The sequence below is a fragment of the Microtus oregoni genome, unplaced genomic scaffold (assembly GCF_018167655.1).
Source record: "Microtus oregoni isolate MIOR12 unplaced genomic scaffold, Mior012 000002F_ref0000024, whole genome shotgun sequence".
Lineage (NCBI taxonomy): Eukaryota > Metazoa > Chordata > Mammalia > Rodentia > Cricetidae > Microtus > Microtus oregoni.
In genome coordinates, this window is record NW_024543061.1 from 28,809,244 (window position 1) to 29,097,601 (window position 288,358).

Consider the following 288,358-nt stretch of genomic DNA (forward strand, 5'->3'; position numbering starts at 1 on the left):
CCCCAATTTCTCTGCAGTGATAGACTGTGTGCTCTGGAACTGCGAGCCAGAGCAAACCTTCCTCTTTTCAAGTAGCTTGTGTCCTTAGGACTTTATCACAGCAACAAGAGATGGTGTTAAGGCAGTTGGGTTTATTTTTCTCGTCTTCTAGGTGTTTGTTACTACAGGTCTTCCTCATGGCTCCATGGATCTGATTCTCCCCACGTCTGAGCTCTCTGGCCATAGCTAGCTGGTAGTGTGAGAAGCTGAGCTCACACCTAGTAGATTTAAAATATAAAGATTAATATAGGATGCTGATAGAAGCCTTGAACTTGTAGTTTGATTTCAAAGAGTATTTGCTACTGTTCCTATCTTTATCATGAAAATGAATGTCTCACAGGCTAGTCCTCAGCTTTGCTATCATCTTCCTTTGGGGTGTCTGGTCCTCGCTGCTGGAGCTGGGCTGCTCACTGGGGACCCACAGAAGAGGCTCACACTGGCTGCCCTCTCCCCTTCAACAGCATCTCATCCTTGCTGCCAGACGACAGTGGGAAGTTCTATTTGTCTGACACTAGTACTACCACTCAGCTCGGAAATTCTGACCCAGCAGGTCTGTGATGCAGCCCAGCACTTATCTTTTAAAAGATTTTCAGAATGAATTCTAAGGTACAATCAAGTTGAAAATCAGTTTCAATAAATGTAAATTAAAATATATACGTAATAACAATTTAAAAAGTCATGAATTTGAGAGAGCAGGGGCACAGTACATAGAGTTGCAGGGGGGAAGGGAAAAGGGAATCATTATATTAGGAATTTTTCTCTTGCTATGATAAAAACACCATGACTATCTTAGTTAGGGTTCTATTGCTGTGAAGAGACACAATGACCATGGCAATTCTTATAAAGGAAAATATTTAATTGAGGCTGGCTCAGAGTTTCAGAGGTTTAGTCCATTATGATGCTGGAGAAGGAGCTGAGAGTTCTACATCAGCCATCCACAGGCAGCGAAAGGAGACTGCCCACTAGGCCTAGCTTGAGCATGAGATCCCAAAGCCCTCCTCCACAGTCACACACTTCCTCCAACAAGGCCATACCTCCTAACAGTGCCACTCCCTATGGACCAAGCATTCAAACCCATGAATGGGGGGTGGGGGGAAGCATTCCTAGTCAAACCACCACAATGACCAAGGCAACTTATGGAAGGAAGGGTTTATTTGAACTTATGGTCCAGAGGGTAAGAGTCCATCACCACCATAGGAGGGAGCAGGGGAGCAGGCACCCGACCACTCACCTCCAGACCCACTAACAGGAAACAGGAAGCACCCTGGGGATGGCAGGAGGCTTTGGAAATCTCAAAGCCCACCCCTAGCAACAGATCTCCTCCAATAAGACCACACCTTCTCATCTGTCCCAAACAGTTCCACCAACTAAGGACCAAGTATTCAAACATATGAGCCTATGGGGCCATTCTCATTCAACCTATCACAATTATGTAATTATATTTTAATTTTAAGAGAAAATTAAATTTAAATAAATACTAACTACTGTACAAATACTCGTTCCTTGACAATCACATCTTTTAAAATATCCCTTTCCCCTAGTCCCTGTTCCTCATTATCACAATGCAACAAGACAAACACCCCCTCCCCCCCGCTTTCATTATCTCTGAGCTTCTCAGTATACAATCAATGCCTCAGTTTTCTCTCCATCACTGAATCCTGGACTCTCTGCACTCCTGCTTCTGTCCACACTGCACTACTTTCTGGCATGACCCTTAATGTCTCAATAACTTCAAGTCCATTCAAAAAATAGCACATCATACGCCATTGTCTTTCAGGTTCTTAAATACTGGTAGTAGAAGACATGGATAAAAAAATCTCTTTCTAACGGAGCTTACATCCTAACGGAGAAAAGAAAACATAAATTACACACTGTGGAAAGAATCAGTGTTACAGAAAAACTAAGTGTAAGGAGGGAATCAGGAGAGTCAGGTAGTGGGTGCAGAATACTTAGACTGGGTGGCTCGTGAGGGCATCAGGTGTTCAGGAAAATTTGAGGAGGTGAATGAATATCCCAGGAAGCTTGTATACACATCACAACCAGCACCGCTGCATTCTTACTGTACTGTTAGCATCGGAGACAAGGTCTAGAACACAGCACAGCAAAAATTAAGAAGGATATTTATTATACACATTACATCAGGAAGGCATCACCATCACAATCATTATCCCCTTTCTTTATACATGTTTAGAAGTGGAACTTCACAAGTTTGGTGGAGTAGCAGAAAAACTCACTCCCCCGTGAGATTCCTAACCAACAAGGAGAACTTCATCGAGAAGGGCTGGATGCAGCCTGCAGGTGTGCGGCTCCCCCATCATGGTGTAGACTGCACTCTGCAGACTAATGGAAACAAAGGCGCCATCCACTTGTTCTTAGCTTTGCATGGCATTCTGTGCTCACAACCTGTATGTTTCTGTTACAGTAAATGTTTGAAATCACTATCTTTAGAAAAAATCTTGTATGAAGAAAGCCATCTCAAACCCAGAGACAATGTTCTAATACCCAAGTATCCCCCATATTCTCATCTCCAGCTTCCCCAGGTCCTACAAAAATTAAACCTAAGTGACATGCACAGCAAACAACTCTTACTGTGATCAAGGCTGGGACACAGTTTATTACTAATTATTATATCACACAGTGTTATCATTAACACTGTTGGAGAGCATTGGTTCTCAACTGGCATTTTGGACAACTATTTTTTCTTTCTTTTTAGTTTTTTGAGTTTTTGTTTTTAAGAATTAATTGTCTTAGTCTTTCAGTAGTGGTGCACGCCTTTAATTTCAGCACTTAGAAGGCAAAGGCAGGGGGATCTCTGTGAGTTCAAGATCAGCCTGGTATACAGAGCGAGTTCCGAGACAGCCAGGGTTATATAGAAAGATTCAGTCTCAGATAGATGATAGATAGATGATAGATAGATAGATAGATAGATAGATAGATAGATAGATAGATAGATGTAGATAGATAGATAGATAGATAGATAAGTAGGTAGGTAGGCAGGTAGATAAGCCAAGTTTTAAAACATTGCTTTTGAGCTAGGGATGTGGCTCAGCTGGTAGAATATCTGCATAGGACCCAGGATTTAATTCCTAGTCCGTATAAATCAGGTATGATGGGACGTACCTATAAACCCAATACCCATGGAATGAAAAGAAAAAAATGCTATATCCAAGACTCTCAAGAACAAAGAGCCAATGGAAGGTGTGAGTGTTAATCTTAGTTTGTCAACTTGATTGGATCTGGGGTTAGCTAAGGCATGCAATGGTATCTGGGAGAGGAACAGAGACCCTCCCCTCAGGGGGCTGCCACCAAAAGTTACCCACATGGAGAAAGTGATGCTGCTCTGGCACCCACCCATCCCCTGCTGGTGAGCAGGTCAGCCCCTCCTGCCTCTGCAGCAGGCATCCTTTCCCAACACTAGAGCCTCGCTCTTTAGCCTCCCAAAGTGCAATGAGGATCAACAGCTCTCCTGAGTCCTCTAGGCCATGGGTGCCAGATTCGGACTGCTGAGGACCTCACCCAGCCTGTGGACTGGGCAGCTTCTGGTCCTCTGTCTCTCCAGGGTGAAGACAGCCATGTGAACTACTCAACCCTCACCATGACAGCCAATGTAATAAATCCCCCTGAAGCATATTCCTATCCGTTCTGTTCTCCTAAAGAACCAAACACAAAAGGAGAAAACAACTTTGCAAAGAAGTCAAAGGAACTGATAATAGTATAGAGAAATATTTATTTTGTCTTTCTTCAGTTTAAGTAAAATTTCACACTGTATAATTACATGGAGAGAATAAGAAAACATAGTCAACACCTTTTGTTCTAAGAAAAATCAGGTGTGATACCCTTGCATCCCTTCTTTCCTCTTACGGAATGCCAAGGCGCTGCCAACTTGCTGCTTCGTGATCGGATGCACCCAGCTCAGTGCTCAGACTGCACACAGTGAACACTGAGCTCCTAGAAACTCTAAGCTGCCTAAAACAGAGAGTTACTGAGAGCCTGGTTCAAGAACAGGAGTGAGGAGATGAACCTCTTTAACTCGGAGCAAGGGCTTCTTCAGAGGCCAGAACCCTAGCCAGGGGAGAGAATTTTACCCGCCTCTCACTGAGGAGACCGTCTGAGAAAACTGGCTGGAAGCTTCTCTGCATGCTAAGTGTAAAGCTACACAGTGCACGTGAGGTAATCAAGGAAATGCATGACGTGAAGACAACCATAGTTGTGGGATGTGCAAAACAATTCTCTTGCAAGGAGAACGTCCCTTCTCTATACACCAACAGGACCTTTTGCAGTGTCTGTTTCTTAATAATTTCCCCAGGATTCGAAGGACAAAGGCAGTAAATGGAATCACAAAGCCACATCTAATGCATTAGAAAAATAACAGACACTGCTCTGGCTGTCATTTTGTGCAAGTCTAGCTTCGGGAGGGGCTCTTCAGACAGCGGTGTAGGCGACTTTCTCCCAGCATCCTGTAATCACCTAAGCTTGCACAGCGCACTACAAAGAGCAAAGGTCTGTACGACCTATGGCTTTTCTTAGCAGTATGAAAGTACATGAACAATTTCGGGCCCTACCTAAGCTCTTTGCCTGCTTCCTCTGACAGTTGAGTTGAATGGCACCATAACGGGCAATAACACAGAGTCCGCCTATTTCACTGAAGGCTGGTGCTTCAGTGGCGCACGTACAAAGAACTACGGAAAGGAGAGATCAAGGACTGGAGTGCCACTCAGTTTCTGGACGTTTCCCATAAGGAAAGCGCAAGCAGGAGTTTTACATTATTGCAGAAAAGCTATTTTTTCCTCCTCATAAACCTTTTTGCTTCTTTCAAAAGCTCTTCCACGTCTTCCTTCTCTTCCTCGTCCTTTCCTGGCTGCCAGTCAGAATCCTCATCTGTTGGCTCATACTCTTCCTCATCCTCATCCTCTGGGAAGCTGTCGTTCAGGTTGTTCTCACCGGGGTGCCCAGCGTCACCACTATCTTCATCCGGAGCAACTCTGACTGCGAAACAGAACATTGCCAACAACACATCAATCGCTGTTCGACCCGGGGTTAGGGATATCTGTGTAAAATGTCTCCACTGACATACAGCTTACTACTTTAAGTTTCAGAAGGGCACTAAAGTGATCGTTTGCTTATTGTTATTTTCCCCACACTGGAGAGCCCTGGACTAACCTGGTCCATGACATCAAAGCAATGGTCCATAGTAACACCATGCTCTCCAGCCCTTCACCCCAGCTACGCTATGCCCCGCCCCATCCTGATAGGACTGCTCTTCCATCCCCACTACCTGGTCAAAGACAGCACGTGCCACTTGTAAGGAGATGCTTGTAAACCAAAAGCCAGCTGGGAAGCTTTGTCTCTGGAAACCTAGGTGGCAGTGGGAGCCCAGGAAAGTTCTGTCAGACCTGGGTTCCATCCAGACTGTCCCAGGTCCCATCTACCTTTCCCCTGATCCTGGACCCCAACCTGCTATAGGGAAGGTTTTTCTGTCAGATCCACCAAGTGTGTTCTCACTCTTTCTGACTGATCTAACAAAGAAGAGACTAATTTTCTAGGGCAGATCACACTCTCTGAAGAGGATGGCTCAGGGCTTCTGCTGTCTAGATCTTGACTTCTCTTTGCTTGTCAGCTCTTCACTACTCTCCAACCTCTTTGATGCCGGTTATTCTGATCTCCGTGCACACCACTCTGCTCTCTATCCTAAGGCAAGGTCTCACCATGGACACCAGGGCTGGCTGAACTTGCTGTCCAAGTGCTAATCACAGGCGTGCATCTAGTTATTCCACACACAGCGAGCTAGCCTCTGTTCAGTTCTCCAGTCGTGGGGTCCTAGAGGAGTCCAAGCATGGCCGCTGGTAGGCTTTTGAACTCATTTGGTTTTCTCCCTGTTGCAGACCTGACATTAGAGCATGACTTGCATTGTCCTATTGGAAGGGCACCCTTGCCCAGACCCATTATGTGTTCTTAGACAGACTGACTTTTCTTCTCTTTCTGTTAGTGCTATAAGCATAAGACATCATATAATTCATGTATGTTCAGACACACACTAGCCATCATTACAAAACCCCACAAGCGCAGGGCTTTATTTCAGGTGTACTGAGGTAGTGAGTCCTAGTCGTCAGAAGGATTTTATTTTCTTTCTCAAAAAGACTGCTTACATCACTCACATTCTACATTCATATTTTTGTGCTTCTTTACCGGGAGGCCTGGAACCTACCAGAACATCTCCCAGGCACGGTGTGTTACTAATGCTCTGACTGAGGAGCCGTCGCTGCACCACACAAGTGCCCCGTGCTCTGGAGCTCAACACTAACGGTTTGCTAACAGTGCCCCGCAGACACTTTGTTTTCCCCTTGGGAGACAGGATTTTGCTGTGTAGCCCAGGCTGGCCTCAAAAGTGTAATTCTTCTGCTTCAGCCTCCAGAGTGCTTAGGTTACAGACTGGCTAGAAGTGTGTTAACATGGTTTTAAATGGTTTTATGTATTTGTTTGTTTGTTGTGTATGTGTGTGTATGTGTGTGTGTGCGTGTGTGCAATAGGTACAATGGTGTACATGAGAAGGTCAGAGGTCATGGAACAATCATGGGAGCTGGTGTTCTCCCTTACCTCTCTCATCAGGCCCTCATCAGGCAAGCAGCTGTATGTGCTAAACCATCTTGCTGATCCTGACATGTAACTATTGCTATAGAACCAATTAATAAACACTCTAACAATAGATTCAATTAGCAAATTTAAGTATTAAATAATGTAAACATCATTTAGATTGGAGTTTCCTTTGTTTCCATTGTTCTTCAGTGGTTTCTGAAGGTGTTTTCAGAAATGCCTGTTTCTGTCTTTCTGTGTAAATGGGCCTCAGAGGTATTGAAACTTCAGGAATAAGTTATCTCTGCCCATAAAAGTCAAAGTTTATAAGCCAAGAGAATTTAGAGAACACGGCAAGAAGCTCTCTGCTGCACATGTGATTCACGGTGAACTGTGGTGTCTCCATTTAAATGATGAACCAGGAAAGTTTCCATACAGCTTGGGATAAAACTCGCTGCTTGTGAACTGTAGAGAAACTTTCTTATACAAGGGGATTTTCAATTGGAGAATTTGGAAAACTGTCTGGGTCGAACCACAGACTCCATGGCCAGACTCCGCATGGTGCAGAGAATACCCCACCCGTGAAAAGCTCGCACACCAAAGTGACAGGCCCAGCAGTGCATGTCCTGTTTGTAAAATCAGTAACAGCACATGATTCAATAACCTTCAGTTTTCATAGTTATGACCCCCAGCAGGTGTGCACGGGATTCAAGAGCATAACATACTTTAAATTAAGAGCTCACAGTGTTTTCTTGTATTAGATTCAGTTTATTTAAAATATAATTTCTAAGTATACCTGTAAAATCAAAGTGAGCTTGTTTACTACAAAGTAAGGTGAATATAAAAGTTATTATTTTTCTTTTGCAGCTTTCCCCAATAATGCTTACAGGTTTTGGGGTTATTTTTCCACTAGTTACTCTAATTCTTATGGTTGGTCATTCACTCGGTCCCAAAAAAGTCTTGCAAAAATCGGCATGGTTGATGAGAAACAGCAAGTATCGGAGTCGAGACACCTGTGTTGTAAGCAAGTCAATGCTTTCTACTGCTGTGATAAACAGTGACCAAAGCAACCAAGGGAGGGCAGGGTTGATTTCATTTGACCATACAATCTATGGTTGATGAAGTCAGGCTGTTTACTGACTTGCTCCCTGCTTCACACTTAGCTACCGTTTTGTTTTTCCAGTCCAGACTTACATGTCTAGGGATATTACCACCCACACTGGGCTAGGCCCCACTACATCAATTAACAATCAGGAAAACGCCCCACAAACATGCCCACTGCAGGCTGATTTGGATAATTCCTTAATTATGGATTCCTCTTCCCTGGGGACTCAGTTTGTGTCAAGCTGACAATACAACTAACCAAGACAATGATGAATTTTATCTAATGGAATTAAATATTTTTAATCTATAAAGCAATTAAGTTGTCTCAAAGATCCTCTGTAACTCTAAAATATTCATTTTAAAGTCAAAATAGGGCTCGTCAACATCTCTACGGATCAGTGTAACTATGTGAAACTGTGAAAATGGCCTGACAGCTTCGCTGCCTAAAGACAGAACTGGAGAAATAAGCTGTCATTTACTTTTACAAACTGATGGGAAATACTTATCTACCATAGTGATGAAAACAGCTTTTAGAAAAAGCAATAAGTTTGTGGGTTAAAATTCGGGTCTTCTATACGATTCCATTGGTCGACTTCTCTGTTTTTATGCCAGTACCACACTGTTTTCATCACTGTAGCTCTCTAATAGAGTTTGAAGTCAGGGATAGTATGAACACCTCATTTTCAATAAAGGAGCTAAAAGTATACAATGGAAGAAAGCATCTTCAACAAATGGTGCTGGCATAACTGGATGTCAACCTGAAGAAGAATGAAAATAGACCCATATCTATCACCATGCACAAAACTCAAGTCCAAATGGATTAAAGACCTCAATATCAGTCCAAACACACTGAACCTGATAGAAGAGAAAGTGGGAAGTACCCTACAACAGATGGGCACAGGAGATCGCTTCCTACATATAAACCCAGCAGCACAGACATTAAGGGCAACATTGAATAAATGGGACCTACTAAAACTGAGAAGCTTCTGTAAAGCAAAGGACACTGTCACTAAGACAAAAAGGCAACCAACTGACTGGGAGAAGATCTTCACCAACCCCGCAACAGACAAAGGTCTGATCTCCAAAATATATAGAGAACTCAGGAAACTAGACTTTAAAATGCTAATTAACCCAATTAAAAAATGGGGCACTGAACTGAACAGAGAATTCTCAACAGAAGAAGTCAAATGGCCAAAAGACACTTAAGGTCATGTTCAACCTCCTTAGCAATCAGGGAAATGCAAATCAAAACAACTTTGAGATATCATCTTACACCTGTCAGAATGGCTAAAATAAAAAACTCCAATGATAGCCTTTGCTGGAGAGGCTGTGGAGAAAGGGGTACACTCATCCATTGCTGGTGGGAATTCAATCTTGTGCAACCACTTTGGAAAGCAGTGTTTCAGTTTCTCAGGAAATTCGGGATCAACCTACCCCTGGACCCAGCAATACCACTCCTGGGAATATACCCAAGTGATGCCCTATCATATGACAAGAGCATTTGTTCAACTATGTTCATAGCAGTATTATTTGTAATAGCCAGATCCTGGAAACAACCTAGATGCCCTTCAATGGAAGAATGGATGAAGAAAGTGTGGAATATATACACATTAGAGTACTACGCTGCGGTAAAAAACAATGACTTCTCGAAGTTTGCATGCAAATGGATGGAAATAGAAAACACTATACTGAGTGAGGTAACCCAGACCCAAAAAGATGAACATGGGATGTACTCACTCATAATTGGTTTCTAGCCATAAATAAGGGTCACGGAGTCTACAATTGGTGATCCCAAAGAAGCTAAGTAAGAAAGTGAACCCAAGGAAAAGCATATAGTTATCCTCTTGCCTATGGGAAGTAGACAAAATTGCCGGGGAGAAAATTGAGATCTTGGGGGTGGGGTGGGATGGGGGTAAGGGGAGATGGGGAGAGAAAAGGGAGAAGGGGAGGATGGGGGGAACTTGGGGAAAAGGGATGATTGGGATAAAGGAAGGTTGGATAGGGGAGCACGGAAGCACAATTCTTAGTTAAGGGAGCCACCTTAGGGTTGGCAAGAGACTTGAACCTAGAGTGGCTCCCAGGAGCCAAAGGCGATGTCCCCAGCTAGTTCCTTGGGCAGCTGAGGATAGGGAACCTGAAATGACCCTATCCTAGAGCAATACTGACGAATATCTTGCATATCATCATAGAACCTTCATCTGGTGATGGATGGAGATAGAGACAGAGACCCACACTGGAGCACTGGACTGAGCTCCCAAGGTCCCAATGAGGAGCAGAAGGAGGGAGAACATGAGCAAAGAAGTCGGGACCACGAGGGGTGCACCTACCCACTGAGACAGTGGGGCTGATCTATTGGGAGCTCACCAAGGTCAGCTGGACTGTGACTGAAAAAGCATGGGATAAAACCGGACTCTCTGAACATGGCGAACAATGAGGGCTGATGAGACGCAAAGGACAATGGCATGGGGTTTTGATCCTGCTTAATGTGCTGGCTTTGTGGGAGCCTATGCCAGTTTGGATGTTCACCTTCCTAGATATGGACGGAGGAGGGAGGACCTAGGACTTACCACAGGGCAGGGAACCCTGACTGTTCTTTGGACTGGAGAGGGAGGGGGATAGGAGTGGGGGGAGGGGGAGAAGGGTGGGAGGAGGGGGAGAAGGGTGGGAGGAGGGGGAGGGAAATGGGAGGCTGGGAGGAGGCGGAAACTTGTTTTTTTTTTCCTTTTCTCAACAAAAAAAAAAAATCCTTTCAAAAAAAAAAAAAAGAAAGTGGCCATGCTGGCCTTCTCTAACTCTGCAGAGGAAGCTGTAAGACCAGCACAACATAAGAATTATACAACAGCAGAGTAACAGTTCTGGGGCTGGGACACAGCTCTGTAGCAGAGCTCTTGCCTAGCACAAACTACTGCTATATGTGCCTCAGAGCTGATTAGTAGCTTAGCTCTTCAGGTTTTATTTTCCTTTTTCTTTCCATAAATATTATTTGGTATAATATCTCTAGAGAAAGAAAATTTATTATATACTATAATATTTTTAATAATGTTTCATTTTACAACCAAAGTCTAGTTTTTTTCTTTTCTTTTTTGTTTGATTGTTTGTTAGTTTTTGTTTTTTGAGATAGGGTTTCTCTGTGTAACAGTTCTGGCTATCCTGGAACTCGCCGTGTAGACAAGGCTGGTCTCAAACTCACAGAGGTCTTCCTGCCTTTGCCTCCCAAGTGCTGGGATTAAAGGCATGCACCACTACTGCCCAGGTTAGTTTGTTTTGTTTTCTTTTCCTTTTTAATGTACCAAGACGGTAATGGGTTTTCACATGTAGTAAAGCAGCTTGTAAATAAATGTCTGCAGTACTGTATCCCACCACTGCATCAGGTCTCTGACAGCCCACACTCCTACATCAGGTCTCCGACAGCCCACACTCCTGCATCATCAGGTCTTCGACAGCTCACACTCCTGCACCATGAGGGTTCTGACAGCCCACACTCCTGCATCATCAGGTCTCCGACAGCTCACACTCCTGCACCATCAGGGTTCTGACAGCCCACACTCCTGCATCAGGTCCCCGACAGCCCACACTCCTGCATCATCAGGTCTCTGACAGCCCACACTCCTGCATCATCAGGTCTCTGACAGTCCACACTCCTGCATTCTCTCAGCTCTTCCCAGGTAAGTAGCAGCTTGAATCTCAGGTAAGCCCTGTTACTCTTCTTTAATCACTTTTTTATCTAGATAAGAAAGAAAGTGGGTTCTGTCTTGGGGGAAAGGGAGGGTATATCAGTATGTATACACCACTGCAGAAATTTAGAGGCTTTAAAGCAGTTCTCAATGATCCCTCTGAGTTCTTGCAACAGCATCAGTTGCCTGGAAGGATAAATACCACATAGACGGGATGCATAGCTCATAGTAAGGATGATACTGCACAGCAAGGGGCTTGAGAGAACAGCTCCACTAGTCAGAGTGAATGCTGGCGATAGCTGCCTTTAGATGCCATCAAGAGGGCAGACAGCAAGCAAAGTATACGACAAAATATTCCTGGCACTGATTTCTCTTGCATCCACTATCTTGTGCCAAAGCTCTAGCACTGTGAAAATGTGTGGAAAGCTAGCAAGAGCTCACGCTAGCAAGAGAGAGAAGAAACGTGGCAAATGGCAAGAGAGCAAGCAATGCAACCCCTTAGCAGTAACATGTAGAGAACTCTGTGGAGCCTGCATTTCAGGAGGGGCTAAGTGAGAAGTTACACCCAGAGTCCAGTGTGACTGCTTCCTTACTGATGCTGTGCTGTACTGTATTACCTTATGTGGACACGAGTGTCCACCTCAAATGCAACATGTTTACAAAGAAACCGACAAGGGCCTGGTTTTCTCCTTGCTTCTCCTATGTGGGATGTCACCTCCATTCTCCTCATCACCTTCACCACCGTCCAAGGCATTGCTGTTTCCTAGCCCTCGTGCTGGCCTCCGTCCCATGCACATCAGTTGGCAAGCCTATCAATTCTTTCAAGATCTCTTAACTTTGGGGCACTTCTCACATCCCTGTGGCCCTTCCCACACAGAAGACACATGACACAGGAAAAAATGAGTATGTGAGGAAATGAATCTATACATATATAAGGATTTGGGGTGATGGAGGAAGGTCATTGGTTAAATAAAGAAACTGCCTTGGCCCTGATAGGACAGAAAATTAGATAGGCGGAGTAAACAGAACAGAATGCTGGGAAGAAGGGAAGTGAGCTCAGATGACATTTCCTCTCCTCTGTGGGGCAGACGCGATGAAGCAAGCCACCAGGTCAGACATGCTGAATCTTTCCCGGTAAGACTGGTGCTACACAGATTATTAGAGATGGGTTGATCGGGATATCAGAATTAGCCAGTAAGGGCTAGAGCTAATGGGCCAAGCAGTGTTTAAATGAATACAGTTTGTGTGTTGTTATTTTGGGGCATAAGCTAGCCAGGCAGCCGGGAGCTGGGTGGCAGGAATGCAGCCCACAGCTCCTTCAACAGAATGGTACCCAGACATGGATAACTACATCCACAAAAAGCCTGAGAAAGCTTGGGAAAGAATAGAGTAAAGCATGTTTTCCTGGTATCATCAATTTCTCAGGTCTGCTCTGCTTGCTAGAGGTAAGAAAGCACTCTCATCTAAGAGAGGCTTCCTGACTCAGCTTTAGCTGCAAAACTCTGCAGCTCTTTTAAGAGTTCCTGTCATGAAACACTTAAACGGTGTTGATAAAAAGCTGAACACATGCTTGTTTGTTTTCAGCCGTAGCAGGAAAAAAGTTGTGCTGTTTTAAAATGCCAGCTTTCTGGGCCGTCCTGCCAGGGCAAACTCTGACTGTTTGAGGCAGGACTGACTACAGAGAGAGGACTTGAGTGTTGTCTGTTGCAGCTTGCTTGCTGGCAGGGACCTTGAAACACCACAGACTTAGACTTGTGGCAATAAACATGGCTACAGGTGGCACCTCCGCCATGAGGCTGGAAAGCTAAGGAATGGACTGGATCTAGCCAGCAAAGCCATGGCTTTAATCCTACCTATGTTGCTTGGTAATTTAAAGGCTCATGTGGTCAGAAAAAGAGAGAGAGATACAGTAAAGAGAGATTCAAAGACAAAGAAGACCTTTAAATGATTTACAGTGTTAAAAATATATGCAGGCTAAAAGTTAAAGTTCTTTAAAAAAACAAAAAAAAAGGAGGAAAAAAAGTATTTCAGGTGGTAGGACACCTTTGGGAGGCAGAGGGAGATTGACCTCTGTGACTTCAAGGTGTGGTAGCACATGCCTTTAATCCCAATGCCTGGGAGGCAGAGACAGAAGGATCTCTGAGAGTTCAAGGACAGCCTGGTCTACAGAGTTATTCCAGGTCAAAAATATATAGAGAACCTGTCTCAAAAAGTAAAAATAAACAAAATAGAGTTAAAACAAAGCTGCACAAAGATGGAAAATAAACAGAGAATTTTGATACTGTATGCTATTATGCTCTCTTTGAATTGTTTTAATGGTGAAGAAGGAGCAACAGCTGCTAAAAGATATTTGTTTATAAATGCTGCTGAACTAATTCAGCATAGATATTTTGAAAATACCTTGACTTTAAAATTTGGATCTAAGGACATAATGCTTTGGAAAGGAGTTTCTTCTTTTGTTTTCACAGAGGATGAAACCCTGTGGATTGCTTCTATCCCAATATGGTATGATAGACCACGCCCTCCTGAAAGGTTGCTGTGAACACCTTCAGAAAATTACTTCATTTAACTGCCAACTGAGATGAATCTAGCACACAGGTTATATCATGAAAGACCTAAATAACAGCGCCCCCATTCAGCAGGAAGCAGTTTGGAGAGAAAAAACTGTGCCCATGTTCCCAAATATTGTTTATAAATGTTCTTTTACATTTAAAGGAGGATATGATATGGATATGGATAATTTACATTGGTTTAAGTTTCGCTTTGTTGATATAAATTTAAGGTCAATTTTGTTATATGTATATATTTCTGATATTAATTAAGGTATTGTGATTGTATAGTTTAAAAATGTAATGTATACAGGTTGTTAATGGATAATAAAGCTTGTAGTCATGTTAGTTAGATTTTCTAGATATGCATAGATATATTTCAGATAGGTATTCTTCCTATCTTTCAAAGAATACAGAATATAGCATTTTAAATGTTTTAATAACTTAGGGTTTTTCATGACAATGAGACACGTCTGCTCCTGGCAGCACCAATCTACTTCAAGAAGAAGATGGGCATCGAAGAGGCACCTTATGGAGTTTGATAGTCATTTGGGCAAGAAACTGCTCTTGCCTGGAATATTGCATAAACTGGACACAGAGAACCCGCAGAGAGAGGACTGCTGAACTTGCCTAAAGGTGTAATGGTCTTTCGGGGTTCCTGATTCATGAAAGAGTCTACATGACATTCTGCAGGACACAGCAGAAAGTGACTGAACTGTCTTTGGAATTTCCTGCTTCATGCAAATGTCTGCTGGATACTATGGGCCTGTAGGCCAAAGATGGATGCCCCAACGGTACAGAGGAACTTTGGATGACTGTCCAGGCAGCAAAATATCTCTGTCATTTCTAGAGTTTGGAAGTTTCTTACTTCTTGTTTACTTAGGTAATATTATATCCTTCTGGAGTCTTTGATGGAGTAGAAGAATGGTTAGTTATAGTTATAGTTTTCCTTTGTTATGGCAAAAGATAAAGCAGATATAAATATTGTAATTGTAATTCTTGCTTGATAACTGTTTTGCTATATGTGATTTTGCTATGTTAAAGTTAAAGCCTTCCTTTTTGTTTAAACAGAAAAAGGGGAAATGATGGAGGAAGGTCATTGGTTAAATAAAGAAACTGCCTTGGCCCTGATAGGACAGAAATTTAGATAGGCGGAGTAAACAGAACAGAATGCTGGGAAGAAAGGAAGCAAGCTCAGACGCCATTTCCTCTCCTCTGTGGGGCAGATGCGATGAAGCAAGCCACCAGGTCAGACATGCTGAATCTTTCCCGGTAAGACTGGTGCTACACAGATTATTAGAGATGGGTTGATCGGGATATCAGAATTAGCCAGTAAGGGCTAGAGCTAATGGGCCAAGCAGTTTTTAAATGAATATAGTTTGTGTGTTGTTATTTCGGGGCATAAGCTAGCCAGGCAGCCGGGAGCTGGGTGGCAGGAATGCAGCCCACAGCTCCTTCAACACTGGGGAATGATAAACATTAAACATTTGGGAGATGAGAAAAACAACTGTCAGAATTCTGTCTTAGATATCCCTAAATTAGGAAATATGAGACCCTAACATTTAATTTAACATTTAAAGTATTCAGACCTACAAGTTTTAGAGGAGGACAGATGTTCTGATTACATCAGCACACAGAGCGACCCCAGAGCTCACAGAGCTGCTCCTACTACACCGCTCTAGGAGCTCCACTGGGAGCCTGAAGCCAGCTCGCTCCCCCCCCCCCCCCTCTCTCTCTCACAGACACACACACACACACACACACACACACACACCAGGATAAACCCTGTTTGTGACTGGGCAGAGTAGGGGTTAATAGCAACAATAATGAAATAAATGGCAGTAGTTAAAGCTCATGAGCTACCTATTTTGGGACTTTTCTGTTTGCTGTAACTGAACAGTGGGAAGCAGTACTGAGACACTGAAGCTACCTGGTTAAAAATGCTCCATGTATGTGATATCGTGCTGCTAATAAGAAAATGTGATGCCCGTATAAAAAAAATGTTCTTTAAACATTCACTGTTGAATGTTGTAATTATATTGTAATCTCAAAAAATATTTTAAGTTCACAGTTCTAAAGTATATTCTTCATTTAGAAAACACTTCAACAAATCCCAACAAACTTTGTAAAGACTATCCAGATATTTTAAACTATGCTATATGATGCATATTGACAACTTTTAGGTAAATAGCTCCTATTTCTATAAAGATAAACAATGTCTTTATATGGGATAATATGCCTGTATAATTTCCCAATAAAATACATTTAAATAAAACATTGCATTATTGCTAGAAAATCATTAAATCCAACCCAGTAAAAATTCTGTCAAGTAACAGCCCCGAGACCCGGCCATTCAAGACAAAGGGGTCCATTAATGCCTAGAGTACTAAGGCACCCAAGCGGTCATTAAGAAAGCGATTCTTGCTGATCTCTGATTGTGAGTTTTCTTCATGGCTTTGTCTCAGCTTGTTTACACATGCAGATATGGGTACTAGAGAGCACAGCCCAGACAGCCAGTGCCTTATTCTCTCTCTCTCCTCGGGGCAGGGGTGGTATTTACTGATGTGGTCTTTGATTAATACACAACCAAAGAAGCTGAGCTTTACTGAAAGGAAAATTCTTCTTTTTCCTAGGAAAATTCTTAAGGAGCTCAAAAACAGGTAAGAGAAAGATCAACTGGGCAGTTAAAGGTTTACACTATAGGGATGCCCACAGTCCTGGTGGTACTGGATGGTTTACATTATAGGGATGCCCACAGTCCCGGTGGTACTGGATGGTTTACACTATAGGGATGCCCACAGTCCCGGTGGTACTGGATGGCTTACACTATAGGGATGCCCACAGTCCCGGTGGTACTGGATGGCTTACACTATAGGGATGCCCACAGTCCCGGTGGTACTGGATGGTTTACACTATAGGGATGCCCACAGTCACGGTGGTACTGGATGGCTTACACTATAGGGATGCCCACAGTCCCGGTGGTACTGGATGGTTTACACTATAGGGATGCCCACAGTCCCGGTGGTACTGGATGGTTTACACTATAGGGATGCCCACAGTCCCGGTGGTACTGGAAAAGATTTGTTCTCTGGTTCAGAATAATCACAAGCTACAGTGATTGGTCCAAAGGGGAGAATCTGGTCTAGGCTAGGTGAAGGAGGGAAATTCATCCTTTCTAAGAATCGTGAGCCAAAAGTTATTCATTCTTTCCTCAGATGTCAGCACTGATTCTGTCCCAGCTTAATAAGGAAGAGCCCTCTAAGACAGAATGGTGACAGGAAACGGCAAACACTACTTACAGTAATAAGGAGCCAACACAGTAGGCACTGTCCACAGCCAGCCCCCGCTCATGCTTTCCCGCTGTAGTCAATATGCTTTCATCCCTACTCAGCCCACTGTGCCCTTCTGTCCTCACATGCTTAAAAACAAAAGACGCCTGGCAGACGCGGGAAGCCAATGGGCTATGATCGGGAAAGGCATTTGCTATATATACGCTTGTAATTCTTTCATTTATTTGGGATTGGGAATTGCTGTGCTGCCCAGGCTGGCCTCAGACTTGAGGCAATTCTCCTGCCTCAGCCTCCCAAGTGTTGGGATTCCAGGTATGAGTTAACATACTCAGCTTCTAAAAGTTCATTTTTAAAAAACCAACTAAAAACTCATAAAAAAAATAAATAACCTAAGAGAAATTATCCAAAGCAGCAACAATCAAAATTACACACAGGTCTCTGTGGAGTTTGCTGAAGCACAGTTACTCACCCGGAAGTGCACTGTGTCTGTATTCCATCTTGTGCTGGGGGTTCTTCCTGAAACAGAAAAGGAGGCAAAGATAGGACAGAGCTCTCCAGAGACAGGGAAGTGCTATGAGAATAAAGCAGCATGCCCAGTACCCTACAGATAAAGTTAGGCCCAAGAGCATCTTACAAAAGGATGTGTCGCCATCCCCTGCTCCCGCCTCCCTTCTTCCCTCTCCTCTGCTTCCTCCCTCTCCTTCAGTATCAGGCATGTGCTACTCTGCCCAGCAGGATTTGCCTTTCATTACAGTATTTACTGTGTGCATCCCATGCCAGGTTAGCACCTCTGGACTCAAGAAACGACAGTGTAGAGAGAGGGCAGACAAAGTAATAAGCTAGATTTAAGAGCTCCCTAATAATCAGATAATTAAATCTTTTACCTATAAGATATAGCACCAGTGTAAAAATGTTCTTTTCTATCAGCTAAAACCTGTACACTTTGTAAAAATGTTCCATAATAAAGTTATATCTTTAAAGGACTATGATTTTTCTCTTCTGTGCCTCTGAAATAACTAAATAAAATAAATAATTTCTAATTATATGGAACCATCTGATTTACAAACAGTTGTTTCCTGGTTTTTAGCATTACCTGAAAGACCCCCACTCACTAAGCAGCAGTAATGCCATTTTGCAAGGCTTAAACTTTGGAGCAACGCAAGTAATTAGAGCAGGGAAGTTCGACTTGAAAGCAAGGGCGAGAAGCCAGGCGAGATATCTGCGGTCAGCCGGTCAGCCACCTGGCCCCAAGCGATAAGGAACCCGCAGCTGGCCTGCTCTAATGAGAACATCCCGTTTGCTTAGGGAAACGGGGGATGCCTATAGTCAGCACATGTGCCCAACTTAGAATGTCAGTAATTCACTCCCCCTATGAAAGATCCCAGCTTATCTGCTGTAACGTCATTTCACAAAGCTTTTGACGAACGACTGTAAGTGCAGAGTAAGGTCAGGGTCCCTGGCTGCAAAACAGGATCTTTATATCCATAGATTAGGACAGGACATCAATTAACAGGATGTCTGTTCCCATACATCTGTGCTGGGAGAGGAAAAACCACCTGTGCCCCTTGCCCCATTCCAACTGACCACTAACGATGCATTTGCTTCTGTAATCTGCTTCTGCTGCCCTCTTTCCTATAAAAAGACCTTCCCCCAGTCTGCAGGCGCGCGCTTGTCTTCCGAGAGACTAAGCCGCCCCAGGTACCTGTGTATTAAATAAAGCCTCTTGCTATTTGCATCCGAAGAGTGACTCGCTGCTCCTTGGGAGGGTCTCCTCAGCCTGAAAGACTGCCCAGCACTGGGGTCTTTCATTTGGAGGTCCCACCGAGATCTGGAGACCCCTGCCCAGGGATCACCGACCCACCACCGGGAGGTAAGCTGGCCAGCGATTGTTTTCCGTGAATGTCTGTGCTTCGGTGTTTCTGTGTTTGCGCTTGCGACTGACTCTGTACTAGTTGGCTGACTAGATCTGTATCGGGCGGACCGCGGAGGAGCCGACGGGCTCTCACTCCCGACCGCAGCCCTGGGAGACGTCTCAGAGGCATCTGGGGGCCGGATGTGGTGCCTGGCCCATCGGTAACTCTGTGAATCCTTACCGAATAGGATTGTTCGGGGCACCCCCACAGTCCTAAGGGTACGTGATTCTTCTGGGAGACGAGGAATCCGGATCCTCAGAGTCTCCGTCTGAAATTTTGCTTTCGGCATTATGCCGAAACCGCGCCAGCGCATCTGTATTGTCTGTGTATTTTTGTGCTTAATATGTTCTTTGTTTTGTATATCTGTTTGTACTCGAGTCTAAATCTGGTACCATGGGGCAGTAAATAACCATCTCTTGGACCCTAACTCTAGGAAAATCCAAAAGAAATGCAGACAGTCTGCCCTTCCTTTACTTCTCTAGGCTCTGCTGCTGAACTGCCCTGCTTGCTGTCGCGAGGGGGGAGGGAACAGGACTGTGATCTCCTGAGGCACAGCCTGGAGCCAGGCCTAGGCGGGGCAACTGGCTCCAGCTCTGAGCAAACCTCTCAGCAGGACGCAGGGCGGGGCATGGCAGCAACCCTGGCCCGAGTCAGAGAAGGGGGCAGCCGTGGCCCCCCTGAAATCCCTGTGCTGAAAATGACGTCCTCCCTTGCTGACCTGAAGTCCACCAGCACCGCACGGGAGGACTGGGGGAGGAGGGCTGCCTTAGACAGTCCAAGGTGTTCCCTCCCCCTACAGCCAATGCAAAGGCCTTCCCAGCTGCTACTGGCAGTGTGAGGGCTAAGAGGAACTGAGTGGACCAATCCTGACCTCACAAGTTCCCTGGAGGGAATGCCTCCTGGGGCCTCTGGAATCCCATTCAGAGAAAAGCTGCTAGATTGCTGTGAGTATAGAGATGGGATGTGGGAAGCTTGTGCTATACAACTAGGAGCTCACTGTGGACAGAGCTGAGGCTGAAGCCAGGTCCTGGGAGGATCCCCAGTGGGGTTCCCTGTGGAGAAGGCTTGTTTTCCTTAGAAAATAAGGTGCTAGAGACTGAATGGCAGCCCCCCATCTGCAAATGCCATGTAAAACCTTGTACTAAAGATCTGTGGCCCTTGCCCAGGGGAAATAGCTGGTGCTAGCGCCAGGGTCACAGAACTAAGCCTGGGAACCTGCAGTAGGCTATTTCTCTGGGGTCGGATACCCTATTAAAAAGCAAAGGTCCCCTAAAGAACCTGGACCTTTCCATTTTGGCAGTAGGGCAAGAGATTGCAAGTAAATTTCCCTGTGGCTGTTGATAAATGATAAGTGTGGATTCAGGAGTAGTAGCTAATGGAATAAGCTGACATCAAAAGGGCCTACCAGCCCTAATAACATCTGTCTTCTGGGGATGCTCTATACCAGTCATCATGTGCTGCATCCAGGTAAAAGCCTCTGGTTTAAAAATCGGGAAAATTAAATTAAGTCACTTTAAAATAATATGCTTGTGATAAAAAAAAAACTACTATGCAGTGTGTCTAGAAGAAAAGTAAATTCCCAGTTCTGTTTAGATGGATGCAGGACTACACTGTCTTCAAGAACTATTGCTGTAGAAGGCCTGGCACAGGGCCGGGGCCATATGAACAGCCCAGCTGAGCTTCTGAGCCAGCCCATGTTTAGATCTGAATTTAACACTTGTCTGCTCACAATGCTTGTGATAAGGTGGGGGCCCTGAGTTGCCCCACAAGACAAAGATCTGCTAAAGCCTCTCACCCCACTACAATGGCAAAGGGGGTGTTACTAAATGATGAGGTTGAGTTAAAATGGTCCTTTTGACTCTTTATAATGTTTATGGCTATTAAAAAAAAAACATGGCGAAGATTCTCATTTATTATTAATATAAAAAAGGTGCATTTTGAGTTGTTTTCAGATTCTGTCAATGATAATATAAAGGATGTCGCTAAGTTTTTAAGGTAATATGTTATCTAATTTTGAAAGTCCACCATGCTAATGTTCAAAGTAGCTGTAAGCATAAATTGTCAAATGATATTTTTAATCTTGGTCAGTTTTACAAGAATAAGATAAAACCTCAAAATTGTTTAATTTGCATTTCCCTGATGATTAAGGATGTTATATTTAAACAAATTTTAAATATCTTTCAGTCACTTCAAGTTCATTTGTTGAGAATTTACAGTTTTGGTCTGTGACGTAATTGTACTAATGAGGATTAAGTTCCTAAGTTCCTTATATGTCTCATGATACCTCCCCATTCTACAGGTTGATATTACGTTCTGTTGATTATATCCTTTGCTAAAATAAATTTTAAACTTTTTTCCTTCTATAAAAGGTTCGATATTGTTGGTTTTATGTTAAGGTCTTTAATTTGTTTGGATTTCAGTTTTGTGCATAGAGAAAAATATGGATCTATCTTCATTCTTCTAAAGGGAGAAACTGACAGTCAAAATGCTGGGCTCATGGCAAATCTCAGGCGGGGGCTGCAAGGCACCCCACTAATTCGGCCGAGATAAGAGAGGTTCTCCAGGGGCCAGTTAAAATCTGTGTTCCTTAAATGATTAATGAAAGTTTACAGGCATTTTACCCAACCTCTGAAGGTCAGCAGACAGCAGTAGCCACAAAAAAAAGGAGAGAGAGAGAAAGAGAAAGAGAGAAAGAGAGAGAGAGAGAAAGAGAGAGAGAGAAAGAGAAAGAAAAAAAAAAGAGAGAGAGAGAGAGAGAGAGAGAGAGAGGCGGGAAGCAAAAGAAAGATAGGACTCAGACAGATTAGGAGCCTGGGCAACAGAAGATCAAAGACAGATAAAGAGGGACACTGGAACTGAGTAAAGAATACAAACTGGACACCTTACGAACTATAAATTTGGGAAAAAGACAAATAAATGACTCGTTCCTCCCTGGTCACTTCTGAATGTATGACCAAAGCCTTTTGTTGACCAAACGAGGGACTTTTGCTTTCGCTGCTGTTTTCAGTTCTGCAGGAGACACAGGCTGCTTGTCTGCCTCTGTCTCTACCACGCCCTCCTCACCAGGACGACCACCTCTCCCTGCCTTCACCGCTGAAGAAATCCTCATCTCCTAGCAACTGCCTTGATGCTGTGCTTGCTCTAAAGCCTGCATGAGCCCTGACTGCTCACTCTACAGTCTTGCTCCCCTCACCCATGTCAGACTGCGATACAGCAGTCACCATGCTACCACAGGTGCCCTCCTGTGCCAGACTACTGCTCCTGTGCTGGGCTGACGTCGATGGACTATGGATCCTACCAGCATCTGCCTAAAGGACAGGCGAATGGCAAAATGGCAGCCTAAGCTGTGCCAGGCAGAGCCGAAAATGAGGGTGAAGCTTGCCAGGGGTACAAGGCTGGCGGTCCGAGCTAAGCAGGTACAGAAGACCGAAGGTAAGCGGAAGGCGGGGGCAACATTGGTGGACAGGAAGCAAATGATCTGGGCCAGTAGCCTCCCTTCAGGGATGGTGGCCCGACCAGAACGCTGAACTTGTGGCTTTGATACAAGCTCTACAGATGGCAGAGGGAACGTCTATACTAACAGCAGGTATGCTTTTGCCCTCACCTATATATATATATATATAAAGCAATATACAGACAAAAAGGACTGTTGACATCTGCGGAAATTTTGAGCCTCCAGGAGGCCACGCATTTGCCAAAGAAGATAGCCATCATACATTGACCAAGATTGAGACACCCAATGTAATGGCTAAGAAGATCAAAAAAAAAAAATCATCCTAAGGTTTGGGATGGCCAAGATAATCATGTCCCATAATAGGCCTGCCTTTGTTGCCCAGGCAAGTTAGGGTGTGGCCAAGACATTGGGGATCAATTGGAACTTAAGCTTACCAACCTCAAAGCTCAGGTCAGATAGATAGGATAAGTAAGATTCTAAAAAAACAAATTGATATAATTGGCCCTGGAGACCAGCAAAAATGACTGGACAGACCTCCCTCCCTCCTGTCCTGTTCTGGGTTCAAAACACCCCGGCATCGTTGCCACTAGCTCTGTTGCCTGGCTAGTTAGCTGCTGCTCATGTATCTGCTGACAATGGTTGACCTTAATGATGGAATCCTGAGCTCAAGGCTTGCACAGGGCAGGCACATCTGCTGTAAGATGGGCTTACATCACCTTTAAGGCTCTTCTTTCCTAAAGTCAGAAACCCACAGGGCTCTGCTCATTTTTAATGTCTTTTGAAGCATAATATCAGACAGCAGAAGCAAAAGACAATTCTGTTCTGTTCCTCCTTTGTGTGTCTGGGACCTATTGACAGGAATTATTTAGTACAGTTTGAGACTTTTCCAGATCAGACCGTTTTGTGCAGATAACTGCAGAGAGAAGCAAACACACCTAAAGCCTCCTTACCTCTTGACAGGTTTTGTTTTTCTACAGGAAAATCTTGTTTTAATCTATGGGGTTATAAAATGATATGACTTTCAAAAGGTAAACAGATGTAATTTAATATATAATAAAATAGATATCAATGGGATGTTAAAACTTTTTGATGCTGTACTTACAAATGTGAAGCCTGGGTAAGGTCAGTCTCAAAAAGATATTTATGTCCTCATTGGCTGTCCTCTGGCTTTAGGGCTTTCTGTTTTGTTTTAAACATTTGTCATCCTGTATTGCATTTTCTCTCATTGTTTGTTAAAGTTCTCACAATGGACACAACCCTGTACATTTGGATAAAGCTGATGCTACGGGATGCAATGGAAACTCGTAAATGCCATGTGGTGCCAGCTGGACCGAAACTGACTTCTCCGGCACATTCTCTGGAGCTGAGGAACAACACTCCCGGTGTCTACAGCAAAAGAGATTTGTCTTCATAATACTAAACTTGCCTCTTAGGAGAAGGCATCCATGTGTTTCTTAGGGCTGAGTTAAGCTCTTTGTAGTCAATAGACTATTATTGCCACAATGTTGGGTGCTATTCTCGGGTCTACAGTGGTTCACAATGTCTACCATGTAGTTACTTTCAAGCCTCATTCAGATAGTTTTGCTAAGAGCTATTCTGCAAACCCTAGAGATGTTCTACTATCTTCTCAACAAGGATATTTTAAAGGATGGTTTAATAAATCACCATGGTTAAAAGCCTTAATTTCCATTATAGCTGGGCCCCTACTTATTTTACTTCTTATCTTTACAATCGGCCCTTACATTTTAAATCGCCTGGTGCAATTTATAAAAGACAGACTTTCAGTTATCCAAACCATGGTACTCTCCCAGCAATATCAGATATTAAAGCAGAATGACGTAGAGGTCTTTAAACACATAAATTTATGATTAAATCCATGAAAAAAAAAAAGGGGGGAATGAAAGACCCCCACTCACTAAGCAGCAGTAATGCCATTTTGCAAGGCTTAAACTTTGGAGCAACGCAAGTAATTAGAGCAGGGAAGTTCGACTTGAAAGCAAGGGCGAGAAGCCAGGCGAGATATCTGCGGTCAGCCGGTCAGCCACCTGGCCCCAAGCGATAAGGAACCCGCAGCTGGCCTGCTCTAATGAGAACATCCCGTTTGCTTAGGGAAACGGGGGATGCCTATAGTCAGCACATGTGCCCAACTTAGAATGTCAGTAATTCACTCCCCCTATGAAAGATCCCAGCTTATCTGCTGTAACGTCATTTCACAAAGCTTTTGACGAACGACTGTAAGTGCAGAGTAAGGTCAGGGTCCCTGGCTGCAAAACAGGATCTTTATATCCATAGATTAGGACAGGACATCAATTAACAGGATGTCTGTTCCCATACATCTGTGCTGGGAGAGGAAAAACCACCTGTGCCCCTTGCCCCATTCCAACTGACCACTAACGATGCATTTGCTTCTGTAATCTGCTTCTGCTGCCCTCTTTCCTATAAAAAGACCTTCCCCCAGTCTGCAGGCGCGCGCTTGTCTTCCGAGAGACTAAGCCGCCCCAGGTACCTGTGTATTAAATAAAGCCTCTTGCTATTTGCATCCGAAGAGTGACTCGCTGCTCCTTGGGAGGGTCTCCTCAGCCTGAAAGACTGCCCAGCACTGGGGTCTTTCATTACCTAATATTTTATGTTTGTTCCAAGAATTTTCCTTATTCCACACAATTGGAAGTCATTATTAAGTAATGAGATTTAGAAAACTACAATGTCATTGCATGTAAGTTATAATGAGTTCTATTTGATTTTAGGTCACTTAGTTAAATTATAGCTAACTTGACTAGCATATTGAACAACACAAATTAAAAAAAGAAAAAAAACACAGTACCCTGCCCACTCAAGAGCAATTTAAACTCCTACCATAAGACATCCTCTACGGACTTTTAAGAAAAGTAAAAACTCTGTAGACAGGAATGTCACTATTGAAAGGAGGGTAGGGGTTACCACGAGGAACACCCGCTCAGAATCCTGGCCCACACACCCTCTGACCAACTAAGCCTCAGTTTCCCTGTTGAAGAAGACTGACAACAGAGCCCACACCAGTGAGGCTGAGCTTGGTGGGCGGAGAGGCACTGCCGGGATCAGTTCCAGCATCAGGCAGAAGCGTATTCTTCTGCAGGCCAGCCCTGGGCCAGGTGTCTGTGCCATTTCCTTGATGCTAATGCTCCTTTCCACAACCGTTCCTGCAGGCGAGCATTACACAGTGTAAGTGCGTGACTGTACAGCTAATTAGGGTCGAAACTGCACAGGCTTGAGGGCTGGAAACGAGTCTCCCCAAGACCGTAGTTGGGGTAATTACCCTAAAGCTGACCTTCTGCTGGAATGGAAAGTTCAAGCTTGATGAAAGAAGAATGAGACCACTGCCCTGTGCTCCAGGAGCTACACACACAAAGCTTCAGCGGGTCTTCCCCGCTGAGCACGCTGGTGCACGTGACCAACTTGTAGACTCAGTTCTCCTTAGAAGGACAATCAGTGCCGAGCATCAGGGACGAGGAAACAAGGAACGGAAACAAGGGAAACAAGGCACTGACACCAAAGAGCTTCCTCCTTCATCAGGGAAAGAGATTCTGGCAGCTCAGGAGTTCTGTCGGTTTTTATTTTAAAAAAATTCAATCCCACAAAAATAAGAATAAGCCACCGACAAATATTCCTCTCCTCTTTCCTCTCTTATCACCCCCTTCTGTCCCCTCTCTGTCTCCCTCCCTCCCTTCCTTTCTTCTTTTTTAGAAGTACTAGGGATCGAGCCCAGGGACTTGAGCATGCCAGACAAGTACTCTAACCACTGAACTACAACCCTGACTGGTAAGTATTATTTTCTACACGAATCACTTATTATTTTATTATTTTCTGGAGTCACTTGAAACGTAAAGGTTTTTTTTTTTTCTTTTTCCATGAACATGTCCAGTCTTTCTCCCCTCTTAATAACAGTTGAGCAAGATCACTGGAAAGTTAAATATGGTCTTCATTGTTTATCATTTGAGTGTCCTTCAGCGTTCGGCTTAGAAATTCCAAGTATGTAACTGTTAGGCTTTACAACAAATGGTGCAGGTGAACCAAAAGCTACAGGCTGCCTGACACAGGCTGGCAGGCCAAGAGGTGAACAGGACTGCCACTTTCAAATAGAAGGCGAAGATGCAGTGTCTTAAGATGGGTGCAGTGACCAGCACTGTGGTCTGCAATCTCTCCTGCATCTGGTCACTTCCCCCATCCTCCCTTCCCTGGGCCTCTCTACTGATGGCTCTGAGGAGCAGCTTCCGTTTCCTCTCCAACCTGGCTATCTTCAGAGGGCTCTCTGCAGTTATAAGACAAACTTCTTTTCTGGTAGCTTGACCAATGCTGCAGGCCAACACCCAGGGGTTCTGCACTGATTTTTCTAGTGGGTTCCTGGAGACAGGACAGCACAGGGATCCACGACTCCTAAAGCCACAGACTCAAACAGAAACTTTCCAATGACCCTACCCTCTGGGACATGAGTCACTACCAGGGAGACAGTTTCCCCGGCACCTGCATGCTGCATGGGCTCCAAGACCTATGTCTGGTTAAATGAAGGCCGCTCAGTATAAGTCCTCTGTGACCCAAGGATAACATCAAGGTGACTGAGGAAACAAGAAAGGCTGCTCCCTCTCAACTCTCTTGTCCATTTCGTTTGTAACATCTCGGAGCAGTAAAGCAAAGAAAAAAAGGGGACACACATAGGGGAGAAGAAGAAGTCAAACTAGCCCTCTTTGTAAGTGACACGGTCCTCTCTTTAAGAAGCCCTGCACCTCCAGCAGACCCACAGTGGGCAGTTTCAGCAAAGTGGCAGACGTAAGAGGAGCAGCTTTTCTACACACCAAAGCGACCCTGCAGAGAAAGAAGTCGGGAGATAACCCACGCACAGCAGCGGTGAAAAGTGAGGAACAGCCCCAGTGTGGAGAGGCAGACAGCTCTCACTTAACCAGTGTGGAGAGGCAGACAGTTCTAACTTAAATGGACACTTTTAGGGCTTTTCCAGTGAGGAAAGACTTAAGGTTTTAAGACAGAAAAAAACTGACAGGATTAAAGAAAAAAGACAAACATACGAGTTAAGAGATTTAAAAATTCGGAAGAATTTTTGTTACTGAGACAATCTGGACAGCACATCACATGATCTGACAACAGAGGAACTAGCTGGAGCATCTGCAGATGCAAACGAGCCCTGGTGTGTTCAGTAACAATGGGCACAGGCGGCAACTCCAGGGGCCGTGCATTCAGTTAGCAGTCTACACTAAAGCTCGCTGGGTTCGGGATTACTTTCTTCTGTAGTTTGGTTAAATTCAAGTCTACTCACTCATTAAACCAGGTTTTAAAATACCAACAATCTTTTCTGTCAATGTAATATGCTTGCTGCCTGGTTGGGGAGACATTCTGATAAAGGCAGACTGTGGTATGGACAGGTCTGCTCTGGCTGACACAGGGGGAGGGCGACAGTGTGGACGTGCAGAGGGAGGCTCTGCCTGATACAGGGGGAGAAAGACAGTGTGGACATGCAGGGGGAGGCTCTGCCTGACATGGGGGAGAAAGACAGTGTGGACGTTCAGCAGGGAGGCTCTGCCTGACATGGGGAGGGGGAACAGCAATGTGGATGTGCAGAGAGAGGCTCTCATGTTCTTCAGCTGCCACTGAGTTCTGGGCATTGCCAAGAGGGGTGGATTAGTGGGAGTTGAGGAAGCAGACAGAAGCAGAGATAACATCCCCAATCCACTTATATATCACATCTCAGAGTCTTCATAGAGTATGTATTGGAGTATCTTATAAATTAATCTGTGTATTTTAGACAGAAATACAGAAAAGCTTCAGGTACCTATAAAATTGATAACAATTTAGAATTATCGGAAAGAAAATCTGTGTTCTACATAAATTTAATGAAAATTATGCTGCAGGCTTAAGACAGAGAGCCGTTCCAGTCACTCGGTCTCACCTGGCTGAGAAGCGCTGAGGGAGGAGGGAGGAGAGCGACCACAGGCTGTTTCCTTACCTGTAACAAGATGCCCCATAGGGACACTCAGGCCTGTCACCAGCTACACCTCCATCTGTGTCTTGGACATCTCCATAATCACTATCACCAGGGTGGCTGAAGTGTTGAAAATGGAGAGGGTTCTTCCTGTGAGGAGATAAACACACTGTCAGAAGAAAAATCACAGAAGTTATGGGTCTGTAGTCGCTGTAGTGAAACCAAGCAATGCTGGATTATTCCAGAAGGGAACCAAAGCCTATGCCGCTGATGTAAACACAGAAGACACCTCCATGCCATGTGGGTGAGCAACTTGACAGAGTTGTTGGAAAATGATCCAGGAATGAAGTCCTGTGATGAGAATTCTGGGTGCTTGTGAGAAAACCCCAAGAAAACAAGACAAGAGTCTTGTGACTTCCGTTTCTTCAAACACAGAATTGTTCTTGGAATCTGTTTTCAGTTCCTCCCAGGGGAACAGACCGGAGCGAGTCTACTTCAATTTACTCACTATTGCTGCTGCCATTTAATTAGATGTTTACTCTATCCTTTCTATGCCTCTATGAAAACCTGTTTCCATGTGTGGCTTGTCCTTGTATCTGTACACAGCTTGAACGCATGAGAACTTTACTCAGGGACCTTTCTTAACCCCCAGAGTACAGACTGTCTGGGGCTCTGAATAAGGCTGGCTATTGCACGAGACTTTAGGTCACCTCATTTATTGGCTCCGTTCTCCCAGGTCCCACAGCCTCTAGAGTGGTGACAGCTAGTCAGCACAGGACTCCCAGGGAAACATCAGTTCCTAGTGTCACATGACAAGTCGTGTACAACTGCATTTTATGAACATTACATCATTCACATAGGTATACAACAAATACAAATATCTATGGCCTTTGAAGGTTTCTGTAGCCTCTGCTAAGATAAACACATTACCGACACTCCAGAGGGACCTATGTTTCCTTTCTAATCATTAATCTCATTTGACTACATGAAGTATTCTGTTCTGTCTTCTAAGCCGATCTCTTTAGTTCAGGCTTCTCCTCTGCTCTTAGATGCATTACCAAAGTAGGAGAGCCATCTCTTCACGTGTGTTCACCCTGGTAGAAATGTATTTCTAGAGTAGGAGAGCCATCTCTTCACGTGTGTTCACCCTGGTAGAAATGTATTTCTAGAGTAGGAGAGCCATCTCTTCACGTGTGTTCTCCCTGGTAGAAATGTAAAGTGAGAAACCAGAAAAGTACGTTTGTTTATTTAAAATAATAGTAATATACCTTTTCACGTTTTACAAATAACATCGTTTAACAGCTTTTAAAAACTCACCTTTATATTTTTATTTGTGTGGTGTGTGTGTGTGTGTGTGTGTGTGTGTGTGTGTGTGTGTGTGTGTAAACCACAGCACACATGTGGAGCTCAGAGGACAACTTGTGGGAGTTCATTCTTTCCTTTGACTATGTGTGTTTTAGGGATCCAACTCAGGTTATTAGGCTTGGTGGCAAGAGCCTGTGCCCACTGTCTTGGTTAGCTTTCTGTTGCTGTAGCCAACTACTATGATGAAAAGCAACCTGGGGAAAACAGGGTTTGTTCCCACCCACAACACAGGTTACACTCCATCGCTGAGTGAAGCTGGGACAGGGACCTGGAAGCAGAACCTGGATTAGAGGCCATGGAGGACGCTCTTGCTGGCTTGCTCACTCCTCAAGGCTTGCTCAGCCTGCTTTCTTGTACAACTCAAGACCACCTACTCAGGGTTGACACTGCCCACAATGTGCTGGGCCTCCCCACATCAGTCAGTCAAGAAAATGGCCCACAGGCCTGCCTACAGTCCAACCTCATGGAAGTATTTCTTTTTTTCCAATTGAGGTTCCCTACTCTCAGATGATTCTAGCTTGTGCCAAGTTGACAAAATAATAATAATAGTAATAATAATAATAATAATAATCAACCATCCAGCACAGCCACTGATGCTTTTCTTCCTTGCTCTGTATCTGATCAGTAGTAACAACAACGCTCTGTGGTCTCTAGGGAACTCTACTGTATGCTTATGACAATTACATAATCTAAATATCGTAATATTGCAGAAGAATGGATGGAACTGCAAACCATGTTCAGTGAGAGAGCCAGACCCAGAGGAACAAATGCTGCACTTTGTCCTACATTGATCCTAGAGTGGGGGCAGGGAACAAATGCTGCACTTTCTCCTCTGTGCATCCTAGAGTTGGGCAGGGAGAAGGTCATTTGGTCATTTAATGACAAAGGGCAGAAAGCGGGAGATAGATCTTAAAGGAGAAGGGGGAAAAGAGAGACAGTAACTTAATAAACGCGAGAGGAAAGTGAGACACGGGTTGTTTGGGAAGGAAAGGGAATCAGCCAGTTGGGGGAAGGGGTAAAAGAACACAGAGAGCCAGATGGCACACACACACCTTTAATTCCAGCACTCAGGAGACAGAGGCAGGAGGATCTCTGTGAGTTTGAGGGCAGTCTGGTCTACATAGCAAGTTCCAGGACAAGCAGGGCTATTCTATATCTAGGGAGATCCTGTCTCCAAAAACAAAAAAAGTGCATGGAAGACAACAGAAGAGGATAAATTAGAATAAATTATACTAACAGATATGTGAAAATATTATAATAAAACCCATTACTTTGCATATAAATTTTTAAAAATTGAAACACAAAACAAAGAGGAACGTAAAGTTAGAAAATACAGAGACCTGGGATATTATCCACTTGAGAGTAGAGCGGTTGAAGAGGCTGAGGAAGAGCCAGACTTTTGATGATTTTATAGCTATGGATCTGTGTGGCTATGTGGGTTTATCTCAAACTCACCGTGCCATTCTTCCCTCTTCTTTATAAACATAAACATCTCCTCTCTGTTACAAATATATTTTGATTTAAACATTTTTCAGACATTCTTTATTTCAAAATTAATAGTTACTGCCTAAAGCTGAGTGATTACAACTAACATACCATTATAAAGTACAAGTGAATGAATTATTATTTGATAAAAGAGTTACTCCTTTTAATGAAAGGAAAGGACAGTGTTGAATACTGCCATTCATTGAATTGAATTATGTCCCCTTCAAATCTCCTACATTGTACTAATCTCCAATATCCCTGTGAGAGAGATAAGGAAGGTTAAGTGAGGTCATAACGCTGGGCTCTAACACAAACTGACTGGTATCTGCCTAGGTGAGGAAAAGACACCAGGAAAACAACCTGCAGAGAAAAAGCACCAAGAAAACAACCACCTTTGCAGCAAGAAGAGAAGCCAGGCCTGCAGACTCTGAAGTCTAGCACTTCTAGTGTCCAGAATTGAGAGAAGGTAAATCTGTTACTAAAGCAAGCCGTCTGCAGGATTGTGTTATGGCTGCCTTAGCCAACTAACACAGGCACAGAAAAGTGTCTTTCAAAATTCAAAGTAATAGATAGCTTACATTTTGCTGTAGATTTTTATACTGTGTTCTAGGCTTAAGGACATCCCACAGACAATAACATCATGTCTAAATTTAAAACTCAGAGCTGTTGAAACTGAAAAATATCATTACTCTAATGCTAAAATATCGTTACTCTAATGCTAAAATATCGTTATTCTAATGCTAAAATATCATTACTCTAATGCTAAAATATCGTTACTCTAATGCTAAAATATCGTTACTCTAATGCTAAAATATCGTTACTCTAATGCTAAAATATCGTTACTCTAATGCTAAAATGGCAGTGTGTTTTAACGAGGAGTAACCAGAGTGTGAGGTGAACAGAGTGTGCGGTGTGTGCGCTCTGTGCACACAGCATGGGGACGCACTACACAGGCACAGACTGACAAGAGAAATGGCTAACAACAGAAACAGACCGATTAGCAAGTGCTGCTATAAACACATGGTCTAAAACTAAGATTATAATTTAAATGCATGAAATATGAACTCATAAAAATTTCATTTTCCTAATTTTCAAAGTAGAAAATTTTCTACTTTGTGGAAAAATGTAAATAGACATATAACACAATGCCTAAACACAATCTAAAATTATCTGAGTAGATGGGAACAATAACTATTTTAAAATTATCTCTTTAAAATTAAGACATTAAATAAGCAGGTATTTAAGTCTGTGTGATTCAGTTTTTAAGTCTGGATTCCCTGGTATTCAGGCCCTTGCATTAGTCAGCATGTCTACACATAAAACATTTAATTCCCTGTTGTAGATCTTAAAAGCTCCTGGCAGGATTTCCCAGAATGCACAGTGGGAAAGTGCAAGTCGGTAGAACCACACTGAAGTGCCCGACCCTATGGCAAGGGTTTACCAAACTTACACCAGCACTGAAGCACCCACCCTAAGGCAAGGGTTTACCAAACTCTTACACCGGCACTGAAGCACTGGGCTGAAATGACCCTGGAGGTTGCGGTACCTGTAGCAGTTAGCCCCATACATGCAGGACGTCCTCCGGACTTTGCTTTCTTCTGAGCAGCCTATAGAGTCAGCAGCCACGGTGTGCGAAGCACCAGGACTGCCGGGAGCAGAGCTGGACTCAGGATGCAGTCCTGGCGACATCTCAGGGAGTGCCTTCCTCTGGATGCTCGCGTGACTCTCAGGATGGCTCACTGTCTCACCCTCGTCACTGGCTGCTGCTTTGCTGATGGCTTTGTGTCTGGAGACCTCATCAAGTTCCTCTACTGAAATGGCGTTGCTCGGTTCGTTTGTCTTCACAGTATCCGTATCTGTGTCACTTAATGTGACTGAAGACAATGATTCTGGGACTTCCTGTAAAAGAAATCCAGAAAAGGCATCGGTTAAAAAAAGAGAACTTTAAAAAAATATACAAAAATTAATGTTTAAGATGACGAAAACACAAGTTCTAGGATACAAAAAGTTACTGAAGACACCATTTTCTGGTTTTAGTTTAGAAACTTTTTAACAATTTGTAGTTCTTACAGTATCAATTTATAGCTATAAGGATACTCTCTTTCCTGTCACATAATCTAACTCAAAAAGCTCTTAAATGTGATACTTCTCCCTAAATAATGGAACTTTCCACATGGCAGAATGGTCAAGCTGGTTCATGTCTGCTATCACCAATTGAAGAAAGCAAGCAACTTTCCTTTGAGATGGTCTGTTAAGTGTCAGTTTAGCCAAGTAAGCCCTAGAGAGCTGACAACCACCATCTTGTTAAAGGATGAAACAGACAGCCACCCTCTGACACTGATCTTCTACACCCATAGACTGCGCTCTCACCTTTCAGCAAAGCGGCTTCTTTTCACAGAGAACTACAACTGGTCAGAAAGCAGAGAATAAGTGACTGTGGAGAGCCCAACCTTAAACGGGAAAGCTACCACATGGTCCCTGCACCCCAGGCGCAGGAACGCTGCACCCACGGAGAGCTACCACAGGGTCCCTCTGCACACCAGGCGCAGGAACGCTGCACCCACGGAGAGCTACCACACGGTCCCTCTGCACACCAGGCGCAGGAACGCTGCACCCACGGAGAGCTACCACAGGGTCCCTGCACCCCAGGCGCAGGAACGCTGCACCCACGGAGAGCTACCACACGGTCCCTCTGCACACCAGGCGCAGGAATGCTGCGCCAAGGGGATATTCTAATCACTCCCGTATGCCTTTTTAACTTGTACTGGCCACCAGCATGCCGAGTAGGCCTCATCTCAGGAAACAATCACTTAAGTACTCCTCTTCCTGGGGAGTAGAAACATTGCTCATCTGAACTCAAGTGTCCTTGTTAGCCAAGTCACAGATATGAGGAACACAAGCAGACACACATGAATGTTCTCACCTCCATTTCTAAGGAAGGAGGGTCTGTTGGCTGCCATCTGGTGGAAGCTCATTTTAGCACTAATAGATAGCTAATAGTTCAAACTTCTCGACATTTTCACATGACTTCTTTTAGACTAATTATTTAAATGGCTCAATATTTTTAAAAGAAACTGTAACTTGGAAATACTATCCATTCTGGCTAACTATGTTCTCCACGGAATGCGGTCTTACCACAGCCCTGCACACCAGCAGACGGTCTAGGGAAAGCATTCACTTGCTGTCTCTCGTAACTTACACCTGGATGGTGGCGTTTAGGCTACATCCCTCTATACCATACGTTCTGATCCCAAGCTTCTCTACCACATCCCCAATCCCATCCCCTTCCAACAGGACCAACAGGCACAGCCAACACTGGAACTCAGGGACAGGAGCTGAGAAGTCCTGATCCTACCAGCCCACTCGACAGCTCTCCCCAATTTCCTTCATTCCTGTTCAGCAGTGGGTGAGGAGTCTGCCAGCTGAGCGAATAGTCAAAACTGTGTTAGATTATGGTTCCTGTGGTACTTCTAGGCTCTACACGTCATTTTCCATCCTTAGAAAGGAAGGATGTGACTCCTCAGAAACACCACACTTCCCTAGGCCTTAGAAGCTCCCGGCTTCTCAGGTATCTTTGTGCAAAGCCTGGGGGTGAAAAAGCAGATGATTCTCATGCCTTTCAACAAGCCCCACAGGAAAGGGGTATTCTCACTGCTAGGGTTCCTTCAAACATGGGATATTCATAGTATATTGTTCCAGCATCCAGCCACAACAAAGCTTGGGGAAAACAATCCCACTCATTTTATTAGCCAATTTATTTCAGAACAAAGAGATACACTGGAAAGTGATAAAATCAATTAGAACACATCCTTTCTATAAAATATGGAGAGATGTTCACCTGAAAGTGGCATGACTAAGGACTGCTATTAAAGGGGTTTATTTTTATTTATGTAGTGTAGGGGTGGTGCTTGCATATCCACATAGGCATACGCAAAGGTCAGAGCAAGATAGCGGATGTGGTTCTCTCTAGTCTTCACACTAGAGCTCAAAACAGGATCTTCTAGACTAGGCTGGTTGGCCAGAGAACTTTCCAGATCTGCCTGCCTCCTCCCTCCAATGCTGGGGTCACAGGCAAGTGAGGCTGTGTTTGGCTTTTCGTGTGGGTACTGGAGATGTGAACTTAGGTTCTCTGCTTTCATGGTAAGAGTTCTTACCCACTGGGGCTTCCTCCTTGCCCTCTAGGACGTTGTCAACTAAAGAACAACATTCCTCTATGACGACATTTAAAGTTTTGCATATTCTACACCACCTCTTATCAAAGATTTTGAAGCAGATAATGATTATTTCAGAGATCCATAGTCAGTCAAAATGCAGAGAGCAAATGACAGTGGGTGCCCAAACCCCACTCCTAACCTGAAGGCTCAGGGTAAGTCATGGAAGAGGGGGCAGAAAGCCTTTAAGAGTGAGGGGACCAAAACATCTGCTATAAGACAATGTCTTCTAGACATGGCAGGGAGGGTGTACCCACCAAACCTCAACAATGTAGTCTAAATGAGACCTGTATAATGAAAACACCATTTGATAAGCCAACACAGATGAAGGAAATCTAACAAGACCCCACCCGTAGATAAAGAGCTGCCACAATCAACTGCCACTGAGAGAGGGAGACTCCATTTTTTCCAGGATGAGTCCTCTGATAGGTCACCCAGTCCCAAAGGAGAAGCCTAAACACAGGAACACATAAGCAGCATGGGGTGGACTCAGTAGGTTGTGTGTGTGCCTAAGAGTTTAACGAAGAAAATTAAAGAGGAAGGGGTCATAAATTTAAGTGGGAGTAGGGGAAGGGATGGAAATACTTACTCAAGTATTAAACTCTCAAAAAATTTAAATTAAAAATATTCTCTTAGCCAAGGGCGGTCACACACACCTGTCATCCTAGTCCTTGGAGGCTGTGGCAGAGGGACCAAGTTATAAGCCAAGCTAAGTTACAGAGCGAAACCATGTCAGAAACGAATACAACATCTCTATATATGCATGTGTGAGCATTTCCTGGGTAAATCCCGATGAATATTGTGTAAGGCTACAAAAGTCAGTACAACAATAGAACTGAAGGACGAGGCACATGGAAGTCTTCATCTTTAATATATATGCTTCTGGACATTCTATTTTGGTAATAAGCATGTATTATTCTGCTATTTAAAAATGAAAAACTAAAGAGAAATGTATAATATCATAGTTCAACTTTCTGTAGTTCTAAGAAACAAAGAAGAATCTGTTTTACTGAAATGTAAACTTTAGTTCCTCACCAGGAACATGCACACATTCTGATTTAGAGAGAAAAGAACATTAAAATCCCAGGTGTCAATATTGTCAATGAGGGAATTCCAAATAAGACAGATTGCTGGGCATGGTGGCATATACCTTTAATCCTAGCACTTGGGAAGTAGAGGCAGGCAGATCTCTTTGATTTCGAGGCCAGCCTGATCTACATTGTGAGTTATAGGACAGCCAGGGTTATGTAGGGAGACTTGAGATACCCCGTCCCCCCAAAAATCAAATGAGACATGAAAGTTGGAAATCATAATGCTCTTTATGGAGCTCATGCAATATTAATATATAGCAGCCTTGGCATTCAAGAATTTAACATTCTTGGTTTCAATTATTTATAAATGATCCCAAATCCATTACATGCAGTAATTTTTAAGTTTGCTGATACATAAATTTGAAATGTGCCAATTTCAAAGCTCATGGGCTTAAGCAAGACAGTACCTGGGGTGGGGGTGGGGGTAAGGGAACAGGAAAAATGGAAGGTGTGCCTATGGCAAGTAGGAGAATGAGAACTTCGGTTTCACCTCGCATCCCCTGCTGTTCACTAAGATTTGATGGACACGTAAAGAATTAGGCATGGGAGGCTGGAGAGTCATGGTAACAGTAGAAAGATCACCTACAAAGTAGAAGACTATGCGCTTGAGACTGGAGATCCTGGGGCTAGTGGTCCTTTGAGGGAGACAGAATGCACTCTTAAGACTATTATTAAAATAGCTCGGCAACTTGTCTAGTAAGCACTTCCCTGCCCTCGGTCATCTGAAGCTTTAATGTATTTTAAGAGGTAGGATAAAGAACTGCCCTCTAACATAAATCCAGCAGGGTTGAGCTGCTGTTTCCAAGATGCTCTTGGCAGGAATGTCTGTGCTGATAAGGTGCCTGAAAGTCCTGTATCAATCCCATTAACATTTCTGGGAGAATAATGGAAAAACCCCAGCCTCATACCCAAGCCTCAGACTGAGAGTTCAAGCACTAGCGAACTACTGCTTCCTAAGGTCCATTCCCTGAAGCTGAAAACCTAACAACTGAGATCCTACCTGTGAGCTCTCTACCGTACTTTCTCCCTACACATTATCTATCTATCCTGGCTGGAAACAGGAACCTGTCTTTCATGCCTCCTCCTTTCCCCTGATCCAGTGTCCAGACACTGAGCACTGAAGTTCTGCGTCCTAGGTACTTTCCCAATGCAATGTCTCTTGGTCCTTAAGTGGCTCAAAGTCTCTGCATTTCCTAATCTTGTCAATACAATCGTCATTTTACCCTGTCTCTTCCAATCTCTCTCTAGAAAGCTAAAAGGACCTCAGTGGCCAATGCATTTTTAGTTCCTCTTCCTGTGAAGGTCTCTACTGCTGGCTTCAATTTTCAATGAATGCCCTTCCTTGTATCCAAACTTCTGAGGACATTTGTCTGACTGTCCCTTATTCAAAATGTTTAAGACCAGAAATGCTTAAGATTTCTGAGTTTTTGAAGTTTAGAGTATTTGTAAAGATTTACAGTTGAGCATCAATATCTGAAATTATCCAAAGTCCCAAGTGAGTTGAGAATCTTGTCAGTATGGAAAAAAAAAGTTTCAATTTTATTTACTTTGGGATTAGGATTATGTATTTGCTCTCCCTTGCTTTCATACTTAGCCTGTCATCTACCTGGGACCTTGTAATTTTCTATGACCAAAAAGTACAGTAAAAATGACCAATTCTAGCCCTGGGCCTTAAAAGACCAGGCAGCTTTTAATTTTACCCTCTTGGAATTCAGCTGTCGGATAAAGGTATTCAGTCTCAACTCCCTATGGTAACCGGAGGGAGGAAGGCCCAGCCAGCTTCCACATAGTCCGTCAGTCCTTGTAGAGACACCATTCAGGGCAGCAAGGTCACTTGGAATGAACCCACCTTAGCTAATACCAAGAATGTGTCATAAAAGAGGTGTCCCACCAAGCCCAGCCAACTCAGAATTGTGTGAAATAAGAAGTCATTGTGCTAAGTGATTAAGTGTGGGGCTTGCTTTGATTACAGCAAGAGATAACTAATAATTTTATGATAGTATTTTGCAGAAGTTGTTTTGATTGTGCTTCCTTTTGTGACAGTTTTAATTAGATTACATAAAAGAAACACTGTTGTCTCAGTGTCTGTGCTATTGGAACAGAGTATCACAGCCCAGGCCATGTATAAACCACAGAATGTATTCTCTCGGTTTGGAGTACCGGAAGGCCATGGTAAGCTGCGGCATCTGATATGGGAATTCCTACTCTGTCCTCATAGGGCAGAAGAGAAGGGAGGACAAATGTGTTCCGACAAGGCACAGTAGGATGTGCACTTGTGTCCTCTTGTGACAAAAGGGCAGAGAGAGTGTCCCGGCTCCTGTGGGCTTGTCTAGCAATGTGAGTTCACTCACGAGCGTGGAGCCTACTGATCAAGCACCTGCTAATGCAACTGCACGGGGAGAGTGTGATTTTTAGATTTAGGTATCAATATAGAATTTTATAGGAGACATAAGGTCCAAACCATAGCAGTGTCCTTTCATTGACTCAAGATCCCTCACTGTGGCCATAAGCTGGAGAGATGTGCAGCCTGTAAGGATGCAGTAAACCCATGAGGACTGACAAAGTCCTGGACTATAAACAATTAGTGTCGTGAAGAGAGAAGTTCTAGCCACAACACTCGCTCACAGCCCAATGCATACAGCAGGAAAACCCACTGCACACAAAAGCATCCACTTTGGCCACCAGAGCTCCTGAGCAGCGTGACATTGGGCTTCAGTTTCCTCCAGGAGCAGAAGGAAGGCTGATGCATCAACAGCTGTCCTTGAGGGCTTGTTCAAATCGCAGGAGTACACTTAAGGCACTAATTATACACAGGCCATGGACTACATGAGTCAGATCTCAGGAAAGGGGTCAGAAAGGATTTCTGCCCATTCTCTCCACGTCATTTTCCAGCCTTTCTTGGGGAAATGTCTACAGTTCTGGACTGTGATCTTGTAAGGCAGCTCTGCATATTAGACTAGACGGGCCAGCCAACCTTTTGTTTTCTCACGATGAACTTGTCTCCCTGTTCTTTGCTGTGCTAGCCCATCAAGATTGGATGCTCCCCAGCGCTAAGAACTAAGACAGAAACAGGGCACACATAGAGGGTGAGCTTGGCCAAGTCTGGCTTGGGTCTTCAGCTTCAGACTTGTCCTCTGGCTCAACTCTACTAGAGCCCAGCACAGAGGTTATGACAGTTTGGGCCTCTTTTCTACTAAACAAAGAAAGTAAAGCTCCCTCAGGACCCTCACGGGAAGAACAACTGTAGAGCTTAGTCCCTCCTGTATCTATTATGCTCCCTTGATGTCATCAAAACCTCACAAACGCCTTAACTAACTGGGATCTGCTTACTCTTTCTCTCTTACTTATTAGCTAACAAGAAATTTCTTAAGGTTTTCTTATAATTATCAAACTTAGTCAGTATGAAACATATTAAAACATCTCTTTGAAAATAAATATTTCTTGTAAAATAGGCAAAGTGAATTGGTATGATCACTGTTCAAAATATATGAATATTAAAAGTTTATATAAGACAAGCTGCATTTTAGAAGATTTAACAGCAAATATATATGAGCCAGAATTCATCTTGTTTTGATTTCTTACACTTGACTCCGTTAGTAAACAAAGACATTGAGTCTTAGAGAACAGATCCACTTCTCTGGCGGGGAGAGCGGCTAGGGAGAGTCTGCTCTCTCCCTAGGGAAGGTGCTGTATGAGTCTGACCTCTGGGAAGCTGGTGACATTCCCTGACTCAGTGTACCCTCCACCAGGGCAGGACCTGCCTGGCTTCCTGAGACTAAGAGGCCCACAGAAGAGCTCAGTCAGCGGCCTGCAGGGCCATGAAAACTGTCACCTTCAGCTACCACTGAAAAGAAAAAAGGTCTGGGGCCACTGCTATTGATTCTTGTTAAGATGCCTCACTATGCACAAACCCCATGCAAGCTCAGGCTCCACAGAATCCAGCTAGAGGGAACAGGTGAGCATGATTTCCCGCTAACTGAGGTGCTCACAGCATCTGATAACTGCTGGGAAAGGGAGCCGTTTTTGTCAAGGATGTGACCCCTGGCAAATCAGTCACACATCCAGGCAGCCTTCACTCCTGAGACTACACAAAGCGGACCTGATGGGACTGGGGGAGAGAAAACTCAGCTATGTAGGTAGGAGTAGAAGAATGGAGAGTGATTATGGGGGGAGTTGAGGAATACAAAATTCCCAAAGAATAAATAAAATTATTGACTTCTTTTTTAAAAAGTCTGGCTTATGTTAATATGCTACAACTTCCAAGTTAAAAAAAAAATGAAAACTTCATGTAATAAACAGGCCTCATTTCTTTTTAAATATCCACTGTCAAGGAATGTCAGTTCAGCCAAACCATTCTAGAGGATTGGTACAAACGGGAAGAGGAACCAAAGGTCTGCAATCCCTGAAGGGCCACAGCAGAGTGACCACTGTGACACCTGATCCACCATTCACTCTTCTGTCTGCCTCGTTCACAGTGGTTACATGAGGTCCACACACAACAGCAACCAGGCGCTTAGAACAAAGGCCAAACTAAGACCAGAGCCAAGCGGTCTCCACCCATTCTACTCTGAGATTTATTCTACAATGCAAATTCTCCCTCTATATTAACAATTAATTTTAATAAAGCAAAAAAGGGGGTAGGAGAGATGGCTCAGCAGTTAAGAACACTGACTACTTGTTCTTCCAGAGGACCCAGGTTCAACTCCCAGCACCCACATGGCAGCTCACGAGGGTCTGTAACTCCAGTTCCAGGGGAATCTGGTGTCCTCTTTAAAATATAGATAGATAGATAGATAGATAGACAGACAGACAGAGCTAGTTTTTAATCTATATAAGCTCAAAGAAGAGGGCAGCTTAGTTTGGTAAATCAGCACATAATTCATTCCCATCACTTGATCTTATCCAAATGGCTGAAAGGAACTAATTACTGTCTCAAATATCAGACAAAGAAAATAAACAATACACTTTTTAATCACCTCAGATGAAACAACTGGTCCTTCTTGATCAGAACTTTTACATTTTTTCCCGGGATCCTGTTCTGCTGGCACACTTTCTGAATTTCTTGGCGGAATTAATCGCTTTCTCCCATGGCACGTTATGTTTACTGGGGCTTTATCTTTGCATGCTCCTTCTTTTCCACTCCTCTGGGCGGCAGCATCCTTATCTAACACACACAAACAGACACACACAAAGAACAAGAAGAAAATGACTTCCTGTATCTTCACAGGTCAATACTCCATATGACTAAAGAGGATGAAATAGCAATGACTCAGGCTGTGGCTCAGTGGGTGAGATAATTGCTGTGTAAACTAAAGGATCTGAGTTTGGATATCCAGCACCAACATGAGAAAAAGAAAAAACAGGTGGGGGTAAAGTTCTGTGGGCCTGTAACCCCAACACTTGGGGGGCAACAAAGATAAAGATCAGTTGGGATTGATGCTGGCCAGTGGAGCCAAACCCCACCAAGCTCCAGATCTTGTGAGAGAGATCCTATCTTGAGGAGTTACGGCCCAGAATAATAGAGATGGCCACCAGCAAAGTCCAGACTTCATTGCAGTAAAGTCCACTGGGAAATACTTAGTTACACATCTCAGACAGCATTAGGTGGCACAGTGGCCAAGAACTCCAACCCCACAGAGCAGCAGGCTCAGAGGCACTGGGCACTTTAACGGTTCACTCCAACTCTGTCTTTCGTTTGCACCCGCAAAGCAGCAACTGTAAGAACTCATGGAGTCACTAGAAGTAAACGAAATAAGGGAGACCCCAACACATCTGTTACAATTTCTTAAATTCTAGCAATAATTTTCTCTGAGAAAAGCTGACAGAGTAGCCCAATGAATTTTATGTCCTGAAAGCCTACCAGCAAGTTAGAAATCCAGCCTAAATTATTAAGATATATGTAAAAAACTCCAAAACCCCAGAAAGAGAACACCCTCTGTAGACTGTAAAGAAATCTCATAACAATGGGCACTGTATCCCATATATTATCCAAAGTTCAATATAGTTGTTTACCCATATATTATAAACCAGCCTCCTGTTCATCTGTATACAATGACCCTGTCTCCTTGTCCTGTTAAACTATATATATACTACATATATATGCTCAACTGCATATATACATACATATACACGCACGCGTGCGCTCGCGCACACACACACAAAGGCATGCTGAGTTTCCAGGGTGCTGCAGTTTTTCCATCTGAGAGCCCAGTCTACTCAATCTGGGATTTTCTGTGTTTCTGTGTTTCCATGTGTTTATATCTTCTTCATTTCTCCTCACCATCCCAGTCAGGTTCATCCCTGAGGTGTGCAGCATTCAACAACTGTCTACATTATCAACAGAACTATCTATCACACCAAAGCAGGAGTAATACAGAGTTGTCACCTTTCATTCAGTCATTTCCCCGTTTCATTACAGTCAATCATGGAAAGTTCCAGAAATAAAGTTCATCCATTTAAAGTGCATGTTCTTCTAAGTAGTACAATGGATCTCACGATCCTGTTCCTTTTGTAAACATAAGTCTCTAGCACACTCAGACTAGTGTGTCTTCCTCATTAGACCGGCTGCTGTGCTGCAGCGCCTGCAGTCAAGCAAGCGTTATTTATTTCAAACATCTCGAAAGCACAGAATAGAGACACTGGAAAATTGCTGCAAATGGAATGTTTGCAACATCTCAAAATCATTTGTGTGTGTGTGTGTGTGTGTGTGTGTGTGTGTGTGTGTGTGAGAGAGAGAGAGAGAGAGAGAGAATACATAAAGAAGACAGCTATCAGAAGCCACAATGCTGGCAACCTTGGCATTGGATCTGTGAGGAAATAAATATCACATAGGTCATGTAGGCTACAGTACTCTGTTACAGTGGGCAGAACTAGGGTAAACTTTCTCAGATAACAGAGAGACATAAACTTCTCAATGCATTTTACCAGGCCAGCAATTACATTAAAACCCCTCACAACACTTTATACTAAAATAAAATTATAGCTCAACACCACTTAAAACAATCATTTAAAAATCCTTAAAAACTAAAAGGGACATAAAAAGAGAAAAAAATCAGCTGAGGAAGAATTTGTTCAGCAAGTGAGGCCCTAAGTTCGATTCCCAGAATTGAAAAGTAAACAAAAGACCCCAAGAGTCAAAAGGGTTTATTAAGAATGCAAGGCTGATTTAATATCAAATCCTACAATGCACAGGAAAGGCATTTGATATTAAATCCTACGATGTATAGGAAGGCATTTGATATCAAATCCTACTGATGTATAGGAACGACACTTGACTCTTAAAATTTGCTAAAACAAAAACCTTGAGAAAAATCACAGACGGAAAAGAACTAGGCTAGAGCCAAACATGACCAGCAAAAGAAAAAAAAAGTCAATGATTGCTAATGATACTCTGCTATACTCCTAGACTGGAGTGTAGCATAATAGTCATCAGAGAGGCTTCATGCAGCAAACTGATGGGAACAGATGCAGAGGCCCACAGTCAAACATTAGGTGGAGGTCGAGAAATCCTGAGGAAGAGAGGGAGGAAGGATTATAGGAGCCAGAGGGGTCAAGGACACCACAAATAAAATAAAATAAACCCACACACAGAATCACTAACCTGGACTCATAGGGGCTCATAGAAACTGAACTGACAGTCAGGGAGCCTGCATGGGTCTGACCAGGCCCTCTGCATATGTCATGGCTGTGTAGCTTGGTCCTCTTGTGGGGCTCGTACAGTGGAGTGAGAGCTGTCTGACTCTTTTGCCTACTTTTGGGACCCTTTCCTCCTATTGGGTTTTCTCATCCAGCCTTAATATGAGGGGAGGGGCCTAATCTTATTGCAACTTGATATGCCATGTTTGGTTGATAATCCCTGGGAGGCCTGCCCTTTTCTGAAAGGAAACACAGTGGAACTATAGGAGAGGGGAAGTGGAGGGAGGGGGAACTTCAGTAGGGATGTAGTCTATGGGAGAAAAACAGACACACAAATAAACAATGATGAAACAATGGATGCCCAGCAGAAAGACATAAATCACTGAGGTGTCAGCCATGACAGTAAGCTGAGTCAGGACAAGAGCCAAGTGTTCTTGAATCTCGTAGCACACACACTGTGACCATGGCATTATTTTATTTAATTATTTTTAAATATTTTGGTTGTGGTGTTCTTTCATCTCAGATATGACACCAACATGCTCACCTGAGACTATATATATATATATATATATATATATATATATATTAACAGTATTTATAACAATAAGAGGAATATCACATGCTCAACAAGGTATCAATAGATAGAATGCTCTTTGAAAAAAGCCATAAAGCAATAGCTTATGTTCTGAATTATATTCCACACACATCTAAAAGTAAATTTCAGGTTAACGGGCATAGCAGCCCATAACTGCAACCCCAGCACTCAGGAGACTGAGGCAGGGGCATAACAAGTATAAGATCATGTCTCAAAATAAATAGAACAGAATAGAATTTAAAGTCCCAGGTTAACCCATACCATGTGCGACCACCACTCTATACCTATTTGTTCAGAGAAACTTCTTCATTGTCTTTAATGCTTCCTTGAAACTCAGCATCAGCAAAAACAAAAACCTACCTCCACCCTTGACAGGAGCTGCAAGGCTTTGACCACTTAAATCTTCTGCTAACATCCAAGCTGGGAGGATTCTTTTCCTCTGGGCAGGGTGTGGCTGGTGCTCACTGACACCACTCGGAGCATCTGAGGAGGACTAAAAGAATATCCATGAACTAATTCCTAAAGGTGCCATGCATCCTTAGTGAATTTGTAAAATGATTTACTTTGGAGAAAATTATCACTAACAGAGAGACCCACTACTGTAGACTAAATTAGTTAAATTTCCAACAAGAAATTCACTCCTATTGGTTTTTGTCAGCCTAGTGTGACATTCTCTACAGATTTAAAAACAACAAAGCAGATCAATGCCGCAGGTGTTAAAATATGCACGATGTCAGCTGTCTTTCCATGAGATAAAGACCATGTTAGGAAGGGGCTTCTTAAGTTTCTCACCTTAGGCTCTAGGGCAGTACACTTGGTCTTGGGTAGTCCCGGGCTTCCTTGCGGTTGCAAAGCACCAGCTGTCTTATCAGGTGGATTAATCACAGGGGGCTCCTGCACGTCACTCAACACATCCTCTTCATCAAGAGTTTGACTGTTCCTAGAAAATAAAACAGAACTTTGTTTTCTATCATTTACAACACTTCTGGTGGAACCTGAGGCTGGTCAATTCTACACCTCTGAGTTTTTACGAATCGTGCATCAATTTACGGTAGTTTCCTTGAGACAATGTTTAAGAAAATCTCCCCGGGGTGAAACTGTGTGACCTCCTCATCCACAATAAAGTTTAGCCATAAAAACAAGGTCCTACTCCCATGACAGCATCACTCAGTCTGAGACCCAAAGAGCCAACACGCACTCTGCACGCCATACTGGAGACACATCAGGAATGCAAAAGTCACCATGCTCCTGTGTGTATTATTTAACTATTTAAATACAAAACCAGGCATATTTTTCCTCATTTGGATTTCTCTATGGTTTCTCAAAAGAAAAGTGTAAGCATTGGGATTTCTAGCAGAATAATTTCAGAGATAAGTAAAAACAAGTGAAAATGAAAACTTAGAGGTGCTGTGTAGCCACGTGCTCCTACTGTATGCCGTGAGTGACACTATACAGTCCTAAGACACTGAAAAATATGTACAAAAAAGCAGAATGAGAACGGACCAGGGGCTTTGTTTTCTTATTTTAACTGTTATTTTGTTGTTTGGGTTCTTTTCTTAAATATACAATCAATTGAAAGAAAAATATTACGCATTAGAAGCCTTCTAACCACTGCAACAAAGTGCTGTCTGGAGAGGGCCCTCGCCCGTCTCCAGACTACAGCGCTAAGCAGGAAGCAATGAAAGCACACCCTGTCTCCCTGCCTACAAATACTAATACATGCACACTATCCCAATGAGAGCACACCCTGTCTCCCTGTCTACAAATACTAATACATGCACACTATCCCAATGAGAGCACACCCTGTCTCCCTGTCTACAAATACTAATACATGCACACTATCCCAATGAGAGCACACCCTGTCTCCCTGTCTACAAATACTAATACATGTACACTATCCCAATGAGAGCACACCCTGTCTCCCTGTCTACAAATACTAATACATGCACACTATCCCAATGGGAGTACCTTGCATATTTGCTCCAGTTAAAAACAATCAAAGCTCACTCAGCACACAAACTCAAATTTGTTCCCCTCCCTTCCACTCCATCCCTAAATGACTGAATATAATGTCTTTATAACTTCATTATATGAATGCATCCATTATTTGATAGAAATGGTATATACTTTTTATACTTGTAATTTTTATCTCAATATCATAGAGATTTGCCCAGGTTTTAATGAGGCTCTCCCCCCTCTCTCCCTCCCTTATTCCCTCTCCTTCCCTTTCTCTTCCTCCCTCCCTCTCTCTCCATCCCTCTCTCCACTGTCCCTTTCTCTCTCTCCCTCCCTCTACACACTCTCTCTCTCTCCCTCTCTCTCCCTCCCTCTTTCTTCCCATTCTATGACCATTCCAGGTTGATTCTGCCATCCTCCAGGTATGAGGGCAGGCATTCTGGTGCAGTGCTGGGTAGTGGTCTGGAAACAGTGGACTCGGGTCTGGAACCTGGACCTGTGATGTAACACCAGGCAAGACTCAAACCTTCTCTGTCTTCCTTCGACTACAACATGGAGATATTCGTAGTGTGAATCCCTCCCACTCAATGTTACGAAGATCTCATTGCTCAAAAAATGAAGCTTATGCCATAATGAACAGTGGCTACTCCTAGGAGCTGGGTCTGGCAGTTGCATTTACTTCCCTTCCTTTGCTCACTGTTCTACATTCTATACAAACACCTAGATGAGTAACTGCTATACAATCTTTCTTTAAAATCCCGACCATCTGGCAACCCTCAGATAACATTAGAAACATGACATCTCTCCTTATCCTGTGTCTGGAACATCAACTAACACCGAACATGTGAACTGCCAGGGTGGGCAGCCTGCAGAAATAATATGCGCGTCTAAAGGAATTAGCCCTGGGAGCTGCCAGTTTCCAGTTAGAAGAGCAAGACAAAGAAAAGGCCCATGGCTAATGATGAAGATGCTGCCTTAAGACCTGTCCAGCACAGAAGTGCACCTCCTCTTCATCTCTATAAAAGCCCTTCCTGGATCTCTCGGCGCCAGGAGAGACAGCATTGGGGCGAGTTTCTGGCCCCGCGGCGCCAGCCTCGGAAGGGGAGCTCAGAGGTTCCTTGGCCCCCTATCCTTCTTGGGCTCTCTGCAGGGCCTCCACTCCCTGCATACTGCCTCTTTCTTCCTAGCCCACCCAGCTCCCATCCAGAACCCTCCCCACTTCGGCCCCACTGTTCTCTTTCTGCACATAACATCACCGAGCCCAGCCTGTCTGAGCACTGGGTCCGAATCCTAGGGGCACTCAAGCGGGCGGGACTCCCTTTGTTTCTATCGCCTGCCTGCAGCAAGCAGGGTAGGCGCTTTGTTTGCGACCTGCCCACCAGCACGGAGGCCTGATCTCTCAGCGCCAGGAGAGACAGCATTGGGGAGAGCCAACGTTGGGGAGAGCCAGCGTTGGGTAGGCAAGGAGACCTGATCCGGTAAAAGAAGATTCATAACGGAGCATTTGGAAGAAGAGATGGGCAGACGCCAAGGCAAGAATTCGCCCAACAAGCTGAAAAGCAGCATGAAGCCACCAGAAACCAGCGACCTCACAACGGGAGGACATGAACACCTTAATCAAGAAGAAGTAGAAAAGATTGACTTCATGAAAGTGATTGATGCCCTTAAACAGCATGTAAAAAACGCCCTTATAGAAATGGATGAGAAATATAACAGAAAGTTTGAAGAATTGAATAAATCAGTGAATGATACCCTAGAAAACTAAGGAAAAACAATCAAACAGATAATGGAAACAGTTCAAGACTTGAAAACTGAACTGGAGGCAAAGAAGAAAACACAAACAGAGGGCCGGCTGGACATGGAAAATTTAAGTAAACAAACTGAGTCTACAGAAACAAGCATAACCAACAGAATACAAGAGTTAGAAGAAAGAATCTCAGATTCTGAAGATACCATAGAGAAAATAAACACACTGATCAAAGAAAACAGCAAGTCCAACAAACTCTCATCACAAAATATTCAGGAAATATGGGACACAATAAAAAGACCAAACCTAAGAATAATAGGAGTAGAAGAAGAAGTGCAGCTCAATGGTCCAGAAAATATATTTAATAAAATTATAGAAGAAAACTTTCCCAACCTAAAGAAAGATATACCTATGAAGCTGCAAGAAGCATACAGAACACCGAATAGGCTGGATCAAAAAAAAAATCCACTCGCCATATAATTATCAAAACACAAAGCATACAGAATAAGGAAAGAATATTAAGAGCTGCAAAGGAAAAAGGCCAAATTACTTATAAAGGTAAACCTATCAGACTTACACCTGACTTCTCCATGGAAACCATGAAAGCCAGAAGATCCTGGATAGATGTGCTGCAGAAACTAAGAGACCATGGATGCAAGCCCAGATTACTATACCCAGCCAAGCTTTTGTTCACTATAAATGGAGAAAATAAAATTTTCCACGATAAAAACAAATTTAAACAATACGCAGCCACAAATCCAGCCTTACAGAAAGTAATAGAAGGAAAATCACTAACCAAGGAGTCCAACAATGACCACAATAACTCAGACATCTAGAGACCCTTCACAAACACAAATCAAAGAAGGGAAACACACAAACTCTACAACTAAAAAAATAACCGGAGTTAACAACCACTGGTCATTAATATCACTTAATGTCAATGGACTTAACTCACCTATTAAAAGGCACAGGCTAAGAGATTGGATACGAAAACAGGATCCAACATTCTGCTGTTTACAAGAAACACATCTCAACCACAAAGACAGGCACCTACTCAGAGTAAAGGGCTGGGAAAACGCTTATCAAGCAAATGGACCTAAGAAACAAGCAGGTGTGGCCATACTAATCTCTAACAAAGTAGACTTCAAACTTAAATCAATCAGAAGAGATGGAGAGGGGCATTTTATACTCATAACAGGAACAGTTCATCAGGATGAAGTCTCAATCCTGAACATCTATGCCCCTAACAAAAAAGCACCCACGTACATAAAAGAAACATTGCTAAAACTCAAGGCAGCCATCAAACCGCACACACTAACTTCAACACTTAGTTGTTGAAGGACTTCAACACTCCTCTCTCACCAATGGACAGGTCAATCAGACAGAAACCTAACAGAGAAATAAGAGAATTAATGGAGGTAATGAAACAAATGGACTTAACAGACATCTATAGAACTTTCCACCCAAATAGGAAAGAATATACCTTCTTCTCTGCAGCTCATGGAACCTTCTCAAAAATCGACCACATAGTCGGTAACAAAGCAAACATCCATAGTTACAAAAAAAATATTAGTAACCACCTGTGTCTTATCAGATCACCATGGATTAAAGTTAGAATTCAACAACAATGCTACCCCCAGAAAGCCTACAAACTCATGGAAACTGAACAGTCAACTACTGAACCATACCTGGATTAAGGAAGAAAGTAAGAAAGAAATTAAAGTCTTCCTGGAATTCAATGAAAATAAAGAAACCACATACTTAAACTTATGGGACACTATGAAAGCAGTCCTAAGAAGAAAGTTCATAGCACTAAGTGCCCACTTAAAGAAAACAGAGAAAGCTCACATTGGAGACTTAACAGCACACCTGAAAGCTCTAGAAAAAAAAGAAGCAGACTCACCTAGGAGGAGTAGAAGACTGGAAATAATCAAACTGAGGGCTGAAATCAACAAAATAGAAACACAGAAAACAGTACAAAGAATCAATGAAACAAAAAGCTGGTTCCTGGAGAAAAAATCAACAAGATTGAGAAACCCCTATCCAAACTAATCAAACGGCAGAGAATTTGCAAATTAATAAGATCAGAAATGAAAAGGGGGACATAACCACAGACACAGAGGAAATTCAGAGAATCATTAGATCTTACTACAAAAGCCTATATGCCACAAAACTGGAAAATGTAAAGGAAATGGACACTTTTTTAGATAAATACCATATACCAAAGTTAAACCAGGACCACGTGAACAATCTAAATAGACCTGTTAGTCGCAAAGAATTAGAAGCTGTTTTCAAAAACCTCCCTACCAAAAAAAGCACAGGACCAGATGGTTTCAATGCGGAATTCTACCAGAACTTCCAAGAAGAACTAATACTTGTACTCCTTAATGTATTTCACAATATAGAAACAGAAGAGTCATTGCCAAATTCCTTTTATGAAGCTACAGTCACCCTGATACCAAAACCACACAAAGACTCAACCAAGAAAGAGAATTACAGGCCAATCTCAGTCATGAACATCAACGTAAAAATCCTCAACAAAATACTGGCAAACCGTATCCAAGAACACATTAGAAAAATTGTCCATTATGATCAAGTAGGCTTCATCCCAGGGATGCAGGGCTGGTTCAACATACGAAAATCTATCAATGTAATCCAGCATATAAATAAACTGAAAGAAAAAAACCATATGATCATTTCATTAGATGCTGAAAAAGCATTTGACAAAATTCAACATCCCTTTATGATAAAAGTATTGGAGAGATGAGGGACACAAGGGTCATACCTAAATATAATAAAAGCTATATATAGCAAGCTGACAGCTAACATCAAATTAAATGGAGAGAAACTTAAAGCCATCCCACTAAACTCAGGAACACGACAAGGCTGTCCACTCTCGCCATACCTCTTCAATATAGTGCTTGAAGTTCTAGCAATAGCAATAAGACAACATAAGGGGATCAAGGGGATTCGAATTGGAAAGGAAGAAGTTAAACTTTCGTTATTTGCAGATGATATGATAGTGTACATAAGCAAACCCCAAAACTCCACCAAAGAACTTTTACAGCTGATAAACACCTTTAGTAATGTGGCAGGATACAAGATCAACTCCAAAAAATCAGTCGCCCTCTTATACACAAAGGATATGGAAGCAGAGAGGGAAATCAGAGAAGCTTCACCTTTCACGATAGCCACAACAGCATAAAATATCTTGGGGTAACTCTAACCAAGGAAGTGAAAGATCTATTTGACAAGAACTTTAAGGCATTGAAGAAAGAAACTGAGGAGTATACCAGAAAATGGAAGGACCTCCCTTGCTCTTGGATTGGGAGGATCAACATAGTAAAAATGGCAATTCTACCAAAGGCAATTTATAGATTCAATGTAATCCCCATCAAGATCCCATCAAAATTCTTCACAGATCTGGAGAGGACAATAATCAACTTTATATGGAAAAACAAAAAACCCAGGATAGTCAAAACAATCTTATACAATAAAGGATCGTCTGGAGGCATTGCCATCCCTGACTTCAAACTCTATTACAGAGCTACAGTATTGAAAACAGCTTGGTATTGGCATAAAAACAGAGAAGTCGACCAATGGAATCGAATAGAAGACCCTGACATTAACCCATAAACCTATGAACACCTGATTTTCGATAAAGGAGCTAAAAGTATACAATGGAAAAAAGAGAGCATCTTCAACAAATTGTGCTGGCAAAACTGGATGTCAATCTGTAGAAGAATGAAAATAGATCTATGACCATGCACAAAACTCAAGTCCAAATGGATTAAAGACCTCAATATCAGTCCGAACACACTGAACCTGATAGAAGAGAAAGTGGGAAGTACTCTACAGCACATGGGCACAGGAGACCACTTCCTACGTATGACCCCAGCAGCACAGACACTAAGGGCATCATTGAATAAATGGGACCTCCTGAGGCTGAGAAGCTTCTGTAAAGCAAAGGACACTGTCACTAAGACAAAAAGGCAACCCACTGACTGGGAGAAGATCTTCACCAACCCCGCAACTGACAAAGGTTTGATCTCCAAAATATATAAAGAACTCAAGAAACTAGACCGCAAAAAGCTAATCAACCCAATTATAAAATGGGGCACTGAACTGAACAGAGAATTCTCAACAGAAGAACTTCAAATGGCCAAAAGACACTTAAGGTCATGCTCAACTTCCTTAGCAATCAGGGAAATGCAAATCAAGACAACTTTAAGATACCACCTTACACCTGTCAGAATGGCTAAAATAAAAAACACCAATGATAGCCTTTGCTGGAGAGGTTGTGGAGAAAGGGGTACACTCACCCATTGCTGGTGAGAATGCAAACTTGTGCAACCACTCTGGAAAGCAGTGTTTCGGTTTCTCAGGAAATTCGGGATCAACCTACCCCTGGACCCAGCAATACCACTCTTGAGAATATACCCAAGAGAGGCCCTATCATACAACAAAAGTATATATGCTCAACTATGTTCATGGCAGCATTGTTTGTAATAGCCAGAACCTGGAAACAACCTAGATGCCCTTCAACGGAAGAATGGATGAAGAAAGTATGGAATATATACATATTAGAGTATTACTCAGCAGTAAAAAACAAGGACTTCTTGAATTTTGCATACAAATGGATAGAAATAGAAAACACTATCCTGAGTGAGGTAAGCCAGACCCAAAAAGAGAAACATGGGATGTACTCACTCATATTTGGTTTCTAGCCTTAAATAAAGGACATTGAGCTTATAATTCATGTTCCTAGAGAAGCTAAATAAGAAGGTGAATCCAAAGACAAACACATAGGCATCCTCATGAATATTAACCTTCATCAGGCGATGAAAGGAGACAGAGACAGAGACCCACATGGGAGCACCGGACAGAAATCTCAAGGTCCAAATCAGGAGCAGAAGGAGACGGAGCACGAGCAAGGAACTCAGGACCACGAGGGGTGCACCCACACACTAAGACAATGGGGATGTTCTATTGGGAACTCACCAAGGCCAGCTGGCCTAGGTCTGAAAAAGCATGGGATAAATCCGGACTAGTTGAACATAGCGGACAATGAGGAATATTGAGAATTCAAGAACAATTGAAGTGGGTTTTTGATCCTACTGCACGTACTGGCTTTGTGGGAGCCTAGGCAGTTTGGATGCTCACCTTACGAGACCTGGATAGAGGTGGGCAGTCCTTGGGCTTCCCACAGGTCAGGGAACCCTGATTGCTCTTCGAGCAGTTGAGGGAGGGGGACTTGATCGGGGGAGGGGGAGGAAAATGGGAAGCGGTGGCGGGGACGAGGCAGAAATTCTTAATAAATAAATAAATTTAAAAAAAATAATAATCAACTTTATATGGAAAAACAAAAAACCCAGGATAGCCAAAACAATCCTATACAATAAAGGATTATCTGGAGGCATTACCATCCCTGACTTCAAACTCTATTACAGAGCTACAGTGATGAAAACAGTGTGGTACTGGCATAAAAACAGAGAAGTCGACCAGTGGAATCGTATAGAAGACCCGAATTTTAACCCACAAACCTATGAATACCTCATTTTTGATAAAGGAGCCAAAAGTATACAATGGAAGAAAGAAAGCATCTTCAACAAATGGTGCTGGCAAAACTGGATGTCAACCTTGTAGAAGAATGAAAATAGACCCATATCTATCACCATGCACAAAACTCAAGTCCAAATGGATTAAAGACCTTACTATCAGTCAGAACACATTGAACCTGATAGAAGAGAAAGTGGGAAGTACCCTACAGCAGATGGGCACAGGAGATCGCTTCCTATGTGTAACCCCAACAGCACAGACATTAAGGGCAACATTGAATAAATGGGACCTACTAAAACTGAGAAGCTTCTGTAAAGCAAAGGACACTGTCACCAAGACAAAAAGGCAACCTACTGACTGGGAGAAGATCTTCACCAACCCCGCAACAGACAAAGGTCTGATCTCCAAAATATATAGAGAACTCAGGAAACTAGACTTTAAAATGCTAATTAACCCAATTAAAAAATGGGGCACTGAACTGAACAGAGAATTCTCAGCAGAGGAAGTTCAAATGGCCAAAAGACACTTAAGGTCATGCTCAACCTCCTTAGCAATCAGGGAAATGCAAATCAAAACAACTTTGAGATATCATCTTACACCTGTCAGAATGGCTAAAATAAAAAACTCCAATGATAGCCTTTGCTGAAGAGGCTGTGGAGGAAGGGGTACACTCATCCATTGCTGGTGGGAATGCAATCTTGTGCAACCACTTTGGAAATCGGTGTTTCAGTTTCTCAGGAAATTCGGGATCAACCTACCCCTGGACCCAGCAATACCACTCCTGGGAATATACCCAAGAGATGCCCGATCATATGACAAGAGCATTTGTTCAACTATGTTCATAGCAGTATTATTTGTAATAGCCAGAACCTGGAAACAACCTAGATGCCCTTCAATGGAAGAATGGATGAAGAAAGTGTGGAATATCTACACATTAGAGTACTACGCTGCGGTAAAAAACAATGACTTCTCAAATTTTGCATGCAAATGGATGGAAATAGAAAACACTATCCTGAGTGAGGTAACCCAGACCCAAAAAGATGAATATGGGATGTACTCACTCATAATTGGTTTCTAGCCATAAACAAGGGTCACGGAGTCTACAATCGGTGATCCCAAAGAAGCTAAGTAAGAAGGTGAACCAAAGGAAAAACATATAGTTGTCCTCTTGGCTATGGGAAGTAGACAAAATGGCCGGGGAGAAAATTGAGATCTTGGGGGTGGGGTGGGATGGGGGTAAGGGGAGATGGGGAGAGAAAAGGGAGAAGGGGAGAATGGGGGGAACTTGGGGAAAAAGGAGGATTGGGATAAAGGAAGGTTGGATAGGGGAGCACGGAAGCACAATTCTTAGTTAAGGGAGCCACCTTAGAGTTGGCAAGAGACTTGAACCTAGAGTGGCTCCCAGATGCCCAAGCCAAGGTCCCCAGTTAGTTCCTGGGGCAGCTGAGGATAGGGAACCTGAAATGACCCTATCCTATAGCAATAATGACGAATATCTTGCATATCATCATAGAACCTTCATCTGGTGATGGATGGAGATAGAGACAGAGACCCACACTGGAGCACTGGACTAAGCTCCCAAGGTCCCAATGAGGAGCAGAAGGAGGGAGAACATGAGCAAAGAAGTCGGGACCACGAGGGGTGCACCCACCCACTGAGACAGTGGAGCTGATCTAGTGGGAGCTCACCAAGGCCAGCTGGACTGTGACTGAAAAAGCATGGGATAAAACTGGATTCTCTGAGCATGGCGAACAATGAGGGCTGATGAGAAGCCAAGGACAATGGCACGGGGTTTTGAACCTACGTAATGTGCTGGCTTTGTGGGAGCCTAGCCAGTTTGGATGTTCACCTTCCTAGACATGGAGGGAGAGGGGAGGACCTAGGACTTACCACAGGGCAGGGAACCCTGACTGCTCTTTGGACTGGAGAGGGAGGGGGAGAGGAGTGCGGGGAGGGGGAGAAGGGTGGGAGGAGGGGGAGGGAAATGGGAGGCTGGGAGGAGGTGGAAACTTGTTTTTTTTTTCTCCTTTTCTCAATAAAAAGATGGAAAAAAAAAAAAAGCCCTTCCTGCACTTAGCTCCCCAAGATGGTCTTCTGGGGAGAAGAAAGCTCCTCTACTTTTTAGGGTAGCTGCTCGTCTCTACCATGTGCTGGCCTCCAGTGTGAGCAGATGAACACGGCACTAACAACAACCTTAAATTTTTGATGTGATAAACAATGTAAAATGAAGTGGTTCTAAAATACCTAAAAACCTCAATGATATCAAGAACTGTCTAATGTATATGTCAATATCTCCAATTAGTTCTACAGGTCTAATGTTTGAACTCAGCCAGTTAGAGGCAGAAACAAAGCCCAGCAACAGCTGCCTGGCAACTGGCTCAGAAACTGGTTGTGAATGTGAACTCTACCAGATTCAATGCTTTCGTCCTACTATCTAACTTCTTCAGTTCTCCAGCTCTGCACTTCATGATGTCATTATAAGGTAAGTCAGTGAGATAAGTCGGAATACCTTAAAATTTTTAATAAAGTTAAAAATTCAAGAAAACATATAGTTAGTTTTGTCTGGTGGAAACATTAGGAACACAAAGGTAAAGAATGGTGCGTATTGGAGCATACCATGAGGCATATGCCTCCAAAGTCAAATGTTTTCCAGAAACACAAATTATGTGGCTACTGCAGCCCAAATATGACTCAAATCTAGAATGATTTTCAGTGAGGCATTTGTGGAGGTGGCGAAATCAGATTCAAACACCATTACTCACAAACTCACCTTAAAGTGCACTCCAGTTCCTCTTCAGCTTGTGTAGAGAAAACACGGAAAGAGTACTTGTTGAGTAACAAGGAGAAGCTATCCCCAGGATTCAGCCAGCACCACACGTGTGTCTTCATTGGCAAGAGCTGGCTCTCCTCAGAGGAATGACGGAAACACGGATTCGTATGGATCTAATTGATAAGAGAACACAGTGTGCAACAGGAAAAATACAATTAAATATGAAATGATCCCCAATTTTGGTATCAAAACAATCTAGTATAAAATTACTCTTGAAAGTTTAGTAAGCCTGGCACCTAGTACCATAATCATTTGCAAATGAAAAACGGGTTCCCGTGATATTTTGTTTGTGCTTTAACAAATAAAGCTCACCTGAGGATCAGAGTGGGGAGCTAACCACACTAGTTAGCCACAGAGGCCAGGAAGTGGCGACATGCACCTTTAATCCCAGCACTCAAGAGACTGAGGCAGATGGATCTCTGTGAGTTCAAGGCCACCCTGGGCTACAGGAGGTTGAATCAGTCTAAAAAAGAAACAGAGTCAAAGGTGGGAGCTCACACCTTTAATCCCAGCACTAGGGAGGTGGGGTGGTAAGTGATATGACTGGACAGAGAGAGAAATATAAGGTGGGAGAAGACAGGAGCACTGATGTTTTGTAGAGACAGCATTCAGTCTGAGGACTTGTAGAGACAGCATAGCCCATTTGGTCTGAGAATGTCGTAGAGGTAAGAACTAATGGCTGGCTGTTCTGCTTCTCTGATCTTCAGGCAAGCTTTATTTGTTACGGAACAAAGATAATATCACAACAGGTTCTACCTCCCATTCCTAAAGGAATCCAAAATAGCAAGTAAAATCAATTGATTAGTTAAATAAACCGCTCAATGGATAAGAAAGGTGAAAAAATAATTCTCAGTATGGGAATGGTCCCCATTGTTAATACAAAACGCACTTGTCCCCTGGCAACAGCACTTCTTTGCTATTTATTTTTCCTAATAATTTCTGACAAAATTTAAAAATAAAAAACCATGAGGCAGGAGATGTGTTCAAATATCTCAAGGATTACTGCTTTCTTTCTACCTGTGGTGAAGAATAATTCTACTTTTAAATAAAACCCTTCCACGAATATCATTTAGATTGAAATCACAAGTAATTAACACATAAAAAACAAAACTATTACTGCATTAACTATTTTAGATTATATTATTCCACTGACTGCCTCCATATTAGCAAAGATAATTAGTTTTCTCAAGAGTAATTTTTAAAAGACCTATTGAAAGGAACTTGGAAGTTTGCACATATGAGAAGGTTAGCAGTCTTCGCAGGTAAAGATGCCTGCCGCCATGCTTGAGGACCTAAACTCGATCCCCAGAACCCAAATGATGGAAGGAGAGAACCAATTTCAGCAAGATGTCCTCTGCTCTCTCGCTCTCTCTCTCTCTCCACACACACACACACACACACACACACACACACACACACAGAGAGTAATAAAAAAATCTTAAATGTAATCACGGTAAAACTATTTCTCTTATTATTATTATTATTAGGTTTTGAAATAAAGAAGCCTTACTATATAAGAACTTAATATATGATAATGCAAACAAAGCAATATAAAATCTGTGATTTTTTTCAATAGATTCTAATACAGAACAACTCTCCCTGTGGCCTTTCCTCTGTTACATCTACTAAATTATTTTTTCTAGAGAAATCAACAATTTCCCTAGTATACCAACTTAATCACTCAGCATTTTTTATTGATTAGCCATTTAAATATACACATATGACTAAGAATGGAGAATATTATTATTTAGGCAATAACACATCCCAAGGAATTATAAAAGATTGGTTTAAAACATCAAATCATCAAGCAGCTATCAAATCTACCCACAAAAACAGAGAATTAATGTTCCTTGATTAGCAACATGGAGTTGGTGCCCAAATAAAAGTTTCACCCATACTGACTAACATTCATGGTGCTGAAATGTATTTTGCATGCGACCAGAGGAGAAAAATAATGAACAATTTACCTAGTTACAAATCCTGGGGCCTACAGCAAAGACTGGCCAACAAGATAAAGCAGTAAAACGTGGTACAAATGTTATGGAAGAAACCAACCACTTTTTTAAAAAAATAAGATTTAAGGCCTGCTCCATGAGATGAACTCATGCCTGGCACTGCTAAAGCAGACAAGAACCTGACACTAAATAGAGCACGGGCCCAGGGGGAGCCTGCTGCTACTATTCTGCTAAAGCAGTGGTCGTGACGCCTTTGGGGGTTGCAAATCAGATATCTATGTTATGATTTATAACAGTAGCAAAATTACAGCTATGAAGTGGTGACAAAATAATTTTACGGCTGGGGGTCACCACAACATGAGGAACTGCACTAAAGAGTCACAGCGTTAGGAAGTGAGAACCCTGTAGTAAAGGAACACAGCAATGAAATGATTCCTGATGTCATATGCTACAGCCACAGAGCAGAGCATCACTCAGCCCTCACTGGAGAAGCTTCTTCTTGAAGTAGATGATAATTCTCAAAATCCACAGCTGAACCATATGGAGAAAGTGGGAGACTTTGCAGGCTCAGCCCTAAATGGAAACCTTTATCAAACCCCCAAGGCTCTATGCAGAAGAGGAATGGGAAAGAGTCTAAGAGCAAGAGGAATCCCTGCCCCATACACAATACCATCTCTGTCCTAAATCAAAGTTAGATATATGGATCTAAGGTTCTTTATAATCTAAAATTTTATTCAACGAAATCACTAAAACTCTTTAAGGCAAATCGGCAATTTTAGCACCCCCCAAAAAACAACAATTTTAAAGAAAATATCTAACTGTTATAGAATCATAAATCAGAAATGATAAAATGGAGAAAAAATTACTCCATATGATTAAAAGATCTCACACTCTAATTCCTACTTGAAAAGTCACTAACTATATAAGATCATGCCTTTCAAGAACCTTGACACTGCAAGCTGTTAAACACAATGTCAAGTTTCCAAAAACAATACCAAGAATAGAGTAAAAATAAACTTTCCTTTCTCCTGGGTCTAAGGGTCACATTTACTGGAAAATTCCTAAAAATATATATTAAGTAAAATTTAAAAGATAAACATAAGTATAATTATAAATAAAATGCTTTACTATTTTAAACTTGAGTTTCCTATCTATAATCTTTATTTTTCAAAATTTATATCCTGTATGGAGGGGTTTGGACATTGCTACAATATGCATGGAAGTTAGCTCCACTTTGTTTGTGCACAGTGTATTCATGTCTAGGCTGCTCTCATTTTTCTGCAGAAGCATTGAGATTACAGGTGCACATCACTGAACTGTTTACCTACCAAACCAGCTGCCTCCTTGGTCCCAGAGAAGTTTTGTTCTAGTTTCTAGTGTATCTATTACAGGCTAGTGTTCTAAAGGTACTAGTAAGGTCACACACAGTTGCTTTATGATCTGAATACAGTCTAATTAATGACCCAGGGATAGTGAAGTGAGTCTCCAAGGGAAACCATTTTAACCGAATATCAGTGAATCCTTGCAGAAATATAAGTCCTGGAAAAATTTAACTCAAAGAGAAAATTTTTCCAGTAACATATTCTACTTCCATTTGTGCACATTAATATTATCAGTGCCCTTACATAGCCAAAGAAGAAAGAGAACATCTGAGTACTTTTCACCCAACTACAGAGAGAACTAAGCACCTGTAATGAGCTAATTTAGGAAATATCCTAGGGCCAGAGAGATGGCTCAGTGATTAAGAGCATGGGCTGGGTTTGTTGTTGTTGTTTTGTTTTGTTTTTTGCAGAGGACTCAGGTTGAATTCCAAGCACCCGCAAGATGACACATAGAATCTGTAGCTCCAGTCCCAGGGAACCCTTTTCTGGCCACCTTGGAGACTGCATACACATGGTACACAGACATACATGCAGACAAAACTCCATACCCATTGAATAGATAAATAAAAATATTAACTATTCTAGGTTTTAGAATACAAATGTCCTTCATTAACACTGGGAAAATTTAAATAAACTTAACATCTTCATGCATTAGTAAACAGGATGGTCTCCTAACGACCTATTTTTGATACATTAAAATTTAATGGCAACTAAATTTTGTTCAGAGGAGTTTTCAGCATTGAGTAAAAAAATAAAGAGAAAACACGAGATTTATTTAATTTTTTGTAATTATCCTGATCAACTCATTCATAAATAGAAACACTTACTTCATGTTCTGTCACCTAAAAATTTTCAGCTATCATTTGAAGCAAAAGCAAAGATGCACAAACAACGGAGTTATAACAGTAACAAGACTGTGCACTGATCCAGAATGCAAAAGGACAAGACAGCACCCATGGATGAATGGATCCAAAATACAGCTGACGCTGGATCTCACAACACTACTTGGATAGAAGATGTGATTTCTTTTTTTGTTTTTGTTTTTGTTTTTCGAGACAGGGTTTCTCTGTGGTTTTGGAGCCTGTCCTGGAACTAGCTCTTGTAGACCAGGCTGGTCTTGAACTCACAGAGATCCACCTGCCTCTGCCTCCCGAGTGCTGGGACTAAAGGCGTGTGCCACCACCGCCCGGCAGAAGATGTGATTTCTAAAAATTTTAAGAAAAATCAAAAGGTCAGCTTTTTAATTGTGGTAAACAAGATCATCTGAAAAGGCACTGCAGGCAAGGCATTCCGAGAAACAATGTTTCTTCTAGAGATGATCCAAACAGAAAGCCCCAACCTTCTGACGTATGCATAACATATGGCAAAGGACAGCACTGGACTAATGAATGCAGATCAACAAAGTCCTTTAACCTGTCAGAGATCTGCTGCAGATAACATTTAAAATGTTCAAGTTTTCTGCAGTGAACTGTGGCCATTCCCAGCAGTGACCTTTGAGGTTTCCAAGAAGATGATGGGGCCCTGCAATGATGATTCCACCGGGACTGTGGTAACACCACTAAGCTGACAAACATCATCCAAATATCAGCTTTGAATTACAAACTGCTCAGGACAGTGTCAAGGTGGTTAGCTGAAATGGTATGGCCTCACAGACTAGTCCAGCCAGGACTTCAGAGAAGCCCTGCACTTTCCCATCACACTGGGACTGGATAGCAGCTAGCTCTCCCAGGACTTCCATTACCTCAGTTTCTCAGGGTCCTCCAAAGATGCTGTCACACAGACATTCCCCCGCCCCAGACCACAGGAAGTAATTCTAAGAACATGATGCCCACATTCCCAAGAGGTAGGGTGGGTGGTTTTCGGCCATTCAGTGGATTATGGATCTCTGTTTGGGGGGTTGGTTACAAGTTGTTATTGGAAAGGGAGGAAACTAAAGCAAGGAAGTTAAGATTAAGGGATCTCTTTCTAGAAGGTTTTAAAAGGGGGATATAGGAAGATAAAAGGGTAGATTACTGAATCTACTTTTAAATTAATAAACAACTATTAACCATAAATATTTTACACTGGTATGGATTTTGGTATATTAATACAAATTTGTTATTTTGTCACAACATGCTATACTATGCTTCCACTCTTAATGTATTTCTGTATATTGATAGAAATTTAAGGTTATTTTTGTTACAATATACTGTATCTATGTTTCTACTCTTGTTTAAGGTATTATACCAACGCAGCTCAGTTAAAAATGTAGTGTAAAGTTCTAGTCACTGAAAGCTATTATTAGAAACGATTTAGGATGATACAGAAATGCAGTTAGTAGTTAGTTATCCACACCAATCTAACTTATAGTCATATTAAGTATGTTTTCAAGGTCAAACAGAGATATTTTAGACAGATGGTCTTCAAACACTTCAGAGATCTACAGGATATGGCATTTAAGGTGCTTTAATAACCTAAACAAATAACATTCTACAGAAACAGGAACAAACATACCCCTTACTCCTTCCATAGAGGTGCTTCAGGAACAGCAAACTCCTTTATTCTGGGCCATGGTAATTCATTAGAAGGGCATTAGAAATTGGGTACTAAAAATAAGTACTTTTATAAAAACCCATGATATATCCACTTCCAGAAACTCTACAGTATATTTCTCATCACAGCACTGACTCATGCATTCAACTATGCTAAGAACCTGATACAGCATTACAGTAAATACCAGAGACACAAAGTGAGTACATCTCCTCATGTTCAACGAGCTTAAGTGATCTCAACTAAGGAAAATAAGAAAGCGAAGATCCAGAGACGTACAACTGCTGCGCCCCAGAGGGCTGACTGTGACACTGACACATTGTCACAGCACTCAGCACAACATGAGAACACACAAAGCTTTCAATGTTATTTATTCAGGGTTGAGATGGGGTGAATTCAATTCTACTTAAAAGTTTTCCCATTACTAAATTTAAAAGGCTATTATTGCCACAACAGTTCACCATAGAATAATAGAAGGAAATAGTTTTTTTTTTAAACTGTTTAAGTTGAAGCAATGACTTATACAACAACAGTAATACAGAAATCACAGGGATAGGGTATAGCTCAGAAGCAGAGCACAAGCCAGGATGGGGATGAAAATACAAAATGGCTTAAATGTCGTAAGTCAGTGGATTTAATTCCATAATATTTATTTCACCACAAATAAAATACTCCAAAGTAAATGGGGCCTCATACACACAACTCATTCTCCTTTACGATGGAGTTTGCAACTGAAAGAGAATAGTTACAGAGTCTCAGGATCACCCCAGCAAAACACTGATGCTCAGGCTGTAGAGCAAAGGATTAATGCTTCAAATGAAATAGAATAAATTCTACAATTTACAAATACTCACTTCTATACAAGGAACCATAGAAATGTGTTGATAAAAATCCTCTAACACTGAGTGAATTTACTTACTACCTCATCTGTCCCCATAAAACTGTACATTATATAGTTACAGGCATTCTTTGGTTTGGGAGAGGGGAACATTGCACATGTCCCTTGGAGGCAGGAGGAAGACCTCAGGTGTCTTATCACATTTTTCTCTATTCTCTTGAGACAGAGTATCTCACTAGGACTCATGCATTTTTATCTAGGCCAGCTGGCCAGCAAGCAGCGGGTATACTATGGTTATAGACATTCATGATCTCTTAGTTAGGCTTTCTATTGCTGTGAAGGGCCACCATGATCATAACAACTCTTACAAAGGAAAACATTTAACTGAGGTGGCAGCTTACAGTTCAGAGGTTCCATCCATTATCATCATGGTGGGGAGCATGGCAGCATGCAGGCAGACATGGTGCTGGAAAAGGAGCTGCTACATGTTGATATGCAGGCAACAGGAAGTAGACTGAGACACTGAATGGTATCTTGAGCATATATGAGACCTCAAAGCCCACCTATGCAGTGACACACTTCCTCCAAAAAGACTACACCTACTCCAACAAAGCCACACCTCCTAATAGTGCCATTTTAGGGGCCATTTTCTTTCAAACCACCACACATAGCCTTTCAGGTGTGCACTAGGGATCAGAGCTCAGGCTCTCACACAGGAAGTGTTCTTCATTATCCATGTTACAGGATTACAGGAATTACTCGGCATATCCAGTTATGAACAAAAGTACAATTTACACACAGGCACTCATCTTCCATTAACTCTAACCACTCAAATTCAGCTCTGTGCTACAAGAAACACAGTTTACTATTTAGATTCCCTTGCAAGTATGAGACAAATGGGTTCTGACATAAATTCCCTATTTGTAGTATAGAGCTGCAGGCCGCTTACCACTACCCAGCTCCCACATGGCTAGCTTTACCCAAAATAACAACCCACAAATTGTATTCTTTTAAACACTGGTTGGCCCATTAGTTTTAGCCTCTTACTAGCTAACTCTCACATCTTGCTTTAACCCATTTCTAATAATGTATGTAGCACCACGAGGTGGCTTACCAGCGAAGATCTTAACCTGCGTCTGTGTTGAGTGGGAGAATCATGGCGACTGTCTGACTCGGCTTTCTTTCTCCCAGAATTCTGTTCTGTCTACTCCACCCACCTAAGGGCTGGCCTATCAAAGGCCAAGCAGTTTCTTTATTAATTAACCAATGAAAGCAACAGATAGATGACACTCCCACATCACCTATTTCCAAACCTTAAACAGGAATCTCTAACCAGATGTTAGAAGGCAAGAGGCAAAGGGTTAAAATGGATCAATAAACTCACTGGTTTGATTCGAAGCTGATTATCTACCACCTCTAGAATGGCATGTCTTCTGGAAACTCTTTTGTCTGTTATCTACAAGGAAAAACATGTCAAATTTAGCCACCTCCTGAAAAGATAAACAAAACCCTTAGCAACACCTATGAAGTCAGTAAGCTAGATATTAAATATATTATTAACTCAATAACTACTTGTCAGATATCTGCTCTCATTTAACACAAACAGTGAAGAGAAGAAGGGACTTAGCAAAGTCAGGATAGAGTAAATGACTACCAAAAAAGCCTGGAATCTACATATCCCCAAACCCTCACAATTCCTACACATGAAACCTACCTAGAAAGGATTCCTACCAGTAAAATCTAACAAATAAGAAAAATGTACCAGTTAGGAAATATTTCCAACATAAAAATTCAGCTTGTCATAAATGTTAAGTGATAAATGTGAAGGGTGTGGCCACAATTTAGGCAGACACAGGTCGAACAACCTCATTCCTGTTCTGGGGCCATGTGTGGCAGTTAAACAGTAAGAAGGCAGAAGGGAAGCAGCCCAAGCCAAGCATTCACAGTGAAGAAGAGATCTGCATCTATGTCTTCAGTACAATTACTTCCTGTTTGGAGTTAACAGTGGTCAATTTACACTCACAATTATTTACCCACACCAAAGTTCAAAACTGCTTCTATCATAAATGCTCAAATGATCCTCCTTCCCACCTCACTGTAAACATAATAGTTGAGAATAACTTGTTTATCCCTGACTGGTACATGATAAAAACATCCTAAGCAACAACTATACGACATTACGATCAAACGACCTGTCTTACGATTCGTTTACCTACTATCAAATACTTGAGGTCTAGCATTACATACAGCAGGGTCAACATTATCCCTCTGAGCATGCTATAGCAATGTATAGATAAAATTAAACCCACTGAGCCTGCAAAGCCATTGAAACTGTCACCAATCAATACTCATCCTTTAAAATCATGTAGCGCTTCCACGCCGATGACACGACTCTGAACATACAGGGCCACACCACAGTGAGGACAAGCGATTATTCCAGAAAACAGTTCACTTAAAAAACTCTAGGAAAAATATCTCCAAAACCTCATTTAAAATACGGCTATTTCAAAGAAGCAAATATTCTAATTTAAAAAAAAAATAGAAGTTTTCAGACTTTGCCATGGTTTGTGATGTGTTCCTGAGTGGACAGAACCAGCAGCAGTTCAAATGCTAAGCTCCATGCCGAGCTCCACACCGCAGCTCTTATTCACTTTGCATACCTGGATATTGAAAGCCAGGGGCTTTAAGTAACTCAGGCAGTCACGCTCAGAGCATGCAGTGTTCAAAGTCCTTACTCTTACTAATAAAAGTGAGAGAAAAAATGACATATGGCAATACCTAAATAAAATCATTCAGAAGCAGTCACAGCAATGCAAACTACTCCTGTTTTTATTGTGAGGATCAAGATCTCATCGTCACTTCACCACAGATGGACTCTCTAGCTGTAGGGGGAATGTCATGAGAAAACCACAAGGAAGGTTCCTCTAGAAGTCCATCAAGGCGGCTCCTCTTTTTACACTATCCATCAGCAGGAACGGATCGTCCAGACTAAACTCTAGGAAGAATGGGCTGTTTTGAATAATACAAAAGTATAGTGTGACCTCTAGTGGGCACATGGTTTATTCCATTACAAATGTCTCTTGGCTTAAAAGTTTTCTTGGGTACAGAGCTGGATGCCTGTAACCCCAGCTTTTGGGAGTGAGGCAAGAAAATGGTGAGTTTAAGGGCAGGCTGGGCTATGTAGTGAGATCCTGTCTTTAAAAACAAATACATTTGAAATAACCTAAATTCGAAACACATCCTCCAAAAAGTCAAAGAGATCAACAGCTAGGAAAAAAAAAAAAAAAAACATATCAACAACCAGGAAAAACGCTTTAGCTAACATGCTGTAGAAAGACAGCAACAGCCAAATGGTTGAAGAATACTACCAAATACGACTTCATAGTGCAATCTGCAAATGTCTGGTTCCTAATCTTCCCAAAGAGGGTACAGAATATAGAGCTTAGTGGACATTTGTGTGTGTGTGTGTGTGTGTGTGTGTGTGTGTATCAACTTTTAATGACCAGTTTATAGTCCAGCTTTCTCATCTGAACCAGGCTAATAAAAAGCGACTGACTCAAAAGCTTTGAAAGGATTAAATTAGAAATCTCTTCAGCCAATGACTGGTTCGCTACCCAGACTACTTAAGAGTTGGCTACTGATATTACCCAAAGGACTGCTATTATCAGGTAAGGCCAACCAGCCCCGCAGAAGAGGCCAGAGGATAAAAGAATTAACCTGGGATGTGGGGGAGGGGCACTGGATTGACCAACCTTTTCTGTAACGGGCCGGGCCGTACAGCGCTGCAAATACTGTAAGCTTTGTAGGTCAACAAGCCATTGTTAACCCTTAGAGTAACAATTCGCCCTTAAAAGTTAATAGGGTTTTTTTGTTCGTTTGTTTTGGTCTGTTTACATTTTACATCTCATAATCGAACTTAGCTCAGCCTGGATTTGACCCTAGTTTGTCAGCCGGATAGGATGATAATGATGTTAACACACTCAGTATTTTTTTACGGGCACCAAAAAGAAATGTCTGTGAGTTGACTAACGTTGACTGAAAACGCACTGCCCCCAAACTGTAAAATCTTGACAAGCAGAACCAAGCCGTAGAGTGCTCTAGGACAGGAGACAGCCTCAGTAGAGCCAACTGCGGCTGCCCGGGCACCTCGCACACTTACTCCCAGCAGAGGCCCGCGGCCTATCACCGTCTGCCCGGGTCCCACGGGCACTGGGGGACCGCCATCCAGAGGCTGCAGAAAGAAGTCCAAAGACATGGAGGTGAGAGCAGGTTCCTTCGCCAGGAGACGCCTCGCAGCCACCTCCGTCAGACACACGGGGCATGTCCCAGAGGGGTGTGAAACCAGAGGCTCCTTCACTGGTGAGGGTGCTTCCTCTCTTTCCGGAATCACCACTCCACGTGGGCCAGTGACTCCAGCAGGGATTCCGTGTCAGCTCACTGCCAAACTACTTCTTAAAAACTGGGGCTCACATCCACAACTTCCCGGCCCTTCCTCCCACAGGACTCTTGGAATGCTGGGTCTTGTAGTCCCTGACAACTCCCTTCCGCTCCGTTCCGGAGCGCAGACCGCATGGAAAAACTACCAAACCCAGAAGGTAACGCGCGCATCTCTGCGCCTGTGCAGATTCGAGTTGTGGGAAGGATTGGGCTGTGGAGAGGTTCTATCTGAGTGTTTAAATAGCCACAGCGCTGGCCCGGTGGCCCTGTGACCTCCCGACAGGGGGACGTTCTTTTCCCAGTGGAGTGTGGTGTGTGTGTTTCTTCCCCTTCCTTTACGTAAGGAGGAGGCTTGGGCTAGAATAAGGCCTCAGTGGCAAGAGTGTTTTCCATACCCCAAGGAGGATGTCTGAACTAGATTTTAGGGTTCAGCCTCAGGAGGGTCTTGTCTCTGCTGTGCAGAAGCCCCATGCTCAGTAAGAGATCTTCAGCCAGCGGGTCTTCTATTCTTTAAGGCAGAAGCCTGGCTTAGGCGCTTGACCCATGGAGCTGGAGAATCTTCCTTCTCGATAGAGGAGGCCTATTCTCTGGTTGGGATCTGTTCAGTCACTAAAAAGAAACGGGAGAGACCTTACTTGGGGGAAGCGAAATATGGGGGGGTGGGGGGTCTTTCCTATGGAGAAACCATGTGCTATAAGCTCAGGGCTCCCAGCTAGAGGGAACTTTCTCTTTGGAGGAAGTCTGGGCCAGAGTTTGGCATTGCCATGCTAGGATCTTCTCCTTTCTTGAGAGGAAGCAGACTCAGCAAGGCCCTGTGTCAGGAGGGTTTCCCTTCCATATCCCGGCCTGCACTACAGGCAGGGCTCTACCAAAGGAGGTCTCCCTGTCACAGAGTTGGAGTAAGAATGCCCAGTGCATCCCTGAGGCACAAGGTCTTCTCTCTACCTCCTAACCAGCCTGGTAGGGATGAAGATAGTCTAAAGAGACACTTGTGTCTCGGCTTGAGCTATCAGAACAATGGGCCCTAAGAGACTGAAATTTTACCCCAGTAAAATCATGTTGTGTGAAGAAACAGAAAGCACCGGGCAGTGGTGGCGCACGCCTTTAATCCCAGCACTCAGAAGGCAGAGGCAGGTAGATCTTGTGAGTTCGAGGCCACTCTGGTCTACAAGAGCTAGTTCCAGGACAGGCTCCAAAGCTACAGAGAAACCCTGTCTCAAAAAACAAAAGCAAACAAAAAAAAAAAATAAGAAATAGCCTAAAGCCTGGGCTAGCCAGAGGACAGACTTTCCCCCAGAAAAGATTTCACACAGTCCGGTCAACTTGTCAGAACACCTTGCTGGAGCAATTACAAGGTGGGCCATACCTTGACTGGAGACTGCTCAGATATTCATATATCTGGCCCTTTATTTAAACCTTGACCTTGCTATAGAAAACTGAAGATGGACTTGAAGGTCACTGGAGCTCTTTAACCCTCCTCCTAATCAGACATGCAATGAAATTTTTCACAGAACTAGGAAAAACAGTTTAAACATTAATATGGAGACACAAAAGACCTCCAAATGATCAAAGCAACCCTAAAGGAAAGAAAGAAATGGTGTTATCACAGTATCTGATTTTAAATTAAACAACAGAGCTATATTAATAAAAGCAGTATGGCATTGGCACAAAAAGTGCATACATAGAGTCATGGGGTAGAAGAGAGGACCCAGCAGGAAACCTGGAGCGAACCTAACCTTTGGTCTCTGAAACAAATGATGCCTGGAAAACTAATGCCCTGCACATAGAAGAATGAAACTAGATCCATAACTCCTACTTGTATAAAAATCACTATCTGTTTGGCCTGTGGGCATGCATGTGGGACATTTTCTTGATTAATGACTGATTTGGGAAGACCCCCACTGATACGGTACCACCCCTGCACAGGTGGTCATGGTTGTAGAAGAAAGTAGGCTGGGTCACGTGTAGTGGAATTTCCCGGCACTTACAAGGCAGAAGCAGGTGGATCTTTATGAATTTGGGGCCACTCTGGTCTACACCATGAGTTCTAGGACAGCCATAGCTACACATTGAGACCTGTCTCAAAAATCAACAACAAAAAAAAATGGAAGGAAGGCTGAGCAAGCAAGCTGGTGAGTGAGTGGTCCTCCATGCTCTCTGCTTCAGTTCTTGCATCAAGTTCTTGCCCTGACGTGCCTTCATGTGAGGTGTGAGGGATCCACCAGAGAAGACCACTCAGGCACGGGTTCAAGCCAACTGGTGGCCACCTTGGTGATGGGGACCAAGTGCAGTCCCAAGCCATTCTTGGTGGGGGTGATTTTTTAAGCACAAAAAAAAAAACACCTCATATTGAAAAAATAATGACATCTTAAAACTATCGGGCAAATGGATGGATCTAGAAAACATCATATTGAGTAAGGTGACCCAGACCCAGAAAGACAAATACCACATGTACTCACTCATAAGTGGCTTTTAGACAAAGAAAAGAAAAGCCAGCCTGTAGTTCACAATCCCAGAGAAGCAAGACAACAAAGAGGACCCTAAGAGAGACATACATGGATCTAATCTACATGGGAAGTAGAAAAAGACAAGATCTTCTGAGTAAATTGGGAGCATGGGGACCATGGGAGAGAGTAGAAGGGGAGGGGAGAGAAAGGGAGGGGAGCAGGGAAAAATATATAGCTCAATAAAAACAATTTTTAAAAACTCATCCTGGGCTGACATACTTCCATTAGCCTGAATCAGCACTATGGAAGCCAAAAAGCAAGTTTACAATTTCAGGGCTTTCCCACACTATGGACTTAGATAGATGAGGTCTTTGTCCTCACTTTGGCAGGTGTTGCTGCCTACGTGCTGGGCTCCGAGGCCTGAATGGCACTCCATCATGTCATCCGTCGTAATAAGGTCTGGGGGCCTGTTATATGGATTACAGTGGCAAGCTGACATAAACCCTCTCCTGCCCACGTTTCCTTTGGTTGTGGGATTTTATCCCAGCAATAGAAACCTAAAGTAGAACAGAAACTGGTACTAGGTTCTTGGGACGTTGCTGTAACAGACCTGACCATGTTGTTTCTGAGACTTTGGGCTGTGGGGCTGAAAGGGGGCTGAATGCTTTACTGGGGTGTTCTAGGGGAACCTGGGAGACAATGCTGGGAGCACTGAAGCTAATGGGTGCCCGGCTTGCTCAGCTTCAGAGGGAACCAAAGACTGTCATGGCTGTTTGTGTGATATTATTAAGAAGCTGCAGTCTATGGTCAGCTGGAGCCAAACACCAGCTGTGATTAACAGGAGACCACAGCACTAATGGTCTTTGCTTTGCTGGGGCAATCAATGCTGGTTAGCAGGAGCTGAGACATTAGCAGTAAGAAGAGACCAGCATCACCCAGGTGAACTGATGTGGGAGTCCCCTCTGTGTGTTGCTTGTATTGGTTAATGAATTAAGAAACTGCCTTGGCCTGATAGGGCAGAACTTAGGTAGGTGGAGAAGACAGAACTGAATTCTGGGAGGAAGAAAGCAGAGTGAGGAGACACCCATGGATCCGCTGCTGGAGATAGACGTGCTTTGCCAGTAAGCTACTATCATGTGGTGATACACAGATTAATAGAAATGGGTTAAATTCAGATGTAAGACTTAGCCAGTAAGAAGCTAGAGCTAATGGGCCAAGCAGTGTTTTAATGAATACAGTTTCTATGTGATTATTTCGAGGCTAAACTAGCTGGGTGGCTGGGACAAACAAGCAGGCCCTCCTCCTACAGTGAACTCTGGGAGTATTTCCTCAGGGTCAGCGCACAGAAGCTGTGGTCCAGAGGCACCAAGCCTGATTCTCATGCTATCAGCCAGACTGCCGGTCTTGAAGGCATTAAGGTATCACGAAGAGCAACTGAGGCGTAGGCCCAGGATAGCCATTGGTGAAAGGCTAGTGTTAGGGTTACACACACACACACACACACACACACACACACCTGTAGTGCCAATTTCCACAAGATTACTGCAAATTGTCACTCCTCTTACTCCCAAAGGATTCATAATCCTAATACCAATGGCTCCATTAAGACTTTGGGGCTGGAGAGATGGCTCAGAGGTTAAGAGCACTGGCTGCTATTCCAGAGGACTTGAGTTCAAGTCCCAGCGACTACATGGAGGAACACAACAATCTATAATGAAATTTGGTGCCCTCTTCTGTCGTGCAAGCATACACTCAGGCAGAACACTGTATACATAATAAACAGATGCATTTTTTTTAAATAAAAGACTCTGGCATTGACTAGAATGGCCATTAATACTCCTTACCCCTTAGTATCAGCTGATAAAAGTCTATCCCACCAGTCCAAGAGGAAGAACATCCTTACAGTGTGAGATACAGGCCATATTTATCTCTCTGGACCACAGAGCTAGCATCTGCAGAACACTGGGTGTACATGGACACTACAGAAATGTTGAATGGGGATGGGACAATCACAGATGCACTTTGGAAGAAACAAATACATTATATAATGAAATCTGAAAATCTTCAAACTGCTTTTTATACATAACTTATTTAATCTTATTTTACGTGCATTGGTGTTTTGCCTGCATGTAAGTCTACGTGTGTTAGATTCCCTTAAGTTAGGGAGAACTTGAGAACCTGAACCTGAGAGCTACAGACAGTTGTGAGCCACCATATAGGTGCTGGGATTTGAACTTGGGTCCTCTGGGAGAGGAGTCAGAACTCTTAACCACTGAGCTATTTCTCCAGCCAGTCTTCAAGCTTCTAATCTTCCCAAAAAGGGTAGAGAATATACAGTTTAGTAGCTGAAGATATATGGGGTGTGGTGGTGCTGATTTGCAACAGTGTCTATGTAGTCCTGGCTGTCCTGAAACTCACTATGCTGACCAGGCTGACCGCAGACTCAGAAATCTGCCTGTATCCTGAATGCTGCGATTAAAGGCATGTGCCACCACATCCAGCATTTTTATTTTTTAATAGCCAACTTGTAGTCTGATTGTTTTCATGTGAACAAAAATAATAAAGAGTATCTGAGAAAATTTTGCAAGTATTAAATTATACAGCTTCCTTAGGTAAATGATTGGCTTACAACCATTTAAGGATCATACCACAATCATATCATTTAAAGATCAATAAAAAAATCAATGAAAAAGAAAAAACTTTTAATAAAAGTGAATGAGAAAAAAAATTTAAAAAAAAGAAAGGAAACATAGCTGCTGCTAGACATGATGGAGAAGATAGATTGCAGATATGTGGGAGAGTACAGCGAGGGGCAGGGACCTCTGGTCAAGTCCAGCCTGTACATGACCCTGAGCCGTGTGGGGAGAGAGAGGGGGGAAGAGAGAGGAGAACAAGTTGTAGCAGCCAGGAGGCCCAAATGTACAAAAAGACAAAAAGAGTGGGTAACCAAAATCCTTGGATTATATAGGGAAGAGCAGCCCAGTCTCTGGGCTGGAGAGTGTAGGGTCTAGGGCAGATATGCCAGCCAGGAGGATCCCTTTTTTTTTTTTTTTGCCTCTGGACTTTTACCTTTTATTTATTTATTTATTTATTTATTTTTAATTTATTTATTTATTAAAGATTTCTGTCTCTTCCCAGCCACCGCCTCCCATTTCCCTCCCCCTCCCCTAATTAAGTCCCCCCCCCTCAGCCCGAAAAGCAATCAGGGTTCCCTGTCCTGTGGGAAGTCCAAGGAACCCCCCACCTCCATCCAGGTCTAGTAAGTTGAGCATCCAAACTGCCTAGGCTCCCACAAAGCCAGTACGTGCAGTAGGATCAGAAACCCAGTGCCATTGTTCTTGAGTTCTCAGTAGTCCTCATTGTCCGTTATGTTCAGAGAGTCCAGTTTTATCCCAGGCTTTTCCAGACCCAGGCCAGCTGGTCTTGGTGAGTTCCCAGTAGAACATCCCCATTGTCTCAGTGTGTGGGTGCACCCCTCATGGTCCTGAGTTCCTTGCTCGTGCTCTCTCTCCTTCTGCTCCTGATTTGGACCTTGAGAATTCAGTCCTGTGCTCCAATGTGGGTCTCTGTCTCTGTCCAGGAGGATCCCTTAACAGGTAGGGACTGAGGTATACAGAGAGACCCTCAAAGCCAGGTCCACTTTGATATGTTAAATAGGCACCACACCTCAGCCATTTGTCCAGGGTTTGAAACCTAATGATAAGGTTCACTCAGCTCTGCAGAAGAGACTAGAAGAAAATAGTAGGGAGGTAAGATCCCTGGGTTGACCACCTTCTGTAAAGGGCTATTTTGTTTATTTGTAAAGTCAGACTTGGTATGCCAAGGCTGTAGCCCTAGTAATTTGCCATGGAAGCGAATGGTTGTTGTTTAATAACCACTTTTAGGTTATAGTTAACCCACACAAAACCAGCTTGAATTTAGCCCTGCCAAGATGGCAGTGATAATAGTTAGGGCTTTTTAGGAGTAACATAAAGCTGATGTTATCAGCGAACTAAAACTGAAAATGTACTCCTTCAAATAAAAAATCCTGACAGGATCAACTTGGTGAGGAGCCACCTTGGCTTCAAGAGAGCCAGCAGCCACAGCCAATCTTGCCCACCACCAATAGCTTTGGGTTAATCGCCTGCTGTGGCCAATCAGGTTCTCCTGGACTCCAGGACAGAGCTTGAGAACAGGCAGGGAGCCTTTGCCAGGGGATGCCCAACCACCCAGCCCACCTCCAGACCCACTAGTCTCCCACAATCACCTCAGTGAGGATGCTCAGGTGGGTGCTGAGTTCTGCTTCCACCCTGGCCAGAGGCTACATAAAGCCAAATGACTGCCCCAAGGAGGCAGGGTCAGGGAGCACTGGCCTAGGAGTCCTGGGAGCCTTCCTTCTACCCCTCTCAGGAGCTCAGATGAAAGGATCCTAAGTCACCTTTGGACCTGCAGGAGAGCATCTCCTCTTCTCAGTGGAAGCACAGGGACTGGGACCCGTCAGAGCCTGCTTCCAGCAATGGCCCTGAGCACCAGTAGCCTGCACATTTGTGTTTTCTGATGTGGACGGTTCCTGGGAGTAAACCCACCTTGAGCATACCAATATGTAATTGGAAGGGACCGGGTGGGTCGGAGGTGAAGGCTAATGTTAGGAGTTAGAGTTAGGGTTATGGCTAGCTGTTGTTGTGGGATCCCATGTGGTGAGGGGAGACATGAGCAGGCTACTATTCATACCGTATAGGGCATCACTGAGAGACTACAGTGACAATTCCTTTAGACATCACACCATATTGTTGTGACTATGATTGTCACATATGGGGACTCATTTTGTGCACACCAGAAAGAGAAAGAGGCTTGGCCTGAAGGCCTTCAATCCTGCTTTTTCTGTGACTGAGGTAGGGCTGGTGATTATTCTGTTTGTTATAATGCTTTCTGTGTTATGGGCAGATGCTAACCTAGCACATACACTGACTTCCTGTCCCTTCCCATGAAAAAGAGCAAAACCCCACTGGAGCCATTTTTTCATTTTTTATTTTTATTTTTTTGTGCCATAGTCCCCAGCCCTGGGATACATAGCTTCCGAATTTCTACTGATTTATAACATGGAGGGACACTAGTGTCACGGGATATGCTTAGCCTATCTAAAACCTTCTTGAACCTTTTTATCCAAATCCAACATGGAGCCCATGGAGTCAAGTATACACACAGCAGACAATTTGGGTGAGTTGGGGTGTGAAAATCTGCTAGTGACCCAGGGGGCCAAGAATTCCTGGGCAGTTTACAGGCACAAGTTGTACAATTTTTCAGAATGACTTTGTTAGGTATCACACAGCTGAGCCTGCTCCATACACCTTGTGTGGACTGGTCTCCACCCCCATTCCTTTAGGGTCACCTTGTGTGAATGGTCCTCACCCCCATTCCTTTAGGGTCACCTTGTGTGATGGTCCCCACCTGATGGAAGAAGGTCATTGGTTAATTAATAAACTGCTTGGCCTGATAGGTTAGAACATAGGTGGGTGGAGTAAACAGAACAGAATGCTGGGAGGAAGAGGAAGTGAGCTCAGACGCCATGCTGCTCCTCTCCAGGGCAGATGCAATGAAGCTCCGGCCCAAGATGGACGTAGGCTAGAATCCTTCTCCATAAGCTACTGCCTCATGGCGCTACACACATTAATAGAAATGGACCAAGCCGTGTTTAAAAGAATACAATTTATGTGTTGTTATTTAGGGGCATAAGCTAGCCAGGTGGTGTTGTAATAAGAGCGGCGGGGCTGCGTCCCCAGCACCCCGGCCGCCCACATGGCTAGCTCTAGCTTATGCCCCGAAATAATTACACCGAAACTGTATTCTTTTAAACACCGCTTGGCCCATTTCTATCTAGCCTCTTCTAGGCTAGCTCTCGCACCTGGACTAGCCCATTTCTTATAATCTGTGTAGCCCAAGAGCTGGCTTACCAAGAATGATCTTAACCTGCATCTGCCTGGAGTGGGAGAATCATGGCGACTCCTTGACTCAGCTTCTTTCTCCCAGCCTTCTGTTCTGATTACTCCTCCCACCTATGTTTTAACCTATGAGGGCCAAGCAGTTTCTTTATTGCTTAACCAATGAAATCAACAGATTGATATATGACACTCCCACATCAAGGTGGCCAGGAGCCGGGCGGCAGGAATGCAGCCCGCAGCTCCTTATTACACCAACCTCTATTCCTTTAAAGTCACCTGGTGTGGATGGTCCCCATCCCCATTCCTTTAGGGTCACCTGTGTGGATGGTCCCCATCCCTACTCCTTTAGGGTCACTTTGTGTGGATGGTCCCCATCCCTACTCCTTTAGGGTCACGTTGTGTGGATGGTCCCCACCTCCATTCCTTTAGGGTCACCTTGTGTGGATGGTCCCCACCTCCACTCCTTTAGGGTCACGTTGTGTGGATGGTCCCCACCTCCATTCCTTTAGGGTCACCTTGTGTGGATGGTCCCCACCTCCACTCCTTTAGGGTCACCTGTGTGGATGGTCCCCACCTCCACTCCTTTAGGGTCACCTGTGTGGATGGTCCCCACCTCCACTCCTTTAGGGTCACCTGTGTGGATGGTCCCCACCTCCACTCCTTTAGGGTCATCTATTTGTTTTTAGATACTTTTCTAAATCTGTAAACAGCTCTGAGGTTATCTTGATGTAATCTAGCTAATGAAACCTTCCTATAGACCTTTACAAAGCAGGGCCCAAGTTGGGCAGTGGTGGTGCATGCCTTTAATTCCAGGACTCAGGATGCAGAGGTAGGTAGATTTCATGAGTTCGAGGCCAGCCTGGTCTACATAGCAAGTTTCAGGAGAGGGTTCAAAGCTACACAGAGAAACCCTATCTCAAAAAACAAAACAAAACAAGTAAACAAAAGCTGAGCCCAAGGTCACTATCCCATTACAAATAAGAATACCATGAGAAGAACCTTGGGAAAGAACTCTGAAGGCCCATTCTTGACTGTTTCAAGTAAATGTAAATTGGTCTTAGGATCTAGAATCCAAAAGTGTATACAGCATGGAAAGACCCTAATCCTGACGCAGTTGTTCAGTCAAAACAACAATGCTGAACATAGAGGTGTAAGTGGGAGATGCTATCTAGCTCCATAATCCACTGTCATTCTCCAGTGTGGTGAGCCTGCAAGAATAAAGCAAATGCACAGCTGGCAGATCTGTCAGACTAGCTCACGGGAAGTGTGACATCCACATGGAGAAACCTGTCTGGCAGAACTGAGGGAACCCTATCTTCTGGATAAGTCATTGTCAGTTCTGTAATCCTGTGAAATCATGACATTTCTCCCTTCTATAGTCTCCCAGCAGTGTATAAACCTGACTATTCCTGTAGGGCAACCAGAACCTTCCCCCACACAGTGAAGCCCTGGTGTGAAAGCATTCACTCAGCCAAACCTTTCTTCTCACAGCCAAAATCTACGTGAAACTAGGCCCCCTCAACTTTATTAACAGGAGGGAGTATGTCTGCTCTAACAGCAGACTCAGGATGGAGTAATCTGCCGGCCCTTCATTCTACCCAACAAGCTATTAATATTCTGTATTTATCCTTTACCTTGGTTCAATTAACATACAATCATAGCCCAGGAAACTAACTGTCACACTGGAAAAAGGCCCGAGTCACTAAAACTAGCTTCAGAAATAATTCTCACTTGGGTACCCTGCTGAAGTCAAAAGAAAAGTCCCATTCTTAATTGATCCTCCCGATATCCGGTGGGGAGCTTCACATAACGCCCCCTCTGAGACATAAGGCACCTCCTTGTCAGAGTCACTATTTTTTTGTGACTCTGTGGAAATGCATGGTTGATATATTGTTACCGTCTATGGAGTTGCAACTTGTCTGTGTGCCTATATAAGCTGAGAGCTTTGTGGAGAATGGCCCTTCTTCCCTTTTTCCGTTCTTCCCTTCCTTCCCCCAGGGAATAAAAAAACATGCAAGAGGAATGTGCCCGAATCAGTCAGTTTGTTCTTTCCCTCAGATCCCTTTCCCTAGCCAGTTTTTGCCTGCCAAAGAGAATCTTAGCTGGACCCTGTGGGGGTGCTGAGGTTGATACTCAAGGCCCTCAACACTCTAGGGGTTTCCTGGCTTTTGCACAGGCTATACTGGGCTTTTGAAATGGCTTGAAATCTACAAAACATAGAAGTCCACGTAAAGAGGATGGGAGATGAGTCTATACAAGGTGCCTCCAGAAACAATTGTCACATACCCTAACTCTAACCCTAGCCGTAGACACTGACCCTGTCCCCATCCAGCTTCATCCAGGCCACTTACCCATGTATGTGAAGTTCATCTATGGGAGTTGAAGCTGCAGAGTCCAGTGAACACGACTGTGAAGGTTACCAGTGTGCAAGGCTGTCACTGCAAGATGGCTTGTGACAGTCTTCTGGTGTGAGGAAGTGAAGACCCTTACCTTTGCTGACTCCTTGGCACTTTATGCAGCTGCCACAGCCGATGGCACTCTTGAGGTTTGATACTCCCCACCTTACTGGGGAGAGGAAGATTTCTGGGTTCCCATTTCTGCCACTCACAAATGACTGCCCTCACAGTTTGCACTATCAGGTAAAACTCCCCAGTGGTGATGTGTAGGATGTGTCTCAATGATACACCCACCCCTAGAATGTTCTCCCACAGTGGAGAAACATGCTCCCTATACTGTTTGTTGGGATAACTGACCACTCCTAGGATCTGTTTGGTTCTTTTTGCTGTACTGTTTTGTCCACTGTTGCCGCTGTCCCTGACACTTTCGGTAGTTATGAATTAAAGTCCTTTCAAACTCTGTATCCACCAAAGCCCCAAGTATTAATAGGGTGCTAATTAGACTGTACTTCAACATGATGTCCCTGGCCAGTATGGCCCTTACTTGCAGGCAACCTTGGTCACCCTATCAGAGGAACATCTTGGTTGGTTCCCATCCCAGAATATCTCCTTCCCACATAGCCAAGGCTTCACTGGAGATTGACTCTTTCTAGCTTTGGTTTCCTTTATTCATTGGTGAACTTGTTGTTCAAGCCTTAAAACCTTCCAAAGACTCACAAGCACAACATTTGGCTTTTTTATTAATCTTCCCCTAGGAACTCCAACTCAACACAACTATTATATACAATTCCTCAGTGAAATCTGAAATTTTTCCAATTTGTAATCTTCCCAAAGAGGATAGAGAATATAGTTTAGTGGCCATAGGCATACGTATCATTTTTAATAATGAATTTATGGCCCAACTTTCTCATCTGAAGGATAATAATAAAGGCTCAAAACACAACGTTTTCAAAGCATTAAATTATAAAGTGTCCTTGGGCCGGGAGGTGGCTCACGCCTTTAATCCCAGCATTCCGGAGGCAGAGGCAGGCGGATCTCTGTGAGTTCAAGGCCAGCCTGGTCTTGAACTAGAGCTAGTTCCAGGACAGGCACCAAAGCTACACAGAGAAATCCTGTCTCAAAAATAAATAAATAAATAAATAAATAAAGTCTTGGGTCAGTAGCTGGTTCACCACCCACACTACTTAAGGATTAACTACTGATATTGGAAATGCCATTATAAAAACAAGGGCTCACCTAACCCTGGATAAGAGGCTAGAGCATACAAAGAATTAACATATGGAATAAGCTCACCTTGTTGACAAACTTTTTCTACAAAGGGGCATCTACATCTTATCTTAGGCTTGACCCAATGTGTAAAAGTACTCACCCTGAAATCTAATAGATTTACACTTAACATGTCAAAATTGAAGAATCATTCTTAGCTTATGGGCCCACATAAACCACATTTGGTTGGGTTGATAATGGAGATAGCACAGCCTGGGCTTGTAAAGAAATGTGAATTAACCAAAGCTGATGGGAAATGTGCTGTTCTAAACCTGAACATTTTTACAGGAAACCGTCACTGGCTTGTCATGGAGTCAGGATGCCTGGAAGTGTTGGACCCTAGAGTCCAAACATCGAGGAGGAGTCGCCCCAAGAGACCACCTCTCACACCATAGCTGATGTAAAACATGAGGATTTTATTAATTCTGTCATGACAGGGTGTTTCAGCATTAGAGACCAGAAAGACCCCGAATAGCTGGTACAGGCTACTTTTAAAGGAAAAAGCCACAGAAGCAAGGGGGTGTCTGGGGGTTGTTCTTTGACTATTATGATTGGCTTATTCAAAAGGGCTATTACCAATAATTGGCTGGAGAGCAGTTGCCAGGTAAGAGGGAACATCTGAGGGTCACTTTGACCCCTTTCCCAGAGGCTGAGTCAAAGCAAGTCTCCGGGAGGCCTCCCACCTGGCATGTACATCAGGAACTGAGTCAAGATCTTAAAGGTTATCTTGCCCCAATTTCTGAAGAACATTCACAAAGACTAATTGTTAGAAGGTGGGGCACTACTGCCGAGAGGCCTCAGAGTTGTCAGAAATGGCTTTAGAATTATTTTAGAGTTCTAAATTACATAAGCATGGGTTAGGACACATTTCTAATAGTGGCCTTGCAGCCAGTTCCCATATCTTGTCGTGTGGGAAGTCCTTCTGTATATGAGTTGTTTTTATTGATTAATGAATAGTTAATGCATAAAGAAGCTTCCTTGGCCTGTGATAGGGCAGAGTAGAGCTAGGCAGGGAAAACTAAACTGAATGCTGGGAGGAAGAAGGTGGAGTTGTGAGAAGCCATGTAGTTACTGCCAGAGACAAACACTGGACAAAACTTTACCCGATAAACCACAGTCACATGGCAATACACAGATGAATGGAGATGGGTTAGTTCAGGATATAAGAGCTAGCTAAAAGTATGCTTGAGCTATTGGTCAAACAGTGATTCAAATAATATAGTTTCTGAGTGGTTATTTTGAGTCTGGGTAGCCAGGATGAACAACAGGCTTCCAACAATACTCTTTGGCTATCAGACCCAGTGGAGTCACACATGGTTGCTACAACTTGAATTTCACATGACAAGGGGCTGAACATCATTTGTGGTCATAAGATGCCCCACAGCTGCCACTTACAGAATCCCAGGGCAGGCCCATGCAAAAGCAAACAAGCACCAAGTCTCTTCTTTGATCACTTCTGTCCAGGCTTTTGCCGCACAAACTCCATCCCAGTCAGCACTTACACTGGAACATCCCTTTTCAGTCTGAAGCCATCTTCTTCTCTCCAACTCCCCACACCCCCACCCTGTACCTTCCTAGCACCAGTCCAGGGCAAAGCACTCTGAACCTTGTAGTCCACAAAACTCATGTGCAAATGAAAAAAACTACCAATCCCAGAATGCATGTGTGCTTCCTGTGATTGCTCAAATTATAGCCTGGCTGCCAGCAAGAACCTCCGAACTTGAGGGCCTGGAGAAAAGTCTTGGCTCTGAGCAGCATGATAGCTACACCCTGAAGCAGGAGGATTTTCATTTCCTCCCATCAGAAGACTGTCACAAGCCAGCTTGCAGTTAGAGCCTTGCACACTGGTGACCTTCACAGTTGTGTGGCCTGGATGGAACTGGATGAGGATAGGGCCAGTATTTATGGCTAAGGCTAGAGTTAGGGTATGTGACAATCTTTTGTGGAGGCACCTTGTATAGGTTCATCTCCCATCCCCTTTAAATGTTCCTCTATGTTTCCTAAATATGTGAAACACTCAGAGGTTGGCCATATTCCCTCAGTTCCCTTGAAGTAGAGTACTCATGGATGGGATAATTGCCCACACTTAGGACAAACTTGGTCCTTGGTCCTTGGTCTTACTTAGGATTTCTATTGCTGTGAAGAGACACCATGACCACAGCAAGTCTTATAAAAGAAAACATTTAGTTGGGGCTGGCTTTATAGTTCAGAGGTTTAGTCCATTGTCATCATGGTGGGAAGCATGATGGCATGCAGGCAGATGTGGTGCAGGAGAAGGAGCCGAGAGTTCTACATCTGGATCAGCAGGCAGCAGGAACAGAGAATGACTTGAGCATCTGAAACCTCAAAGCTCACCCCCTATAATACAGTTCCTCCGACAAGGCCTCACCTCCAATAACGCCTCTCTCTATGAGTCCGTGGGGCCATTTTCATTCAGACTACCACAGTCTTTCTTAACTATACTGTTTTATTTCCATATTAACCCACTGTTGTCCCCCGTGCTTTTGGGGGTAGCTATGAATTAAGACACCCTCAACTCCAGTTTACAGCAAAATTATGAGAACCAAAATATGATGTATTTTGCACATTGATAGTATAACTGTGAATCTGTAATCTGACATGAGGCCTCTGGTCACCATGTATGTGTTGGTATTTAGGCCTCTGTACCGACCTGCCCTTAGGGTCCTGAAAGGATTCATTTTCAGCTGCAGTCACTAAGAATAGTTCCTGTGCTCCTTTTAAAAGGTGGGCCTTGGCTACCTCCTCTCTCTCTCTCTCTCTCTCTCTCTCTCTCTCTTTTCTCTCTCTCTCCCTCTCTCTTTCCCTCTCCCTCTCTTTCCTTCTCTTTCTGTCTCTTTCTCTTGCACCATTCTTGTCCCCAGGGACTGGTCTCTTCTCTGCCCCTTTTTCTCTCCTCTTCCAATAAACCTCCTACGAGAGCCTTGTTGTATGGCATGACTTCTCTTCATGGCATTTTTAAATTGCAACAGTACGGCTCTAATTCATAGGCAAACTTGGCCAGTCTGTCAGAGGAACAGTTGGTTGGTTCCTATTCCAGAACACCTCCTTCCTCCACAGCAGAGCGCACTGGAGATTATATGAACCTTCCTGTCCTTTGAGTTCTTCAATCATTTGTAAACCGCTGGTCAGTCATTAAAACTTTACAAAGACTCACGTTTTCCCTGTGAACTCCAGCTCAACACAAATCTTGCTGTGTTAGTTCTCAAGTAACTCAGAATTTATTGTCTGTTATTCCATTCTCTCATCTTTACCTATTGGTTTAGAGCCTAAACAAGAAATCAAGTTATCTACCCATTAGATAATTCAGGGTTCCCAAAGACTCCCCTGTACTGTAAAGACCACTTTCCATTAAGAAATCTATAAAGCCACTGTGACGACTTTGAAAAGGGTCCTGGATGGATCTACTTCTCTTCTAAATGTACTATGAGAATGTTCTGTTCAGACTGGAGAGCTAGGAACATGGTTAGGAATGAGGTCTAAGCAGGAGTGTAGGACTGGGTTAGGGGCTTAGAGTTAGAGCTAGAGGGTTAGGACCAGGACATGGCTTGGGTTAGGGGTAAAAGAGTTAGGGTAATACAGGGTTAAAAGAGTAAGATTTTAGGGCTGGGAGGTGGTATTGCATGCCTTTAATCCCAGCACTCAGGAGTCAGAAGCAGGCAAATCTCTGTGAGTTTGAGACCAGCCTGGTCTACAAGAGCTAGTTCCAGGACAGGCTCCAAAGCTACAGAGAAACCCTGTCTCAAAAAACCAAAATAAATAAATAAGGTTTTAAGGTTAGGGTGAGAGGCTAATGTTAGGATTAAGGTTAGGATTTACTGCTTATGAATTAGAGTTAACTAAGGGAAGTGGTGGTGCATGCCTTTAATCCCAGCACTCAGGAAGCAGATGCAGGCCGGTCTCTGAGTTTGGGACCAGCCTGGTCTACAGAGCAAATTACAGGACAGCCAAGGCTACACAGAAAAACCCTGTCTTGGGAAAAAGAAAAGAGAGTTACAGGGTTAGGGTTAGGTTTAGAGGTTTAGGAGTTAGGGAGTTAGGGTGGTGGTTAGGATTTGGGGAGTTAGTGTTAGGGTGTTAAAGGAGCAGTGTGACGGTTTGAAAGAAAACGGCCCCCAAAAAGAGTTACACTATTAGGAGGTGTGGCTTTGTTGGAGTGGGTGTAGTCTCGTTGCAGGAAGTGTGTCATTAGAGGCGGGCTTTGAGTTCTCATATGCTCAACCCACGCCCAGTGGTTCAGAATGACTTTGTTAGGTATCACACAGTTGAGCCTGCTCCGTGCACCTTGTGTAGATGGTCTCCACCCCCACTCCTTTAGGGTCATCTTGTGTGGATGTTGTCTTGGATCAAGACGTAGAGTTCTCATCTCCTTCTCCAGCACCACGCCCACCTGCATCCTGCCTTACTCCCAGCTGCTGCACTCCCTGCCATGATGATAATGGTCTAAGCCTCTGAAACTGTCAGCCACCACCTCAGTGAAATACTTTCCCTTATAAGAGTTACCGTGGTCATGGTGGCTCCTCACAGCAATGGAAACCCTAACTAAGACAAGTAGGGTTAGGGTTAGCTATACAACAAACCAAACAAAACACCCAAGAAATTGGCTCTAGATGCTGTGGTATGCAAAGATGAATGTGGCATGCATCCTCACACTGTAAGAGTGTTCTCTTGACCTGGTGGGGCAGACTTGTCAGTTAATACCAAGGAAGAAGGAATATTGATTGTCAATCTACCTGACTTCCTGAGTCTTGATGAAATGAAGCTTCTGGGGCCAGAGGAATGACAGTTTGTAGCAGTGCAGCATTTTTGTGAAAACTGGTTTGACAGGCAGGTGTGTGTCTGTGTGTGTCTGTGTGTGTCTGTGTGTGTCTGTGTGTACTTGTGCAACTCCAACATTAATCTTAACCCTAATCTTTCACCAATGGTCTCTCCTGAAACTTCAGCTTCTCTGCATGATCACTTACTCCTGGGGTCTTTGCTGCAACTGAGCTACACTTTCCCCAGTGGCCTCACTTGGCCATTCACAGTACCAAGCCTCAGCTGCCTCTGTGATCCCTCCATGACTTCAAAACCGGTACTATCTGGGTAACTCTTACACATTACCAACATCAGCTAACAGCTTGAGATGCAACTTTGGTCCCTCTGGACCACAGCTTCCATGTGCTGATCCTGAGGGAATACTCCCAGAAGACTTGACCTCAATGATGCTGGTCTCTTCTTATTCACTGCTAGTATCTTAGCTCCAGGTAACCATTATTGATTATCCCAGCAAGGCAAAGGCTTGCCTTTGGTGCTACTGGTCTCCCGTTAATCACAACTGATCTTTAGTTCCAATTGACCATAAACTACTGATTCTTAATACACAATAGCACATAAACTGCCATGATAGTCTTTGCTTCCCTGTGAACTTGACAAGTCAGACCTCCATCATCTGCACTGCTCTCAGGATTACCCTCTAGTTCTCCCAGAATAGCTCATTATACTCTAAGCATCCAACACTTTTTCCAGTCCAAAGTTACAGCTCTCCCCAAAACAACACTGTCAGGTCTGTCACGACAGCATCCCACAAACCTGGCACCAATTTCTGTTCTATTGATGAAACACCATGGCCAAAATCAAGTTGGACAGGAAAGGGTGCTGTGGGAGTATGTTTAGCTCCTTCAGCTAATAGCCTTTAAGATACTAGCCCACTTGGGCGTGGTCTCTTATACTGTAAAAGCAGTTGTAAAGCGTGCACAAGCTCTCTTGCTTGTCACTCTCGCTTCCAGCTGGTAGACTCTGTTCCTGTTCCCTGTTTGTCCAGAGGCCTGTTGTCTAGGACAGTGATCTGTAAGTCTCCCCTAAATACACCCTTTATTATTCATAATTATGAACTAGTGTGGGGTTATTTTGTGACTTTTGCCATCAAAAGGGTTTGCCTCAGCTTGTATTTGTAGCCGTCATGAAGGGACGTCAGGACAAGAACTCCATATAGGAACATGAAGGCAGGAATTGATGAAGAGGCTATGAAAAAACGCTGCTTTCTGGTTTAGTCCTCACAGCTTGCAAGCCACATACATCACTAATCAAAAAATACCTCCACAGACTTGCTTGGGAGCCAATCTGATAGATGCATTTTCTCCATTGAAATTTCCTCTTCCTAGGTGAACCTAACTTTAAGTTGACAAAAAAAATCTAACTAGAATTCTCACCATAACCCCTTGTTCTTATCCCAGTCCTGTCCATGATTCAGACCTTAACCCTTAACCCTAACTGGCAGTTGGTGAGTCACCCAACTGCACACAATGTGTTAACACTAAGTCAAAACGGAGTAAGGAAGCTTTTCTGGGTTTGTCCATCTGGCCTGCTTGTGGACTGGCCCATTTGGCAGAACAGGGTAAGAACAGAGACACAAAAGGTGAATGAGGCTGTTCAGTTCGGAAAAGAACCGGACTAAGCAAAAGCTCAAGTGACACAGGACTTTGGGAAGCCACAGGAGATTTTAAGCATGAAATGGCTTCATTTAGGGCATGCCTGTTAGGAGCGGGGACTAGAAACAAGATGGGCTGATTCAACAATTGTCATGGAGCATGCAGCTGTCAGAGACTTAAACATGGAGGGGGGTGAGCTGCGCAGCTGGTATAGAACGACAGACATCCTCGTGCTCTGGTTTTGTCCCAAGGCTGCTTCCCCAGCGGAAGGCCTCACTGACTGCTTTTTGTTCCAGATATGCCCCATATATCCCACACGGCTGGTCGCTCCCTGATACAGATATGCCCCATATATCCCACACGGCTGGTCGCTCCCTGATACAGATATGCCCCATATATCCCACACGGCTGGTCGCTCCCTGATACAGATATGCCCCATATATCCCACACGGCTGGTCGCTCCCTGATACAGATATGCCCCATATATCCCACACGGCTGGTCGCTCCCCGACAGGCCAAGAGAAGCATGCTACACACAAGAACCCACGTGCCCACCCACAGGCGAAGACAGAGCTCCATGCTGCCAGGCCTTAAGTCACAGCACTGTGAACTTCCTGCAGTGAGCTTAAAGGAGGCAAAGTGACCCCAGAAACCATAGCCTGGAGGCTTTGGGACTTGCTAGGATGGATCACAGGCCTGGAGTGAGAGGCCATCTTGTCTGTAAACCTCCATCTTGGGGTGAGAAGGCACAGCACTCGTGCCACACACATTTGGACTCCCTTCTGGTATTTCTATTACAGGAGGGGGGGGTTGGCTAACCTCTAGACTTCACCAGGGACCGTTGGAGAGCACGTTAGTGCCCACTCCATCTCTTCCCTGTCTTCCTAGGGCCCCAGCCATGTCAAGGGGGTGAACTAGGAGAGATCTGTTTTCTGTCCTGTAAGGACAGTGTGAGCAAGCTGGGAGTGAAGGTGTATTAATTTTGCCAAACTGTTGAGAAGTTGCTATTCCGTTTTGGAAAATAAGTGTGACCTGCTGGCCTGGGAAACAGTACCCACAGCACCTGCCCACCAACAGCCACGGGACTATTTGTGCCTAACGTCCTTCACTGCCCACCTACAACAGAAACCTTGATCGCAATGGGTTGGAGCAGTTGACCTGCAGCACCTGCATGGGAGCCCTGCAGGTTGAGGCTTCTGTGAACGTCTACTGGTAGAGCAACGCTCCCTGGAATAAAGAGGAACCCCAGCAGCTAGATGTAGGAGGGGCTGCCTATAGGGATCTTGTTACTGAAGGTAGCACTGAGCCAGCTGAGTGATGGCCTCGGATTTTAGGCAGATTTCTGGGTCTCAGTCTTGCCTTGACAACTGCCACATAAAGGAGGGGAAACGTGAGGCAACTGACATGAGACTCCCCTACACCGAGGAAAAGGGGCCCTTGGTCCCAAGCTGCTGAAGATCACAGGGTGACTGAAACAGCAAAGGTGTAGGTCTGGGAGGGCCACGGATGGGAGCAGGTGTCCGCTCTGAGCATCTCCAGATCACTGTGGAGAAACGGGTGGTACTGAAGTGGGTGACCAACGTCCTCATCCACTTACAGGGCTTAAAAGCCATGTATCCCAGGCCAGTTGCTCCATCCACTCTGGGCTCTGGAACCATGATCACCAGGGAGCCCCATATGGACCCATCTGAAAAAACAGACCAGACACACTGAACAGCTTGCTCTTGGAACCGGAGTACATTTGCACAGGGTGTTGATGCCTGGGTTGAGTCCTTCCTTCATTTACACTTTAATGAAACCAGCGGCTGGGAAAGGAAGAGCTCGGGTGATGTGTTGCCATCAAAGATTCACAGGAAGTAGGGGCTACCTGTGACAGGGTCCGTAGTACCGGTTGATGGTCACTGACAGAGATGAAGTCTTGAAGATTCACAGGGAGACTTTCATGGGAACTAGGTGTGTTTTCTGGGTCTTGACTGTATTGGCGCTGTTCAGAAGACTGGATGCTTGCCTTCTGTCTCCTACCTGAAAGAAGACAGGGTGAGTGGCGGACCCATGAACCAATCACGCAAACCCATGGCTTGTCTGTATGTTCCTCACCCTGCCCAGGAGGCCAAGCAGTCTCTAGCACCTATGGTGTAGCAGGCTCTTCACGGATCATCCCATAAGAGCCAACAGGCGCCCACCTCAGAGTAGGAAATGCCTCACAGATGTTAAGCAACTTGTTCCTTGAGGCAAAGGAAGCTCTGTCGGGGTATTATGTATCTTGTGAGCCCAGCACTCTGACCCAGCAACTGTGCCCTGTGTTCAGAAGCCATCGTCAGAGTACCCAGTGCTCATCCTTTCTGACCTCAGCCCGTGTCCAGAGGGAAGGCTGCTTCCAGAATCTCTTCTCTGTGTCCCAGCCAGACAAGTGTGAGTGAGGTGGCACACTAGAGGGCAGAGAGCTCGAGTCCAGGCACGACCTGTGGAGGCTGCTCCAGACCTGCTCCCAGAGCTCATTGCCAGGAGAGCAGTCGTGGCCACACAGTGAGGCCAAGAAGCTCAAGCCCACCTCTATAGACCAGTGGTTTTCAACCTTCCTAATGCTGCGACCCTTAACACAGACGTGTTTAGCACACCACAGCCATGGTGACTCCAACCATAAAATTATTTTTGTTGCTACTTCATTAACTGTAATTTTGCTACCGTTATGAATCGTAATGTAAATATCTGTGTTTTCCAATGGTTTGGGGGGTTGTGACCCACATGTTGAGAACCACTGCTACAGATGGAAATCCCCTCTGTAGACCCTGCTGATGTCTGCCCAGCAGAGGCCACTAAGGTAGAAGATGGGCCCTTCGCCTTTTCATTAACCCCTGAACTTCAGTTTATGTGAACTTGCTACTTTCTGCAGAAGGTACAGGTCTTGTCCAAGGGGAATATGGGACTTTGGGACCACATCTCTATCTGGAGTGTTCTTCCTCATCCATAGCCCCTGGCTGTATTTTAAAAAGTGTATCCAGGGTCTGCTTGACTTAGTGGCTGGCATGGCTCTGCCCTATTGTCAGTAATAATGGGGAGGGTACCAGGCCCGACTGAGAAGAGAAAAACGTGGTTTGCCGCTACTCTGGAATCCAGATAAGGTACAACATGGCCTAGGGGACTCTGTCATGCCACAAGTGATAACAAAATGGCTTCTCTCTCCAGGGTCCAATTACTGTTCAGGGCTTTCCCCCCTCTTCTTTCATAAGATCTTGGGGTTTCGAGGAGAGTTCACTTGGAGGCTGCTTGCTGGGATGGGGGTCGGGGGACTGTTGAAAACACGCCCCCTTCAGTCCATGAGTATGATTGCAGTGCAGAAAGATCACACCTGTTTCTTTCCTTGAAGAAAAAACTTGTCCTAGATGGTCCATTGGAAGCACACCCTCATCTGTGTCTTCCTCTAGAAAGGACAGCGTGAAGGATGTGTCCCTGTACTCTGTCAGAGGCCATGGTAACATCAGCCTTTGCACAAAGCAGCCAGGGATTGGCCCATGCCTGTAATCCCTGCACTCGAGAGGTAGAGGCATGAGGATCAGGTGTACAAAGTCAGCCTCAGCTACACAGCAAGTTCAAGGCCAGCCTAGGCAATGTGAAACCCTGACTAAAAACAGAAAGATGAAGTGGAGAACTTGGAACCACTCAGCAGACCTCCTCTCACTTGCAGGTACTCAAGGGCTTCCTCCTCCCTCAAGAAGCCACAGCTAGGTTTGACCTAAGGCCCTACAGCTATCATACTGTCATTTAAGGCTCACAGGGAACTGAGGCAGGGGCAGTCATTTCTACTAGAGCACAAAATCAGAAATAGCTGTATAGCGGTGTCCATATTACTCACTGGAATTCCAAACAAAATGCACTTACAACTGTGTCAGAACCACTTATCAACAAAAGAATATAAAAGATCAAAAATTGTGTCCCTTTTAGACTTCATGTTCCGGTCCTGTTACTCCTCTGAACCAGCCTTTCACACATGACCCTAAACCCACCCCCACCCCCTGTTGATGGTTTCTGGGCCCTTTGGTCTCGCTATGGGAGATGAGGCCCTAGAGCCCGTGGATGGTGCACTCCCTCCAGCCCCGATGCTCACAACAGTGGTTCTCATCTGTAATGCTTCCCCGTCAGGGGGAAACAGCACCATCTTGGATTGTGTGTGCCTAGTCTCATATAGGCTTCTCGTTTCTCTGCAAGGATTGTCCTTCATGGTCTTGTGTCACTGGCAAGCTGGTCTTCTCCAGGTTCTTCTCTGCTGATACGCAGGTCACTCAGAGTCCTAGTATTCTTTGATTGCCCGATTTTAAGTTTCTGCCTGGTTTGGGGCTCTTGGGAGCAAAGGAGATGAAACTCTATTTCTCTGCTTACCCTTGGATTATTTTTTTCTGGTTTTTTGAGACAGGGTTTCTCTGTAGCTTTGGATCTAGCTCTTGTAGACCAGGCTGGCCTCGAACTCACAGAGATTCGCCTGCCTCTGCCTCCTGAGTGCTGGGATTAAAGGTGTGTGCCACCAACACCCGTCTTACCTTGGATTCTTGGAATGGACACAGGGAGGTTGACACTGTGAGACCTGAGCACCCTGACAGGGCTGTGGCTTGGAAAATAATTTCCCAGATATTAGTTAGTTGACTAAAAATTAACAAAGGGGGGACTTTGTATAAGCAGACAGTACACATCTTTATAGAACCAGGAACAAGAAGCTGCATGGAAAAATACTCTCCAGAAGGGAACTTGAGAAAGGTCAAGAGACCCCTGTTCTCAGCAGCCCCGTGGGATGTGTGGGCTTGTATGGGCTGTTGCACCGGGCAGTCCACTCATCCATCTGGATTTCAGAGGCCTAGCCACTAGTTTGGTCCTCCTCTGTATAGTCAAGTTTTTCTTGAACTTGATGGGAGTAGCTAAGTCCTAACCTGAACTTCTTGTCTTCACAGGCAAACAGACCAGAGGAGCTCAGCTGGGAAGGCTGAAAAGCTCCAAAAGCCACTAAGTGCCTTCCAATCTCCCATTTTAGAGCCCAGAAACCAGCCCAAAACAAAGAGACTTGTCTAAAAGCATGCAACCAGCACCCACACCCAGCCCAGAGGCCAGGGATCCTGAGTTCCAGCCCCACATCAGGCTCTATACCAGCCCCATCCTGAACCCTGCTTTCCTAACCTAGAATGTACTGCTGTGATGCAAAACCAGCAGATGGTGCTAGAGAGCCAAGACGGCCAGCGTTCTGAAGTACCCGGAGGCGTGGCTCAGGGAGGAGCTATCTTACCAGTTGCAGACTTCGGAGCTGGAAGAGGGGGCAGTTCAAGGTAAAGTGGTGGCTTCTTGTACAGGTCAATGTCCACGTGTCGCTGGCTCCAGCTCCACCTATCCCGATCCAGCACGGGCTTCAGCACGTTAGCGAACAGAGCGTTTTCTTGCCATTCCTAAATAATAAGAGCAGTGAGTGAGTGAGATGGGAGGCCATTCCTCAGAACCCCCCACATGAGGCCCTACTCCTTCCTGAAGACCTCATTTATCTTTCTGATGGGTGGCAGTCTAAGGTCCTGCTGGAAGCTTCCAGTGGTGCTCTGAAGACCCCACACTTGGAACCCACCAGCTGTGAGCCAGGCCTGGCGGGACTTCTTCTGGGCTTTCTTCTCCTCTTCCTTTGGGTCCCGAGGCTCCACCATTGCTGAGAAGTATCTCTGGGAATATGTGAATCTCTTCCTTGGCTCCTAGAAGTGCGGAGACACACATCTGCTAAGAACAGTATTGGATAAGGCCGAGTCACCCTCAGGGTTCCACGCAGGTATCAGAAGCATCTGGGGACACCGGATCCTGAAGCTATAATGCACTCACAGTAACTAAACATTAAGACAGCCCTACGAGCGTCACATCATTGCCTCCTTTGACAGAGAAATCCATTTTCTACGTGTAATGGATGCTAAAAGCCTAAACCAAGGATTTTTCTTAGGGCTAACAGATGTCTCCATAGCAACACAGTGCTCCCCAGAAGAACAGCTTCTGCACTGTTTTCAACCAAATGTATCTGAGCATGTACTGAGTGCCTCTGGCTCTCTAGAGCACAGTGAAGTCACACTCTTCTCCCATCCGCTGATCCCTTGCCCCCTGTCCCTAGATGTCCCTTCACCCAAGGCCCCCGATTACTCTTGGCCAGAGAAAGAAAAGCTCCTATGTGTGGTGGTTTGAATGAAAATGGTTCCCATAGGCTCAGATATTTGAATGTTTAGCCGTCAGGGAGTGAAACTGTTTAGGAAGGATTAGGAGGTGTGGCCTTGTTGGAGGAGGTGTGCCACTGGGAGTTGTACTTAGAGGTTTCAGAAGACTACACCAAGCTCAATGACTCTTTCCCTCTGCCTGAGGCTGCCTGGGGATCAGGATGTAAAGCTCTCAGCTACTGCTCCAGCACCACGTCTGCCTTCTCCCCTCACCATGGTGATCATGGACTAACTCTCACCCCCAGTTAACTGCTTTCTTTTCTAAGAGTTGCCTTGGTCATGGTGTCTCTCCTCAGCAGTAGAACAGTCGCTGAGAGGGTGTCAGCTGCCTTGCCACTCACCTTGGCCATCTCTTTGAACATCTCCTTCTTTGCAAGCTCTGTGGAGTTCAGGGTCTGGATACTGTAGTTGTGGACAGCTTTGTTCTCAGGAATGGCAATTCTAATTGTCTTCACCATTGACTTCAGAGGCTTTTTGGTGAGCTGGTAGGCTTCTGCGATATTTTTCTGAAGAGAGGGTGGCAATTGTTACCTACACCGGGCCTTTCCTGTGTGCAGTAGATGTTCTCTGACACAGAGCCATGGTGTAAAAACTGATTTTAAAAAATTCTTGAATACCAATAGAGTTTATAATCACACAGCCATGACAAAAGGCCATCTAATCCAGGATGTCACTATCCAAAATGGAATTCGAAGGAGTGAAATCTTGAGGCTTCCCAAGGACACTAACTACATCATACAGCAAGCCACTATTCTTCCATCTACCTAGTGGCAAAGAATAAAATGTACAGTTCAAATAGTGAGGAGAGAGTGAGACACTTTCGTGGTGTGTATAGGGGACGCCATGTCCAAAGGCAGCAGGGATGGGTACCATAGCCATGGCTGACTTTCAGCGCTATATTACATGAGGTAGCAGGGGGTAGGGGATTCTCCAGCAGGCCTAGTAAGGAAATGAGGACTGTTCCCTCCTCAGAAAGGATGCTAAAGAAGTAAGGGGACTTTGCTTGTGGATTTCCTAGGGGAATAAAAGCAAAGTAACTGCAAAGTCATCACTTGAAAGGGAGCCACTTTAGGGTTGGCAATAGACCTGACCCTAGAGGGGCTCCTAGGTGCCCAAGCCGAGGTCCCCAGTTAGTTCCTGGGGCAGCTGAGGATAGGGAACCTGAAATGACCCTATCCTAGAGCAATAATGACGAATATCTTGCATATCATCATAGAACCTTCATCTGGTGATGGATGGAGATAGAGACAGAGACCCACACTGGAGCACTGGACTGAGCTCCCAAGGTCCCAATGAGGAGCAGAAGGAGGGAGAACATGAGCAAAGAAGTCGGGACCACGAGGGGTGCACCCACCCACTGAGACAGTGGGGCTGATCTAGTGGGAGCTCACCAAGGCCAGCTGGACTGTGACTGAAAAAGCATGGGATAAAACCGGACTCTCTGAACATGGCGAACAATGAGGGCTGATGAGAAGCAAAGGACAATGGCACGGGGTTTTGATCCTGCTTAATGTGCTGGCTTTGTGGGAGCCTAGCCAGTTTGGATGTTCACCTTCCTAGATATGGACAGAGGGGGGAGGACCTAGGACTTACCACAGGGCAGAAAACCCTGACTGCTCTTTGGACTGGAGAGGGAGGGGGAAAGGAGTTGGGGGAGAGGGAGAAGGGTGGGAGGAGGGGGAGGGAAATGGGAGGCTGGGAGGAGGTGGAAACTTGTTTTTTTTTTCTTTTTCTCCTTTTCTCAATAAAAAAAAAGTCATCACTTGAAAGGCTAAGACAGGAGGATTGTGAATTCAAGGCCAGCCTGAGTTACATAGATACCCTATCTAAAGCAAAAACAAAACAAGGTCTGGGTATATAGCTCAGTGGTACCGTCATTGCCTCGTATGTGTGAGGCCCTGAGTTAAATCAGTAGGAACACCAAGAAAAAAAAAAACATGAAAAGGAGATAGAAAAAAAGAGATGAGATTGGCTGAGCAACAGAAATAAAAGATAAAATGGAAAATAACGTGGCTGGGACCTGAAGAAGAGGCGCCACTCCACATTGTTACCTTGCCCTTTATTTGCCTCCTGAATTTAGAAAAATAACTACCTTTCACTTAAAAAAAATATTCAATATCCAGATGGTTACCTAAACATAAACTGATGGCTTGGCTAGAGTCTTGAGGAGGAGCATGAAACAATCAGAAGAAGGGTTGCAATTGTTGCACACACACACACACATGCACAAGGAAGGCACCCATGCAGTCAAGATACAGTTACTGTGGTTTTGAGCAACAGAGCCAAGGCATATCAAGGGTTATTACACAGCAAGAAGATCATGCTTAGAGGCGCCACTGGATCTGGTCACAGCCCATATGGACCATACGTCAGAACATTTCATTATTTTTCTGTTCCCTCTTATCCTTAGAAGGTTAAATCTGTGTTCCCCAATTTCCTGTTCCTCCCATCCCTGAGCAGGGGGGTCATGGCCCTGTCAGGCAGATCTGCCTGTGCTATTTCCGTTACACTAAAGTCAACATTCTAACCAAAAAAGCCACTTGGTGAAAAAATCAAGTCATGGTCACCAGGTACTCTGGGTACCTGGTATTCCCTAAGACCTGAGAAAGAATCTGACTCACAGTCAAAATAGCAACACAAGAGAAAAAACCTACACTGAGCATCTGGAGGTGAAAATGGGGAGACATGGGCTAGATTTTAAGGTAGATACAAAAAAAAATCTTAAAAGAAACAAAGATGTCAAAATATATGTAACAGAAACACACATAAAGAAAAATACTGGGTACAAAAATATTTGAAATAATAAAAAAATAAGTACATGACACACATTGCAGGAGGAATAAAGCTTCTGAATGGATGTAGTAGAAAATCAGCTTGTGCAGTACTCCCAGCAAGCAGCCCTGGAAACAAATACATGAAAAGTTGGAATAGAGAGAGGGAGAGAAAAGCAGCCACACTGAAACAGCGTGTCCAACTACGGGGAGAAGTAATACATCTTGAGGAGATGAACATCAGAAAGATCATAGAGTCCACACCGTCCTTAGTGAAGTTAAAGAGAACAAAGACAGCCTTCCAGCCACTTTCTCAGAACTGAAGCATCTGCCAGTGAAGGAGGAGACTCAAGAAAGTGACTAGATTCAGAAGACCTGACCCCAATTACGTAAGCAGTTGTAACTGTGGGGAGAAGAGGCCGGTGTGGTGGACTGAATAGAAACAGTCCTGATAGACTCAGGGAGTAGCACATTAGGAGACGGAGCATTGTTGGAATAGTATGGCATGGTTGGAGGAAGTGTCTCAGTTTACTTCCTGTAACCTACGGATAAAGATGTCGGACTCTCAGCTCCTTCTCCAGAATCATGTTTGCCTGCACACTGCTATGTTTCTCACCAAGAGGATAATGGACTAAGCCCCTGAAATTGTGAGCCAGCCCCCTTAAACCTTTTATTTATAAGGTTTGCTGTGGTCATGGTGTCTCTTCACAGTATTAGAAACCCTAACAAGGTAGCCGACTGCCAGCGGCCTGCAAGCAGTGCAGGGAACTGCAGGGAACCTGCAGGACTGCAATTCTGTGAGTGCTCACCCAGGCCTGGGCAGTAGAGCAGCCGTCAGCCATGCCCTGTAAGTAACTCCAGCAAACCCATGGGTCCATCCAGTTATGCTTATAGAATCATTTCCTTGGTCTGTCATTGGTACCTTATCCATGTTAACAAATGTTAAGGTTTCCCCTGTAAAAGCGACATAAAAAATGAAATAAAGGTTTTAAACATTCAGAAGGAAACAGTGGCCATCTGTAAAAGAAGCCATGCCATACTGACATCACACTCCACAGGAGAAGCACTGTAAATAGGACATCTAAACGCTTCAGTCTAGCTGGGCGGTGGTGGCGCATGTAGTTAGTTCCAGCACTCAGGAGGCAAAGGCAGGCAGATCTCTGAGTTCGAGGCCAGTCTGGTCTACAGAGAATTTCAGGACATCCAGGGCTACACAGAGAAACTCTGTCTTGAAGAACCGAGGTAAAAACAAAACAAGCAAACAAATAAACAAAAATCTTCAGTCTAGAATATCAGATCCAGGCAAAGGGTGCATTCAGTTGTGAGACTATATAAATCCAGGGAAAGCGTCCCCTCCCAAAAATCTAGAGTCAAGGAATTGGCACCTGTTACTATTAAACCTCTTAAAATGCGACACTAGACAAGAAGACGGCACACCACAGACTGAGAAGAAAAATACATAAATAACCCACACCCAACTAACAATAAGAAAGCATTTCCAAACAGCAAGAAAAATGCATTTATATTTATCAAAAAAGAGGGAATGCGTAAATTTGAACAATTATATCATAAAAATATGTCCAAAATATCTGATAACATATTAAATGTATTATTATATTTTTTTGTTTATTATACTTAAAATATTATTATACTTATGTTTTACTGTGAAAGCACATCAACAAATGCAATGCCAACATACATCCTTCGATTGGCCAAAACTAATAGATCTGATGGGTGTAACTGTCTGTGGGGCTCTCATGCATCTCAGGCTGTAAAATGATACAGCCACTTTGGGATGTTCCTTTATGACCCAGTAAGTTTTCTTCTAGGTACACAACCAAAAGGAATTGACATGCGGGTCTCTCCCAAGCAGGATCTGCATAAGATGTACTTGGAAGCCTTATCACCAATAACCCCACCAGCCCTGAAAAGAAAAAAAAAAAAACCAAATGGAATCGATCTAAATATAAATCAGTAGAAGAGAGGGTAAATCTGTCATGGTATATAAGCAATGAAAACCCCACCAGAACTAAATGTATATGGGAAAACATGTGAAATCTAGAGCGTACATTTGTGGGATAAAGGTCAGATATGCACGTGACCCTGTGTGTGTGGCTCCACTGAACAAAGTTGTGTGCTGCTAGGATCCGAGTCAGTGATTGACAGGTGAGTGACACTTTGGGGGTGCTAATAGTGATCAGGGGATCAGGGCTATACAACTGATCTGTTGGAGGGGTTGTCTTGTGATGATTGATTGGTTATTGTGGGGGCTGTTTGCTGGCTCGTGCATTCCACAGCACACGTATGGAGGTCAGAGGACACGTATGGAGGTCAGAGGACACTATGGAGGTCAGAGGACACGTATGGAGGTCAGAGGACACGTGTGGAGGTCAGAGGACACGTGTGGAGGTCAGAGGACACATGTGGAGGTCAGAGGACACGTATGGAGGTCAGAGAACACGTATGGATGTCAGAGGACACGTGTGGAGGTCAGAGGACACGTATGGAGGTCAGAGGACACTATGGAGGTCAGAGGACACGTATGGAGGTCAGAGGACACGTGTGGAGGTCAGAGGACACGTGTGGAGGTCAGAGGACACGTGTGGAGGTCAGAGGACACGTGTGGAGGTCATAGGACACGTGTGGAGGTCAGAGGACACGTGTGGAGGTCAGAGGACACTATGGAGGTCAGAGGACACGTATGGAGGTCAGAGGACATGTGTGGAGGTCAGAGGACACATGTGGAGGTCAGAGGACACGTGTGGAGGTCAGAGGACACGTGTGGAGGTCAGAGGACACTATGGAGGTCAGAGGACACGTATGGAGGTCAGAGGACACGTATGGAGGTCAGAGGACACGTATGGAGGTCAGAGGACAGCTTCTGGGAGCTGATCCTCTCCTTTTACCTTGGGCTCCAGGACAGAACTCAGTATCAGGCTTTTTTTACCCACTGAGCCATCTCACCAGCCCAGATTTGTATATTTTGTTTAATGTTTACTTCTAAAAATATAATCAAAGATAAAAGTGTCTTATAGTAGTTATACAATGAACAAATCAAGAAGATAAGATAGCACTGAATTTGTAAAGTGCATTTTGTTTTTAATTTCAGTGAGTAATATGAACAACACTTCATATCTACTTCCAATTGTGTGATCTAGCAAAAATGGCTGCCCACACCTCAGTTCCCTGTGAGCCTTAGAAATGACAGCATGAGCCTCGGTTTCCACTCTGGTGCCTTCTAAATTATCAGTGCAATGAATAACACATCAAGAAGATAAAAGATAGTTCTAAATTTGTATATATTAAAAATAAAACCAGGAGAGATACCTAACAAAAAATAGATAAATAAACTCATAGTTATAATGAATTTTATCGGGACTTTTCCTAGTAACTAACTAAAACAAAACCTGGATTTCAAAGATTGGCTGGGAGCATGGCTCAGCAATAGAGCAATTGCCTAGCATGTATGCTGCCCTGAATTCAGCCTCTAGCACTGAAAAAAATAGCAATAATACCAGGCACGGTGGCACATGCCTTTAATCCCAGCACTCAGGAGGCAGAGGCAGGTGGATCTCTGAGTTTGAGGCCAGTCTGGTCTACAGAGTGAGTTCTAGGACAGTCAAGGCTACACAGAGAAAACCTGTCTTGAAAAAACAAAAAATAAAAATAAATAATTAGGTAACTGCCTTGAGAAGCTTTTGCCCACACTTGGGTATGTCTGGCTCTTTCCCTGTGTGCTCACTAATGCCCCCTACTTAAATCTGTATTAAAAATCCATTTTAATAAACTATGACTCTGCTTTTGAAAAAAAGCAGATGTAGGGATGTAGGGAACCTGACAAATTACCAAGCTGCCATATCAGACACATGCATAGCAGTTGATAAGTAACTGTAGGACACACGTTGTTTTCACAGACACTGGAGCATGCCCCAAAGCCAAGAGACTGACCTGTGAAGCCAGTCTCAACAGTGAAAATGACACAAAATATACTCACTTATATCAGTTAAATTAAGGTTGAACCCAATAGCCAGAATATATGGAAAAACACAAATTACAAAAATATTTTGAGAGGCTGGAGAGAGAGCTCAGAGGTCAAGAGCACTCGTTGCTCTTCCAGAGGACCTGGATTTTATTCCAGTGCCCACACAACAATCTCTACTCCAGTTCCAGGAGATCCAATGCCCTCTTCTGGCCTCCTCAGCTACCAAGTCACCGTGCACAAACATACTTGCAGGCAAAACCCATACACATGAAATAAAACTAATATATGTTCTGTGCTGGAGAGATGGCTCAGCCATCAAGAGTTCTTGCTGCTCTCCCAGAGGACCTGAGTCTGGTTTTAGCACCCATCTGTAGACGGACGTTTCTGTACTGACTGGTCTTACAGTTGTTCAGTCCCAAAGAAACACAGAGGCTTATATAAATTATAATTGTTTGGCCTGTTAGTTCAGATTTATTATTAACTAGCTCTTATAACTTAAATTAACCCATAATTCTTATCTGTGTTTAGCCATGTGGTTTGGTACCTTTTCTCAATAAGGCATTCTCATCTTGCTCCTTCTGCATCTGTCTGGTGACTGCATCTCTGCCTTTCCTTTTCCCAGAATTCTCCTAGTCTGGTTTCCCCACCTATACTTCCTGCCTGGCAACTGGCCAATCAGCATTTTATTAAACCAATACAAGTGACAAATCTTTGCAGTGTACAAGAGCATTATCTCACAGCACACATCTTCATGGAACTCCACCAATAAGAGACCTGATGTCCTCTTCTGATCCCCCACTCTCTCTCTCTCTCTTTCTCTCTCTCTCTCTCTCTCTCTCTCTCTCTCTCTCTCTCTCTCTCTCTCACACACACACACACACACACACACACACAAATAAATAAATAAAAATAATAAACTTTATAAGCCACTGGAGCAGAGCAGGCAAGATGGCTCAGTGGATAAAATAACCTGCGGCCAAGACTGATGACCTGAGTTGAATTCCAAGAACCCACATGGTGGAAGGAGAAAATCAACTCCAAAAAGTTGCCCTCTGACCTCGATAAAGTGCATTCCCATGTGTGCATACACATACACACACACTCACACACACACACATGCATGTACACATACATGCAGAATAAATAAACAAATGAACAAATAAATAGATATAGATTAAGAAAATAGATAATCAAAAAAATCATGAGACATGCTTGGTGTTTACAGTACATTTTTTATGCAATTACATAAAGATGATTTCATAAAATACCAATCATCTAAACTTCCATCTGAATTCAGAAAAAGAAATTAAGCCCAAATATTGTAAAAATTACAATCAGATATCAAAGAAATATATTATATGGAAACCAAGGAAGCAAATTGCTGGCTTTGTGAAGAGACTAATAACGGTATATGTGTGACTTCAATAATGATCCCAACCACCATGAAGTGGTCCAGTGGCTGATGGAGGAAGGTCATTGGTTAAGTAATAAAGAAACTGCTTGGCCTCATAGGTTAAAACATAGGTGGGAGGAGTAAACAGAACAGAATGCTGGGAGGAAGAGGAAGTGAGGTAAGACGCCTCAGATAGACGCCATAGCTCAGTTCTCGGGGGCACATGCGATGAAGCAAGCTGCCAGGTCTGACATGCTGAATCTTTCCCAGTAAGACTGATGCTACACAGATTATTAGAGATGGGTTGATCGGGATATGAGAATTAGCCTGTAAGGGCTAGAGTTAATGGGCCAAGCAGTGTTTAAAAGAATACAGTTTGTGTGTTGTTATTTCGGGGCATAAGCTAGCCAGGCGACCAGGAGCTGGGGAGGCAGGAATGCAACCCGCTGCTCCCACAATATAATGGCGCCCAAAGTGGGGCTCTAACCCACGACCCTGAGATTAAGAGTCTCATGCTCTACCGACTGAGCTAGCCGGGCGACCAGGAGCTGGGGTGGCAGGAATGCAACCTGCTGCTCCCACAACAAGTGGTTACTTGGTCAGACTGATTTGATTGTATACAAATCACCGGGGGTAACTATAGGCTAAGAACACTGGGCCACTCATCATCCATGGGGGAAAAGAGAGCAGATTCTACCCTCATGCAGGAATAAACCCCAGCTGAGCGTGGTGACCCAACCTGTAACCCCATAGTCAGTAGGCAAAGGCAGAAGTATGGCCCCTAAGTTAAAGGCTAGCCCCAACTAAACAGTAGGTGTCAAGTCAGCCAGACTGTATAGCAAGAACCTACCTCAAAGAAAAAAAATCCTAGCTCAATTTAACTTAAAATACAGTATCTGAATCAGGATTATGAATACAGTTCAGTGGTAGAGTCCTTGCCTATCATATACAAGACTCTAAGACACCCCCAACTTCAAAACAAACAAACATTTCAAAGAAGAATATAGATTTATGATCTTGGAGTAGGAAAAGGTTTCTGAAATAAAGCAAAAACAATATGAGAAAATGCAAAAAATTACTAAATTTAAAAATAACTATGCTAAAGATGCCTTGAAAGAGTGAAGAGGAGCCAACTGTGGTGGCGCACACCTCCAATCCCAGCACTTGGGGGGCAGAGGCAGGTGAATCTATGTGAGCTAGGGGCCAACCTGGTCTACATAGGGAGTTCTAGGACAGTCAGGGCTACATAGTTAATCCTGCTTCAAAAATATTAAAATCGAAATTTAAAATTTAATGCTACTAGCTGGGCAGTGGTGGCACATGCCTTTAATCCCAGCACTCAGGAGGCAGAGGCAGGTGGATCTCTGTGAGTTCAAGGCCAACCTGGTCTACAGACTGAGTTCCAGGGTAGCCAAGGCAACACAGAGAGATCTTGTCTTGCACACACACACACAAAAAAAATTAATGCTACTGGGTTGTTTTTGAGGATTTCAAGATAAAATATTGCCCAAATATGGGCAAAATAATCAAAAAATATCTGAAGACATATCAGGCTTCGTCAGTAAATAGTGAAAGTTAAAGCCTCTCTTAAAAACTGCTGAACATCAGAAATTAAATGTCTCTAAATCCAACTTGTAGCACATAGCATGAATGTACAAAATGGAATTTCCTGCACAAGATAAGGATGGTTACATTGACATAATCATTTTGGAAAATAATATATCATCTAGGCAATAGAACTAACATTCAAAAATTCTAATCCTAAGTGTTATCTCCTAGAAAACAACTGCATAAATTTAGCAGAAAATGTCTTGGCATAGAGTTAGAATATCTTTAAATTTCAAAAGTTAAGAAATGATACAAATGACCACCAGCGAGTAAATAAGGACACAGAACAGAAGGAGAACTCGGAGACTAGAAGTGGGGCACAGAGGCAGGGGATGAGGTGGGGCCTCACAAAGAGAGATCATGAGCAGATTCAAGTCACACTTTAAATATCTGTGTTTCCAAGGCCTTGCGGCTGACTTTGGGAAAGGCAATATCCTTGGCCATCCAGACCACAGAGCACTGATCTTTGATCACCTTACCAGCTTCTCCATCTTTTATTATCTCCTCTCCATGGTTTCTCCAAGCCAGCTTACTTTCTATGCTGCTTAGACAACTTAGGATACTCATGCCTTTCAAGCAGGATGTTACCCCCTTCACCGTTCTTCTCCTAAGATAAACACTAAGACTGTGGTAAATGCCCTGTGCCTGAGCTCACTCCATTTCATATTTAAGGAGGACGGCCAAGGTGAATGGGACTGGAAGCAAATGCTCCGGCATAATTCAGCCTTGTCTCTCATAGTGCTGAGCTGTCCCCCAGTGTCCCAAACCAGAGGAGCAAGTAGCCCGTATCTCTTACTGGTTACTAGAAGCTACAGGAAATTGGGGAGCCTCAGCATGGAGGGGAGAAAGAACGCCCACCTGGACAAGGCTATCCTTGTGATCTTGATTCTTCAGCAGCATGTTGTTCCTCCACTGCAGGTACTTCTCCTGGTGGGTCTGGATCTCCTCTGGGAGGGTAGATGTCTGACGCTGGATGTTCGCATCTTTGGGAGTGGGCTGGGGAGATGCGGATAACAGTTTTGCATCTGTGAGTTCTTCCTGGGAAATGGGTATCCCAAACTCTTGGCTCAGGTCTTTAACCATGGAGGAGGAGGGGAGCAGATCTCTCATGATCACCTCCCTGAGCCTGGTGCTGTTGTGGCAGATGTCGTGGATCCTGAAATGAAGAACAGCCAGCCACTCAGTCTCACCTGCATAACCATCTGCATTTCACAGCAGAAATGAAAGTTCAGGTTGGCCACTCTGCACTCCAGCACATTAGCGTTCTTGGATAGAGTCCACTCTGCACAGAGAGCTTTCCTAGCGGCTATACCGTGGTCTTGACATCCTCAACATCCCAAGATCTCCACCGAAACTCAGACCTCACCTTCACAGCTTCATGAGGTGGCCTTTCAGGATGTGCTTGCAGGAACTCCAACCCTGCCACATACTTTCTGGCCTTGCTGGCCTTCAAGAATCTTAGCACAAGCCTCCATGACTCTGTTACTCTTGTATCCTTAGTGCCTGCAAAACCAAGTTCTGCTGCCAAGTTCTACTATCAATTCAAGATGTAGCCTGGACCACTTGGACCACAGCTGCATTGGCCTCTATTTGCTGAGGCTGGTGGGCAACACTACCCTGAATAGCACTTCAGTGGTATTCTCAGACTAGGCCTCCTCCTTTCAAACAGCTCTACATTTTCACAAGATGGACCTTCTAGGGGTTGGGTCTGCCCCTCTGGCACCTTTCCTATTGAACACAGGGTTTCTCTGTAATGGGGCTAATCTTTAATAATTACAGCTGTTTTCTCAGCCACCCTGCCTGCCAGTCCCTTCCCCATACCAAACACCACGTTTTCATCTTTCTGCCCAGCTTGTTGCTCTCTCTCAGTGTTGACCCAAATCAGAACGGAAGCAGTAACCATAGCACAACCTGGATGCCATCCCATCCTGGGTTTTCCTCTGTCAATCAAAGTAGCCCATCACTTTTTTAATTCAACCTCGCAGGAATCCCACCAGATGTTTTGCCTAAATATAATCCAAATTCCCTCTAGTACACTAGAGCACTTCTCTCTCTCTCTCTGAGACCTCACCAGCCAGGCCTGGACCATCAGCGGTTCTCCCAGCTTTCTGGACTTCCAAATTCCTACTACATTGGCTCATTAATCTCTGCTTAGGGCATTCTGTAGTTCTCCAGCCACAGCTCCAAGCCCTTCCACATTCTTCTCTTGAACCAGTTACAAGGACGTGTGAACCATGTTTACCACAGCAACAGCCTCACCTCTCAGTATGGATTTTCCGTGTCAGTTACTTTCTCCATTGCTGTAGTCAGCTCTTGACGAGACTTAACTTCAGGGAAGAACAGTTTCTTTGTCTTACACTTCGAAGGGATACAGTTCATCATGGCAAGGAAACTGGCCACATCATGCCCACAGTCAGGAAGCAGAGAATAAGAAATGTTGGTACCTTGCTGTGGGACAACGATCTTGTACTTTGTAAAGATTTTTCACTTGTATTTTAATAAAATGCTAATAGGCCAGTAGCCAGGCAGGAAGTATAGATGGGATGACTAGGCAGCATGTATAGGCAGGGCAACCAGAAGAGGAGAATTCTCAGAAGAAGAAAGTCTCAGTCTGCCATCAACACAGAAGAAGCCAGACACAGAGGAAGCAAGATGAGAACACCTCACTGATAAAAGGTACCAAGCCATGTGGCTAACACAGACAAGAAAGATGGGCTAATTTAAGATGTAAGAGTTAATAAGAAATCTGAGGTAAAGGCCAACCAATTTATAATTAATGTAGACCTCTGTGTGTTTCTTTGGGGACTGAATGGCTGAGGGATCAGGCAGGATAAAAAAAAACTGCCAACAAATGGTGTCAATGTCAACAGCTAAATCCACTTAAAACCTGAGAGAGTTTGGGAAGTAATTCTAGACACAAAAGAACAGAGTTAAGCACAGCTTCTTGGTGGCAGTATTTTCTCTGGTGGGCTGTTTGCTACAGGCAAGAGTGTCTCATTTAAGAGAGATTTTCCGACTCAGCTTTAGCTGCAAAAACCTTGCAGTTGTTTTAAAAGGACCAGCCAGCAAACACTTAAATGGTGTTTATGACTAGATGACAGCATGCTTCTTGGTGGTGGCAGGGACCCTGAAATGACATAGACTTTTGGCAATAAATATGGCTCCAGCCAGAACCTCCGCCATGAGGCTAGACTCTCAGAAAGCTAAGGGGTGAGATGGATCCAGCTGTCAAAGCCACAGTTTTAATCCTAGCCATATTGCTTAGCTAAAGTCTCATGTGATCAGAAAAAGACAGATATACAGTAAAGATAGATTCAGATAAAGAAAACCTCTAAATGGTTTACAGTGTGTTTTAAAATATATGTAGGCTTGGGAGAGAAAAGAAAAAGGATATAGTCCTTTAAAAAGAAAGAAAGAGAGTAATTGGGTATGATGGCATAATAATCCCAACACTTGGGGGTCAGAGGCAGGCAGATCTCTGTGAGTTTAAGGACAACCTGGTCTACAGAGTGAGTGCCAGGACATCCAGAGATACACAGAGAAACCCTGTCTCAAAAACACAAAAATTAAAAAGAAAAAAATAGAGTTTAAAATAAAGCCACATAAAGATGGAAAATACACAGAGAGTCTGGATACTGTATATTATTGTGTTGTCCTTAGATGGTTTGAGGGCTGAGGAAGGAACAACAGCTGCTAAAAGACATTTGATTACAAATGCTGCTGGATTAATACAACATACAATATTTTAAAAATGCTTTGACTTCAAAATTTAAGTCAAAAGATATGTTACTTTGGAGAAGAGTTTTTATTTTTGTTTCCACAGAAATGAGAAGATTCATTCTGGGTTAAGAAAAATCAGGTTTGATCAAGAAAGACCCCCCCATAAAGAATCTCTGTTATGAATGGATGTTCCAGATGATCCAACATTTCAGAACACCTCTGCTGTAGTTTCCTCTGAATTCTACATCCAGAACAGTTTCAAGACTGCTGGCTGAATACTCACAGAATACTCCAGCCAGGACTTGATCATAATTCTCAATTTTCTATAGGTCCCCATAAGATTATCAGCACCCCCAATCAGCAGGAAGTAGCCTAGAAAACTATACCCACGTTCCCAAAAACTGGATTATGGATGTTTGTCTTTGTTTAGAATGTTAGTTGTAAGTTGTTATGGATAATGGTCAGGAAAAAAGCTAAACAAAGAGATTCAATTCAGAGTTCTTGTTTTGAAGAAGCGGGGGGGGGGGTACTGTGGGACAATGGTCTTGTACTTTGTAAAGATTTTTCACTTGTATTTTAATAAAATGCTGATTGGCCAGTAGCCAGGCAGGAAGTATAGGCAGAATGACCAGAACAGGAAAATTCTGGGAAGAGGAAAGTCTCAGTCTGCAGTCAACACAGAAGAAGCCAGACACAAAGGAAGCAAGATGAGAACACCTCACCCATAAAAGGTACCAAGCCATGTGGCTAACACAGACAAGAATGATGGGCTAATTTAAGATGTAAGAATTAATAAACCTGAGGTAAAGGCCAACCAGTTTATAATTAATGTAGACCGCTGTGTGTTTCCTTGGGGCTGAACAGCTGTGGGATCAGGCAGGACAGAAAACTCTGACAACAGTACCTTTCTCCTCTCTATCCATTCTGAGCCCACAGCCCATGAGGTGGTACAGGCCACATTCAGGGCATGTCATCCATGATCAGCTAACCTATCTGAAAACACCTAACTAGGCACACCCAGAGATGTGTTTCCACAGTGATTCTAAAGTTCATCAAGTTGATAATTAACATCAACCATCACATGGCAAACACCTTTAATCCTAGCACTTGAAAGGCAGAAACAAACGGATCTTTGTGAGTTTGAAGCCAGACTGGTCTAACATAGTGAGTTCCAGGATGACAGCTAGGACCACATAGAGACACCCTGTCTCAAAAAAAAAAAAAATTAACCACCACAAGCACCTAATACAAAAAGTATTTTGTGAACAGTGGTTCCCTCCACTATAGAGTCCCCAACTTTATTGCATCACCTACCAAAATAAACACTCTCGCCTTTGCAACTAATACCAAATACTGGAGCATCACAGACTCTTCCCTAACTGAAGGAAGAAGGTGAAAGTCTCCTCTGTCCTGAGTTCCAGTCCCTCTGCTCTTCCTCCTGAATTTGTACTCCCTCAGCCCCTTACTCCCCTTCTTCTGCTTTGCTAATTCAACAGCACTAGCTGAGGTCAGATCTTCCTGAAAATAAGAAGATAGGGATTACAGCCTACCCCATGCTTGGGAGAGGCTGTCAGTGTAACGGTCAAGGACTCCTCAAGATCAGTCTTGCCTTCCCTGATGCCCTACTGCTCTTTTGGGCCCCAAGGGATGCACAAGGACTACCCACACATCACCCCGCATCACTGGACTGCCCACATAGCACTCCGCATTACTGGATCACCCACACACCACCCTGCATCATGGACTGCTCACGCAGCACCCCATATCACTGGACTACCCACACGGCACCCCGCATCACCAGACTGCCCATGCAGCACTCCACATCACTGGACTGCCCACGAAACACCCTGTATCATGGACTGCCCACACAGCACCCCTGCATCACTGGACTGCCCGCATAGCACCCCGCATCACTGGATTGCCCATGCAGCACCCCCACATCACTCGACTGCACACATGGCACCCCATATCACTGGACTGCCGGTGCAGCACCCCTGCATCATGAACTGCCCATGCAGCACCCCTTGTCACTTGATCCTCATGCCCATTTCCTTCTGAACTGGGATCTTGCCAAGTTCCAGCACCTCTCAGCCAAAGCTGGTCTGCAGAGGGATGGTGAAACCTCAGGACACCTGGAGCAAAGGCAAGACCAACAGGAGGGCATAGCAAATGGACACTTAATGCAAGAGCTGACTCTGCAACAGGTTTTCTCAGCAGTAGAGAGGGAGTATGGGACCGGGTTCAGGACAGAAGCCAAGGAAAGCATCAGGTCAGAGGAAAGGTTGTAGCTGATGTTGCGGTCCACATTCCAGGTTCTCACTGAAAATTATGCTTTGGCTGCTCCCTCCTCAGATCCTTCTAGAATGTTCCCAGGGGAGCAGATGGAGCAGAGCTGCTCAGTCTAGAGGCCCGTCTTCTTCCTGCTAACATGTGCTCATACATCTCAGGAGAACCTGCATCTGTTTCTCCTGGAGCCTGGGAAATTCAGGTCATTCTTGTCTACTGCCCCATGGCCCACCTGACCTCCAGAGAGTGGGATGCCCCTCCTGTCCCATCCACACTCACCTGGTCAGTGCCTGAAAGGCCATGCGTGGCACAGCCCCACGAACATAGACCGCTGGGTACCGCAGGAGCAGCGACACGGGCCTGAACAAATGTACATGGTACAGAATGGTCTCCAGGTCAGCATACAGGCGATGGCGGAAGAGCAACCTGGAGTCATACAGCACCTTGCACGCTACACGATTGGAGGTAGTAACCCTAGGAGGAAGGAGCATCAGCGTTGCCGTGGGTCCTGGGATGCCTTAGCTCTGTCTAACAGGGGTTTTCCTTTGTTCTTGGTAGACTAGACACAGCCTGGGACCCTAAAAGCAGTAGTGGAGGCCAGCTTTCCCCATTCCTGCTTTTTTGTCCGTCCCTGATCTTGGTACTCCAGCAGTAGCAACCTGGCAAGGTTCCTAAATACAGCCCGGCTACGAGTGCCCTGGGTGCCGCTCCTACACCCTGAAACCTGGTGAGCTCTGTAAGCATCCTCCTGTGCCCTCGGGAACCTCTCCGTGGTCACTGTAGTTCCTCTTTTGTGAAGCAGTTGGGTCATTTGTCAAGACGTCCACATAGACGCTGTTATTGCTATCATACTGACTCAAAGAGCTTACATTTCCAGTCTGTCTTGGCAGGATGGCCTCCTCATGCCCCTCCTGAGTGCTGACGCCACTGACCACATGCACACCATGCTTAACGTGGGATTCTTTTATGCAGTCAAGATTGCCAACTTTGTTCCATACATTGTAAATATTTCAGTTTGTTGCTTTTATCTTCAAAAATTTACGTTTTGTTGAACAAACATTACTCCTTTTAATGTAGCCAAAAATGTATCATTCTCTCTATTCTGTGTGTCTTATTGGAGAAACCTTTCTCTACTCTGACGTCATGAATGTGTTTTCTTAATTCTCATCTAAATTTTTCAAAAATAGATTTTTAAAAATATGAGCATGGTGGTTCACACCTGCAACCCCTGGACTCAGAAAGCTGAGGCAAGGGAATTTACAGAGACCTAAAACAGGCCTAAGCTACTGAGTTCCAGGACAGCCTGGATTACAAAGTCAAACTTTTTCTCTAAGAAAAAAAAATGTTTGATAGCAGACCATGATAGTCTAGCTAGTTGTGTTTATCAGTCACAGAAGAAAAGTACCTCACAAATCCCACCCAGCACCCCTGAAAACAAAATCCCACAGACTGAAAAGGGGGAGAAGCCATCTCTCTTTACATGATAGCCTATGTAGAAAACACCAAGGAATTTACCAGGATAAAGACAACTCCTCCATTCAATGAGTTGATTTATGAGCTTATGAAAATCAGTTATGCTTCTGTAAATGATCAAAGAATATTTGGCACCTGAAATTTAGTGTAGATTTCTCAAAATAACAGAAGTATAGAGGGAGCACATCCGTGGCTGCTGGGAATTAGGGACAGTTAAAGAGGGTAGGCTTGGTTGCGATGGCAACAGGAGGGTGGCTGTGCAATTCCTGTGACAGAGCTCGTGTGCTGCATGCCCACATGGCGCTGTCAGAAACCTCTGTTAGCTACCCCATCAGAACGAAGCTTGGATGGGGTACAGAGGACCTCTTGGGCATAGTTTATAGTGTCTTGTTAATATAAAATTACTGCAAAAGGAAAAGTTTAAAACCCACACAGAGGGGTCAGAGAGATGGCTCAGTGGTTAAGGCGCTCACTGATCTTGCAGAGGATGAGAGTTTGGTTCCCAGAGTCCACATGCTGACTCTCAACCACAGGGAACTCCAGTTCTAAAGGATCCAGAGCCTTCTTCTGTCCTCCATGGGCGCTGCACACACCGGGTGCATAGACAGGCATGCAGGTAAAACACTCGTACACATAAAATGAAAAATAAATTTAATAAAAATATTAAGTCATCTTTTAAAACTATATGAAAATTTTTTCTTGTTTGTTTTTGCTGTTGTAGTTCAGTGTTTTTGTTTTTCAAGACAGAGTTTCCTCTGTGTAGCCTTGGCTATTCTGGAACTCTCTCTATAGACCAGGCTGGCCTCAAACTCAGAGACCCATCTGCCTCTACCTCCCAAGTGCTGTGATTAAGGCATGTGCCACCATGGCCCATCTTAGGTTTTTCTCTTTAAATAGCTGAATTTGTTTATATTAATGACTTGAAAGGGATTTACTTTTTTTTACTATGGGGGAAAATTTGTCCAAATACCATTTATTGAAAAATATCCTTTTCTACTATTTTTTGCCTACTACAGACAAAAATTATCTATTTTTTTCTTTTTTAAAATAGAGTCTTTCCCCAGAAATACCACTTTTGAGTATATAAACAAAGAATGCTCAACTGTGCCAAAAGGACATGTGCTCAACTATGTTCATAGCATCATTGTTTGTCATAGCCAGAACCTGGAAACAACCTAAATGCCCTCAACCAAAGAATGGATAACGAAAATGTGGTACATTTACACAATGTAGTACTACATAAACAGCAGAAAAAAATAATGACATCTTGAAATTTACAGAAATAGATGGATCTAGAAAACATTTTGAGTGAGGTAACCCAGACACAGAAAGACAATTATCACATGTACTCACTCATAGGTGGTTTTTAAACATAAAGCAAAAAAACAGCCTATAAATCACAATCCCAGAGAACCTAGACAAAAATGAGGACCCTAAGAGAGACATGCATGGATCTAATCTACATGGGAAGTAGAAAAAGACAAGATCTCCTGAGTAAATTGGGAGCATGGGGACCTTGGGAGAGGGTTGAAGGGAAAGGGGGAGGCAGAGAGGGGAGCAGAGAAAAATGTAGAGCTCAATAAAAATCAATTATTTTGATGTCCACATTTTGATGATCAGTGGAAGGACATTTGGTTTCTATTTTTTGACTAGTATACCCTATACATTCATTTATTGACCTTGACGTGGATATAAGTTTTTGGTTGTCTTATGTATACATCTAAAAAAGAAGCCATGCATCTCTCTGGTGTCTCTCAGCTTGTCAGCACATCAGGAAGGCCCCACAGTGGTACAGTTCCCTCTTTGGTAGAGAGAAACAACTTCTGCCCTCCTGCTGTTAGTACGTGAGATTGAGGTTTGGGGCCATGAAATATGCCCTCCCACTAAATAAGGATCCTATTCTTCAACAAGCTATACCTCTAAACTTAGGGGAGCCTTCTATAAGTGTCATATTCTAAATCACCCTAAATTTTGTCTTTAAAAATGTTTAAGCATTGTGGAGTGGTGGTGCACACCTTTACTCCCAGCACTTGGGATGCGGAGGCAGGAGGAGCTCTGAGTTCAAGGCCAGCCTGGTCAACAGAGTGAGTTCCAGGATAGCCAGGACTGTTCCACAAAGTAACCCTGTCTCAAAAAATCAAGAAAGAACTGTTAATGCATTATTATGTGTGCACACCATGGCATGACAATGCATGGAGATCAGTGGACAACATTGTTCCTTTTGCTTTTATGTGAGTTCTGTAGGTTTTACTGGGGCACCAGGAGTGCACAGAAAATGCCCATATTACTAGGCACCTTACCATCCCAATCCCAAATTCCCCCTTCCCTCTAGGACATCTAGGTCTGCCTGTTCTCAGTGTCTAGAGGACACTGAATCTGCCCTTGACTTTGAAACCCCTGCTCCATATAGAGGAACTGTATCTGAGTTCCATGGCTTCACTTTGAATGTGACAAAGTCAACCTACCTGCTCTGGTAACTCTCCCACAGTTGCTTCAAGCCGTGTTCTGCCAAGCCTTCCAGAATAAAAAGGTGGATCTTTCCGTCCAGCAGATGGAAGCCAGTGAGCACATCTAGGCACTGCTGCTCTTGGATCTTCACACGCACCTTGAAGGCCGACAGGATCTGCTGGATGTTCTGGATGGGGTGACTGTCCAAGTCCAGGGCTTTGGCATTGATCATAGTGATGTCCTGCAGCAGGTTCTGTAGGAGGACCAGCTTCTTGGTATTGAACACAAAAATGATGCGGCCGAACTGGGTCCCCATGAAGTCAAGCTCAGGAGCTGTGAGCCAAGCACTCAGGGGCACGGCAATGTCCACTCGGAGCTTGAGTAGAGAGTTGGCCTCCAGGTAGTTGCCTGTGGGCATTGAGCTATGCTGGAGGACATCCATGGGGGCCCGGAACCCTACAAACTTCCTGTTCCTGCTCTCCTGGCTTCGGCCAGCAGACTTTGGCTCACAGTTATGGATGGGGACAACCAGGTTCAAGTATTTATGACCAAGGAGGAGGTCAGCAAAACTGACCCGGGCAACCCCATAAGGGTCCCATATCTTGTTCTGGGACTCAAAGGGGTTATTCTTGGTGTTTTTGGAAGAGATGAAAGCTTGAAGATTGAAGTATGAATCCACAGGGTCCTCTCCAAACAGGGTAGGTTTCCGGGTATACTCCTCTGACTTTCGGTCCCTGTCATGGACTTCAACCACCATAGGGGGCCCTTCGAGGTACTCCCTCAGGTCACTAGGGTGCATGGCCCCAAGGAAGATGACATTGATATCCTGGAAAAATACATGAGTCCCATGGGGCTCCCCCTCGGTCTCGTGAACTGGAGTATTGTGGAACTGGTATCTGCAGTACACAGGGGTGCACAGCCTCTACAAGAAAGCAGGAAAATGATAAGTTACACTCCACCCGTGTGCCCAGCCACCACAAGAGAGCAGAGACAGCAGGGAACACACCACCTGTGTGCCCAGACTCCACAAGAGAGCAGGGGCAGCAGGGAACACTCCACCTGGGTGCCCAGACTCCACAAGAGAGCAGAGGCAGCAGGGAACACTCCACCTGGGTGCCCAGACTCCACAAGAGAGCAGAGGCAGCAGGGAACACTCCACCTGTGTGCCCAGACTCCACAAGAGAGCAGGGGCAGCAGGGAACACACCACTTGTGTGCCTAGACTCCACAAGAGAGCAGGGGCAGCAGGGAACACTCCACCTGTGTGCCCAGACTCCACAAGAGAGCAGGGGCAGCAGGGAACACTCCACCTGTGTGCCCAGACTCCACAAGAGAGCAGGGACAGCAGGGAACATTCCACCTGTGTGCCCAGACTCCACAAGAGAGCAGGGACAGCAGGGAACACTCCACCTGTGTGCCCAGACTCCACAAGAGAGCAGGGGCAGCAGGGAACATTCCACCTGTGTGCAGGTGAATTGGATTTTCAGCTTGACTCTAGTCAAAAACATTTTATAATAAAATAGTGAAAAATGCCAGTATTCTCCAAAGACTCAGACAAGACCCAGAGTCTTATAACACTCAAAAAATCCCTAAGACACAATGCAGAATTACACAACACACAAAAAGCCAAGAAAGAGAAGATTGACAGAAGCCAACTCTAAGATGACTCAGGTTGGAAGTGTGAGGGTTTCAAGTCTGCTGTTATGGCCACACCACAAGAAGTAACCATGGCCTCTCTTCAGAGCATCTGTAAAGGTCACCTGCCTTGGCCGAAAGTACAATGAAGAAACAACAGAAACCAAGCAAGAGATTAAAATTTCACTGGATAGTCTTAAAAACAAAATGGAGACAGCAAAAAAGAAAGAGGTGAACTTAAAGAGAGAGCACAGAACTACGAAAGACAGACAAAGAAAAGGAAAGAATTCTGTGAGACAATTGCAATAATATTTGTACTATGAGAGTCCTGGGAAGGGAGCAGAAAAGACACAGAAAGCTATCAAAAGGGAGAATGCACAGACATTGCCTCGCTTTGGAAAAGGCATAATCCCACAGGCTCAAGACACTCAGTCCACCAATCAGGCTTAACTCAAAAAGCCCACATCCAGACACATCCTCACTTAACTGTTTTACTCTATTTCCTCTCAAAAGGAGGGGGCAAGAACATCTTAAAAGCAGCAAGGAAAAGGCCTGTCACACCAGGAGACGAGCCGTCATGGAGGGCAAGAAGAGAGGCCAAAAGACGAAATCATCAGCTTAGAATACTAAACCACTGTAGATGCATCCCAGGCATGACGTGAAGTGGATGCTTGTTCGCTGAAAAGAAAACTAAGACAATCTGTTCCTAGTAGCCATGCTTTAAAAGATTACTAGTGTAGCTTCCACCTGTAAGACGTCCCAGCAAATACAAAGATGGAGGATGGGAACCTGGTGCTGAGTACAAAGCCCCAGCATGAGGCAGGGGTAGACATTTCAACTGGCTTAGAAAGGCTTGTGGGTGTGGCAATTTCTCAGAAAATTAGGAAGTAATCTACCTCAAGATCCAGCAATACCCAAAGGAAGCTCATTCTTATCACAAGGACATGTGTTCAACTATGTTCATAGCAGCATTATTTGGAATAGCCAGAACCCGGAGACAACCTAAATGCCCCTCAACCAAAGAATGAATAAAGAAAATGTACATTTACACAATGGAGTACTACTCAGCAGAAAAAAGAAAAAGAAAGAAAAAGAATGGCATCTTGAAATTTGCAGGCAAATGGATGGATCTATAAAAAAACATATTAAGTGAGGAAACCCAGACCCAGAAAGACAAATATCATATGTACTCACTCATAAGTCGCTCTTAGACATAAAGCAAAGAAAAACCAGCCTACAGTTCACAATCCCAGAGAACGTAGACAACAAAGAGGATCCTAAGAGACATACATGGATCTACATAGGAAGGAGAAGAAGACAAGATCTCCTGAGTAAATTGGGAGCATGGGGGTCATGGAAGAGGGTGAAAAGGAAAAGGGGAGGCAAAGGGGGAATCGGAGAAAAATGTATAGCACAATAAAACCAATAAAAAAGATTTTCACTAAAAAATATCATCAAAAATGAGGAAGAAAGAAATACCTGTGGTTTTCATGCTCTATTTCAGTGAAAATTATTTTTTAAACTCTGTCTGACAATTTTGTATAAACTGGTTTCAAAATAAATGTATAATGCATGTGGATTTATTTTTAGAAGAATATGTATATACGTGAATTTACTCACACTAGGATACATCATGTGTTAATTTTCCATTGCCATGATAAAACCTCATGAGTAAGGCAACTTCTAGAAGGGATGATTAGAGATTACAGTTCCAGAGGGACAGGAGCCCAGCGTTATCATGACAGACAGGGAAGCTTGGCATCAGGCAGCATGGTGACAGAAGCAGCAAGCTGGGAGCTCACATATAAACCGTAAACAGGAAGCAGGAAAGGTGAACTGGGAATGGCGTGGGGTCTTTGGACTCTCAAAGCCCACCCACAGCAATGTACTTCCTCCACATCTCTCAAGCCTCCTCCAGCAGAACCCCCAGCAGAAACCAAGCACTGTACTGCCTGAGACTAGGGGAGGCATTCATCCAAATCACTACACATATAGTTTCACAAGGCAAAAAGAAGATCCTACAAGCTTTGAGGAAAGTAACAATGTCTTCAAAACACTGAGCATTGATTTTTTTAACCAATAAGTCCCAAATACATTGGCTAGTTGTTTTTACTTTGATTGGTTGTTTTGGTTCTGTTTCTTTTGGGTTCGGTCAATTTGACACAAACTGAAGCCATCTGGGAAAGTGGAAGATCAGTTGAGGAATTTCTTCTATCAGATTGGCCTGTGGACAAGACTGTGATTGGTGTGGGAGGACCCAATCTAAGCCTACTGTGGGTGGTCCTGTGTTATCCAAGAAAGCAGGATGAAACCTCCTGGTCTACATAGAGAGTTCTAGGACAGCCAGGGCTACACAGAAAGACCCTGTCTCAAACATAATAAAAGAAAAGAAAACAATAAAGGAATCGGGCTGAGCAAGGCATGGAGAACAAGTCAGCAAGCAGTGTTCCTCTGTGGCCTCTGCTTCAGTTCCTGCCTCCAGGTTCCTGTTTGAGCTCCTTCCCAGGTTTCCCTTGATGATGGACTCTAAACCATAAGATGTAATAAACCCTCCTCACCCCCAGATTGGATTTACTCAGTGTTTTTTCACGGCACTAGAAAGCAAACTAAGACACCAGCCAGTTTTCCAAGTATGAGAATATGAAATACAGATATTTGTAGAACATGAAATAATGTGGGGGGGGGGGATATCTACCAAAAGATGAGTTTCAGCAAAACCAAAGAGCAAATAGAAGAACAGGAAAGCAGTCCTGGAAATAGTGATCCAGAGAAGAAGGAGGGGACTCCTAGGACTCAGAGCCTGGAGGGTTTACAGCTACAAGGACACATCTGGGTGGTGCTGTGACAGGGAAGCCCACACATTGCTGAGCAGGCCAGCCATCTCCGTTTGCAGCACACTTGGGGAGAAGTGAAAACCCTCAGGTTTGGTGGCTCCTACTCCCAGGAACCTCGTCTCTTTCATGTCTCCCGACAGAATCCGAAATGGGAAGTTGTGGGTGATATTTCTCACAGTGAGCACCTGAAAGAGTAGATTGACACACAGTAGCCACCTGGGTGGGATAAGGAGGTGCTCTTAATGGGAAAGGCTGGGGTTCACTCTTACCTCCAGGTCATGAATGGATACAGGCTGGCTGGGAAGGCAGGAAGCAGACCTGATCTTTATGGTAAGGGGGTTCAAGTCTTGCTTTTGCTCGTCAGTCATGATAGGAACTTCGGTTTTTAAAGTCAAAAAGCAATCTAAAATGTTGGCAGACTTCTCACTGCCCCGGCTGATGACCGTTTGCCAGCCTAGAAGGAAACATACACAGCTTTAGCCCACAGCAGTTAGAAGCAGGTTCGCATCAGAAACCTAACAAGAGCTGACAGAAAATTCACAACTACAAGGGGAGCTGGCATCTTTGGTACAGGAGGATACACGGCAGGCTACCAAAAGAGAAACACAAACACCAACCCAGCCTCAAAACCTTTGATTTACAATGGTGGTCTACCTGTAAGATATGCTAATGCAATAGTGGCACAAAGCTTGGAGAAGTAACCAACCAACCCCTGATTTAAGTTACACTCCGTGAGATGGATCCTATACCTAGTGCTACTTGGGTGGCCAAGAACCTGAGACTAGATAACCCGGGGTGAGGATAAGACGAAATACCATTATTCTGGCACTATTGGCAGGAGACACAACATTCCATTAAACTGGAAGCTCAGACACCATCCTCACACCCCCACCAAAGCCACTTTGGGCCTCTAATGGCCTTAAGCCAGCAGGCTAAGAAAGAAATAACAGTGTTAGGAAGTGTACTGATCCAGATCACCAAGGGAAAACAGGATTGCTTCTCCACAGTGGAGGTCAGAAAGTCTGGAGTGCAGATCTTTTAGGGGTACCATGCCCTGTGATGAGACATGGGGATGGGAAATGGGAAACCACAACAACCTAATCCAGGCAGAATAACAAGGGGTACAGACAAGACCCTTCAGGAATGAAGGTATGGGTCACTCTTCCAGGAAAACAGCTAAGACCTGCTGAGGTGTTTGCTGAGGGTGGAGAATGGGTAGCAGAGAAAGATAGTTATAAATACCAGCTGGGGCCACACGACCAGTGGCAGAAAAGAGGATTATAAAGGGCATGCATTTCGTGAGAATTGTCTGTATTCTGTCAATCATGTTTTAAATAAGTGCTGACTGGCCAGGCAGGAAGTATAGGCGGGAAAACCAAACAGGAAGTAGAAATGATGCAAGGAGAACAGGAGAATTCTGGGAAGGAGGAAGCTGATTCTTCTCACTCCTGCCCAAACCACTGAAGCAGCAGGATGTGATCTGCCCCACTGGAAAAAGGTACTGAGCCACATGGCTAACATAGATCAGAAAAATGGCTTAATCAAGATGTGAGAGTTAGCCAGTGAGAGGCTAGAGGTAATAGGGCAATCAGCTTTATAACTTATAGAGATCTCTGTGTGATTTTTCAGGGGGCTTGCCTGCTATGGGGTACTGGGCAGGACAGAAAACCCCAACAAACAAACAAGCCAGCCCTCATGTTACAATGCATGTATTTTGTAAAGAATGTGCTTGTATAGCTCTGATGTGGGCTCCCTCTGTATGCTGTGAATACCATTGATTAATAAAGAAATTTTCAAAAAAATAAAAAATAAATAAATAAATAAATTTAAAAAAAAAGAAATTGTCTTAGGCCTGCACAAGGAATAGAGGTAGGTAGGGAAAACTAAACTGAATTCTGGGAGAAAGAAAGTGGAGTGGTGAGGCACCATAGAATCACCAAAGGAGAAAATAAGCCTCATGGTAAAATATAAAATAATATAAATGGGTTTCCCAAGGCACCTTCTGATTGATTTAATAAAAGAATTGACTGGAGGTAGGTAGGCAGAAGGTATAGGCAGATATCAAAACACAGAGAATGCTGGGGGAAGAAGAAGAAGAAGAAGAAGAAGAAGAAGAAGAAGAAGAAGAAGAAGAGGAGCAAAGTCTGAGGAGTCTTGAGCCATACCCATGGAAGAAGCAACATGGGAAGTTCATAGATGAGGTAAAAAGCCTTGGGGAAGCACAGAGATTAAAGTGAGTTAATTTAACTTGTAAAATTGACTGAGCTATTTATAATTAGTGACAAGTCTCTGAGTGGTTATTTGGGAGCAACTGCCAGGAAACTCCACCTACAGACTCGAGATTGCTATTCTTGGTTGTCAACTTTGACTGAATCTGGAATTAACTAAAATCCAAGTGGCTGGGCATAGCTCTGGGAGATTATTTTTCTTAATTAAATCACTTGACATGCAAAGAGCCACTTCTACTCTGGGTCACACCTTCTACTGGCAGCCTATATAAGGACCTGGAAGAAGGAAGCTTGATCTTTCTGTGTTCTCTCTCTCTCTCTCTCTCTCTCTCTCTCTCTCTCTCTCTCTCTTCCTCCTCCCCCCTCTCTCTCTGTCTGTCTCCCTCTGTGGGTCAGGATGTAGTGCTTGGCTACTACTCCAGCACCATCCTTCTTGCCATGATGATAATGGACTAAGCCTCTGAAACCTTAAGTAAGCCCCCAATTAAATGCTTTTTTCATAAGAGTTGCCTTAGTCATGGTGTCTCTTCACATCAATAGAACAAGACCAAGACAGAAGCTGGTACCAGGTAGCAGGGTACTGCTGTGAAAGGCCTGGCCATGCTGCTTGTTGGTGGAATGTAGACTTAGGGACTTTAGATTAGAAAAGCAGTTTGATGGAGGAGGGTCATCTGTCTATCTGTTGCTTTCATTGGTTAATTAATAACGAAAACTGCTTGGCCTGATAGGGCAGAATTTAGATAGGTGGAGTAGACCGAACAGAATGCTGGGAAGAAGGGAAGTGAGACACACACTATAGCTCTCCTCTCCAAGATGGACGCAGGTTAAGATCCTTCCTGGTAAGCCACCACCTCATGGTACTACACAGATTATTAGAAATGGGTTAATCAAGATGTGAGAATTGGCCAGTATGAGGCTAGAGCTAATGGGCCAAGCAGTGTTTAAAAGAATACAGTTTCCATGTAATTATTTTGGGTAAAGCCAGCCTGCAGCCAGGAACTGGGTGGCGGAAAGCAGCCCGCCACTCCTACTACAGAAGTTAAACATTTTAAGTGGCACTTAATGGGTCATACTAGTAGGAGCCTAGAAGACAGTGGTGCTGAAATAACGTAAGTTATAACCGCTCAGCTCAAGAAGTTTCAGGGGGGAAGAATATTAGTAAGTGGCCTAGAGACCATTCTTGTGATATTTTTGCAAAGAATGTGGCTGGTTTTTTTGCTCTTGTCCTGAAGATAAATTGAAAAGTTTTGGATTAATGGCCTTAACAGAGGAGACTTCAAGACAACCTAGTATTTATTGACTGTGTCGTGTTTTTGCTAGTGGTCACTTTTAATACAAATCTACAATGAAAAGGAGCAAATAAGACAAGAAGAAATATAAAATGCACAGTTTGAGGAGAAAAAGAGCTCCAGAAAGTATAATGGAGAAAAGTCCAGGGCTCCAGGAGATAAAAAGCTTAAAGAAAAGCCTGGTGCTAAATATAATAAGGAATGGTTCCAATTTGTGAAAAGGAATTTAAAAAGCAGTAAGGGAAGCCATAAAGAGATATGATGTGTGTATCAACTTGACAAGGGGTGGGACAGAGAGCTGATACAAATGTAACTGAACAAAAGGGCCAAGTTCCAGCCTCATAAAGCAGCAGAACATAGTAGCTTCAGCCACCTGGTCCTGGCTTTAGCATCAAGAACACAAGAAAAGGTTTATGGAATCTCCCTTAAATTAAGGGAAATGCTGAGGACAGGCATGTGTTGGGGTGTTCCTGCATGGAGGCCCAAAGAGGCCATTGTGTGAAGCTGCAAAGGTGAAGTCTGAATTGTACTGAAGACCCCAACCTGTTGGAGATGCCAAAGTTATGTGATACCTTCTAAGGAAAGCTTCAGAATGCTGTGGAACCAGCCTATAGGAGGGAAGTGTGTTACAGTCAGCAAAGCTGGAAGGAGTTGGAGATGTGAAGAGCACTTTGGCCTAAGAATTTCAAGTTTTCCCTGTTGGTTTTCAGCCTCACTTTGGTTCGGTATTTCCTCACTGTGCTCCCTTTCCTCCCTCTTAGAATGGTAATGTATATTCTATGCCATTGTATGTTGGAAACATATGACCTGCTTTTTATTTTGATTTTAAATGAAGTTACAATTAGATTGCTATGAGTCACAAAGACTTTGAACTTTGGAATTTTAAACAGTGTTAAGACTATGATAGACTGTGGACTTTTGAAGCTGGACTAAATGTATTTTTTGCATTATGATATGACTGCAAGTCTATGGAGGTCAGGGAATGTGGTGATTTGAATAAGAATGGCCCCATAGGTGCATATATTTGAATGCTTAGACTCTATTTGAGAAGCAGAGGAGGTATAGCCTTGCTGGAGAAAGTATGCCACTGGGTGATGTGGGAGGTCCTTCTGTATGTGTGTTGCTCTTATTGGTTAATGAAAAAAGCTGCTTTGACCTACATCAGGACAGAATATAGCCAGGCTGGAAGAGAAATGGAGAGAGTAGACAGAGTAAGGGAGATGCCATGTAGCTGCCAAAGGAGGACACACCAGAATCTTACTGGTAGGCCACAGCCTTGTGTCAATACACAGATTAATAGAAATGGGTTAATTTAATATGTAAGAGTTAACTAGAAATATGCCTAAGATATTGGCCAAACAGTATGGTAATTAATATAGTTTCTGTGAGATTATTTGGGTCTGGGCGGCCAGGAAACCAATGCATGGTCTCCGTTTACAGCTGGGGATGGGCTTTGAGGTTTTAAAAGCCCAACCCAGGACCAGTGGCGCTCTCTTTTCATCCTCTCTGTGGATCCAGATGTAGAACTCTCAGAACTCTTAGCTGCTTTTCCAGCACCATGTCTGCCTGCGTGCCACCGTGCTTCCCGTCATGATGATAATGGACTAAACCTCTGAAACTATAAGCAAACCCCCAATTAAATGCCTTCCTTTATATGAGTTACCTTGGTCATGGAGAACTAAAGAGGAGCAAGGGGAGGGGAAAACCATAATCAGGATCTATCTTCAATAAAAGGGAAAAAAGAAATGATGAAGAATAAAGATTCATACCACAGGGAAAGCCTTTAAGAAGAATCAGAACACCAGACATGGTGGCAATCATTTGGGATCCTAGCACATAGGGGTGAGGCAGGAAATGCTCAAGTTCCAGGACAGCCTGACCTACACAGCAAGATTCTTGTTTCTGAAAATCAAGAGCTGGAATGTAGCTCACTGGTAGGGGACTTGCGTAGTGTACCCAAAGCTGGGGGTCCATCTTCAGAACTAGAAAACCTGGAAAATACCCACAGATGAAATGTCGAATGCCAAACAAAAGCCTAAGGTCCCTAAGACCTTATCACTTTAGCTTGATTGACTAAAGGTAAGGTGCATATTTCCTGAATCACAGTGCGTGCAGTAAAAAGTACAAATGCACAGATGCCACCCAGATAACTGTTCCAGTGTGTGGCTTCTGCACAGGTGACCGTACAGTCACCGTTCTAGACCCGAGGCATGACTTTGGTGTCTGATGTCCATGTCCCTTCACCATATTGGACGCATTTCAAGGGCTCAGTGATTGTGTGGCTATGAGTGAGCAGACCTGAAGCCTGGCCTTCACTTCAGACAGTCCCAGGGGTCAAGCTGCAGTGGGCAGCTAAATGCAAACCAAACACCAAATGAAGGCCAGGGACACCCCCTGTAGGTACCTGGAGCTGAGGGGCAGACACCTCTTTAAGTGTGGCCATTATAAAACAGGCATTTGAGGAGAACATGACAGGCACCTGTGGCATATACTCAACTTCCCATCCCACCTGGTGCACATGACAAACCATACAGCACACTTCACAGGTGTCTGCAGCACCCTGCCCCCAGTTAAGATGACCAAAAATGCTTCTACCCTTACCAGGTCACCTGCCTGAGACACAGAGGCCCAGAAGGAACACCCTGGTTCTACGTGAAAGAAGGAGAGGCGAGCTCTAAGCTGACATCGCTATCGCTTGAGCCTTGGGACACCCTTCTGGAGTTGACATCATTTTCACTTTATGGAAGAGAAACTGAGCCTCAGACAGGTTAAGTAATCGCTCAAGGTCTCTGAACTCTTACCCTGTAGAGTCAGCAACCTGCCCCGGCTGCTCCCTCACCCAGCCCTCCACTCATCACCCCCTCCTTTAACGCAAGAGTTCTCCCCCAACCTCAGGATCTTCCAAAAGTTCCCCTGGGGACCAACTGCTATCTGCTATGATGGGATAGAATAGAAACCTCTGGCCTAACCTAAAATGGAAGGTGTTAACCAAACAAAACAGTGTGAGTTTTGGAACAGATAATCTCAGGCTATGATTTCACGTTGGAAGCAGCAGGCCCTGAGTCAAGGCCATTCTAACTGACGGCCACCTGCAGTTGCTGTAAGGGTCAGGATTCATCTCCGCTTTCCTGGAACCACCAGCATCTGATATTTGTCCTCCCAGTGATCCGTCACCTCCCTGCCAGCCACTCAGAGTCTCTCTGTTGGTCAATCTTACACTGAACAGTTTACACACATTGTTTGTCTTGACTTGACAGGTGTGTGGGTTGGTGCCATCTCAGAACGAAGCCTGCAGCTCTGCAAAATAGCCAGTGGGGGATGCATACTCCTCCTGGGAGCGAAAACCCAGAAAAAGGGTTGGAAAAGGTTTGAAGTTATTTTCTCTAAATAGAAAAGAAAGGTTTGTTTTCCCCCATGTTATTCTTTTTTAAAATCACATAATTTAATCTAAAATGTATCCTGGAGGTTGCATCAAAATATATGAATATAATAAACATCTGTTCATTGTTTGCCAGAAGGCAGAAGCATAATTTATAAAACATGGAAAATCATACGAGTCAAAACAATGCAATCGTTCCTCCACTACTGGCCTGCATTGGCTGCGTGGGTTACTTAACACCGTTTGTCCTCACTAGAAAACAATGGTGATGTTGAAAACCCTCTGCCCCCAACACCATCCCAAGCTCACTGGGTGGATGGACAGAAGCTTCTCATGAGAAGTAAGTGACGGGACATGATGGTCCCTATAAACCACATCCTTTGGTTCCCTGTACGAGATGCTTCGATAAGGACCTGCAGGAACGCAGTCACTAAAGGGTGGCACCTTATGTACCAAACAAAGCCATGACAGTTACGTCCTCACAAGTTTCCTTGTACTTTGGAGTCAAACACTCCCGTTGAAACCCTGGCTCTACACATGTAAGCTGTGTGATGTTGCAGGGTAATAGACCTCCCTGGGCCTGCATTTATTTCTCTGTACAGCTGAGTGGTTCCTGAGGTGACAGTGAGGGGGAAATGAGGGACTGAGCAAGATCTCAGTCTCCACAAGTGTCTCACAGGCAAGCATTCTAAGTACCAGCAAGGAGCGGCATGACGGCCAGCTGAATGGAGAAGATGCTCGGCTTCCAGGGCGCTGATGCCAGCTTCATGTTTGCTTCCTCCTCTGTCTGATACGTCTTCACTTTCTTTGGGGCTTTCTTCTTCACCTCTGGCTCTTTTCCTTTAACTTTAGAACCAAATGAAACCAATGTTAAGAAGGGATTTACGATGCTTCGATGGATGCATTCACATATGCTGCAGAGACCAGGAAGGTTCTGGAAGCTCCTAGAAATCAGGCCTTACCTTCTGTACTGCTGTCTCTTAGGTGACAAGCTATTGTCAGCTATTGGAAGCTATGGGATGAAGGTGTCCCCAACCCCTCTGAGACGAAGGTCACCATGGTGATGACACTGTACTGTGATCCCACTGCTTAAGTCACTTGAACAGCACATAGATTGGGCTACGGAGCTGAGCTAAGTTCCAAGCCCGGTTCCACCTTCCTGCAGAAGGGGGGAGGGGCTTCCAATCCTTGATACTCATCTGTCTAATGACAGCGGTATGTTGGGAAGAGAGCGGGAACAAAGAGTAAAATGCTCAGCTCAGTCAGGCCTGGTGGTGCTGCCTTTAACCCTAGCACAGGAGACAGAGGCAGGTGGACTCACAGAGGTGAGCTTGAAGCCACCCCCGTCTACATAGAGAGTTCCAGGCCAGCCAGGGCTAGATAGTGAGTTCCAGGCCAGCCAGTGCTAGACAGTGAGTTCCAGGCCAGCCAGGGCTAGATAGTGAGTTCCAGGCCAGCCAGGGGGAGGGAGGTGCTTAGCTCAAGTTGGTCTCAGGCAACAGCAGCATCAGCTGTCATCTTGGGGTTCATGGCAGCCAATGGAAAAGTCTAGAGAGCCCAGGCTCGGGTACACACATGGGACAGTTGATTGGAGTCAGAGGGGGCATCTCAGAACAGCTGGAAAGCAGGGACTTCCGGTAACTGGCAGCAACTGGTCATTTTAAGCAGGTGAAACTGCAGGACCATCCCATCCCATCTCTGAAACAAACTCCAGAACAAACTTCAGAATCATCAGGCAGGTCTCTTGAGCCCGTCTGCACTGGCGTCATACAAGGAAGATTTCCCAGGTGTTAACCACAGTATAAACTAGAAAGAGGCAATGAAATAACTTCCACACAAAGCAAGACACCACAAGTGGAGCCAAAGGATGTCATAAAACATGTCCGGGAAGGTCACCTGCCACTGACATCCATAACTAGCGGATGGTGTGAGGCCAATCATGTAAAGTAGGACCTGCGCAAGCCTCTGAAATGCTGGACAGCCTCACGGGAAGCCAAAGGTGTAGAGTCAATGTGGCTGGACACTGGAAGTGGGAGAAGGGAAGACCTTCAGCACAGATCGCTGGGGACAATGAAGCCCCACCTAGACGAGAACAACCAAACCAGGCACAGACCGCTGTCTTATCCACAAGTCCTCCAAGCAATGAGAACACGGTGGTCACTGCAATGGTGTCAGGGATGGCAAGCCACTTGAGAAATTCTGTGTTCCTTGATAGAATGATAAACAGTGGTCTGTCTATCTGACAGGGTGTGCTGCAAAAGTAAGAATGAAGGTAGTGTCCTTACCTACGTGCACATGAGTAAACCTCAGAAATGAAGCTGTGCACAAAGAGCAAGCTGAAGGCGTCGGAGAGCACTGAGCAATCCCCTCATCCCGCAGGAATAAGAACACTGTATTATCTGAACACATGAGAGTGGATGGGTTGGAGGAAGGAAACGAGAAAGGTCCCTCAAAAAGCAGGATGCCATGAGCATGTATACTGAATCTGTTATCTTTTGTTCCTTAAAAAAGGAAAAGGAGGAGCTAGAGAGATGGCTCCATAGGTGAAGGACTTGTCCCACATGCGAGGGGACCTCAGTTCAAATCTACAGAACTCACACAAAGCCAGACACAGTAGCTGTAGTTCCAGCGCTCCAGGGTGAGATGGGAGAGACAGAAGAAGCCCCAGAAGCCAGCCATGCTGGTGTACGCAGACACAAAGAAAGTAAGAGACCCTGCCTCAAACAAAGTACAAGGTGAGGGCAGACTCTAAGAGTCAGCCTTCTGACCTCGAAACGTGTATTGTTCCATTCATGTGCACATGTGCGCACACACACATACCACACACATAAGTATACACACGTAGAAAAAAAAACAAGAACTGGTAAAATATCGCAAAATATTGAATCCTAAATTGTGGCACATAACTTACATTTTCTGAGAATATTTTTATGTCTTCATTCAAAAAGGAATGGTTGGAAAACTCTCACTAAAATCCTTTAAAAACATTTTCAAAAAAAGAGAACCCTCTGGAGGACTTGAAAGATATTTGAATGTGAGTGTGGGAACCACACCTCAGGGCCTCCAAAGTAGAAGAGAGCCTTATGCTGCTGTCTGTGCCTCCAGCACCCAGACAAGAGCAGGAGGCAGTCTCTGTTGCCCCAGGAACCAGCAGATGACTGGCAGGCGAGGAAGCAGCTGCAGCAGCTGCCCCGGACTAAAATGGAGCAACCCATCCAGGGAAGACTCAACTTCACTGGACACCTGCCTGATTATCAAAACCACAGTGAGAAAGTTCAGGCTAAGAATGAGCAGGTAGATTGGGCAGAGTCTAAGGTTTCTGTTGCTGCAATAAAACACCCCCAAAAGCAACTTGGGAAGGAAAGGGTTTGTTTGGCTTACAGGCCATAGACCATCATCAGAGAAACCATCAAGAACTCAAGCTGGTGGGAACCTGGAGGCAGGAGCTGAAGTGAAGGCCATGGAGGATGCTGCTTACTGGCTTGCTCTCCTGGCTAGCTCAGCCTGTTTTCTTAAACAGCACAGGACCACCAGCCCAGTGCTGGCACTGCCCCCAGTGGGCTGGGCCATCCCACATCAATAATTAATCAAGAAAATGCCGCATAGGCGTGCCTATAGGCAAGCTGGTGAAGGTGTGTTCTCAGTGAGACTCCTCTTCCCAGATGACTCTAGCTTGTGTCAAGATGGAAAAAAAATCTTAACCAGGACAAATGGCTTCTGAGGATTCTTGTTGCTCTGCAGGCAAAGAGACAGCCTATGACATAAGATGTTGTGCCCTTCATCTCCCCAGGGAGCAAACGTTTTTCTATATAGTTTTTCTATAACCCCAACAACCTGGAGTCTACCCACAAACATGGTACTACCATGCCATGTTCCAATTGTTCATTGGGAAGTTTGCTTTAGAGAGTAGACATTTTCATGTCTACATTCCCTCAACTCATAGACCAGGAATCTAAAACTACTGTGGAGTGGAAAGGAAGAAAATTCTGTGGGTGAGTGGATGGATGGATGGATGGATGGATGGACAGACAGGCAAGTGGATGAATGGATGGGTGGGTGGGTGGGTAGATGGATGGATGGATGGATGGATGGATGAGTAGAAGGGCAAGTGAAAGTGTATATAATACAGTATAGTATAGTATAGTATAGTATAGTATAGTCAGATGCCAAACAATCTTATTCAAATACCTTAAATTTAAATATTTTATAACTTTTCAAGTCTAATGTTATAAAACATCAAAATCCCATCACAACTTACATTGAGACTTTTGCTTTTCTATCATGTTTGTTAAGCTGCCCAATGATGCTCTCTCGATGATTTCACTGATCTCCATCATGGTTGTTCCAGCCAAAGAAACAGTTGTTTTCACAGTGCCCAGTCTAGAAAATGCTCACAGAGACAGGACAGTGAAGAGAAGCGTACAGGCACCATGTCTCGAGAATCTGCTCACTGGGCCTTCCATACTTCTTAAAAGTATATGCACGTGAATGGCCTAGGGATTTTGTCAAATGTGGATGATGTCTCAGGAGCCTGGGGCAGCCTGGGACTCATTAAGTCCACCAGTCTCTCTAGTAGCAGTGATCAATGGGCCACACTTGTATGACCAGAGCTCAAACCAACTAGAAAACGTAAAGAAAAATAATATATTCTCAAAGTATCTAAAACTATGAAACATCTAAGAACTCTCAAGAATTATCCACTGCATCTACGGGAAGTGGATATTAACTCCACTAAAGTCTATAAAGAGGGTGCACGTTTAAGTAAAAGGATATGCCATGATCATGGGTGGGGCAACATCAAATAAACATCAATTTTCTCAAATTAATATGAAAATTCAATGAAAAACAATATTTAAAAGCCAAAAGTGTTAGCTAGACATGACTGCATGCACCTTCAGACCCACACTCAAGAGGTTTAGGCAGGAGACTGGCTTGATCTTGAGAGTGTGAACCTAGCCTGAGCAAAAGAGACTGTTGCCAAAGAAGACAGAGCAGAGGAAGCCAACGCTGCCTACTGTGTGTGGTCCTGGATCTACTCATAGCACCACAGACCCACAGCTGGGTTTCTATTCTCCACCCGGCTTCTCCGGAACCAGCTTGACTATCTGAGGACCCAGGACGGCGACTTTCTGAAAGCCCTAGCCAAAACTCCACAGACTGAGACTGCAGGCTGAAACCCTGACCCCAAACTAGCTTTCTGACTAAACTCATTGGAGGCTCTTGTTGCCTTGTGCGAGAGTGGGGAGTGACAGTCCAATCTGACCAGCTAACATGGAGGGTCCGTCTCTGAAAAACACTCCTGCCGAGAGGTGGTGGGTGCCCATCTGGGGCACCTGGCAGCACCAACTTCCTTCCCTTCTCAGGTCTTTCACTTTCCCTTGGTTGTTTCACCCCCACCTTAACCAAAACCAGCAAAAAAGTGTCTAATGACCCAGAGCAGGGCCAGTGAGGAGGGGCCTTACTCTGACACCAAGTAAGCAACTCTCCTTACCGAGATGCAGAAGGGTCCTCCATCTTGAGTAATTTTTCATATTCGTCACCATTCTTAGCAGGGGTTTCAGGCTCTGCTTGGTGAGAATCAAACATTACCAAGAGGCTCCAAGCTTCACTCCGTGCTGGTCCCAGCAAATGATGTCCCTGCTCATTTTAGAGACACATCTGCTGGTGGAGGCCTAACACAGCAGCCCTCAGAAAGCAGGGTGTCTTCATGAATGAAGGACACACACCAGATGAATTCCCATTATTGGGCAAAGGAAGGTGCGTGGAGCCCGACCCGCCGAGAAGAAGCAAGGCCTCCTCTAGGTGAAAGTGTCCGCTTCAGCTGCTTAGCAGAACACTGTGGAATAGTTGCAAGTTCCCAGCTCTAGGGAAGGGTCAGCTAAACTACCGTACTTACAGATAAAATACTATATAATATAATACAACACAGCCACCACAAACAGACTTTAAGTTTACAGACAGACTTTAAGGACATAGGGGCTTCTTGTGATAACATACAAACCCTCTGAAGACAGAAGTGCTATATGTATCTTGGGTAAACCCATATGCTAAAAACAAAAACAAAATGAGTCCTAAGACAAAAACAGAGAAACGTAATGGAACACAACAACCAAAACACCTCATCAGCTACAATCGGTGATGGCATCGTAGATTACTTTCTCACTTTTTTATACTTTTCTATAGTGACTGGATTTTCTCTTAAAATTAACTTCCAGAGCCCAAAAATGTCTTATTGTGTTTTCTTTTGTTTTGCAGTTGTGAAAAAATATCCATTAAATCAGCTGCATGCTGGCTCATGGTTGCAATTGCAACATTTAGGAGGCTAAGACTTCACATTCAAGGACAGCCTGGCCTACTGGCCTGCATAGCAAGTTCTAAGCCAGGTTTGTAAGACCCTGGCTCAAAAAATCAAGAGGGAAAGAGAAGGGGGAGAGAAGACAGGGCAGGGCAAGGGAGAAGAATCAACCATCAAAATCAAGCCGCCCAGGGGCACGGGAACAATGAACCATGGATGCATACTGGCCTGTCTCCTAGCACAGTGCTGAGCTCAGGTGTCCACGGCCATCACTCCTCACCTTGTAGAGACTTCAAGTATTTTTCTGCCTTTTCCTGGTCACCTGGTGAATTCACCTCTCTCGACTCCTCGAGGACAGCGATGGGTTTTTCCCTGATAATTGCAGACAACCTTTTCTGACTTAAAACCAAAAGTTTCACTTCCTCTGGAATGAGAAAATGGATACGTCAAAATGCCTACTGGACACCTACCATGCCCAGTCTTCTGGCACCTCCGGTGGACAAACGCAGAGGACAGAGGATAAGCTATGTACATTGCTACCAAATACTAGGAGGCGAAGCCACACACCTGTTAGGGCCAAGTGCTTGTACCTCAGATTCCCCTAAGTACCTGTGCATGCCATGCCACTGGATCTCCTCATTTCACTGCAAGGAAGGAGATGCCATGTTCCTCATCTATATGTGAGGAAGCTAATTCTTAGGTAACTTTTCCACACCAGAGTCCTGAGAACAGAGGTTCTCAACCTGAGGTCCCCACCATATCAGATACCCTGCATCTCAGATGTTTGCGTTATGATTCATAACAGCAGCAAAATTAGAGTTAAGAAGTAGCAACAAGATAATTTTATGGTTGGAAGTCACCACATGAAGAACCGTCTTAAAGTACTGACGCATTAGGAAGGTTGGGAACCACTGCACTAGAAGAACCAGGCCTGCAAGCACTCGTTGCTCCAAGCCAGGGAGCCGCACCCCAGGTCAGTCCCTCTCAGCGTGGAGACTCCCACTCATGACAGTGTCAAGCACTCCATGAATACGCTGTGAATGTGGGGGGTCGCACCCCCAAGCCAGTCCCTCTCAGCATGGAGACTCCCACTAGTGTCAAGCTGTGAACGTATGGGGGGAGCCGCACCCCCAGGCCAGTCCCTCTCAGCGTGGAGACTCCCACTAGTGTCAAGCACTCCATGAATATGCCGTGAATGTGTAAGGGGATAAAGTGAAGACGATCATGGGAACTTCCAGAAAGAGGTGAAAAGGACATTAAATTTGACTCATTGATGGAAGGCAAATCAAAGTTTTGGAGAAAGCAATGGGACAGAGAGGCCCCTGAGATGTAGCCAGCTGCCAGAAGGAAGCCCTGTGATGAGCCAGTGTCCTGAGTAAAGGGGGGGAGGGTTCCCACAAAAAAAATGGAACCTGAGGAAGCAAGTCCTAAAAGGCCTTCAATGAAACACAGGGGTCAACTGGACACTGGCCCCAGTGGCAGGAGGGAGGAGACCGGGCTGGGGAGAAAGACGCTGAGAGAGTGGGATTGATGCAGACAGACACACAGGACAGGGCTCCAGAAAGCCTCCATCAAGGAGGAAGCAGGTGCTGGGAGAGGGTCAAGAACATGGCATAGGAGAAGCCACTGCAGCGTCTGTGGGTTTCAAGAATCGTGCCATTTGCAGCGAGCACCGAACGTCCAAGGAGCTGAGCATGAGGAAACACAAGGGAAGCTCGACCACAGACCTCCCGTTAAGACCACTGACCTCCAGCACGTGATCTGCCAAACAAATGTCCTTCTGCAATACAGAACAGAACTCTTAGGGTGTTTCTTTTTTTTTTTTTTATTTTCCTTTCTTTTTTTATCAATTTTTATTGAGCTCTACATTTTTCTCTCTGCTCCCCTCCCTGCCTCTCCCCTCCCCTTCAGCCCTCTCCCATGGTCCCCATGGTCCCAATTTACTTAGGAGATCTTGCCTTTTCCACTTCCCATGTACATTAGATCCACGTATGTCTCTCTTAGGGTCTTCATTGTTGTCTAGGTTCTCTGGGATTGTGAATTGTAGGCTGGCTTTCTTTGCTTTATGTTTAAAAGCCACTTATGAGTGAGTACATATGATATTTGTCTTTCTGGGTCTGAGTTATCTCACTCTATATGATGTTTTCTAGATCCATCCATTTGCCTACAAAATTCAAGATGTCGTTTTTTTCTGCTGTGTAATACTCCATTGTGTAAATGTACCACAATTTCCTTATCCATTCTTCAGTCAAGGGGCATTTAGGTTGTTTCCAGTTTCTGGCTATGACAAACAATGCTGCTATGAACATAGTTGAGCATATATCCTTGTGGCACGATTGAGCATCCTTTGGATATATACCCAAAAGTGGTATTGCTGGGTCTTGAGGAAGGTTGTTTCCTAATTTTCTGAGAAAACGCCACACTGACATCCAAAGGGGCTGTACCAGCTTGCATTCCCACCAGTAATGCAGAAGTGTTCCCTTTACCCCACAATCCCTCCAGCATAAGTTGTCATCAGTGGTTTTGGTCTTGGCCATTCTCACAGTTGTAAGATGGAATCTCAGAGTTGTTTTGATTTGTATTTCTCTGATGGCTAAGGATGTTGAGCATTTCCTTAAGTGTATTTCAGCCATTTTAGATTCCTCTGTTGAGAGTTCTCTGTTTAGGTCTGTACTCCAGTTTTTTATTGGATTATTTGTTCTTTTGATGACCAATTTCTTGAGTTCTTTATATATTTTGGAGATCAGCCCTCTGTCTGATGTGGGGTTGGTGAAGATCTTTTCCCATTTTGGAGGCTGCTGTTTTGTCTTGTTGACTGTGTCCTTTGCTTTACAGAAGCTTCTCAGTTTTAGGAGGTCCCATTTATTATTTGTTTCTCTCAGTATCTGTGCTACTTGGGTTATATTTAGGAAATGGTCTCCTGTGCCAATGCGTTCAATTGTACTTCCCACTTTCTCTTCTATGAGGTTCAGTGTAGCTGGCTTTATGTTGAGGTCTTTGATCCATTTGGAGTTGAGTTTTGTGCATGGTGATAGATATGGATCTATTTTCACTTATCTACATGTTGATATCCAGTTATTCCAGCATCATTTGTTAAATATGTTTTTTTTTTCATTTTGTGATGTGTGGGTTAATATCTGGGTCTTCTATTCAGTTCCATTGGTCCTCCTGTCTGTTTTTATGCCAATACCAGGCTGTTTTCAGTACTGTAACTCTGTAGTAGAGTTTGAAGTCAGGGGTTGTAATGCCTCCAGAAGTTCCTCTATTGTACAGTATTATTTTGGTTATCCTGAGTTTTTTGCCATTCTATATGAAGTTGAGTATTGTTCTTTAGAGGTCTGTGAATAATTTTGCTGGGATTTTTATAGGCATTGCATTGAATCTGTAAATTGCTTTTGTTTAGATTGCCATTTTTACTATGTTAATTCTACCTACTCAAGAGCATGGGAGATCTTTTCATTTTTCTGCAATTTCTTTCTTCAAAGATTTAAAATTTTTGTCATACAAGCCTTCCACTTGTTTTGTTAGAGTTTTTCCAAAATATTTTATTTATTTATTTGTGCCTATTGTGAAAGGTGATATTTCTCTGATTTCTTTCTCAGCCCATTTATCATCTGTGTGCAGGAGGGCTACCGATTTTTTTTAAGTTAATCTTGTATTCTGCTACATTACTAAAAGTGTTGATGAGTTGTAGAAGTTCCTTGGTAGAATTTTTGGGGTCACTTATGTAAACTATAGTAACATCATCAGCAAACAGTGAGAGTTTGACTTCTTATCTGATTTGTATCCCCTTGATCTCCGTTTGGTGTCTTATTGCTCTAGCTATTGAATACATATGGAGAAAGTGGACAACCTTGTCTTGTTCCTGATTTCAGTGGGATTGCTGTGAGTTTCTCTCCATTTAGTTTGACGTTGGCTGTTAGCTTGCTGTATATTGCCTTTATTATGTTTAGGTATGTTCCTTTTATTCCTTCTCTCCAAGACCTTTATCATGAAGGAATATTGTATTTTGTCAAAGACTTTTTCAGCATCTAATGAGATGATCATGTGGTTTTATTTTTCAGTTTGTTTATATGGTGGATTACATTGACAGGTTTTCATATGTTGAACCATCCCTGCATCTTTGGGATGAAGCCAACTTGATCATGGCAGATGTTTTTCTAATGTGTATATCTCTTGAGATGTATCTGAGGTCATCTTTGCAGCCACTCACATTCATGTTCACGTGGGTTGGGAGCTGGGATTTACCAGTTTCCAATGTTACCACAACATTGCCTGCTTTCCTGCTACCTTGGCACCTCAGGATTCCACAGTCAGGGACCCCACGACTTCCAGTGTGATCGCTGGAGTGAACCAAGGCTGTGGGGTTTGCTCCCACTGCACCCTCAGTAGTGTGACAATCTGGCAGCCATGCAGGAGGAAAATGAGTGAGATACATTCTCAAGCATGGTGCCATTTAGCATAAAGGTTAAGGATTGAAATTTTCTGCTGGCTAAAGTTCCAGCATCTGTCTCTCCTCTTGGAGTGTTTCTATCCTCACAAGAAGTAAGGTATCCACTAGGTATCTTTAAAGACAGATCTACAGGGTGGCTATGAATAATGACCATCTCCGGACAGACACTGTATGATTTTACTTTTTCCTCCTTTTTTGTAGACATTTCTAACTGTTTTTTTAATCTAGTGAATATATACTGTTCCTTTAATGGAAAAAAATGTATTTAAAATAAGAGGCAGGGACACCAGGATTGAGACAGAGCACAGGGAAAGGATCTTGCTGTAGCTCCAAGCACCCTAGGTGAGGCCATAGGCCTCCCTGCAGGGCCCAGCCTTGGTGAGGCTGCGACCAAGGGAATGACAGTTGCAGGTCATCTGGGCAGGTTAGTAATATCCTATCTCAAGGTAAACTTGGGAGAGGGCCATGAAAAAAGGCTAGAGTGGTAGCTCAGAAGTAGAGCATTTGCCTAGCATGTACAAGACCCTGGAATCCACTCCCAGCTCTTCCCCGAGAGCCCTCTGGAATGGGCTACATACAGACATCAGCGTGTTATCCTGGAGGGGTAGCATTGGTGTATATGGATTTGTGTTTGGAGGGGTGAAAGTCCATGCAGAGGCCAGAGGTTGAAGTTGAGTGCCTTCCTCAATCACACTCTACCTTAGTTTTTGAGACAGTTTCTCATTAAACCTGAAACTCACCAGTTTGGCCAGGCTGGTGGTCACCAGTTCGAGGGTCCCTTATCTCTACCCCCCCAATGGCCACATCCTTCTCCTTCTCATGAGATTCTTCTCATGGGTTCTCCTATGGTTACTTACAGGTGCACTCACCACATCAGTCTCCTTCCTGTGAGACTCAGACAGTCAGATTTGGGTTCTCATATTTGTATAGCAGAGACTTACCAACTGAGCCACCACCCCAGCTGGAAGAGGTAAAATTCTTAGGTCTCTTTCTTTTCCTGGAAGTAGAGACAGAACCCAGAAACTCATACATGCAACACGTGCCAGTTCCCACTAAACTGTACACACAAGAGAAACCCTTCTTTTGTTTCTTGGTATCCCTGTTTAACTTTGAGTAAACATACAATATCATTTTGGGGAGACAGGCTAGTGATGGTAACTCACCTCAGAGATGCTGTGGAAGCAAAGGTAAGGAAGGCACATAGACATGGCCCAAGTGCACAGACATGCCACGACTGCCCAGGTGTGTCCTGGGTAGATGACACACAGAGAGCACTGGATGTTCCAGGTTAATGATGAGGCCACAAAGAGCATTGGCTTTTACTCTGATATTATATTACAGATTCAAAATCCCCTATCTTAAATGCTTGGAATTTAGAACTCTTTTCTGATTCTGGAATATTCTCAGATACAAATGAAGTGCCCTCGGGAAAGCCACCCAGCTCTAAACAGGAGATTCCTCCATGCTGTATGAACTGAACACTCCATTCGTTGTCTGGAGGGGACATTACAAGGTTACTTTGATGAGCCTTTGTTTTGACCACAATCTGTCACGTGACTTCAGCTGCAGAATTTCCCACTTAAGCTACCGTGGTAACGCTCAAAAAGTACCAAACCTGACATCACTTCAGACTTTAGAGTTCTGGGCTAGATATGTCTAACCTGTGGTGAGAAAACACAAGTTGCCAGAAATGCTTAAGATATAAGCGAAGCACCTGACTTACCGAAAGATTCTGGGTCTTCTGTGTAAGTGGCTGTCTTCAGTCGGTGGTATCTGACCTTCTTAGAGACTTTGTCCTTGGTGTCCCAGAGCTTCAAGGTGATTTTGTGGAAGTTTATTTTCTTTAATAATTCCTTCGTCATGTTGACATTGAAAGTCTGGCTCCAAGACACCCAAATTTTGTCATCTTCTCGCCATGGCTTCACAGTCTGTGTAAACACGATTCAGAGACTGGGAAGTGAAGGACCAACCTACAGACTAGGCTCTTCCCACAGCCTACCCCCAGCAACAACATAGCAGATATGACACCCTCTCTCCTAGCTCCAAATCCCAGGGAAGTAGGTCCCTGTGTACTGGACCCTGTCAAGGTCACCAGTTCCTTGAAAATTAAAATCTAAGCAAATGCATGCATAGTGTCCCTGGTGGTTACTTCCCAGTGATGACTCCCAAGCCATTGCAGGAGTTTCCATGTGTGCATGCATGTTGAAATAGTCCTTGCACATGAACATTCTCACACATGTGTATATATACACATACTAAGAATGCTCAGTACTTAAAAAATAAAATAAAAGGGCTGGAGAGATGGCTCGGAGGTTAAGCGCACTGACTGCTCTTCCAGAGGTCCTGAGTTCAATTCCCAGCAACCACATGGTGGCTCACAACCATCTGTAATGAGATCTGGTGCCCTCTTCTGGCATGCAAGCATACATGGGAGGAATGTTGTATACATAATAAATAAAAAAAATCTTTAAAAAAATAAAATAAAACATTCAAGAAAGTACAGGGTAAAGCCATCTAAAGAAGCCGTCCATTCTGCATCTCACTCATGAGATTACCCATAATCCCACATATCTAGAAAGCTCCAATATTGGGTCTGCTGCATGTCAGCCGGGCATCCTCTGCATCCTCAGTGTGACATTCCATGAAAATATACACACATGTACACACCATAAACACACACATACACACACCACACACATACACACACACACAAACTCCACCCACCTTTATTCCTGACTCCAGAAACACTTTGGCCACGCCAGGAAACACCACAACATCAACTTTTTTGGGTTCTATATCATCGGGCAGGAAAAAATACTCAATGTGGTAGAACCGACGAGCCTTGGCAGCAGCCCGGCTGCCTAGTTTAGGGGTTTTCTTTTTCTCTGCAAAACCTGCAGCTTTTACCTTTTGACCTAGAAGACACAAGTTTCAGGAGCCTTGTTCTAACCTTTGGGAAATGATAAGCTCCCCCAAAGGAAAGAAACATGGCTGTAGTTTGGGAATGACTCCAGCTGTCCATGTGCTCCTGGTCAGTGTTGTTATCGGGAAGTAGTGGAAGGTAAGAGCTGGGCTTCCAGCCAGCCTATCTCAATCACGAGGTTTCAGGCCAAGTGAGAGTTTCAAAATATAAGGCAAACATCCTGAGGAACAACACGCAAGGCTGGCCTTTGGCTTCCACATATACATGGACACACATGCACACAGCATGTGCACACAGAGAAAGAGAGAGAGAGAGAGAGAGAGAGAGAGAGAGAGAGAGAGAGAGAGACTGTCTTTTGAAGAATAGTAACTGAAAAACTCTGGAAGCAAGTCAAGTATCCACCAGTGAGGGGTAGGAGAGGACTAAAGTGTAGCTCAGGGATGGAGCACTTATTCAGTCACAGTGTCTAAGGAATCCATTTTTAAATGTAAGTGGTAAACCAAGATTACAGGATCTCACTTCTAAACTAGATAGATAGATAGATAGATAGATAGATAGATAGATAGATAGATAGATATGTGTCCATATTGAGGGTGTTGTGATGTCTAATCTTGATCATCAACTTGACTGCCTCTAGAATTAACTAAAACCCAAGATGCTGGCCACCCCTTCAAAGCATTTTCTTGATCAGATTATTTGAAACAGGAAAATGCGTCCCAAATCTGGGCAATACTTTCTGGTGGCAGCCCAGATAAAAGGACAGAGAAGAAAACTTTGCTTCTTGCTACCTTGCTCTCATTCCCCCTGGCGAGTCCATCTGTGCTGTTGCTGTGACATTCCTTCTCCAAAATTAGAACCAATGCCTTCAGAACTCCAAAGTAGACTGAGGACCAGCAGCTCTCCAGGAATCCCCCAGGCCTTCAACATCAGATCAGGACTGTGCAGACACCCAGCCCTAGAAACTGAACAACTACCAGATTCTTGGCTCTCTAGTATGAAACAGCCATCGTCGGGCTACTCAGACTACATCCTGTAGCTCAATATAATAAATACCTGTAAGATTTATAAGAAATCACCTGGGAGATGAGCCTCTGGACATGTGATTGAAATGGAAAGACACACTCACTGTGGGCGGCACCATTCCCTGGCTGGGATGCTGGGCTATAGATATGGAAAAGGGGACTGAGCCAGGGCACTCCTCATCTCTCCCTGCCTCTTGTCTGTGAATGCCCCTCAAGCTCGCAACACTGGGGCTTGCAGCCTTGATGGGCTGTAGAACTGAGTCAGAAAAAAAAGTTGCATTTGTCAGGGCATTGTTATCACAGCAACAGAAAAAGAAACTAAGACAAGGAGGAAGTAATGGACCTAGACATGTTTCCCTGCTCGGGTTGTGTCAAGGGTCTTGTGAGGTTCGGAAGATGTGTTCTGCAAATCCCCTTGGGTGAAAATGATGAAAATAGGTACAGCATGTCCGCGACGTGCTGCAAGGACACGCAGGCCAAAGGTTGCTCAGCTGAGCACTGGTTTTCATTTGGCTGGTTTCAGACAGATGATTTTTCCAGTTTGTTTGTTTTGCTTGACGTCAACAGGCCCAAGATTTAGAAGGGAAAAAAAAGAGCACCTATGGAAAGAGGAGGTCCCCACACAATGACAAAGGTTTGAATCCCCAAGCAGATAATGCAATTATAACAAGACAGAATTGCAAGGAGAAGAGTCAATCAAATGGGGGTACTTAGAGGAGGAAAGGATGGAGAATCACAAGCTAAAGCACTGTTTTCTGCCCCTGCTGAACCGTGTGAATTGCTCTAACAGGAACGAAAATAGCAGGAGGCAGCCAGAGACTTGAAGAACTGTGGCCTATGTGTTGGTTACTGAGCTCATGTCTGTGTGTTGGTTACTGAGCTCATTGACGTGAGATGCCAGCAAAGCAGCTTAGGGAAGTAGGTCTTTTTTGGCTCACAGTTCCAGAGGATACGATCCACCATGACCCTGAGAGTTATGACCATGGGAGCAGGTAGTAGTTGGCCACATTGTATCCACAGTCAGAAAGCAGAGAGGGAGGAATGCTGGTGCTTGGCTCCCTTTCCCTTTCTTACTTCTGGACTCTGGCCCACAGAACAGTGAGGCCCACATTTAGAGCTGGTTAACCTAGCCCAGATAATCCCCCTCATAGACACAGCCAGCTGTCTGCTTCCATGGTGAAGTTCCCATCAAGTTGGCGATCAGATAAACCATCACAGAGTAGGTTAGCCCTCTGTGTGCACAGGCTTGTCCAGACTACGCAAGCGGCAGGGCTAGCCCATCTACAAGAAGTACAACTAAAGACATATGGAACAGAAGAAGGAAGGTCACCTGTCCAAGCCCAACCTAGACTGGCAACCGGATGAGGAAAACAATGGCTCCCATTTGCAATGAACAACTGTGGGCCCCTATTGTGTCTGCTACTCTACTAAACTGATACACTTCTTGACTCAATAGACTTTGGTCAATGAATCTGGGATGTATCTTAAGAAAGGCATTGAGTAATGAACAAGCTGTTTATGGAAAACAAGTCTTCTGCAAAGTCGTTCAGCTGGGAAGAAGAGGAGATAGGGAGGAGAGAGAGAGAATATGAATATGAATATGACCTGCTTCTTGGTGTACTTGGTGAGTCACACAATTGCTTTCATGCCTAGCCAACAGCTGGCCCTCCTGAATCTTCTGTTCTTTTTCTGACCTCTGCCTCAGTTGGTGCCAGCCACGCTCCGTGAAAGGGGACTGGGTGGAGAGAAAGGAGGCGGGCTATGCGCCCTCAACCCCAGAGGCAGCCAGCAGCAGCATCCTGCTGCCTTGTGCACAAGGAAAGTTCCCCAGCACCTACCTGTTAGTGCAGGGAAGGCCAGTGAGATGACAAATCTGCAGGGGACAACCTGGGGGACATCAGGGGTAAAGGGGCAGGACATCCCCTCCGAGGAGTGCAGGCTGCTGAACTGGTCCTCAGAGTCCCACTCATGGGCTGGGGTTCTGGATTTCAGGTACTCCTCCGTCTCATACTCGCTTGCTGACTGGTAAGCACTAGCCATGGAGGAGAGGGGCCCCTCGCTTGTTCTGTCCTCTTCCTCCCAGTCCCAGGCCTGCAGGGCCATGTTGTGCAGCACTAGAAGGTCCTGGTGGGAGACAGCAAAGACCCCAAGAGTAAACCTGCCCAGTGCAGGAAGCCACACAGTCCCAGGCCCATCTCTGTCTTGTTTCCAATGCCCCAGGCTTCAGTGGAGGCCCACTATACAGTGAGTTCCACATTTGGGGAGCAGGAATGGGTGAAAAAACCAGAGAGTGACAATCAGTGATGTTCTTCTGACCTGAGCCCAGTTACTCCTCTCTCAGGAGTGAGGAGTTGGTCAGTAGGTGCTATGGACATACAGATCCAGGTGAGCCTAAGTCACCGCTGACCCAGGAGGGTCACCCGAAGCTCTGACTCCTCTCAAGAGGCTGAGGCAGCGTCCTGGATGTGGCCCCAGCACAGAACAGACAGCTGCCACTCGCAGAAAGGGGAACTGAGCCGGGCACCCTGGTACACACAGGACCCTAACAAGAAGCCCTGAGGCAAGACACGGAGAACTCCGGCTCAGGTATCACTCAGATTTCTAGCCACAGGACCCTGACTGCCAGGAAGTGGGTGCCTGGGGGACCTGGGGCATCTGAGGTGAAATAGAGACTGAACCCAAGCTCAAGGGTTACCTGTGAGTAGGCACCTTGTTGGTTCCTGCACCTGCTGCGCAGTTGCAGCCACTCTGATCAGGGAAGCTGAGCGCAGGAGCCTAAGGGTAGCAGATCCCTAAGGGACTTTTGTTAGGCGGTTGCCAGGAGACCACAGTCCACGGCTGGGGGCGGGGCTTTCTTCCCCCGACTGAGTTCGGCTCCAGCCTGCAGGCTCTGGAAACCTTCTTTGAGCTCACAGGCTGGCAGTCGAAGAGGGGCTTCTCGCCACGTGACTTCTGCGTGGCTTTGGTGCACCAGACCAGTCAAAAAGGTGAAAGGCAGATTCGGAAAGCTGCTGCCTTCACCCCTTCGTCCATTTACCCAATATTAAAAAAAGAAAGAAAGAAAAAAAGAAAAAGAAAACTGTCTGAACTCCACACCTATTGTGCGCCTGGCCGCTGGATTCTCTCGATAGCTCCACCCACTCTCGCCTCCCACGCTTAAATAAAGGTAAAAGAAGAGATGGTCTGTCTCAACATACTCAGACCCCAAAAAAAAAAACCTCTGGTTAGATTTCCTGCTTCTGGGGCTGATGTCCTAAAAATATCGTGAAAATTCCGTTTCCCTGAAATGAGAATACGGGGTTAGAAGGGTAAAGCATTCCACCCACCGCAAAAACGTTACAGCATGGCCTGAAACCTAGACTCCTGGCCACCAAAACCTGCGCTCCTCTGTAAATCCCACCCACACTGAAGCACCTTGGCTAAGCACCCTAACTGCTGCCCTGACCCGGAAGACCACAACACACCAAATGGCCTGAGCCAAAGAGGAGCAACCCACGGTGGATTGATTGGTCAGACAGGACAGGGATGGACTTCAAGAGGTAACAAAAGTCAGGCAGGCAGAGTAATGAAAGCAAGAAAACCCTTGCAGAAGAAATGACGGAGACAAGGCCTAGAGGGGTGAAGACTCATGACAAGTTCAGAGAAAACTGATGAGCAGTGAGATGACTCTTGGCACACAGCCCAAAGGGGCGGGGCGGGGCGGGGGGGGGTGGAGAAGGGGAGGGGATAGGTCTTCTAGTGAGGGAGTGTTCCTACTCATCACATTTAGTTGGTTTTTTTTAAAAAAAAAAAAAAGTGGGACACAAGGCTCCACCCATACACATTGGGTTGCCGAGAAAAGTTTGAAGTTGAACTATGACCTACTTTAAGTCAAACAGCAGAACTTCAGTCGAATTGGAGCTGGAACCAGGTCCCAAGTCTCCAGGAACACACTTGTCTAGATGAGATGGTGCATTCCAGAATTCTGCATACTGAATGGAACCTTCGGGTTAAATCAATATAAAACCTGAACCGTGAGGAAAACTGGAAGGGAGTCCACACTGAAAGCCGATTTGCTTGCCCACAGCTCCAGCATCCTGAAGTTCGCCTCTGTGAACCAAGGCGTGCTGAAAATACATACGGTACTGGAAGAACTAAAAGCTACTGAGATTCGGCAGCTCCTAAAACCAGCAGGCAGCGAAAGCAGCTGGCAGTACCGACCGCAGGAGCAGACAAAGGATCCCCACTCAGGGTCCACCAACCACTTTGACACTGATTTCCCACCGAAGGGTCCTTTGATATTTAACTTAAGCAGTTACTTAATAAAAGTGCTTATCTGGTTATAGTTTCTAGTGCTGCAATGAAACATCATAACCAAAGAGCAAGTTGAGCAGGAAAGGGCTTATTTGGCCTGCACTTCAACATTGCTGTTCATCACTGAAGGAAGTCAGGACAGGAACTCAAACAGGGCAGGATCCCAGCAACAGGAGCTGATGCAGAGGCCATGGAGGGGTGCTGCTTACTGGCTTGTTTCCCCTGGCTTGCTCAGCCTACCTTCTTATAGAACCGGGACCACCAGCCCAGGGATGGCACCACCACCATGAACTGGGACCTCCTGCATTGATCACTACTTGAGAAAATGCCTTACAGCTGGATCTCATGGAGGCATGTCCTCTCTGATGACTTTAGCTTGTGTCAAGTTGATACACAAAACCAGCCAGCACAGTGCACAAATACATATGCTACTGGTGCAGAGGCTGAAGGACTCACATTTCCAAGAACCCATATGCCCTTATAATAATGAGCCAATTGGTAAATTCAGCTCTGCATCAGAATTAAGCATATTTATCCTTTCTTTTCATCTCAGGATACTTTCGAATATCTACTTCCTGAATTAAATAGCAGAGAGCCTATTTAAAATCAGGAACAAGTCTTACTGGGTGTTAAGATTTTATTGTCCACTATTGAAGGAGGCTGCTTGTTTATTTCCCGGCTGCCCAGAAACCAAAATAATCACACAGAAACTATATATTATTTAAATCACTGCTTGACCCTATTAGCTCTAGCTTCTTATTGGCTAACTCTTACATATTAATTGAACCCATTTCTATTAATCTGTGTATTGCCATGTGGCTGTAGCTTACCTGTTAAAGCTCCATCTGGCTCCGGTGGGGCTCCATGGCTTCTCTCTAACTCCACCTCCTTTTTTTCTCCCAGAATTCAGGTTAGTTTTCCCTGCCTACCTAAGTTCTGCCCTGCTATAGGTCCAAAGCAGTTTTTTTATTCATTAATGGTAATAACAGCATACAGAGGAAAATCCCACATCACCTCCCTTTTGTGTTTAAATGAAAAGGAAGGCTTTATCTTCAACATAATAAAATTACATATAACAAAACAGGTATTAAGCAAGAATTATAGTTACAATATGTATATCTACTTTATCTTTTATCATAACTAATAAAACTATAATTATCACTATAAATTCTTCAACTCTATCAAAGACTCCAGAAGGATATATTACCTAGGTAAACAGGAAGTTCATTGTAAGCAACTTCCAAAACTCTAGAAATGACAGAAACATCTTGCTGCCTGGAAAGCCACCCAAAGTTCTTCTGTACCACTGAGGCATACATATTCAGCCTACTGGCCCATAGTATCCAACAGACTTTTCCATGAGGCAGGAAATTTCAAAGACAGTTCCACCTATATTGGCAGTTTTCCAGTCACTTTCTTCTGTGTCCTGCAGAATGTCTGGCAGACTCTTTTATGAAGCAGTCATTTCTCTGTGGGTCCTGCATGTCCATTTCATCAAACAGTCCCTTGCCCAAATGACTAGCAAACTCCATGGGGAGCCTCTTCAATGCCCATCTTCCTCTTGAAGTAATTGGTGCTGCAAGGAGCAGATGTGTCTCATTGTCATGAAAAGTCCTAAATTTTTAAAACATTTTAAATGCCATATTCTGAAGGTCTCTGAAAGATTTGAAGAATACCCATCTAACTGAAATACATCTCTATATATCTAGAAAACCTAACTAACAAGTCTACAAGTTTGACTATTATAGATGGCAATAATACCTATATTTTTTAAATTATACATTTTACACCACATTAAATTTTTAAATGAGCTGTACAAGCACAATACCTTAATCAAGAGCAGAAACACATATACACAGTATAACAAAATTGATCTTAAATTTGTATTAATAAACCAAGATCCATACCAATGGAAATCTCTATAGCATATCCCCTTTAAATGTAAAAGAATATTTATTCTCTATAGCATATCCCCTTTAAATGTAAAAGAATATTTATAAACAGTATTTGGGAATATGGGTGTAGTTCTGTCCAAACTTCTTCCTGCTGTTTATTTTAATTTTTGAGGGTGTTCAAGGCAATCTTTCAAGAGGTCTTGGTCCATCAAACCATATTAGTCTGGAAGGATTCCACAAGTTCTCATCCTCTGTGGAAACAAAAGAAGAACCTTTTTTCCAAAGCAACATATCCTTAGACTCAAATTCTGAAGTCAAGATACCTTTAAAGTATAGATGTTAGTTACTTATCTCCTTCACAGTCAAAAACTTCAAAGAAAACACAATAATATACATAATCCAGACACTCTGCGTATATTCCATCCTTACATGGCTTGTTTTTACTCTATTACTAAAACCTACTTGAAGTCTGACTTTACTCCCTCATACCAGCAGCTACTGGTAAGTGGAGGTACCCCAGCAGTAAGGCACAGCCAAACTGGGCAGGTCACTCCCAGAAAGTGTGTGGGGGGGGGGTGTGAGGGTGTGTGGGTGTGTGTGCAAAATATGTGAAAAAGGGGCATGATCGTGGTGGTCTGGTAGGAGTCCAAAGTACAGAGCTGGAGAGGTGGCTCAGTGGTTAAGAGCACTGGATGTTCTTCCAGAGGACCTGAGTCCAAAGTACAGGGCTGGAGAGGTGGCTCAGTGGTTAAGAGCACTGGCTGTTCTTCCAGAGGACCTGAGTTAGTTCCCAGCAACCACACCAGGCTGGTCACAACCATCAGTAATGAGATCTGGTGCCCTCTTCTGCCCTGCAGGCATTCATGCAGACAGAACACTGTACATAATAAATAAATAAATCTTTAAAAAAAAAGAGTCCAAAGTGCCTGTGATCACATTTCCTAGGGGAGCAGCCGTACTCTACAGGCTCAGGGTGAGAGGCCGAAGCTCTAGGCCAAAGAGCTAAAGCCTACCCTAAATGCACATTGGTGTTACCCAGAATGCATCAAAAATGAGATTTGCCGGGCTGGGTAGCACAGGCCTGTCATCCCAGCTACTCAAAAGACCAAGGCAAGAGAACCACAAGTTCGACACTATCTTGGGCCACAACATAAATTCAAGACCAGTCTGGGCAGTTTAGGGAGACTGTCTCAAAATAAAAAGTAAGAACATAAAGCTCAATAGTGAAGAGCTTGCCCAGTATGTGCCAGGCCCTTGATAAGTTCCCAGCCTAACAGTAATGCTAGCAGCAACATGTTAATAAGAATAATATGCTAATGATATTCTGAGGCTTCTCTCCAGGCCTTCAGGGATAATTCTCCAAGAACAGGGCTTAGGGACCAGTGCCACTGTGTTTTCTGAGCTAAGCCTCCTCTCCAACACCCTCCCAGTGCTCTTCTTCCTTTGTGTGGTCAACACTCCTCCCATCGGTGGGTCAGACAAACAACGTAAGACCACCCCATTCAATAAAGTTTGTGGGAAGCAATACTATGTGAAGTTAGCTCCTGCAAACTCTGTTTCTGTCTTATCTGGGGCCTTATCCACAAATATAGCCTCCATATTGTCAACAAATACAGACGGCCACACAAGGACACAAGGATTGCATGGAGCTGTTCTGACAGCTCCCACCCAACTGCCATCATCAGCCCCCAGGCCTATAAGCATAGTGGCTGCCACTACATAGCGCGGAATTGTCTCCACCAAGCCCTCCCGGTATCACAGATTCATGAGCAAATTGCTGGCCTCTTTATTTACAAAATGCTAACTTTACCCTTTTAGAAGATCCTGAAAGATGTGTTGTGAGCCCCACCACAAAGCAGTTCTAATAACCCCCCCAAAAATTCTTTCATGTCACAATTCAAGGAGTAGTCTAGAATAAATACATCACGGATACACTGTGGATTAGGTGGTGGCAGGATCTCGGGTGACTTTTGCTTCTTAGTATATTTCTAGACTTTGTAACGACTCTTTGAGCAGTACACCATTGGAAGCAGCTCAAACAATACTGAAGTGACTTCAAAAGTGACTTCTTTGACGGGACTTCAGTTCTTCGCCACAGACATCCCACCCCCCAGCACGTACAAAGGGACCACAAACCTTCGGAGTTTGCACGCCTTTGAACCTCCAACAAAAGCCTTCTGGGTCCAAGTGGGATTGTTTCAGGGGTGCCTAGTAACACAGCCCACGGATAGACAGACCTAACAGCACGCCATTATAAATCCCTCCCCCACTAAGCCGCGGGAGGCTGAGCAACAGCTCCAAGGGAAGACACTGAAAAGCTTTGTTTTCAGTACTGACTGGCCCAGGAAAGCCACAGTTTGAGGGAGTCCTTCACCAGGGCAGTCAACAACACCAGGCTCATCTGCAAAGACAGGAGTCCCCAGCCACTTGCTTTCGGGACCCAGATTAAGCTCCAGGCCAGGACTTGCGGGTCCCACAGGAAGTACTTTTCACTCCCAACATCTGGCGCCATGGGGGCTCCAACATAATGGGGCCAGAAAACACACAAACCCCACAGATGCCTGCGAGAGGCAGTTTTCCCATTTGGAGCTGTGAGTTCATATTCACACAAGTATGCGCGTGCAAAGCCGAACAATCAAGTGCTACTTTGTGATGGTCATGGGAGCACCAGGTCTCCAGTCCAGAGTGGCTCAGGCCATGTGTGAGGCTCACACACGATGTGGTATAAGGGTTGCTTTAAAACTCATGTGCCAATAAAAGACATATATCGTTTGTGAACACACACACACACACACACACAAATACATAGAAAGCAACATGCCATGATGCCATTTGCTGTTGCAACCATGGGGAGGCAGCTAAAACAGAAGCCGTGCATCAGTTTCTTCTGGTGTGTTAATACTATTTCAGGTAAGCCGATCAGGCGGCGCTCCTCCCACACGGTCTGGGGCTTCATGCAGGAAGCAAATGATCCACTGAGGAAGATGTAATCTGCCAGGGCCGATAGGTTCAAAGTAGATAAGGGATGGGAGCTGTGCAGGGCTGGACAGATGCCAAGGCCCGAGGCAGGAGCCCATTAAAGAGCAGAAAGAGGTTACAAGGGAAGTACTAATGGTAGCCATTAAAGTGGGACAATAGGTTCTGACCTGCCATCCTTAGGGTCAAGAAGATGGCATTGCCTTTTCTCCCCCTGGGAAGGAACTAGTGAGTTCTGAGCAGAGGAGGGTCATGGTATGACTTAAGATTTAATAGCATTCCTCAAGGAGTTCAAGGGCATGAATATATATATATATATATATATATATATATATATATATTTCAAGTCCTCGGTGATGCAGGCACACAGGGGAGAGATGCTAAGAGCTTGGCTTGGAGTGATCGCACTGCATTAGCGGGGAGGCAGGTTCAGGACATGTTTCAAAGGTGGGGCCACCGAGCACCCTTACAACTGGATCTAGGGCAAGGGTAAGGGGTGCCTTTTTATGGTCCAGACCTACAATGACTTCCAAAGTTCTGTGTGTGAAAACCTCAGTCCCTGGAGTGCTGCTATTTGGAGGTGGTAAAAAATTCAAACAATGAGGCCCAGTAGTATTCCACTTGGGTCGCATCCTTGAGGAGAACAGTGGAATCCCAGCTCCGTCCTTTCCCTCTTTTTCTTCCCACCCCTGAAGCATATGACATTGTAACTCCACCACGAGTGTGTGTGTGTGTGTGTGTGTGTGTGTGTGTGTTACCACAAGCCCCAAAGCAAACCGTGAGCCAAAGTGCCCCTCTCCTCCTCCGAGAGAGGGACCTCTCTAAACTCCTGGGGTACCTGTGACAGTGATGGGAAGCTGACGGGCACGGGCCTGAAGAAAGAGGTTGACACCAGAAACCGATGCGGAGAAAGTTCAGGCTGACAATCTCTGTGTCGCTCAACACACTGGAAATCTCGTGGTGTGACTGTCAGTGTCGGGGAAAACAGGGAGGCCTCTTTGGAAAAGAGATGGGCCATTCTCAAGAAGACCTCAAACCGCCGCAGGGCCCAACTGGCCTAATTTGCTGCCCAATACTGTGATAAATGATGAGACCAAAGGCGACGTGGGGAAGAAAGGGTTTGTTTGCCATACAGCCGACACTGAGCCAGTCCAAGGCCGGAACAGAAGCAGAGGCCATGGAGAAATGGTGCCCACTGGCTTGTTCTACACGGCTTGTTCAGTCTGCCCAGGGGTGGCACCACAAACGGTGCAATGGGCCCCTTGTATCGATCATTAACAAAAGGAATGCCCCACAGACTTGTCCACAGTCCAGTCTGATAGAGACAGTTCCTCGGTCAACATTCCCTCTTCCTAGGTGATCCCAGCTTTGTCAAGTCGACAAAATAAACCAGCACAGCAACCAACCCACTCTCCAGTATATGCCCAAAAGAGAGTAAATTATGTGAACTCATACTAAAAAGAAGAAATCCATTGCAGGACCGCTCACAACACACCCCAACACCTGTGAGCTGAGGAATGAATAAGGCAAATGTGCTCTATCCACACAGTGGAGCATCATTCGGCACTAAAAGAGAATTAGAGTACCAGTACACGGTACAACACAAACATGTTAGTACGCCTCCGAAAAGCCCGCTCCACAGAAGACCACCTTTAACTTTTTAAATTTTATGTGTATGGGTGTTTTGCTTGTGTGTGCTTTGTCTGTGTGCCGTATGCAGGCAGTGCTCACGGTGGCCAGAAGAGGGTTTCAGATCCTCTGGGACTGGAATTACAGATGGTTGGGAGCCACCTTGTGAATGCTGAGAGCTGAACCCAGGTCCTCTGGAAAAACAACCAGGGCTCTTAACCACTGAGCCATCTCTCTGGCCCCAGAAGGCCACCTTCTGTATGATTCCAGATATGAGAGTGTCTGGAAGAGATAAATAGTGGGCTCAGAGCGCAGTGGTCGCCAGTGACTGAAGGACGACGGCCAGAGAATGCGCACGCAGTACTGGGGTGGACTGGGGAGGAGGGGGTATGATGACGGCCAGAGAATGCGCAGTACTGGGGTGGACTGCGGGAGGGGGGAGGTGACGACCAGAGAATGAGCAGTACTGGGGTGGACTCGAGTGGGGGGGATGACGGCCAGGGAATGCGCAGTACTGGGGTGGACTGGGGGGGGGGGATGACAGCCAGAGAATGAGCAGTACTGGGGTGGACTCGGGGGGGGGGGATGACGGCCAGGGAATGCGCAGTACTGGGGTGGACTCAAAGTGGGGGGGGGGATGCTGAAGCACTAGTTGTAGTTGTGGTTTGGCAACTGTAACATATTAAAAGGTGGCGGCGGTAGACACCACTTTCCTCTCACCAAAACCCTAACTTGATCTACTTTCAAGTTTGTTTCCTCCTGGGTCCTAGTTAGATGGGGGTGGGGGCGAGTTTAGGAAGCTGTCCGGAGATGAGGCCTCTCCACTCCCAGGGGCAGAGGACGCCAGGCGGGTTGCCGGGGCAAGGACTGCGAAGTGCGGGAGAGCACAACTGTTGGCGGAAGCTCTCCCACCTCTGGCCTGGAGAGGGCCTGGAGACACCAAAAGAACTGACCCAGCGACTGGTAACAGCGATGGGGATGCGAATGGGGAGTTATGGGGAGCGATGGGGAGCACGGGTCAAGGCCGTTACAGCCCCAGAGTGAGAGCACGCTGCTCCAGCGCCCCCAACCGAGACAAACACAGATGCCCTGCACGGCCCACGCAGCTGCCTGGATAGGGTCCCGCGCCTCTCCAGCCTGGCGGTGGCCGCCCGGCCCCTCCCTCCGCGTTCGCCGGCGGCTGTCTGAAGGCGCCGCTGGGCCCCAAAAGAGTCGCCTGGGTCTGGGCATGGAGGGCGCGGCGGGCGACCCGTACCGGCGACCCGCGCGGCGCACGCAGTGGCTGCTAAGCGCTTTGGCTCACCACTACGGGCTAGACCGCGGCGTGGAGAACGAGATCGTGGTACTGGCTACCGGTCTGGACCAGTATCTGCAGGAGGTCTTCCACCATTTGGACTGCCGGGGCGCCGGGCGCCTACCGCGCGCCGACTTCCGCGCGCTGTGTGCTGTCCTGGGGCTGAACGCCGACGGGGAGGCCACCACCGAGGATGAAAACTCCGCGGAGGCGGCCGCTAAGGACTCGGCTGCAGGGATAGTTGCCGGTGGGGACGCGGACGTCAGGGAAGAGGCGCGCCTGGCTCTGGGCGCCGACCCTCCCGAACTCACTTTCCGCCAGTTCCACGCACGCCTCTGCGGCTACTTCAGTACCCGAGCGGGGCCCCGGCTGCCCCGCGGAGCTCTCAGCGAGCACATCGAGACGCAGATCCGCCTCCGCCGCCCGCGTCGCCGCCGCCGCCGGCCTGGCTCGCCGAGCCTGCAGGGCGGCGCCAGTGGAGACCTTGTGGCGCATCTGGAGGAGGAAAACAGCAGCCTCCGCGAGCTGGTGGAGGACCTCCGCGCTGCGCTGCAGAGCAGTGACGCGCGTTGCCTGGCCCTGCAGGTGCGCGGGATGCCTGGGGTGGAGACAGGGGCACCCCACCTTGGCCCACTCCCTCCTCGACTGGCCCTCTCCGTTCCCCACTCCACCCCCTCATTCCAACTTGCACCCCAGTTTATCATTCCTTAAAACTTCAGCTTCACAGCCTGTCCCTTCTAAACCCAAGAAGGAACCTGTCTAGGCAGTCACATAATGACGAGTCAGCAAGCATTCTTCTCCTGGGAGGTTTAGGGGAAACAGAGAAGAGGACCTCCCTTCCCCAACTCAGTGAAACCTGTGGAATCTCTCAGCACCAGGCCTCAGACACAACACAGCATGGCTAGCACTGAGGGCCAGGCCCACTCAGAGCTACTGAGGTGGAGGCATTGAGCTAACTGCAGAGTTAGCCTGGCCTGTGGGATCAGTCCACCAACGCTTAAGCCCTGTGCACAAGTCGGTGTTGAGTGCAGTGCAGGTGGTTGGCCAAGGGAGAAAAAGTCCCTTATGGGAAGAAGACCAAAAAAAAAATAAAATAAAATATTTTTTTTAAAAAAACTGCCAAGTTGGCCTCTGTGGTTCGTATGTGTGGCATGGAAGCTTTATACCGGGCAGAGGGAACCCTCGAAGGGCGCAGTCATGTGTGGGGTGCCTGAAACTGACTAAAAGGGACTGTCCATCCTTCACGCTCAGTCTTCTAGGTACATTGTGCCAGCTCCCTCTATGCTTCTGAACACTGCAGTAAACAAAACAGACCTAGTACACAGATCTCAGGAAGGGCAGAAACACCCGTCGGATGTTAGACTGTGCCTTGAGTCCACAGAAGTAGGAGCTGCATACGTTGGATGCAGGAGTTAGGCCGAGTAGTCACGACTTTGGGGGATTACTGTCACCATACAAAGAACAGATTGTGAACTTCCTATCCCAGCTTTCGGGGAGGGGGGGGTGGTGCACACACGTGCATTACTTGCTCGTGTCCCTGTCAGTGAGAGAGCTCTGTGGTGTAAGGGGAGGTCCCATGGGCTCCTGGAGTGGGCATTCACTCTTGCTCCCCGCGGGCAGGTCGGCCTCTGGAAGAGCCAGTCGGACATCCCGGAAGCAGCGGCACACAAACTGCAGCGCGCGCAGGGAGCGCTGGCAGAAGCAGAGGCGCGCGCCCGGCGGCTGCAGCGCGGTCAGGTGGAGGTGCGGCTGCGGACCGAGGAGGCCCGCCAGGCGGTGCGGCGCAGCTTGCACCGAGTGCGGGAGCTGGAGGCGCTGGCGCGGCGCGTTCCCCGCATGCAGCGCCAGGTGCAGCGGCTGGAGGCGGAGCTCAGACGTTACAGGTGAGCAGAGCAGCAATTGGCGCGGAACAGACCGTGCGGGACCTGTTCTCTAAACCTAGGTGGGCAACTCCGCCAAGCGCTCTCGTGTCCATTTCTGTCTTCTGACATTCATGCATAGGTTCTTCCATTTCTTACGTCATTGTGGACTCCATTACCGTCCATTGGTCCATCCTCTATCCGTTCACCCTCCTATTCATCCATGAAATCCTTTTACTTGCTACTCACAGATTGCAATCAGAGATACTCATTCTTAGCTCTTCAATTTGATCCTGATTGTCACTGACTGTATGCTGTGTACGGGGCCCTGAGCAAAGCCCTTAATCCTAGGACAGCCAAGAGAAGAGGGGCCTGTTGTGACCCCATTCTTCAGATAGGAAACAGGTTTAGAGTGACCTTTTGTGCTGTCTGGACCAGGGCAGGAAGCTAGGCTCGGGAGAAGGCACTGATTCTGGCAAGACGGCTGACAGATGTGTGACTTTGGCAAGTCACCAGCTTTCCCCCAGGCTGTTGCTCGTGGGTGGAGCAGACTGGACTCTGCAGAATAGAACGGCTGTGAGACTCTGCCTGGCTGTGCTGGGTGCTCTCCCTGACCTGCACAGCCTCTGAGACCTTCCCTGGGCCACTGCCTACCTGGTGAGGGGTGTGACTCTGAGCAGGACAGACCAAAAGCCCTGTCATGAGCTGCGATCAGGGATCAGGAGCCCTCCACAGGGGACAATGTGAGGCATTCTAGGGACTGCTAGAGCACAGAGCAGCTGTGTTCCCGCTGCAGGCTTAGCCCGTTCCCTGCCCCAGAAGTGGGAGCAAAAAACTGAGAAAATGGGAACAGTATGGGCAAAGCTCAGAACCACCATAGCACATTCCAAAAACTAAATGGAAGTCAGTATAGCTGGGGAAATATAGCTGGAGAAGCCCGGGAAAGGCCCGGCATCTGGAGCCTAGAAGGAACATAACCTTGATCTTCTCCTTAGAGAGTGTGGAAATGTTTCAAGCCAGGGTGGCTCAAGCAGATTGCATTTCAGAAAGAAAACAAAAACAAAACAAAAACGACCCCGTTTCAGCTGTGACAGGGCAGAGAGGAGGGACAAAGAACAGGAGACAGGCCTAGAGGAGCCAGTGAGGACAGTTCTCCCCTGAGAGAGGGTGATCTGAGCCAGGCTGGGGCAGCGGGGTGGGGGGGTGGGGGCAGCCCAAGAGGTGGCTTTGAACTAATGCCCTCTGAGGAGGCACCTCACCCTTGACTTCTGAGGCACTCACAGCCGGGAGAGGCTGACCCAGGCCAGCCCCTTGCAGCTCCAAATGTTTGGATAGTTGCTTCCTGTTTGCATAGCTGATGGGCTACAGATCTGAGCCGGTTGACATAAGGGCCATGTCTATGAGGAGAAACAAATGGTCGCCTTCATTTTGCCTTAAAGTCACAATTACTTATTTCTGCTTTAAGACAACTACGGTATGAGGTGTGCGCACAGTAGAGAAGGTGGATTCCTGCGCGTCACAGCATTTGAGCCTCAAAGCTGCTGTGCATGGTACAGATCTCAGTCCTCCTTTTACAGACCATGGGAAGGAAAGAGAGGCTGTGAGGAGTTAAACATCCCTGAGGTTGTGCAGCCAGAAAGCAGGAAGGGAAGGTCGGCCTGCCCCACAGCAGGGTTCTCCTTTCTACTCTACCTGTGTGCTGTTCGACGCTGTGCGCTGATCACAAGGCGGCCACAGAGCCTACAGGCCTTGAATTCACCATGCAGGCACAAGAACAGGCAACGCCGGAGGAGGGAGATGCTCTCTCCCAGGGAGCCTGTGCCTTCATGTTCCCCTTCAGAACTTGAACCTGGATCTCACTAGGCAGAACTGTGTCATTTTCTGCTGCCACCCACAGTGGTGTCTGATGGTTCTGATGAGCCCCAAATGCCATCAGAGCTCCATTCTTCGTGAAGAGGAAATAGCTGCTGTGTAAGCCTCAGATGAAACACCACACATCTGGAGGGATGAAGCTGGAGAGAAGAGGAAAGGCCAGACAGCCTAGAGTCTGGAAGGAGGAAATCAAGAACCAGAGGGTGAGGGTCACACGATGACCAGGTGAATGAATGGCTCAGGGGGCAGGACTTCGCTGCTCACCTTCTGTAGCCAAGGCTAGCAGGCTGTGGACTGGCTTATGCCAAAGTTTTCCGTCTGCGAAGAAAGGGACGAGAAAGAGGCAGAATCGCCACAGCCACTAAGCTTCACCTGATACCAGGTACTTTTTCCACGCTATTGCTGGGAGCTCAAACCCAACGTGAAGGTCATTCTTATTGTATCACAGACAAGAAAGCCAGGCCAGAGAAATGTGTGCTAGCAGGACCCAGTATGTAACAGACAGGACTGAAACCCACGTTCACAGCCCAGTGCCACACATTTGGCTCTGGTAAGATGAACAGTCCTCCTTGGGTTCCCCCACTGCTCACATCCCCCACCAAACAGCCACAGAATGTTTTACCAGCTGGGAGGGTGTAGTGGTCAGGCTCTGTGTGGAAAGGGTTATTTCGGATCGTGGTTTCAGATGTTTCTGGAGAGGGTTATTTCAGATCGTGGTTTCAGATGTTTCTGTCATAGTCCTTGGGTCCACTGATTCTGGGCGACAACAGCGTATAGCAAAAACCTCCCACCATGTGATCGCCACGAGGCAGAGAGAAAGGAGGGTAAAAGAACCAGAGTCGACTACAGCTCACAAGCGCGTGCTCCAGTGTCCTGTTTCGGCAAGTCAGGCCCCACCACCTCCCTTCCATCACCCCTCAATAATGCCACCGTACTGTGAATCCATCAAGAGGTTGAGTATAGTGATCGTGTCAGAGCTCTCAAGATCCCAGCATTTCCCCAAAGCTCATCATCTAGCAACTCAGACCCCAACATATGAGCCTGTGGGGACATGTCTCATTCAAACCACAGTGGAAAGACTGCGAGCTACCCACCCCCTCTGCTGCTACATCCCAGGTGTTCAGATGTCCCTGGGGGTAAAGCTGCATCAAGGGGGTACAGATGGGAGGAAGGGACCACACTCCAAGCATAGGTGCCCTCAGAGGTGACACCGTGCTAACATGCTCCAATTGCTCTGAAGATATGTCTTGGGGGCAGCATGAAGCCATTTGCAATGGCCTGACTTCCTGTTCTAGTTTTTAAAGCACCTTCCACTCTGGTGCTAATTAAGGATGCCCTGGAGTTGGAACCTTGTCAGCTAAGGGTCTGGTGGCTTTATTAAAATCACAGATCAAGAACCGAGCTGAACGAGATTGTCCCCAGCTGCAATCGAAACTCTGCCGCTTCTGTGCAATGGCCGCCCGATTTCCTGTCTCTACAACTTTCGTTTAGTTCTTATTCCATCCTGCTCTGTCTTGTGCTCCATCCAGTCCTCTCTGGTTTTATACAGTCAGTCTTCTGTTAAACAAGGCCTCTCTATGCCATATTCAATCAATGGAGACCAATAGTGCCAGAAAAGGCTGTGTCTTTGCCCAACCTAGTTCTGTGCAGTCGCTGTTCCTGTACAACGTCGTGTTCCAGCCATGCATGCAGCGTTGACGCTATGCTAAGTGTTATAAGCTCTGGGGAGATGATTTAAAGTGTGGGATGTGTGAAGATTCTGTGCAAACACAGCACCAATGTATACAAAGGTTGAGCAGCTGTGGATGTTGGTGTCCACGGAGATCCAGAAGCCGTTCTTCTGACTCTGACACAATCACACTTGTTCTTCGGATTGCTGTTGTGTCTGTGTTTCCACAAGTGCCTTACGCTTGCTGTCTTTGTCGTGATGATGCATCCCTGGCATGCTGTGCAGTTTCTTTACTGTAAGCTGCAGCCCTTGAGAGTCCCAGATAGAAGCAGGGTTTTGGAGTTCTCTCCCCATCTTCACCATAGCCTGGAGAACGAAAGATGGAATCCTAACCACTTTAAAGTTGGCTTTTTAGAATTGAGTTTCCCATTTTATTCCTGGCAGAGGTTAAGACTCATACCTTGGGGCAAAACCCCAGGCCTGGGAGTGCAGTTTTTATCATCTTACATGATTAGAACTCTGACATCTGCAGGAGCCTCTTGCTGACTCAGCAAGCTGTCTTCTTTTGTATGCCACCCTTGTGGGCATTTTATTAGCACCATCTCCTGCTCCTCAATTGAACTAGAGGCTTCTTCTTGCTTTCCTTTGTTCTTTTTCATGTTAAATTTTACCCATGATACTTGTTTGTAGATGGAAGGAAAATTTCCAAAATGCTTCAGGCCACCACCTTGCCCACCGACTTAAAAAAATATAGCCAATACTTACACAATTCATTTATTGATTAAACAATACTTTATAAGTATGCTCTGTGGACTAAGACCTGTGTTGTCTTAGTTTTATTGCTGTGAAAAGACACCATGACCATAGTAACTCTTATAAAGGAAAACATTTCATTGGAACTGGCTTACAGTTTGGAGGTTTAGTCCATTATCATCATAGTGGGAAGCATGGAGGCATGCAGGCAGATGTGCTGGAGAAGTAGCTAAGCGCTCTACATCTGGATCAGCAGCAGCAGGAAGAGAAAGTGATACTGGGCCTAGCTTGAGCATCTGAAACCTCAAAGCCCACCCCCAATGACACACTTATTCCAAAAAAGCCACACCTCCTAACTGTGCCACTCCCTATGAGCCCATGAGGGCCATTTTCATCCAAGCTGCCACATGTACCAAATTCCTCAAGGATACAGAAATGAAATATAAATACCATATTCAGATGGTCTTCTGGCCCCAAGAGGCAGGTCCTGATCACACATATTAGGACATAAGTTTCATGTGCAGAGGGGACACAAAACTGCTGCTGGTGCCTTCAGACTTGGAAGATCCCAAGTCAGACAGAAGTCCCCAAGTACAAAAGGGTCTCAGGTCTCCTTGGGGTATAGTGTGCCCAAGAGCACACTTGGCCAGGTTCCCACCTACTAAGATCAGCAGTCCTCCCAAAGGGAGTTTTCCACCTCATCACAGCCATGTAACTCCAGTCCCCAAGACTGGCCCCTCTCCCACCCTGCCTCACATGAACCAAGGTCTTAGCTTCTTCTTTCTCTGGTCCCACAGGGCAATCCACCTGGGCCCAGCAAAGGTTTTTGCCTCTAAGACTGTAGCAATGTGGTAAGAAGAGAGAGGATGCATTGCCATAAGAAACAGCTGCAGAAGGAACACGTGTACCACCATTCACAAAACATTATTAACCCTGCCTGATCAGCTGCTTCACTGACCCTTCACCCAACTTAGACACAACCATACATACCCATCTCACTCCGGTTTCTCTCTCTGTCTCTCTCTCTGTCTCTCTCTCTCTCTCTCTCTCTCTCTGTCTCTCTGTCTCTCTCTTTCATTCCTTTCTATCAGCCAGTTCTCTTGGATAAATGCAAGAAAACTTAACTTGAGCTGACTTGTGAAAACAAAGTTAATCCTTAGAGCTGAAAAGCCTACATATGTCCAACATTAGGTGTGACTGAAACCAGGTCTCAAACAGTGTCAACAGTCTGTTGGGATTGACTTCACCTTCAAGCAGATTCTCTCCCCACACCATGCAGAGTACACAATCTAATCCCTTGCCTAAGATGCCCCAAAGAAGTCCAGAACTGAGCCTCTGGGCCACCTTGGAAATATGTCTCACATTGAATCCATCTTGCAGGCCAGGATAATTTGATGCTCTCATTAACCATATGTTCACTATTGTAACCACAGCAAGGCCTGACATCCTCTGGGACTGGGACCTTCACAAAGAGGACCATGATGTGGACACATACATACAGACACCCACAGCCTCATGGGAGCATGTGGACACATACATACAGACACCCACAGCCTCATGGGAGCATGTGGACACATACATACAGACACCCCTAGCCTCATGGGAGCATGTGGACACAAACATACAGACACCCCTAGCCTCATGGGAGCATGTGGACACATACATACAGACACCCCTAGCCTCATGGGAGCATGTGGACACATACATACAGACACCCCTAGCCTCATGGGAGCATGTGGACACATACAGACAGACACCCCTAGCCTCATGGGAGCATGTGGACACAAACATACAGACACCCCTAGCCTCATGGGAGCATGTGGACACAAACATACAGACACCCACAGCCTCATGGGAGCATGTGGACACATACATACAGACACCCCTAGCCTCATGGGAGCATGTGGACACATACATACAGACACCCCTAGCCTCATGGGAGCATGTGGACACATACATACAGACACCCCTAGCCTCATGGGAGCATGTGGACACATACATACAGACACCCCTAGCCTCATGGGAGCATGTGGACACATACATACAGACACCCCTAGCCTCATGGGAGCATGTGGACACATACAGACAGACACCCCTAGCCTCATGGGAGCATGTGGACACAAACATACAGACACCCCTAGCCTCATGGGAGCATGTGGACACAAACATACAGACACCCACAGCCTCATGGGAGCATGTGGACACATACATACAGACACCCACAGCCTCATGGGAGCATGTGGACACATACATACAGACACCCACAGCCTCATGGGAGCATGTGGACACATACATACAGACACCCACAGCCTCATGGGAGCATGTGGACACATACATACAGACACCACACAGCCTCATCAACTCATGATCTCTGTCTTAGTTAGAGTTTCTAATGCTGTGACGAGACACCATGACCACAGCAACTCTTATAACGGAGAACATTTCATTGAGGTGGCAGCTGGCAATTCAGAATTTCAGTCCATTCTCATCGTGGCAGGGAGCATGGCAGCATCCAGGCAGACATGGCGCTGGCTACATCTTGATCAGAAAACAACAGGAAGTGGTCTCTAACACTGGGAGTAGCTTGAACATAACAGTGACAGAGTTCCTCCAAGAAGGCCACACCTCCTAATAGTGCCACTCCCTTTGAAGACCTTTTTCTCTCAAGCCACCACAATCTCACAGCACAAATTCCCATCCTCGTCCCAGGAGCAGCCTACCTGGGACTTTTCAAGGCTCTGGATAGCAAAGCCCAAAAAGGGACCTGATCAGACATAAGCCAGGCTCGTCCCCATGCCAGGTTTCCTGTCTGCAAATGCACAGACGGTTGTTGGGAGGACTCTGTGTTGCTCAGACACCTCAGCACTTGCTAGGCAGCGTTCAGAGACACATCGTCATGCCCAGTGTCCCTCCCCTAACTGTTCCCTCCAAGGAAACAGCAGACTTGGTGTTCTGTGACCCAGACCTAACCCAGGCTGACACACAGCCAGATGGCATGAAGAGCTGAGTGGTGGTGACAGCATGTGGATGGGTGCTGGCCTCAGAAATGCCTCAGAAGCTGGAGGACGGACTGTCTCTAGCGGCCTGGAGCCCTGAAGGGCAGCACTGGCTCCAGGAAGGGTTATTCTGGCCCCAGGTGTGAAATCCGTGGTGCAGTTGTAACCTTTCTGTCTCTTGAGACCTCCCCTGCCCGGCCGCCAGCCTTCAGAACACCTGGCTAGGAGCTCAGATCTGGGAAAGGATACAGAACACCCTTTCTCCTCCTACCACTGAGTGGGGCCAGGGGGCTGGGCTGGCCTCTATGGCTTTGTTGTCAGGAGGATAGAAAAGCCAGGAAGGGACAGAGACAGAGGATAAATGGTTCAGTCTGCAGACCTCCCTGTAAGGCACACAAAGATGAGGCCATTCAAGGGTTACCTCCTTTCTTCTCTCCGACTGCAACAGCCTGCATGATGTGGAGGCCACAGCCAACCAGTCAGAAGGACAGAGAAAAGGACAAAGCGGGGCCGGGGCATCTGCCCTATTGTCCTTTGAGGCCATGTGGGTGGCTGCTGGTAGGAACAGGCCCTTCTTTCAGGGACAATTGAACAAGCCCAAAGCAGAGACAAGCTGGGGAGAAGCCCAGGCTCAGAGGCATGAATACCCCGAATTCAAATTCCAGCTTTTTCTATGTGTTATGCAGGACCCAGAGGTGTTTTCCCCTGTCGGCTCACGTTCTTCATCCACTAAGTGGGGAAGACTTCTGTTCCTCAGTTTGGTGTGCATTCTGTATGGGGAGGGGAGAGGCAGGACTGAGCTGTGGAGCATGACCCTAAGCAAGTCTTCCTTCCAAGAGCCTGTCTCCTTATCTGGAAAATGAGGTGATGAGAACAATACTGACCCTCACTTCTGAGTGTTTCTGCCAGGATGCTCCACAAGCTGGATGACAGATCACCCTAAAACCTCATTTTACCTATTAACCATATATAGGCCCTGTCTCCAGCAGCCAGAGTCAGTGTTTAAATCTGGGGATGCCTTGCCCACTGCAAGTGGCTTTTCTCTGGGGTAATGCTTGACATTTAGGTTACATATCACTCAGGTCTTTCAATCTGGGCCAGGGAGACGCACTGCAGAACACAGGCTGACATGATATACAGAACACAGGACTGACATGCAGAGCACAGGCTGACATTATATACAGAACACAGGACTGACATGCAGAACACAGGACTGACATGGTATACAGAACACAGACTGACATGATATACAGAACACAGGACTGACATGCAGAACACAGGACTGACATGATATGTAGAACACAGACTGACATTATATACAGAACACAGGACTGACATGCAGAGCACAGGCTGACATGATATACAGAACACAGGACTGACATGCAGAACACAGGCTGACATGATATACAGAACACAGGCTGACATGTAGAACACAGGCTGACATGATATGCAGAACACAGGCTGACGTGATATACAGAACACAGGCTGACGTGATATACAGAACACAGGCTGACGTGATATACAGAACACAGGCTGACGTGATATACAGAACACAGGCTGACGTGATATACAGAACACAGGCTGACATGATATACAGAACACAGGCTGACATGATATACAGAACACAGGCTGACGTGATATACAGAACACAGGCTGACGTGATATACAGGACACAGGCTGACATGTAGAACACAGGCTGACATGATATACAGAACACAGGCTGACATGTAGAACACAGGCTGACATGATATGCAGAAAACAGGGCTTACATGCTATGCAGAACACAGGGCTGACGTGCTATGCGGAGGAATTTGGCCTAGATGAGGACAAGCCATACAAGTTGGAGTGGGAAGTAGGCAGAAAGCCCCACATGCTGCCCTTGGCTCTGTCTGTCTTGTGCCTGTCCTAGGCCAGCACTGCCTCCCGGTGACTGTCCTGGCTTCTACCCTGTGCCTAGCTCCCTTCCAGGCACTGATTAGACACTCGGGCTGAGGTGGCCTTCTGTGCTTCTCTAACCACAGTCTCTGTAGCCTATTTGCCATGCATTCCTAGCTCCAAGTGATCCAACCTCTGGCCTTTGCGCTGCCACAGCCCACTGCATTGTGTCCACCCACCTACTCATCCCATGAGTCCACCATACCCTCCTGCAGCCCCTAGGTCAGTTTCCCCTGGCATCACAGGTCTCTGACAGATTCCCCACCCCACTAAAGCAGTTCCCTGCTGCCTCCACAGTCTATCCTTCCCATCACCCCTTGTTCTGTGACATCTTCCTTAAATCTGTCTCCCTGCTGGGGCCGGCTAAGCCATGAGGTCTGGGTCCATTCTTGCTAAGGACAGGGCTGTCCCACAATATGTTGTGGGGGATCAGAGGACAGTACCGGCAATGTGCTGATCAGCTGGAAGGCCACGGGCCCCCCACAGAACCCAGCAGAGATGCCCAGAAGACCCCTGGGCTAAGCCTCATGCTGCCTTCTTTGTGACTCCTTTCCCACATCTCCCTGGCAGCAGCCCTGGCTCTGTTTCCTGCTGTTTTTCTCTTGTTTTCATATGCTGGCCTCCATTTCCGGGAGGCTCCTCAGCTCAGGAAATACCTCACAGCAAAGGAAGCCACTGTGTAGAGCCCCCAGGACCTCCAGGGAAGGCTACAGTCTGATGTTGACACCATCTGGCAGGGGGTTGTCTGGCAGGGGGTTACCTGCTGTCAGAGGGTCCTGTCAGCCTTACGGCTTTGTGAAACGTCCAATGCAGAATGACTCACACCACTGGAGGCTGAGAGAACACTCCTGTGTCAATGTCCATCCGTACCACAAAGGCAAAAGCCTGGAGCATGATTAATAAAAGCTCAGGGTCAGAAATTGGGGTTCAGCCTGAAGATCCGAAAAGGAAGACAGCCAACCACTGGCTCTTACTCAACCTCAGTCTGAAATAGCGATCCTGCCTCCTGGAATCTCAGATGGAGACTGCGTGGTGTGAGCTGTTTCCTCCCATTCTATAATCCTCTCTAGGGCTGGGATTAAAGGTGTGCACCACTATCATTAAAGGCATGCACCGCCCGGTTTCTATGGCAATTAGTGTGGCTACTGGGATTAAAGGTGTGTGTTACCATAACCCAGTCTGTAAGGCTGATCAGTGGGATTGTTTTACTCTCAGATCTTCAGGCAGTCTTTATTTATTAAAATACATTTGAAATGTATTTTATCCCTTTATGTCTAAAAAAATAAGGCTATAACTTATATAAGGAAACTATATACAATAAGTACAATGACTATCTATATACAATATATATAGGCAATAAATACATCAACAATGTCTAGTCCATTTCATTTAACAAATTCAGAGAAAATATTTCATATTTATCCTATCTTGGTGAGTCCAAAGTCTTACACCTAATTTACTTTCTATCATAACTCACTTTCTATGTATAGTAAACTGTAACTATAGCTTCAGCTATAGTCTTCAGCTCCCTCAGAGACCCAAGAAGGAAATAATATTAACTGAGTAAGCAGGAAGTGCAAGCAAATGACTTCCAAAATATGTAATGACAGAAACAGCTGGCTGCCTGGACAGTCACCCAAGGTTCCTCTGCAACATTGGGGTGTCCATCTTCATCCTACAGGCCTAGCATATTTGACAGACTTTTCTGTGAAGCGGGATATTTTGTGTCCTGCTTATCTAATTAGGACAGCATAATGTCAGCAGTCAAGGCAGGGGCATTTTCCTTGCCCAGTGGCTTACAATTGCCACAAAGAAAGTAAACTCAAATTATCGTCTCTGAAGTAGATTGGTGCTGCCAAGAGCAGGCATGACTCATTGTCATAAAAAAGAAGAACCTAGGTTATTAAAATATCTTAAATGCCATATTCTGTAGATCTCTGAAGTGTTTGAAGATCTATACTTCTACTATCTAAATTATATCTTTGTTTGACCTTGAAAACATAACTAAATATGACTACAAATTTGATTCTACTAAGTGATTAACTATTAGTCTATAGTTCTTTATCATCCTAAACAATTGATAATACTAATTTTCAAGGACTAGAAATTTGCATTACATTGTTAAATGAGCTGTATAGGTACAATACCTTGAACAAGATTAGGCATGTATGTACAATATGTTTTAACAAAATTAATCCCAAATTTGTATCAATATACAAAATTTGTATATAATATACAAAAGTAAAACCAATGTAAAACATTTAAAATAGGTGCTTTTTAAAAGTAAGTTCAATTATCTACCTTTTATCTTATCATATCTATATCCCCCCTTTTCCTTTTCAAAGTAGATTCAATATTCTACCTTTCTATCTTGTCATATTTATATCCCTTTTTTCTTCTTTTCTTTTTCCCTCCTCTCTCTCTCTCTCTCTCTCTCTCTCTCTCTTCCTTTCTCTTTATTTTTTTATTTTTTTGTTTTTTGAGACAGGGTTTCTTAGTAACTATGAAGTTTGTCCTGGAACTCATTCTGTAGACCAGACTAACCTTGAGCTCACAGAGATCTGCCTTCCTCTGCCTCCTGAGTGCTGGGATTAAAGGTGTGTGCCACCACTGCCTGGCCTTTTTTTTTTTTCAAAACAAGATTCTTGAATCTAATTTCCTTTGTTTAGCTTTTTTGCCTGACCATTATCCATAATAACTTGTAACCAATACATTAAATAAAAACAAACATTCATAATCATTTTTTGGGAATGTGGGTATAGTTTTCTAGGCTACTTCCTGCTGATTGGGGACACAAAGAAAATTTAAGATTATGGTTCCAGTCCATACTGGAGTATTCTGTGAGGCTGGATCATTTCAGCCAGCAGTCTTAAAGATGTTCTGAATGTAGAACTCAGAGGAAACTGCAAAAAGTGTACCCTGAAATGGTGAATCATCTGGGTCATCTGTTCTCATTGGCGATTTTTCAGAGGGTCTTCCTTGATCAAACCTTAGTTTTTAACCCAGAATAAATCCATAGCCTCTCACTTCCTATGCAAAGAAAAGCAAAACCTCTTCTCCAAAGTAACATATCTTTTGACTTAAATTTTTGTGGTGCCTGTACCACCTGGAACTGTGGTCAGGCAAGGGCCTGGGGATTAAAGAACACACAGGGACATGGGTCACTCTTGAAGCAAGAATGCCAATTTTATGATGTTCCCAGGCAGCTTATATAGTGCTCTCCTTGATTAGTGATGCCCAAGTTCTGGGGATTTTTCACTGCAGCCCACCAGAAACCACTTCCTGGCTCTCAGGAACTCATGAGGACCCCATGCTCAAAGCAGCTTCAAGCATAGAAAAAAAGTTGTTTACTTCAGCTGGCAAAAGGTCATAGAAAGTTCAGGGTCTGAGGATCTGCAGCTCCCAACAAATTTTGAAGTCAAGGAATTTTGATCAAACCTTACTTTTCTTTTTTTTTTTTTTTGTTTTTTTTTTTGTTTGTTTTTGTTTTTTGGTTTTTCGAGACAGGGTTTCTCTGTAGCTTTGGAGCCTGTCCCGGAACTAGCTCTTGTAGACCAGGCTGGCCTCGAACTCCCAGAGATCCGCCTGCTTCTGCCTCCCGAGTGCTGGGATTAAAGGCGTGCGCCACCACCGCCTGGCAGACCTTATTTTTCTTAATCCAGAATGAATCCACAGCCTCTCCCTTCCTGTGGAAACAAAAGCAAAAAAAAAAAAAAAACCTCTTCTTCAAAATAACATATCTTTTGACTTAAATTTTGAAGTCAAGGCATTTTCAAAATATATATTCAAAATATATAGGTTGGATTAACCCAGCAGCATTAATAATCAAATGCCTTTTAACAGCTGTTGCTCCTTCCTCAGCAGTCAAACAACTCAAGACAACACAATAATATACAGTATCCAGATTCTCTGTGTATTTTCCATCTTAACATGGAAACTAAGCCAGGGCAGATGGGAGTTGAGAGTGCTAATTTTTCTCCTGAACCCAGGTAGCTAGGTTTGGGTTCCGATTCCTAGAGCTGGAATTCCAATCCCAGCCCTGGCCTGGCCACTACAAAAACCAAAAGAGAGGTCTCAATGCCTCACCCAGGCTTTGGTATAGCACAGTAATATGTCTCTTAGTGGCAAGGACAGGTTGCTATGGTTGCTGTGGAGGGACCTGCAGATGTCTTAGGAGAGTCTTCACTTGCTTTCAGACAGAAGACTTGATACTGAGCCCAGGAGACCTCAGAAGCAAGGTTGAGGCTTCTGAATGACAGGGGCCTCTGCCTATGGTTGTGGCTGCCTGTGCCATGCTGTGAGCTCCAGAATGCCTTCACCCCTCCATGTCAGTAGACCTCAGCCTTGACTAGCAGGTCCCCATACTCCCAAGACCACCTTCTGGACAGAAAACCTTGCTGAAGCTTGCTACAGATACGGTCTAAGTAAATGAGAGAGCGCTAGAGGTGGCCCACCCTCTCCAGCTGGAGTCTGGTCCTGTGGGGCTGAGGTGGGCAGTGGTGGCATGGACATAGGACAGGAGCCAGCATTTCTGAGTACCTGCTGTGCATGAGGCAGTGTGCCAGAGTTCTTGTCTACACACCCTCCTTTCACATACACACATACACACACAGATACACACACACACACACCACAAGTAGTGCTGTAAGTGGTTTAGTAATGTAATACTTGCAGCTGCAAGTCACACGAACCCAACACACGACGGCTTAAATAGTGACATTTGTGCCCTCAAATATAATGTCCAGGGCAAATGGTTCCGACAGGTAGGACATGTTTCCAGAATGTGCTTCTCTGCCTACCTTTATCCACTGGCCATCCTGTCTATGGGATAACCACAGGGTTCCAGCGACTGGAGAGTTCATTCTAGGGCCTCAGGCAGCGCTGGGCAGATGGTAGTCTGGGAGCAAAGGTGAGGGCAAGGTTGACGGTCAATTAAACGCATTCTGCTCTGGCAAGCTTAGCAGAAATCATCACTTAACTCACTAAGACAGGACCCTGCCCCATGCTAGCTTAGGACAATCTATTAAGAATTATTTTTCATTCTTAATAATTTAAAGAAACCTTAAAAGGGATACTTCACACCATGAAGATTTCATGAAATTCTAAGTGTTTGAGAAGACTGTCTAAGGTTTTCTTAGCATATGGCCATGTTTGTCACCCAAGCATCTCGGTGGCTACTTTTGTGCGTCAGTGGCCATGTGCACTTAAAAGCCTGAAGTGTTTTCAAGAACGAGTTTGTCAGTTCCTAAATTAAATGCCAGTAGCTGGGAGAGTACTTGCCCGGCACGTGCAGGTCCTGGGATGCAGACATACACGGGGACATACATGACAATACCCTCATGACAAGCATGCTGCCTTGGTGCTATCACCTCAACCGTTGGGGCGCCTTGTGTGTCCTGAGTAGGAAACTCGGATGAGGTGGGAACCAGCTTTCTGCCTCTCTTCCCAGTCCCCTCCCTCCTGTGATGTCAGTGGTCACTAGTCACCCCCCTACACCCTCAGTTTCATTGTCCATGGATTCAGTCACCAGTGGCCAATCGCAATCTCAAAGTGGAAAATGCCAGAAATAGTAGTGTGTAAACTTTACATAGCACACCGTTCTGGGAAGTGTGATTGAATCCTGTGCCGCCACTGTCATCCCTTTGCACATCCATGTTGCGTATGCAACCCACCCACTAGTCACTCCACAGCCGTCTTCATTGGCTGATGTTGGGTAGTTTCATGTCAGCTTAAACAAGCTAGCGTCACCTAGGAAGAGGAACTCTCATAATGCACCCACCAGATATCTGTGTGGCATTTTCTTGATTAACGATCAATATGGGAGGGTCCGGCTCTATGGGTGGTGCCACGCCTAGGCAGGTGATCCTGGGGTGTATAAGAAAGCAGGCTGAGCAAGCCGGGGGGATAAGCCAGTCAGCAGCATCCTCCAAGGCCTCTGCTTCAGTTACTGCCCTGACTTCCCTCAGTGATGGACTGTGACCTGAGACTTGTAAGAAGAAAAGCCCTCTTATCCCCAGCTTGCTTTTGGCCATGCTCTTTATCATGGGGCTTAGTAGTAACTCTGTGTGATGCAAACCATCGCTCTTGACCTCTTGCTGTGCCTGGTTTATAGGCTATACCTACTCCCAGGTCTGCAGTGGAGGAAAGCACACAGCGAGCTCAGCACCTCGGCAGTTGTGGGTATCTATGTGCCATGATGAGGAATCACCCTCAAGCAGGGCTCTGCCTTCCACTGTACGTGTTCCTGCACAGTGTGTGTTTTGCACTTGCATGGATGGTACTTTGCACTCTCGTGCTCCCTCCTTCTCTCCCTCCTCCTGTGCTCTTCTTCTGCTCAGTGCTGGGTTTCAGTGCCCACGTTGCCTGGTCCCTCAGCTTCTCTTTACACAGTGCTCCACCCATCCCAGAGGGAGCCACCTCCTCCTTAGATGACATTAAGTGAGCATCATCCTATGTGCCCCAGGAAGCCTTGTGTGGGCCAAATGCCCGTGCCCTGTGACCGAGAAGCACAGACAGTCCACAGCGTGCTACAATGTGATCAAGTTTCTCTGCCTTGTGACTTTGGCTTTTGAAATGAGTTGTCCACCCTGGGTCACAAATTCATTTGCTGTGTGTTGTTCTATTTGCTTTTCCTTTGCACTTAGCTCTCGAGTCCGCCCTTTGAAGGGTGTGGACAGGGGTCATTCCAGTTTTCTCTGCATGGCAAGGCGTGCTGTCTTCAGTCATTTGACCCAGAAACCCAGCTGGGCTTTTCATCAGTTCCTCCTATTGGTTTCATCGGGCAAATAATTCCTTCCAAAATTTGGAGCTTTCTTAGTTTGTTTTCTGTTGTCATAACAAAATACCCAAGTTTGGGTGGTTTGCAGAGAACAGAGATTTATTTGGCTTAGGGAGCCCCAGAGTGTGGTGTCAGCATCTGGCAAGACCTTCACACTGCAGCAAAGGTGACACGGGGCATCACGTGGTAAGCTCAGTGACCCTGGCCATTCTAACAAAGTCACTAATTTCCCCATGGAGACTCCCCACATGATCTCATCTAACCCTATCCTCCCCCCAAAGGTCCTGCCTCCGAATACCATCAGCATCTTGATTTGGGGATTAAGTTCTCAACACACATTCAAACCACAGCAGGGATGGTGTGGAGAATCTTGATTGTAGCATATTTTGTGTTTATATGAAGAACAGAGTCCAATTCTGGGCTCAGATCATTGCAGAAACACAGGCTTTTGCCACATTAGCATAGCAGGGAACTGAGCTGGTATCCTGCAAGTGGGAACTGCATTTCTGGGGGAAATGAGCACAAACTAGTCGCTTACCTTTAGCCTTCATTTTAGATCCATGTCCATGACTGGAGAGGGGGTAGAAGTTTCCCCTCTTTCTCTCTGTGCTCTCAAAGGTGGCACCGGAGTCATGTATGGTTACTGAGCACTTGGGATGTGAGCAGTGTGGTTCAGTGGTTATAAAAATAATGGACTTGTAGCTTTGCTTAATTTTAAATTATTCTAAATTTAAATAGCCACACCTTTAACTGGCAGCTGCCATATTGGACAGTGTAGATCAGATTTAAACTGTGAGACCAATGTAGGGAAATAAAATGAGAAACGGACATGACTGTAAACAGGAAAGAAGCCAAGAGCAAGCGTGGGAGCGGGCATCTGCTGGGCACCGACTGTGTGTCAGGTTCATAGAGCCCCTGCTCAGCCCCAACCCCTACCCCACAAGCTGGGGGCCTCCTTCCTCTAAAAAGATGGCAAACAAGCCACAGGACTGGCCCACAGTAGAGCAGCTATAAGCCAAAACCACCACCATGAGAGATCCCAGAGGAAAAGGCAGGATAGTGGCAGGCCATGTGCAGACAGGGACCTTAGATGGCACCCTCCTAGGTCACAGACATGGTCTTAAGGCTGGCCAGCAGCCCCCTTGTACCTGTCCACAAGATGTCCCCAACATGAAATAGGCTGGCCAGGAAGACACAAGGCCAACATCAGGGAGCAATCAGGAATAAGGAGAGGCTTCTCCTCAAGGACTCTTTGGAGGTTTATGGGAGAATGACTACAGATAGGGCTTCTCACACCCATGGTCTTGTTAGAAAAATGAGCCCCTGAATTCCTCTCCTGCAAAGCTTCCGCATGGCCAGCTAGACATTGGTACGTGAACCACTTCCACGGCAATGATCTAAGATCAGAGCTGAACTCTGCATGGTGAGAGGACAATTTCCTGCAGTTATAATATGTAGAGGATTTTCAGTATAATATGCAAAGAACATTCCGAGAACACGAGGCTGTGTGAGTGGAGCTGTGCTTTGTTTTGTGTGGAATTCCCCAAGAGTTGCTCATCATTTCCCAAGCACTCCACAGATGGTGGAAGCTGTGTCCTTCCTGCTGAGGGACACTGTAACTTCTGACACCATGTTTCCAGGAGTCTGGGTGTCTACCTGACTATCTTTTATCTGAATACATTACAAAATGTCAGATATAGCCGGGTGGTGGTGGCGCACGCCTTTAATCCCAGCACTCGGGAAGAAGAGGCAGGAGGATCTCTGTGAGCTTGAGGCCAGCCTGGTCTACAAGAGCTAGTTCCAGGACAGGATCCAACGGCTCCAAATAATTTTTAAAAGAAGTCATATCATATCACTATTATAAATTTTAAAAGATAATAAAATGAATAAAACTAATGTATTCACTATTTTAGGATACATTGAAATAACTACTTAGCTGGATACACACAGTCTGTCTGTTCATCTGGGCACCCCCTAAACCCACCCCAAATATCAGTGAAGGCAGGTACTCCATTACTTCACTTCATCATCATAGGACCCCCAGTGTCCAGCCCAGAGTAGAGCCCCATCATTGTTCTCTGGTGGACAAGACGGGAAATGAAATGAGGAGCTCAGAGGGGGTGAGGGAGCTGTCGAGTTCACACAGCAAAGCCATGGTCTCCTCCAGGGTGGCAGCTTCTGAGACCTCTTGGCATCACAGAACCAAGAAGAAAGTCTCTAGGCTAGAAGGGGAGATGCAACATCTGGCTACTGTCAGACTGTTTAAGCCCTGGGCTGGCAGCCAGTTGTGGCCATAGACTGCAACATGGAAGCTATCAGAGGCCCAGTGGCGTTCCAGGAGGGGTGGATGTGGCCAGCCGGAGGAAACGCCCAGCAACACGGAAGACCTGGGTCTAAGGAAGAGCGGAAGTCACCAGATTTCATTTCTCCAGGACCAACAAGCCACCAGGGAGGCTCCAACAAAGCCTTCTGGGCCACAGGCATTCTGACATCTACCAGAAACACCCTCACTCTGCTGAGGATACCAAAGGAGAGTGGTACCCAGTGAAGTAAGGGTCCCCCTAGAGAACACAGACAGGAAGTACAGGGTGTCCCCTGGTGACCTAACAAGGGGTTCTGCAGCTGTGTTGACTGTGGAGGACCCAGTTGAAGCCCAGTCAGCAGACAGGAGCCACATGGGATCCTCGGAAAATGATTCTGCCTCTGTGGCCAGCCTGAGGTTCTTGGGAAATTCAAAAGTTTTTCCTTACCTCGCTCCCTCGCCAACCCTGTCTTCATGTGTGTGACCTGTAGTCCCCAAAGCTGGCCATGGCTATGCTGTGTCACTCCAGGGCTTCCTTTCCCTTCAGTAAGGCTTAGGGGGCATCCTGGAGACGGGTCCTCGCTATCTGAAGTAGGCAGATTGCTCTGGTTCTCTGTGACTCCATTTCCTTCTCTGTGAAATGGGGACAATGGCACTACTTAGTGCTATGGTTGAAATGTGAAGTGCTTGAACACTTAGTCCCAAGATGTCTAGGGAGCGTACGGACCCTTAAGAGGATGAAGCTTGGCTGGAAGATGTTGTTGGGGCGGGGGAGTCAGGGGAACTAGTCTTCTGTGAACTTGACGTAAGCTACAGTCATTTGGAAAGAGGGAACCTCAACTGAGAAAATGTTCTTACCAGGTCTGCCTGTTACAAGCCTGTGCTGCACTTTCTTGTTTAGTGATTACTGTGGGAGAATCCAGCCCATTGTGTGTGGCACCGCCCCTGGGCAGGTGGTCCTGGGTGGTATTAGAAAGCGGGCTGAGCAAGCCAGAGGGGTGCGTCAGTAAGCAGCACCCTCCATCCATGGCCCCTGCATCAGCTCCTGCCTCCAGGTTCCTGCCTTGCATTCTTGCCCTGACAGTCAGTAAGCAGCACCCTCCATCCATGGCCCCTGCATCAGCTCCTGCCTCCAGGTTCCTGCCTTGCATTCTTGCCCTGACGTCCCTGGATGATGGACTAGAAACTGTAAAATGAAATTGACACTTTCCTCCCCAAGTTGCTTTTGGTCATGGTGTTTTACCACAGCAGTAGAAACCCTAAGACAGCAAGACTTTCCGGGGAGTGGTGGTTCACACCTTTAATCCCAGCACTCAGGAGGCAGGGGCAGGAGGAACTCTGTAAATTCTAAATTCTAGGCCAGCCTGGTCTACAGAGCCAGTCCCAGAACAGCCAGGGCTACACAAAGAAACCCTGTCTCAAGAGAGAGATATACAAAGAGAGAAAGAGAGACAGAAAAACTTCTGGGATGTAGTCCAGCCCCATTCCATTGCCAGACTTTGTTTCCTGGTTCACAAAACATGAGACACCAGTTGCCATGCACTCCCAACACAGCTGCACCACCACACCCTCTCCCCACACCCTCCCCCCACATCTTTCCCCATCCTCCCCCCACACCCTCCCTTCTGAATGCTCCCCCTACACTCTCCCCCCCACATCCTCCCCTCCACACCCTCTCTTCACACCTTCCCCCATGCCTTCCCCCTACACCCTTTGCTCTACACTCTACACCCTCCCACAAACACCCTCTCCCGCAACACCTTCCCAACACCATCCCCCCACACCCTCCCCACACCCTCCCCACACCCTCCCCCCACACCTTCCCCCACACCCTCCCCTCACACCATCCCCCTCTATCCTCCCCTCCACACCCTCCCTCCACACCATCCCCCTCTATCCTCCCCTCCACACCCTCCCCTCTACACCCTCCCTCCACACCATCCTCCCCACACCCTCACCCCCAAACCCTCCCCTCCACACCCTCCCTCCATACCCTCCCCCCCACACCCTCCCCTCCACACCCTTCCCCCCACACCCTCCCCTCCACACCCTCCCTCCACACCCTCCCCTCCACACCCTCCCCCCACACCCTCCCTCCACACCCTCCCCTCCACACCCTCCCCTGCACACCCTTCCCCCCACACCCTCCCTCCACACCCTCCCTCCACACCCTCCCCCCACACCCTCCCTCCACACCCTCCCCTGCACACCCTCCCCCCCACACCCTCCCTCCACACCCTCCCTCCACACCCTCCCCTCCACACCCTCCCTCCACACACTCCCTCCACACCCTCCCCTCTAAGGCGGACTGTAGCTCCTCAAACCTGGCACCTAAATGTATCCTTTAAGTTGTCTCTGCTAACGGCCTGTCACAGTGACAGGAAAAGAAAGTAGCAGCTGCAGTCCTGGGCTGTGACAGAAATGTCTGCGTGCTGAAGAAGCTGTGGGGCATAGGAGCTGCTGTAAAGCTAGAGAGGCATGGGCACTAGCTTAATGAATTGCCGGCTCATTAATAAATATGTTCATGCTGGGTGGTGGTGGTGCACGCCTTTAATCCAGCAGGGGCAGGCGGGTCTCTGAGTTCAAGGCCAGTCTGCTCCCACAGAGTGACCACGTCAGCCAGAACTACAGAGACTCCCTGCCTTTAAATAAATAAATATGGTCATTTTATGTCCGTTTTTTTTTTCAATTATCTGACCTTGTATACTGCAGGGGCATGGAAAACAAACATCCCAAACATGGGAACCTTGGAGTACCAAGACTGACGGGGAATGAAGTGGGTTTTCCAAATCCCAGAGAGGGGGAGATTCCTCAGTTAAAGGCTTTCATGGTCAAGACACAGAATTTTTAATTACATACTTTTAATTAATAAGTGTGTGGCCGGGTGGTGGTGGCGCACGCCTTTAATCCCAGCACTTGGGAGGCAGAGGCAGGCTGATCTTTGTGAGTTCGAGACCAGCCTGGTCTACAAGAGCTAGTTCCAGGACAGGCTCCAAAACCACAGAGAAACCCTGTCTCAAAAAACCAAAAAATGTCTCGAAAAACCAAAAAAAAAAAAATTAATTAATAAGTGTGTGAAAGTGTGATGGGAAGAAAGAAGAGTCTGTGAATCTAGCCAGCCTGGTGGTGCATCTGTAATCCCGAATGGACTACAACAGCGAGCCGCTGACTCTTTAGAAAGCAAAAGTGAAACATGGAAGCTTCTGAAAATTCCACACAGGGCGGGGAGATGGCTCAGCCTTGAAAAGCACAGGCTGCTCCTCCAGAGGAAACAGGCTCAACTCCCAATTCCTACATGCTTCTCACAGCCATCTGGAACTTCAGTCCCAGTGGGTGCAAGACCCTCTTCTGGCCTATGTGGTCTATAGACATACATAAAGGCAAAACATCTATATACAGAAAATAAATTAATTAAAAAATCCAACCGCTCAGACTGGAGCGATGGCGCACCAGTTAGGAGCACTCACGGTTCTTGCTGAGGACCCAGGTTCAGTTCCCAGCACTCATCTGGTGACTCACCATTTGTAACTCCAGTCCCAGGGGCTCCCACACCCTCTTTGGCTTCCGTGGACACCAGGCACATGTATGGTACACAGACGTATTCAGGTAAAGCACTATTCACATAAAATAAAAATAGGGGCTGGAGAGATGGCTCAGCAGTTAATGAGCCCTGGCTGCTCTTTCAGAGGACCCGGGTTCAATCCCCAGCACCCACATGGCAGCTCATGACTGTCTGTAACTCCAGCTCCAGGGGCTGGTACAGACATACATGCAGGCAAAACACCAATGCACATAAAATAAAATAAATTATAAAATAAAAATAAATATTTTTTTAAATATCAACCATCTTAAGTCCAGAATTAGGTAGCTACGGGGCTGGCTAGCTCAGCCTCTAAAGATGTTGAGGCTCTTACCTAACTACTAGACAATTCTCTCAGACGCTAGTTCATGGCCACAATATGACTATTGCTACATGACTGCCCAAAAGCGGAAAGGGCATTTCCTTTCCCGTGGTTCTTGTTGTAGGGTGGACACCAGTCTCGTAGTGTCTGCGGATTTGCTTTGCATCTCATTCTCTAAAGTTGGGTTTCATGTCTGTTCCCTGTTGGCAAAGAAAACTGGAACATACCTCAACATTCTTTCTGACCCACGGGAGCCTGACTTTGCCAAGACAGTGGTGGGATCGTGGGTGGCTTACCTGTGCAGAGTAAGAAATGTCTCAAAATCTATCTCTCCCCTGCCCACAGGTCGGAGGGACCTTGGCCCCTAAACCCCCCACAAGCCAGTGTACATTCAGGAAACAAGAATGGAGAACCCGAGACTAGAGGAACCAGAGAAGAAGACGCTGCTCCAGGAGGAGCCCAGCAGTCAGACTCCTGCTCAGGGAGCAGAGACACAGATGAAGGTCAGTCCCCAGGTGCCCAGCCTGCTGCCAGGCCCATGGTCAGTGAGGCCGAGCCTCATCCCTGCTCTCAAGGGCCGAAACATCCGCACCTCTGTCAGCCTCCAGACAAACCCCACCCTGCTATTCAGGCTGGTTTCCAGCCCCTGAAAGGTTCGTCTTCTGGTGTCTTCCCAAGAACCCGACACTCGTGAATCTAGCATGCTGAGGACTGGTTCTCTGTCCTTTACACCCAGGCTCAGAGCCCTGCCACCTACCCTGCCTTCAGCATCAGGACAACGCAGATGAGTGACGGGGGAGGAATCAACGGAGGGACATACACTGTCAATATTAGGAACATTGTCATGAAAAGTCCCCATAGTAGCTCTAGACATAGTAGTCCCAACCAGACAGTGGGGCCCTAAGAACCCATGGGGAAGCCAAGTAGGGGAAATAGGTGTCCAGAGCCAGGAATCCCTGAGGCCCATGTCAACAGGCTTCCCAGGTCTCCTATGAGGTAAGGTCTTATTTTGGTTTTAAATACTACTTCAACTAGGGAAGTCTGAAAGTGTCCCGTCAGTCAGCACAAACCACTCAGACTAAAAGGAAAGTGTGGAATCTCAGAAGAGTCCATAGATCTGGAGCCACCCTAAGGCCTGGCCTGCTCCCCTTACCCTGAAATAGTCACACTCAGAAGGCATAACTTCCCTGGCTCCGCCCATATCCTAGCCCCCAAGCACAGAACTGGAAGATCAGTCCTCATCTGAGTTCATTTTGGCCATACACTCACTGACTCCCACATTGTCTTCTGAGGGGTCCCAGCTCTTCCAGAACCTTCACTGTGGCTAGAGAGGACCGCCTCTGATTGGCACAGCCTGACAAGTACCCAGAGCTGGAGTAGACAGGGGTCAGGGTCTCTAGGAGACTTTGGTATGCTCCTGAGGACGATGGCTTTGCCTGGGCTATAGGACAGAGCAGCCACTTCGGTCAGGATGGAGTTCATCAAAGCTATTGGGGACCACAGGCCATATACTGGACACCTCCCACAACCCCCCATACTGAGAGCTGAGAGTCTTTCTGACCTGATGCTAACACCTGGAAAAACCCTTATCCAGTTCCCTAATCCAGGTCACATGTCCTGAAGTGAAACTGATGCTCAATCCTGACACCACAGATGCGTCCTCATGTGTCGCCTGAGGGAACAGAAGACAGCAGGGCTGTATCTCAGGGATTCCCATGCAATCTTCCAGGGCCCTGGGCCAGGAACGGGAAGGGGAAAGTGTCACCCATGACTCACATCATACATGTTCCTGGGGAGGGCTGGATGGTCCTCACATTGGGTTTCCAGTTCCTAGAGGATGTGTCTCCCCAGCAGAGGATGAGCAGCTGTTCCGCTCCGTGGAAGGCCAGACTGCCTCTGAGGACGAAGAAGAAAGTTGGCAGGAACAGCCCAGGACCCCACAGGCCCATGCTGAGGTATCTCTGGTGCAGCCCTCAGGCTGTGAGAGTAGGTAAGTGGCTGGATAGCTCTGTCCTGGCAGTGGAGACCAAAAGCACAGACACACACCCCCCCCCCGCCCCAAGAAGGCAGCTTCGCCTTGTAGGGCCCTTCACACCGCTTCAACATGAGACGCTGACAGAGAGTACAGCCATCCTCGGCCCCTGGCAGCCCCACCTGGGAGCTCAAAAGTGGAAAACCCCCAAGTGCAAGGTGAAATAAGAAGACCATGGAGAACCTAGCCTGTGGGCGGACTTAGTTCCCACCAGCCATGACTTCCTGGATCCCTGGCCCAGGGCCTGTTCTCTTCCTGTCACTTTGCAGGTTTCCTCACTTCCTCCAACACAGTTCATAGTCCTCCTCCCTCCCCAGCCTGGCTCTGAGCTGCTGCTTTCTCAGCTACCCACAGGTGTTGCCCTTGTACCATCTCAGAGGATGATAAAAATGAGCTCAGTGCCCATGGGTAATTCAAAAACTTGCCTGATTTTTCTGGGCCTCAGTCTCCTTGTCTCAAAGATGGGTCGGTAACACTGTCTTCAAGGACATGGGGTCAGGATGTAAGATGCTCTCCGGGACAGCAAGATTAGTACACTGTAAAGTGCTGTGGCTTTCAGGGGTGGATATATCACCCATTCTTCATGTCCATGCAAAACACTTGTTAAGTACCTGCTTGTGTGCCAGGCAAAACTTGAGCCACTGAGAAAACAATAAACAGATGGCTGCTTGCTGTCCTGGGTCCCCTGCTGTAGGGAGGGAGGGGAGCAAGTTTGAAGACAAGGTGGTGGAGGAGAGCTGGAAGCAGTTCTGCCAAGCAATGTAGATGGTGTGAGAAGGGTCCAGGAAGAAACAGAGGCTTTGGGATATGCTGGATAGCCTAGGGAGTCCATTGGCTGGGGCAGGCTGGGTGAGGAGGATGGGAGGATGTTAGCCGAGTTTAGCGAACACCTCCAGGAGTCCCTCTGAGAAGCCAAGGAGCCCCAGGAAGATGCTGAGCAGACAGGTCCCATGCCAGCATCTGCTTGCAAGGCTGGAGCACGGGGACAACAGGTCCCCGCAATGCTGGCTTCTCCTCCCCTGCAGGTATGATGAACAGACAGCTGAGATGCTCAAGACTCCCTTTGGCCGCTGTGATGGTGCTGACCACGTCCATAACCTAGAGCTGGAGACCCATGTCACCAGGCTCGGGGAACAACTGCAGACCCTCGGCTGCAGTGGAAAGACCCTGGGGACACCGGAGGAGGAGGTCAGCATGGCCCTAAGGTCCCAGGTCTTACGGCTGGAGGGACTTGCATCCCCATAGCCCACTCACAGAGCTGTGAACAGGACGCAGGAGATGTGGTCTCCTCTCGTTACGCTTTGTGGGAATTGTGGGATGCCAGTTACAGAATGCCATCCCAGATTAGCTTGGTTACAAAGCAGGCGCTTACAAGAACTGATGGGGACAGCTACATGGGCTGCCGGCACCACTGTTCAGAGGCATAAACATGGTTGTCTTCTGTCTGTGTTTCCCTGAAACCTCAGCCTTGAGACACAGACTGAGAAACCTAGACATTGTCAAAGATGGAGCTTTAACAACTTAGTTCAACGATCTCAATTGGCTCTATTTGTGATTCTGGAACCAGGCAATACGTCAGCCCAAACCAAGCAGCGAGTGTCTAATGCATACAGGACTAGGCATGTTCCTGTGAGGAAGAATGGGTAACAGGAAATGCCAGGTTCCTACAGGTCGTGGTATTTGGTAAGGATTAAGCTAGACACACTATCATTCCAGGCCCATTGGGGAAGTCACCCCTGATTTCTCCAGGGACACATGACAGTCAGGTCTCCATGTCAGTGTGGAACTCTGCCCTGAGGATCTCCACCCTGCACTCTGGGCCCCAGGGGAGAAGCTGAGTCCTGAGCAGTAGAAAGTCGGGAGGCAGAGCAGGGCCCCACAGTGCATGCTGGAACAGGCTGCCTGGTTTCAGTGCCAGCTCTTGTACCCGTGTGACCTTCTGTGCCTTGACTTCTACTATGTGTGCGTCAAGTGGGTAGATGTAGGTAGTGAGCTCCTGACAGCTCAGCCCTGGCTGTCGCTGTCTGGTGAAGACCCCCTCAACCCCCAGGATTCCAGGTTGATCTGCTAAGTTTCCGGCTGCGTCTCTATTCTCACTGCAGCGCAGCTCCCTGAGACCCTGGTCCTAATACCCAGGATCTCCCGGGAGAGAGCTGCTGGGCTTGGGAAGGACCACCGTGAGATAGGAACTGGCCGTCAGGGTGCACCCAAGGAGAGGCACAGCTGTCGCTTTTCTTAGTAAACTTCAAGGTGACAGAGCAGAAAGGCTCCAGAAGGGGCGTCCTCTAGTCCTGCCTGCAGTGGGCGGAAGCACAGGGTCTTTTGTACTCCTGCCCGAGGCCAGAGGGAACCCTGAGCACCCTGTACCTAGAGGTGCCTGTCACATGACACATGACATGCCTGACTCAGAGGGTGAGCGGCAGACATTCTCTCTGTTGTCAGCCCTGGGATCCTGGTAGCAGAAAGGTGGGCAGATGCCTGGAATGTCCTTTCAGCCGGAGCCCCAGGACAAGGTGGGATGGAACGATCCCCTAGCCTGCAGTGCGTTCCTTCTGTGTAAGCCAGTCAAGCGGACTGCTACTGTTGCCACCAATGCAGATATATCAGAAAGAAGAGAAACCAAAAGATAGAAAAGAAAGAATGGAATTGTTAGACTAGAGAACTGTGCGTGTCTGCTCACCATCCTGCTCACCGTACAGTTTGGGACAGGCACTTAGCTCCTCGGGCCTCAGGGTGGTTTATCTGCAGGAGGCCAGACTAGGCAATCTCTGCAAAAGTGTCAGGGAGGCCAGCAACCTTGCTAGGAAGCTATGAACACCCCTCCGGGGGACGCAGGTGCAGGGAACATACCAGACCCTTTATCCCAGGCAGAACCACGGCAGACCATGGAGACGACCGAGCATCTGAGGCTGGAGCTGCAGATGGTGGAAACAGAGCGGGTGCGCCTGTCGCTGCTCGAGGAGAAGCTGGTGGATGTGCTACAGCTCCTGCAGAGGCTCCGGGACCTGGTGGGGCTCCGGGGGGTCCCGAAGGGAAGGGGGGTCCAGAGTGAGCTGGGGGACCAAGAAGAAGGTGATGGTGAGAAGGGCCAAGGAGAGTCCATAAGGGACCCGAGGGTGACACTGTGGAGCCAAGGGAGGCTGGGAGGCTGAGGAAGCCTGTATGGCACCCCTAGGCCTCGGTTTCCTCGGTCAGCAGGGGCTCCTCCACTGACACATACAGAATGGTGGCTCAGAGAAGCCACCTAGAGAGGAGGATATTCCAGATGGTTTTAGGAGTCTGATGTAACTGAAATTAAAGCCCAGCGCTGGCTAGCGAGATGACTGGGTAAGCTGTGTGCTACCTAAGCTTGGCAAGCTGAGTTCCATCTCTAGCACCGTTGAAAAAGTGGGAGAAGAAAGCCAGGCACATAATGTTGCCCTCTGACCTCCACACATGTGTCATGGCATACATGCCCTCACATACGCATACAATAATAATAAATGAATTTTAAAGGCCAAAGGAGGATAACCAAGAAAGAATTTAAACTAACATCTCTTTTAAGCATGGCTGCAGGGCTGAGGAGACGGCTCTGTAGTCAAGAGCACATACTGTGGGTTCCAGGACAGCCAGGGCTATGTAGAGAGACTTTGTCTCCAATAAGCAAAAACAACAAAAGAGCACCCACTGCTGTCACGGAGCTCCAGGGTTCAATTCCCAGTACCCACATGGCAGCTCACAGCCAACTGTAACTCCAGTCCCAAGGGATGCAACATCTTCTTTAACCTCTGCAGTGGCCCAGCATACACATGATCACAGACATACACACAAGCAAAGCACCATACGCATAAAATTAAACAAAATAGTTTACAAATAAACATGGCTACAAATTATTAAAGAATAGCAGACTTGGCACAGTGGTGCCTATAATCTCAGCACTGGAGAAACTGAGGCAGGAAGATTGCCACAAGTTTGAGTCCAGCCTGGCACATTCTACCTCAAAAAAATTTTTTGGTTGCTTTTGCTTGTTTGTTTATTTGTTTGATGTTGTTGTTGTTGGGACCAAATTTCTCTTTGTAACAGCCCTGGCTGTTCTGGAACTAGCCTTGTAGACCAGGCTGGCCTCAAACTCACAGAGATCTGCCTGCCTCTGCCTCCCAAGTGCTGGGATTAAAGGCGTGCGCCACCACCATACAACTGGCATACACTTTTAATCCCAGCACTTGGGAGGCAGAGACAGGTGGACCTCTGAGATTTCATTTTTGCTGTTTGTCAGGCTGCTGGGAACATGGGCTACCCAGGTCAGGCCGGGTATTGCATAGCTGGGCAGACAAAGAGCTGGGGATGAGCTGGAGACCATCTGAGGCCCAGCCCAGCCCCAGAAGCAGTGAGGTGTGTCTCTTTGTTTGGGTTTGTTGGTTTTTAAGTCAGGATCTCACTGCGTACCCCGTACCCCAGGCTAGCCTGGAAATCTTGGTCCTGTGTCCACCTCCTGGGTGCTAGAATTACAGGTGTGGCCTCTTTCTTTGTGGTTCTTCCTTTCTACACTGCCTTCCCATTGCTTAGATGCTCATAATAAACAACGTGTTCTGGGGTTCAGATGAGAAAATGCTTGAGAGTACTTAACCACCATCTTCCCCAGGGGCATGTGCCCTGGTCTTTGGTGGAATGGAGCCTGCAGACTGCTCCACCCCTACCCATTGAGAGTCTCTGAGAAGCCAGTGTGGCCAGCCTCAGGGGTGGGAGGCAGCGGGGGAGTACAGGAGAGGAAGACAATATGAGGGGACAGGAAGGGGGGATGGGGCAGGAGGGGATAAAGAGGAACATGGAGAGGGGATGTGGGACCAGCCCCAAGGAGCTTTATGGAAGCTTCCAGAAGTCTCTACACTCTACCTCCTAAGTGGAACACAACCTGATCCAGCCCCTCTTTGTCTCTCTTGAAGAATATATCAAAAAGAGCCCTGGGGAAGATTTTGCTGAATGCCCTGGACCGGAGCCCCTCACAGGGTAGGCAAGGGTGGCAAGGGTGCCTGGCAGAGAAGGGCTGGCAGCTGTGGGGCATCTGGACCAAAACTCCAGCACTGTTCTGAATTCTGTTCTGCAGAACGGCCCCTGTCCCCGCCCCACCAAAACAGACTCCAGACCAGAACCGAGCCGCAGAGACCACAGGCAACTATGACCACCCAAAGCCAGCATGGGCCCAGCAGACAAGGGTGGAGTTGCCTGCTGGCAAGTCAGACTGTACTGTTCCCTGAGCTAACTATGGGCCAGGACTGAGGCAGCGCCTCCGTACCGTAAAGCCCCCAGCTCTGACAGCTGACCTATCAGAGAGGAGTTACCCCACCACATAGTCAAGAACTACCCAGTCAAGTGCCTAGAATTCGCCTAAAGCTCCAGGCCCTGTGGCCCCTGATGATCAGGCAAAGCAGAGGGCAGCAGGATTTCACCAGTTGTGTCCCGTGCAGCTGACCCTGCCTCACAGGGTCACAGAGAGACCCACAGTGGCCTTCATTTGCCCGCAGGAACTTAGAACAACCCGTCATCAGTGGAGACAAGGCGTATGAGGTTACAGCAGTTCTCGCCTTTCTAAGGCTGCATCCCTTTAATAGAGTTCCTCATGTGAGGACCCCAAACATAAAGTTATTTTGTGGCTACTTCATAAATCTAATTTTGCTATTGTTATGAGTCGTAATATAAATATCTGATATGCAGGCTATCTGATACGTGACCCTTGTGAAAAGGTTGTTCAGCCCCCAGGGGTCATGGCCCATGCATTGAGAACCACTGGTCTAGGTGTTAAGGAACATAAGGAGCAGGCCTGGGCAGGGCGGGCAGTGGTACGGGGCAGTGGCAGGCGAGCCACGTGGAAGAGAGAAGTGACTGCGGACAGATAAGGAAATCTACCCTTTTGTTTCTCTCCAGAGGGTACACGTGGCACCTTGGCCATCCTGGACACCTTGCACCAAGCCTTGGTTGGCTGTGAACTCCTGCAAAGAAACCCCTCAGCGCCAGCATCCACAGCTCCTTCGCACACGAACCCCTTCCCCATCTCCTGCTGAGTTCGCTGGCCCTGCCTTGGACCACCATGTTCATCCCAACCATCATCAGACCAGCCTTGACCACAACCAGACTTGCCTCCCTGGTCAACCTGACGACTATGGGACTAGCTTTGGCGGTCACTGGACCAACCTTCACAGACAGACTGACTGTCATCACTGTGGCCTCCTCAGTCATCCCAAGCGCCATCAGTGCAGCCTCCATGGTCCGCCTGACCGCTGTTGGACTGTCTTCTACTGTCTGAATGCTTGCCACAAATGGTCTGACTGTTGTCACTTCTTCAGAGCTCTGGCAGCCAAGGCTCCTTCCAAAACTGGGTCTGGCAGCTGCTCCTTCCTGGGGCCTCTCACAGTCTCACAGAACCCCCACACTGAATCCCTGCAGGTGCTAGATCAGCCTGTACGGCAGGGGAGTGAGCACAACAGCAAAGTCAATGCTCCGCACCTCAGGAAGCTGTCAGATGAAGAGCAGATTGTAAGGCCAACTTGATAACTGCATCCCAATTTGAGCTATAGAATCAATTCAGAGTATACAGATGAAAAGAATAAAGATTAAAGCAGAAATCAGACTCAAAATAGCATATCAGAAAAGAAAATCAACAACATCAAAGCTGGTTCTTGGGAAAGATTACAGAAGTGGTTAATAAAAGCATCTTGCAGGGGCTGGAGAGATGGCTCAGTGGTTAGGAGCACTGGACGCTCTCTCAGAGGACCCAGGTTCAATTCCCAGCACCCACACGGCAGTTCACAGTTGTCTGTAACTCCAATTCCAGGGAATCTGGCGCCAATGCACGTAAAATTAATTATTTAAAAAGTTTTAAATACTTATTTTTTTACAAATAAACTTCTCTCCAGGCTAATCAAAGAAAAAACAGAAGAGACACCTTATTAATACCAGCGGTGAAGGAGGAATGTCATTACAGGACTGATCTCAACAGAACTAAAGGAGTTAAGTGTGACTGTAAATGAGCCTTGTGAGCCAATGAAAGGGACCCATTCCTTGAAAAACACATAAAAGCCACACATGAAGAAACAGACAATCTGATAGGTATTAGATAATACAGTTAACAATTAACAAAACAAAAATAACAGGCCCGGGACAAGCTCTCCGGCACATTCTACGCTGACCTGTAAGAAAAGGGCTGCACAAATCATCTAGTCTCTTCCAGAAAACAGGAGCAGGCCTTCTTTGCAGCCCCTCTGTAAGCCCAGGATTGTCGTCACGCCAGCAAATATCTCAAACAAAGAAGAGCAAAATGCCTCCTAAGTACGGAGCAAAAAATATTCAGCAAAATATGAGCAAGTCACAGGCAACAGTGTGAGCTGGGGACGAGCATTTGCCTTCACACGGGACCTGCTTCAATCTCCAGCACAAAAAGAAAAAAGAAAAAACAAGGATTGCTCACCTTACCCCAGTGGAACTAGCACACTGTTGTATAGGAAAGAGGCTGGAGCCCATGGCCGTTTCCATGTCCTTACAGACAGCGGTGCTGATCTGCCCTTCTTGGGCCTTCAGAGCTTGCTGGATTGAAGCCTGTCATCTTTTCCCTCACCCAAGGTGCAGAGTCCCTGAACATGGATGGGACCTGAACACAGGCCTGATGCTCCCAGCCAGGACAAAGTTCAGGGTGAGGTGACCCCAGAATCTTCCCTGGATGCAGACTGCGGTCAGGACCAGCGCAGCCGCTGTGAGTGGCAGAAAACAGTGTGCTTCACCTCACACCCACACCCCAGTGACAAGGACCCTACCTACTTCCAGGCGGCTCAACAGCAGAGCCCAGCCTGAGCAAGGCCGGACTCCGCCCACTTGATCAGCCCAAGGACCTTCACAGAGCACAAGGCCTGAGATGCTCTGCCGGGGAAGCAGAAAGGAAGGTGCTGCCCAGGGAGAGGGATGTTGTACAGCCACAGGGCCCTTGGCTACCACGTCTCCAGAGAGCAGCTGTCATGGAAACCTCAGTGTCAATTTGTGTCAAAAGTAGTATATGTGAAGGCGTCCACTCAAACAGACCCTCCCCTGACACTGAACCCAAAAATTGGTTTAAAAAAATAAAAAGTCAGTTGGTAGATACTGAGCCTCAGAACCCTAACCCAAATTTCCCTTTACTTCCTGTGAGTCCTGGGGATCGCTGTGCACCAACTAACTCCTCGGTCTGCGGGAAAAAATTTAAATAGGCCCTTTAATTCTTTTTTTTTTTTTTTTTTTGGTTTTTTGAGACAGGGTTTCTCTGTGGTTTTGGAGCCTGTCCTGGAACTAGCTCCTGTAGACCAGGCTGGTCTCGAACTCACAGAGATCCGCCTGACTCTTAATCCATATTAACAAGGTTTTCCATGTATGTATGGTAATATAACTTATATCCAAAGATTAATTCATATTTTTTCAATTATTTTACAAACCATGTATTGCTGAGAACATTCCAGGCCTGAGGCATGGTAAGTGAGTAGGTAGGAATCTCTGTGTAGTCATCAGATGACAAAGTTCGGAAGTAGGGGAAATTCGGTAACTATACTCTATTTGCACACTTTTATTTCTATATTGGTACAATAAATAATACCAGACAATGACTGTAGAAAGTCTACAAAGATGCAAAATCGATACTAATAACACCAAAATAATGGCCTTTATATATAATCTGATACATATCAACTTCAATTCAATAACTTAGAAAAATAAAGCTAGTGTTTCCTATTTTTTCATGCACAAAAGCAAAGTAATGGTTGGAGCATATGCAATTTATACTAACTATATCTTAGAAAAGAAGATAAAAAATTATTAATCCGGGCTGGAGAGATGGCTCAGTGGTTAAGAGCATTGCCTGCTCTTCCAAAGGTCCTGAGTTCAATTCCCAGCAACCACATGGTGGCTCACATCCATCTGTAATGAGGTCTGGTGCCCTCTTCTGGCCTGTAGGCATACAGACAGAACATTGTATACTAAATAAGTAAATATTGAAAAAAAAATTATTAATCCTTTTCAATGCAATCTGTAAATACATTAACTTAAACTCGTTGCATTATTTTATAGTAACATTGTATAAATTAACTTTATCAGGTAGACAAAGTTCTGTTAAGTAGTCTAAAATTCTTTTTCCATGTGAAAATCTAGGATTTCTTTGAAAACAGTTTTAGACCATGTATTCTGATCATGCGTTCTCCCCCCTCAACTCCTCCCAGATCCTTCCTCCCCAGCCTACTCCACACCTTCTTTCTTTCTCTCTTTAAAAAAATAATCAAATAAAACAAAAAATAACAAAATCAAGAAACACAAACCCATGAAAATATGCAAGTAAAAGACCAGTATAACAAAAAATGCCCAAAAAAGGCAATCTGAGATTAAAAAGTCGGCAGAAATACCACTGAGTCTGCCTTGTTCTGGCCATCTACTGCTGGGCATGGGGCTACCCTGAAGTGTACTTAATATCCCAGTGAGACTCCACTGGAGACAACTGAATTTTTCCTTTGCAATCAGGTGTTAATTGAAGATAACTTCTTGGTTAGGCGTGGGAACTCATGTCCACTTCCCCCTCTCAGAGCTGGGCCCCCATCTGAAAACTGTTGTAGAGACCCTGTAATTATTTGATCTCAGCGCTAGGTACTGTCCTAGGTTCTGTCCCAGCGCCAAGAGAGGAAAGGACTCTCTTCTTGACGTATCACAGAGCCTTTGGCATGCTTGCTCCAGGATGAAACTCTTCACTCCTGAAGGTGAGCAAGTGTGGTGGTTTGAAGGAAATAGCTCTCATAGGGCGTGGCACTATTAGGTGTGACTTTGTTGGAGAAAGTGATCGTCATGGAGGTGGGCTTTGAGGTCTCACATGTGCAAGCCATGCCCAGTATGACACACAGTTGCCTCCTCTGCCTGCGGATCCAGATGTGGAATCTCAGCTCCTTCCCCAGCATCTTGTCTGCCTGCACACTGCCATGTCCTACCACGATGATAATGGACTAAACCTCTGAAACTGTAAGCCAGTCCCAATTAAATACTTTCCTTTAGAAGAGTTGCCGTGGTCGTGGTGTCTCTTCACAGCAATAGAAACCCTAACTAAGACAGCAAGAGTCGCAGGTAGAAGCCATACCTACAAGGAGAATGTGGTGGGGACACAGACTCAGCCACAAAGCATGGTGGTAACTTCCTTGCTGGTACATGATTAGTTCTAACTGGTCTTAATAATAAAAACCCAGAGCCAGATATCAGGGGAAATGCTGGAAGATCAGAGAGACAAAGGACTAAGCCACAGCAACTTTTACCTCGCTAACTCCTCAGCCGGAAAAAAAAAAAAAAAAAAAAAAGTCAAGCTCCTGTCTCCTCCCTCTCTGTCCAGCCATATCACTTCTTGTCTGTCTGTCTGTCTGTCTGTACAGCCCTCCAGACCTCTACTGTTAATTAGTGGTTATCTCAGCCCTCTGATCCTCAGTCAAGCTTTATTTCTGAGAGCCCAAATAAAATATCACCACACCTTGGTATCTCTTGGCCACTGTGTCCTGAGGACATCCAGGCTTGAGCCCTCCCAGTCTACCACTGCCCAGCAAGGAATGGAGAACTCTAGTCATTAGCTCGGGCACACATCTTTGAAGCAATTCCACCAGCCCCGATCAAATCTTTCAGTGGTGACAACCCCAGCCCTGCTGCGATCCTGACTGCAACATCTAGAACCTTCAAGCTAAGACAAGCATTTCTGACCTACAGAAACCAATAAAGACCAACAAACGTTGCTATGACGCTGCTGCTGTGGACGGTGTGTTAGAGCTGTAGATAACAAACACATTTCCTGTGGCAGGCGCGGTAGGGGGGAGGGAGGGAGGCCTGACAGTCAGCCCTAGGCCAGTTAAAAGTGTGAAGCCAGCTGACAGGCACTCGTAAGCAAAAAGATGCTGGGAGAGGAGGGATGTTTGAGCATGCCTGCTCGGGCTGATGCGCCTCATCCACATCAGACACAATGCACCCTGGCCAAAGGCTGAGCAGGGATAGGGTTAGGATGCAGGGCACAGGCAACAGCAGGGGGGGGGGGAGGTATAGAAGAGGGGACCACGTGTGTGCTGAGACTCCGGGTGCCTGCCCCATGCGTACCCAGTGCCCTACCACTTAGAAAATATAACTCAAGGGCTGGAGAGATGGCTCAGCGGTTAAGAGCATTGCCTGCTCTTCCAAAGGTTCTGAGTTCAATTCCCAGCAACCACATGGGTGGCTCACAACCATCTGAAATGAGGTCTGCTGCCCTCTTCTGGCCTTCAGGCATACACACAGAAAGAATATTGTATACATAATAAATAAATAAATATTTAAAAAAAAAAAAAAAAAAGAAAATATAACTCAAAGATGAATTTGTTTCAGATTTAAAAAAAAATCTAGTACCCGGAACTAGAGACACCCAGTGTAAAGGCCTTGAATGGAAAGGCAAGAGCAACATACTGGCTAGCTGGGTGAGGAGCAGGGCCAGGAGCATGGTGATTCCACACCAGCTCGGGAAAACTTGACACACAAGTGTCTGAGAACAGATGTCCTGTCTTCCCCCTTCTTTTCCTTTTCTAGAAATCCTTCTCTGGAATTTTGGAATGTACTAAGTGTCTGTAACTCGTTACAAATGTTTTCTTGGAAATTCTAACCCATGTCCTTCTCTCACCTTCTGGCAGAAATACTCCACTGACCTTAAATTGCTTCCCTCCCCATCTCCCAGCTAAGAGAAGGTAATTCTACTCTGTCACCACTAGGTGGGGACACACTCACTGGATGGAAGCACGGAGGACAAGGTTTCCAGCTGGGTGTAGCCTGAGGCAGGAGTTCAAGTGCAAGCCGGGAGGAACCTGGGACACCTGCCACTCCTTTTTATTTTCTTAGAATCTGCTTGATTTTTAAACTTATACAGTATAAGACTGTAAATTTATATATTTTACTGTTTTGTTTCTTTGGGATGGGGCTTGCTTTGTAATCCAGGTGCCCTCCAACTCCCAATCCTCCTGTCTCAATTTTCTGAGTCCTGTAGATTATAGGTGTATCTACTAGGACAGTTTCCTATGAATTGAACACATTCCCTAGGGAGAAAGACAGGCTTGTGAGACTCACGCAGGCAAGAAATGCATGACTCTAAGAGGCTAGTGTGTTTGTGATCGAGTCTCACTGTGTAGGCCAGGGTGGCCTCGAACACACAGAGGTCCGCCTGTCTCTGCTTGCCAACTGCTGGGATCACTTGCCCCGCTTTCTAGAAGCAGCAAACTGTTAGGGAAGGACACGGGCCAGCCCAGAGGAGATTCCCAGGACTTGGCTTGGCTTATCCTGCAGAGCAGCCCTTGAGGTGTGCGTGCGGAGTGCTCCAGGGCTGAGCCTTCATGAGTCCTCTCCAGATAAGGCTGCTTTTGATTCCTCTCTGGCTGTGCTGACACCTTAGTGCCAACTTGGCCCAAGCTGCATCCTCCTGGAAGGAGCAAACCTCAACTGAGAAAACATCTCTGTAAGATCTGGCTGTCTCTTAATTAGTAGTTGGTGGGGGAGGGCCCAGCCCGTTGTGGGTAGAACCACCCATGAGCGGGTAATTCTGGGTTCTTTAAGAAAAAAGACTGAGCAAGCCATAGTGAGCAAGCCAGTAAGCAGCACCCCTCCATGGCCTCTGCATCAGCTCCTGCCTCCAGGTTCCTGCCCTATTTGAGTTCCTGTTCTTGTTGTAGGGTATTATTATTTTAAGATGTCTTACACTTGTTTATACTGTGGAACATTTGTTTTAATGATGCAAAGACATGTTGCATTTCTTATTATTTATTTATTTATTTATTTTGTATACAGTATTCTCAGTACTCTGCCTGCAGGCCAGAAGAGGGCACCAGATCTTATTACAGATGGTTGTGAGCCACCATGTGGTTGCTGGGAATTGAACTCAGGACCTCTGGAAAAGCAGGCGGTGCTCTTAACCACTGAGCCATCTCTCCAGCCCATGTATTGCATTTGTTTAACTCTGTGAAGTCTAAAACACCTGATTGGTCTAATAAAGAGCTGACACCCAGTAGCTAGGAAGGAGAAAGGACAGGCGCAGCTGCAGCAGAGAAGATAAATAAAAGGAGAAAAAGAGAAAAAAAGATCAAGGAGCGAGAGAAGGAAGAGGACTCAAGGGGCCAGCTACACAGCCAGCCACAGAGTAAGAAGTAAAGAGAGGTATTCAGAAATAGAGAAAGGTAAAAAGCCCAGAGGGAAAAGAAAGACAGGATAACTTAAGAAAAGCTGGCAAGAAACAAGCCAAGCTAAGGCCGGACATTCATAAGTAAGAATAAATCTCTGGGTATGTGTGATTATTTGGGAGCTGGGTGGTGCCCTCCCCCCCAGAAAGAGTGAAGAGTAAAAACAACCAACTACATGTCGTGATTCCCTTCAATGATGAGCAATACTGTGCAAGTGTGAGCCAAATAAACCCTTTTCCCTTCCCCAACTTGCTTTTTGGTCATGGAACTTCGTCACAGCAATAGAAGCCCTAAGACATTGCTCCTGTAATTCCTCATCCATACACCTGTTAGGAACATGAATAAAAACTTGTCGGCTCACAAAGATGGACTTTGGTACAATTATTACTTTAGTCTATCAAGGGTTCCTTTCTGGGCAGGGTAGGTGTGTGTGTGTGTGTGTGTGTGTGTGTGTCCCCATTCATGTACAAATGGAGGTCAGAGAAGTATGTTTGGAATTGTCCCCCACCACGTGACACTTTATGTTTTGTGGTTAGGTCTCTATTGAGCCTGACACTTGAGCTAGACTGCCTGGCCAGCAAGCTCCTGGACTCTGCCTATCTCGGCCCCTCACCCCCAGCCCTGGTTTACAGGTACAGTTGCTAATGCCTAGCTTTTGTATGGCTTCTAGATTTGAACCCTGGTCCTCTTGTGTCCACAGCAAGTACTCTTGCCTCCTGAGCCTCCTCTCGGTCCTGTAGTCTGTTGTGTTTCTCTTTCCAACCAAGTTGGCAGGTCTTACCACCATAAAGCCTGCAGAGCCCCACCGTCTGAAATGGACAAGTCGTCTGGATCTCCAAAGAAAGTGTCTGAACTGAACCAAACCGTGGAGCAAATGTGCCTAGCAGATGCTACAGGGCCTTCACCCAACTGCACAGCACACCTTCTCGTCAGTGCATGGCCTTTCTCCCAATAGACTATGTGTTCAGTTACCATCAAGAAGTTTTCGGGAGCCATGCGGTGGTGGTGCACGCCTTTAATCCCAGCACTTGGGAGGCAGAGGCAGGCGGATCTCTGTGAGTTCGAGACCAGCCTGGTCTACAAGAGCTAGTTCCAGAAAGGCTCCAAAACTGCAGAGAAACCCTGTCTCGAAAAAAAACAGAAAAAAAAAAAAGAAGTTTTCAGGTTTTTTGTTTTGGTTTGGTTTGGTTTGGTATTTTTTGGTGGTTTTTTTTTTAATTTAATTTTATTGTTGTTGTTTAGTTTGGTTTTTTTGAGACGGGGTTTCTCTGTGTATCCCTAGCTGTGCTGGTACTCACTCCGTATACCAAGCTGGCCTTGAACTCACAAGATCTGACTGCCTCTGCCTCCCACATGCTGAGATTAAAGTCATGCACCACCACCGCCTGGCGAAGTCTTTAAAAGGTGAATCATATCATGTATATTCAAACCACAAATCAACAAAAAAGTTAAGATATATGGATATTGAACACCATGATTGTTAGGATTCAGGCATTATGCTAGTCCCTGTCACCTGGAAGGATGCACTCAGGCAGAACCCTGACCAACCCAGGGTCCTACGGCTGGCTGCTTCTTCTGTATGCAGGTGCAAAATGTCCCTTTAAGAGACGAGCTCCACCCATTCCAGCTCTCTTCCCACTCTTCTTCTGATGAGGCAAGCAGGTCTCTCTGTCTCTCTTTCTCTCTTCTCTCTCCCTCACTTTCCTCTCTTCTCCAGTAAACTTCCTTCCCATGTAAATTGTCTGATGGTGGGTTTGTCCCCTGCCATGGGATCAGTGGCCCCTCCTAGCACAGCATACCATTACAATGATCCTAAACGATGGGAAAAAAGTTTAAAGAAAAAAATGTTATATCTAAAATAAATGCAAAGGCTAACACAGTACCTCAAAACCTAGGGAGCAGAGCGAAAACAACTATAAAGAGTGTGTAATGACAAAGGTCGCATTAACAAAGGTCTCGAACAATCTAGCAGTGTATGTCAGGGCTCAGGAAAGCAAGAAAAGGCTGAACCCAAAATCAGTAGAGGAAAGAAGAGATAATGATCAGAGCAGAAATAAATAGAATCAAAACTAAAAGAAAAATTAAAAGGTCATTAAAACAAATGATTGAATTTTTTGTTTGTTTTATGCTATGTTTTGTGTTATATTTTGTTTTGTTTTTTAGAGACAGGGTTTCTCTGGATAGCCCTGGCTGTCCCGGAACTTACTTTGTAGACCAGGATGGCCTCAAACTCGCAGAGGTCTGCCTGCCTCAACCTCCCAAGTGCTGGGATTAAAGGCGTGCACCACCACACCTGGCAAATTGGTTTCTTAAATATAAATAAAATTGAAAAACCTGGATACAGAATAACCAAGAGAAAAATGAAAAATATTAAATCAGAGGTGAAAATGGAGACCTCATGATCAGTACCACAGAAGCGCAAAGGGTCACCTAAGACTGCGGAGATTGCTGTAAAGCCTACCCTGGAGAAATGGATAAACTCCTGAACACACAGCACCACCAAACGAAGCCAAGGAGAAACAAACAGAGCCTCCAAGCCAATCAACAATAAGTAACGAAAGCAAAACAGGACTCAAAATCTCCCATCTAAAGCTTCTAGGAAACATTTAAACAAGATTCATTGCAGTTCTTTCAGTTAAGGTATTCCCAAAACAGGGACTGAAGAGATGATGACTCAGAGCTGGCTGCTCTTCCAGAGATCCTGAGTTCAATCCCCAGCAACCACATGGTGGCTCACAACCATCTGTAATAAGATCTGGTGCCCTCTTCTGGCCTGTAGGGACACATGCAGGCAGAATATTATATTCATAATAAATAAATCTTTAAAAAAAAGACACACACACACAAAAAAAAAAAGACAGTCCCAAAATAATCAGGCAGCAGTGGTGAACACCTTTAATCCCAGCACTGGGGGGGGGGGCGGAACAGGAGGCTCTATGTGAGTTCAAGGCCAGCCTGTTCTACAGAGCTAGTTTCAGAACAATCAGGACTAAGCAGAGACCCCTGACCTGGCACTGCTCATAACCAAGTATTCTAAAAGGGTGTTTAAAGGAGTTGTTGTGATTTAAGTGGGGTTCTCTAGAGGAACAGCCAATAGGAAGGATGGATAGATAGACAGACAGACAGACAGACAGACAGGAAGGATAGATAAAAGAGATAATTGATATGATGGATGGATGATAGATAACATAGATGATAGATAATATATAAGATAGATGATAGATAGGGAGATAGATGATGGACAGACAGATAATACATAGAGAGAGAGAGAGAGAGAGAGAGAGAGAGAGAGAGAGAGAGAGAGAATTAATTAAATCAGCTTACTCTGGAATAATAACAACAGTTGACTCACACCTGAAAAACTGAGAACCCCATAGCTGCTCAGTCTACAGAGCTGGGGACCTCAGCAGTCCCAACCTGGCACCAAAACCCTGAATGGCTTCTGAAGAACCAAGGGTCCTCAGTGGAGAATGAAGACATGGTAGCACAAGACTTTTATCACAGCACTTGGGAGGCCAAGGCAGACAGATTTCTATGAGTTTGAGGCCAGCCTGGCAATTTACAGAGTGAGACAGAGTGAGTTCCAGGTCAGCCAGAGCTGCTTAGTGAGACTTTTTCTTTTTTTTTTTTTTCTTTCTTTTTTTTTGGTTTTTTGAGACAGGGTTTATCTGTGGTTTTGGAGCCTGTCCTGGAACTAGCTCTTGTAGACCAGGCTGGTCTCGAACTCACAGAGATCCGCCTGCCTCTGCCTCCCAAGTGCTGGGATTAAAGGCGTGTGCCACCACCGCCCTGCGGAGACTTTTTCTTAAAAAATAAAAATAAAAACCTGAGTCCTCAACGGCAGCCTGGTGAAGTTGATTCAAATATCAGTGGAGGAATGAACAACAGCCGCAACAGAGAAAACCAACCCAGCATCCAAACAACGGCCAAGCAAGCAAAAGACAACTGCTCTCCCTCTGCCTTGCCCCTTTCTATGTGAGCTGCTATCTGACGGTGCCACCACACTTGGGGTGAGCCTTTCCACATCATTAAAACAACTCCTCAACGCAGGCTTCCTACTCTGGTGATTCTAATTAGCGGCATCAACACAAACCACGAATTACCATCACAACTCACAAAACTCCTGCTTGTAACCCTTGTCTGCTCAAGAAAGTTTTACATGACCTCATAGTATGTAAGTATGCAAACTTATATATAATTTACTTATATAAATAATGTACTTTCCAATAATAAATCATAAAGTAATTAATCTTAGCCAGGCAGTGTGGTGCATGCCTTTAATCCCAGCACTCGGGAGGCAGAGGCAGGCGGATCTCTGTGAGTTTGAGGCCAGCCTGGTCTACAAGAGCTAGTTCCAGGACTGGCTCCATAGCTACAGAGAAACCCTGTCTTGAAAAATAAAAAAAAGAAAGAAATTAATCTTTGTTTTTTTATAGACAGGGTTTCTCTGTGTAACAGCCCTAGCTGTCTGTCCTAGAACTCACTGTGTAGACCAGGCTAGTCCGTATCAAAGGAATGAAGCAGAAAATGTTCCAGCAGAATACTCAGCATCTTTCTCTGGCCTCTGAGTGTATGCATAGGCCCCCCCCACACACACACACAAACACACACACATACACCAGACATACACTACACACTTGCTCACATTTCTATTTTCTTAAAAACTTCATCTTTGAATTACAATAATCTGTTCCAACTTCACCCCCCACCCACCTCCTCAAGAGCTTCCTCCTCTCCAGAAGTAGTAATAAGCTTTCATGGTCAAGGTCCACGTCTTTGCAAAAGTTTGAAACAAGTGACCACTGAGGGCTCCGCTCTTACACTGCTGACTTCGGTGATATGGCAAATAGTGGGATGGAACGCTAGTGACGTTGTTTTGCTCTGAGTGCCTCCTGGTGGACCATGCTGTAAGTAAAAGCCCTATGTTCATTGCCGCCAGCTTGAACTACAGCTGCAAACGCAACATTCTCACCACTATCCCTCCAACACTGGCTGGACAAACACCCATGCAGCGTGTGCTTCATTTGTAAAAAATTCATCCGTTTCAAGGTGTGCCTTGAAAGCAGCAATAAGACAATAATTCTTTATGTGTGCCCTTTATAAACATATCTTACATAAAATGAGAAATTGTAGGGGAATGTGTTACAGTAGTGTTGCTGGGATATCCTGACTGATCAGGAATTCAGGATATACTTAGAGCTGCAACAAGACAGCTGGGGTAGGGTAGAGCCGCAATAGGACAGCTCGGGGGGGGGGGGGGGCGGGTAGAGCTGCAATAGGACAGCTCTGGAGGGGTAGAGCTACAGTAGGACAACTGAGGGAGAGGGGAAAGAGCTGCAACAGGACAGCTCTGGAGGCTGGAGCTGCAATGGGACTGCTCAGCCCGGGAGGAAAGGTGTCCTGACTATCAGGAAGCCAGGCTACCTGAAACTGGGGTGCAGTGGGGGATGGTCTCCCTGCAGGATATAGGGATCCTGCTCTTCTCCTGGAGAGCCGCTACAGCTGAGTTCTGCTCTGCTCCCTTATGGGAGTTTCCTAACAGAGCTATCTGCTTCTTCTCCCACTCAAGATGTGTTTCTTCTGCTAACACTCTGCTAAAGAGAAGCCCCCTGCAGAAATGTAGCAATCTCCAGCTCCAGCCAAAAGTTGTCCATCTGTCCATCCCCCCTCCACACATCTGCCTTGCTCTGCCCCCTTAAGGAACATCCTAGCAAAGTTCTTCTGTTGTTACCTCCCCCACCCCGCCCCGTTGGCCTTGTTCAACCCCACTTAAGGAGCATCCTAGCAAGGTTCTTCTGCTCTGCCTTGCTGCCGTCCCTAGGGAACACCTCAGCAAGGTTTTTCAGCTCAGTCCCCTAAGGGATGCCCCAGCCAGGTTCTTCTGCTCTGTGTCAGCGAATGAAGGTCATCACCCAAGACTCTTTTGAGAAAGAGATTTATTTGGAAAGGAGGAATCCAGGAGAGTGGCTGCCTCTGCCAGGGCGGGATTAATGGCAGCTCTTATCTGAAGGGGTGAAGAGGCTTCTATAGGACTTCTTAGGGGTGGAGTTTTCCCAGGGAGAAGGGGGATTGGTTAGTTTTTCCCTGCTCAGGGATTGGTCAATTTAGCTGGTTAGAGGCAGAGCTGGCTCTGCCTTCACGGCCAAATTGTGCTTCTTTCACTGGTCCTTTTTAGCCTTGTGACTCTGATCTTAGGACCAGGGTGTAGTTCTTTCGCTGGCACTAATTCTAGGGACAAAGTGTGTTTCTTTGACACGAGTTTCAGAGCCATGGCGCATGTCTTTAGTTCTGAGTACAGGGATAAAGATGTTTCTTTCCTGGCTCAGGCCTCAAATACAGGGTGTGTTTCTTTCTCTGGCTCTGGGGTCAGAGTCAGGGTGCTCAGTGATCGGTTGGTTTCTTGCTCCAGTTGTCACTTTTACCCTTCGGAAATACCAGTTGTTTAGCTGGGCATGGTGATGCGCACCAAGAATCCCAGCACTGCGAGAGTGGAGGCAGGAGAATCAGAAATACAAAGTCATCCTTGGCTACCTATCAAGACCAGCTTGAGCTACAGGAGACCTTGTCTCAAAAATTAAATCAAACAAAATGGGGCTTGGGAAATGGCTCAACAGGCAAGAGCACATGGTGCCAAGCACAGTGCCCAGCACGAGCCATTTATCCCAGCACTCCAGTTCAGTGAGTTCTAGGCCAGCCAGGGCTACACAGTGAGTCCCTGCCTCAGATAGAAAAGGAGACAGAGCGAAAGATGGGGGAAGGGAAGGGAAGGACAGCAGAGCAGACTTGGAGAGGCCCTCAGGTCAGGTGGCCCACAGCCAACTGTAGCTCCATCTCCTGGGTATCTGACACTGCCCATGGCCTCCATGGGCACTTGTACCCATGTGTACACTTGTTGAACACACACATGCGCAGATACACATAAATACATCTTTTTGAATGAACAATTGGGTAAATAAAATAAAGTGGTTGTTTCATCTAACTGAAGTGCAGACTTTCAAGTGCCCTGAAATCTAGCAATGAGCTGCTCAAACTAGTCATTACTAGAATAGAATGCAGAAACGAGAATAGTAATAGAAACAGCATCATTCAATAAGGGGGTTTTGTAACAAGACTTTCTTTGGACCACCAGCTCCTGAGTAATGACACAGGACTTCTTATTAAGTAGCAAAAGTTGGCCTTAGTTTAGGCTTGTTCCCAACTAACTTAACCTGTTTATATTAACCTGCGTTCTGCCACACGGCTCGTTACTGCTCCTCGGTAGTACACATCTCCCTTCCTCTACGTCTGGCTAACTGTAGTTGAACTTTCTCATTTGATTTTTTTAAAAATTTATTTATTTATTAAGGATTTCTGCCTCCTCCCCGCAACCGCTTCCCATTTCCCTCCCCCTCCCCCGATCAAGTCCCCCTCCCTCATCTGCTCGAAGAGCAATCAGGGTTCCCTGACCTGTGGGAAGCCCAAGGACTACCCACCTCTATCCAGGTCTCGTAAGGTGAGCATCCAAACTGCCTAGGCTCCCACAAAGCCAGTACGTGCAGTAGGATCAAAAACCCACTGCGATTGTTCTTGAGTTCTCAGTATTCCTCATTGTCCGCTATGTTTAGCGAGTCCGGTTTTATCCCAGGCTTTTTCAGACCCAGGCCAGCTGGCCTTGGTGAGTTCCCGATAGAACATCCCCATTGTCTCAGTGTGTGGGTGCACCCCTCGTGGTCCTGAGTTCCTTGCTCGTGCTCCGTCTCCTTCTGCTCCTGATTTGCACCTTGGACCTCATTTGATTTTGGGGGGTTCCCTAACTCCCCAGTAATGACACAGAGACTTATTAATTATGAAAGCTTGGCCTTTAGCTTAGACTTGTCCCCATGTTTGCTGGTGTCCCCCGAGCACATCAGATTCTTTCCCAGCTCTCCTCTCTCCCCAGAAGTCCTGCCTAGTCTCTCCTATTGGCCATTCAGCTCTTTATTAAACCAATCAGAAGGTGCCTTTCACACAGTATGATCAAATATCCTGCAACAGCTGGCAAATCTCAGCACAGATTCTTTCCCAGAGCTTGTATCTCTCCCTGGAAGTCCCGCCTATCCTCCAACCAGAAGGTGCCTTAGGCAGGTGAGGACAGAGACATCTTCACAGTGTACAAGAAGATTATCCCAGCAGGATTTTATAATTTCTTATCTATGCTTGTTCCCATGAACCATTTCTCCCTTTTAATGGCAATAGGTAACAAGAACTCTTCTCCTGTCTTGTAGGGTTGTTTTTTTTTTTTAGGTTAATTTTTTCAATCAAAGTAGTTTTGTAAGATATAAATAGATTCAGTTAGCATTAACAAATTTCTCAGTACGCCCATTTTTTAATTTGGAAGTTTAAGTAATTTAAGGTTTTCCTTTTGTTAACTGCTGTGTGCTGCATCTCGGGGTGAAAAGTCTTCGTCGTTGGTTGTTAAGGACCCTGTTACTGGCACCTCTAACTACTTCTTTTTTCTTTTTCTTTTTTTCTGAGATAAAGTCTTGCTGTGTAGCCTTGGCTGGCCTGGATCTTACCATGTAGACCATGTTGGCCTCAAACTTTGAGACACTCTTCCTGCCTCTGCCTCCCCCGTAATGGGAGTGAGGAGCAATGCCATTACATCTGGCTTAATTATTTTTCATAATAAAAGACCTAGAGTGTAGCTGTTTGAGAGTGCATAAAACTGTTGGGTTATGTATGAATCAAGGTAAGGAGGGAGAATAGTCACATACCTTTAATAAAAATATTTGTATTTCAGTCCCTTGTTTTTATGGATGAGTGATGAATCTCATTAATTATGTAAAGTATAGCCAGATGTGGTATTGTATAGCTTTGATTCCAACACTTGGGAGGCAGAGGCAGGTGGATCTCCATGAGTCTGAAGCCAGACTGGTCTACAGGGTGAGTTCCGGAATAACCGGGGCTACACGGAGAAACCATGACTGAACAGGAAGGAGAAGGAGACAGAAAACATGGGCCCACCCAAATGACACTATTATGGTAACTAAATATTGTGGAGTGGGGGGGGGGGGGAGAGAGAGAGAGAGAGAGAGAGAGAGAGAGAGAGAGAGAGAGAGAGATTCGTGTCCTGTAGAGAGAGGCAGAGCTGAAGGAGCAAGGGGCGATGAGGAGTGGCCATGGTGACGTCCAGGCCTGGGCTGCTGCCAAGGCCCATGTCTGTGCCCATGACCCTGCTGCAGCCATGATCTGTGTTGATGTCTGTAGCTTCTGTTACCACCAAAGGCAGAGAGGATAGAGCTGCACAGAGTGGGCCCTGCCCTTCGCCAGCTGCAACACTAGGGAGAATTGGTCCTATACATCACCTGGGCAGCACAGGTAGACCAGCTGACTATGTTTGATGGGCCATGGCCCTGAGGTCAGGAAAGTGGGAGGATTGGTCCTGCCCCCCCATCTACCATGTGGTGGTATGAGTGTGAGGGAAAGATACCATCTCCACCCCTTGCCACCTGTATCTAGTGGGGAAGCTAACCCAGTCACTCCCCAGCTGCAGTACTCGGGAGAGTGGCCCCTGCACCTCACCTGGGCAACACAGTAGAGCTGATCCTGACAGTGTGGGTGTCATGTGATATTTTATTGTGTTCTGAAAAATAAAGCTTGCCTGGAGTCCGATGGTGAAGCTAGTCACTAGCTGACCAGAGAGGCTTGGAGGACTGAGGACAGAGAGGCTTGGAGGACTGAGGACAGGGAGCACACAGGAAATAGTAAGGCAGGGCTGAGAGGATCTCGGGCCTTTTGGGATGGAGGAACAGTAAAGGTAGGGAGTGTCTGTGGCTGCTCCCTGTTCTCTGACCTTTCAGGTTCTTACCCCCAATATCTGACTCCCAGTTTTTTATTGATAAAGGTTAATTAGATTAACACTTCATCTGACACCCAACATGGGGCCAGAATGTCCACATAAAACCTGACAAAGCTAAAGAAAGATTCTAGGCACAAAAACGAAGTCAAACTTGACTTCTTGGTAACCACTTTTTCTCCAGTGGGCTCTATTTGCTGGTGGCAAACAGAGGTGTGGCTCCTTTAAAAGAGTCAGTCTGCCATACAGGAAGCAAGACATGTTAGAGAACAGATAAAGCCATGAGCAACATGGCAATACATAGATTAATAAAAATGGGTTAATTTAAATGTAAGAGTTAGCCAGTAACAAGCCTGAGCTATCGACTGAGCATTTATAATTAATATAAGCCTCCGTGTGGTAATTTGGGAAGCAGCTACCAGTAATTTGGGAACAGGCAGTCAGGACAGGAAACATCTGTTTACATGTGGGTGAGCAGGTCCTGAGGGTATGAAAGCAGAAGAACCAGACCCGACCCTTGCTCCTTGCTGTATGGGGTGAACTAGACAGGGCAGTGCTGGAGAGCTCTCCCTAGTGGCGAGGATAGGGAAGAGCTGGTGAGCTAACCAACAGTGCAATCACCCAGGCCCAGAACTAGGGCTATAAGTCGGCCCACACCAACACCCATCCCATCTATGATCTTTTGGAGCATATGAAGGGTCTGGTCCTTCTAAACCAAAACTGCAGGATCTCCATGACCCAACAGGATATCTAAGGAGAGGCCCAGTGAGGGCCCCAGTATAGTGTAGCAGAAACCAGAGGCCTTGAACCAGAGCAATGGCTCTGCAGTGAACACTTGCAAGCAAAGATGCACAAACTGAAGGATATACTGTGTGATTCATCATGTCGCAGTACAGTTTCCATGATGAGATTTTTCTTTCTTTTTTTCTCCCTTCTTTTTTCTTCTCTTAAATTTTGTGTTATTTGGAGAGGGAGGTTGCAAGGGCAGAGGGTGAATACAAAGGGACAGGGAGATGAATGGGATCGAGATGCATGATGGGAAAGCCACAAAGAATAAATAAAAAGTTTTTCAAAATCATGTTCTCAAGCCCAAAATAATGCCACTAGTATCATATATATTTTGTTTATATACACTTAGTTACATTTATTTTTATACATTGCTATAATGACAGTCCATATGCTAATGATGAACTTGCTGAATATTCAAAACTAAAAAGAAAAAACCCTGGCGGAAGAAGTTAAGAGCAGCCGGGCAGTGGTGGCGCACACCTTTAATCCCAGCACTCGGGAGGCAGAGGCAGGTGGATCTCTGGGAGTTCGAGGCCAGCCTGGTCTACAAGAGCTAGTTCCGGGACAGGCACCAAAGCTACAGAGAAACCCTGTCTTGAAAAACCAAAAAAAAAAAAAAAAAAAAAAAAAAGAAGTTAAGAGCACTGGCTTCTCTTCCAGAGCTCACATGGTGTCTCACAACCATCTATAACTCCAGTTCCACAGATCTGACACACTCTTCTGAACTAGGTGGGCACTGCATGCATGTGGTCCACAGACATACATGCAGGCAAAACACTCATATACATAAAATAAGTAAATTTAAAGAAATTATAGAAGAATATATTCCTCCTTTTATGACAAAGGAATAATCATGAAGCTGTCCCAAATAGAAAGACAATGACTATTCAAAGTATGTTTTGCCTTTGTGTGACAACTACTGCATTTGTTCATTGTAAAGGTGGACATTTAGTGTTCAGTGTGGTCTTCAATAAAAGGCAATTTGACAAGATGGCAGGTAAGGTCACGTACCTCTAATTCTAATGACCTGTGTTCAATTTCTAGAGCCCACATGATGGAAGGAGAAAACCGATTCCTGCTATAGTTCCCTGCCCTTCCTAGCATGCATGCCGTATGCTTGCACGCATGCACACACACACACACACACACACACACACACACACACGAAGACACAGAATAAGTGAAAAAAAGAAAGGAGGAAAACAAAGGACACAAAAACTGAAAGATAACCCAAGTTCACATATCAAAAGAATTAATGATGCTAAAAGGACCACACTGCCCAAAGTTACCTATAGATCAATGCAATTCCTATCTAAATACCAATGACTTTCTCACAGAAATAGGAAAAAATTATTGAAATTCCTACAATGGGACTGGATAGCTGGCTCATTAGTTAAGAACACTTGTTGCTCTTGCAAAGGACCTGGGATCAGTTCCCAGAACCCACGCGGGGTTCACAGCCATCATAAGCTGAGTTCCAGAAGATCCAATGACTCTTGTGACCTCTGCAGGCACCAGGTACACACATGATACACAGATGCAAAGCAAGCAAAACACGCATAAACATGAAATAAAATTTTATACTATTTCCTTAAAAATATGCAGAAATACAAAAGAGCCAGAATCGCCAGTGCAATCCTGAGGAGGAAGAGGAGGAGGGGATTAGAACAAAAATAGGAATTATCTCTTTGAGCAGGGCACAGTAGCACAGGCCTGGAATCTCAGCCCTTGGGAAGTAGAGGCAGAAGGACCAGCAGTTTGAGATCTTCCGCAACTACACAGAGAGTTTGAGGCCAGCTCTCACTCTGATCTGGGTAAAGTGGTTGCTTGAGTTCACATGGACTAGCGAAAGCAGGAGTTGTATTTTAGCAGAAAGGAGCAGTGGTTGGGTGCAGCTTCCTCAAGGCCATCCATTCTCTCAGTATTCAGCTTAGCAGGACTGCCTTGAGAGCAGTCCCAGGCAACCACAGAAGAGCTGAGCCCAAGGCTGTCAAGAATAAGGACCTGAGCCAGGCATAGTGGTGCATGCCCTAATCCCAGCACTCTGGAGGCAGGGTCAGGTGGATCTTTGGGGGTTTGAGGCCAGTCTGGTCTACAGAGCAAGTTCCAGGACAGCCAGAACTACACAGAGAACTCTGTCTCAAAGGAGAAAAAAAAAAAAAAAAAAAAAAAGACGACACTGCAGCTTCTTATGAAAGCCAAGCAGAACAGCTCCAACCACAGTTAGTGGGACTTGTTTGTCATCGGTTCCAGAGCCCTGCCCCCAGGGAGCACCTCTGATCCTCTGGTACCACAAAGGCCCTGTGCAACCCAGATAAGAGGACTCTATGAGGAAGCCACACCCACGAAGCGATGCTAAGCCTCCAGAACGAAGGTCTGGATGGGGGTTTAGTCACAGTGGGGAGGGGAGGGTCCAGGAAAGAGTGAGCTCTGAATGACTCTACCTGGGTGAGCAAAAATACTTCTATTTGGTACGCATGTGACGCTGGGACTCCAGACTCAGGCCCCTTGCATGTTAGACAAGCGCCCTATGTTAAGTTGCACCCTAACACCAGCCCCCAGAGGCGTTCTTATTCATGTCGGGAGAGGGGTAAAGAAATTTTTAGTTTTCTTATTTCTATCCTTTTGAGCATTACAATTTTTCCACAAGAAAGAAAAATTGTATGTGTAGAGTTTTGTTGCTGCTGATGCTGCTGTAGCCTGCTAAAAATAAGGAAATCTTAGAAACCCGAATAGATGAGACATGGACCACACAGGCCTAGCCAGGAGCACAGCCTGGAGGCTGTGGGACCCCTGCTTACCCAGGGACTGTGGCCCCACCTTGAGACCTTGAGGAGAAATCAGCTGCCCTGAAGATGGGAGAATGAAAACTCCTGATGCCCAAGGCACTACCATAAGGGGGGGGGGGGGGGGGGGAGGGACTCACAGTGGCTGAGGCCCTAATCAGGGCCAGAGAACTCACAAACACAGGAACATAGGATCCAGGCAGTTATAACCTCAGGGGCCAGAGAAGACCTTCCCTACTCTCTCTGAGTCAGCTGCAGAAGGTTGAGGAAGCTGGCCCTGGAGAACCAGAGCTCAGCCAATGAGAGTTCTGCATATATTCGGTCCCCATACTAAAAGCAGAAGTGGGCAGAATACGTGAAGAAAGCACACGGCCCCTAGGGGCCTGGAGCGAGACCCAGTCATGGCCCAAAGACCTGTCTAGTGGGAGGGACAGGGGCCAGTCTGCGGAGGGGGAGAGGCATGTGGCCTTGACTCGGGGCCAGTGTGTCTTCTGCTACCTTAGAAGTGCTGAAGAACCAGCCACAGGACATATTGGTGGCCTCTGTCCCAGGTGGCATGACACTTGCCCTGATGAAAATGATCCAGTGTATCTTAGGTGGTGGCCCTGCTGTTTCCAGCCTCAGTTTCCCTCTCCATCCCTAAACCCATCTGAATCTCTCCAGACCAAAGGCCAATCCTTACTGTGTTTGTTGATCTTGGCCAACCAGCCGTGACCACAGGGTTGGCCAGGGGTCTCTTCCTTTCCCCCATGGTCCATCCTTCCTCCCACAGTTTCAGGAGCCCCAGTTTCAGCAAGTGTCACCCTAGCCCAGGATTTACCAGCCCCCCATCTTCTGTGCACATGAACGTCTGATGAGTATTGACTGACATGGTTAATAGTCACCATTTCACAACTGTGGAATTATGATTTATTATAAAGATACACCCGTTCGCGTTTTAATATCATGATGTTTATATCTGACCATTAGGCCTGATTTTGATTAATATCTTGTAATGCCAAAAGCACTAATTAAATGGAAACTACATTTATCTTGTAAAGAAAACATGATGGTTTCTAACGGGGGGTGGAAATTGATATCACACTCAAACGAAAGAGGCTGTAAAAGCAACTATGAGATATTATATTGGTCTCTGGTTGCAGCCGGCTCTGCCTCTGAGAGATTCGGAGCTGCAAACCTGCATCTCTACTAGAAATGGAAGGAGAAGGTGCTAAAGACACCACGGACAAAAGGAGCCTCCCTCACCACTTCAGAGGAATGGAGGACTACAAACAGGCATTCTGGTGCTCTACCCCACTCCTCAGGGAGGGGTGCAGCGCCGGGGCCATTGCCCACATTTATAAGGAACTCACAGCCAACCATCACTCAGCTGAGCATCTTCTCCTCCAGGAAGCCCTCTCCAGCCACTAGGACCAGGCAGGGGGCACCCTGGTTGGCCTTCAGACACACCACACAAGGCCATAGGTTGTGGTACAGAGGTGCCCCTCCCTTAAAGTGAAGTTGGCCTACATCTCCATGCCCAGGGCCCTGGAACCCTGGGCACCTCCTGCCTCTGAGATAGGCCCTCGGGGCTGTACTTAGGGGGACCCTGGGAGCCTCCTACCTCTGAGATAGGCCCTTGGGGATGTACTTAGGGGGACCCTGGGAGCCCCCTGCCTCTGAGATAGGCCCTCAGGGCTGTACTTAGGGGATAAGCCAGGCTATTTTCATCGTTTCCTTCCTCCTCTCAAGCAGCAGCCACCACTGCCGGTTCCCACAGCTCACACACCACCACAGCCTTGACCAGGATGCCACCAGCTCGCAGAAGGTATGCCCCACCCAAGGCCTCACAGGTAAGTGGTTTCCTTAGTTCCAGCATGACCTCCTGCCTGGTGCCCACTCCAGACGAGCTGGCAGAATGAGAGGAGACACTGTGCCTCTCCCTTGACCCTCTCCACAAAAAGATGGACTGTGGGAGAACATTTGCTCTGCGATGTTGGCCAGCAACTTGGCTGAATCAGGAGCCGTGTGTCAATCAATGGGCACTCCCTGAAGCCTCCTGTGAGTTGGACCCTGGTAGGAGAGCAAATGCTTGAGAGGGGGAAACAGTCCCTAGTTGTAAGCTGGGAGGGAAGGCGGGAAACGAGGCAGAACCAGACGGTCCTGAGACATTTTCCTGACTCTGCAGTCTGCCGTGGACTTCTGGGCGACCCTGGGCGAGTGCTTCCCCTCTCTGGGCCTTCATTCCTCAGCTCTGGCCACTTGCCTAGATGAGTGGCTTTAGATAGGTCCCTCTGAGGTCCCCTCTGAGCTGCCAGCTGGAAAGCTGGCATCATGAGAGACGGCCAAGGTGTAGAATGTATGCCATGGCCTGACTCCAGGCTCAGGCAAGGGACTAGGTCTGGAAGGTCCATTCCTAGCCTCTGTGGCCAGGGACTAAGACTGGAGTCCCTCAGCAGTCACCGCTCCCCTATCTGAGCAGGGGCTGGGTCTCTGCCAGAGACCAGGAAGACCTGTCCCTTGCTACCACACTTCCTGGGCTGCGTAGTGAGTTCCAACCCAACCTAGAGCACAGAGTTCCTGCGCCCTCCAGAGGCCTGGAGAGAAGGGACACACCTTTGTCCAGCACAGGGATCCTGGTGTAGGCTGACAGGCCCCAATCTCATTGCTCTCTGCCCACAGCAGGCCTGCCGGATGACTACCTGGGGGCTCCTGTTTCTGCTCTGGCCCGTGGCCACAGCCACCCAGGCCTGCCCAACGCCCTGCACCTGCCAGGCCTTGGAAACCATGGGGTTAAAGGTGAACTGCGAGGGGCGGGGCCTCACAGCCCTGCCTGTGCTGCCAGCTCACACTCGCCAACTCTTCCTGGCCAACAACAGCCTGCGTTCAGTGCCACCAGGTGCCTTCGACCACATGCCTCAGCTGTGGAACCTCGATGTGACACATAACCCCTGGCACTGTGACTGTGGCCTCACCTACCTGCGCCTCTGGCTGGAGGACCACATGCCAGAGGCCCTGCTGCACGTCTACTGTGCCAGCCCTGACTTGGCCACCAAGCGTCCACTGGGCCATCTGACAGGCTATGAGCTGGGCAGCTGCGGCTGGAAGCTGCCACCATCCTGGGCCTATTCGGGGATCTGGTGGGATGCGGCACTGGTAGCTGTGGCTATACTGGGCCTGGGCTTACTGGCTGGCTTGCTGAGCACATTCACAGAGCCTCTGAATTGAGCCTAGTCCATGACACCAGGCTGGAAGTCCAGACCTAAGCTGGGTGCCCAGAAGCACCGGCCTGAGTTGGTCCATGCCATCTAAAGCCCACACAGGAGGAGCTGCTGAGATCACTCAGTGGGAAAGACACTTGCTGCAAAGTCTGAAGACCCGAGTTCAATCCCCAGGACCCATATCATAGGAGAGAACCGAATTTCACCTTCATGCTCATTCTGTTGATGCACAGCAAATAAATAGATGCGATTTTAAAAATCAACAATGAACCCACTGAATAACGTTGTTTTTGTTTGTTTGTTTTTTGGTTTTTCGAGACAGGGTTTCTCTGTGGTTTTGGAGACTATCCTGGAACTATCTCTTGTAGACCAGGCTGGTCTCAAACTCACAGAGATCCACCTGCCTCTGCCTCCCAAGTGCTGGGATTAAAGGCGTGCGCCACCACCGCCCCGCTGAATAACCTTTTTGTATGAGCTCAACATAGTAATTTTCTTAAATCTGGCTTCTTCTAGAAACCTGGTTTGAGGCTTCGCTCTCTCCTAAAGTTTCCCACCCAGTCACCCCAATTCCTTAATCTCTGAGCAGCCTGAGCCAGGTCCTGGGACCAGCTCTCATGGCTTCTGCCAGCAGCCTCCCATGACCCAGCTGACTGGGCACAGGACTGCAGGCCCCATCGAAAGTCTCCTGGACACAGCAGTGGTAGGGCAGAGTGAACTGAAGACCCAGGGGAGAGGGAGCATCGTCATGGTGCTCTCCCAGTTGGCCTGGGACCTCTGTTCCAGCATGGGAGGCCTGGGGGCTCCCTGCATCTCCTCTGACCTCCTCACTCTTCTCTACCTGCTCCTTCAGTACAAAGGAGAAAACAACTCTTCCCCACGTGCTGGCACCAGCAGCTTCCCAATTCTGGGTCCCATCCTGCCCTAAGCAGTATCAGAGTCTTACCCTGGACACCTCTATCTATCTATCTATCTCTAATGGAAGTTCCATAGTTACCTGTGAGCTAGGAACTGTACCAACCAGGGTGGGCCTATGAGTCAGAGGTTCTACTAGGAAGGCCAAGAGGGCCAAGTGCCCTATATGACATCGGCCTGCAGGACTCAGTAAAGAGTAGGAGCCAGAAGTCCAGGAGGGAAGACAATGGGGAGGGGTAGGGACTGGGGTAACTAGACAGCCTGGGCTTCACTTGTAGGCCTATATGTCTACATGGTGGGACAGCTAGGCTCTCAGGCCATAGTTAGTACCTGAGGTAGTCAGGTAACCTTCCAGACAGGCTGCCGCTAACCTAACAAAAGGTCAGGAGTTGCTCTGCTCCTTCTCTGTAATTTGGAGGATACCTGACTAGAGATGCTAATTCAAGCCTACGTGACTGAGCTAGCATACAGACTGGGAATACATGACAGAGGAGACACAGGTAGATGTGGAAGTGACTAAAAGCCATTCACCTGGTTACCTAGGAAACAGAATGCTAATGATTTTACCCCTCAGTTTACATTTTGGTATAAAAGCTGTTTGGAGAATAAATGAGGGGAATTCTTCATCATGTAAACTCAGGATTTCATGAGGGATCACGGAGAATCTCCCTCCCGATAAAGCCATGTGAGTTATGTCTTTATTCCTGTGCCTCCACGCTGGTCCAGGGAGAGATACATAATACAATAAATACATAAAAATGTAAAAAAATAAAATCTCGACTGGCTGGGGAACCTGGGGCGGATATAGATTGGTTTTCTCAACCTCGGACAGAGGAGTTTCCTTCTGCAGTGAACAGCACTCAGTGCCGACTCATAGCTGGTCCAAATGCAGAAGAAGGAGACTGTGAGGGCTCAGCCCTAAACAAGACATCTGTATCAACCCTTCCAAGGCTCAGAGAACACTGCAGAAGAAGGGGTGGGAAGAACGTTTGTGCCAGGAGATCAGGAGGGATTCTATCAAACGCCATCTTCTGGATGCACTCTCAGCATCTACAGTTACCTGGACAAGACCAAAGCACTCAGAGTCCATCACGGATGAGGGAGGCGTTCATAGCTTGGGGGCTACTGCCAACTGATGACTGCTGAGGGAATCATTTTGTTCAGTGTGGTCACTGGCTGGCCATGCATGCAGCACTGTTTGGGCTCAGTGAGTTACTTGAAAAATAAACAAACAACCAGAAAAAAAAAAACACAGAGAAGAAGGAGGAATACTAGTTTGGGGAGGGGGACACACGTTGTGGGGTTCTGCAGGGAAGGAGGGTTTGGGGAGGATAAGATCACACTATTATTTCTAAAAATCTGAGAAGCCCAGCATAATGGTGTACGCCTTTAATCCCAGCACTCGGGAGGCAGAGGCAGGTGGATCTCTGTAAGTTTACAGCCAGCTCAGGTCTACATAGTGAGTTCCAAACAAACAAAAAAATCTGAGGGACTCGACAGATGGCTCAGCACTAGGACACTGGGAGGAGGAAGGAAACCCCCTGGAAAGGAAAACAGAATAGATAGTTAACGGAAGGATTTGGGAGGGTGGCGCTAGAACAGCAGGATCAAAAGGGGAGGTGGAGGGAAGAGACGGGCAAGGAAGGGGGTATGGGGGGAGACAGCTAAAACTCATGGCCATTTGAGGGGTCTTATGGAAACCTAATATATATATATATGGGCTCACACACATATATGTGGGTTCATATATATATGGGTTCATATATATATATATATATATGGGTATATATGTGTGTGTCTAGAAAACTAAATTGGAATCACCAAACAATGAGGGAGCCAAAGCCCACAAGACATCTCTCTCCATCAAATCAATCCTCCAGTGCTGCGAACAGGCTGCATCTAGTGGAGTTGTTGGCAAAAGGGGTCTTATGGAAACCTCAACCCCAGGCTACTGCCAAGGCCATTGCTTGCTCTCCACAAATTGATGGTAAGGCCCTGTTGCTGAAGACAACATCTAAATAACCCAGCTGGTACCCACCTGGAGCCTTCGCCCATACTGACTAGTGCACATGGTACTGGAAGGTTCTCTGCTTACTATCTGAGAAGAAGCATAAACGTCAACCTAGCTACAAACCCTCTAATCCACAATGGGGTCCTGCCTGCAAGATGTGCAAGCGCAATAGTGGCACCAAGCCTGTGGGGGTAACCAACCAACAGCTGGCTGGAATTAAAGCGCGGTCTGAGAAGGAGCTCATGCTCAACACTGCCTGTGTGGCCAAGAACCTGAGACTAGATAAGACACGGGCCTAGAGGGAAACCAAATGCTGCTGCTCCATTAAAAACAAAAGCAAAGCAAAACAAAACAAAAAGGAACAGAAATGTAGCAATAAAATGACTCCTAATAACATTCTGCTACTCATAGATCAGTATCTTACTCAGTCATCAACAGAGAAGCTTTCTCCTGCAGTAGACAGGAACAAACACAGAAACCTACAGCTGGACTGTGAGCAGAAAGTGAGAGACCTTGGAACACTCAGTCCTAAATGGGATTCTTCATCAAATCCCTCTCCTCCAGGGATCAGGAAACACTGCAGGAGAGGAGGTCAGAGGATTGTAAGAGCTGGGGACACAGACACACAACACACAAACAGGCTGATGAACACAGACACGAGGACACCAAGAAAACAAGGCTGTCGACACAACTGGACTGACGTACATATGAACTCAGAGACTGGCACACTGCGACACATGCACAGGCCCACACAGGTTTAAGTCAGGTGGGGTCCCAGTTCTGAGGGGAAGTAGATACAAGCTCCCTTCCCTAATTCAGAAGCTATCTCCAATGAACCACTCGCAAAGGAAAAACTAGTTTTGCTTTTAAAAAAAAACATAATCTCACTAGATGCACAAACCACATTTAAGTTGAGGTCGCAGGCTCAGTAGTAGACAACGCAACATGAAGTCAAGATATTTTTGGGAGGTTTTTTGCTTTACAATGCTTTGTCTGGGCATCTTTTATTTTTTTTAACCTTACTAATTTTTTGCTTGTATATTATGGTTTCTGTTGTTTTTATGGGTTTTCTGTGTATGCAAACTTGTTTCTCTCAGCATATGTATGTGTTTCTTCTTGTGTTTTTACTTTGGCTGCTTTTTTCTGTTCTGTTTTTTATTTTATTTATTATTGTTAGTAGTAGTAGTAAGATTCCTGTTTGTCCTGAAACTGAAAAGCTTCTGTAAAGTAAAGGACATGGTCAACAAGACAAAACGACAGTCTACAGAATAGGAAAAGATCTTCACCAACCACGCATCAGACAGAGGGCTGATCTCCAAACTATACAAAGAACTCAAGAAATTGGTCATCAAAAGATCACATAATCCAATAAAAAAAAAAGGAGTACAGACCTAAACAGAGAACTCTCAACAGAGGAATCTAAAATGGCTGAAAGACACTTAAGGAAATGCTCAACATCCTTAGTCATCAGAGAAATGCAAATCAAAGCAACTGAGATTCCATCTTACACCTGTAAGAATGGCCAAGATCAAAAACACTGATGACAAATTATGCTGGAGAGGTTGTGGGGTAAAGGGAACACTTCTGCATTGCTGGTGGGAATGCAAGCTGGTACAGCCCCTTTGGATATCGGTACAGCAATTTCTCAGAAAATTTGGAAACAACCTTCCTCAGGACCCAGCAATACTATTTTTGGATATATATCCAAAGGATGCTTAATCGTGCCACAAGGACATGTGTTCGACTATGTTCATAGCAGCATTGTTTGTCATGGCCAGAACCTGGAAACAATCTAAATGCCCCTCCACCAAAAAATGGATAAAGAAAATATGGATGGAGCTAGAAAACATCATTTTGAGTGAGGTAACCCAGACCCAGAAAGACAATTATTACATGTACTCACTCATAAGTGGTTTTTAAACATAAAGCAAAGAAAACATCCTACAAATCACAATCCTAGAGAACCTAGACAACAATGGGGACTCTAAGAGAGACTTACATGGATCTAATCAACATGGGAAGTATAAAAAGACAAGATCTCCTGAGTAAATTGGGAGCATGGGGACTTTGAGGGAGGGTTGAAGGGGGAGGGGAGAGGCAGGGAGGTGAGCAGAGAAAAATGTAGAGCTCAAAAAAAATCAATTAGCCGGGTGGTGGTGGCACACGCCTTTAATCCCAGCACTCGGGAGGCAGAGGCAGGCGGATCTCTGTGAGTTCGAGACCAGCCTGGTCTACAAGAGCTAGTTCCAGGACAGGCTCCAAAACCACAGAGAAACCCTGTCTCGAAAAACCAAAAAAAAAAAAAAAATCAATTAAAAATATATAAAAATTTTTAAAAATGAAAAAAAGATTCCTGTTTGTATGGATTTGGGTGGGTGGGAAGTAGAAAAGATCTGGAAGGAGGTGGGGGAGGGGAACTGTAATCAGAATATATTGCATAAAAAATATTCAATTAGAGAGGGAAAGATAGTCCAGCCGTGATGGCACACACCTTTAATCCCAGTACTCTGGAGGCACAGGCAGGTGTATCTCTGTGAATTTGAGGCCAGTCTCTACAGAGCGAGTTCCAAAACAGCCAGGGCTACACAGAGAAACCAAGTCTCAATAAATAAATAAATAAATATTTAAAAAAAGATGAGGAGAGGGCACATGCAAGTGCACCGACTGCTTTCCAGAGGACCCAAGCTCAGTTCCCAGCGCACACATGGTGACTCACTACCATCGATAACACTCCCAGGATGGTAGTAGGTCTTATGCCCTCTTTGGCTTCCATGGGCACTGAATGTACATGGTGCATGGGCATCCATACAGACCAAACACCCAAACAAAAAATTAAAATAAAAATAGGGGACTGGAGTGCTGGTTCAGCACTTAAGAGCACTTGTTCTTGTAGAGGACCTGGATTCAATTCCCAGCTCCACATGAAAGCTTACAACATAAAAACAAAACAAATAAACCTTAAAAAAATAATAAAATAAAAACAAAGAAAATAAAATGAAAAAAATTAGAAAAGAATCTGAGGTAAAGGCAGTGTCCACACTTTAAACAAGTCACTGGCTGATAGCGTTAGGCCATATGAGGAACAGCAGAGCCAGTTTTGACCCCTCACTACCAACCACCTTCTTTCACGCTTCCCCATAAAAGGGCCCTGGAATTTTGCAGGTTGGAGGGCCAGAATTCAGCAAACAGTTTCATAAGAAACAAACTTCTGCTGGGCATGGTGACACATCCCTTTAATCCCAGCACTTAGAAGGCAGAGGCATAGAGATCTCTGTGAGTTCAATGCCAGCCTGGCCTGTACATAGTGAGTTTCAGGAGAGCTACATAGTGAGATCCTATCTCAGAGGTGGGGGGGGGGTCTTTGAATCTACTATGAACGAGAACCCATTGTGTGAGCGCAGTTTCAGAAGGGCATCGTATGCAGAGAGTTCTTCAAGCCCCGGACAGGACGGGGCAGGAACCAGATGGATCCATGTGGGATGGAGGCGGGGCAGAGCATCCCACCAGATCCTACGATGTCACAGATGAGGACAGTTTATCAGCTGGCCTGTATGTATGCACTTGGTGGACACCCAGTGACTGAGTCCAAAGTACCACTTTGAACTGAGTCTTTGCTACCTATTAGGACCCTCCTGAGACTACAGCAATGGGCAACGTGGGACCCAGGCTACCCTAAGGATAGTGTGAGCATCCGTAAGATCAGTGCTAGAACAAAAGCTTATCCCTTGGGCACATGGGTCCCGCTCTGGGAACGGGGACCTGGGAACGGGGGTCTTGGCCGGTAGAAGCCCATCCTACAGCAACAGTGTGGGTTATTCGGCAGCTGGGGAGGGTGTGTGGGAGCAGCAGCATGGAGAATGGTAGAGGTATGTGCTGCAGGCAGCCGTGTCAGAGGTAAGCAGACTCAGCAGCTGTATCCGCTACCTTCTAAGACACCAGAGGCCATGAAACGGTCTGAGCAAGGAAGCTGAGGTCTAGTCAATGTCTAACTTGCTCTCAGACAAGCCCTGAGAAGGGCTGGTGGGCCCCACTGCACCAAGGCTACTGGGTACAAAGGACAGGTCTAGCGTGGAGCTTTGGTGATCCTCAGCGAAGGCAGGTAATACTCTGGGCCCAGAACTCAGCTCAGATCTAGCTGAAGTCAGGCTCAGGAGGGAACTCAGGGCTTAGAAAAAGTTCTTATGGCCTTCAACCTGTTTCCCTGCTCCAAAGTCCAGGACTGCACCTTGTTTCCTCCGAATTTGGCCCATAGTCTTAGCATTCCTGCAGTGTGGACAGAGGCATTGGCGAATCCTGGAGACAGACAAGCTTAGATCTAAGCCTTTGGAGGCAATGAAGTGGCCGGTCTCAGGCAGACCTAGATCTCATGGACACAGTGGGCTGTGTCACTTCTTGACATAAGCAGGTATTCCTTCTCCCTGAGATTTGTCCCTTCTGAAAGCCAGAGACACTTGGTCTCCAGGGTCCTACATTCTGCACTGTGAGGGCGCCTTAGGGCTTCCTGGGGTACCACTAGATCAGTTAGAGCCTCCATTTGTGGAAAGTGGAGCCTTGAGAAAGGGAATAACTTTGCCCAAGTCACAGTCAGGTAGACTGTCCCAGACTCCTATCTTGGTGAGCTACCAGCTCATGGACCCAATTCTGACCCTCATCACCTGGGCACCTGCCATCTTATGGGACTTCTCTTGCCTGGGAACAGAGCAGCAAGCAATCTGGGTTCTTACAATCCTGTTTCTTCCTGTCGTCTGAACCTCTACAAGAATGCTAACTCTGGGCTGGGGTGGTAACAGATGCCTTTAATCCTAGCACTTGGGAGGCAGAGCAGGCGAATCTCTGAGTCTGAGGCCAACCTGGACTACACAGGGAAACCCTGTCTCAAACAAAACAAAACAAAAATGCTAACTCTGAGGCCCTTCAGCAGGGCTTGAGTCCCCCTCCAGACTGGGCCATCATCATCCAAGAGCCCTCCCCAGCATGATCAAAAGTTTGCTGGCAGAGATGTGGCCCAACCTCTGACTGCTTCTAGCTCAGAGGGCCCAGGACTAGAGCAGGGTCATAGTCAGGGTCCTTTCTCCACATCAGGCAGGACAGCAAGGAGGTGTTCCCACCCACCCACCCAGCCATCCTGGAGACCAGCCTAGGGACTCCACACAGGCACTGGGCTCAGGAATGACAGCACACGGTTGAGCATGGACTCAGTACAGAAATGTTTAATGGTTGAATTGTACACTGGCTCTGTGACATATCCAGAAAGGCAACTTTTCATGTTCCAAAAATAGATTTGATAGAAAGACTTACATTTTCATAAATAGGTAATGTGAAATTTCCCCAGTGCACATGGCATCCTTGGGCTGGCAATTCAGCCCGTCCAGGCCTTGCAAGGGTGAGTTTGGCTGGAGGCCCACCACTGACAGCATCCTGGGATAGAGCAACCAATTCAATGTGCACCAGGGGCTCCCTGTAGATTTCCCCCAGTTGGAGCCTGTGTCCTCGGAGGCAGATTTCCACCCAAAGAAACACGGAGCCCCTTCTTGGTACCTTTAGTGGGCAAGCCCTCAGTCCTTCACTCTCCTCCTGCTGCAGTAACGCTGGCCCTGCCCAGCCTCTGTGGGTACCTCCTTGCCCTCCCCAGCACCCAGCCTCCACCTGCTCCTGCTGCCCAGAGGCCCTGGGCTGCTGGCAGCCAGCCCAGCCAGCCCAGGGCAAGGAAAGCAGCTGCTTTGTTTCCTGACTCACACTTGCCTGCTTTCTGGTCCTCAAGCCCAGGGCTCCTGACAAAGGCTCAGGGCTCCTGAGATTTCTCTGTGCACTGGAGTGGGGCGGGCGCCTCAGCAGAGGGCCAGAGCCTGGGCATTACTGTCTGCAGGGATGGCAGCAGCTTCTCCAGAGGACCCAGCTTCAGTCCTGGACTCAGGGCCCTCCCAGGCCACAGAACCAGGAGTCCAAGGGAAGAACTCATCCCTGCCAGGATACTGAAGGTAAGGCCTGTCGCTGGGGAGGGGCCATCTCCCTTCAGAGATGTCCTCTGGGTCACTTGTGGGATTCTGTGCTGTCAATAAGAAGGCAGGTTGGCAGAGACTTGGGAGAGGAGGGTCACATTGGGCCCAGACTTGACAGTGAGTAGAGAGGTGGGCAGGCTGTGGAGGCCATAATGAGGGCCCTGGGCCTGGCCCTCCAGACCTGCGCCTGGCAGTGGAACTGGAACCCAGAGAGTAAGAGGGCAGGGTGGTTACCAGGGCAGCGGGGAGTGCTGGGCTCAAGGAGACTTTGGTGTCTGGGCTAAACTCTGAGAGCAGGGCTGCCCCTACTCAAGAGCACATGGATGGGCCTCAGCCATACCTCCGCTTGAGGATTATGAAAAGGGAAGTGAGGTGATCTTCCTGGTTGCTGGGTGAGCCACGAAGCCACCAGTGAAGGCTCCCTGGGCCAAAAAGGGCTTATTCAGCTCTACCCATTCTACCCTACGGCAGTGGTGCTCAACCTTCCTAATGCTGCGGCTAGTGCAGCCCCTACCCAGCACAGCCTCAGTGACCTCCACCAGACACGCACTCTAGGCAGGCTCTGATTCACTTGGGCCACCCTCCACCTCACCAGAACCAGGCTCAGCTCATCCACAGGCTACCTGAGGTCTCCTAACAGAAAAGGGGCCTGTGGGTCTAGCCCTGTTTATCTCGTTCAGCACAGTTCTCTCCTTAGGCTGTTAGGGAGTTGCTGCAAAGCCCTGCTTCTGGCCCCGTGGCCAGATATACCTAGGAAAGGGGCTGACAGACCAGAAAGCTTGAAAGGAGAGGCAAGGGTAGGCTACCAGCAGGAAGGGAGATGCAAGGAACAATACCTGACCCATGATTATACTGGACTGAACCTGACCCAAATGGCTGGGGCCCCGTGGCTGATGTGGCAGATTGGGTGTGTAGTCTATAGTGAGGGCGTAGAAGGGCACAGAACTGGGCTGACTCAAAGGGCCAAGGACTCTTAGAAACATTCCCTGGCTCAATTCCTCAGGGATCAGTCCTTTGATCCCTGAGCCCCAAAGGACAGCCCTGCCTCCTAAGAACCCCACTTTTCCTTCTGACCCCAGCAGGAAGCATCTGTTAAGGCAGGCAAGGGACCAGTGAGGTATGAGACGGCCAGGTCCCAGGCCACCACGTCCTCATCTTCTTTGTTTGGAAACCGTAAGCTAGGCCAGGACCATGGGGAACTAGAGTCGCCCTGAACTGAACTATGGCAGGGAACTCCACGAGGCAAGACTGGCAACCACAGGGCCCTCGACCTCCACGTCTGGGACACAAAAGAAGCTGCTGTTTTGTTGCAGTCACTTTTGGCACTGAGGGCTGAGCCCAGGGCCTGGCGTGTGCTCAGCAGATGCTCCACAGGCGAGTTATCCCCCGCCCCCACAAGCTGCTGCTTTTCCCTTCCTATCTTAACCCTCAACCACACTGAGAGATTAGCTGCTTTGGCAACCTGACTGGCAAAATGTTGGGCCTCAGGCCAACAGACTGTACCCAGCTGGCCCCTGGCCATGACCCTACACTTTTGTCAGTGAAAATGAGATGCTACATGGAAAAGCAGAAAAACTCGAGAAGTCTTGGTAAGGCAGTGAGCCAGGCCCAGAGAGATAAATGCTCCAAGCTGGCAGTGAAGGGAGGACACTGCTTCCACCTGATGAGCTCAGGCTTCCCGGGGACAAGGCTCGGCACCAGCCTGTTGGCCTAACTGATATGCTTTTTACACTCTGGTTAGAGGCCGGAGAATAACCTGGAGGAACCTGGGGTTCCAGCCACATCCCTGGAGGGCAGCAGTCAAGGCAGGAGAAGGTAAGACCAGCACGTGGGGGCTGGGCAGCATGGCCGGACCGCTTCCCACAGCAGTCTATGCTGGAAGGCTCAGGCTAGTCCTGGAATGTGAGAGCATGGGGGAGCAGATGCTGGCTGGCAGGGTGCTCCACAACCTGCCCTAGGCCAATGGCCTTCTGCATAGGGCACCCTGCTTCTCCCTTTCTACCCAGCATCCTGGTTAGGGGTGCAGAATCCCTCTAGAGAAGCCAGTGCCCTGGAGGGCCGGCTCTGCATGGTGGGGCTTGACAGGCTGGAGACAAGGGAGGTGGGGAGGTCTTGGCCTGGCCTGCCTGCCCTGCTCCCCCAGTCAGCACCCACAGCCCCAGTTCTCCGCAATGTCCTTGCTGTCTAGCTGGATGTGGTCGGTGCTCTTCTCACTGAACATGGGGCCTCCGTGTCTCATGATGAGTTCAGTGGCCACTCTGGTGAAGGCCTCCTCCACATTGCTGGAGTCCTTGGCAGAGGTCTCGATGGCGCAGAGGATGTCGTAGTGCTCGGCCAGGCTCTGCGCCTCAGTCAGAGGGACCTCCCGGAAATCGGCAAGGTCTGACTTGTTCCCTGTGGAGAAAAGTCAGGCAGAGCATGAGAAGACCCACAGCACCAGGCCAGCGCAGTTCTCAGCTGAGCCACACCAGGAACCCGAGAGCACGTCCCCTTCAGCAGCTCCAGGTAGACACTTCTGGGCATGGCGACTCACCAGTCCGAAAACACTCCTTTGGTGGCGGTGGTGGTGTGGTTTTTTTGTTTGTTTGATTGATTATTTGTTTTTGTTTTGTTTTGTTTCTCCCCACAAGTCAGGGTTTCTCCTTGTACCCCTGGCTGTTCTGGAACTCACTCTGTAGATCAGGCTGGCTTCAAACTCACAGAGATCAGCCTGCCTCTGTCTCCTGAGTGCTGGGATTAAAGGCATGTGCTACCACTGCCTGGCTTATAATATCCTTTCTATTTTATAACAATGTTATATGGATGGGTGTTTTGCCTACAATAGGTCTGTGAGCCAAACGTATGCCTGGAGCCACAATGACCAGAAGATATAACATCCCCAAGAAACAAAGACCAGAAGATATATAATATCCCCTAGAAACAAAAAGACCAGAAGATATAATATCCCCTAGAAACAAAAAGACCAGAAGATATAATATCCCCTAGAAACAAAAACCAGAAGATATATAATATCCCCTAGAAACAAAAAGACCAGAAGATATAACATCCCCTAGAAACAAAGACCAGAAGATATAATATCCCCTAGAATTACTGATGGCTGTGAGCCAAAATGTAGGTGCTGGGAAAACTCAGGTCATTGGGAAGTGCTCAAAACCACTGAGCCATCTCTCTAACCCCTATTTAATCTTTTTCTTTTCTTTCTTTTCATTTTTGGAGATAGGGTCTTACTGTGTAGCTGTGGCTAGACTGGAACTCAGTATGTAGACCAGCCTGGCCATAAACTCACAGAGATCTGCTTGCTTCTGCCTCCTGAATGCTGGGAATAAAGACAAGCTCCACCATACCCAGAATATTTATATTTTAATCATTTTTAAAAACTGTTCTCAGGCAGCAGCACCACAGCAGGCAAATGTTCTCTGAGTTCACACCAGCCTGGTCTACAGAGTAAGTTCCAGAATATTTAGGGTAATACAGAGAAGCCTTGTCTCAAAAAGTAAAAAAATAAAAATAGAGAGTTCTCTCTAGGTTGCCCAGGCTAGACTTGAACTGCTAATTAAAGCAATCCTCCTCCCCATCAGCCTCTTGAGAGCTGGGACAAGCTCTTACACTCAGCTGGCAAGACAGCTCAGTGGGTCGAGGTGCTTGCTGTTCAACTAGGAAACCTGAGTTCGATCCCCAGTGCCTACATGGCGGAAGGGGAAATACACTCCATAAGTGTCTTTCGGCCTACACACTTGAGCTCTGACATGAGTATACCCATATCCACACAATAGACAGACAGACAGAAGGCAGGCAGACAGAGGGATTTCAGAAAGTTTAAACTCTTATCCTAGGCCAGCAAGATGGTTCAGCAGGTAAAGACACTTGTTGACAAGTCCAGTGATCTGAATTCCATTCCCAGGACTCATTTAGTAAAAAGAGAGACCTGATGCTAACAAGTTTGTCATGTAATCTCAATACATGCACTGCAGTGCATACATGTACATGCACACATGCTCAGACACAGACACACTAAATAAATATAATTTTAAACTGCAAAAGGAAAGTTCTTATTCTGTGGTCTCTCATCTTGTTTTTATGTGCTGGGGATAAAGTCTACTCATACATACTAGCTATGTGTTCATCCAACGAGCAGCAAACACTGCCTCCTCTGCACAGAAGAGCAGAAAGGCCATGCCTTAGAGCTAGAGGGTCTGGTCTGGAACACACAGGGACTGCAAAGCCTACTCCAGCACACTCTTGCCTCCAAATCTCAATTTAGTCCAATTTTGAAACTGACTACAAGCTCCAGGTCCAACTTCTGGCTCTTTTCCTGGCCAGACTCCCTCCCTCCCCAAGCAGGCTTGCCCCATACTGGAGAAGAATAAAGGCAAGGGCAGAGATAAGACCCATTCCCAGGCCCCGCAGGCCACCAGCCCTAGCTCACCAATCAGCAGCTGCACAATGTTGGAGCCTGCATACTTCCTCACGTCCTCGATCCAGTGAGGCACCGACAAGAAGGTGCTCCTCTTGGTGATGTCATACGCAAGGATGGCCCCGTTGGCACTGCGGTAGTAGCTCTGGGTGATGGTTCGGAACCTCTCCTGGCCAGCCGTGTCCCAAATCTGTAGCTGAAGAAAGAGGTCAACCCAGTGACACGTGTCAAAGGGATAGGAAGGGCAGCCCCACAGACCCATGCCCAGAACAGTGAGTCCGCTGACCGAATGCTGGCCCACAGCAATGGTCTCCTGCAAGCCTCAGGAAGCCTCAGGACGGGAGCGATGGCTCAGAGGTCTGGAGGGATTGCTGTGCAATCCAAAGGGCCAGAGTTTGGATCCCAGCACTCACCTAACAAATCTCTGCACACCTGTATCCTCAGTGCTAAGTGGGGCAGAGACTGAAGCTTGCTGGCAGTTAGCCTAACCAAGGAAACATAAGCCCCAAGTTCAGGGAGAGACCCTGTCACAAAAGGAGCAGATGGGAAGTAGTAACAACACACCCAACTCTCCTGGCCTCTGAATGTGCACATGCAAATACAAAAAAAATATTAAGAAATGAAAGGAAAAAAAAGCACCTCAGAGATTCAGTATGAGGAAGAAGAGAAAAGGGGGTGTGGGGCCACTTGTTTCACAACTCTGGGGTCCCTGAAGACAAGAGGCAATTCTGAACTGGGTCCTCCATGGACTGGCTCTCTCTCTAACCCTTGAGTTGCTGATCACTAGAGTCTGCAGGTGAGGAACTGGCTCCAGAGTGTAGTAAGGTCAGGCTGGCTATACATCTGGGCCTTTTCTGCTGCAAGCTTACTGGTCTAGGCTGTACAATATTGGATTTCCTAATGATTCCACAGCTGGTGGGGAGGAGGCTGGACTGGGGCACTAGGTACCTGCTTATCTACCTTCGCCAAAGCATGGGGCATAGGATCCTTCTCCATTTATTCCTTCACTTAACAGTGCCCTATGTGGAGGCACCCTGCTGGGCATGGCACTGGAGAGGTAGCGTGTACATGTGATGATCCTTGTCAGGGATAATCAAAGGACAAATGGTCACGAAATCAATAAAAGATGATGATTTTAAGATCTAAGAAAGCCAGGCGATGATGGTGTATGCCTTTAATCCCAGCACTTGGGAGGCAGAGACAAGCGGATCTCAGTAAGTTTGAAGCCAACCTGGCCTACAAAGCAAGTTCCAGGACAGCCCCTACTGTTACACAGAGAAAACCAAAAAATAAGAGTCTTAAAATAAATACAGCCGGGTGGCGGTGGCGCACACCTTTAATCCCAGCACTCAGGAGGCAGAGGCAGGTGGATCTCTGTGAGTTCGAGACCAGCCTGGTCTACAAGAGCTAGTTCCAGGACAGGCTCCAAAGCTACAGAGAAACCCTGTCTCAAAAAACCAATAAACAAACAGACAAACAAATTAAAAATACATAGAAACCAACAAATCCCAAACAGGAGAAACAATAAATTTAGATGATCATAATCAAACTGATAAAAAAAAACAAACAAAAAGCAATTCATTAAATCTAGGCTTCCTGAGCTACTACATGGCAGTAGCCAGGCTTCTGTCCTGTGTGATCACTTCTTTTTTCATTCTAATGAACACCCCGTCATCACCTCCACAGAGCAGCCCCATCTACTCCATCACCCCAATTTTTCTTTCTTTCTTTTTGGACAGTGGATTGATTTGAGCATTATGAAAGTTGAAAGTGTTTCCACTGCACAGAGTGCATAAATCAGCCAAACTGCCAAGATTCCCTACCACCCCGACACCGGTCCCTACCGCGCCGACACCGGTCCCTACCGCGCTGACACCAGTCCCTACCACGTTGACACCAGTTCCTACCACACTGACACTTACTACAGTTCCTACTACTGCCACTCATGGACGGCCCAGTAGGGCTTGGTTCTGTACTCTCTCCTGGCATACCCTGCTTCTCAATCCTTCCCAGCAAGCCTTCTCAGCCTGCATCTGACCTTTAGGAGAAATTCTCCAGGCTACTGATATCTAGAGTCGTGTCCATGAGCAACTGTGGGGCTCAGAGCACTTCAGAGTCCCAGTGAAGACAGAAATGGGCTCCCAGGGCATACATGTGCAAAAAACACATTGCCCCTCCTCTGCCACTAAGTAGGGTTAAGCAGGGGAGTTCAGTCCCTTCTTTGACCTGAAATGGAAAGACTGAGAATCGGTATTCTCAGTAAGGGTGGGGCTCCTGTTCTCTTTTAAGCTGCATACTTAAGCCACACGCCTCCAGGAGCCCATGATGAAGCAGTACTGTCTGCATCATCAGGCCCCTTTTTCAGGAAGGATAGCACTACCTTTTAGCATGTAGACTCTCCTACCCATCCTTTATCACTTTAGGGTAGTTCTTCTTGATGCTCATGCTCCAGTCCTAAATAGAAGACCCTTCACGGTCCTCCCTCTCTAACAGCTCGTACCATAGAGAGCATTGTCTATTTCACTCACGTATCCTGCATCAAGATGACTTTAGGAGCTAGGCAGGGAGCTTGAGATACAGCAACATACACACACACAACACACACACAGACACACTCACACATATAGAAGCCGGGAACCGTGAGCTGCTTTCCAGAGATTCAAGGTTCACAGTCCCACGGAATAAGTCACACGGCTGCAGTAAATCAATCCTGTTTATTAGGTTAAAAACAGCTCTGGAAGTTCAGTTCCAAGACCTGTGTCCTGTCCTGTTCCTCCCAATGGAAAAGTAGTCTGTTCTGAGTAAGGCCACAGTGGAAAGTTCCAGGCTTCTTTCTTAGAAGAGAACCTTGGAAAAGTTAGTTCTCAAGGCAAAAACGGAGATGGTCAGACTGACCCAAATACAAGTTCCTGAGCTATTTTTTATGATGTCTTGGGACATGAGTCAAACAGGAGGTAGGGTTTGAGGGCTCCTCCTTACCAGCCTCCCCTCCTGTGCTGTCCTCTAGGGAAGAGCTCTGCCGCAGTTTCTGCGATTCTGCAGAACCCACGGCGTCTTATACTAACTGGTGAAAAGCAGCAATGGCTCCAGGGGAAGTGCAGTAGGTGGGCAAGTTCACTCTGCTGTCTGCCGTCCTCTCTGGGTGAGAACCGGAAGTGATGAAAGCTCTTCTAGTACTGTGGGTCTTTCCCCCACCTCCCACGGCCCTGGGCTGCAATGGCAGCCTTTCGGCTCGAGCTAGTGATGTTGCTCTGGGCTTTAGCAGTCAAAGGCTCATGTCTCCAGATCCTAAGGTTGGAGGCTCACCGCTCTGGGTTTTAATCACCAGTGGTCACGTGGCAGCTACTGTAATCCTCAGTCTCCCCCAGCTTGTATTATACTCCTAATGAACCTCAACACTGGGAGCCTTGGCTCCTACAGCGATTGGTGTAGCAGTTCTCAGGCCAAATGTGTCCAGGACCCCTGGCCCTTAACACTTGGCAGCTTGTGGCTGGAGAGATGGCTCAGAGTTTAAGAGCACTGGCTGCTCTTCCAGAGGTTCTGAGTTCAATTCCCAGCAACCCCATGGGGGCACACTGCTGCCACAGCTTCTGGTTCAGCTCTTGCCTCTTCATGTTACCACCTCAGACCTTTTATCTGACCTAACGTCACAATGCCAGTGTTCAGTACAAAGGAGTGTCCTGTCGTAAGTGTGAAGGTGAACTGATTGCCTGTCTAAAGGGCCAGAAAGGTGCTGTTCAGGGGTATCTGCACCATCATAGTGTAGCCCTTCAAACAATCCAAGGACTAGCTTTGTCTCAATCACAGGTCTCCTGCTGAGCCACCAGAGAGGCATTCCTCGTCTGTTCTGGAGTTCGCCAAGCTTGTGATGGGATGTCAAGAGTCCATCTAGTGCAAGATGTCTGAAGCAGTCAGGATGGAGTGAAGCCTTGGGAGGTGGCGCTCTGCTTGGGTAGCCAGCAGCTGTGGCTGCTGCTTAGCTTCTTCAAGGAATCTGTGCAGTCTGCACATCAGCATGGGAGCCATGAGGCCAATCAGAGTCAACTACTTGGCTAAAAAAAAAAAAAAATCCTCTGTTCAAGGTAGCCTGGGTACCAGGGAAAGCTTTCATAGCTGTCAAATCCTGTTAGTCCCCCAACATAACTTGTGTAAAGGAAAAGTAAACATAAAAGGGTGCTTACAATAAAGGCCTAGCATTACCACTGAGAATGGGTTAACCGTACTGAACAGTGCTTAACTCTATCCAACGCCCAGAGGCAAGTCTTGATCTGATAGAGAACTAGAAGGACAAGAAAAGCTGAAACCATTGGCCTGGGGACATCAACTGGAGGCAAATACAGAGGGGTTGAAAGGAGCCAATATCTGAGGGATCTGAAGGCCTCTGTACCCAGAATTCCCCCCACTCCCTCAACATGATTAGTCGAGGTGCAGCATCAGGAGGAACTTTAGTCCCGCGCTATAATGTGGCTCCTGCAGGGGAGATCTGTGGTAATGCAAAGGAGCATCAGCCCATGTGACAGGATGGCCACGCCAGCTTTCTGCAGGTTTCCTCATCACACTCTGGACAGCGCCAACCCACCTCATAGCCACACTAACAGAACGGGTCCATAATGCTTTGAATCCACACAGGCAGAGCTCAGCAGGATGTCCAGAGGTGTCAGCATTTCCTGTCACCCCAAGATCAATCTTTCAGGTTTTCACATATCCAGCTGCCTTCAAACCCTCTATGTAGCCAAAAAGGACCCTGAACTTCTCATCCTCCTGTCTCCATCTTCTGAGTCCTGGGATTGCAGGCCTGTGCCACCATCCATGCATGCCGGGCAAGCACTCTACCAACTGAGCCACATGCCCCACCACCAGATTACTCTACATCTACAGTGTCACAAGAGAGAAGCTGTGACAGTGGTATCCCAAGTCCCCACTGTGTGCAAGGCTCCCACAACATATGGAAATCTTTTTCACTAAATCTCCTCAGTGAGTTACATCTCCTGTAAGAATCAAACCCTTGCCTCGGTTGCTTACAAAGGGCTCACTGCTCCCAATACCCCTTCTTCCCTTCCTGGAAGCTCAGAACACTCACCTGCTTCTAGCCACAGGGTTGCAGCACCGAGGGGTGAGCCTGGACCACAGGACCCCTCCCAGGCACCTGGCCCAGTTCAGGTGAGTACCATGGGACCAGGACAGCTCCCAATAGTGTGGTTGTGCCTACCAGGAGAGTCTTTTGGGGTTTTTTTGGGTTTTTTTTGTTTGTTTGTTTGTTTGTTTGTTTGTTTTCGAGACAGGGTTTCTCTGCGGCTTTGGAGCCTGTCCTGGAACTAGCTCTGTAGACCAGGCTGGTCTCGAACTCACAGAGATCCGCCTGCCTCTGCCTCCCGAGTGCTGGGATTAAAGGCGTGTGCCACCATCGCCAGGCTCAGGAGAGTCTTTTGTGACGAGAACAGCAATCTTAGAGTCCAGGCCACAAGTTCTGTCCCTCCATGACCCTCAGGGCCTCCTCCACAGTTAAGTCTCTAAGCTCAAGATCCCTCTATCACTAGGTAAAATGACTGTGTTTTAGTTCTTTCTTTTTAAATAGGGGAGACTGAGCTAGGACCTTGTGCACACAAAGCGAGTTGTTCTAGCACTGAGCTGCATTCCCAGTTTCAGATCTTCTGATTTTTCTAGACTTCCTCAGTCAGATGCACGGCATCACAGGTTCAACTCTCCACCTCTTCTCCACCCTCCCTGTGCCCTGCTCCTTTGGTAATGAGAAAGTAGCCCCAGCTTGGGACCTCAGCTCAGCCTTGGGCCCTCCCATCCTCCTCTACTCAGTCAAGACATCGACTGGCAGAACACAGTGCCAGGCAGCCCTCCTGACCACTTTGTTTCCTGCTGCCCTCAGAACACAGTGGACAAGACGCCAACAGAATGGGCCTGGCCAGGGAGATAGCCACGGTCTCTCCCCACTCTCAAGTTGTGCCTTCACCTCTTACAGTGTTTCCATGGTCTGGCATCCATATGGCCATGGCATCTGAAGCCCCTTCTGTCCACCTTCCTGTCTCCATGACCCTGGACAAGGTAGACTGCTGCCTCCTCTGGGCTCATCCAAGCATGCAACATAATCCCTGCACACCTGCGACAGCTATGGCCACCATGGGCCCTGCTCGTGCCCTGTTTGTGCCAGGGTGTCCATGCCTGCCTCCTCTCACCACAGTGACAGCGTTAAGAGCATCACATGTCGGGTGTGAGACGAGGCCTGAAGAACATAGACTGATTCTGCTGTATCTTTTCCTCTTCGGGGCCACCTTCCCCGAGAGAAGGCAGGTACTGTGGAACCAGGAGCAAACTATGAGCCAGGAGAGTTGTTTGCAGCTGAAGTCCCAGACTCTGCAACAAGTGCAGTGAGTTCGCAGAGCACCTGCCAGGTTCCACGTGTTCTCCCCATCAGTTGTATTTCAACTGGCCTGCGGAAAGCTGGGAAACCTTCCTTTCCCTTCAGTACTCAGAATGGGACCCTGGGCCTTGAACATGCCAAGCACAGACTCTACCAAGTGAGCTACCACAGCCAAGGCCCGGGTTCTCGATATAACAAGAATCAAAGTCAGAACTACTGAGTTAGTTTATATGGAAGCATTTACCCTGGCACTTAAATAATAAAGTTATTCTTCTGTGTGGTTTCTTCCATGTAGTTCAGATTTTCATGTACTTCCTCAAATTTTTATTTTTTCTACATATGTCACCTAAATACAAACACAGAAGATGTTAACAAGTCATAGCTACCAAACTGATGTCTGTTCTGACAACTGTAATTTATTGGTTTTGGCCATGAAATTAATATACATAAGAAGAAAAAAATTCAGTTTTCATTGAAACTATACAAAGAATGTTTCTGACTTTAAGAATATTGTGCTGGGTGGATCTCTGAGTTCAAGGCCAGCCTGATCTACAAAGCAAATTCCAGGACAGCCAGGGTTACATAGAGACTAAATAAATAATATTGTGCTGGAAATTTAGGTCAGTGGTAGAGTGCTTGCTTCATATGCATGGAGCCCTATATTAATTCTCAGCAAAATTAATTTTTTTCTGGTTCTTCAAGACAGGGTTTCTCTATAGCTTTTAAATTTTAAAAAAGTAATTTGGAGGCAGGATGGTAGTGGCACACACCTTTAATCCCACAGTACTTGGGAGGCAGAGGCAGGCAGATCTCTGTGAGTTCGAGACCAGCCTGGTCTACAGAGCTAGTTCCAGGACAGACTCCAAAGCTACACAGAAACCCTATCCCGAAAAACCAAAAAAAAAAAAAAAAGTAATTTGGGTCAGGCAGTAGTGGCACACATCTTTAATCCCAGCACTCAGGAGGCAGAGGCAGGTGGATCTGTGAGTCTGAGATCAGTCTGGTCTACAGAGCAAGTTCCAGGACAGTCAAGGAGCCCTGTCTCAGAAAACAGATAGACAGACAGACGGACGGACGGACGACCGACCGATGGATGGATGGACGACAGATGGATGGATGGATGGATTTGGGAGCTGGTATAAGAGCTTGTGCTTTGGGTCTGTTCCCTTGCACCAAAATCTTACCCAGTTTCTACACTCCTCGACCACAGCCACGGCAATCAAGCTGTTGTTTAGTGTGAAATGGCAAGACCTCCCAAGAGTCAGCTCAGCTTCCTCATAGACCAGGGACTCCCCTTTATGCTGCTGAAGTTTGAAAATTAGGTATCCCCAAAAACCCACGTGTTAAATAACTGGTGACGGCCTGTGCACTAAAGGTAGGAAGTTGAACTTTTAGAAAATGAAACCTGGTAGAAGGAAGGAGGATCATTGGGGACATGATTTGGAAGGTGTATTGAGATCTCTCTTTCTCAAGTCTTCCGCAGCTCCTGCTCCCAGATGCACTGCTTGCCAGGCCAAAGCAGCCAAGGAAAATACAAAAGTCTCCTTTTATGTTGATTTATTTAGGCATTCTGCTAGCAACAAAAAACAAACCAATGCCTGTGGACTGAAGGCCCAACTGGTAGGTCTCAAGTCAAGATGTCCTCAGTCCCCTTAAAAAGCAGCCACTTTAAAATTAAAATGGGAGGTGACCCAGTGTTAAGAGCACTGGCTGCTTGACCAGGTTCAATTCCCAGCACCCACAATGCTGCTCTTAACTGTCTGTTAACTCTTCTATGGAATATAACACTGTTTCTAGCTTCTGCAGACACCAGGCATGCACATGTTACACATACATGCAGGTAAACATTTGCACACAGAAAACAAAAATATAAATATTAAAAAATATATTAAATATGAAAAAAAGTCAGGCATGGTGGTGCATGCCTTTAATCCCAAAATTAGGAAGGTGGAGGCAGGTGGATCTATCTCTGTGAGTTCAAGACCAGCCTGGTCCTCGATAGCCACTGTTACATAATAGAGACACTCTGTGGAAGGAAGGGAGGGAGGGAGGGAGGGAGGGAGGAAGGAAGGAAGGAAGGAAGGAAGGAGAGAGCATGAAATACATCAGCCCACCACATATCAGACTTGTCTTCAGGACCCAGGTGTGCCCACTAATGTAACATGGCTTTTTTTCACTTTTTACAGTGCTGGGAATAGAACACAGGCGGGCATACTGGGCAAGTGAACACTCTGGCAATGAGCTATACTTACCCCTAGAACTGGTTTTGTTTGTTTGGTGGGTTGTTTTGGTTTCTTGTTTATTTTTATTACATTTTATTTATTCTTGTGTACAGGAAAGGGATGTGCATGTGGAGGTCAGGATAACTTTTGGGAATAAATTCTTCCCTCCATCGTGTGGATCCTAGAGACCAAACTCAGGTCATCAGGGCATGGGGGCAAGCACCATTAATCCCTGAGCCATCCCACAGACTACCATTGGTTGGTTTTTGAGACAGGGTCTCACTATGTTGCCCAGGCAGGCTCTGAACTTGCAACCCTCTTTTCTAAGGCTTATGAATAGCTGAGATCGCAGGCTTGTACAATTAGACCTGAAAAGTATCCATTCTCAGGTTTTTGGGTTTTTTGTTGTTGTTTGGTTGTTCCTGTTGTTTTCAAGACAGGGTTTCTCTGTTTAACAGCCCTAGCTGTCCTGGCCAGGCTGGCCTTGAACTCACAGAGATCTGCCTGCCTCTGACTCCCAAATGCTGGGATTAAAAGTGTGAACCACCACCAGCTGGCTCTCAGAGGTTTTACATGTGTTCATGATCACAGTGATGCCATCCTAAATACGGACTGCTAAAACAGCTACAGTGACCCATGCCTTTAATCCCAGTCACTTAGGGGCTCAAACAGAACAATCCTTGAGCACAGTACCAAGGCAAGCCAAGCTAGTCGACATAGATCCTGTCTCAAAAATAAAGCAGGCCATGGTAGCATAAACCTTTAATCCAGCATTCTTTAGGCAGAAGCAGTATGATCTCTGTGAGTACCAGGCTTTACACAGGCCACCCAGGACTGCATAATAAACCCCTGTCTCAAAAACAACAACAAAGCCGGGCATTGGTGGCACATGCCTTTAATCCCAGCACTCGGGAGGCAGAAGCAGGCGGATCTCTGGGAGTTCGAGGCCAGCCTGGTCTACAAGAGCTAGTTCCAGGACAGGAACCAAAAGCTACGGAGAAACCCTGTCTCGAAAAAAATCAAAAAAAAAAAAAAAACAGCAAAACTATGTGTGTGTGTTTGCTATATGTAGAGATATATAACAGATATAGTTAGATAGAATTGTGTATGTGTATATATACATAAAATTAGAGTAAAAACAAATATAGATGTGACTGGGAAGTATAGCAACGTGACTGAATTTTTGACATCACCACCTAGAACTTAAATGTTCTGATGGGTGCTATTCCTTTCAGGGTTGGTTCCTTGAATGTTCAATCAGCAGTGACATTCTACATCCAGAATCTTTTTGTAACCTGGAACTTCCTCTTTTGGCAGGTTTTCAGGGGTAGACCTAATAGTTAAGAAGAGCTACAGACCACTAGGGCCTGCTACTGTATTAGCAGTTCTTTGATCCAAAATGAAGCCTGCCATTACAGTGGTTCACATCAGCATCGGGAGGCTGAGACAGGAAGATCACAACATTGAGGTTGGTCCAAGCTACAGAGTAAATTCTGAGTCTGTCAGTCCTATGTAACAAAAATAAAATCAAATTAAAAAAAAAAAAAAGAGGGCTGAACATACAGCTCGATGGTAAAGCCTTTACCTATCGTGCGCTGGGCCTTGGGTTCAGTCTTCAGCACTGCAAATAAAGAACCTCGTCTCAAACATCACACTGAGTGTTGGCTCTCTTTTTCCATCCAGGAAGGGGAGGTCTTCAAGACAAAGCGAGACAATTGAGGGGAAAAGAGGCCAGGTATGGGCAAGCAAGCTTGTAATCCCAGCTCTTCAGACAGGAGGACTGTTCCCAATCTAGAGCAGCCCTGGGCTGTACAGCAACCACAGGCCAGCCAGGGTTACACGAGACCCTGTCTCCTACAATGACAACAGAAAAGGGAAGATATTAAATGGTATCTAAGAAGCCATGAATGGCAAAGGTTCTTACTCGAGAACTCACAGCAGGGTAGAGGCTCCTTATCTAGCATGGTTTGGTTGGTTTCAGTCACAACGTGAATAAAGCATTTGTATTGGAACATTAGCCTAGAAGACAAGTTTTCTTTCTTATTCACAGTGGTCATTTCCAACGCTGCCCAATTCATTTGAATTAACAAGGATTTGTTTATAACAGCACCCGGTATTACAACGTTGAAACTGCTAACTAAAATGTACAATGCAAATGACTTATGAGGAGCAGATTTCATTGTTTAATTTTATTGCTTGTTTTGTTTTCTGGAGTTTTTTTCTTTTGGTTTTTCAAGACAGGGTTTTCTGTGTAGCTTTGGAGCCTGTCCTGAAACTCGCTCTTGTAGACCAGGTTTGGCCTCAAACTCAGAGATCCGCCTGCCTCTCCTCCTGAATGCTAGGATTAAAGGCGTGTGCCACCACCACCCAACCAGCTTATTTTTTTTTTAATTTTTAATAACACTTATTTGGGGGAAGAGGAGCACAGATGTGCCACCCAACAAGTGTGGGAGCCAGAGGAAACCTTTCAGGAGCTGATTATCTCCTACTATGTGGGTCCAGGGACTGAACTCAGGCTGTCTGCCTTGGCAGCTAGCACACTGCCTCTGACCCACCTCGCTGGCCCCCAGGACTAGATTTACACTGATCCCCACCTCCCTCACTTGTTGGATGTGCTTGCTGCCAGTGGTGGAGGGCACAACACTACACAGTCAAAAAAACTGACAAGGAACGGAAAGGCTATGACCTAGTTCAAGATTTGTCACATTCAGGCCACCTTTCCCGCTTCGTAAGGTGGAGACATCTCCCACAAGTGATGCAAAGATCAGTTGGAGGGATGATTGAGAAGAGTATGATCAGGTGAGAGGCACAAATGCAAGCATTGCTCCTCCTGCTTTGGACTTTTGAATATGTCACAGGCAAAGTACCCAAAGAAACCACATAGGAGCCAGATGCCATAGCTGATGTATCTGATGCCCAAAATACCAGCACTGGGGAGGTGAGGGCAGAAGAAGCACAGGTTCAAGGTCATTCTGGGCAACAAATTAAGACTTTTATCAAAATAACAAAAGGGAAGGGAAAGAGAAAGAGGCAGGGAGGTCAAGTGGGCTGGGAGCCCACCCTCCCGCCTCCTCCTGCCACTTCCTCTCTCAGGTACTTACGAACTGTCACTTCCCATTCTGCTGACAATCCACTAGGGTGAAAGCTACACAGGCATCTTAGAGAACAGACAGTTAGAAAAGGTGCCACTGTACGGCCACGGTATCGGCCACGGTAGTATGTGCTAGGCTGAGGGTTAGCCTGCCTCTGTGAGTCCGGAGCTAGCCCTCTCCCTCTCCCTACACAAGCACTGCCTGAGTATGGTAAGAATCCTCAGGAGGCGAGGTTTAGTTTACAATGAGGATGGTGACCACTGGTATCAAGAACAGATTTCTTCAGACAATCACCGTGACCCAGAACATCTCTTATCTAACAGTCCTTCTGCTATTTCTGAGCAGAACCAAAAAGTCAAATCGATTTTATCCAAATAGGAAGTGCGCAGATGAAAAGCCAGGTCTTAGACTGAAAGAACTGGGGAAGCAAACAAAGAAATCTGTGTTTGTGTAGTTTAGTAGAAGAGTACCTGTCTATAGTGCATGTGCCATGGATTCCATCACCAGCACTAAACACACACACTTTTAATCCCTCCCTACTGCTACTTTGGAAGTAACAGCAGCAGCTAAGAAAACAAAGTACATTTATGAGGCCAAGAACAGTTTGAGTCAAGGACAAAGAGCTGAAGTCCTGGTCCAAAGGCACAGATCCCATGAAGAAAAATGGTGGAAGCCGGGCAGTGGCATACTCTAAACCCAGTACTCAGAAGGCAGAGGCAGGTGGATGGATCTCTGTGAGTTCAAGGACAGCCTGGTTTACAGAGAGAGTTTCAGAACAGCCAGGGCTACACCAAGAAACTCTGTCTTGAAAAACTGAGAGAGAGAGAGAGAGAGAGAGAGAGAGAGAGAGAGATTGATTGATTGATTGATTGATTATAGGGCAGTGTCTCCACCAAGTGGCCAGGAAACCTGATGAAGCCATGGAAATCCTCACCAGGCTCCCTGTACTAGGCCTGTGTGCCTAGTGATCTGCAAAGCCAAGTTTACAGAACAGACCTTTGTGTTGCCCACATAAAGGAGGGAAGAAGCAGTGAGAATGGACTCAGGGTGGCAGGGAACGGCAAGAGCGGAGGAGAAGCTTCCCACCCCAGTCATCTAGAGGAACATGGCAGCAAAGGCAACAATTAAACAAACCTTTCTGCTTGCTTACATTATACTTTTTGGCTTTATTATAATATATTTTGGGGAATAAAAAAGAAATGTGTAGTACTAATTGTTTTGTTTATGGGGATCAGAGTAGCTTGGGGGCCAAAATGGTAAGGGAAACTTCCCTGAGTATCCTTTAGGTCTTTGACATTTTGCAATTTGAACCACATGAATAGATCACCTATTCAAAAAAATAAAAGAAAGAGAAAAAAGCAAGGAAGGGCCAGCAAGATGGCTTAGTGAATAAAGGTGCCGGATGCCAAGCCTGGTAACCTGAGTTCAATTTGCAGAACCCACAAAGGAGAGAAGGGACTAGAACAAGAGCCTACTGCTGCACAAGTGCATGCATACACATACCTTAATAATAATAATAATAAATTTTTAAAACATAATTTTTTAAAAGCCAGGGAAATCTGAAATGCTTTCAAGCATATCGAGTTTTTCAATAACCTCCCAAGCAGGTACAGCATTAGTCATTAGTCCCATTTCAAAGATGAAGAAGCCTGAGGCCCCAAGAAAGAACTCAAACTGTAGGACCAAAGTAATAATGCCCAAGCCTTCAGACTCGAGGCCTGTGTTCTTATCAGACTCTCCAATCAGAAAGACACGCACTACATCCCATCTCAGACCAACAGGACACTTCAAATAACCATTTACACAGGCAGCAGCTTGTGTGATCTGACTGGGCTATTTTTTAAAAATTTATTGTCGGGCTGGAGAGATGGCTCAGAGGTTAAGAGCATTGCCTGCTCTTCCAAAGGTCCTGAGTTCAATTCCCAGCAACCACATGGTGGTTCACAACCATCTGTAATGAGGTCTGGTGCCCTCTTCTGGCCTGCAGACATACACACAGACAGAATATTGTATACATAATAAATAAATAAATATTTAAAAAAAAAATTATTGTCTGTCTATATATGACATGTATATGTCGAACATGCATACATATACAAGTGTACACATTTGCTATGACATGTGTGTGGAGGTCAGGGGTCAACTTTCAGGAGTCAGTTCTCACCCTCTACCCTGAGTTCTGGAATCAAACTCAGGCAGCCAGGACTTTTACTTGCTGAATCATCTGACCGCCCCTGGAGTGGGGCTATCTCAGTGTCCCTATTAGCTGATAAACACCCTGAAATATTCTGGTGTCAACTCTTATTATTAAAAACATTTATAAGATTCCTAAGTATAAAAACTGGTTGTGGTATTAACACACCTGTGGTCCCAGCACTTGGGAAACAGAGGCAAGAGGATCAAGAGGTCAGGGGTATCCTTGGCTGCATAGTGAGTTTGAGGCCAGCCTGAACTACATGAAGCACTATCCTGGAAAAAAAAAAAAAACAACAAAGAGCCGGCCGGTGGTGGTGCACGCCTTTAATCCCAGCACTCTGTGAGTTCGAGGCCAGCCTGGTCTACAGAGTGAGTTCTAGAACAGGCTCCAAAGCTACAGAGAAACCCTGTCTTAAAAAAAAAAAAAGAAAGAAAGAAAGAAAGAAAGAAAGAAAAGAAACAAAACAGAGGGAGAGGAAAATCCCAAGAGTGTACTCTGTTCTCAGTGAGTGCAATGGTTCATTGGGCTCAAGGGCTTCAGAACTTTGGGGCCACCTTTCCAGGCACAGAAGAACTCAGAAAGTGGGCACTGAACCCAGAAGCCAGTCAAATCCAGAGTTCAAATGCTGGTTTTGCCCCTGAGTTCCTGGAGACTTCGGGTAAGCCAGCTACTTCACTTTTCCTGAGTTACTGGAGATTTCGGGTAAGTCAGCTACTTCACTGTTCCTGGCTTCCCCTTCCTCTATAAACATTAACCAGTAAGCAGGCATACAGTGAACAGCATGTGTCTGACTCCGGCCAGCTGGATCTCTGTGTCCTTAAGGAGCTTATCTTCAACAGGAAGAGACAAACAACCTGGGTGAGTTCACATCTAGGTGAGTGCTACAGGCACAGAGACAACAGGGGGGAAAGGCCTGGGAGGTCAGGGGAGGACTGGGGGGGAGGCGGGGAGCAGTACTCCCGGCAGAACCTGGTAATAACATATCAGTTATACAGGGCTCTCAGAGCTCAGTATGAGAGAAGGGGGAAAGATGCAAAGGTGGTGGCAGGAACAATCCGGGCCTCTCCGAGAAGAGGGCAGGGCTGGAGTCATACAGGCCCATCTCGTCAACTAGGATAGTACAGTGGAAAATGACTACAGAAAAAAAGAACTTGATTGGATCTGCTACTTTCAAAGGTCCATTTTGGCAGAATTCTTTAAACAAATAAGTAAAATTGAAACACAGAACTGAATAAAAAATGGTTTTGCTCTGACAACTGAAACACAAAACGGAATAAGATGGTTTTGTTCTGACCTGTCGGAAAGTAAAGCTTCTGCCTCTTGGCCTTCACTTCAGGGTACTTCCAACCTCTGAAGAGCTGGAACAGCAGGTGGCCTGTCTCTAGGGTTCCCCAAACTCTTACAAAGCCCAGATCAGGTGGGAGGCAGGCTTACTGGTAGAGTTTAGGCACTTAGCCGCAGCACCACAAAAAGAATTAACTGTAACAATGCCCTCCAGTCTATAGAACACACCCATTAAACAGCTGCCTCACCAGAGCTTCTGGAAAGGAAAAGCAGCTCACATACACAGCTCTGCCACTCACAGGCCCACCAGATTGCCTCCTAAGAGGAAATTCTGGAGTGACCATAAGGAAAAGAGATAGCAAACTGCACGGTCCTGTATTGCATAACCTAAGTTCAAGTGCACAGTCCAGCCAGGGCTACACTGGGTGACGGGTTATCTCCACAGGTAAACAAGAATACTGCCCCCTCCTTGACCAGTCAGCAGCGGGATCCACACACCAGGCCCAGGCCAACAGCTTTCCAGAAGGGAATGTCTCCTTCTGCTTTCTGTTCTCCACACTGCACTTTGAATGTTGACTGCTGGCATTATCAGAGGGCACAAACTTGACTATGGACAGACTCCACCCATGTGGGCCCTTCCCTGGCCACCTGCTCCAAAGGGATGGCCCAGAACAACGAAAGTGCCTACCTGCACCTCGCCCTTTTTCACCTCACAGAAAAACAGACCGAAACCTTGCAGGAAAATCTCTAGAGGCACATAAAAATGACTGCAGACTTTCCTCTTTCTACGCGATGGGACAGGAGAGAGGCAACACCCAGAAATTATCCCAACTTTATAGAAACAAAGAGCTAAGTATCCCAGCCAAGGGCAACAGAGGGCAGGCCTACAGCCACCCAAATAAACAGAGGCACAGCAGCAACAGGGTCAAAAAAGATTCTCATCCCCGGGCTTCACTTGCTGAAAAAAAAAAAAAAAAGAGGGCAGCCCCCACCCAGTACTCTTCAAAGAAGTCTTGAAGATCCTTGTGAAGCTGAAACCATGAAAAATGGCAAAGGGTTTCTGCCGGGTGCGAGTCGGGCAAGTTACCGAGTGCTTGTGTGCGCAAGAACAAAGCTGTGTCCTGTCCAGGATGCTACTGATCGGGAGGGCAGCCACCTAGGTTAAGAAACTGATTTCATTCATCCCAAATATTATTTATCACATCACTGCCAGGACATTGTGGCAACCACATCCTGCTGTTTCTGCTGGGGTCATTGCCAAAGTTTGGTTCTCTCCCCCACCTTCCGGTATCTGTGAAGTTTTCAGTTTCTAGCAAACCCCAGCTGGGGAGGCCCCCACCCCCACCCGGCGCTGGCCCTGGTGGAGTCGAGTTCCACCATCAGGTCCATAAAAGAGACTGCAGGGAGGCGTGGCCACGGAGGAAAATTCTGACAAAAAACTTTTGGCCCTCCGGTTCTAGCAGCCACTACTTCCTGGTCCCTCCCGGTCACGGGGATGTCGTTAATCTGGCTGAGTGCTCCCCAGAGGGCCGCGCATGGAAGGGTCTGTCCCGGCATTCGCGGCGCTCACGGACCGGCCTGCAGGTTGCCTTCCACTGCAAGTTATTCTGGAGGAGTCCCCATGCCGTGAGCACGGGAGCAGGCTTCCTCCTCCTGGCTCTAGCCGCCTACTGTCACCGCTCCCAGAGCCCAAGGCGGTGCTTTCGGACCTGAACCCAGTGAGGACATCAAGGCCCAGACCCGTTCCCAAAGAAGGAGAAGCTGAAGGACTGGCCAGGAACCGCCCGCCCGGAGCAAAGCAGCGGCCCGCGCCGCCTCCCACCTTGACCCGCTTGCCCTGGATCTCCAGCGTCTTCATGGTGAAGTCGACGCCGATGGTGCTGCCCTGACGCGCGGAGAAGGCGCCGGTCTTGAAGCGCTGCACCACGCACGTCTTGCCCACGCTCGCGTCGCCCACCAACACCAGCTTGAACAGGAAATCGTAGTGCTCGTCCTGATCCCCCGGGCCCGGGCCCGCCATGGCTCCGCGGGAGACCTGGGACGCAGGGGCCCGGTTTGGGCTTACGACAGTCACGGGCCGAGGTCCGTGCGCCCCAGCCGGCCGGCCGCCTGACTACGTGGAGCTGCCGCAGCACCTGAACGAGCTGCGCGGCTGACCGATCTAGGGCCCCGCCCCGGAGCCCCGCGGACTCGGCTCCGCCCGGGAGCGAAGCGCCCGGGCCTCGGCAGAGCTCTCCCAGCCGTCGGTGCTGCGGCCGGCCCAGGGCTACCTCAGGCCCGCTTGGGTGCCGCCTTCGGGGCGGAGCGAGCCTCCCTGCTCCCCAGCACCGCCCATCTCCGGCCGCTCCGTGTCTGGGTCCCGCCCCCAGCACCGCCCAGATGCCCCCTCCCGTAGCCAACGCCTCCTAACCGGTCGGTAGGGTCCTGACTCTCCCTCACAACACCCCTCGAAGCTTCTCACCTCCCTGGCTCTTCCCGGAGCAGCGCCCGCACCCCACCACGGTCAACACCCCCGACTCTTCTCTCAACATCACCCTGATCCCGCCCTCAGCACCGTTCTTTCTCACTTCTCAGCACCTCAGTAACCAGGGCATGAGCATAGTGCGGATCCGATCCGTGGTCAACAGCTCCCTGAACCTCCACTTGGCCCTGACTTCGCCCTTAGCACCTCTTACCCCGCCTTGGTTGGTGATTCCGAACCCGCCTTAGCTTGGTCCTCGCCTTTGGCACCGCATCCAAGACGGAAATCCGCCCACACCTCTTCATTGCCCTCCAGCTAACTCCTCCCTAATCCCCCCCCCCCCCCCCCCCCCCGCGCAGCTCTTGGCCCCTCGCAGTCTTTGGCCCCTACTAGTCCACAACTGCCCGCTATGGCCAGTCCATCCCTACCTAACCTCCTGCCCAACTCAGCCGGGACAAACGTTCAGCTCGCACTGGCCTGCCTCTGTCCTTCGCCTGGCTTGCACCCAGTCAGGAGCAGGCATGAGGTCTCCATAGCACAGTTCTGGAGTAGGACTGACAATGAAGGGCTGTGGCAGAACCACCTCCATGTTGCCACTTCCGAAATGCTAAAGCCCCGGTAACTCGCAGCAAAGGCAGCCTCCATTAGGTCAAAAATGAAGAGGAAATGAAAATTCTTGAGGGCAGAATAACCCAGAGTCCCATTTGGAAGAATGACAGGCCAGACAGGAGTCCAGCCAAATCTGGACTCCCTAGGAATACAGTCCAGATCGCAACCAAAACACACCTGCACCCAAAAAGAGGTACAAGGAAAACGTGTGGTCCGACCAGCTCCTACGTTTGGCCTGGAAAGCCAGAGGTAGCAGAGACGGGACCCAAATGTCTGTCAGCAGTCTCAACTAGATCAAACAGGCCCCATCCCTAAAGATGAGAGGAAACTCGGAATGCTCTAGTCTCTTCAGACAACCCTTTAGATCTTCCAGGGATATTTAATTCAATAGATTTCATTAATGGCTGTGGCCACGCACTGTTCTAGTGCCTTGAGATCCATCCATGAGTAAAATACAAAATCTAAACCTTCCCCAGTAGGAAAGAGAAAGAGGATCTCCCAAAACTTAGGGAAAGCACAGAGAGCAAGCCCACAGGCGCCAGCACCGCAGGCCCTGTGACTAGCCTCACTGGCACATGGAGAAAGCAGAAGAGCCGTTTGTTCTGAAACAGCTGAAACTCCATCCCTGTGAGAAATGCCCAGCAGTTCCAGCCAGGAACCCCTAGAGTGCCACTGGGCACGAATTCCGAGTCTTGCCTTGGCACATCTCTGGTGGTGGAGAAACTGCCTTCACTCCAGTATGTATGCTGAACCAGAGTGGTGCCCTCCTTGAAGATGGCTCTGGGGTGGGTAGTACCCCTCAGCTGGGTCTAGCTCCCAGGGTGAAGGGAAAAGGGAGTCCCAGAGCCAGGTAAGCACGAGCAAGGGGGAGGGGTAGTTAGTCATGGCTCACTGGCCTCTGCTCTGCCCTGGGTCTAGGGAAAAAGGGATTTTTGTCTGCATGTGGGCTGTGTCAGCAAAAGCCAACCCACTACTTTCATTCACGGAATGCTATGACATTTTAAAATTGGACTGTGAAGCCAGGTATAGTGATGAACACCTGTAATGCCAGCACTTGGAAGACTGAGACAGGAGGATTGCCTTTAGTTCAAAGATAGCTTGATCTATATAGTACCAGGCCATTCAGGGATAAACTGTGTCAGAAAACAAAAACATTCAAAAGCAAGCAATAAAAAAACTACCAGTGGTGAGAACTACATGACTCAGGAAATGTATTAAAGCCATTAGAAATGGGGGTGAGGGAAGGCTCAGTGGATAAAATGCCCATGGTGAAACATGAGGATCTGAGTTCAGATCTCCAGTGTCCGTGTGAAGTGTCAGGTGTGGAGGTGCACACCTGAAACCACGGTGCTAGACACAGCAGATAGACAGATCCTGGAGGCTTGGCCAGATAGCCTAGCCAAAATGGCAAGCTCCAGGTTCAAATGAGACTTAGTCTTTTTCTTTCTTTCTCTTTCTTTCTTCTTTCTTTCCTTTCTTCTATTTGTGTCCTAGAGCTCAGTCTGTAGACCAACCAAGCTGCCCCAAGTGCTGGGATTAAAGGTATGCAGGACCACGGCCCTTCTGACACCTAGTCTTTAAAAACAAAGGAAGGGGACAATAGGGAGAACAATACAGGACACCCAACATCAATCTCTGGCCTCTACATATAAATGCATACACAGGCACCGCCTCACAACATACACATGTACATACATGCATATACCACACACACACAAATACAACAAAATGTGTCAAGGAGAGTATTCTACGCTGTGCAGATCACATCTCATCAGATAAGATCAGCACTTCCTTTTTTTTTTTCTTTTTGGTTTTTCAAGACAGAGTTTCTCTGTTTAGAAGTCCTGGCTGTCCTGGAACTCACTTTATAGACCAACCTGGCCTTGAACTCACTGATATCCACCTGCCTTTGCCTCCCAAGTGCTGGAATTAAAGGTGTGTGCCAGTATCACTCAGCCTCTTCCCTTCTTTTGGTAGTAAATTTTTTAAAAGCACAGCAGTATTTTTTTAAATGCATTATGCTCACTTAAGATGGAATAGTTCAAAATTACACTCAATAAACTATTTTCCTATAGAAAAGAATTAAGCCCTATTTCAACTGCAAATTTTGAAATAATGTGTATCTCAAATTTAAGTGACCCAAGATTTAAAGATTTTATTTTTTTCCAGAAAGTGGTGGCACACTCCTTTAATCCCAGCACTCAGGAGGCAGAAGCAGGTGGGTCTCTGTGAGTTCCAAGGCCAGCCTGGTCTGCAGAGTGAGTTCCAGGGCAGGCTCCAAAACTACAGAGAAACCCTGCCTTGAAAAAACAAAAATAAAAACAAAATTGTTTTGTATTTGTGTATGTTTGAAGGCCACATTTGTGCAGGTGCTTGCAGAGCCCAGAAGAGGGCATCGGACACCACAGAGGTGGAGTCAGGTGACGGTGACTGAGAACCACAACCTCAGATCTTCAGGGAAGAGTAGCAAAGTGCTCTTACCAGCTAGCGGCTCTTACCCACTGACGCTGAGTCCTATCAAGACCTACGCTGTCTTTTTTTTTTTTAAGATTTATTTATTTAGCTGAGTGGTAGTGGTAATTCCAGCACTGTAGAAGCAGGTGGATCTTTTGACCTGATCTATAGACCAGGCCTGGTCTATAGGGTTCTAGAATAGTCAGCCTACACAGAGAAATCCTGTCTCAAAAAAAGGAAAAGAAATGTAAAAATCTAATTTATAAAAGTGGACAAGACAGCTCAATGGGTAAAGGTGCTAGCTTCTAACATAAGGTCTTGAGTTGGATCCTCCAGTCCTCACATGGTGGAAGAAAGCAGGCTGCCAAGAGTTGTTCTCTGACCTCTACACACGCTCCATGGTGCTCTCCCCATCCCACATAACAAACTAATTTTTAAAATGATTTATCATTTACGTTTATGTCTGTGTGCTTGCATAAGTTCATATACACCATGTGTGTGTAAGGGTCCAAAGAAGACAGGAGTCAGGTCTCCCCAAACTAGAGTTATAGGTAGTTATGAACTACTCTGGGAACCAAACCCAGGTCCTCTGCAAAGACAGCATTGAGGTATTTTTCTGGGCTCCTAGATTTAACTTTTTTCTTCTTCTTTTTGTTTTTTGAGGCAGTGTTTCACTGTGTAGCTTTGGAGCTTGTCCTGGAACTCACTCAGTAGACCAGTCTGGCCTTGAACTCACAGAGATCTTCTTGCCTCTACTTTCCCAAGTACTGGGATTAGGTGAGCCACCACCAGCTGAATGAACATTTTTAAAGCAAGTTAGGGCCGGGCGGTGGTGACGCACGCCTTTAATCCCAGCACTCGGGAGGCAGAGGCAGGCGGATCTCTGTGAGTTCGAGACCAGCCTGGTCTACAAGAGCTAGTTCCAGGACAGGCTCCAAAACCACAGAGAAACCCTGTCTCGAAAAACTAAATAAATAAATAAATGAATGAATAAATAAATAAAAACAAGTTAGTGGGTGAGCTGAGTGGACGTTAACAGTCACTGTCACGAGATGACACCATCTTAGCTGATAAAGACCACTCTGTGTGTTTCAGAGCCACCCACCCAATCCCCAGGGGTCAGAAAGACAATCATGCCCTCTTCCTCTCATTCCTCATTCCTTTTGCATCTTCTTTCTTTCTGAACTTATCTTAAAATATACAGCCCATACATAGCATCACCCTAATTTTCCTTGTGTGTCACCAAAGCTAATCCAGAAAACAAGGGGAAAAGATGATCAAATACCAACCATGATACTTCATGTCCTTGATACAGGAGTCAGCCAGCACAGCCCTGTTTGACTCACCTCCAACAAGGCCATTTACAGGACATAGCTCTGATGTGGGAGGGTTTTCTGTTTTGTGTTGATTTCATTGGTTAATAAAGAAACTGCCTTGGCCATTTGATAGGCTAGCTCTTATGTGGGTGGAGCAGACAGAACAGAATGCTGGGAGGAAGAGGGAAGTGAGGCAATCGCCATGCCTCTCCTCTCTGGGTCAGATGCCATGGAGCCAGCCGCCAGGTCAGACATGCTGAATCTTTCTCGGTAAGCCACCACCTCGTGGTGCTACACACATTATTAGAAATGGGTTAATCAAGATGTGAGAGTTAGCCAGTTAGACGCTAGGGCTAAGGCCAGGCAGTGTTTAAAAGAATACAATTTGTGTGCTGTTATTTCGGGTATAAAGCTAGCCATGCGGGAGTCGGACAGGACGAAAAGCAGACCTGCTCCCCTCATCACTACATAGCTCTGCCATCCTCCATGATGCTGCTCCACAGGCAAATTCTCCCCAGTCTCTAAACAGCCCACATCCTTTCCCTGAAAGCTTCTCCAATCCAAGGGCCTTGTTCCCTTAGCCTGGGGTGGATCCCTTCCACTTACCATGACACTAGTCTCCCAGACACTCCCACTACCCTCAGAACAGGAGGCCTGTGGCTCACACTGCTCAGGCTTGGAGACAGGTTGGTTCGGTAGCAAAGACTCAGCTCAAAGTGGTGCTTTGGAGTCGGTCACTTAGGGTGTACACTGTGTACCCACAAAGGCTAGCATACAGCCATCCCCAGCTGTGAATACGAGCTAGTTGTATGCTCATGCCAGGTGGAGCCTTGGAATCTACACCATTCCTGGCACCACCACCCTCTCTACACAGTGCTCAGCACCTTTCCTGACCAACACCATGTCATCTCGGCTTAGATACACCACAGGACAAGGTCCAGGCACAGATGTTTCCTTTCTTATTAAAAATATTTAATAAAAGTAGCTTTCTCTGAAACAAGTTATAAAAGTAAAACTGCAAACTTAGAATTCCTGTCCACAAGACAGGAGAGGGAGGGTGAAGCAGATTCTCAGAGGGGACCATGGAAAGTAAAGCTCTAACCAGCACACGGGAAAGGCTCTACTGCTGATGGTGGAGTTCCATTTCAGGGTAGACACACCATCTCAGTTTCCAGAGAAGATATGCCTTTGAATCTGAACATGATTTGGATAAAAATCATGCATTTTTTAAATGTTGGTTACTAATTAATCTTTCTCTCTTCCCAAAATCATAGTACAAGGCAGAATAAATTTTCAGTGAGAGAGCTGATTTTACACACTCCAAAATAAAAATAAGTGGAGCCATATGGTAGCAAAGGTATCTGTAAAAAGTGATGGCTAGTCTTCGGTATCCTGACAGCTTACTGGGAAGTCAGGGGCAGGGCCAGCTCACATATCCAGGAAAGGATGAGAAAGTGCAGGGCCTCCCAGCACTGGTCAGTCTAGCCACAGCTCAGGGGAGCTATGAGGAGGGTAGGCCCAAGGCGCGTCACAAGCACACCCACCAGATCTCCCAGAGTCCAAGAAGGGCTTGGCTCATCCTAGTACCCCAACAGCCGCTTGGCTTCCTCACTCTGTGCCTGCAGGGTCTCACTTGCATATTTCTGCAGCAGCTCCATTTTCTTCCTCCGTACAAGCGCCTCCTCGATCTGTGAACACCCATAGTGAAGAAGTCAGCCCTCAGCAAGGCCTCCACCTCTACCACAACCCAGGCAGGGAGTACCTGCAGGGGCATACATAGTCAAGACTGTCTGCAAGAACCAGCTATTTCCCTCTGGGAACATTCAACCAAAGCTCATCTATCAATCCCATCAAGCGGGCCCTGTACTTCACAGACCCCACAGTCCTCTGAGCACATGGTCAGGACCAAAGGCTGCATAGGGAATGGAAGGACAAGAAACACCAGGAAGGTGAGCCTAGCTGGAGGAAAGTTCAGCTGGGAGTAACACAAATCCTACCTCCTGCTGCGACGGCACCGGAACGTGAGCAATGAACTTCTGCTGACCATCCTCCCCTGCCTTCTCCTGGCTGCCTTCCTCATCAGACTAAAGAAGACAGACATACAACCATGAATAGGTCACAGCGACATAAGCACTCACACTCTGCAGACAGTGTCACTCATTGGACCTGGTAGCACAAGCCTGTAATCCTACACTTGGGAAGCTGAGGCAATAGGCTTGGTTCAAGTTCCAGTCAGCCTGGGCTACAGAGTGACCCTGTCTCCAAAATTAACAATAAAAAACACAAGCACCGTGGGCCTTGAGAGTAATTTTTTGTTGTTTTTTGGGGTTTTTTTGTTTTGTTTTGTTTTGCTTTTTTGAGAAAGGGTTTCTTTGTGTAACAGCCCTGGCTGTCCTGGAACTTGCTCTGTAGTTTAGGCTGGCCTTAAACTCACAAAGATCCTCCTGCTTCTGCCTCTGCCTCCCAAGTGCAAGGATTAAAGGCATGCCCCACTACCACCTGGTTTGGAGAATAATTTTTTTTAAATATTTATTTATTTATTATATATACATATATTATATATGTATAAATATATATATTTATTATATATTATTATATATTATATATATTTATTTATTTATTATATATTCTGTCTGTGTGTATGCCTGAAGGCCAGAAGAGGGCGCCAGACCTCTTTACAGATGGTTGTGAGCCACCATGTGGTTGCTGGGAATTGAACTCAGGACCTTTGGAAGAACAGGCAATGCTCTTAACAACTGAGCCATCTCTCCAGCCCCTGGAGAATAATTTTTAAGGCCTACCTGAACAACTTAGAGAAACCCTGTCTCAAATTAAAGAGACCCAGGGACAGTCTCAGTGGTATAGGACTTACCTCCCCCAGTACCATAAAAACAAACAAACAAAGCCTAAATTATTTAAAAGGAAAAAATCCTTTCCATTGTTTTTACATAAAGGAAAGTCGGACTTGGGGGGCACCACTCCTCGGCCATATCACCCCAGCACTACACCTGTCTACACCCGACCCCTGGCCTGCCCTCAGTCCTCACTCGCAATGCGTCTCCCAGCACATGCTGCTTACTTTGCTCCTGCTTGAGGCTGAGCATGGCTTACAGCGCCACTAACTAAACACCTAAAGAATCAAGCATTATTTGTAACCCAGAGAAAGCCCAGGACATACTGCCGCCATCCTGTTTTAAACGCTCTACTGATCTCTGCGGCAGGTGAGCTGGACCTGGGCAGAAACCTCCACATGCTGTAACACATTCACCAAGTCATCGAACCCATCTCTGAACCTGCTTCTTTTTCTTTCTTTTTTTTTTTCTTTAGGTTTTTCGAGACAGGGTTTCTCTGTAGCTTTGGAGCCTGTCCAGGAACTAGCTCTTGTAGACCAGGTTGGCCTTGAACTCACAAAGATCTACCTGCCTCTGCCTGGAATTAAAGGCATGCACCACCACCACCCAACTCCTGCTTCTTTCCCAGAGATGAACAAGCAAATTCTGTCAGCTGCACAAGGAAAATTTACCTCATCTCAGAACAGCAAATCGGATGGTTCTGACTGGTCCAAGCAGCAAGGCCATGCTGGACACTTGTCTGGAGCCCAAGGGCTCTGCATGGGAGGTGTAGACCACAGCCCCCTCTCTGGTCACAAGCCTCTGCAGAAGCCCAGGGACCTGTTTCCATCTGTGAAATGGGTGTGGAAGACTACAGAAGACTACTACAGACTACTCACTTCTGTGACCCAAGTGCTGATGTCATGGACTAATAAAGCTCATGTGACCTCAACTGGGTTTATAAACTGTCCCATCTGTTCAAAGGAAGCTAACAAGAGCTCCCTTCGCCCTTCCTGTCTGGAACCCTCCCTGTGCTCCATCCTGCAGGTAAGGCAGCTGGGCTCTGAGCCATGACCCAGCCTCCTCCCGGGTGCAGTCTGTAGCTCAGAGAAGAGGACCCCACACCAGTACCTCCTCTTCAGTGACAGCATAGATGTTGATCTCCTCTTCCTCTTCCTCCTCCTCTTCCTTTTCTCCCCTTGCCAGCCGAGCCTCTCTCTCTGCTTTCCATTTTCCCACCAGCTCAGCTCTGACTGAAGACAAAGCAGAATAAAGATTTAAAAACATTCCACTGGGCTACGAGGCCAAGGTAGCCCCTCTGGAAAAGGACACCCTGGTTGTGCCCTAAAGGGTGAAAATGGCTGCAAAGGACAGTCTGTCCTACAATGCCTCTAGCTTCAAGTGCGTGCAACACAGTTTTTGTAACAATATCTCCAAATCCTCTCCAGTGACTGCCTAACAAGCACACATGAAAAAGGGTCCCACCCTCACCATGCACTCCCAAATTCCTATGGGAACAGATATGGACACACATCTCAGGCTGGCATGGTAGCTTTGCAAGGAGGAAGCACTCCCTTGTACAGACACCACCTTCCTCTCCGTCAGTAAGCTGTCAATGGTACAAGACACAGATCTAAAAGCTACTAATACAGGCACTATGAAACAAGCTCAAGAAAAGCTAGCTTATAAGGATCTAGACTGTGACCTGCCAGAAACAGGATCAGGACCGAGGAAGATCTGTGGCTTCACCAACTGTTCTGAGCCTAGCAAGACCTGACTGCCTCACCTGCCACCTACATGTCAGCTCACTAATAGTCCACTGAAGACTGTTAGCCACAATAAAAGGCAGCTTTTGGGACCATGCACTATTTTTTTTATATTTATTTATTTATTTATTATGTATATAATATTCTGTCTGTATGTCTGCAGGCCAGAAGAGGGCGCCAGACCTCTTTACAGATGGTTGTGAGCCACCATGTGGTTGCTGGGAATTGAACTCAGGACCTTTGGAAGAGCGGGCAATGCTCTTAACCACTGAGCCATCTCTCCAGCCCCCACCATGCACTATTTTAAACCATTTTCAAGGGAGAGAAGAGAAGCCAGGTGCCAGCTACATACAGTGACATGCCCACAGCTACATACAGTGACATGCCCACAGCTACATACGGTGACATGCCCACAGCTATATACGGTGACATGCCCACAGCTATCTACAGTGACATGCCCACAGCTATATACAGTGATGCACCCAACAGACATACGTTTCTTTTCATACTCTTGTTCCAAAGGCACAATAACTCCATCATCTTCATCCAGGTAACCATAGTATTCAAAGTCAATCGCCTTCATGAGCTCAGCACGCGTCTTTCTGGGAGGAGGGAGGGCTACAAGAAATGGCAACAACTTAGCTGATTCCCATCAAGATCATCCTCGAGCCAAAACTTTTCTCCATACGGTGCTAGAGCCACAAATGACACATGGCCATGGAAATGCCACAAAGTCAGCATTTCTCTGTATCATGTATGGGATCAAGAAAGTGGAATCACCTTCTCTAAAGCTAAGTGGACTCAAATTAAAGAAATCTACCCTTGGCTAAGGGTGTAAGCCAGTGATTAGAGCCTTGCTTCACATGCTGCAGGCCCTGGGGTCAACCTTCAACATTACAAAACCAGATAAATAACAAGTAAATAAATGGAATCTTCATGATTTAAATCCACGAACTGGGGGTTTAGATCAGTGATGAACTGTGCTAAGCAAGCACAAGGTCCCAAGTTCAGTCTGAAGCACCTTCTCGTAACACTCTCAATACACAATCCAGAACAAAGCTTTTTAGGCAGAGATATGCATCACAGAACTATTCATACAATAGTGAAAACACTAGGGATAAGCTAATACCATAAATATCAGCATGGGGTATCCAGAAACCACTTTAATGCTGTTTCACACTGTACTTTCTTTCTTCTTCTTCTTCTTCTTCTTCTTCTTCTTTTTTTTGTTTTTTAGAGACAGCATTTCTCTGTTTAACAGCACTCTTTGGAGACAGAGGAAGGTGATCTCTGAGTTCGAGGCCAGCTTGCTTTACAGAGTGAGTTCCATGACATCCAGGGTTACACAGAGAAACCGTTTCTCAAAACAAAAGTCTTGGGCTGGAGAGATGGCTCAGTAGTTAAGAGCACTGGCTGTTCTTCCAAAGGTCCTGAGTTCAATTCCCAGCAACCACATGGTGGCTCACAACCATATGTAATGAGATCTGGTGCCCTCCTCTGGTGTGTGGGCATACAAGGAGGCAGAATGTTGTATACATAATAAATAAGTCTTTAAAAAAAAAACGAAGCCAGGTAGTGGTGGTGCACACCTTTAATCCCAGCACTCAGGAGGCAGAGACAGGCAGATGTCTGTGAGCTCGAGGCCAGCCTGGTCTACAAAGTGAGTTCCAGGACAGGCTTCAAAACTACAGAGAAAACCTGTCTTGGAAAAGCGCGCGCGCAAGCGCGCGCGCGCGAGAGAGAGAGAGAGAGAGAGAGAGAGAGAGAGATAAAGGCCTACCAATACTACCAAAAGAATGGTTAAGTATGAATAATTCATACCACAGTGATCCTTTTATTTTTCTTGGTTCTAAAGATCAAAACCAGGGCCTCCACATACACACTCAGCAAGTGCTTCCCCATCAGCTTAAGCCCAGGACAGGACGCACTTTAATTCTTCACAACCAACTATGCAGTCAGTAGCTGTTAAGTGATCCATCAAGGAGTGTCCCGGCAGGCAGGGGACAGCCGTGTTTGGCAGACCTCCACTCACTGCCCACAGTTGGAAATGGCAACTTTATCTGCCATTTCAGTTCATGTCCTGTGACAGGGTGGTCATCACACTAGCGAAAACAAAAGCACTGCCTTCCTCCTGACCACAGGGACTAGTTTTAAAGTCGAGTCATGTGAAAGAAAAGAGAAAATGTACACTCTTAGTCAACTGGGACTGAATAATCTTTCACCTAGGCCTTCAGAAGGGCCTAGACGGAAACACCAAGATGATACTGGTTTCCAGTCATCTCTGCTGGAGACCTGCATTGGGTCAGCAAGGGGACTCTAAACTCTCTCTTTAGCTGGGCAATGGTGGCACATGCCTTTAATTCCAGCACTTGGGAGGTAGAAACAGGCAGGGGTCTCCATGAGTTCGAGGCCAGCCTGGTCTACAGAGCGAGTTCCAGGACAGGATCCAAAGTATACCCTGTCTGGGGCGGGGGATCGGACAGACAGACACTCCTGACTTATGCACACCACTTGAGACTGAGCCAGGCTGTCATCTGAGTCCTGGAGCTCACAAGTTTATGACATGCCTAAGTAACACTGAAAAAGGGCTCTATGTCAACAATAAAACCTACAGCGAAAATACAAATATACGTTGAGGGCTGAAGACATAAATCATTGGCAAGTGTTTGCCCGCATGCACAAGGTCTAGGGTTCAATTAACATAGCAAAAAAATTAAATACATTTAGAAGAAAGTAAATGGCGCAATGAGATGCCTGAGTGAGTAAAGGCTTGATGACACGCATGGTCAAGTAGAGAACGCCTACAAGCTGTCCTCTGTAGCACACGATCTTACGGCACACATGACCCCTCACACACACAAATACTCATACCGTAGAGAAATGTTAATTACAATAAAGAAAGATGAAAAGTAAATGAAAAAAAAATTAACAACAACAACAAAAAATCCTACATGGTAACACAAGTCTGTAATTCCAAAACCCTGAAGGTGAGTTTGAGGCCAGATGGAATAAAGTCTTAAAAAAAAAAACAAGCTAGGCATCTATAATCCTAGCAGGTGGAGGCAGAAAGATCAGGAGTTCAAAACCTGGGTTACATGAGACTGTGATCCAAAAACATGAAATGAAATTAAGAATAAAATTTTAAAGCTTTTTTTTTTTTTTGGGGGGGGGGTGTTTTTTGGTTTTTGTTTTTTTGAGACAGGGTTTCTCTGTAGCATTGGAGCCTGTCCTGGAACTCACTCCATAGACCAGGCTGGCCTCGAGCTCACAGAGATCCGCCTGTCTCTGGCTCCTGATTACTGGGATTAAAGGCGTGCGCACCATCACCTGGCTCTAAAGCTATTTTTAAAAATCTGGATATAATAACTCCTACACTGCATAGTATATGGCATCCTTCTCTCATTCACTAGCAACAATTAAAGGCCAAGGCCTCCTCAAATATGAGCTACTTACGTTCTTTTTCAAATAGCTCTCTGACACCAGGCAAATCTTTTGCTGCCCCAAAGTACTTGTAGCCACGGTTTCCTGGGACTTCTTTACCTTCATGATCCAGCATTTTAGGACCAACTTTCTTATTGGGGAAGAGAAAAGAAAAATGAATCTGATACATGAACCTACTTTCCTGTGATTACAGATACATTGAGATAATAATGTCATACATGGAAAACACCCCACATGGAAAAACAAGTGAGGATTGTTTTTAAAACTTCTTAAAAATTAACCTAGGGCTAGAGACATAGACCAGGAATAGAGTGCTTGTCTATCATGCAAACAGCCTTGGTTCAGTATCAGACCACAAAAACAAAAACCACAGCCTGACATGGTAACACACCTCTAACTTCAGCACTGAGAGGGCAAAGGAAGGAGGCCTGATGACCCATGTTCAATTTCACAGCACCCACATGGTAGAAAAGGGACTTCTACAAATTGTCCTCTGACCACCAAGTTCGTTCGCATTGTGGCATGTACATGCACGCGCACACACACAAGTGCACACACGCACACATAAATAAATGTAAATAAATAAATGTCATTAAGAAACATTAAAAGCCAAAAGGAAAAATCAACATGGATATAAATACAGCTCAGCACAGGGCTTGCCTAGCCCTAAATAAAACTGGGTGTGGTGGTGCGTCCCTACAATCCCAGGACTTGAGAGCCTGAGACAAGAAGACGGCCAAAAATCCAAGGCTAGGTTAGACTACATATACCCTGGCTACACAGTGAGATTTTGTCTCAAAAACTTAAAGCAAAAACAGAAAAAGAAAAAACATACCAAAGAGCTTAGGGATATAGCCCAATCAGTAGAGGCCTTGCCTAGCTTGCACAAGGTCCTAGGGTCAATCCTAGCACCAAACAAAACCGAGTGTGGTGAAACTGCAGCACTCAGGAGGCTGAGGCAGGAAGAAGCAGTTCAAGGCTAACCTTGGTTACTGTGAGGCGAACCAGAACTACATGATGCCCAGTCTCAAAAGAAAAACAAGCAAAAACAATAATAAATATCAAAATAAAAACAGAATAGAAATATCAAAGAATATCACAGAATTTTCTCAGCATACTTTTATATGTGGAGATTGCAGTATAAAGTGTATATGCTGAGGCTAGAGAAATGGCTCAGACCTAAGAAACAGGTACTGCTCTTGCAGAAGATCTGAGTTCGATCACCAGCACCCACATCAGGTAGCTCACTACTGCCTGAAACTCCAACTCCCGGGAGCTCAAATTCCTCTGACCTCCATGGGCACCAACACTCTCTGTCACACACCCACACACACACATACATACACACACGTACTTATGTAAAACTAAATCTAAATTTAAAATAAAGTGTATTCCAGGATTGGTAGTGCAAGACTTTAATCCTGGCAAAGGCAGATGGATCTCTGTGAGCTCGAGGCCAGTTTTATCTACATAGTGAGTTCCAGTACAGCCAGAGCTATGCAATAGAGACCTTGTTCAAAAATATAAAGTGTGGGTGTGGGTGTCTTACCATAATCTGATACTGATGGAGGAAGGTCATTGGCTAATAAAGGAACTGCCCTGGCCCATTTTATTGGTTAGAGGATAGATGGGAGGAGAAAACAGGACAGAACGCTGGGAGGAAGAGGAAGTGAGCTCAGAGTCTCGACAGCTCTTCTCTTGGGAGCAGACGCCTGGGAGAGACGCCATGCCCCGCTCCCGGGATGAAGCTCCGACCCAGGATGGACTAGGCTAGAATCTCCCCAGTAAGCGCACCTTGGGGTGCTACACACAGATAATTAGAAAAGGGCTAAATTAATATGTGAGAATTAGCCTAGAAGAGAATGGGCCAAGCAGTGTTTAAAAGAATACAGTGTCCGTGTAATTATTTCGGGGCATAAGCTAGCTGGGCAGGCGGCTGGGGTGTTGGGGACGCAGCCCCGCCGCCACCCTTATTACTTCATGATACTAAGGGGGAAAAGTCCACAACAGGCAGGAATGTCTCTGGGGAGCGCAAGGAAAGAATGTAAGGTGGCCATGCTATTTTAAACAGGTACTTTGCCTAGGCTAAGGCAAAGTATTTCAGGATTATGCCACCATCCTTTCCACAGGTATCCTGTCAACAGGTAGCAGCTGCTCTCGTTACTATCAGCTGGCTCCCCTTGAGAACCTTGAATAGGCATGGACTGAACCTGAAAACAATGCAGTTAGACTCGCCCTTCAGCAAGCTCAGCAGTTTGTCTCGGGTACCACTGGTCTCCAGAGTCAGGACCATCCAGCTCCTTAATCCCGACCAAGCTATAGTTTACTTACCCCATAGTCAGGACCACCCAGCTCCTTGATTCGGACCTCCCAGTGTCCTTTCTCCCTAAGCAGCTTGTTAATTTCATCATTCAGGTCTCGAATTCGGAATTCCCCTAAACCAGCTAGAAAATAAAACTGCTAATATCAGTTCTTCAAGACTACACGCCCTGAAACAATGAACATGCACCCATGTCATAGCTTTACAACGGCTGGCAACACTGTAACAGTCTACTACATAAAACTGCTCATTTATCCCGGTCAGGGAACCAAAAAAAAAAAAAAAAACTGCTCATTTAAATTGGTAAGAGAGGGCTGAGTGTGGTAGTGCACATCTTTAATCCCTGCATTCAGGAGGCAGAGGCAGACAGATTGCTGTGAGTTCCAGGTCAGCCTGGTATATATACACAGCAAGTTCCAACCTAACCAGGAATACACAGTAAAACCCTGTCTCAAAAACAAATAAATTTTAAAATAAGTAAGGAAAGTCATCAACATGCAAATAAAGGAAGACCAAGACTATAAACAGAGATTCACAATAGTGTAGGATTAAAAAATTATTTTAAAAACTTCATTCTCAGCAGCAACCAAAAAAAAAAAGGAAATGAAAATGTTTCTGCACTATTTACACCACTACTAAAATGAATCAGTTTAGGTGGTAGGCAACAGTTAGTCTCTCGCAAAGATTCGGCGAGTCTGACTTAAGCACCAACGGCCAGCACCATCCTACACTGCTCCAGACCTTTCAGAAAAGCAGGGTGCTGCTATGGGACTTCGGGGAAAGACTATGGGCTTTACAGATCACCTAGGGGCCCGCTGGAAAGGAAGTGCACAAAGTGCACACTCAAGTGCTGACTGCGGTGGCTAACGACCAGACACAGATGGGCACCCCAACAAACAGGAGGACAGCTGGTGACCACACAGGTCGAAAACCAGCGCGGTCTTTCTGAGGCAGAGGGGAATGGAAAGCTGCAAACGGGCATGTGGAACACTGCAGGAAGGTGTGACCTCCATCTGTCTGTGCTGACAGCTGATGCGGATACGCCAATCAGCCCAAAGTCAGTCCACTTATATTAGAAATGGCATGCTTCGTCTTGAATAAGTCCATTAAAAAAGGAAGAAAAATTAAGGATCAAGAGACAGCTCCATAGTTAAGACCATTTGCGGCTCTTGCAGAGGACCAGTTTGGCTCCCAGCATCCACACCAGGTGGCTCACAACTGCCTGTGACTCCAGCTGCAGAAGGAGTCACATAATTGAAAATAAAACCAATTAAAAAAAGAAAAAGATCAGCCAGGCTGGTCGTGCACACTTTTAAACCCAGCACTCGAGAGACAGAGGCAGATGATGTATCTTCATGAGTTCAAGCCAGAATGGTCTACAAAGAGTTTCAGGACTCCCAGGGTTGTTACACAGAGAAACCTTGTCTAGAAAACCTAACCCCCCCCCCATTAAAAAAAAATGTGCATAGCCATCACACTGTTCTGGAGACTGAGGCAAAAGGAACAAAAAAGCTCACGGCTTGCCTGGACTAGAGTTCAAAAGTCAGCCTAAACAACTTAACAAGATCTTGTCTCAAAATAACTATAACTAATACCAAGTAGAGCAAATATGAAAATAAATTTACAAACTTCCAGTCCCATAAAATAGCTTCTTAAGCAACAAAAAGACCCATTACTCCCATTTTGAGGATGTGCAACCCTATAGTCAGAAAGAAACTCAAAGCAACCAGTCTTCCCAAAGCAAAGCTAATGCTTACCTTAAAAAAAAAAAAGGAAAAAAATACATGCTTTTGGGGCTGGAGAGATGGCTCAGTGGTTAAGAGTACTGCCTGCTCTTCCAGAGGACCTGAGTTCAAATTCCCAGCACCCACATGGCAGCTCACAACTGTCTGTAACTCCAGTTTCAGGGCATCTGACCCTCACACCAATGAACATAAAATAATAAAAATAAAGTAAGTTTAAAATATACATATATAGGGGCTGGAAAGATGGCTCAGCGGTTAAGAGCATTGCCTGCTTTTCCAAAGGTCCTGAGTTCAATTCCCAGCAACCACATGATGGCTCACAACCATCTGAAATGAGATCTGATGCCCTCTTCTGGTCTGTAGGCAGACACACAGACAGAATATTGTATACATAATAAATGAATAAATATTTTGAAAATATATATATATACATATATATGCTTTAATACCTTCTTGCTGACATTTTGAAAATCTAACTAGAAGCTAGATATGGCTGAGTAGGTAGGGAAGGGGAAAGGATCTGGAAGGACTTGGGGAGTGGAAGAATTCGAACAAAATACATTTAAATATGAAAAATGTTTTTAAAAACACAAAATTTAATTAAAAAAAATAAGTTAAGCAGAAGCCAGGTGGTGGCGGCACACATCTTTAATCCCAGTACTCAGGAGGCTGAAGCAGGTTGATCTGAGTTCTAGGCCAGTCTTGTCTACACAGTGCCAGGACAGCCAGGACTACACAGAGAAACCCTGTTTAAAAAAACCAAAAGGGGAAAAAAAGTGAAGTGTAAAATTATCAGGTGCATTATTCTATAAATGTCATCTAGGTCAAACTGACTGACAATTTGTTTGCGTGTTCTGTTTTAGCCTCCTGTGTACTGTGTAGCTATGAGGACTGCCTTCAGCTCCGCCCACACTGGGACTGCAGGCATGCACCACACTTGGGCCAGTGTTCGCATCTCAATGGCCCTGCTAATTCCCTATGGACTTGTCTTACTGGTCATTAGGAGAGGCGGGCTGAGGTCCCCATGTCTAACTGTGTATTCTAGAGCACTTTACAGGGTTAGCCATCTTACCATTCTGAATCTGAGCAACTTTTTTCGAGATCTCTCCAATGATCTGTGGGGAAACAAACAGCAACAGGCACATTTTCATGGTGTCTGAACAGATCGGGAAGCACAGGAAAACTGTAATTCACAGCTAACAAAAATACTACAGGTGCGGTAGAGCACACCTCTCACCTCACCGCTGGGGAGGCAGAAGCAGAGGCAGGCGGGCCTCTTGCTTTTCAAGGTTGGCTTGGCCTATACAGTAAATCCCAGCCAGCAAGAACTACAATGTGAGACCGCGTCTCACAAATCAAAAACAGTACTGGGCAGTGCGAGGGCCCACTTTAATTCCAAAACTCGGAGGCAGAGACTGTGAGTTAGAAGCCAGCCTGGTCTATATAAGGATAGCCAGGAACACAAGAAGAGACCCAGTCCAAAAAAAATAAATAAATAAATAAATAAATAAATAAATAAATTCTGCTTACTGATCATTGAGACAAAAAGAAGCAAGTAAAAGCATTTTCTTCTTTTGTGGTCAGGTTTACCCAGAACATACCTGTCGTCTCCATTTCTCAGCTTTGGGCAACTCAGTACATTCAGAAGCAAGAAACGGTCTTCGTTCCTAAGGAGAATGCATCACACATTGCCACTAAGCTCTGTGCACACGTAAGTGACATTCACAGATGATTCAGGCTTGAACCCTGACAAATCTAATGCTCTAAATACACCTGAAGTCACAGTGCTAGAGGATACTCAATTCCTACCCCTTACTCTACAATCTTCCCTTAGGAAACTATAGAATTAGGAAACACAATTACTAAAGGAACTATAGTTAAAATAAATACATGTAAGTATGTAATCTCTCCAGGCCCACCCTCTACGTTCTTATAGTCACTATTAGAGCTAGAATGACAAGGGAACCCAGACATCACTTCAGATCTTTAGATTCAGAAAGAAAAAAGAAAGAAAGAGAGAGAGGGAGGAATGCAGGGCCATATAATCACGTGCCCCAGCAGAAGAGAGGAACACCAGAAGTTCAAGTATACAAACGCTTCAGCAATTACAGGCAGGAACAGATGGAGTCTGAAGCCTGTCCAAGGAGTTCCAATCTGCTGCCTCTTGACACTTCCTAGAAGATGCAACTTCACTCACCTTGACTTTCCCCTCTTCCAGCTGAGCTTGACGAAATCTTGCCAGGGCGGTCCTGCCAGTCACACAAAAGACCCTATTAGATTTCTCACCACTCAAGTTCCCGGATGGGACAGGTCTGCTCATGACCACATCTAAAGTCTAGTGCGAACAGTAAGAAAGAAACCAGAGCAGCCAAGGATTTTCAAGTTCCAAGGGATAGGCCTCCAACACTATGTGTGTTTCTGAGCACTCAGGTATCTAACAATAGCATGTACAGACTGGGGAAACTCTATCAGACTACTGTGATAAGCAACATACAGAAATGTTAAAAGAGCCGGGCGGTGGTGGCGCACGCCTTTAATCCCAGCACTTGGGAGGCAGAGGCAGGCGAATCTCTGTGAGTTCGAGGCCAGCCTGGTCTACAAGAGCTAGTTCCAGGACAGGAACCAAAAGCTACGGAGAAACCCTGTCTCAAAAAAATCCAAAAAAAAAAAAAAAAGTTAAAAGATTAATTAACATCATGCATGCTCTCGCTGTCATTCCCAACCTATCCACAGATCCACAGGTGGGGAAATGTTTACCTAGCATATGTTCTGGAAGATGTCAGAAAACTTTAATGGGAAAACAAGCACGAGCAAACACAGGAATGCTATTTTAGCACAAGGAGAGAAGAAACCACTTCTAGAAAGACTCCCGCCAAAGGGATCATGTGAAAGTTCTGTGTTGGTCATCACATCTCAAAATTTTCAGTTGATACTCACATAGCCTTTTCTGCATTTCGGGCCTAGACGGAGACAAGGGAAGAAAACACTGAGTTTAGAATATCTGTTTTTTTCTTGTGGTTGACTTTAAATGATGATTTTAAAGGACTAAAAAATTAATTATTTTTCTTTCAAATTCCTGCTTGCCTGTAGGTGCACCATGTGTGAACAGTGGCCAGGAGAGATGGGAACGTCAGGTCCTTAGAACTAGAGTGGAAACCAAACCTGGATCTTCTGCATGAACAGCTGTAACTGGGAGTTTCTTTCTCACCCGTCAGTTCCCAAATAAGAACTCTGAGGCTTAATTCTTACTCCTCCGTCAACTGCTAGCATTTCCCTCCATCTGTTTGGATTTCCCGCCCAGCTATATTCTGTACTGCCATAGGCCAAAGCAACTTCTTATTAACCAATGGTAATAAAACGTATTCACAGCATACAAAGGGGCATCCCACATCAAACAGTAAGTGCTTTTAACCACTAAGCCAACTCCTCAGCCCCTAGAATACCTTTTATCACTTCAAACGTTTCCTTTTTTGTCATTCTTTAAGCTATTTACTTTTTATGATCATACACGTTTGTAGAATGTACTGTTAATCCATTAACTCATACATGTGTGTAAAGTGTACTGTGTTAATCCATTAACCTCTCTGAGCCCTCTCCCACTCCAACTGGAATTACACATGCACCACCATGCAGAGCAGGCTGTGAACGCACAGGAAAGCACAGGACTGGCTTCTGCAAAGCAATTTCTCCGCAAGTGCTGCACATCAGTGTGAAGTTGATGATCCCTAAACCACAGGGTCAGGAAGACAACACATTTTCTTCACTAGGGTTGTAGACTACTCGCTAAATTTGGGACTTGGATTTTGCTACGAGCTCTTCCTCTCACTATCTCTGAGACAAGGTCTCTCTAAAACCTAGTTTCCCTTTGCACCACACACAATTTCGTGATGACGTCGTCAGATAAATGTGGGAAGCTAATCAGATACATGGTTGATAGAGGCGGTAAACTGAGCTTCATTTAACTTCAGATTCTCCTTTCCAACCACCTCTAGAAGCAACTTGGCAGAGGGTGGGTGGATACACGAGACAGCAGTGCATGGCACGCCCTCCTCCAGACACAGCTGCTTCAAGACCAGCTTTCTCTCCTGTTAGGCTTCTGTGCTAACAGTCTCTAGTGGCTTCCAAAACATCCTCTGTAATCACTCCATGGCATCATGTGCTTCCTAAATTTTTGTTTATCTATTTTTATTTAATAAGAGTATGTATCTGTTTGTACCTACATATATATATACAGTAACATTCCCCAAAAAAAAGTGTACTAATGGCTTTTTTTCTATTTGATATTGTAAAACACCCCAGACTGAAAAGAAGACCTATATATTTGAATAAATGCCCATATTTTGTATACATAGTACATGGTTATGCATAAACTCAGACCTGTTTCATAAACATACTTTGGAATATGCATATGGATAAATATCTACCAAAATGGGCTGGTTTTGTGGCTAAGACTATACAGATCTCAACACTAGACTTCAAAGATACCAACAAAACTCAGAGGTGTTAAAGCAACTCCATGCGCTTTTAATGGGACTTCTACTTTTAATACACGTAGAAAAATATATAGATTCTTTTGTATGTGTATGAAGGTTTTGCATATATATATATATGTATGTATGTGCAGCACGTGAGTGTAGTGCACACTAATTTCAGAAGTGGGTATTGGATCCCCTAAAACTGAAGTTACAGATGATTGTGAACTGGAAACTGAAGGGAGGTAAGTGGTCATCTTTCCAGTCGCCATAGGGTCTTCACTTTGAAAATACTACAGTAATCACACCTCTCTGTGCCAATTCTCGCAGTGATCTCATATTTATCTACATATTAGACACTCCTTGAGGGAATGAAACCGAGGGTCACAACCTCTCAACACTTCATCCCAGGTCAGTTATTCACTCACTCCTTCTCGGGCATTAAGCAAGCAAAAATGTGAAGACCCTGCCCTTGAGAAAATTTTATCTGTGAAAACTGAGAACACCTTGGCGGATCCTCCGCCCGTTCAGTCCTATATCCATAACGTGCTTCATCCGGACTGAACCACCGGAATGTAATTCAGCTCCCCAACTCAGTTTTCCCCTGCAATTTCTAACACCCACGCCAGGCGGGAAAAGAACCCCTCACTAGGCCTAGGACCCCGAAGCCGCCCACTGACCCGGGCTCTCGCACCCAGGAGCCCGATGCCCTCCCCACAGCACTCACCATGGTGCCGGCGAGGGCGCCTAAGCGCGGCGCCGCAGAACAGCGTGCCTTGCAGTCCGGGACCAGCCGGGCCGGCGCGGGAACGGAAAACTCTAGTAGCTAACAGGTTGCTCTCTTTTTGTCGGAAGAATAATAAAAAGGACCGGAAGTTACGGACCGGAAGCGGATAAAAGAGCGGAGGAGGGGCGGGAGACGCAGACACGCTCTGTGGGCGGCTTTCCTTCGACGTCTGTCCAGTGAGTCGTCTCGCGCAACGTGGGCGGGACTACGCTTGCGCCGCGGCAACGAGGCTGTCAGCGTTTGAGTTGGTTGTGTTAGCAGCGGTCAGAGAGTTGGCCCGTTTCTGTCCTTCCTATCCTTCTAGGACAGCACTTGACCATTTTGAAGATGACTCCTCTACCTCTCTGAATGCACTGAGTGTCCACAGCCACTCGGGGCCCTGCAGGAGTACTGTCGCCTGCGTGGACCCGGGTTCCTGGCACGCTGGCTGGGGAGCCAGTGGAGCAAACCTGCCTTCCTGGGGGCTCCTTCACGGCTGCCTGTCATTCGCTTGGAGCTGAACGGTGCCTAAGACCACGGTCTTCCACCTCCCTCCTCCTTTTCGGAAACACGTATAGGTATTATACATTATTAAAAGTGACTGTTCCCAAGAAACTGACAGGGTGAATGTGATCGTGAAAGAAAGGTGTGAGCCAACGAATCAGGCCTTTCTCCACACATTCCCAGAAGTCAGAGACCACCGTTTTAAATACAAACTTAAGGCTAGGTTTGCTAGCCCATGCCTTTAATCCTAGCATTCAGGTTTTTGTAAGAGGGGGACAGGCTGGTCGATATAGAGAGTTCCAGGCCTGCCAGGGATACATAGTGAGACCCTGCCTCAGAAACTAAAGAGAAGGGCTGGGCACCGTTGATTCCACCGTTCAGAAGACCGCCGGTCCATAAAGTGAGTCCAGGACAGCCGGGGCTACATAAAGAAACAATGACTCGAAAAATAAACAAAACAAAAAAAAGTAATTATATAGAAAATAAAGCCGGGCGATGGTGGCGCACGCCTTTAATCCCAGCACTCGGGAGGCAGAGGCAGAGGCAGGCGGATCTCTGTGAGTTCGAGACCAGCCTGGTCTACAGAGCTAGTTCCAGGACAGGCTCCAAAGCCACAGAGAAACCCTGTCTCGAAAAACCAAAAAAAAAAAAAAAAAAAAATAAAATAAAATAAAATACAGAGGTAAGGTCCAGAGAAGAAAAGGCTACCTGGAGTACTTGGGGGTTGGAGACTACATGAGACACTTGCCAGAGATTTGTGCGCTAGAAACGGTGGTGGGTTCTTCCATTGAGTTTGTATTAAGAACACTCATGTCACAGTTCAGGCAAGAATATTAACCACCATGCATATAAGGCCAAATTAGAGTCCTTTATTAGCCAGCAGCTGATGGCAGGCTCCTGTCCCAAAGCACTCTCTGCGCCAAAGCTCAGGGTTACAGCATTTATGATGGTAAAATCACAATGGCATCACCGGAAGGGTAGTGTGGGGGAACCTGCTAGCATTTGTTTTGGCTATACATTCAGCAGTCATTTTGGTTATACATCTGGGCCATAGTCAGCCTGCTATATTGACTTTCCCTGCTCCTGGTCATTCTACCATTAGATTAAACCATTGGTACACAGATTCCCAAGGAAAGCTGTGCACTAGGAGGAGTTCAGGATCAAACAGGATTGGACAGGTACTTAAGAGTATCTATGTAAGTGGGCAAATGGCCGCCCGGCTAGAACCTGTCTTCCCACTTCTTGCAACTCAGTATGCGGATATCACCAAATAATGGCTTTGGGCCAGGAACCCCAAAATTTTTCCTTACCCCTTTATTTATGCATAACTAAAGTGATGGAGGAAGGTCATTGGCTAATAAAGGAACTGCCCTGGCCCATTTTATTGGTTAGGACATAGGTAGGTGGAGTAAACAGAACAGAACGCTGGGAGGAAGAGGAAGTGAGCTCAGACTTGACAGCTCTCCTCTTGGGAGCAGACGCCTGAGAGAGACGCCATGCCCCGCTCCCGGGATGAAGCTCTGACCCAGGATGGACTAGGCTAGAATCTCCCCGGTAAGCGCACCTTGGGGTGCTACACACAGATGATTAGAAATGGGCTAAATTAATATGTGAGAATTAGCCTAGAAGAGAATGGGCCAAGCAGTGTTTAAAAGAATACAGTGTCCGTGTAATTATTTCGGGGCATAAGCTAGCCAGGCAGGCGGCTGGGGTGTTGGGGACGCAGCCCTGCCGCCGCCCTTATTTCTTCACTAAAGCACCATGACATTTTATATTTAGAGATTTGTGGAGTTCATTTGGCTTTTTCTGTTCAACTGTCCATAAGTTTGAAGGGAGGGAAAAACTATGGAAATAGACATAGCTGGCATTTTCCTTTGGGCAGCCAACCAGCTCCCAAATAAAGACACAGGTTTTTTATTAAAAACAAACGTTCCGCCTTAGTTTAGGCTTGTCCCAGTTGTTTTTGTTTTTGTTTTGTTTTGTTTTGTTTTGTTTTTTGAGACAGGGTTTCTCTGTAGCTCTGGAGCCTGACCTGGAACTAGCTCTTGTAGACCAGATTGGCCGAACTCACAGAGATCTGCCTGCCTCTGCCTCCCGAGTCCTGGGATTAAAGGCGTGTGCCACCACCGCCTGGCTCCAGTTGCTTTTTTAACTTAACTTTAACCTGTTTCTTATTCATCTACATTTTGCTGTGAGACTCTGCCTTTCTTTCATTCCGTGTGTCCTACTTTCCTGCTTCCTCCGTGTCTGTTTAGCTGGCCCCTGGCATCTCCCTGTCATCTTCTTTTCTTTCTCCCAAGTCTAAATTCCTCCTCCTTACTTACTCTCCCTCCCTAGAAGTTGCACCTATACCTCCTCCCTCGTAATTGGCTGTTCAGCATTTTACTAGACCAATCAGGTGCCTTTGGCAGGCAAGGGAAAACAGCAACACATTTTTACATAATTAAATAATTATTCAGAAACATAAACAAATGCCACATAGTTAAACAAATATTTCACAATAAATGGAGTCAGAGAGGTGTTCATCACTCTACTTCCATGAAATGAATGATTACCAGGTTAAATACCTAGAACCACATATTTAAAAAAGAAAGTCTTGACCTTTTCCCTTTTCTTCCCCTTTCCCTTTTCTGAGAGGCAACCTTAATTAGGAACAGCCAACTTGGACTGAGAAATGAAAGTCTCATGAGCAGTACAGAGTCAACTGCCAGGCCTAGAGCCTCTCTTTCTCTGTAAAATTACAAATGTTTTGAAGCCATTGCATTTGATGTGTTGTACCCATTATGTTATATATTTTATCCCAAACAAGAATGGGCAATCTTCACACAAAGACGAGGGGGGGGGTGTCCAACTAGGATGTTCTGCTGGCCTGGCCGTATGTAGATCAAGTTAGCCTCAAGTCCACAGAAAACCTGAATCCACAGTAGTGCGATTAAAGACATATGTCCCCAAACCTGGCTTCAAAAAGACTTGCTTTTGTTTTCATCCAGGTTCTCAAGTAGCCCAGGTTGGCCTGAAGCTATCATTATAGCTGAGGGTGAACTTGAACTCTGATCTTCCTGCCTCTGATTCCCAGGTCTACAGGTGTGCAACCACTACCTCTGGATTGGTTTGTTGTTTGTTTTTTGTTTTGACAAGTTCTTCCTATATCCGAGACCAACCTTGAACTCTATGCTAATACTGCCTCAGTCTCCCAAGGGCAGGAACTGCCAAGTACAGCACCATACCCAGTTCACAGTTCAAAGAAATGTGGCTGCTTGTCATTGTATGCTGAAAGTCACATGATAGGAGAACTGCCTCCTAAAAGCTGTCCTCTGGCCTCCACATTCACACCCATACACATAAAACAAGTGAATAAAAAAAAGAGTAAAATTTTTAAGAAGAATCCTGATTTGGGACAACTCAAGCTATTCTTGCCAATTCAATCCATCCAGGCCTTGCTTTGTCACCGACACCAGAAGTACGGTAGGAAACTTAGTAGAATGAATTGACTGGAAGAACACTTCCAAGTTTCACCCCTTCTATGAGAATCAAATACTGTTCTTTCCTCTTTCCAGAATTTATTAAAGGTATGATAGACAACAAAAACATCCAAACACAGCCCTTAAAGATGCTCACACCCTTATCCCCTGGACCTAATTTGGTTTTTGTTTTTGTTTTATGTTCTTTTGTTTTGTTTTGTTTGGCTTTTCAAGGCAGGATTTCTCTGTAGCATTGGAGCCTGTCCTGGAACTCATTCTGTAGACCAGGCTGGCTTCGAACTCACAGAGATCCGCCTGCCTCTGCTTCCCAAGTGCTGGGATTAAAGGTGTGCACCACCACTGCCTGGCAGGACCTGAAAATTGTTACCTTACAGACCAAAAGAGGTTTTGTAGGTGTAACTAAGGAACTCAAAAATGGGTGCCATCCCATGTTCTCTAGTGGTTTCCATGGAATCAGAAGGGCCCTCATAACAGGGAAGGCAAGGTTCAGTGGAGACTTGTCATCTTGTGAATAAAGGGGAGCTGACATGGCAAAAGCCAAGGATGTGGACAGCAGCTAGAAGCAGAAGGCAAGGATGTAACTCAGTGATGGAGTGCCTATCCAGCATGCACAAGGCCCTGGGTTCAATACCCAGCACCACACACATTTCTTCTCTATAGTTTTCAGAGGGAAAACAGCCCTGCTTATATTCACTCATGAGACCCGTTTCCCGTCTCTCTAGCACGGCATGTGTAGGCTTATAAGGTTTTTGTTGTGTTTTGTTTTGAGACAGGTCTGGGGTAGTCCAGGATGGCCTAAAATATTTGTAGCCAAGGATGGCCTTGAACTCCTAGTGCTGCTGGGATTATAGGCATACACCACCATGCCTTTTTTTTTCCACCCCCAAGACAAGGTTTCTCTGTAACTTTGGTGCCTGTCCTGGAACTCACTCTGTAGCCCATGCGGGCCCTGAACTCACAGAGATCCACCTACCTCTGCCTCCCAAGTGCTGAGATTAAAGGCGTGTGCCACCACCACCCGGCCACCACCATGCCTTCTACACATTACTGCTTATTTCACAACTATTTTAGTCCAAGACATTTCTGTCATTGTTAACCTGATTTTAAAACTTAGTTAAGGGACTGGAGAGATGTCTCAGCAGTGACTAAGAACACTGGTTACTCTTCCACATAAGGTTTGGAGCTACCTGTCACAGGCCAAAGGTGCAACTTCCAAATACTAGGTTTTTCTTTAGATTTCTGAATTTTAACTTCTGACTTCCACTTTGCTGACAGACACTATTCGGGAAGCACATGCAAACTGTAAGCTGCGGAGTTCTAGACTTGCTGAAAGCTGAGGTGACTGCTGTCCCTTCATCTGGATCAGTAACCATATACATCTGATAAATGTCCCACTGCCTGGTCATTGACTAGCCTTTCAACTTTCCTGGCCCTGACAACCAATGCCCCAGCTTCAGCCGGAAGTAATTAAAGAAGAGACTACATCATCCCTGCTCCCCTTAACAGGCTGGAAATGCCGAGACAAAAGAAAATACCCTGACTTAGGGGACAAAATGGCTATCTATGTCAATTGATATATCAGAAAAATGGGCTCAGGCTTATCAACAGGCATGTTCGTTAACAAATAGGTCTACAATACTATACAATACAGCATCCTTTATACAGAACAAAGATATTATCCATTACAGGGTCTTTGGCCCTTCTGCTTCTGATAATTACTGTTGGCTCTTACACCATTGATACAATAAATAATTCCTGTTTGGGTACCATTAAGCTAATGGTTATTAGATCTAAATGTAAACTGATACCCATCAAAGAGTCAAGGATTTGACCCAAGATACAACTAAGGAATGTTATGCCTTAAATTAACCTCTAAGTCCCATCTGCCCAAGGACCAGGTAACTTCCTGGAATGCTGGGAGTTGTAGTTCTTGAAAATAACAAAGCCTCATGGAAAAGTACAGTGGTCTATGGGTTTTGGACATACAAGCCCCAATTTGTGCCTCAGGTGAATTCACCTGTAACGTTTCTATGGAGTGATCCTGACCAAATTTCATCTTGGTCAGTATTTAAAGTTCTAATTAAAAGCTTGCTTTAATTCCCACTTCCCACCAAAAGACTGCTCTTTCAAAGGACCTGAATTCTGTGTTCAGCTCCTAGCACCCACATGGCTCCAGTTCCTGATTCAATGCCCTCTTCTGACACCGTGGGCACCAGGCACACACATGGTGCACAGACATACAAGTAGGCAAACACCAATACACATATAAAGAAAATTTAACAAAACATAAGGGACTGGAGAGATTGCTCAGCAGTTAAGAGTATGTGCTACTCTTCCAGAAAATCTCCAAGTTCAGTTTCTAGTACGAATGCTGGGCAGCTTCCAACCACCTGTAAGTCCAACACCATGGTATCCAACATGCTCTTGTGACCTCAGCAGCTATACATATGGTAATCACTCAGACATATACAAAGTAATAAAATCTTTGCTGGATATGGTAGCACATATCAGCACTCAGGAAGCAGGGTTAAGCCGCCAGTGCTCTCAACTGCTGAGCCATCTCTTTAGCCCCTGTGTATCTAATTTTGTATTGAAGTACTATACAAAATATTTAATATATCCCTAAATAGGATTGCCCCTAAATCAGCCAGAAATATCTAGTACTGAACATCAAACTCTAATCAATTCTTGGCCAGAAGAGTTCCCCCAAGAGTTCCAGTGATCACATGTGGCTGACTTGTAAGTGGTACGTCAATATGCCTCATTCATAAATCTTTTCTTTCTGAGCGAATTAGTATAAACATAGACTGAAAGATTGAAGTACTATACCATGGACCTTACCATCAGATAGTTATTTTATTAATTATGAGCAACAACTTTGTAGTTGGGCCAATTCTTTATAAGACATGCAAAGTAACAAAAACCTGAAACCACAGTAATTAAGAGAATTAGCATTGTAGCTGCTCTGAAATTCCTATTCCGACAGTAATACCTGTCTGTAGTCATCTAAGCTAGTAGTTTTCAATCTGGTGGCCTATTAGAACCATCTGGAAACCTGTAAAGTATTGATGGCTCAAAACCTACTCTTGAACATTTTAACACAAGTGTTTGAATTTCCAACATCAATAAGTGGTTCATACTAGCAACTACTCATGATAGGATCTTTGCTTTGAACTCATACAGGCACAGCACTTGGAAGATTGGGCTGATTTGTAGAACGAGTATTTGTGAGTAACAGCAGTTGGGACCACTTCTATATGCACACTGTTCACCTGATACTAAGACATTGCAAAAGCAATGTATTCAAAATGATATAGAAAATCATATTCTTCTAACTTAAAAGACCATAGAAATTTAGACCTACAAATTTTTTAGCCAACCACTCTGTCAAATACTGGAAAACTAGAAACAGAATACGTTGTCATATAGCTGCTTCCTTATTGAAAACATTCCCTCCTAAAGGGAGGCTCCTAGAACTCAAAGAAATAAGGCTTAAAAACTCAGCAGGTTACAATCTTCTCAAGGCCTCTTGTTTCTCAAAGCTGTAAAAATTGCTGGAGTAGACACCCACGCCAGGCTACCTGTTAAGTTGTACAGGAAGCTACTTGATGTGTTTGTCATAACACATGCTAGGGTAGACTTTTCAGTGATGCAGAAGCTGTTGAGCCACCTAAGTGCCTGTAACAAATCCATGGTTCACCAAGCTAGACTTATTTCTTTTGACATGCCCCTGGTGCCATACCCAGCAAGAAGCTATCTCCCTAAGAAGTCACTAACACATGCATTTAGCTCTTCTTCAGCACATCAGGTTTTACTTCTAATACTTTAACCAACTTTGCAAACAGATCATTCGTGGGCAATGTTTCCCAAACTGAAATTTACAGCATAAGTAATGGTTTTTTTGTTTTGTTTTTTTGAGAAAGGGTTTCTTTGTGTAACAGCCCTGGAACTCCCTGTAGACCAGACTGGCCTCAGAGACCCCACTTACCTCTACCTCCTGAGTGCTGGGTTTAAAGGCACGCACCATCACCTTGGCTGCATGAGTAACTCCCATATCTGGTGTTTGGAATCATAAATACTTTGGTCTTTTTTTTTTTTTCTTCGAGGCAGGGTTTCTCTGTGGCTTTGGAGCCTGTCCTGGAACTAGCTCTTGTAGACCAGGCTGGTCTCGAACTCAGAGATGCGCCTGCTTCTGCCTCCCAAGTGCTGGGATTAAAGGCGTGCGCCACCACCGCCCGGCTACTTTGGTCTTTGAAATGTATGGACATACTATCTCAGGGCATGGATCACAAGTCTAATCATGACATTGAATTGGTTCATATACACACACCCCAAGGTGATTTTTTTTAAATATTTATTATGTATACAATATTCTGTGTGTATGCCTGCTGGCCAGAAGAGGGCACCAGACCTCATCACAGATGGTTGTGAGCCACCATGTGGTTGCTGGGAATTGAACTCAGGACCTTTGGAAGAGCAGGCAATGCTCTTAACCTCTGAGCCATCTCTCCAGCCCTTTTATTTATTTATTTATTTATTTATTATGTATACAATATTCTGTCTTTGTGTGTGTCTGCAGGTCAGAAGACGGCACCAGACCTCATTACAGATGGTTGTGAGCCACCATGTGGTTGCCGGGAATTGAACTCAGAACCTTTGGAAGAGCAGGCAATGCTCTTAACCACTGAGCCATCTCTCCAGCCCCCCCAAGGTGATTTTATACTTTTCTAGTACCACATTTTATGCAATTTCTCACTTCTGAAACAGTGGGCACTCAACTTTTAACCTCAAATTTCTGATGTTCACCTTGTAGCCAAATGCTCCAACAACCTATTATACTGGTCAAAGAAAATCTCTTGCAAATGAAGTGTTTTGTGCTTTGTATGGAACCAACTGTTATGAACTCCCTTCACTGCAACCAATGAAGGATGTAGGTGGATCAGAGGGACAATTTACAGTGACCAGTTCTTTTTCGGGGCTCAAACTCAGATCAGAAGCCTTTCCTTTCTGAGCCAGCTCACCCTTTTCATCTTTAAGACACGGCCTTTCAATGTAGGCCAAGCTAACCATCACCTTCTGCCTCCCAAATGCTGGGGTAGGCAGTCATCAGGCTGTGTAGCAGGTACATACAAACACCAGTGTGCGCCCAGTGCCAAGCCAGCCAAAAGAGTGCATTAGAATCCTCTGGAACTGGAATTACAGGTGACTGACATGTCATGTTGGTGCTGGAAACAGAACCCCAAATGCTGGTTGGTCCTCAAAGAACAAGTGCTGTTAAACAGATTAGTGGCCTTCTCTTCTGAGTAAGTTTTACTATGTAGCCCTGGCTGTTCCTGAAACTTAGTCCAAGACAGCCTCAAACTCATCTCACCTCCTCTGCTTCCTGAGTTCTCTAACTAAATGCACACAGCACACATCCAGATTGTCTTATGAGTGGGTGTTTTACCTGAATGGATGTGCAATGTGTACAGTGCCTTTAGAGGACAGAAGGGCATCAGATTCCCTGGAACCTAGTGTTACAGATGGTTGTGAGATGCCATGTGAGTGCTGGGAAACAAACTAGGTCCTCTGGGAGAGCAGTCTGTGCTCTTATCTGTGGAGTAACCTCTTCAACCACCCTCCCCCACATAGTTCTTAAGGGTATTTATTCCTCAGGAGGAAAGAACTTTTAAAGTATTGTAAGAATGCACAGGCCAATCAACATTTTCTAAAATCCTTTTCTAGAGTAAGATACTGGCTGTTGGACTGTGATAGGATGCACACAAGAGGCAGAGGCAAGTGGATCGAGTTCAGGGAAAGGCTCGTCTACAAAGCAAGTTTCAGGACAGCTAGAGCTGTTATACAATCCCTGCCTTGAAGACCCCCTCCCAACACATCCAAAAAGCAAGCCAACATACTTGTAATTTTCATTATTTGTAAAGGCCAAAGAACCAAAACCTACATTCCAGTATGCACTGGAATTTTAGATCAGAGGCTGAAAAGAAACCACATATGTGCATGCATGCCCCAAGTTGTGTGAAGTCCACCAAGACATTGTGAAAGCCAGTTCTCTATTCCGACCTTAACATGAGATCCATGTTGAGATTACTCAGGAACAATAACCCACTAAGCCTACTTCCACCCTCCAGCGCCAGGATTCAACTGTGCTTAATACTAGTATTTAAAGCAGGTCATTACTTATGCTGCTTTCTACCTTCAGAAACAATTTTACTAGGGTATTAAATATACTTGGCTACTCACACACACCACTTGCTCAGGAAAAACACCAAGATGCAGTGTAAAACTGGGTAAATGTCATAGGCAGAGCACAGCTGAAATACTCCAACATTAAAGTCCAAGTAACAGACACCACAAACTGACCAGAACTCTACACAGGATAAAAAATAAACCCGGGCTGGAGAGATGGCTTAGTGGCTAAGAGCACTGGCCAAGTTCAATTCCCAGAAACCACATGGTGGCTCACAGCCACCTATAATATAACTGGTGCATTCTTCCGGCCTGCAGGCACACATGGAAGGAATGTCAGTTGTGGCGCATGCCTTAATCCCAGTACTGGGAAGGCAGAGGCAGGCGGAGCTCTGTGAGCTTGAGGCTTGATCTACAGAGCAACTTCCAGTACAAGCACCAGAGCTACAGATAAACCCTGTCTCAAAAAACCTGGGGTAGCCGGGCGGTGGTGGCGCACGCCTTTAATCCCAGCACTCGGGAGGCAGAGGCAGGCGGATTTCTGTGAGTTCGAGACCAGCCTGGTCTACAAGAGCTAGTTCCAGGACAGGCTCCAAAACCACAGAGAAACCCTGTCTCGAAAAAAAAAAAAAAAAAAAAAAAAACCTGGGGTAGGGTGCAGGCAGTGCAGCGCACCAAAAAAAACCAGTGTGAAGAATCACATGGCAAGGAGAGGGTACCAATTAACTACTAAATGGAAAAAATACCAATTATGTATCAGAGAGCAGGGGTAGGAAGAATGCTTATGGTTGACCTTAAACTACATACGGCTAGCTTGCTTTTATTATTATAAAGGAACTAAATCAAATGATCCTGGGGATGGGGATGGGAGATCATATCATCAGAAGCCCAGAAAAAAAATTTAAAATGCTAAAAGCTGCGAGGTCCAGACCAATTGAGTAAACACAGACCTAAGAGCAAATCAAGAGAATTTTCTTTTTGCAAATATGGAAGTCAAAACACAACTCAGGAGTCAGTTCTCTTTCCATCTTTACATAGATCCTGGAACCAAAGTCAGGTCACCAAACTTTATGTGGCAACTGCCATTTCCCATGAGACCAGACCATTTAGCAGATCCAGAGAATTTTCTACAGTTCTGCAAGTGAACAAAGCACCAGGACCACTGTGTTCTTCTGTCACCAGCTTCTCCTTACTGAAGACATTATTTAGCACAGAAAGAAAAGTCGAAACTGTCATCTTTCAGTCCTCCACATTCCCCTCTTTAATATGGTATTTTGTTCTATGTACATTGATGAAAATTTAAAACAAACAAAAGGAACTTTAGTCAAACTCCCCTTCCTCCTCCAGCTTTATTGGAATAGTTTAAAATTACATTTTCTATTTTCTAAGACTTCAGTTGCTTTTTCCATTCGACTTTTAAAAACTGATTACAGCAAATGAAACAGTTTTCTAAGTGATATAGTATACAAAAATAACATCTTGATTTCTGTGAAAATGCATTTCTCTGCAATTCCTGAATAGCTCCAAATTATGCTAACTCTGAGCGATGTTTACTCTGGGTTTTAGATTTAGTCTTTGAAAAAATGTGTTCTACACCTTTGCCATCACCATCTGTATGGGATGAAGCTGCTCCTGTGTTGGGCTTTTATCCCGATCTCCCTGGCATAGCCATCAACACGTTGTGTCTTCTTCAGTTTACTCCCACTCAACTGTATGTTCTACGAGGGCCTGATACAGATGTTACTGATGTTATTTAATAGCTACTGAGGTCAGACATTCCAAGGCCGTCATTATACTAAAAATTAATGTTATTTATGGAAGTTCAGATGCTTCCAGAATTGTTTTACCTCCTACATGGGAACACACTCAAACCCAGAAGGGCTTACTGGTCTGACTGAACTCTTCCCATTCATTAATCCCTATTCACCAGTGGCACGGAAAGGGGGTTCTTTAACAAAGCATTATACATAACACCTCTACCAAACTAAACATAAACTTTTTTTTGTAGTTAAATGCAGAAATTCGGTTTTTTTCCACCCCTTTCCTCCTTTTACACTGCAAGTTAAAGCTCACTGGCCTGGGAACAGCCTCTATCTGCCAACCTTTGGCCAGTGAAGAGGATTCAGAGAAAATAATACAACCATCAATCAGAAAAAGGAGGGGCGACAAAGGAAAATAATTAGGCTGTAGCCTCAATTGTGCATTCCCGTGCAAGATGCCCTGACTCGCCACAGCGGTAACAGTTGACTTCACTTGTCTTGCTGCAATTGATGGCTACATGACCAGTTTCACCACACCTAAAAAGTAGATAAACAACAGTCAATACAGAACAAAAAGCTATTAACAAGAACATTTTAAGACTATAAACATTTGGGGAGATGTTATGGCCCAAGAATTTTTTTTAAAAATCCCTTGCAGTCATGTTTGTGCAGAAGTCAGAAGTCTGTTTCCTCTTTCCACTAAGTACGTAGGACAGAACATAGATATGCACGATTATTTTTATATCCACCAAGCCCTTGCTGACCCAAACTGCACACTTTATCTAGCCCGCCCCCCCACACCTTTTGTTTTTCAAGACAGGGTTTCTCTATAGCTTTGAAGCCTGTCCTGAACTAGCTCTTGTAGACCAGGTTGGCCTCGAACTCAGATTATCTGTTTGCCTCTGCCTCTGGAATGTTGGTATTAAAGGTGTGCACCACCCAGCTTTATCTAGGTTTTTTTGAAGCCTCTTGTCCTATACCCAGTACCACAAAGGAAAAAAATGGGGGGGTGGACACGAGGGAGATGTAATATATGCAGTCTTCCTTTGCCAGGAGTGGTAGCTAAGAAATAAGAATGCCTTAAGTTGAAAGGCCAATCTGGACTACATAGTAAAAAAAAAGATGAGATTGTTTAGTGGGCAAAGTCATCTGCCACCAAGCCTAATGATTTTCAATCCCCAGAATCGACCCCATTGAAGAACCAAGCTCATAAACTACCCTCAACTTTCACTAAATGCACCAATAAAGCTTTCCCTTTAACAGACAACAGCTACACACACACACATCTACAATGGAGATTTTTGTTTTTTAGGCAACAACTTATTGACTCACCTATAGCACTTCACCTTGGTGCAGTCTTTTTGAATATGTCCAAATTCACCACAAGAGTAGCACTTCTGCTCATCCGCGTGGTCACAGTCACGGGCCAGATGGCCTGGCTTGCCACAGTTGTAGCAGCATTGCTCTCGCTCTCTCTTGGGCTCCTTGCAGTCCTTGGCAATGTGGCCACCTCTACCGCAGTTATAGCAGGCTTCAACAATAAGGAAAAGAAGCAGACCAAGACTATAAAACCTTTACAAAGTAAAGCTAGGCTTTAAACCACATGCTACAAACCCTCTAAACTAGAAACATAACAAAGCCATGTGTAGGCACACACCTCTCCCAAGAGTATGAAGTGTTAAATACTTACCATCCTCCTGAAGATCACAATCCTTGGCAAGATGACCAGACTCACCACAGCGGTAACAGATATCAGGAAGAGATGAGGAAACAAACTGGAACCCTATTTTGAGCAAAAATAAAAAGATTTGGGATAATCAGGCCAGTCTTGTTATTAATGAATTCTGCAGCACCTCAAATTTTTTATTCGACAAAAATACCTCTATCCGAGGTAAAACCACCTCTGCCACGGCTTCTCATTCCACGACCCCGACCTCCACCAGTAGGGCACTCCCTGGCCCAATGGCCAGATCGTCCACACTTGAAGCATTCGTTGCTGCTCATAGCTGCAGTTAGAGCTTTGAAATAATAAAAATAACATTAATCACTTGGAATTAGTTTATAGCGGTTAGAATAACACCCATCTATTTACTCTTGATTTATTTACCCAATACCATATGCAAATGAAAAATCCTAAAATTGTATGGTCCAATAATGAGGCATATGGATTAACACACGTGTGTGTTAATAATCCCAGTAATACCTCAACATTCCAGGTCAATTTTTTTACCTGAGTGTTTTGCCAGCATGAATGTTGTGTGCCTAGTGCCCAAGGACGCTTAATCTCAAAAAGAAAAACAAGCTTACTTTTGTCAAGAAATACTAATTTAAAATTCAAGCTAAGAACAGTGGCCGAGAATCCTGAGCTCTAGGCCAGCCTCAGATACTCAGACAGACACACACACACACCCTTTCCCAAAAACTTGAAACCAAAGTCAATCCACAGCCAATGAACTCAGCAGTCTTAGATAGTGTGCACACAAATTGTCTTCTCAATTTGGCCAGGCAACTCAAAAAGTATGTCATATACACACACATATTTAGTTATACCTTTATAGAGATTTTATCTACTACTCATAAAAACTTAACACAGCTGAGAATCATGACTTTCATACCTATTAGATTTCTCTGCAGTCCCCTCTCACTTGTCCCATTCTTTTCTACCTTCTTTTTAAAAGTTTATTTATTTTTGTTTTATGTCCATTGGTGTTTTATCATGTGTGTCAGGTCCCCCAGAGCGTAATTAGTTATGAGCGGCCATGTGGGTGCTGAGAATTGAACCTGGGTCCTCTGGAAGAACAGTTAGTGCTCTTAACCACTGAGCCATCTCTACAGTCCCCTAATTTTTTAAAAAAAGATTTTATTTATTATGTATACAACATTCTGCCTCTATGTATATCTGCACGCCAGAAAGAGGACACCAGATCTTATTACAAATGGTTGTGGCCACCATGTGGTTGCTCGGAATTGAACTCAGGACCTCTGGAAGAGCAGTCAGTCTCTTAACCACGGAGCCATCTCTCCAGCCCCGGTCCCCTAACTTTTAAAGCATTGCTTCAATGCTAAGTTTATAAAAAAATCTGAACACCTCTCCTAAATTGGAATTTGTATTAAAATCCAGGGCACTTTGTTAAGAGCTATCAGATCACACTAACACAATGCTTTTATCATATTCCTAAAGAGCTGAGGCCAAGTAATTCACCTTTGAATCACTACAGCATACCATATAGTGATCTTTTAAATGGCAGTTATATAGCATGGCTTTTAGGAACAGCAGGAAAGCCTTAAGTACTTTTTGCTTTGTGCAACTATTTCTCATATAGACCCAATCCAATCTAATCAAATAACAGTAAAGCACTAAATAAGTTAGTTATCATAAGTTACTACACCAGTAATTTACTACAATGGTACTTTTCAATTATATACTCATTAAAGGTTCAATATTACTCCAAGTCAAATCACAGGTATGATTTTATACAAGCAGATTTTTAGGAGCTAAGGCTTTTGCTTCCAATAGGGATCAAGGCTCACTCTATAAGGGCATTTCCAATTAAAAACAAAGACACAATAAATAAATAAATAAATAAATAAATAAATAAATAAATATTCTAACTTCAGGCTGGCAAGATGGCCCAGCAGTTACAAACACTTGATGTCACGGAAGGACTAGAGTTCTGTTCCCAACACTGACAGAGATCCAGTACCAGAATACTGGACACCCTCTTCTGGCCTCCACTTGCACTGGTAAGCACATGGCACACTCATGCTAGTATAGAGTGAACCAAGCAAGTTCTAGGTGGAAAAAGTTATTATCTAATAACCCTGAAGTTGTTGAGAAATTTCCACAAGGGATAACTAAACAACAAGCCAGCAGTCAGGCCTCTATCTTGCTTTAACTCGCCACAGAAGTTCTTTTCTAAGAACTCAGACCTCTCAAAGTGCTACACAAAATGTCAATATGAACTAAAAATACTGGCTAAGATTGTAGTATAGCACTTGCCTAGCATTCTTTCTTGAAGCCCTGGGTCCTATCTTCAGGACTACACACACAGATTTATAAAAACCTTTAAAAAAGGGAAAGAGGCCGGGCAGAGGTGGTGCCCTCCTTTAATCGAGAGGCAGAGGCAAGGGGATCTCTGTGAGTTTGAGGCCAGCCTGGTCTACAAGAGCTAGTTCCAGGACAGGCTCTAGAACTACAGCAAAACCCTGTCGTAAAAACAGAGAGAGAGAGAAAGAGAGAGAGAGAGAGAGAGAGAGAAAAGAGACACAGAAAGAGTTAACAAGTCAGGAGATGGCGGCACATGCCTTTAATCCTAGCACTCGGGAGGCAATGAGTTTGAGGCCAGTCTGGTCTACAGTGAGTTCGAGGACAGGCTCCAAAGCTATAGAGCATGTCTTGAAAAATCATAGAGAGCAAGCAAGCAGAATTAACAGGCAGTGGCAGGATGGTCTTAGATGTTTAGAACAATCCAGAAGTTACATGGTGAGACTAGATCCCAACAACTACCAACTCAGGGCTGGAGAGATGGCTCAGAAGAGCCCCGACTGTTTATCCAGAGGTCCTGAGTTCAATTCCCAGTAACCACATACATTGTGGCTCACAACCATCTGTAATGAAATCTGGTGTCCTCTTCTGGCATCCAGACACACATGCAGGCAGAACAATGTATACATAATAAATATCCTTAAAAACAAACCTAAAAACAAGAATACTGCTGTTATGAGATCTGAGCCATCTCTCCAGCCCAGCGGCTCAGTTTCAAACATATGTTAAAGTTTTATGAGCCCCGTACGACCAAGCTATCCCAAGTCTTCAAGTCAGGCTATATATACTAAACTCGGAGTAATGCAGATTAGTGTGGCACTAACTACACAAACTCAAGCTTCTTGCTTTGAAATCAATTTCCTAAATGAAAGGGACAAAGTTTCCCAGAAATGCAGGCTGAATTCCAACTACTAGAAACCACATATCTTTTTCAAAATTAGAATTATAGAGGGCTGAAGAGATGGCTCAGAGGTTAAGAGCATTGACTGTTCTTCCAGAGGTCCTGGAGTTCAATTCCAAGCAATCACATGGTGGCTAATAACCATCTGTAATGAGATCTGTCGCCCTCTTCTGGCCTGCAGGCATACATGCAGGCAGAATACTCTACATAATAAATACATCTTAAAATAAAAACTAGAATTATAGAAAAATAAAGCCAGGTATGGTGGTACTGGCTTGCAATCTCAGTACTCGGGAGGTAGAGGCGGGAGGCTCAGTTCAAGGCCAGCCTTGGCTACAAGAAACACTGCCTAAAAAAGGGGTAAGAGGTCAGGAGGCAGATGCATTATATACATGGGCTGGAGATGATTCAGTGGTTAAGCTTAGTTATTGCTCTAGCAGAGGGTCTGATACTTTCTGTCCTCTAGACAACTCTGCATTCACATGGTACACATGAACTCATGTTGGCACACACACAAAAAAAATGTATGGGGGGGCAGGGCAGGACACATCCTGCAGTCAGAAGACCACTTCCATGTCATTTCTCTCAACCCTCACATGGATTCCAGGAATCAAACTCAGGTATCTGGTTTGTGCCATAAATACCTTTACCTGCTGAGCTCACGTTTGTGCCACTCTATACCTCAATTCTAAGTATCACAGTGTCATGGTACAAACTACAGCTAAAGATATGGTAAGTCTTGCCACTCAAAAAGATAGTGATCAACTGTCAGATTAAGTTTGGAAAAGATTGACTTAAAAGGCCAATATAAAACTAAGAGGCTTGATTGTTCTACAGATGCTGAACATACCCAGGTTTTACAGATTAACAATAGACTTTATAGCTATTTGTTTTTATTTTCAATAGCACATTTTTATATCAAAACCAGCAAACTAAACCGGGCAGTGGTGGAGCATGCCTTGAATCCCAGTACTCGGGAGGGAGAGAGGTAGGCAGATCTCTTGTGAGTTTGAGGCCAGCCTGGGCTACAAGAGCTAGTTCCAGAACAGGCTCCAAAGCACCACAGAGAAACCGTCTCAAAAAACCAAAAGAAAAAAAAAAAAAGCCACCCAGCAAACGCACTTTTTAACTGTACACAGTCAAAGCTAACAGGAATTCTAATAAAACAATCTCTAGGCTGAAGATGTAGCTCAGTGCCAACCTTAACACAGGAAAAAAAATTATCCTAACTACCTCTCAGAAAATGCATTCATATTATATAACAAGAATACTGAGAAAAATGGTACTCACCAAGAATGGTGTGTACTGAGCTATCTTTACTATTTCATCTGGCTTTCCTGGCACAATGTTTTACATTCGCTTGTATGCTTTAGATCAATTTTTCCCAAGCATGGGGTTATCCCTGCCTTATCAGGGCTACTATACTGAGACTATAGCGCAGTTCTTGCCCTCTGAATATGCTCACTTAGTATTATGCTCCAGTAAATTGGCTTGGCATCACATACCACACACTCTGTTGCTGTAATAAACTAGATATAATAAAAGGAAACAAGATACAATCTTGTGTTACCTGATTCTGGCCACCATGATGACAATTTACTACCTGACCTTGGTTAATTACATCCACTCCTGCCTGTCCTGGCTACCCGTACAAAGTCTTGATTAATAGTATGTCACCCATAAATATTATCTATTATATTAACCACTCTCCAAGTTATGCATCCTTGCTCCCCTTTAATAAGGGAACAGGGTGGCCAGGCATGGTGACACACGCCTAATCCCAGCACTTGGGACGCAGAGGCAGGCATTATCTGAGTTGGATGCCAGCCTGGTTTACAGTGAGTTCCAGGACAGTGAGGGATACACAGAGAACTGGTCTCATTAAAACTAAACAACAAAAGACAAAAAATAAAAATAAAAAATTAGAGAACAAGTGACTTACTTAAGTCATAAGGTAGACTCTAGTACTAACAAGATGTCAGCAGTCAGCCTCAAGTCTCTGCAGAATTAAGGCAAGTGATAAAGTGGTGAAAAGCATGCACATACATGCTTCTTATATATTATCTGAATTCCAATGCACAAAGTTTTCACTCTTTTAGAATAAAAACTGCAGTTTAGATTATGACTCCTTTAATCCGAGCACTTGGGAGGCAGACATAGGCCAATCTCTTTGAGTTTGAGGCCAGCCTGATGGTGTACAAAAGCTAGTTCCAGGACAGGCTTCAAAACTACAGAGAAACCCTGTCTTGAAAAACAAACAAAACGACTCCAAATAGTCATTTGAAATTTACTCACAAGAGATGTCTTGATTTTTAAGACAAAATCTTTTTTCTCCTTAAACCTGAGTTTCAACACAAACACTAGCAACTTAATTTCACTAATAAACTCATTTCTAACTATGGAGTCAACTCCAGATGATTATTGTAATTTTTGTATTTCTTCCATTCCCCACCCCTTATGGCAATAGGGTCTCAGGCAGCCTTTGCTGGTCTGTAATTTATTAGATATAGGAGGCTGTCCTCAAATTGAGAGACAGGCTTCAGCCTCCTGAGTTCAAGGAGTAAAGGAGAATTCCATCACTCCTGGATTTCCCTGCCCTTTAAGACAACTTTACTGTTGCCTAGGCAGGCCTCAAACTTATTTACAATCCTGTATCACCACACCTGGCTTGTATTTGTAATGTACAGAGCCCTATTTGTAATCTACATTAGAGGCCTAAGTTCACTTCATTATCCCATGTATTTAACAACCTGAAATCAGACACTGCCAGAATAAGAGCCCTTATTAAGTGAGGCAGTATGGAAAAGAGCATTCTCCACATAGCTGGCCACGGTGCTTCGGTATTAGTCTTCTGGCTCTCAACTTACTGTTAGGAGGCTATGGAGAGAAAGGCAAACTCTTGGGGTATTTACCTTATGGAGCATTCCAGCAGTGACTTATTTACTAAATTTTTATCAGGTTCTAAAAGTCCAAAAGAATCCCATAAATAATTACAAAATTTTTAATACTTTAAAAGTTACTATTTTGCCCATTTGCAGTTGTGCAATTGCCAGAATATAAAAAACCCTTGGTCTTCCACTCATTTGGTTTAAAGTATTTTACAGATTGCACATCTGTTTAAAATAAAATAAATTATCTCTTGCTATCATCAGTATGAAAAGGAATAATTAAAATACAAGATTTTTTAAATATGAAGGAGGCAAGTACAAACATACAGCACTGTTAGGTTTTTATGAACTGTTTGCCAGGAGCTGTAATTTGGGGGTAAAATTAAGCCCTTAATTCAGCCCTTGGGATTCCAATAACCTATTCCCTTTATACGGCATACACAGAGTTCCTTGTAAACAAGGCATGCTGGAAAAAAAAAGCAGATAGAACTAGGGGGTTACAGCTTGCTAAGCTTGCACTTTAACCACGTTACTAATTCTTTAAAATAGTTTTTCGGAACTAAAGAATTGGGGGAAGGTAAGAACCACAGTTCATGTATCTTTTTAAAACTCTCAACAACCTTACACTCAATATATACTGGGAGCAAACGGCTAACAAACTTGAGAAAACTTAAATCCAACGATTAAATCATTGGCGTAAATCTCTCCAAAATAGGAAATGGGGATTTTTATCTAAAACTTGGAAACAAAACGGAGCTAACTTAATTCCCTTTTACATAGATGCAGACAAGTTCAGTGTCTTGCCTGTTTTGTGTCCTCGATAATATTTCAGAAACTTGAAATCGGACGATTGCTGTGCGGGGTTTCCTTTCCGGGACCCCCGCCCCCACCCCCAGGCCATCTGTAGTCACTTCCTCTGGAAGTGCCTGATAGTTGAGGCCATGTGCTTGACATGTGGCAACAAGCTCAAGATTTACCTATCAAATCAGCACCCAAACCCAAGTGGGGGCGATTAGACCATTCTAAAGCAGGTTTCCACACTAGTGAAAATCTAGATTCACCTCTGCCAATTCTACTTCCGAGGCCTGCTGTAATTTATATCCGTTTAATTCGAGAAACACTGGCAACGATTTCTGCCGCCCGGATGGCCTTAGGGCCTGACAAACTGGGAACCCTTCCCACCTCCGGCCGCCCCAGCATCGTCGGGGGATCTAAAACTTGAATCTTATCGATTCAGGAGAAAGCGGCTTGAGCACCGGCGTAGAATAGGCCGTTTATAATAATAAAAAAAAAACTACAAGTAATCAAGAGGAATAAAGGTTGGCAATCTAGAGAACCGAATCCCGACTCCGGAGCCTTACAGGGGCGTGCGCGGGCTTCGTCACGGGCCGGCTCCTGAGGCCCCGCAGCCGCTGGCACATGGCCCGCCAGGCCTCCACCCGGCGGACGGCCTACGGACCTTCCCCGCGCCCGGGCGCCCTTGCCCGCACACCGCCTCGTTCCAGGACTTCCCGCCACACTGGCCCCGGGCGCTAGGCCCGCGCGCGACCCTCTCCGCCTCAGCCCCAAGGGCGCCGGGCCTCGTTGCCGCTCGCCTGCGCGACCGTGGGCGCCGAGCGAGGCCCCCCACGCACCGGTCCCCAGTTCCCGCGCCGCCGGGCGGCTAGGACGGTCGCCCGACCGCGGCGGGCCGGAAACCAAAGCCCAGGAGGCAGACAGGCCGAGCCCCGCGCCTGACGCAGCAGGGAGCAGGCCAAGGTGCGGCCGCCATCGCGCCTCGCAGCTTCGGCCCCCCAGTCGGTCTAGGCCGCGCCAACCCCGCGGCCACCGCGGCGCCATCTACATCCCCAGCCCTCACCTTCGGCGTCTGAGCTGCCCACAGCGGTGGAGACTCGGACGCAGGCCCTGGAAGACGACTCGCAAAGCAGCGGCTGTTTATTTTCAGAGTCCTTGCCTGCGCCACACGCGGGTCTGCACACGGCCCCACACACGCCGCTGCGCACGGCTCTCCTCCGCCTCGCCCACGCGTCCAATCAGCGCAGGGAACGGGGCCGGCCAATCAGAAGCGCCCGCGGGGAGCGCGGGTCTAGCGCGAGGGCGGCGTGGAGCGGGGCAGGCTCCGCCTCCGCGCTCCGCCTCTTCCGGCTGCCCGGAGCCTGGCTTCTCGCCTGGAGCTGGATTCCGGAGCTCAAGGGCTTCTCCGCTGCTTTCTTGGGCGGTTCGTCCCTCCAAGTTAGGTGGTCTTCCCCCAACCCGCAGTGACCGCTCCTGCCAGCCGTATTCTAGGGGACTGTCCTGGGCAGTGGTCGCAGCTTGCGGGAGCCGGCGTCCCCTAAGCCGGTGGCCCCCAGGAGGCCAAGTTTCCAGAACACACACTTAAGTTTGGGGGAAGGTCGTACGTAGTAGCCTGGTCATAGAAGTGGCTGTGGCCACCATTATGGCCCATGAGAGGCGTTTGGTTTTTGTGCCTCCTGGGTATAACTCGACATCGCGCTGCTAGTGCCCTTGGCAGTCCTCCCAAATGAAAATGCCTAATGAGGATGAAGATGGTGGCAGGGTACTACTACTGAGATCAGTGTCACAACATCCTTGTGACACGTCTTGACTGACATCCCTAGGATTTCTGGGTGAGAGAGGAGGCCAGGAAAGTCACTGGCCTGGGCTGTCCCTTTCAGGAATGACCTTAAGTTTGAATTTGGTGGTGTCTCCAATAGAGAGTCTGTGTGTAGTCAGTCAAAAGGCCTACAAACCAGAAGAATTTCATCTAAGTTTTCATTTTAAGTCCTGGATTTCTCCCCAGTACTATCACCGCACCCCCCAAAAAGTTGTTCTATGTAAACTAAAACATTCGAGAACTTTATCCAATTTCGGAATGGGTTTCTAATACAAACAAGGAAAAAAAGTGGAACATTCACAAGTCTCATGAGTTCCAAAAAGAACTAAATTTGTCTGAATATTAATACACTTATCAGGGTTAGCCATATTGTGACTGCTGTGTCCAGAGTGGACTCTGTTCCCACAAATGACTTGCTCTTTAAACGTAAATATGGGCCAGCAGAAATGACTTGATAGTTAAGAGCACTTGCAGCCAGGCATGGTGGCACACACTTTTAATCTCTTGCACTTGGGAAATAGGGGCATTAGAATCTCTGTCAGTTCAAGTTTATCCTGATCTATACAGCAAGTTCCAGGCCAGCCATGGCTACATGGCAAGACTCTTGGGGTGGAAATTCAATTTAGTAGTTGAGCATTTACCTCGCTTGCGCTTGCACAAGGCTCTGGATTCCATCTCCAGCCTCACCAAACAAAACCTTCAACCATAGTGAGACCTTATCTCAAAAACAAAACAAAGTCAGGAGGTGGTGGTACACACCTTAATCCCAGCACTCTGGAGGCAGAGGAGATTGCGAATCTGTGAGTTCCAGGCCAGCCTGGTCTGCTAGTCTACAGAGTGAGTTCCAGGACAGCCCTACAGCCCTGGCTACACAGAGAAACCCTGTCTTGGAAAATAAAAAATAAAGGCACTACCAAAAAAAAAAAAAGAGAAAAGAAAAAAAAATCCACATGCTGCTCTTGCAGAGGCCCAGAATTTAGTTCATACCCCTAACTGACTGCCATTAACTCCAATCCCAGAGGAGCTAATACCCTCTGTCTTAGAAGGTGCACATAAATACACTCAGCCACATAGATCTTTGTTGTTTTTGTTGGAGCCCTGGTTGTCCTGGAACTCACTTTGTAGGCCAGGCTGGTCTTGAACTCACTGAGATCCACCTGCATCTACCTTCAGAGTTCTGGGATTGTAAACTTGCACCACCATGCCCGGCTTCATAAATCTTTTTTTTTTTTAAAGCTGAATGCAGAAATTTATGGAAGTTGAATGCCAGGCTGGGGATATGGCCTTAGTGGTAGAGTGGCTGATATGTGTGAGATCCTGGTTTCCAATACCCAGGGTAATACCAAAACAAAGGGTTTGAAGAGACAGCTCAGCTGGAAAGAACACTGGCTGGTCTTCCAGAGGACCCAGACTCAACTCCTAGCACCCCCATGGCATGCCATAACCATCTATAACTCCAGTTCCAAAGGATCCAAAACTTTCTTTTTGCCTCCACAGACACCGTACCGATGTGTTACACAGACATGAATGTAGCCAAAACATCCATACACACAAAATAAAAATAAATCTAAAAAATAATGTAAAAGGTAAAACAAGAATGAAGACCCCTTCCAGTACCCTTCATTCTTTTGATGGCTATGTATACTTGAGCTACTGTTTTTGTTTGTTTTGTTTTTATTTATTCATTTTTTCTTTGCTTTTTTTGCGACAGGGTTTCTCTCTGTAGGCCTAGCTTTGCTGGAACGCGTCTCTGTAGTCCAGGCTGGTCTTGAACTTAGAGATTTGTCTTCCCCTGCCTCCCAAGTGCTGGGATCAAAGGCTGGGACCACTCCTGGCATGAACTACCATTTTTGCCTAGAATACTGTCTCAGTTACCTTTTCAATTCCGAGGCTATGAATGATCAAGAGACATGAAACCTAGATTCAAATCAACACTACTCATTATTGCAAAGCATTTAGCAGTTCATGTTTAATTCAGTGTTAATAAAAAAGGTGACAATTATCAACACATGAATGCATGATTTTAAGAACCACTGCTATATTTAAACTTTAAAACAAAAATGATGGAGCATAAAAATGTTTTTGCAGTCAGCATCAAAAGATCACATTTCCAGCCATGTTGATTATCCTTAGCAATTGATCAAGCTGTAATATCAGACTTCCCAGTAGTAAAGTGGCAGGCTTTATTTCGATCTTTTCTTTCCTATCTTTGTGTCTTCTTGTTTGTTTGAGACCAGATCTCCAAGCACAGGATGTTTTCAAACTCCCTAGGTAGCCAAAGATGACTTTGAACTCTTGATCCTCCTGCCTCCATTGCCCAAGTGCTGGGGTTACAGGCACACACCACCGCATCCAGCCTTGAGATAAAGCAATTGCAGACAAACATCACCTTCTTAAGGTCAAGCAGTGATCATGTATAAGTTAAGGCTATATTCCCAAGTCCAGATTGGGAGCATCTCCTTCTCCAGGATATGAGAACCATAACTGTTTTTGCTTTTGAGACAGTGTCTCATTATGTAGTCTTGGCTAGCCTCAAATTCACAAAGATCTGCTTGCCTTTGCCCCTTTTTTCTGATATTAAAAGTGTGCAACACTGTATCAGGATAAATTATAACTATGGCTTTTTTTTTTAACTTACCATTCTAAATACAATCACACATAGAACGATTGATCTTATTCTTGGGCCCAGAGATGGAATGTTCCTTATAAGAAAAACTGGTTTCAGCTGGGTGTGTCAGTGTGACAGCTGATGACTCTACCCTTGGCATCCAACTTTCTGTAATTCTCACTATTCATGACTCCAGACTGGCCGTGAGGCATTAGGATATTGGCAAATAGATCTGTAATGGAAGCTAACTTGTATTTCCTGAATAGGACCACCCGTTTCACTCGAAGTGTTTAAAAATAAGGAAGAAAAAACCCCAGCTTTATCAAAAGCTAAGCCTTAGATCACCAACACAGTTCAGCAAGTAACAGTATTTGCTGCCTGCCTTGATCTCTGGAGACCACATGTTGGAAGGAAAGAATGAACTTCGAACATTTCCTCTGGCCTCCACTCATGTGTGATAGCGTATCCCAAACATGCACAAGTATATTCATACAAAAATATATAAATAAAGTGTAATTAAAACGTTAAGCTGTCGGTACTGGAAGAAAGGGAATCCTGTCAGTCTCTGGCCTCTCCTCCTTCCCTGTTCATATTAGTCAGACCTTGTGCCTAATGTTAGGCAGGTAACAAAGGTAATTAGTTATCATCTAGACCTTGCTCTTGAAGACCTGGCGTATTAACAAGGGCCATAAGAAAGTATTGAGTGTTTGAAAGATGACCCGCTGAAACGCTATGACTCAGCAGGGGTGAGTTCTTAAACTGGGTCACAGTTAACAGCTGTACTTGCCAACTCTTCATTTCCACTCCAATGCCCACCTGCATAGCACAAGCCTCATATTCTGCTGTCAAACTGAGCTGATACATAGGACTTCCTCCTTTGTGCTTTCTGAGAAACTGCTTGGACTTTACTTGGAAAGTATGTGGCTGAGGATGAGGAGAATAAATTGATGTTTCCATCTCAAGTACATCTCCAAAGCAGAGACACAGGGGCTAAACTAAAACCTGGAAAAGAAATCAGAGCTGGGCATGGTAGAGCACACCTGTGCTCCCACAGTCCAGAAACCAAGGACAAAAGATTACCAGGAATTCAAGGCCAGCTGGACCTTCAGGAGGCGTTCCAAGTAGGTCAACAAGGTGAGAACCTGTCTCAGAAAAACAGAACATAGGGCTAGAGAGGCGGCAGGAGGATTACCGGTGTGCACTGCTCTTGCAGAGGACCAGTCCAGTTCCCAGATCACAGCTGCTGGACTCCAGCAGCCGGGGATCCCAGGCCCTTCTCACTAGTGCAGACTCGCATACACATACTTCCCATAAAGATACATGCACGCAATTCATTTTTAAAAATCTCCAAAATTCATAGAGCTCTGCCTCTTCCTCCGTCAGTCCTGGCAAAGGTGTAGCCCAGGCAGGTCTTGAACTCATGATCCTCTCACCTCCATCTCTTCAGGTCAACCTGCCAGCGTGTGTCACCATTACCAGTTGTTTGAGGTTTTGATATAAGTTGTTTTAGATTCAGGATCTCACTATGTAACATTGGCTAGCCTGGAACTCTCTGTATAGACCAGACTGGTTTAGAACCTACCCAAGCTTCATAGTCCTGGGAGGCATATGCTCTCACACCCAGCCCATTTAATTGTTTGTTTGTTTCTTTTTTTTTTTTTCAAGACAGAGTATCTCTGTGTAGCCTTGGCTCTCCTGGAACTCTCTTCTGTAGACCAGGGTGGCCTTGAACTCACAGAGATCTACCTGCGTGAACTGCCATCACTTGGCCCTCTTTTGTTTTTAAGACAAAGTTTCCTATAGCCTATGGTGGACTCAAACTTGCTACAGAGCCAAGATGAGCTAGGACACCTGATCCTCCAGTCTCTACCTCCCCAATTACTGGAATCACAGATATGCACCACCATGCCCAGTTGTGCCAGGCATTTAAAAAACTTTTTCATAAATTCTCACAAAACTGCCGGGCTGTGGTGGCGCATGCCTTTAATCCCAGCACGGTGGGGGGGGGGGTGGGCAGGTGGATCTCTATGAGTTCAAGGCCAGCCTGGTTTACAAGAGCTAGATCCAGGACAGGCTCCAAAGCTACAGAGAAACCCTGTCTCGCAAAAAAAAAAAAAAAAAAAAAAAAATTCTCACAAAACTTTTGTAAATTCTCATTATCCCCAGAAGGAAAATGTTCAGAGATCTTAAATAATCTGCCCAAGGTCAGAATGAGAGGGAGCCAGCTTCAAACACATTCCGAATGTTCACTAAGCTACAGTTTATTCACTAGGCCATCAACTCAGCTCCACTCCTAAAAAATGTATCCTTTAAAATGTGATACCAGCCGAGCATGGCGGTAATCTTAGCGTTCACCCGGGAGGCAGAGGCAGGAGTGTTAGTATTCAGGTGTCTGTACTGCCCTGCCATCGGGGTCCTGACAGGATATATCAGTGCTGCAGCCACTAAGAGCAGCCCCTGTGCTTGTTCGTTATGTTCCCTTTTAAAGGTGGGCCTTGTCGCCGGGCGGTGGTGGTGCGCGCCTTTAATCCCAGCACTCGGGAGGCAGAGGCAGGCGGATCTCTGGGAGTTTGAGGCCAGCCTGGTCTACAAGAGCTAGTTCCGGGACGGTCACCAAAGCTACAGAGAAACCCTGTCTTGAAAAACCAAAAAAAAAAAAAAAGGGTGGACCTTGTCCACCTCCCATCTCTCTCACCCTCTCTCTCTTCCAACACTCTTGCCCTTCTTTCTGATCCCTTCTCTGTCCCCTTTTCTACCCCTTGTCTCTCTTCTTCCAATGAACTCCTATGTGAGCCCTGTTGTATGGTGTGACTCCTTCCCAGCCATTTTTTAAATTATGACAAGGAGGATCTCTGTTACTTAAAGGCCAGCCTGAACTCACAGAGATCCTCCTATATCTTCCTCCCAATGCGGGGATTAAAGGCATGATCCATTACACTGGGCTCCAAGATATATTGATACATATTCTGAATCCCCAGTCCTCTGGCAGGGTATTGGTTACTTTTCTCACTGCCAAGAAAAAAAAAAAAGCAGCTTAGGAAAGACGAGTTTCCATTGACTCAGAGTGTGAAGGTATGGTCCATCCAATCAAGAAGGTCATGAGAGCACAAGCCTATGCATCCTCAGTCCCAGGGGGCAGACAGAAATGGATGCTGGTACTCAGCTCACTTTCTCCTTTTGGTTCAGTCCAGAACCCTTGTCCACAGGATGGTGCCTCCCATACTTCAGGGTCGGCATTCCACCTCAATGAAACCTCTCCAGAAACACCTCACAAATACCCCTGGAGATGACTCTCGAGGCAGTTCCAAACATGATCAGCCATCACAGTCACATGAGATTGTTCGTTTCTGTCTTAATGAGTACTATTTTCCAAAGTGTTAGAAAGTTTAGGAATTGCTGAAACATGAGTGTGTGCAACTGGTCAAGTGAGGGCGTCCGTTCACTTTGAGCACGTGGACATCACTGTAGCCAACACACTTGGTAGCTATCATTTGTTCTGCATCACTTTGTGTCTGTAGTATATTTTATTTTGGTCAGAAAGGAGTCAAACCATTTTATTTAGAGGTTTGAGGGTGGGAAGGGACTGAAGAGGTCCACAGAACCACTCTTTAGTAGGGCAGGTCTTTCTGGCTTCCCACCACAGTGCAGTATACCTTGATTGGTGCTGTCAAAGCTCCTACCTGCTTGAGCACAGATGTCAAAAGCTCATAGATTTGTCTTAGTGACGCTTTCCTCTGATCATTTTAAGCATTTAAATGCATCTGTTTTCCTGCAAACCCCGCCCATGCTCTCCAGCATTTTGATCAGCCCTGGGAAGCTGCTGACATCACAGTCTCCCTTCCCTGGCGTTCCCATTTCCCCAGCTCTGCAGCTAGAATTTAGAATCCTGACTCATCCTTCAGCCAGCCACAGGGGATGCTGATTATTCCAGTACAGTCAGTGCTCACAAAGTGACTTTGAAAAAGAGAAAGAGCTTTGGAGGAGCCAAAGTCAGTGTGCTTTTAGGGAGCAGGCAGCCTCTTTTTAATTCTCTGCTCAGCGGCCGCCACTTCCTCCTTGGCAGAAACAAGAGCCATGATTCTGCATGCCTGGCCATAAAAGCTGTGGACTATCCCAACTGGTGCAATC

At 45.8% G+C, this 288,358-nt stretch overlaps 7 protein-coding genes across 16 annotated transcripts; 2 read left to right on the forward strand and 5 right to left on the reverse strand.

The window, feature by feature from the left end:
• Positions 1-3,446: 3,446 nt before the first annotated feature.
• On the reverse strand, positions 3,447-68,205 carry Aplf (aprataxin and PNKP like factor). Of its 2 annotated transcripts, XM_041636897.1 has the most exons (10): positions 67,896-68,205; positions 65,121-65,192; positions 56,973-57,145; positions 45,733-45,880; positions 45,301-45,433; positions 41,687-41,874; positions 32,955-33,307; positions 28,583-28,708; positions 17,696-17,742; positions 3,447-5,025 (listed from the first exon to the last, which is right to left on the reverse strand). In XM_041636897.1, the coding sequence occupies exons 1-10, from the start codon at positions 67,989-67,991 to the stop codon at positions 4,817-4,819; spliced, it is 1,545 nt and encodes a 514-aa protein (XP_041492831.1). In that variant the 5' UTR covers positions 67,992-68,205; the 3' UTR covers positions 3,447-4,816. The 2 variants fall into 2 exon arrangements, with proteins under 2 accessions (XP_041492831.1, XP_041492833.1); XM_041636899.1 differs by lacking the exon at positions 65,121-65,192.
• Positions 68,206-88,417: 20,212 nt separating this feature from the next.
• On the reverse strand, positions 88,418-140,690 carry Cfap92 (cilia and flagella associated protein 92 (putative)). The gene is made up of 15 exons (XM_041644664.1): positions 140,426-140,690; positions 137,367-137,557; positions 136,366-136,570; positions 130,470-130,613; positions 129,386-129,458; positions 128,153-128,274; positions 124,591-124,740; positions 117,268-117,452; positions 112,548-113,452; positions 108,889-109,083; positions 103,462-103,759; positions 93,191-93,355; positions 92,139-92,345; positions 91,898-92,054; positions 88,418-88,650 (listed from the first exon to the last, which is right to left on the reverse strand). Exons 1-15 carry the CDS (start codon positions 140,688-140,690, stop codon positions 88,418-88,420), a joined length of 3,495 nt encoding a protein of 1,164 aa, XP_041500598.1.
• Positions 140,691-150,283: 9,593 nt separating this feature from the next.
• Positions 150,284-183,586, forward strand: Efcc1 (EF-hand and coiled-coil domain containing 1). The gene is made up of 8 exons (XM_041639990.1): positions 150,284-151,259; positions 152,295-152,557; positions 175,086-175,243; positions 176,595-176,730; positions 177,798-177,960; positions 179,640-179,780; positions 181,695-181,758; positions 182,674-183,586. The coding sequence occupies exons 1-8, from the start codon at positions 150,375-150,377 to the stop codon at positions 182,808-182,810; spliced, it is 1,947 nt and encodes a 648-aa protein (XP_041495924.1). The 5' UTR covers positions 150,284-150,374; the 3' UTR covers positions 182,811-183,586.
• A 22,444-nt stretch (positions 183,587-206,030) lies between these two features.
• Gp9 (glycoprotein IX platelet) lies at positions 206,031-206,564 on the forward strand. The gene has a single exon (XM_041679793.1). The coding sequence runs from the start codon at positions 206,031-206,033 to the stop codon at positions 206,562-206,564; it is 534 nt and encodes a 177-aa protein (XP_041535727.1).
• Positions 206,565-214,674: 8,110 nt separating this feature from the next.
• Rab43 (RAB43, member RAS oncogene family) lies at positions 214,675-237,354 on the reverse strand. Of its 2 annotated transcripts, none has more exons than XM_041680405.1 (3): positions 236,884-237,354; positions 219,906-220,083; positions 214,675-217,873 (listed from the first exon to the last, which is right to left on the reverse strand). In XM_041680405.1, the coding sequence occupies exons 1-3, from the start codon at positions 237,079-237,081 to the stop codon at positions 217,623-217,625; spliced, it is 627 nt and encodes a 208-aa protein (XP_041536339.1). In that variant the 5' UTR covers positions 237,082-237,354; the 3' UTR covers positions 214,675-217,622. The 2 variants fall into 2 exon arrangements, with proteins under 2 accessions (XP_041536339.1, XP_041536330.1); XM_041680396.1 differs by having other exon boundaries at positions 219,906-220,089; positions 236,884-237,350.
• LOC121466589 (pre-mRNA-splicing factor ISY1 homolog) lies at positions 220,067-259,331 on the reverse strand. Of its 3 annotated transcripts, none has more exons than XM_041680387.1 (12): positions 259,204-259,331; positions 256,942-256,964; positions 256,202-256,253; positions 255,606-255,671; positions 255,077-255,119; positions 252,271-252,383; positions 249,952-250,069; positions 246,994-247,116; positions 245,864-245,985; positions 243,899-243,985; positions 243,446-243,589; positions 220,067-220,089 (listed from the first exon to the last, which is right to left on the reverse strand). In XM_041680387.1, the coding sequence occupies exons 1-11, from the start codon at positions 259,204-259,206 to the stop codon at positions 243,482-243,484; spliced, it is 858 nt and encodes a 285-aa protein (XP_041536321.1). In that variant the 5' UTR covers positions 259,207-259,331; the 3' UTR covers positions 220,067-220,089; positions 243,446-243,481. The 3 variants fall into 3 exon arrangements, with proteins under 3 accessions (XP_041536321.1, XP_041536315.1, XP_041536308.1); XM_041680381.1 differs by lacking the exon at positions 220,067-220,089 and adding an exon at positions 239,341-239,706; XM_041680374.1 differs by lacking the exon at positions 220,067-220,089 and having other exon boundaries at positions 242,850-243,589.
• Positions 259,332-270,744: 11,413 nt separating this feature from the next.
• On the reverse strand, positions 270,745-281,025 carry LOC121440022 (CCHC-type zinc finger nucleic acid binding protein). Of its 6 annotated transcripts, none has more exons than XM_041640766.1 (5): positions 280,867-281,025; positions 273,076-273,192; positions 272,865-272,957; positions 272,507-272,705; positions 270,745-271,711 (listed from the first exon to the last, which is right to left on the reverse strand). In XM_041640766.1, exons 2-5 carry the CDS (start codon positions 273,176-273,178, stop codon positions 271,594-271,596), a joined length of 513 nt encoding a protein of 170 aa, XP_041496700.1. In that variant the 5' UTR covers positions 273,179-273,192; positions 280,867-281,025; the 3' UTR covers positions 270,745-271,593. The 6 variants fall into 6 exon arrangements, with proteins under 6 accessions (XP_041496700.1, XP_041496691.1, XP_041496682.1 ...); XM_041640757.1 differs by having other exon boundaries at positions 272,507-272,708; XM_041640748.1 differs by having other exon boundaries at positions 272,507-272,711.
• Between the last annotated feature and the right edge of the window lie 7,333 nt (positions 281,026-288,358).

Coding starts and splice junctions, on each gene's coding strand:
- Gp9 (XM_041679793.1), top strand. CDS start 206,031: ATGACTACCTGGGGGCTCCTGTTTCTGCTCTGGCCCGTGGCCACAGCC.
- LOC121466589 (XM_041680387.1), bottom strand. Junction 245,986..246,993: donor ACAAGAGTATGAAAAGAAAC/GTATGTCTGTTG, acceptor CTTTGTCTTCAG/TCAGAGCTGAGCTGGTGGGA. Junction 243,590..243,898: donor CGGTGCCGTCGCAGCAGGAG/GTAGGATTTGTG, acceptor GGGTGTTCACAG/ATCGAGGAGGCGCTTGTACG.
- LOC121440022 (XM_041640726.1), bottom strand. CDS start 273,178: ATGAGCAGCAACGAATGCTTCAAGTGTGGACGATCTGGCCATTGGGCC. Junction 272,958..273,054: donor TGGTTTTACCTCGGATAGAG/GTATTTTTGTCG, acceptor TGCTCAAAATAG/GGTTCCAGTTTGTTTCCTCA. Junction 271,712..272,506: donor ACCAAGGTGAAGTGCTATAG/GTGAGTCAATAA, acceptor TCTACTTTTTAG/GTGTGGTGAAACTGGTCATG.
- Aplf (XM_041636897.1), bottom strand. CDS start 67,991: ATGTCTTTGGACTTCTTTCTGCAGCCTCTGGATGGCGGTCCCCCAGTG. Junction 45,434..45,732: donor GTACTGCCCTAGAGCCTAAG/GTGAGAAACTTA, acceptor ATATTCTTTTAG/TCCTCCTCAGATGCTCCGAG. Junction 41,875..45,300: donor AGCTCCTGTCAAGGGTGGAG/GTAGGTTTTTGT, acceptor TGTGTGTGTTAG/ATAAGGATGCTGCCGCCCAG.
- Cfap92 (XM_041644664.1), bottom strand. CDS start 140,690: ATGGCCCTGCAGGCCTGGGACTGGGAGGAAGAGGACAGAACAAGCGAG. Junction 137,558..140,425: donor GGCCTTCCCTGCACTAACAG/GTAGGTGCTGGG, acceptor TGTGTCTTCTAG/GTCAAAAGGTAAAAGCTGCA. Junction 130,614..136,365: donor AGAAGACCCAGAATCTTTCG/GTAAGTCAGGTG, acceptor TTCTCATTCCAG/AGGAAGTGAAACTTTTGGTT.
- Rab43 (XM_041680396.1), bottom strand. CDS start 237,081: ATGGCGGGCCCGGGCCCGGGGGATCAGGACGAGCACTACGATTTCCTG. Junction 220,090..236,883: donor TCCAGGGCAAGCGGGTCAAG/GTGGGAGGCGGC, acceptor CTCTTTCTTCAG/CTACAGATTTGGGACACGGC. Junction 217,874..219,905: donor CATTGTGCAGCTGCTGATTG/GTGAGCTAGGGC, acceptor TTTTCTCCACAG/GGAACAAGTCAGACCTTGCC.
- Efcc1 (XM_041639990.1), top strand. CDS start 150,375: ATGGGGAGCGATGGGGAGCACGGGTCAAGGCCGTTACAGCCCCAGAGT. Junction 179,781..181,694: donor TGCAGAGGCTCCGGGACCTG/GTGGGGCTCCGG, acceptor TCTCTCTTGAAG/AATATATCAAAAAGAGCCCT. Junction 181,759..182,673: donor GGACCGGAGCCCCTCACAGG/GTAGGCAAGGGT, acceptor GTTTCTCTCCAG/AGGGTACACGTGGCACCTTG.